General features: G+C 37.9%; 9 protein-coding genes across 22 annotated transcripts; 5 read left to right on the top strand and 4 right to left on the bottom strand.

Moving 5' to 3' along the window:
* Positions 1 to 10,257: 10,257 nt before the first annotated feature.
* LOC131591773 (pro-MCH-like) lies at positions 10,258 to 11,520 on the top strand. Its single transcript, XM_058862816.1, has 3 exons — positions 10,258 to 10,509; positions 11,043 to 11,244; positions 11,471 to 11,520. Exons 1-3 carry the CDS (start codon positions 10,258 to 10,260, stop codon positions 11,518 to 11,520), a joined length of 504 nt encoding a protein of 167 aa, XP_058718799.1.
* LOC131591774 (PCNA-interacting partner-like) lies at positions 11,261 to 49,800 on the bottom strand. The gene is made up of 10 exons (XM_058862817.1): positions 49,514 to 49,800; positions 42,276 to 42,503; positions 41,281 to 41,388; positions 39,758 to 39,928; positions 38,037 to 38,191; positions 27,244 to 27,427; positions 22,939 to 23,117; positions 21,623 to 21,704; positions 12,844 to 12,985; positions 11,261 to 12,180 (listed from the first exon to the last, which is right to left on the bottom strand). The coding sequence occupies exons 1-10, from the start codon at positions 49,661 to 49,663 to the stop codon at positions 11,876 to 11,878; spliced, it is 1,704 nt and encodes a 567-aa protein (XP_058718800.1). The 5' UTR covers positions 49,664 to 49,800; the 3' UTR covers positions 11,261 to 11,875.
* A 1,127-nt stretch (positions 49,801 to 50,927) lies between these two features.
* Positions 50,928 to 72,058, top strand: LOC131592349 (nucleoporin Nup37-like). The gene is made up of 10 exons (XM_058863793.1): positions 50,928 to 51,043; positions 52,556 to 52,767; positions 54,431 to 54,555; positions 55,912 to 55,984; positions 59,581 to 59,675; positions 66,968 to 67,058; positions 69,251 to 69,432; positions 70,344 to 70,394; positions 70,813 to 70,906; positions 71,690 to 72,058. Exons 2-10 carry the CDS (start codon positions 52,612 to 52,614, stop codon positions 71,801 to 71,803), a joined length of 981 nt encoding a protein of 326 aa, XP_058719776.1. The 5' UTR covers positions 50,928 to 51,043; positions 52,556 to 52,611; the 3' UTR covers positions 71,804 to 72,058.
* Positions 72,059 to 76,126: 4,068 nt separating this feature from the next.
* LOC131592180 (WASH complex subunit 3-like) lies at positions 76,127 to 95,534 on the top strand. 3 transcript variants are annotated; one of them, XM_058863511.1, is made up of 7 exons: positions 76,127 to 76,281; positions 77,749 to 77,847; positions 80,078 to 80,143; positions 81,450 to 81,575; positions 83,146 to 83,256; positions 86,504 to 86,568; positions 95,450 to 95,534. In XM_058863511.1, exons 1-7 carry the CDS (start codon positions 76,231 to 76,233, stop codon positions 95,478 to 95,480), a joined length of 549 nt encoding a protein of 182 aa, XP_058719494.1. In that variant the 5' UTR covers positions 76,127 to 76,230; the 3' UTR covers positions 95,481 to 95,534. The 3 variants fall into 3 exon arrangements, with proteins under 3 accessions (XP_058719494.1, XP_058719493.1, XP_058719492.1); XM_058863510.1 differs by lacking the exon at positions 95,450 to 95,534 and adding an exon at positions 90,927 to 92,687 and having other exon boundaries at positions 83,149 to 83,256; XM_058863509.1 differs by lacking the exon at positions 95,450 to 95,534 and adding an exon at positions 90,927 to 92,687.
* A 21,956-nt stretch (positions 95,535 to 117,490) lies between these two features.
* Positions 117,491 to 132,222, bottom strand: LOC131592432 (DNA damage-regulated autophagy modulator protein 1-like). The gene is made up of 7 exons (XM_058863933.1): positions 131,757 to 132,222; positions 125,761 to 125,828; positions 124,423 to 124,565; positions 122,437 to 122,614; positions 121,365 to 121,423; positions 119,964 to 120,056; positions 117,491 to 118,800 (listed from the first exon to the last, which is right to left on the bottom strand). The coding sequence occupies exons 1-7, from the start codon at positions 131,885 to 131,887 to the stop codon at positions 118,753 to 118,755; spliced, it is 720 nt and encodes a 239-aa protein (XP_058719916.1). The 5' UTR covers positions 131,888 to 132,222; the 3' UTR covers positions 117,491 to 118,752.
* A 10,956-nt stretch (positions 132,223 to 143,178) lies between these two features.
* LOC131591392 (N-acetylglucosamine-1-phosphotransferase subunits alpha/beta-like) lies at positions 143,179 to 180,968 on the top strand. Of its 3 annotated transcripts, XM_058862022.1 has the most exons (22): positions 143,179 to 143,322; positions 147,340 to 147,425; positions 152,333 to 152,452; positions 154,075 to 154,116; positions 154,861 to 155,066; positions 155,757 to 155,821; positions 156,004 to 156,138; positions 162,002 to 162,163; positions 163,822 to 164,001; positions 165,038 to 165,208; positions 166,325 to 166,448; positions 167,174 to 167,377; positions 168,291 to 169,399; positions 170,396 to 170,595; positions 170,862 to 171,081; positions 172,118 to 172,231; positions 172,964 to 173,049; positions 173,926 to 174,024; positions 176,843 to 177,010; positions 178,531 to 178,621; positions 179,208 to 179,265; positions 179,768 to 179,905. In XM_058862022.1, the coding sequence occupies exons 1-21, from the start codon at positions 143,206 to 143,208 to the stop codon at positions 179,253 to 179,255; spliced, it is 3,747 nt and encodes a 1,248-aa protein (XP_058718005.1). In that variant the 5' UTR covers positions 143,179 to 143,205; the 3' UTR covers positions 179,256 to 179,265; positions 179,768 to 179,905. The 3 variants fall into 3 exon arrangements, 2 of the variants coding, with proteins under 2 accessions (XP_058718005.1, XP_058718004.1); XM_058862021.1 differs by lacking the exon at positions 179,208 to 179,265 and having other exon boundaries at positions 179,768 to 180,968; XR_009280352.1 differs by lacking the exons at positions 176,843 to 177,010; positions 178,531 to 178,621; positions 179,208 to 179,265; positions 179,768 to 179,905 and having other exon boundaries at positions 172,951 to 173,049.
* Positions 180,969 to 181,556: 588 nt separating this feature from the next.
* On the top strand, positions 181,557 to 190,351 carry LOC131591394 (synaptonemal complex protein 3-like). Of its 4 annotated transcripts, XM_058862029.1 has the most exons (9): positions 181,557 to 181,696; positions 183,164 to 183,304; positions 183,886 to 183,958; positions 184,915 to 184,949; positions 186,708 to 186,825; positions 187,753 to 187,852; positions 188,592 to 188,690; positions 189,862 to 189,966; positions 190,106 to 190,351. In XM_058862029.1, the coding sequence occupies exons 2-9, from the start codon at positions 183,178 to 183,180 to the stop codon at positions 190,157 to 190,159; spliced, it is 711 nt and encodes a 236-aa protein (XP_058718012.1). In that variant the 5' UTR covers positions 181,557 to 181,696; positions 183,164 to 183,177; the 3' UTR covers positions 190,160 to 190,351. The 4 variants fall into 4 exon arrangements, with proteins under 4 accessions (XP_058718012.1, XP_058718013.1, XP_058718010.1 ...); XM_058862030.1 differs by lacking the exon at positions 183,164 to 183,304; XM_058862027.1 differs by having other exon boundaries at positions 189,862 to 190,351.
* On the bottom strand, positions 190,056 to 211,516 carry LOC131591393 (cholinephosphotransferase 1). 4 transcript variants are annotated; one of them, XM_058862023.1, is made up of 9 exons: positions 210,407 to 211,501; positions 201,712 to 201,859; positions 200,715 to 200,856; positions 197,232 to 197,316; positions 195,523 to 195,654; positions 195,026 to 195,184; positions 194,047 to 194,172; positions 193,449 to 193,559; positions 190,059 to 190,185 (listed from the first exon to the last, which is right to left on the bottom strand). In XM_058862023.1, the coding sequence occupies exons 1-9, from the start codon at positions 210,647 to 210,649 to the stop codon at positions 190,141 to 190,143; spliced, it is 1,191 nt and encodes a 396-aa protein (XP_058718006.1). In that variant the 5' UTR covers positions 210,650 to 211,501; the 3' UTR covers positions 190,059 to 190,140. The 4 variants fall into 4 exon arrangements, 3 of the variants coding, with proteins under 3 accessions (XP_058718009.1, XP_058718006.1, XP_058718007.1); XR_009280353.1 differs by having other exon boundaries at positions 190,115 to 190,185; positions 192,125 to 193,559; positions 210,407 to 211,506; XM_058862026.1 differs by lacking the exon at positions 193,449 to 193,559 and having other exon boundaries at positions 190,056 to 190,185; positions 210,407 to 211,516.
* Positions 211,517 to 215,252: 3,736 nt separating this feature from the next.
* LOC131592253 (myosin-binding protein C, slow-type-like) lies at positions 215,253 to 284,887 on the bottom strand. Of its 4 annotated transcripts, XM_058863646.1 has the most exons (33): positions 284,748 to 284,887; positions 263,590 to 263,622; positions 260,705 to 260,746; positions 255,165 to 255,197; positions 254,761 to 254,796; positions 254,078 to 254,113; positions 251,677 to 251,781; positions 251,000 to 251,148; positions 250,519 to 250,636; positions 249,681 to 249,732; positions 248,089 to 248,145; positions 244,371 to 244,537; positions 243,111 to 243,243; positions 241,466 to 241,590; positions 240,649 to 240,754; positions 240,184 to 240,350; positions 239,409 to 239,571; positions 238,559 to 238,665; positions 237,367 to 237,500; positions 236,091 to 236,247; positions 235,462 to 235,566; positions 234,606 to 234,794; positions 233,853 to 233,987; positions 229,032 to 229,199; positions 228,446 to 228,534; positions 226,864 to 227,059; positions 226,103 to 226,242; positions 224,332 to 224,491; positions 222,787 to 222,923; positions 221,706 to 221,892; positions 219,357 to 219,415; positions 217,866 to 217,905; positions 215,253 to 215,951 (listed from the first exon to the last, which is right to left on the bottom strand). In XM_058863646.1, exons 1-32 carry the CDS (start codon positions 284,770 to 284,772, stop codon positions 217,885 to 217,887), a joined length of 3,531 nt encoding a protein of 1,176 aa, XP_058719629.1. In that variant the 5' UTR covers positions 284,773 to 284,887; the 3' UTR covers positions 215,253 to 215,951; positions 217,866 to 217,884. The 4 variants fall into 4 exon arrangements, with proteins under 4 accessions (XP_058719629.1, XP_058719631.1, XP_058719630.1 ...); XM_058863648.1 differs by lacking the exon at positions 219,357 to 219,415; XM_058863647.1 differs by lacking the exon at positions 255,165 to 255,197.
* Between the last annotated feature and the right edge of the window lie 3,471 nt (positions 284,888 to 288,358).

Genomic DNA, 288,358 nt, shown 5'->3' with positions numbered 1-288,358 from the left:
AAAAGTAGCCAGCTGTCTCCAAGATATTGCCAGACACTCAAAGGGGATGCAATATAACAAAATTTATTACTGACCTTCGACTGCATTATCTACCTTTGGATACCCTTTGTAAACACTAACATGCTCAGCATGTGGGGATTCCGCTAATTGCTGTTATTAATTTCATAAACTACATTACAATTCTCCACGTCAATTCCCCTCCAAATACTCTGACCCTAGCCTGACTTCTAGTCAGTCATATGCCAACAACATTTGTTTCTTAAGCCTGTGACATTTTAATGTGCAAGATGACGTATTTCATTGTCCGGCTAAGCCAGAAACGCCAAGGCAAAAAATCTCAATGAGGCTCATTTTTCAGTCCCAGAATACTCAAAGAAAACTAACGCTACTATGTTTTTTAATATGTGTACTTGTACACAGATGGTTTGACTTTAATGAAAAGCTATTGGTGGTCAGTACAATAAGTATTTTGGATTTATATTCATTTTCTACCTACAAGATTCTTTGGACTACTACTAATTAAATATTCTGTTGGATTTTTGACCAAGGAAAGGAAGAAAGATACATTCAGACCTTTTAATTCTTAAAACAATTGTTCTACAGGAGGTAAGTATATAGGGAATGCATTCAATGATCCCCCTTATGTATGTAATAGATTTGACATTTGTGAGACCCTAAGATCTCTGCCTCCAACACATGAATTTTCTATGTGACAGAGACCCCCTACGTTTGCAAATTATTGTAAATCTTGGCACATACACACAGGTTACAAAACACTTCATTTTCATTTGCAGACTTAATTCAGCATTTGTCATACTTTTCCAAATAAATCATTAAATACATCATCTACATAAGTTTCTTATATTTGTATTTTAAACTATAACTCACAAATACTTCTAACGTGAATAAACCCTACTATTTCTCTACTGTTTCACTATTCTATTTCACTATCTGATAGTTAAATTCTACTGTTTCCTAGAACAGGTATGTCTAATTGTAATTTTAACTTCAGTCATCTCTTCTGGTTGATAAAAAGCTTACTGATTTGACAAGCTTAATCTCTAAATTATTAAAAAAAAGAAACAAGTTAGCGTTTAAAATTGAAAGGAAATGTTACTCAGCTTCTCTTGATAATGAAAACCAATTTTTCATTAAGCATTACAGCTCTCACAAAAATATGTAAAGTTAATGACAATACCTAGCAAAATGTAGAGCTTGATTATTTCTAATGAAAAATTATGTAAAGAACTGCAATTAAGTCATCGGAAGCATGATTTTGCATAATCATCATGTGGAAAATACTGCAGGGATGATCTTATTCAATATAATCAATGTCATATGTAACTGTTTAGCTTTTGTACCCATTTTAGGATGCTGATGATAAACAATTTCCTTACCATTCTAGAAATGTTTGCCTGTTCATGAAAGAAAATGCGATAACAGGAAAAAATCTAGATGATTGCAATTGACACATTTTCCTAACATAAAAACACTGTTGGTTTTTTGGATTATCTGTGACTTCATCCACAAAAATACTCAAAAGATTACATAATCAGAAATAATAGTGCAAGGAGAGTGCCAAAAAAGGACTAATACATAATTGTGCTTAAGCAGCAGCTTACTATCAAACTATTACAATAATGCTTAGTAACCTTTCTTTCTCTGTCAACTGACATATGCAACTAGGAGGCAAATAAAACAGCTTGGCATCTAACGTGGACATTCTCATATCTTATCACAGAGTTCTTACCATATTACTCCACGACTTTGAGCACAAAAAGCATTCGGTTCAGAGACAATATTACACATTATACATGAATCAGAAATAAAGTCAGATTCAGAAGTCAACTATGGCATATTCTTTGTACAAAATTGCCCAGAAGCATAGAACTATACCACATGAATTAAATTCTATTTTCTTCAATCTCTGTTTCTATCCATGTTCAACAACTCTAGGGAACATAATAAATGTGAACTTGTTGCCCATTCATTAAATATAAAATGAAAAAAAAAAAAAGTTCACCAATTTCCACCAAGGAATATATGGCTAAATATGTGACACTTCATAATTTCTCACTAACAAATACAATGTTTCCACTGTCAAAAGTCTTATGTGTTCTGGAATGTTCTATGGCTTTATTAAATACAGTAACAAACTATGTTAATGCAATTACATTTTAAAATAAACATCATGATAAATATGTGCTATTTAGAACCCACAAATATAAATAACTGAGAAAAGTTGTTAATGGTAAAAACTTCATGCAGAAAGTGGTGATATTGCAAGACAGATTTTTTTTACTTGCAAGACAAAGTGTATCACTTCAGGTTAAAAATACCTGTGGTAAATGTTAAACTCAGACATTCATTAAGTGAACTAGAATAATTTTCACTACAAAAGATAAGAAAGAAAACAAATTCATTCTGATCACTTAGAGATAACGTTATTAAACTTGTTTCTACTCACTTTTACACCCTGAAGTGTTTTTGTTGAATATTACAGATTACTTTCTAGATGAAAAAATAAATCAGGTAGACAATGCAGGTTAAATATATATCTACTGAAACAGGAGATACAAATGAGAGTTAAACTAATGGCATACTAATATTTAGGAAAATCTCAATTTAGCAAACATATTCCCCTGTGGTGTAAAAGTGAATTCAGCAAATCTGAATCCCTCTTTTCCCCAGGACTATCACATGGATTTGTCCCAAGCAGAACTCTAACCACAGCAAAGTTAATTTCTCTGAAATTCAAAGTTGTGATCTTGCCATGTTCTTTTCTTCCAGGGTCCTGAACACCATCATTTTATGGTCACTGCAGACAAAACTAAGACAATCTTCATATCCAGTTCCTAATTACCACCACCAAGTCCATTAGAGCACTTTGCCTCATCAGTCAGCCCATGTCAAGAAGTCATCAGTGCACTCCAGATGACTCCTGGGATGAGTGTGACTTGCTTTGTTGTCCTTGAAGCAGGAAGGAATTTATAGATTTCATCATAAAATTCAAACTTAAAACCTTATTGTTCCTTGCCAGAAATTTCTTAACACATTTATTTGAAATTAATGTTTGCAATTATAGATGGCAACTCTGAACCAACAGGTAGTGGTCACCAAACTTGATCATGACTTCATATTAGTAAAATCTAAGAAATTGTAAACTAGTTCAACCGAATCTAATCTTAGCAGTTCAAAATAGCTAATGGCTGAAGATTCAATAAACACCAATATTTATGCATGAAATCTATGAACTTATTAGTAGCTCAAGTTTACAAATATTTTTACTTTGGCATGGGTAAGCAATAGGTAAATGTAATCTCTGCCTCACATTTTGGTCAAGAAAAACATTTGTCAAAAGCATACATTAGATTTCAAGACTGTACCTACATAATTTATCCCTACATAATTAATGTCCCACACTGGATGTTTTTTCCCCTCAATAGTCCCATTATTTTGAAGGGCTAGTTTGTTTGAAGTGTGATATTGTAAACAAAGATGCAATACATGGTAAGGAACATTCAGATCCTAAGTACAACAACACTGGCAAATCACAATAGCTCCAGAAAGAGCTACTATCCATGCAAAGTAGCAACACATCTTCTGGCTGAAGCTGTAATCCTCATTAACTCTATTCTTTGCATACATGTATTTTTTATAAAAATCAGGATCTTGCACAGAACTATCAAAAGTACTCAGCTGCCTCATACCAGTAAGTAGAGCATAAAGGGCAAGAACCCTTGCCCACTTCGCACACTTAAAAATCACTTTCAACTCAATGTCCACAGCAGGCAGTGCCAGCAGAAATGAAACAAGAATATGGTATGGGAAGTGTGCTGATAACATCTTAGAGAATTGGACATACTGTCAGCAAATACTTATTCTTTGAACATGAGTCAATATGGATGCAACGATGAATGGTAGACAGCGTTCTCCAAAATGGTGAGACAGAATAATTTCAGCTGCAAATAATGCTTCTAACCAAAACCTGGCTACTGAATCAATGACCAAGTTGAAGTCAGTGTTTGGCAAACATCATTGCAGCAATACATTTATCAAAGAAGGTAGTTATTTTTGATTCCCTTTGGGAAAATGACACTTAATATTCAAAATATGATGCATGTAAAACAACTGCTAAACACAGGCATATCCTAGGCTAACCATTTTAATTTTTTGCTTGGAAATAACTGAATCTTATAAAATACAAAACTCTAAGGTGAACCTTTCATTGTCCTGTATCAATGCAAATGATGATTGCTATTTCACTGACAGCAGTGCTATCTTCCATAAAAGACATCTCTGGTTAAAACAGCACTAGATCATAGCTAGAATAAGATAATTTAAAGCAGGTTGGTTTTGCTTCTAATTAAATAGCATCTGGTGTAATTCTTCACCTTGCAGCATTGTTCTTTGTAGACCTTGATGTTCATCCGTCCAGTGGACTGCTGCCATGACTAACAGCCCTGGCGCCAGTGCATATAGACTTGTTCAAAGCCTGCAGAAAGCACTGGATAACAACAATCCACCCATCTGGATTGTCAACACTAAAGAAGCAGACATCTGCCAGAGTAATTTGGCTGACTCTGACAGGCGCTCATTTATGGGAATTACCAGGCATGCTGGCATGAGGGACATGGTATGTCCAGAAAGTAAGTTGATTTCTCCTGGACAGCTTCCATCAAAATCTCCAGTGTGACTGCCATTCTGTGCAGGAACTCTTGAGAGCTTTTATAAGTATCTGGCTGTACTTTTGAGTATCAGTGGTAGCACAGTCTCTTCTACAGACAAAGGTAATACACAGTAGAAACTGTATGATTAACAGCCTGCAATTCCTCTTCCTCAGAGTCTGTGAGACAGATGTTTCAATCATACACAAAGTTCACATACTTGGGATGAAAAAGACCTTACTGGAATTGATATAACAGAAGCAGGTACAATTTGGTTAGATTGCTGGCATAGATAATAAAGAAAATATGTTCAAGGATACAAGAGTCACTAAATCATAACATGACTCCTAGACCTTGGATAACTACCACAAGCATTGCAATAATTAAGAGAACACACATATTGTAATGTTCTGTACCACTGTTCTAAGACCATATGAATGGCAGGAGTAACGTCACAGAATGGTTTGGATTGGAAAGAACCTTAAAGATTATCTGGTTCCAACCCCTTGTTGCTAGGGTAAAGAGTAGAACAGCCAAAATCACAAACTGGTATGGCAAACCAGAGAGAGAATAGTTGGTGGGTCCCTTTGTAAGTTTTAAATTTTACTTCACAGTAACAAAACTAAAAGATAAGTGATTCTTTTTCCAGAATGCACAAGGAGAAACCCAGACCCACACCTAAGGTACATGGGTTCAGCTTACCATGTGAAAACTACACTAGAGCATTTCCGTGTGTAAACACCTCTGACGTCTGTGTTTATTTAAAGAATAACTTGAAAAATAGCATATCTCAAAAATGTACCTGACATCCAAAACAGGATAAAAATATTTCATGGACTCATAATGCAACATTGTTCCATAACTACCAAGATGCCAAGAAACTGAGACTTATACTCTGTCATAAGAAAAAAGCATTAGTATAAACAATCCAGATGAAAATACAATTGTCTTTAAAAGAGACTGAAATGTAAAAATAAAAAAAACTAAAATCAAACAAAAACCTAAATAAAAATTGATATTATTGGTAAAAAAGCCCCAGGTGACAGACAGTAAATTATTTGGATTTTGATGAAGTGCCAATCACTTGCTGTCCTAAAAAGAAATCGCATAGAGTTGGATTTTCTTCTATCTCCATGAGAGCAGCTTCTTATCACACAAATTGACTCAGAGGATCCAGCTCAGTAAGAGAACCTGGACTGACATGTATGGGACACAACTACATCAATAGGAATCACGGATAATATGGACAATACTGATAATAACATTCCTTTACGTTAGCCCGGCCCCTTTCACATAATAGCAAAGAGAAGAACTGCTGCTCCTCTCAAACGCCAGCTGTGGTCAGTCTTACAATCACAGTGCACCAGCAAGAACATTCACTGCCCTTTAGGGGGCTTAATCCACCAATGGCTCCAGCATCATTGGTAAAGAACTGTCAAGAATCAATATTCCTAAAATACCTCTGCCTTCATGTTAGATATGCAAAACAAATGACTCACCTCAACACTACCAAAACCATATGAACAGTAAAGGTGAAGAGTAGAAATCACAGGAATTTTAGCAGGCTTGCACTAGATAGCCAGCTTGAAAGCCTTTCACAGACATCCTATGCTCAAATGAAGCTCAAAATTGCAGTTGCACCACCTGCTTTTTCCTGTATTTTGTTTCTTGGCTGAAATCCTCTCATCTGCCTGCAAAACAAAGGGGCCCAGTCTTTCTTATTCTTTTATTGTTCTCATAAGGAAGTTCCTGCTGTTGGCTGGCTACAGAATAAATGACTGTGCCTTGTCTACAATAATTTTGTGGACTTCTCTCAGAAAAGCAGATTTTTACATGAAAACAGAATATTTCATTATCACCAGTTTTTTTCTTAATTAAGAAGCTAGTATGGCTTGAGGAATCTCCTTTCCTCTTTTCCTCTTTCCACTTCATTGATTAATTTGGTATCCTAAATAGACTGACATAAGGACTTTTTTGCAAAAAGTCCTCCAGAAGAAGAAACTTAGTTGCTGGGGGAGGAGGAGACACATTTTAGGGGGCGGGGTTAATTTGTTTTTAAAAAGTGAATCAGTTCATTCTAAACATAGCGTATTGGAAAATTATTCCTAGAAGAACAGACTATTTTATATAATAGAAATAATTCTAAAAATTGACAGACAGTGACCAATATGCTTATCACTAACTTTGCTAGAGGAAACTATGCATAAATTGTTCTCTTCTGTTGCTGCACAGTTCCTGAAGAGGTATTTGCATTTTTATGCACTTCCTCCAAATGAAATTCTGAAATGCCTTTCAAAACAAACAGCAGAAAATATTTTAAAGTCTTCCCAACTGTGAAATTAATTTGTAACACAAACAAGTATAACATTTCATTCTATAAATACACAGACTATAATTCAACAGAGGACTGAAATGGATACCCTGGATCTTGGGCAGAAATTTGGTAAAAATAATCTAGTTTGTGGGGTTTCACCCCCACCCTTTTCTTGTACATTCTCGTGATTTATTTATAGAGGATGACTTTTAAGCTCTCCAAATATTTAGAGCTGTGCTCCTGCGAAAGTCCAGAGCTGTCCTGTTATATGCAGCATTGTGCCTATTTCATGCTAAATCAACTTACTGATTCCAGGTGACTATCAACTCATCAAAAGGAACAACAAAACAGTGATAGGCAAGAGTCTTAATTTCCTACAGTCAATAATAAAGTGTGCAAATTAGCTCTTATCTGCCCCATGAACTGCTGACACACTTTCCATTATTAGCACAGAAAATCTCCACTTTAACACCTGCTTGTTGGGTTTGGTGGGAGGGGTTTGGAACTAAAACACTGAGGTATTTAGACAGACACAAGAAGGGATTAGTATTTCCACAACTCAGACTGAAATACAGCTGTTTGTATAAAATGTACAAGATCCAAACTAAAAACAAAACTAACAACCAACCCCAGACCACATTTTAAAATCAGAAGTAGCAAGCCACTGGGAAAATGAACACTGACATATTTTTGTGGTGTTCTAAGATTCATTAAAATGATTTATTAAGGTTGCTCAAACAATTTCTTTTGTATTGTGAAGTTTTTCAATTCTGATAATAGAAAATAATTGACTTTATACAATACATACCTGCTTTATTTATTCTTCAGCCAGTACTAAGCATTAGGTTCAAGCATTTGTACATGGCAATTACAGTAGCTACAAGACCAAATGAAACTATTACAATTGTTTTGTAATCCATTCCTAGAAAAAATCAAAATGAGTATAGAGAAGTTCCAGCCATGTTATCACCTAGATTTAATTTACTTACATACAACACATGAGATTTCAGATGTTAAGAGCTCATATTTTGTTGAAACTAGATGCAAAGTAGAAGCAAGAACTTCTTAAAATGATTGCTATTGCTGTGAAAGCAACAATAGTATATGGGTTAATATATACTAAAGAATAATAAAAAAATCCCAGGTAATAGTAAAACAGAACCTGATGTATTAAAACATTTTGCATATTTACTAAAATTAAAAGTTGCAAGATGGAGAAATAAAAGTGTAGACATCAGAGTTCTAGGATTCCCAAAGGCATTATGAAGAGCTGTACACAACACACACATTGCAAATCTGCAGGTGCACAAATGTTTTCTGCCTATTCAGAGCAGTTGCTAAGTCATTGAATTTACAGACATGTGCTCTGAATTTCTAGGCAGCCTAATTAGAAGTTTCTACTCATTATCACCAGAATCACCTTGGATCTGCAACAAACCTTAAAAATTAACAACAACTTCAAGAAGCACTAGAAGATCTTGGGGCAGGTACCGTAAGTTCTTTCACAGACATCAACTTGTGTCTCATAGCAGACAACGGGACAGACGCTGCAGATGGACTTCCTGAATGATCCAGGTCAGTTGTACTCGTTGTAGCTGTGCTTTGTATTAAATAACAGAAGCATTTGAAAGTGAGCCCTGTGTGAGATGCTGCACACCTGTGGGTGCCAGAGCTTCAGAGCAGAGGCTCCTGTCACCTACCCAATTACTGGGCTGATAGTTTGTTCTCCAACTCTTAATTGATAGACCAACATATAATAAAGAACAGCTTGCTGCCAACACAGCTCCAAAGCACTCCTCCTGTTCTGCCAAGGCTGAGCTAAATGAAAAGTACCTGCAACAGAGCATACATGGCTTTTGCTTTATTAATTGAACAAAACTGCACACAAATACTTAATGTGAAGGAAAAATATAAATTAGCAAACAGAGATTGGATGAGAATTATCAAACCAAATACAATCAGCTCTCAAATTTGTCTCCTTCGTAGCCAGGCAATTAAAGTCAAAGGAAAGAACACATTTCAATTGCCCAAAGGCAAGTACAAGCTCTACAGCAAGGAAATGAAAACAATAAGAAGCAACAATTCTGTTTGTGAGAGATGTTTTGACTGGAAAGAATTAAATGCACTTTCCTCATTTGGAGAAAAGAGGGTACCAAAAATGTTTCTGAGTCAAAATCTGCTTAGTCCAGCATGACATATTTTCCTACAAAACATCTTACCAAGAAGTTACTTTGGAAAGGCAGGTGCTTTTCCACAAAGTTTAGCAGGGAACACTGGCCAATTTCCCAATGCTTTGCCTTGAATAGCAGCATGTTTAGTTTCCCCCATTAGGCTAAAGGATAAAACACAAAGTTTTAGCTAAGAGGCACACAACCACTGAATGTTTCTATCACTGACATTAAGAGATAAGCTAAATTTTTCCTGGCCCTATTTGCTTTCCAGCCAAGGCAGAAAACCCTAAATGACACAAAAACAGCCAACAACAACAAACCATCCCCACACAACAACAGTATGCAGAAACTTCTACATTTCCTTCCACAGGGTAATAGATACATTTCAAAGACATTCTAAATTAAAAACTGACATTTACTTTTCTTTCTACATTATTAGCAAGCATATTTGACTATGTTATATATGTAGAAGAGAAAGGTCCACTTTCAATAAGATAATACAAACGTTGATGAGGTGCTAATAAATATTTCTAACCATTCACTCTGTATAATGCAACCTGACATAATAGACATCAAAATACAAATTAATTATTTCAGCTTTAACATGGTAGCAGTCTAAGCTGTCATCAAAGGTCAAGAATTTCAGCTCTTCAGTGAATCCAGTTTTGATCAAAAGCTATGATACATTACACCTTTACAACAGTCCTGCTTACTTATGTAGATTAGTTCCTCTTCTTAAATTGCCTTAACCAGAGGTAATTCTTTATAAACACAAATGGACATCACTTTCTCTGTGAACTTTGTTATACTGATCCACCAAAGGGAACTAATCCCTTCTAAAAACATACAAAGAAACAAATTAGGTATGACAAAGAAATGTTTTAGTTCTAAACAGGTGGGATTAGGATTACAGAAAAGGTTACTCCTCAACATGAGTCATTTTAAAATAAGAATGAACTCATCAGCCACTGAAGTAGTTTCCATTCAACCTGTAAAATATATAAAGTGTGCCATTACAGGAATGGAAAACAATTATTTACCACTGGAAAAGTTCTTAGAATTTAAGAAGTACCGAATCTCTATGCAAGCATTAAATAACTGAAAAATGTGCATCTCATCTTATATCCTAATGCTCTCCTTTCTCTCTCTCTTTTCTCAAGGTTTTCTATTTTCAGTTTCAAAATCTCTGCAAGAGATAGAAGACGAAGATATGTTGCTAGCTACATTAAATCTAGGGAAAACTCTACAAAACGGAGACAAACCTATGAAGAGGGGAGCTATACCTTTGCTGAAGTACTACAAGACTGAAGAAAGCAGTGCTTTCAATGATAAGACTGCTGGAAACATGAAGTTTTCGGTGAGTTCAGTTTTGAATTTTGGCTTAATCGTAAAACTGAAATTCATTTATACCTTTTTAGAAAACAAGTACAACAATTTTAAGCAATAACCAGGTAAATATACAAAAATATCAGTTTACATAACATAGTAAAGAAAATAAAATTTAAACTATGTATCTAATGCAAAGATTCTAAATGCGTAACTTTGAGAGTTGAATTAAATCTGATTTCCACAGAGAGCAGCCAAAATTTGGAGGATGGGGGGGGCGGGGAGGGTGAGGAGGGGTGGTGGAGGGGAGGAGAAGGAACCTGTATTTATAGTTGATGCATGCCCCCATATGCAGCAATAGGTTTTTAACTTTGCCAAACACAAGACTTCTTATTTAATTATATCCATTAAACCATTTTGGCCAAAGATGTAATGCATATCATTACTTTTAAGGTATGATTCTGAAACATAAAATAACTGCATTGTTGAAGTACAAAGTACAAAATGTGTGTGAACACAACTGACTTTATTTAAAGATAAACCTCTTGTCTTCCCTCAAAACAGGACAGAGGTTCCAGACATGATTTCTTCAATCATGTTACGCCAATCAACTTACGCAGAAATCAACTACCTTATCCTGCACTGAAGGGAACCATGGCTTTTCCAGTTGACACTGAAATTCGAAATATTGAGTCAATACAGGAAAGAGAGACCACAGAGGAAGAAAATTCAGCTAAATTTCCTATAGGAAGAAGAGATTTTGACAGTAAATATATTTTATTTTTACACAAAAAATTATTTCATTCTAGTAAAGTACACTGCAATGTCAATATAGCAATTTGGTAAAGGTACATTTAGAGACTCCATTATTGTTATGATTTGGTGCATGGGGGAGGGAGCATTTGTTAAATTAATATTTCCAGAAGCCATAAGAATTACGGTTCTTTGATGATTTAAACTTTCAGGCTCTCTTTTTTTTTTTTCCCCTGTAGTCCTCAGGTGTATGCTGGGAAGAGTCTATCGACCTTGTTGGCAAGTGTGAAAACTACTCATCTCTCACCATCTCTGAAGATTAAACATTTCATTCTGAATTTAATGTAATTTTAAGTTACTGAGTGTTAGCATAGCTGTACATATGCATCCAAAAATAATTTTTTGGATTGTATTGCAGAGGAATACATAATTCATTACCAAAAGTAACAGTGTAATTATTAACAATGTATTGTTATTAAAAAACGAAATACTTCAGCATAATCCAGACTTGTAAGTAGTTGTCTAATATAATACACAAGCTGCTTTCAGTTATTTATGTATGAAAGGAAGTAATTCATGAATTTCACCTGTTTTCTTGCAATATTTTATAAGTGTCAACATAGCATGTATGTGAAAGCAAAAACTTAGAGTTGAAAAAAGCGAGTTAATTTTGCCTGACCAGCAATCAGCTTATTCTTACTTGCAGCTTTGGTCTGTTTTCTTTTTCCACCAGTTTTGCTGTCCAATTCCTTCTTAGAGCTGTCTGAAGTCTTAAGTCTTTTAGTAATTTTTTGCAAAGATGGTTCACTTTCCTTGTCACAGATTATTTTGCCGTTATTCAAATCCATCTGTTCATTCCCAGAGTTCTTGTTCCTTGGCTGACAACTCAGCTTTCCCATCTCTGTATAACTTCTAGTCTGGTGAACACTTTCAGAAATAGTTCCAAGCCCTAGTACATCAAGACATGAATTTGTACCTTCTGTCATGTAAGAATATCAAAAATATATGTGAGGAAATAAAAAGTTACCTGGGATCATACATCCTTTTTCTATAAGGACTGCTATGTTATTTCTTTTTAAAATCAAAAGTATTGTATTACCAATAAAACAAGCAATGCTGGTCATTGCTATTTCATTTGCTATGTGTCCATAAGTGCATCGCCAATTTAAAATTACATTGGTCAAAAACATATAATAAACAACATAGGAAACTGGATTTATAACTTTAAGATGTTGGAAGAGAGGGTTAAAAGGCATAAAAATTTTATATATTATGAAGTTTGTAGTGGAGTAAAATGAATTTTTCCCCTTTTAATGGCAAAAATATAAATTTCACTTGGCTTATTTCTGTAGAAAAAGAACATGTCATATATGAAAATATACAACTTTTTTACCTCAAGATAGCATCAACATGTTTTTCAAACATTTATATTCTCAAAGCATTGATATTACAATTTTATTGCAAAAATATTTAACTGGCATATGAGACATTGAGAACAATGAGACATTTTTGTTCTTTTTCTTGAAAACATTTGAGTTCTACTAAAGACTTTTTGGATAGTATTTTAAATATTACCCATCACATTTATTTACTCAATCCTACCACAGCTTACCTGTGCACTTTCCAGCTTCTAAATGTTGCTTTGGTACAGGATTTTTGCAGGTTGGAATTGCATGGGAATGCTGACCACTCATTTCACTCAAATCATTTTTATATGTACAGGCAAACTGGGATTTAATTGAAGGTTGCTTCATCTGCAAATACCAATCTGCTATTAGCTTTCATCATCCACAAAAGTTAAAGACAACACCTGCAAGACTAGTATAATAATGAGCTTTCCCATTCTTTTCACATAAAATACCAGAAAAATGGATATGCTCACATTAAAAAAGAAAATTAGATATTAATTTACAAAGCATAAGGTCTTTCAAGAATAATTATTTATTATTCTATTAAAAGTGCTAAAATCATTCAAAAATCCTTTTTTCAGCTCTTTCAGAAAGGTACACATTAACTCCTACAGCTTCAAATTAAAGTTTTCTTTCTTAAGTTAGCCCCATCTTCTGATAGACTCCACTGTTTTGAGTAGGTGGTGTAGCTACTACAGTCAATTTTCATACTTCTGCAGCTCATCATCTATAATTACATCTGAAAGGGGAATATCAAGTACTATTTCAGATTTCCCATTTATTCACAAAATGAAGCCATTTTACCATTGAACGCCAATGTCTAACTTCACATCTTCCAAAACATACCTGTTTAATTCAAGTCACAGGCAAAATTTCCTCAGCTTAGTCTTAAGTTACAGCTTCACATCAGCTGAGAATTTCAGGTCAAGTTTTGTACTTTCTGTACAATTAGCCATAAATTCTATAAGTTCTGCAAGCCATATTCTGCCCTCACTTCCATTTGAAAGTGCACTGGATATATTGAAAGAGGTAACAGGGAGCAGATAACTACAATACACCTGGATTTTTAGCTAATAATTCTATCACAAAAGCACAGGCAAATTTAAATAAATTTGAGCTTAACAGGTGCTACAGTAAAAACATCAGAGAAAAGAGCAAGCAACAAACACTGCTGCAAAATAGATATTACTAGATAAATAGATAGCAGGAGTGATTTGTTGAGTAAGAGGTTTACACCCACTTTTCTGATTAGAAGGTTTGCAGTATGGAAGTCTGCTTTACTTCTTAGCACAAGCAAGATTAAACATCATAGTTCAGATTTGACCCTTAGAGATATAATTTTCTTCTAACTTAAATTCTCATATTAAGAAAGAAGGCAAGAGAATAATGTTCCCAGAAACCTCATTTCACAGAGAATTTAGTCCACAAAATTCAGTCACAATTGATGCCACTTTGATCAGATCCTGCTTTCATACATATGGGGTAACAGACTTGAGCTTATAGCTGAGATGTAACCTACATATCTCTTCATGGTAGTGCTGCTGGCCAAGTGAATACACTGAGTATTTGGAGAAATACCTCATTCATTTACAGAAGTAGTTTATCTTCCTGGTTTAATACGCCTGGACATACATAGTTTTACTTTAACACTCAGTATTCCCTTCAAGAGTCAAAGAGACCAAGTTTTCCCTGTTGTCTATCACTCCCAAACAATTTATTTGGGCCAGATAACAGACTGGGAAAGAAAAGGAGATTTAACAGGGCAAACTAGGAAGCCTGACTCTCAACAACTCAATTCTCTTTCTAGTGTTAATATACTTTCTACTTTAAAATATTTACCACAAAATAAGAACTACATACATAGACAGTTACAAAGATTGCAGACTTCAAGGTTATGCCTCAGCTCACTGACTCTAAGTAGAATTAGAGAACATGCTGAGTTGGAAGGGACCCATGAGGACCATCAACTCCTGGCCCTGCACAGGACACCTCAAGAATCACACCACATGTCAGAGAGCATTGTCCAAGCACTTCCTGAATTCTGTCAGGCTCGGTAGTGCAACCATTGCCCTGGGAAGACTGTTCCAGTGCCCAATCAACATTCAGGTGAACAACTTTTTCCTAATACCCAATCTAACTCCTTCATAAAGCTTAATATCATTCCCTTGTGTCCTATTGCTGGTCACTTGACAGAAGAGATCAGAGTCTGCACCTCCTCTTCCCCTTGTGAAGAAGCTACAGACTGTATAAGTCATTATACTCTTTTTAGAAAGAGTTTTGAAGGATAGAGCCATTGTCTAGTTTAAATTTTGTGAACATAATATTGTACAATTACAATAATTAAGATAAGGGGCTTGCATTTCCTTTAAGCACTGTAATTTCAATGAAAAATACTTTCCAATATTTGATATGCTTCTGAAAAACTCCATCTTAATCCTTTAAAAATTTCTCAATTATTGCTCAGTAAAGGACACACATTAAAAATTATGCAACAATAACTTGAATGGCTTTCTATCACATTCATATTACAAGAGGCAAATAAGCTACAATTTTGCAAAGCTGATGAATCTATAATAAATACAGCATGAAGAACATAAAATTTGAGCAAGAAAGCCTGATAGTTATCATTCTTTAACCAATAATAAATGCAGTTATTTTTTTATAAACAGTATTTCTTTTAACCACTCCCATCTGACCCTTCACTAATTCATTTTGTAGCAACAGAATATGTGGAGTCAAAGGACAGAAGTCAAGCTCAAATACTGAAAAACTCACAACATAAACCCATCTGTGTTTCAGCTTCACTGAAGCTTGAAATATGCCTATTGCATCACATACCACTCAGGCATTTGCAAACAGTACACAAAGCTCTACCAAATCAGACTGTGGATGCTAGAATTAATCTAGAGGGTGCATATATAGTCTAAGACAACTTGTTGAAGCAGACAAACTTTTCAACTAGTCTAGGAAAATATGTTCACTAGTATAAAAGACTGTATTACATTGGGTGAATTAGCAATAAGCAAATTTTAACAGCCTGAAGACTGCACAAAGGAGCACAAGTCTAGAGTTGAATTAGAAAGTAGAGCTTCACTGGAATGTTTTTAAGTAGAAAGATCAACCTAAAATTTACTTGAAGCACACAATAAAGCCTGTCAACTGTTTGAAAAAGCTCTTAGAAAAAAACACCCTTCCAGTTCTTTTACATTAAATTCCCTCAAATTCACTGCTTTAAGAGTGCTACTTCCATGACCCACAGCTCTGCAAGAGAAAAAATGTTGGGAGACCAGTCTGTTAACTAGGTAGCTGCACACAAATGGCATAGAATAAACTCAGTCTTATTACTCCTTTTCCTCTTCCCAAGCAAGTCAGATGTTGCTCTTATCCCCATACAAAGAAAGAAATTCAGCAGCATTTCAGGAAAAAAGAGGTTCACTGATACCACTCGAGCTGGGAGAAAGTAGGATAGAATTTACAACTGTTTCAGGACAAACAGGTTGATTCGAAATACTAATAAGCAGCTAAAGCAGTACATTCTCCCACCTTGACATCTGTATGTAGAGAAACGTTTCAGTTGTTCAAGATGCCCATATAAAACATTCATTTTTATGTGAAATATTAATGGTGCATGCTCTATTTATTTTTAAAAGTTAGATTATAATCTGTTCCAGATCTCCTTCCAGCATCTGCATACAGACAGTACTGCCAATATTTAGTCACTAAGAATGTTGAGATTTGGTTTTTATACACTGGAATGGCATAATAGAATTTGAAAACCTACATCAGTAACAACAAACACATGTTTTTATTTTCTAGCCAAACAACTGGAGTACTATTTGGAAGAGAAAAAGAGATAAAAAGAAAATTGATTTTCTCTATCCTTACCCTTGTCCTTTGAGGAAAAAAAATATTCAAGGTAAGTTGAAAGAGGACGTTGAAAAAGGGAAAGGAGTACAAAGGGAATAGTAACAAAATAAATTATGTCTTAGCCAAACCAAGGCATGTTATTAAAAAAATATCCTGGATAACTCAGGTAGTAGCAAGTTTTTATTGTACTGAAACTATTTTTTTTTTTTAGCATGATATTGTACCAGCCTTTTGCTATTCCAAAACAACCTGCTACTGTTTTGAGAACATAAACCTCAAATCACCTCATCATTGGCTTTCAAACAAAGCTCACAGCTATTGATACTAAACAAAGTAGTTTAGGGGTCTTGTCGAAATAAAAATGGCATTTTCTACGCAAATGTGGTTTAACTGACACCAAGTCTTTCCTCAGATTTTGTGCTGGACCTTTTCATTCCCTTCACTTCTCTACTAAACTACCAGTCAACTGTGGTGTTCTCCATAATTATATTCCACTTAGGAAATAAATATTTCTTTCAACAATAGATGAGACTACTACCTGAAGAAGATTGTTTTCTCTATTACTGTGACTCTTCTGTTCACAATTACAGTGGGCATACAAGAAAACTCTTGATAACTTCCTGTTGATAGTTTTCCAAGTCACAGTTTATTTGTACTGGAATCACAAATAGGCAAAACAATTCTCTCAAGTAACAGCATCTAGAGAACTAAGCAATGAAAAATAACAGCAGTGCATGAAGCTAGATATTAAGTCATTTTATAGAGACATGAAAAAGTCACATGAGAAAGGCAGACCAGGATTTCTGCTTTGTGGAGCTTTTTTCTTGGAAGGATTTCTATACACAGTAAAATTACAATGAACTTCAAGTATGCCAAGATTTGTTAGAGGTCTTAAGCCACAAATTCTTCTAAAAACTAGAACTGCAGCTATGTTCCCAACTGGAGGGAAATAGTGCCTCATATAGGAAAGGTTGTCTCCGGTTACATTAAGAAAAAAACACGCCAAACTACTGAAAGTCCTTGCAGCTGTTTCAGGGTAAGTCTGCTAACAATGCAGCAGGATTTCTAAAACAATATATCAAAAGGCCAAAAAGATCTTCATAAAAAAAAAAACCTGTTACACTCACATATACTGCATGCTTACAGCCTAATAACTTTAGTTCTTCCTTTCTTAACTCCTAAAGTTCTCAGTTTCACTCAGTTCCATTAGTTCAGGAAAAGTATTTCACTGACAACTTGAAAGTCTCATTAATATTTTTCAGTGTAGCTCAAAGATGAAAATCTTATAATACAACATTTTTTGCTGTCCTAAGTTGCTCCTCAGCCTAAACAGTTGTTACAGCCTGTTCATTCCCCTCTCACACCACTAAACCGGGCTTTAATAACCGATTGAAATCAACAAAATAACTAGTCAACAACCAGGTATCTACTCATTTCACTTAAATAGAAATATGGTTCAAAAAAGCAGACATAAGGCTGGATGAACCCTTTTCAGATAAAACTCCCCTGACAAATTCAGCTTATGTATTTCTATAAAGCAGAAAGGAGTGGTAAGGACAGCTGACAACACTCAATACATGTTCCACAGACCTTTCTGAATTAAAGACTCCTTCTACAAAACACCACTCACCAGAAGACATTTCACTTAAACAATAGATAAAATTGAAACTAAATTGTCTCCCAAAGGAAAACCAAGTTTCATATTCTTACTCTTACCTACTTCTGCTAGAGGAAATGAAACAATGGAACATGCTTCTTTCTCATCAAGCAGTAAGAGCAACAGCTTTGCTTCCGAACAAATGCCAATATAGTTAGGTGATCTTTCTGTGCTTCTTCCAGTATTTAATGAGGATTGAAAGACAAAAAATATTTCTTTGTCATTCGCTGCTGCCAGGAATTTGTTTTGGCACAATGGAAATATCCACAAGATTTATTTTGTTTCTGAGCACCAATCCCAGTTTATAGCTACCTGTTTATTTTATCCACTGTCCTTTTTGGATACTAAAACACTTACTGATGATGTGCCCTATGTCTAAATATTATCAATCTGATAATTTGAATCTGAGAAATCAGTTCCTCTTACGGAAAGAGTGGGCACAACAATATTTTCTCTTGTTTTTTTAAAATTTTATTTTTAACTGAGGTGTTTCTCTTTTCTTTTTAATTTTTCCTAAATTTCTTCATTTAGATAATAGAGACTTGGCATACAACCAAACTAATCATGTTAGTTTTAATGTTTTAATGTTTTAATTAAATTAAAACATTTATGTTTTAATTCCCTTCTCAAATATCATGGAAAAGGTAACTTTTATGGAACAAGTCCCAATGAGACATCCTTAAATTATACTTTAGACTAACCACCTAACATCTATCAGAGGCAGCATGGTAAAAAGGCCCTTAGAGAAATCTTTTGGAGCTAAAGCTGCCATCACACATATGGCAAAAAAAACTTCTCTGAAGGATCACAGATACTGAGAAGAAACATCATATTGCTATTCACTTATTCAAATAACAAATATCTGGTATCTCTTCTGAATCAATTGCTAACATGAGTGCACTATACATAGCAAAATTTGTACCTGAATTTTACAAGCAACCTGTACAAATTTCAAGATGGTTGCATAGAAAAATAATGGAGACTGACACACAGTGTAAGAAGGTGGTAAATATTACTACAGCACTTGAGATCTATAGCCATGGACAAGGAATTCTTTGTGTTATATGCTGTACGGTAAGGATGGAACATAATTTATTTCTACCAAGAGACATTATAATCCTAGACAAGAAATATATGGATTCACAGAGAAAGGAACTGAAATTAGTCACTGTAATGGGCATTTATCTCAACAAAAAAGCACTACTAAGACTTGGGGAGAGGTTGATTTAAAGGTACTGAAAAGTTTGAAAGGAGTATAATGAGTTCTGCAGATCCCTATGGGAAATCCCTTCAGCCAGAAGAGACCATGTAAAAGGGTTTATCTGAAAATTTACAAATTAACAACAAAGACTGGTATTGCAGGCTGAATATAAGCAGGGACAGCGAAAAGCAGCAAAACAAATAATCAATGGATTCAGACAGGCTAAAACAAGTAGTTTATATGTACACAGCTTAAAGGAACAGACTGAGGTGCAAACAGTAGGATGGCATCTAGTGTCTAACCACTTTGATAATAGCTTTTTGAACAGCAATCTCAGTGAAGGAATGTAGGCCAAAGTTGCAACTATCAAGTCCAAGACAAACACACAGCAGGACATCAAAAAGTAAAATGAACACCTAATAATTTAAACTTGAGTAGACAGAAATAGAGAAAAACATTCCAGAAGCATCATGGAGTGAAAATATAACACATACAATACCTTCTTCAGCATTATATAAATATACCAGGAAAGGCAGACCTACCACTTCAAGATCAAGAGTTAGGTATCCACAGGATAGTGTAGAATTAACAGAAGATATCAGTTTTGACAAAAGAGACACTTAGTTTACACTGGATCTGTGAATTGTTGATAAGTGGAGCTCTGTTTGTAGATTCATGCAGCCACAAATAAGGTATAGATAGAGAAAATAAGAGAAAGATAGGGACTTAAATGTCTTCATAAAAAAATAAAAAGAATATGGAGTAGTAAAAATATACAGAAAACTGTAGAAATTGTTACAGAGGTAGAGAGAAAAAAACCCAGAAAAATAAAATTAAAGATCCACATTTTAAGAAAGAAGTAGGATTTTATGTGAGAGGGTGAAAATCAAATATGAATGGCAGAGAGCTGAATCTCACTTATAAAAGTCATTAGCTGTTCAGTAACAACCATTTTAGTTGACTCATTTTTGCCTGATTCTATCAAAAACAGGTCAAACCAGAAAATGTCTCAAAAGTGACAGGTAATTACTTTTAGATAATTTTTGCACTTTGATACTGAACCCAGCTGTTCATGCATCCGATTACAAAACTTCCATTAAGACGAGAGAATGATGTATTTCAAGACCACATGCAAACAACATGACATGTTTTACCTATTTGCTGAGTAAAGCTGCAATTTAAATACATTGTTTGCATACAATAAAGATTCTTTATCAATTTTTCATAATTTGCCTATGAGTTTTAAATTAAATTTCACACTAATTAGTGCATGTATCCAAAATGCTCATCATTGACCCAATCCAGAAAAAAGGACTCAAAATTAAGTCTGAGCATATTTAAAATGCATGCCAGAAATACTGACAGTGCTTTTCATTTTTATGTCTTTCTACTTCTTAGACATGCACTATGTGTTCAAGTTTATCTAATGTCCAGTGAAAGATTTTCCATTGTGCTGTTCTAAAACCAGTTCTGATGACTTAGAACACCTCTTCTTTACATACGAATTAGATTTGTGTTTTTACATATTCTCAGGACTAAGTCTGTAAAAAATATTATGCTCTACTTTTATTTAGCTTTCTGTTGAAATACTGCAGAAGACAAGCTCTGCCTCCATCCATAGTCCCAATATTTAAGTGCGCCAATTTTAAGGAGAAATACTATGTAAAATGCAGTGCACTGAAAGACAAATTTTCAGAAACGTTCTTTTGAATAGAGCCCCCCACAATACCAACATACTCATGTAAAATTCCGTGTCATCTACAAAAAGCAAACATTAGCACATTCATCTTATTTTTCACAAGCAACGTTATAGAAATATCCTAAGTTTGGTACAAATAAAAAGCATCAAAAGAAAAAGCAATGAAACCATCATTATTACTTTTTCAATGTCTGTTTTATCAGAACTAAAATCAGGTGCCTGTATTCAGTTTTATCTATGTTTTCAGATAGCTTGGTTTATTTCTATGGTCCTGAAATACACAGATAGGTAAATGAAGAGAGACAGATTAATTCAGTACACCTTCTCTAAAAAGTTTTCATTAGGAAGTACTCTTAAGTTTAAAGCCTCTCTCTTCTGGAGTTTTATATATTTCTATTCATATTACAGTACTGCTCTACTTGGGCTGATCACTCCAGGTTAATCACAAGCTTTAGCTATGGGATGAAAATCTCAAACACCTGGCTGAAATGTAACACTTTTATTTTATCACTATAATTACAATGCCTCTATAGTTGCATAGCAGTTCCTACTGAGTACCTTAATTACTTTTTCATCCATGGATTTCAGAATACGTTGTCTAAGAGGTTTTGGAGAAGATCCATTGGATCGTGCTGGAGATCTATATTAAAAAGAGGTAAGTATTTAGAACATGTAAAAGCAATTCATTAATAAATTTTTTTTCCATACCAAGTTCCTCAGAAACAGAGAGGCAAATACCTTTACTCTCCAAGCTTTACCTTATTTCCTACCTTCCCAAGGAACGACATGTACTGTGACAACTGAAGATAGCATAAAAAAAACAAACCTACAGTTCCAATCTCTGGTACTTGTTTTGCAGTGTGTTTCCAATATTGTAGTTCTGCAGACACAGTATTATTATTATTATTTGTAATGCTGGTGATGATCTTCTAAGCCACCATTCTACTTACACCCTGCTGAATAACATCTGGTTGATATTCAATATAATCTTCCACATATTTGCAAACTTCTCAACAGAAATATTCACACAAAATGTTGCTACTCTTTTACATGTCATTATGTAATTAGTTATGTACATCAATGAAAAAATTTGATGCCTATAATAAAAAAAATTAATGATGCATATAAAGGGGAATTTCTTGGTCTTGAAATTAAGAACTAATCTACGCATTTTTAAGTAATTACTTCTGTCTTTACGGTCATGAAATATCAATGTGCATATGAGAATAGGTTTTTGAACAATAATTAATTATTTAGCTCATTTTATCCATTATTTTCATAAATAAAATTTGGTTTATTTAGCTTCTTTATTTTATTTATTTCTAGTTGATTGTGGTGCAAAATTTCTGCCAGCCTTGCAATGGTTCTCCAGTTTTAATTGACAAGATATGTAGCTTCAAAACAGCTGCATCATGTTACTGTTTACACTATTGCTCTGGTTCATGAATCGTCTTTGTAACCAATAACGTCAAAATTTTCAGCATCCTGTTTTTTCAACAACTAATGATTCCTCAAGATCAGGGACCAAGTAAACCATCACTGCTTCTTCAGTGCATTGATAGGTGAGCATCCTCGTTAGTGCCCACAGAAATGGGTTTGAGTGTCCTTCATAGAGTTTGTGCGGCCCAGAAATGTACTATCTCAAAAAAATCCATGTTAAAAAAGTACTTTGAAAACACAGAAAATTCAAATGAAGACTTAGAAAACTTTTTGAAAACTCAAAACTGTTATAAAATTGCTTTCCCTTTACACTGAATCTCACAGCACACTGCACATTGATTGTTTGCTTTGTTTAACATCAATGCTTTGCTGGACTCCCAGATCCTTAAAAAAAACCCAAACAAACACAACAAAAGCAATCTCCTAATACTCACCTGAAGAGAGTCAAAACAGAGGTGATGCCACACAAATTTAAGCTTTCATTGTCACACAACAGATCCGCTTTGTTCTGTGTAGGAGGATTGACAGCTTCTTCATCCAGAAGAGCAAGCAAGACCTTTACAGTATCTCTGCCACAATACGCAGTGCCATGATTTATGGAGTGCAATTTTGGCTGAAAGTAAATAAAAAAGGAACATGAAACAGCAAAGTTCAACTAGCCAGACGAATAGCTCACCTCCAAAATCAATCCACATTAGCACAAGGTGTGAGAACCCCCTCCTTTCCTTTTGCAGTAAGCCTTTATGGGGAATTTCTCCATGGGAAAGTTTCTCTCATCCCAAATAGTTAGCGGAACTTAGATCTCCAATAGCTATGTGTATACACTGACCAGCAAGTCACACAGAAAAAGATACTAATTTATGCTGAAATTGTGCAGCAGAAATGAACATTCTATTTTCTGGTACACAAACATTCTGGTGAAGTCCAACCACTCTGACTAACAATCTGCTAAAGCAGTTGGTTAAAAGTGAGATTTCCATCAAGATTTGACAACAGAGGTACTTGGCACAATTTCCTGTTGTTTGGGTGAATTCCTCACAATTTTCCACAAAATAAAGAATTCCTTAAAGAAAAAAAAAAACAATCCGCATCTGGAAGTGCTCAATGCAACCATCAGCAGTACAGATGGAGAAATCCATAGCCACTGTGGGACTTAAAAAATTGAAAGTTAGCTATATTTTTCTTTAAAGGTACGAGGAATTCCACAGAGAAATTTAGGGCTTAATACACAGTGGTAGTTTTATAAAAATTATTTGCTCTCTTATTTACTAATACACAGAAACACTGAATACTCTGACTTAATTCTAAAGGGCAAGACAAGCAATGAACTGCATTTATCTAATCAGTTAACTGCTTTTAAACACAGTCTTGAGAAGATAATATTCTATTTTTCTCTCTATTTAATTACATCAGTGTATGTAGCTTTCAAGAAACCATAGCAACATGTCAGCTACTATAAGTTATAATCAATAACTAAAAATAGCAATTACAGAAATAGTTGTTACTTGGCTTTACAGAATTGCCCTATTTCAGTACCAAATTTTATTCTGAACCTCTTCAGTCATTACATCATCATAACAGATTTTTATTAAACATAGATTTTCATTAAGCATCATGTGTGTCACTGTGAATTTGTCTTGATGACAAAAGTACATATTTGGCATCATCTTGCCTAATGAAACACAAAGGAAAAATCTTTAGAAATAGCTTTCAGAAATCTCAGGTACTGCAACACCAGAGACTCACTGTATATTAACCATGGACAAAAGTCCAAGACAAAATAAGAACTCTAGGTAAGACAACAAAAAGATCTGTAAGACAAAAAAAAAATCTTGTTTGTAAATAAGCTTAATCATTAATCAAATTATTAAATAAAAGAGTTGTCCAGTTTTTCAAGGGTAGTGACCACTAGGTAATCCAGACTATTCTGGTTAGTTCCATCCAGAAGCACCAGCCAGATTCCATTTACAGTAGTAATTTTCTTAGGAAGAAATAAATCATAATTCCTATTAGTCACTTGTGCAGGCTTCAACACAAAATAGTGCTTCCTGCTGCATAAAGCAATAACTTTTCCTGGAGCTCCAGATTCTTATACACCAGGTATTTGCAGAAAAACTGAGCAATTATGGAAGAAAGCTGACACTGACTGGAGAAAAGCAAATATTTTTCTAACAAAGTTATGGTTTTCAGGTACATTTTATGAGGAAGCAGCTTTACCAGGAACTAGTGGAAGCATAATTTTCAACTCTATACTTAAGATCATGTTTTAAATTTGCACTCAAAGAAATTATTCAATCTCTTGCATAGGAAAAACCCTAACATCCTATCAAACCAGAACATAAATTGAATGTAGATCATTTTTTCTGAAAAGTTATAGCATCAGGGAGTTTCCTTATTAAGTGAAACCAAACCAAAACCCCCAAGCTCTATGCAAGAATCAGAAAACATTAAATCTTTGCTGTCCTGAGATCTTAATAGAACAATACAGATGCTCTAATTTCTAATAGAGCTTGAATTAATTTGGAAAACTTACTGGACTTTTTCAATTTTTCTTTCTTTCTTCGTTACAAAAGGCAACCTATCCCTCCATATGTTTAGTAAAACATTCCCGCACGCCAGTTTCACTAAAATATGCCACTAGATATCACTATCTTAACATTTGTCTAAGCTCCCTTTTCCACCCCTTCTCTCTGTGAATCATTATGCTTAAGGATAATTGTTAAAATAGACAATTCATCACAATCTTCACAGACTTCAATTACACCAGCAAAAAGAACTCCCCACACCAAAATAACAAATACAGCACTGACAGGGGCAAAAAATTGACACATATTCTACCCCTCAGCCCTCCACAATTACAATAAAAAAAGTCTCCCCACACTTAGACTATTCTCTACCAATGTTCAATCCACATTTTTCCCATTACCTCTCTCAACTACTGTCCTTATCTCTAATTCCTCAGGCCCCACAAAGGACTGTGCTGGCTGATCCCAGTTAGCTGCCAGATGCTTGCCAAGCTGCCCTATCCTTCCTTCTCCTAAACAGAACAGCAAGTGAAAAAATCTTGAAAAAAGCTCATGGGAGTAAGATGAGGACAGGTGGTTCACTTACAAATCACAGGCAAAATAGATTTGACTCTATGAAATTTATCTAATTTACTGACATTTAATCATAATGGGATCCCTTCCTTCTTCCCAGACTCAGCTTCACTCTCAACTTTTCCACCTCCTTCCCTCAAATGGCACAGGGGGACAGGGAATGAGCTCCTAACACTTTGACCTTCTGCTTCTTCCTTATGCTCTTCCTCTTCTCCTCTATGTGGGATACCTCCCATGGGATACAGCCCTTCATGAACTTCTCTCCACTGCAGGTGCTCCTCACGTCATCAGGGTACAACCATCTTTGCTATCTTCTGCCTCAACAAGGATACTGGTAAACATTTCTACAGAGTCCTTAGACTATGAACTTCTGGAGAACAGTAAGAAACAAATACCATTTTGGAAAAGCAATGGTGAATTTCTCTGAAGAATGAAATTTTAATAAAATGCTTTTACTTGGCTTATAATGAACTACATAATTTTTTAAAATTTTATTGGTAACACAAGTAGCTAAATAAAGACAGAACTGATGACAGTTATCATTTTCTAAGACAAATAGAGGGATATGAAAGGGAAACAGGGAAATACACTGAACAAATATTCATAGGAAATAGGAAAATGAGGCTGAAATATATATCCAACATACTCAGTGGAAAAACATGTTTAAACCAGCTTAACTAGCCAATAGGGTTTTAGCTGTCTTAAAAAGAAAAAGGACACTGAAGGTTTGATTAAAATTTGTTAAAAAATCTTTTGTTACCATGGCATAAATCCAATGATTTCACAAAACAAAGCATCCTAACAATTCTAAACACATTCAATTCAAGGGTGTCTATATTTTTTTTTAATTTGCTAGAAAAACACATTACATATCTTATACATCAACAATGTAAAATAAAGTTGATTTTTTAATCACAAAAAGATTATAATCTAAGCCTGAGTAGATTCACAGTACATGAACAACAAATAAAAATCCTGTATTATGCCCTCAACACCTCACATAATTTTCCATACCCCAATTCCTTCCATGAAAAGTCATTAATAGTTTCATTAATGTCATGAAACACTAAAACAGAAAAACGTACACATGATTTGTTTGGGGGTTTAATTCCCTTCCCACTACACGTTTTACCATCCTTATTTCTTACATATTTCACCTTACTTTGAATGCCCTACCCTTAGAAATACCTGATGCTGTACTAATTAAAACCAGTATATTTTAATAAAAAGTAAATTATAGATGTTCTCAAATCTTAATTCTACTTTCATGAGGTTTTTTTTGTTTAGAAGTTTGTTATACATTTACTGCTTTGAAATTAATGGCAAATCTGACACTTCTCATTATCTAAATTTATAATAACTGCACAACCAAACAAAGCTTTTAAGAGCATTTCATTTGCAATTTTGAAGTAAGAAATTTGGTTTATGTAAATCAGCTGTTTGATAACCACAGAGTAATCCTCAAGTTTAAGTCTTTCAACAAGTTTAAAATCACAGCATAGAGGAAATGACTACTCTTATATAGTTAGGAAAAAGATTATACTCTATAGATAGTCCTTGAAAAACGAAAAAAAACCAGGAAAAATATATTTACTTTCTTATAAAGCTAAATAATAAAAAGAACAAAAGAAGTCCCATTACCCGTGCTGGACTGACTCCAGTAGTGCTAGCAGTCAAGGCTTCCTGTTGTGAATCGATAATATTTTTAATCTTCAAATCCAAATCTTGTACAACTTCCTCTACTGCCTGACAGAAAGGATCCCCATTGCTTCGGCCTTTTATCAAATGCATCTTCACTGTTGACAGAATTCGCCCCCCTGCAATTCTGAAAATAGGCATAGGGTCATCTCCACATTAATCTTGGCAACACTTTAGTATACCTATTAATGCTGAACATAGCCAGCCTTCACTGTTCATCAGAGAGAACTGCTTTGATCTTTTAAATCAAGCAGCAGTGTAGACATATTGTCCAACACAATAGTTTGCTAAAATAAAAAAAAGATTACAAGGAAAGGTAATGAATTAAGCATTTAGTAATACTCTGAGCTGCAATACAAAACTAACTTCTCATTAGAAGTGCAAAGAAATGTACTTTCTTAAAACCTACATTTATGGTTTTGCTCATAAACTGTCAAGTATAAACAAAATTTTTCACTCAAACATGCAGTCCTGTTTAATACCCTATTAGATTTGAGTCTTTTCTGCTTTGTGAAGTTGCTTCAAAATCCCAATCTTCTTTCAATTTTATTTAAATAGATAGTAATTAGACCACATGAACATCTCTATTAGCTATAAAGGCACACTCTATTAATCTCTTTCTTCAGCAAACGTGACTGACTACATTAATTACTTTGTGAAAGAAAGAAAAAGCTCCTTGAGTTAAAAGCTTAACTTTTTCCAGTAGCTAAACAAAACAGTATGTTTCACCATTGCTTGAGCTTGGGCAAAGAGACAAAAGCACCTCAAGGACCACTCAGCCCTCCTATATAATAATACATCTCTTCCCAAAAATTTCTTTTTATTCCTAAATTAGGTTTACAGTCCACATCAAAGCAGAAATGTAGCATCCTGGGCTGCTATTGGCACCTACAGTATAATTTTTATATTCATTTATGATGCTGTAAATGACAGTTCTGTCAAAACCCCAAAGCAATGGCTTCATTACTCCAGGTCACATAGCCAAGAGTGACATGATGACTCAGTTTTCAACTTCCTCCATGTTCACTGCTTTCCTTCACGCTCCTGCAAGCTTGCCCTAAAAAGGGTATCTTGCAAATGCAAATAAAGATGTATTTTGTATACATTAAATAATGAAGATAAATCTTAGAATTCCAATTGGGAGAACCGTTATCAAATTAAACTCTGCATGTCTACATTCCTATAAAATGTAAAATAATTAGGCAGAACTAGGTAAGAATAGGAACTGAGACAGGAAAAACAGTTTGTTTATATTGTTTCCACTTAAAATACATGGAAGGAACTGGACCAGGGACCTTACTGTTTTGGTTTATTCTGGCTGAACAAGACTCCTGTAAATAACTTGAAAAACCTGACATTAACATGAAATTTTTGGGGGGGAGGTGGCGGGGGGTTGTTGTTTCTTGGGTTTTTTTTAAAAGGAAAAAAACCAACTATTTCCACACAAATCTCAACTTCAGCTTTTACAGACTAAAGATGATACAATTCACATTAGATTTCCAGGCTCCATTAAACAGAAAAACTTATGCTTTAAAGAAATTTAAGCACTGCGCATGCACTTGGCCAAAAGAAAAATCACCATGTCAAGTCTCTCTATATACAGGTCAAGACCCATCCAAATCTTGGAAAAGACAGTTTGAAAAAAAATTTAAAAGTCTATTTACCACTTCTCCAAACCCCACAATTTAATCTAACCACAAAAGAATGAAAAGTTCAAAGGGAAGGGAAAAAAAAAATCCACCACAAGTTGTCAAGAGGTAAGGGGAGAGCACTGTTGAAGACGAGTTCTGTTTCAGAGACTCATATGGGAACTGTAGCCAAGTCTCCTGATGATTCGTGCCAGACTGATCTGTTTTCCTCAATCCTAAACTTATATTTTCCAAAATCATATCCTCAAATGAGAAACGCATTCTATTAAACAAGTAATGAACCTAGAACGTCAAGACAAATTAGCAGGTGAAGGGATTGACTGAAATTCCCTGTGAAAACCAGGTTCGGTTATTTCTGCCTACAAACATGTTGAACTTATTTACAAATAAGTAATAAATTTATAATTTCCACACATTTTATATATACCCCATATGTATGCTGGAAGAAAAAATATTATATAACTAGTACTGGGGACTAGCACAGTTAATTAACATAAGCATGCCCTTAATTTAAATGCTTTGCTCTGCAAAACTCAATTATAGATTTATAGATTTTTCAATGGGAAAAAATAACAAACCTTTCACAAAGACATTTTTTACTTTTTTTTTTTTTTTTGCCTCTACAGCTCAATGCCAACTAAAGATATTTGTTAGTAGAAATAAAGTTCATTTAATCTCCTCCCCAGACTCCTCCTTTTCCAGGAACGAGTTCCAGTCTCCTATCAGATACACAGTACTAACTAGAGCAAGGAAAAGAAAAAGTTTATTTATACTTCAGCTAGAATTTATATCAACAGGCCAAGACAAAATGCTGATTTAATGTGTGAGGATTTATAGTGAAATGCCCTGCCACAACTTACGCCATTTTACACCAGAACATAAGTTGTATTATTAGTCATATATATATACCTCCATATATATACATACATATATATAAAATGTTGAATCTAGATCCATTTCTAGTGAGGTTCAAAAAAGATTAACTAAAAAGCACCTGGGTTGTTTGAGGTTTTGTTTATTTATCTTACAAAGATGACACCCTATTAGAGATGGCTCTGATACTACTCTTTTATAGAATTATATTACTCAGAAGATGAGTTGAGCTTGAATGAACTTTAAAATATCTGATATTGCACTAAAAAACCATTTATAGGAATTAAATAAAGTTGGAAACTGTTATCCACTTTGCAGCTCCTAACAGCTGGAAGGAACACAAAGGTTTGTTTTAAATATGGAATTACATGGGCATCTCTTATGATAATTTTTACAGCAGCGAAAGTTAAGGATTTTTGTTCTTTTTAATTCTGAAAGGGAAGCAAAAAAGCTAGTTGAATTCAAGAATGAACTTGATACATTAAACAAAGCAATGCCATTTGTCTAATGCAATTGCAAAGACCTTATCCTTTCTCATTAGTGCTCCTGCTAAAAAAGTTTTGTCATGTCCCATTCAGATCAGAGGCTACTGATATGAGGTACTCTAGGATAAAGTGCTGCAGCATCACATCCATAGTCTTTTAAACTATATTGAAGGACTCTTATCAAATCCAGTAAGCAAATATAGTTATCAGTTGCCACTATGGCAGAGATTGTAAAACAGCATTTTTTTTTTAAAAGGTAGTAATATGCCTCTCTTCAGAGTTACATGCAACATTTCTTTGTTCAAAAGGTATAAACTGAAAACAAACTCAACCAGAAAACAAAATTTTATCCTTTTCTATGATAGAAATAGCCAAAGAAAATTCATCAGTGTAATTATAAATGGAAGAAAACCCCAACACTTTAGAAAAAATCACCTTCCACTACCCAACAACGTTTAAACACAGATGCCTGAAATCAGTAGTACAATGGCAATCCTTCAATGAATGGATCTGATCAAGTCCAAACATGACCATCAGCATGAAGACACAAGTATTTCAGACCAGCTGACAGAAGGATTACCTTCTTACCTGCCTCAGACTTAACCAGCACTTAAATGGTAGACAGCCCAAGCAAGATTCAGCTCACCTGTCTCATAGATAGAGAAAAACAAACATCTACATATAGATAAAATTAATCATATGTTAAAAATACATTTGCACTAGTGCTTCTAAAGAGAGTTTAAAAAAAACTACTGCAGTGTAAAACTCCACCTGTTACCCAGGTACTGGACAAATCTGATCTTCTGTCACTGGTTTCTTCTACTAAAAATATTAACAGATCTTGTGCCCACTTGAACCCTTTTTGCGCCTTACATCATCTGAGTCCCAACCTTATCCTTTTCTAATTTTCTTTATCAAACCATCTTTTCTTATGTAGAAGTATAAGAAACTCACAGCACACCTTGTCTATTTTGTTTCCACTGACATTGTCATATAAACAAGCTCCCCTGCTTGCCAAAAATCTAAATGACATCGGCAAAATCTCTTCCTCCAGAACTCAGGCCACAGTGTGAAAAGTTAATATGATGCAGGAGCACTTCTACTTATTTTCTTGAAATACATCTTTTTTGGAAAAGACTAAAATAGCACAAACAAGGAAAAAAATATTGAGGATATGGACAATATTCAAAACCTGATAAAAAGCAGAGTCCTGAAGTCTATTCCAAGAACAGAAAAGAATATATCAAAATTCTGTTATACTAAGGTCAACATTTTTAATCATTCAACTTCAACAGAGGTAAAAAATAGATGACAAATATAAAGCTAACTGACCTAGGTAGTAGGAACAAGTGTCTTAAAATAAACCACAAACATCTAGTGATGAGGGGGTAGGAGATCACAGCCTTTTTTCCTCATTATGGATTTAAAAGATGCTTTAGAACTTGATGACAACTGATCAGTTATCCAATTTTTTAATTTAGAGCTATAGGAAGAGAGCAGCAGTAATTCCATTCTCAAACACAAAGCAGCAAGATGTCAACTAGAGATCGATATACCTGGTTAGAAGTGCAGGAAAAAATTAATCTATGAAGCAATACAATACAAATGCTTCTAACAGAGCAGTAACCGTGCTGTTAAAGCAAATCTAAAGACTTATTTCTTAGGTTATAGGCATACATTTCAAAAAATTAGCAGTTCATGTTCATTTAGATTTCAAAATTTCAACAAAATCGTATCATTGTGCTTATCTAGATTTTAAATATATCTATAAAAGAAAAACACTATCAAAGCATTCATAGTACTCAAAAATTCCACCTCCAGCAATGGACGTATGATTCTTAATCTAATTTTCTAACAGATATCAACATTAAGTGAAGATTCTTCCTTAGATACTCTGGAGTTATTATATCCATAAAAAAACACAGCAAAAAAATGAACCTGTTGCAGCACATTTTTCCATCTTGCTGCTACTGCTTTTGCTGTATTGGCTAAAATGACTCTTTCAGCTTGGTGAAAGAAACTAGAGTGACTCTTCATGTTCTCCATCCCAAGTTTTGCTACCCAAGTCTGGTGACAAAGTTACTATAAAAGCAAACAAGTATTCTTCCCAGAATACGTCTTGATAAGCAGCCATTGAATTCCCTGTGAGAAAGTTCTAATAGGCAAAGGCGCTCAGGCCAGCTGTTATTAATTATAATAACATAAATTATATTATACTATAATAATATTATGAGCACAGGACCATTCCATCACAATACTTAGGAAAATATGCAGAAATATCAGCAGACCAGCTTGGCTAAAACAGTAAACTGATGACAGAGGTTGAAAGCAAAAGAGCTTCACACAGAATGGTGAAGAAAGGACTGCTGCTGCTGAAGATGAATAGATCACACGGACACAGCTCAAGGTGTGGTGGAAGGAAGAGAGAGTTTATTTTTTCTCCCAGGATTTATAGTTTTCTGACCACGGCCAGGGATTGGATGGTCAGGATAACACTTTCTCACTGCACTGGCCATGAGAGATGTCCATCACAAGACGTGTAACAGAAAGAATGTACACATATCTATGTTTACAGTTACTGTCCTGGGAAAGTCTGTAGAAAACTATGTCAGCAAGCTCAGAAGCTGAGTTTTCAGGGTGACAAAAGGACAGGTTACAAATGATCTAGAAGCATCACAGGGGTATTTAGGGATGTTATCAGGAAAACCAAAGCTCAGCTGGAGTTGAGAATTACAAGGAATGTTAAAGGAGATTCACCTGATGAACAAAGAAAATGAGGGACCTTTGCTGAAAGGCAGATTTTGCAACAGTGTGGACACAGATAAAACCAAAGTACCCTGTGTGCCTTCTTTGCCTCAGTCTTTACCAACACACTGGAGAATTTTTCAGAAAAAATACTGCTAGCAGTGGATAAAGATTAAATCAGGCTTCACTTGACAGTACTGAGTACGTTCAAGAACATTGAATGAAATGGATTGAATTTAAGAACCTTATGAGGGAAATGCCCTCATAAGACAACTTTATATTGGCTTTGAAAAGTAATGGTGACCAGGTGAGGTCCCTGACAAGTAAAGAAAATCATTGCCAAAAAAACAAAACCAACAAAACCTAAAACCCCCAAAGGGACAGTATGGGGGACCACAAGTTTATCAGCCTCACTTTGTTCCTCAGGAAAATAATACAATATATGTCTTCTAAGAACACATGTATGGGCACATGAAGGATTAGGTGATAGCTGGTAACTATAAACATGTAGTTATCAAATGTAAATTATGCCTGACCAACCTGTTTTTCCCCTATAATAAAATGACTCAATTTGCAGACCAGGACAGAACAGTGGGTGCCATTTCCCTTGATTGTAGCAAGGCTTATCAACACTGAGAATCAGAGAATACACTCAATATAGGAGTATTGATGTTACAGCCTGGGTGGATGGACAGTTAGAGGAGTTCACAACTGGTTGGATCATCATGCTCAGAAGGCAGCAAATGTGTTGTAACAATGGAGTAACATAGGGGCCCATCCTGAAACCTGTTCTTTTTTCTATTATCTTTGGCAGTGACTCTCTAAAATTGCATGCTCTTCAAGTTTGCAGATGACACCAAATTGGATGGAACAGTCAATACACTTGAGGGCAGAGCTGCCACGCAAAGATACCTAAACAGACAAGAGGAATGGGCTGACAGGAACCATATGAAATTCAACAAGACATGCAAAGTCTTGGAAAGGAATAACCCCTTGCAATGATACAGGCCAGGGAGCAGCTCTGTGCAAAAAACCTTGGTGCATGTTCAGCAAGGGAGCTGCGAGCCAGGAGCATGCCTTGGCAGCAAAGAAGGCCTACAGTATCCTTGGCTGCATCAACAGTAGCGTAGCCAGTAGTCTGAGGAATGTGATTATCCCTCTCTAATCAGCACTCGTTGGACCAAATTTAGAATACTGTGTCCAGTTTTGGGCCCCCAGTCCAGGAAAGACACTGATAAACTGGAGCAAATTCAGCAGAGAGCTGCCAAGCTGGTCAAGGAGACATGCCCTGTGAGAAGCAGCTACGGGAACAGCTTGTTCAGGCTGCAGAAGAGAAGGCTTCAGGGGGATTTACTAACAGATTTCAAATACCTACAGGGTGGCAACCAAGAAGATGGAGTCAGACTCCTCATGTTGACAGACAGAGAAAAAAGACAATAGGCATAAACTGAAATAACAGAGGTCCCAACTCAATATAAAGAAAAAACCCCACAACTTTTCACCATGAGGACAAAAGCAGTGGAATAAGCTGCCAAGAAGGAGATTAAAGGCCTCCAAGGATGGAGCCTGTACAAAGCTTGTCTGGATAAAGCCCTGATTAACCTGAGCTGACTCCATAATTGACCCTGCTTTGAGCGGGATGTTGGACCAAAAACTTTCTGATGTTCTATCCAACCTGAATTATTCTATAATCCTAAATTTAAGCAATCCTATATACAATGTTTTGCATATGCTTGCACAACTTTCCAGCAACTTTAGACCACAAACCTCCAGGGCTGTGTGAACACTGTCCAATTAACTCAAACATCCAGCACAAGTCTAGATAGAGTCCAATGCGCTCTCTCCCCAAACAGTACCGCACCTCGAGATGCAGTCACGGCTTCCCAAAGGAAGCACACAAGAAACAGCATTTTTCCTGTCGAGGGAAAGCAGAGAGCATTAATCCACATGGCAAAGGAGAGCTGTGTGATGCTCCAGCGGGCTGCGGAGGCTGCAGGGGCCCGCGATGCGGAGCCGCTCCGGGGCACCGCGCTCGCTCCGATGGGGCGAGCGGGACACGGCGAGCGCGACCCGCTCCGGCGTGAGCTGGGCGATGGTGACACCCAGTGGCCGCTGGCTGCGCCGAGGGCAGCGCCCAGCTGTGGGGAAAACACGCTGCCAACCTCCCAACTTGGCTATCTACAAAATCAGTGGGCATTGTTAAAGCGTATGTATATGAACGCACACCCCACACATCCCCTCATACTAACCATGGAGCACGGTAACCAACATGACAAATGACCTTCTGTCCTTCAGTTCTAACAAACTTGGGAAAAGTAATTTCAGTTCTTCTGGCTTAAAAGAAAAGGGTTTCCAGAATGATGGATTAGAACTGCAGCTTTTCATTTATACCAACAGGAAAGGGTTTTCAGATCCTAAGGTGCATAATAATCATCCATTTCACTGACAAATAAACCACTGATATGCTCCTTGTCAAGAAACAGATGTAAAAAAGTAGAACATCCAAGGTCTCCATTTACTGCATTAATATTGTCCAATTCTTGGATGCACAAATCTATAAATAGTTTTGGCATTACAAGTTTTACTGCACCCACAAATATTAATGAAATAGTCATGCTTGATTCTTGAAAGATTAGTGATGTCTTCTAATATTAGACATCCAGAAAATAAGGAGAGGCAATTTCAACACATCAGGAACTTGTAGGAATGTTCAGTCTTCAGTGACTACACCTTGAAACTACAAAATTTCATTTTGTCTTTCCATTTCTCCTGCTATCAGGAGATATTTGAATCAAATCACCATAATTTAATGAAACTTACACTCTGTTTGACAGATTTCCCTTTGTTCATCAATCTACTGTTCACTTTCTTAGCTGAATGATGGGGAGATGAGAAACATTTTTTTATTCTCCATGGGTTAGCAGATAGATATTGCACAACCAAGTAAGTTCAAAATATTCTTAAGCACTTCCCACCGCTGTCCAAGGTCTTCAATTTGGTTTCTAGATTCCCAAAGCAAAGGAATCAGGCAGATGAAGAAAGCCTCTTTTCAATGTGTCCCACCATTTCTTTGGCTACTTTGTATTTTGTGCAATTACAAGTTTCATAAGATCTCCACTAACAAAAATAAACAAATAAAAGCTTTCTAATCATTAAGCAAAAAATGCAGCATTTTTCTTGTGGCATAGCCAATACAGAAGCCTGGTTAATGTAGGTTGGCTAATCTCTGCATGAGAGAAACAACAATACTGCAGACAGGTTGTCTAGTTTGCTCTTGGATTTCTTAGTGGTCTCCTAGAGATGAAGCAACTCAGGAATCTGCTGCATTGTTGCTTTTTTCCCCCCTCTGGTCTTTACTTTGCAGCAGTAACAGAACTAGAGAAAATTTTTTGCATTGAACTAGATTTCTGAAACTCTCAACAACTGCCACATGACAGGCAGGACACACAGTCCTCATACATGTGACATACCAAACACTTGGAAACATCTATAGATACATAGATAAAAAACATATTTTACACTGTGAGGGTATAAAGCCCATATGGAGTACAAGAGGTACTACAAATAGCACAGTACAGCCACCTTCCACTTGGTCAGCAAGATGAAGAGCAATACTTACACGTATACAGCCAATTTAATGCACACACCAGAATCTGACATTAACAAGATTTATATCCCAAAATAAATGGCACTACAGGTGCAGCAGGGAAAGCTATACAATAAATATCTGAATGCTATAAAGCATTCCCAAGCTCTAGAGAATTCACCCAGTGAGAAACTGATAACTGCCAGCAACTATCCCACTTGGATTTTTCTCACATTTAAACATTCTCTTTTAAAAAAAGGAGTAATTAACAAGACACAGCATTTTATGTTACTTTTCTGAACTGCATTTGCCTGAAAAAGTCTTTTCATCCTAAAAAGTTCATGCACATATTTTTCCACTTCTCATTTTTTATCAATATACAGTGCCAGATATTATTTAAACAAAGAAAAATAGCATATACTATATGTTGAGCTAATAGTTTTCTTTAATCATCAGCACAGACAGTATGTCTCTGGCATTCAGGATGTTGAAACGAAAGAACAAAGAAGCAGAATAAAAAAAACAAGACAAAACTGCAAAACAACTTCAGAAATACTTCCCACTTCCAGCTTCAATGGAAACTGAACATTGACTTAAATAATGCTTAATTATAACATTTTGTTTTCCACTGTGAGGATTAGATTCAATTGAAACTTTTTTAAAAAAAGATTATTTAGTATCAAGCACAGAACTATTACAGCTGATTTGCCAACGTTTTGTATGGAAAAAATACTGATTGTAAATGACAAAATTACAAAATTTCTATAAAGCTTAAGAAAATAACTCTTCTCTCTGTAATAATGCCAGCACTTACCAATTCAAACCCCTGTGTTACATTTACACTTCTCTAATTAATCACACACTTATAAGCCTGCCCAAAAGAGTAACTTCAGTTCTTCAAACATATTCAAAATCAGATTGCAACTCCACCAGAGCATCCCTAAGATATAATTCTTATGCTTCACTTATATAACTAAAATGAAAGAAAGAAAAGGCTAAATAATCAACATTGTCATTTGTTAGCAAAAATAAAGAGTCCTTTACATAAGTGTAAACAGAATGAAATAACCAAAAGAAAGGAATTAACTAGCAAGAAGCAAGACACATATCAGTTTATGTACCAGACTCACATGATGGAAATCTCTAACTTCATTTACAACTAGGGAAGTAACCAAATCACCATACAAACATAGAATTGATAATGATTTAATATTAAAAAAAACTTCGAAAATTTATAAGCTTACCCCAATTGTTTTTCAATTATATTTTCAAATAAGGTTTAACTTTTTAACATTTACTTTGCATTATTTAGTAAAGTAGATTATTTGATTTTCTTTTGTTCAAGCATACGAAAAAGAAGGGCTCACCTAGACAAAAATCTAACAGAAAATCTATTACCTTGTATTTAAGATTTCACCAACAATTTCTTGCAGCTTGTCAATAAAATTAACAAAGCTGGAAAGCCCTTTTACATGTGCTCTTAAAGGATCATACAAAGAAGATGCAGAGTTTCTTCCTCCAAGTTCTATGGTCCGGATAAAAGATGTTGCCATCTGTCAGGAGAAATAGAGATATCAAACTGTAGACAGACATGGATTGTACATATGTTGAAGTGAGTCTTTCCTGCACATCTCTAAATTGTGTAACAGCTGCCTGATAGCAGAAATAACTTACCTGAAATCAAACAATGGCTCTTAATTGCAAGCTTTGTACACCTCACCATAAATATTTGCAAGATCAATATTTAAATAGTACAATCATATTAAAAAAAGAAAATACAAGCCAAAGTAAAAATAACCCAGCCAATTTGATGTTTACATCAGCCTTTTGAAAGCTTAGGACAAAAAACTTATTAAATCATGGCACAGAACTCTTTTGTTGTTGTGGCTGTTTAAAATGCTCCTGCTGGCCTCACAAAAACTACTCCTGTATTCAAAGTGCTCTCTATGGCCCAAGGACAATTTTAACATGAGCATGTAAAAGCTGACTTCAGCTTATAATAATTTTCAGAGATGCAAATACATACTCAAATCTTATAAAAGATCTTCTAAAAAGTATTGACAGCTATGGTTTCTGTCATTCTCAAAGTATCCATATCTTTTTATATGGTCTAAAAAAATGGAAAGATGTGCCAAAAGCATACCTTAAAGTACAGCCCTAAAATTTTAAGGGAACAGTAAAAACCCTAGCAGCAGTTGTCCAGGAAAGTGAAAGTAAGGAGAACAATCCAATGCACTTCACACAGATGCAGTAATGTTAATTCTACACATTAATTTTAATTTCAGAGTACAGAGCTAACAGAGTACAGGACTGGAAAGAGGAAAACTGGAATTACTCTAGCATATAAAGTAAACCTGCCAGTATTCCCGTCTTAGTGCTAAAGATTCCCTATGGATCAAGTACACAGTTCAGAGGACCTTGCCTTCCCAATGGAAAATACTGGAAAATACTCTAGTTTTCAAGATTTCTGTAAGACACAGATGCCAGAAAAGATGACTTCTTTACACAGAGAAGTTTCCCCTCTGGCAACTGTGAAGAAGATATGGTAAATCCAGTCCAAACACATACATTTTTTTATATAATGTTAACAGACCATTTGGAGCTAAAATAATTAAACCTGGAACTGAGATTTCACAAAATTTCCATATTTATTCAACCATAAAAGTTTGAGAATGCAGCTGCTTCAGTGACTACATAGCCATACTGTTTTTAACTCAGACTGCCGTTGCCTGCACTGAGGTTACACTGCATGCGAAATGTAATGACTATTTTGAGTATGAGGGACTACAGTGGTTCTTTGGAGAAAGAATTCTTATTTACCTTACTTCAACTATTTCTGAGATGGCTCTGTGCTGACAACTACTGCAAGATTCCAATTAAGAATTCTTGACATGGACACAAAAAATAGCTTCTGTGTGTATCTTGAGATCCCATGACCAAATAAGCACCTGTTTCTCCCCACAGAATCTCTTGTCTTTTTAGCTTTAAAATTGTTTTCATGGTGGTATTTAACTTGGTTTGCAAACATCAGTGTTGCATATTAGATTAAAGACACATTCTCTGTTTAGAGATCTACTTCATTGACCCTGAACTCCAGTAAAGAATCATTTGACACATACCAGGAAAATGGACATTTTTCTCTCCTGAGAGACATGTTTCAGGTTAGTGAAGGCTTCTCTACCAAGTCCTCTGTCAGGAACATTTAGAATACGAGCCAATGCCACATCATCCTTAGAATTCACCAAAAGGCTTAAATATGAACAGACAGACTTCTTTGCCAGGATTGTCACCTGCATGAGAAAACATCACACAAGTTGGTCATCCCACTGCTAAATTATGTTCCATTTTATTTTAAAGTTAATTAGACGTGTACCGATGTAATTTTTGGACGAGTAAGAATTCACCTTGCATCATTTCAAAGTGCTACCTTATGCATGAGGATTCTAGAAGTCTTGATGAAAACAAACATGAAAAATAAGTTAGAACTGCATATATGGTACTTGAATATTCACAAGGTGTTTGAGGGTTATTAAAATTGGTTATAAATTTCTGTTTAGAAACCTCCTCACAGACATCCTTTTTCTATCTCAAGGCAAATATTAGCACCATTAAACCATGTAAGAATTTGTCATTAACTTCAAAAAGACTAAGCTTTAAAACTACTTGCCAGCTCTGGCACAGATTCAGTAATTTTTTCTCTTGGCTTTCAGACATAAATTGTGACCCAACCCCACCCATATAACCAATGTATAACATTGTAATTGCCAATATGGCAGCACTGTTCTGGACCCTGTGAGAACATCAGCCCCAGAAGAGAAGAATTTGTAGTTTTGCTGCAAGCAGAGAAAAAAAAAAATTATACCTGCTATGGATTATCTTCTCATACCACAGTACATACGCAACAAAGTATAGTTACAGAACCAAACACGTATATGGGACAGTCTGCAAAGACAGTCCTCAGAAGAATAAAAAAGAGCAAAGAATAATTTTACTGCACAAGTCAGAGCAGCAAGAAAACCACTGTGGGAGTGATAGAAGTGCTGTTCAGGGGAGAACCTCAGCTCAGAAGATATTTTCTTGTTCAAAAAATATTTTGATTTATACCCAAATATTGATTCAAAATTGCCATTTATTATGAGAAAAGCACGTTTGGTTATGACTAAAGCTTCAGCATTTCAAACACTGCTTGAAAGTACTCAGATTTTTATTTTGGTGGTTGAAAGGGTAAAGGGAAAGAGTCAAGTCTTCTATTGAGACAGCCAAACCTTGTTTTGCTACAGCTACCACTACAGTGGCTATTCAGATCTCTTCCATATGTAAGGGAGTAAAAGCTAATAAAATGAAATCAAAGGAGATTACTTCATTTATTCAATGCTCAGTCAAGGAAATGCTTGAGTGATGGTGTATTTGTAGAAAAATTTGTTCTACATCAAGTGCCTTCCATTCTGGAGTGTGTTCCAGAATACAAATTTCAGCACATAGCCCCATACACACCTACAATATACTCAAGGGATACAGTTTGGATACACAGGTTTAATTTTTTTAACCCAGCCACACTTGAATTACAATTGGAAAATAAATCTACATTATATTTAATCTTTTCAATAGATACAGAACATTACAAGACAAAAATAATTTTTACCTTCATATGCTCCTGGCCCTGTCTGTTGATTTGCATAGGAGTAGAAAGAACGGAATCATTATCTTCTTGTGCATTCATTACACCAGAGATAAATTCCAACAGTTGAACCTTTAATAAAAAGACCAGAATAAACTTAAATACGCAGATGACTAGAAAGTAAAAGTGGTTTTAAAACCTGATGTAAACATATCTCTGTCACTTTGCTAGAGTTTGAGGTTAGCACAGCCCTTACAACCTACTTTTAGCTTTAATCTTCAATAGTACAACTGTTCTAGTAGAGAAATGAAGTGTAAGATTAAAATTAACTTTGAAATTAACACAAAGTTATGTTATGCACTTGCTCTAAAAGCCACTGCTTACATTTTAGAGAAAATTGAATATGCTTTGCCAAGTGTAGGAAGAGCTTGTTAACCCACCCAAGTCTACCTTCCCCATGAAAAGCAGGAGGAAAAGAACAACGCATTAAAAACCCCAAACAAACAAAAGATCCAAAATAAACTACAACAGACCTGTGACTGAGTGTCGCTGAGTTGGAACTTCAGAAAAAAAAACCCACCAAACATGCAAATAGATGCATCTTACAGAAGTTTTGTTTACAGAGAATGGTGTTTTCAAACTGGCAATCATTAAAAATACTTTGGCTGCACATCAACATACAACCAAAACTCCATCACATTTAATTATTAGTCTTTGTTTCAGTTTTATCAAACCTCTACAGTTTATTTCTCAGTCCAATTTATGGCAAGGAGTCATTTATTCATAGAAGAGTTGTGGGACTTTACAATCCAGCAGGACAACAGAGAGAAATAATTTTTGAGTGAATTTAAGACCCCTTTATAATATTTAGCAATTTAAACTCAAGTGCTTCCCCAACAGAGAAACGAAGTAACTTGTGAATAATCCAGAGCTCCCATGTATAATTAGAAGTGTCATAAATCCATAACTGGAACCAAAAATACACCAAAACAACATAAGAGGTCAAACATAATACTTACAGGAGATATGCTTTCATCTTCATCTAAAAGTCCAAGACTACAGCACTTCTGATATATGTCTATTAAATCTAACATATTGCTTCTTGCTAAGAAGGCATGATAGCCTTTTTTCACTTCAGCATAATTTTCAGGTTCTTTCGTGTTTTCATATAATCCCAGTTTGTCACGTAACAAATAGTTCCAAGTTTCCAACACATCACTAAGTGATACTGTGAAGTCTCCATGGTACTAATAGAACCAAAAAAAGCAAAAAATATATATTTCATATTCAGCATAGCTTTGAAAATAAATTTAAAACAGGCTGTATATATATTTGAAAATCTATCATAACCTAAATTTATCACAAAGTCTTATAGTCAAGGCTTTTCCACTGCTTTGCATTTACAGTTGAATTTTGTTATATTCTGTCAATATTTGTTCCTGATCTTCAAAGTACCAGGCACGTATATCAAATTTTACACAAGAAAATACAGTGAATGATGCAGAACTACTTTTGCAGAAATTGTTTTCAGCATGGCAGGCAATTATTTCCAAAAGGCAGTAAATATGGCTCCCTTACTTTGTTTCAAGCAGTTGACTGGGAAAACATATGTCACTTAAAAAAAAAGGAGCTTTTCTTTCTTGTGTTAGTACAGTTATACTTTATCATAACATTGACAGTGTTGCTACACAGTTCTAATAAATACACTAGAACCATGCACACCCCTCTGTTACTACTACTATAATTAACATTATCTATACAGTATAGACTGTACCCTTCCTGTCAAAATTATTCGATTATGTTCCATGTGCCCCTTTGCCTTCTCCTCCAACTACTTGCTCTTATATTCTTTTTCACAACTCGTCTTCCTCATTTTTGTCCACAGTCTGATCTTTAAACTGAGTACCAGTCCCCAATTCCTGCTGGTAAACTTTTGTCCACACTACCAGTATCTAAAGGATTCCCCAATATATAGCAGCAAAAAAGGTGTTTTTCACCATGTAACATGAGATAAATGCCCTGTGACCAAGCTACAAGCCTTGCTTTGCACTGTCCATAATGGCAGATGGCTCCTATCTAGAGCAAAGGTTTAATTCTATTTCATTACATTTCCACATTAAGCAAATTAATTACTTATAAACACCATTAGCAACATATGAAATAAGAAAACATGAGAAATTCTAATAATTTAAGTTGTTACAGCCCAAATGATCCCTCCTTTGGGTTCTAGGATATTTAGCACAACTTTCTCAATAGACCTCATTAAATACACAATTCCAAAATCCTGAAAGTCAACTATTTTTATATTGTCTAGGCAAAGAACTAGGAGTGAAAATTAAAGAACACTCATACTCACACATTTTACTTTCAGAGCACTTTTCTGCCTTCTAACTTGTGCATGGGTTATGATAAATAGCTTTGAACTTACATACTATTCCACATATCATCAAAATATTAAAACTGCATATGTGTTTTCTGAAATGCATCTGATTTTTATTTCAGCCCCTCAAAAAATTAAACATATAATCATATTATAACCCAATTTAAACAGATCAAAGCAGCAGTAGATGGGGAAAAAAATGTTGCTTTCTCACTTTATTTTGAATCAAAATCCTTCAGGAGTACAAAGTTAAAGTATAAGTTCATAAGGTATCTAATAAATCAAAACCTTTCCTCACCAGATCAAGGGCCTGCAGAGATTAGCAAAGTTTATGCTAGTACTGCAAAAATATTTGAAATACAAATATTGCATTCCAGATATTAGCCTTTGTGATCAGGCATCCACTGTGATGGCATATTCCATTACTTAAACAGTCAATTTGTCAAGTCTCTGGTTTTAAAATTAATTTTAAAAATACTGTGGTGTTTTACAGTAAGCATTTGTCAACTGGCTAATAGCTTAAGGAAGCTCAAAAAGTCCCATGTTTTCATTCTATTATAGGCAGAGAAAGTATTTCATTTCATAGGAATAGGTATTATAATAAGGTATTATAAAGCATCTTCACTTCCTGGTAATGCAGCATATTAACTTAGGAGGCTTATTTTAGCATGTCTGAAATCCAGCAGCAACATTTCATGCTTAAAGACACCATTTTTTACTATTTTGTAGATACTGTAAGTTTTCTAGTGCTAACTACATAGCAAATCAATTTCTATTTTCTCAACAAATTGTTTTAAAAAACAGAAAGTTATGCATCTCAGCATCAAAATATTGGCTTCTGCCTTCCCCAAATAAATGCTCACCAACCTTTTTAGGAATGTGTGTAAAAGACTGCTGTGCTTAACCACCACCCCTGTGTTGGGTCTATTCTTTCCAGGCATACTCCTGGACTGCAGCATTGTTTTCTGGTTTTGTCCTTGAGTTATGCAATTCTGCACACTTGTCACCTCTAGTCCTGCTCAGCCTTCATTGCTTCCCTATATTCTCACACAGCAGAGGGGTTCCTAAACTGTGGTACATAAAGCAAATTAAGGTAGGATAAAGCAGCATTTTTAACAAGTTTCCCATCATGCTGATAACGTTGTGCACAGATTGAAAAACTGGTTCATGTGAATACAAGTGCATGGACATCTGGCAGTTGTTAGGTTGTAAAGTGCAGGAGCAGTGAAGGTGTTACAGACAAGTAAAAGGTATTATAAAAGAAAGGCCTTATAAAATCAGGCCTTGCTCTACTGAATTAACAGCTACCTTTTTCTTCTAAGTCCAGCTAGCTAGGTTCCCATGCCAAACAATCTTGGAAACAATCTTGGAAACAAAAAGTCCATTAACGCAACCTACTCTTGGAGGGAAAAACAAGTTTGCACCTGCATAAACTATGAATCTGTCCCCTGAGAATCAGTGAAGAAAATGTATAAACACATCTAGAGAGAGAAAATTTGATAGACATATACAATAGCCCACACCAACCAATAAACTGAGTGTCACTGTAGAGCTTACCAGTTAGGTTTAACACAATGCCTTCAGATATTTCCTATAAACATGAGCTTTGTGAATAAAGAATTAGCTATTCTGCATGAAGAAACTGAGTCCCATCTGCTTTATTACTGCAACATGAAGTTACAATAGTCCAAGCCTAGGGAAATGACAATACTGTAAAATAATAATAAATAAAATTACAATGGCATGGGTACTCAACACCTTTTCCTTTGGGTGGGCAAGGGGGGGGCGTCAAGAGAAAAAGTACCAGGGCACAAGAGAGTAGAGGTATGCTCTGTTTAAGGAGGACTAGAGAGGTATTGGATATATGGGTCAGTAGAATAGCAGAATCATGAAAGAGGCAAAGTAAAAATTGCATTCACCCAAAGAACAAACCAGAACTTTCTAAAGCAAATGCTATCAATTATAGTGGTAATAAAAACACAAGATTGAAAATTTGGAACCCTGCTGGTTAGAAACAAATGAAAGAACAAAAACCCCACACATCCTTGCTTCCTCTTCTACCCCTCAAAACACCTGTAATTACCACAAATTATACCTGTAATACTATAGAAAAAGGGGTGGGAGGGAGAAGAAAAAGTTCTGTTGGTAAGCTAGGGAAGATGCATCAAGACTTACATAGCAAGAGTTTTAACACCATTAAAACAATCCCAGTTGTTAAGCAAAACAAAAATACATGAAACTATCTTATAGTTACAATTTGATTACACAGGAAAAGAGAGTACACCAGCCTCAATATATAATTTCCTTTAAAAAAAATCCTGGGAAATATTTATCACTCCAAATTCTTTTCTAAAGAAGACCCTTGTAGAGAAGGCTACTCAGCACTGGTGAGACCACATTTAATACTGTGTGCAGTTCTGGGCTCCTCTGTATGAGGGAGACAGACACACTGGAGCAAAGTCCAAGAAAGTTCACATATCACCCACAGACTTCATTATGAGAGCCCCTCTCATATGAGGAAAGGCTGAGAAAGCTGGGGCTGTTTAGTCTGGGGAAAAGAGTGCTCAGGGAAGATCTCCTCAACGCATACAAATATCTGAAGGGAGGATGCAAAGACGACAGAGTCAGGCTCTTTCCTTAGGTGCCCAGTGGTAGGGGCAGAGACAATGGGCACAAACTGAAACACACACAGAACATCTGGAAACACTTTGAGAATGCCTGAGTAGTGGCACAGGTTGTTCAAGGCGGTTATGGAGTCTCCATGCTCAGAGACAATTTGAAAGACACCTGGACATAGTCCTGGACAACTGGCACTGCCAGGTTGCTCTATTTGAGGAAGGCTGGATAAGATGACCTCCACAGCTCCCTTCCAAATTCAACCCTTCTGTGAGTCTGTGAAAATATTGATCATGCTGAAGAAAAGCCAAGACAACCTCTCTTAGTAGCACCATTACAACGAATTACATGCAACATATCACATAAAATTGCTACAAAGTTAGTTAGGAGTATCTCATTACCAAAAGGGAGACAGATAGAATGGTTTAAGGGAGTAACACTGTTAAACTCTGCATTTTTCTTCATTTGCCAACATGGAAGCAGGACAATTTGGGAAATCATTTCAAGAAATACAAGACACTAAACAGAACATAATATTCTTCAGTCAGCATACAAAATGCACTCATGGAAGCACAGAACTAAAACACACACCCAAACTGCTTTTAAACAAAATCAGAAATATACAAACACAAATTTCTAAAGGGAAGATACATTTCTAAAATCAACACTAAAGCAGTTTTTCATCCAGTATCAAAGCTCTCATTCTAGAAGAGATTGACAGCCCATTTTAGTTGGACAATTTAAACTAGCAGATTCTGGAAAAATAATTGTTTTATAATAACTATTATGATAAACAATTATTAAATAATAGTTTTATTCCATTTCTTATCCCATTCATAGGAATAAACAGTAAACTTAAAGCAATTACTCTCAGCTGAACTCCATCCTGAAAACTGCTAGTACTGTCAAACCCTGAGGAAGGTTCTTCTTGAAAATGTTCCTAGATTTTAGATTTATACTAATCAATCTAGGTGAAAGATATTTGCTTCCACCACAGACCTTATGCAACATGGCTACAATGTTCTACAAACCAAAGTGTTTTCAGAGTGATTCAGAGCATAGATTTTTTTTTTCTTTCACCCCTGCTGTTTGATCAGGGTTTATCACATTTTTTGCTACCCTCATTCTGGTGAAATTTAAGATTCATAGATTATGAAGCTTTTAAACTTTTATAGAGTATTCCAAAAAGCTTTGTTATTTTTCATTTCCACTATGGATACAGGTACCAGTTAAAACACCAAATCCATTAAAATTGTCCAGGCTTTGAAAGAAAGAGAAGTGTATTTTGGTTGTTTGTGATAGCTTGGATGTGTTGGGTTTTTCTCAATATGGCTGCTCAACAGCCTGTTAATGAAAGTATTTTTATTGTAGTAATTGACTTTATCTAAACAGATTTCCATTCTATAGGTGCTAACAATTCAACATTATTGTATTTAAATCAGAAACCTAACAAGGGACATGCCTACAACTGTAATACTCTGCATCTTCATTTGAAGTTTCAGTGTTGAACAAAATAAACAAGACATATTTTGCTTTAAGACTGAACACCAAAATTAATACCATCTAAAGAAATTGTGCTTCAGAGGCAGAACATGCAAACACTAAAATAGTTTTAATCCACATATACAAGCCAAGGTTTGTCTTATTAGACCAACTAGTATAATCAGAAAAAACAAATGAGGTTTTTGAAAACTTGTTCTTTCTTCAGATCTGAAGGCAAAGCTAAACATTTCAAAATTAAAATAGTTGAAAATAACTGCAATAATTTTTGTTTGATCATCTCTGAAAGAAAAGGTATTTACAGAAGACAGGGATATTATCTGGAAGACGAAAAAAAAAAGGAGAAAGTAGACTAAGCTAATTACCCCTACAGAAAGGAAAAAAAAATATTGTAAGGGGACAATGAACCATAACCTTTACATGTCTGTAAGTTTTGGCATAAAACAGAACACATAGTAGTTCCCGGAGCTGGCTTTGGAAAATTGTTTGCAGTTCTCCCTTGAGAATCACAACAGACATGACAGTGATTGCCTCCATGTGCAGTTTTGCATTAATATATTTTATCTGTTTTCCAAGAGTTAATTTTGATGCACACTAGTTTTCTCATTTTAATCTACACAGGTATTGTGAGTACATTCCAAGAACTACAAATGTAGTATCTTGGCATTTTAGTATCCTTACTATAATGTTTATAACAGTGGGGGATGACTTAATGTTTAGACAAGATACTCCTAGTCTGCACATTTTAGACTACAAATTTATTTCTGATCCACAAACTGAAGCAGGTTTTCTGTTTGTTTGGGTTTTTTATTCACTATGGGATTTCACTTCGATCTGGCTCTGTTATTTGTGGTATGTTTGTTGATTTGGTATGCTCCTTCTGGTTTTCTTAAACTAAATCTTTGTACTACATGTATGACTTACTATGCAACACTTTAAGTCATCCAACAACAGTCAGTATTGTTTTCATCAAGAATTAGGTTAATTTGACCTAAAAAGGTATCTTTAGTTTATTTAAAGAAGTATTGCAGTTGTTCTCCTTAGATGAGACACAGGCAAAGGCCTAATTGTACATTGCAACTGTTTCTGGTATGTTTCAGACATCCTCCAGCTCTGACAAGCCACAGCGCTTCTTTCATAGACACTTTAGGGTTATATCTCCTCTTCACCATTTGACAGACACTTCACATACACACACAAGCAAAGCCATATAACTCCTACTGGTACTGGGTATGTACTCACATATAGGTCTTCACCTGACAAGTATCAGGAAAAGCCGGAGGCAAGAATGGACTGTGGCAAGTACAACTCACACAAACCATAACAAATCAGTTTTAGATTTGTGTTCTTCACATGTCCTTCAAAAATACTTTTGGAGCATTCAGAAAAAAAAATGCACCCCAAATACCATAGTTCTCCCACCCTGATGGATAGCACAAAAGAAACATTGGATGGAAATAAAGAGGAGTTACACTGTCAGCAGAAATACACGAGTGTCTAAAGTTTGGACCTGAAATATACACATAAAGCACTTCTATCCTCCCATCTGTCTTGCAGTTCCTTTTTCTAACTCTGCTTCAGTAGTGGACTTAATCATATTGATTTTCTTGCCTTGCTGCATCTGGCCCTCAGACACGCCTCATTTTAACAAACAGCAAGGAAGTGGCCAAAAACGTCATTTCAAGTTAGCACCTAAGCACTAAGTGCAGCAAAGAAACCAAGTCTGAGGCGTACCAAGAACATACTGAAAAGAATGCTAACCTGTTTATTGACTTCAGCCATGGACAGTTGTAACGCCATCAACATGCAGTCTGCTCCACATACAGTAGTCCTTTCAGAGTTGGAAAATAAAGGCCATTGTTTTCTGAAACACTTAACCAAGTGTAAAATTTTTTCCTGGAAAGTAACCATTGTGCAGAGTAGAAGATAGAGATAATTGAGCAAAAAATGAATATAACTACGCCAGAGGCATATGCATATGTCTTCACCTCCCAACAAGCTGTGCAAACACTGTCGTATCTTCTTAAAGACCAAGTTCCTAGAATAAACTCTTCCAATTAAACCGAACTTGCCTTACTGTGACAGAGCAACTGTGAAAGAGTTAAAAGTGCTTATGCATATCACGCCTTCACGAAGCCCTTACTTTCCTTGTACGTTATGCCAACATAAAGGAATGTTATCACAAATATGACAGTCTTTGTCTCCAAAAGCAGCTTCAGAGTGTCTTCAGTACTTTCTGCATTTGGTATACATTCAGATGAGTGTCTATGAGGATGTTTTAATCCTGGAAAAAAAGAGATTTAATATTTCTAAGACTTACTAACACAGACAACTCTAAACACTTTTCTTATCAGTATAGCATTTTTCCATTTTTTTTTTTTAATTTGGGTTGGGTTTTTTTAATTCTATAAACCATTATCTTCTCTGACTATAATTGGACTATGTCATGCTTTAGTCTCTCTCACTTTCCTGCATTTATCAAGACAAGATACATGACAACGTGGTACAAATTTGCCTTTAAACCTGTTATTTTCTGAAACAAAGTTCCCTAACACTGCAGTGACAATACAGGAGCGATACCCATTCCGTTTACTTCCAGAAGACAAAACTCAACCTTTGACCTTTTTCCATAAAGCTGAAGCAGAGCCCACAGCCCGTTCACTTTTTGGTTAATCGGTACGACCGTAACAAGTGAGGCAGTGTGGCCGAGGGGCAGGGAGGAAGGGGCACATCGGGAAACAAGCACGACTGCAACAGCAGCTTCTCACTCTCCAAAATGTTTGAAGGGGACAAGGCACTTCATAATGTGAAAGTCACGTGTGGCTCACAGAGGATGAAACAGGTGGGCAGCAAGCCGGCGTGGGGCCCAGTAAAATCTCTCCGGAGGCTTTCCTTTCTCCCCACCCTGCGAGCTTTCCAAGGGACCGTACCTGCCGCTCCCAGCGAAACAGCCCGAACAAGCCAAAACCCCTGCCAAGCCGCCCCTAACTCCCAAAAGCCGGAATCGGCATTCCCATTACCGCCGAGCGCTCCTGGCTGCGGCCGCGCAGGGTCCCCGGCCGCCGTCCCCTCAGCGCGGTCCGGGAGCGCCGCCGCTGTGGCAGGGCCGGGCTGGGGCGCGGCGGCCGCGTTCAAATCGGCCGCGCGGCCCAATGGGCGCGGGGCCGCTGCCCCGGAAGCAGCCGCGCCGCTCCGCCGCCCGGGGGCGGGCGCTGCTGGGGAGCCGTGCCGCCGGGGCGGGAGCCGGGGCCGTGCGGGAAACGGGGCCGTGCGGGAAACGGGGCCGCGGAGGTGCGTGTGAAGCCGGGCTGGGCCACCCTCGGCCCCACTGAACTGGGGCAGCCTGGCTAGGGAGCAGTAGCTGGGCCCTGAAGGGAAAAAGAGGGAGTAGGAGGGCAAAGGATGCGCGTGGTTGGGGGGAGGTAACGCGCACCCATGAGGCTCGGTTGCCCTGATCGCGTTTCTTAAAGAAGTGAGGGTAGTAATGCTCTTGGTGTTTTCAAGATTGTTTGGTGACGGATAATTCAGGCTGAGAAGGTTGGCGTTCAGCCTGGAGAAGAGAAGCCCGCGTGGAGAGCTCGTAGCACCTTACAGGATCTCAAGTGGCACTACAGGGAAGGCGGACAGGGATTTTGTCAGGAACTGTAGTGATCGGACGAGGGTACAAACTGAAAGAGGGGAAAGTTTAGTTACACGCGAGGAAGAAATTCTTCATGGTGAGGATGGTTAGCCACTGGAACAGGTTGCTCGGGGAGGATGTGGATGCCCCAACTTTGGCAATGTTCAAGGCCAGGTTGGATGAGGCATTGACAGCCTGGTCTAGTGGGAGATATCCCTGCCCATGGCAGCGGGGTTTGGGACTACATGATCTTAAAGGTCCATTCCAACCTCTTAACATTCTAAGATTCTATAATGGCTTGTGTTCATGGGAAGCCTTGGAGGAAGAAAACTTTTGGTGGGGTTAAAACTTGCATTTGGCCTTAGGAGTGAAGCTATGCAAGATATATGATGAAAGTATTTATGGTATGGTGGTTTGTTGTATGAATTAATAAATGAACAACCAACTGTGGAGAGCCTCTCTGTGTTTGAGTGATGCCTCTGTCAAACCTGGCTGGCTCCCAAGCAAAACATTCACTCTGAGACCTTCAGATCCTTTATACACCAAAATCTGTCAAAGGTCTGAGATTTCAAGCTGGTTTTCCACATGGTGTGTAGTTAAAGGTCTGATTTCCCAAAAAGACATAAACCAATGTCAAATCTGTTCTGCGACTAAAAGAAGTGATTCTGAAATCAATTGTGTATCTTGGCCTCTTGTGTTCTAGCACAGGAACCTGATTTTCACGAAAGCTGGTTGATGCACAGCAGTATTTTCATTTACAGATTTGCCACCTCGGTTAAATCAGTTTTCAGTTAGACACATAGTCTGTAAAGAAGTAGACAAGTAAAGAGAATTTGAAGGTAGCGATCTGTAGTTTCTTGTTAGGTTGAAAATATTAAAATGTTGTATGTGATATTTTTGGTATGTGTAGTTACTTGATTTTTTGTTTTGGTGTTGGGTTGCCAAGGGTAGCACAAAATCTGCAGTTATTGCTGAAGTCTGTAGAGACGGTTTTGAATATGTGTTAGTTTAGTAAATATTTTGATTGCTGAAACAAACAGACTGCATCTAATAAGCTTAAGTGCAGCTTTTGTGTTCTTGAACATGTTATAGGAAATTTTGATTTGCTCTGCCACAAAAGCTACATTTTTTATTTATGCAAATGAGTCATCTATGCTTTTTTAAATTTTTGTGTTGAACTGTAGATTTTCATCCTGGAGAAGACATCGCTTCCATGATACCTTGACTTAGTTCACCGAAAATGAAGCAAGATTCTACTAGAAACACTTCTTACACTGTCGATTGTGAAGATTATGTGCATGTGGTAAAATTCAATCCATTTGACAGTGGAGATTCATGTTCCCTCATTGCTTATGGTGGCAACAATTACGTGGTTGTTGGGACTTGCAGATTCCAGGTTAGCCTGTGTTATTGTTGTTTTTGTTAGATGCTCCTGAAATTGACTTAGCCAGCACCTCTACTGCAGGAAGACTTTGGTCACTTTCCTGTTTCCTCCTCTCCCTGTGGTAAATAAGGGAGAATTTTACTTGTTTATTACACTAACAAATCTAGGATACTTGGTCTTCAGGAAAATAGAAGTATGTATATATACATATATATATATATATATATATATATATATATGTAAAATACACATTGATACATCTGTGCTAATTTTATCGGTATTTATTTCTATGAACTGTAGAAATACTTACCTATTTTTTTTTCTCCCACTTGTTTTTATTGGATCTCCCCCACAGACTGTTGGAAACAGTAAAATTTCTTATATTGAAATTATTTAGGGTTATATTGTGAAAAAATTTAAAATGTAAAATATTGAGTGTTGTATATTTTTATGCTGGATAAAATGTTTTTCATTAGATGGGGTTTTTTGCCTAGATGCTAGACAATCAATTGGAGACAATTGTTTGGAATTTCTAAGCTTTTTCCCTTCATTTTGCTTCTTTATTACACAATACTATTTTTGTAATTTTTATATTATGAATAATAGCATAACTGATTTTTTTATTATTATTATTATTGTTATTCCCCATGGTCTTACTGTTGGAAATTTTCTGAAGAGCACCTAGTGCTAGCTGTAAAAACATACAGACATTTGTGTTGCTCTCTACCTTGTTTCTGCCATCAGCCTTGTAAAGGAAGTGATTAAAACTTTGACAGCCACTGGCACAAGGTGTTTGTTCTGTAATTTTCATATCCTCCCTTCCTTTCCACATGGAGAGTCAATGGGTACTTCAGAGTAGGAGAGGAAAATGTTATTCTTCCTTCCTGTGGAGAAGCATTGAAAAACTGTGGGTAATTTAATGCATCCTCAGCTGGGTTCTGCTTGGCCTCTATGTTATGTAGAGGGCATACAGAGATGTTCTTTACCTTAAAGCAGAATTGTGACACAGAGAAAATTGTGTAGGAATATCATTTGAGGTGCACCATTGGATGTTCTGAAAACTTTCAAAAGCTTTTTAGAGGTCAACTTATTGATGGAGTCCATAATCCCAATTCTTGTTTTATTTTTCCTGTTATCTAGTGTTCTTACCAGTGGTAAGAATAAGCAAGCTTGTAATTGGGATTAGATGACAGAGGGCACCTTTTTATCTCCTGCTGTTTGAAGAGTGATGCTCTGGAAGTGGCATCATTTTTCCATGGTGTAAAAACAACTCAGAGAGAAGACAGCTTAAATTACATGCTTGCTTTTGTTCCCATTGCTTCTTCTTACTGCAAAATGTGCTAAATGTGCCATGATGTTTTAAGTGGCTTTAGTTGTATCTGTGAGGATACTTCTTGTAAAGGGAATGAGTTCAGCATCTTCATAGCTCAGTTCCCATTTTTCTGCTCTTTAATGGCCTCTGACTTGAGACTGCAATAATTTAATGTATTTCTAAGTACTTAAATATTTCAAGTTAATGCTTTCTGTATGTTTCAGGTTTTCACTTTGAAGGCATTGTGATCTGAAAATATCCCAGTATGTGTAATTTTGAAAGCCTTTTCCTTTCATAGCAATCTGGTTTCTTAGAAGTCACCAAGACGTTGTCCTGAATCAGCTAACTCCAATATTTTTATAGGAGGAAGATGCAGAAGTGGAAGGCATGCAGTATAAGACACTAAGAACATTTCACCATGGAATCAGAGTTGATGCCATAGCGTGGAGTCCTGAAACTAGACTTGATGCTATACCTCCCCAGATAAGGTACTTAACAGTAAACAGCTACAGGGAATCCTTGTCTCTTACCTGTTTTCCCAAAGTCCTTAATATTGGACTGTTCAAAGTTTATGAGTGAAATCTAGCTCCTTAGAATTACTGAAATCTTCAGTAGAACATTTTTATTCTTATAGCTTTTTTTTTTGTTACTCATTTTCTTACTTTTTGTCCTACTTCTTGTGTTCCTTGACCCACTCCCCAGGGAACAAGCAGTAAATAATATTTTTTTCATTATTTTTATGGACCTCAGACCTAGTTTCTTTCTTTGTACATCTGTGAAGAAGCATTTAAGAGCATTAGTAAATGTGAGATCATTTGACTGGCCTCCTTTATAAAGCTATTTCTACTGATTTGCATAATATGTGCTGTGTTTCAGTGTAGGTTAGATACTATTTGTGATAGCCTTTGAGGTGTAAATCTGGAAAATCTAGAAAGCTAGTTAGCTATTAAATGTGAAACTTCTGAATTAAAATGTACTCACTAGCTTGTTTGATTCTTCAAGATTACCATAGTTGCTTACTGCTCCATTTTTTGTACAGTCTTGTTGCTCTATTGGGAACGGCGAGAAGAACGACTCTCTTGTGGAGTCGAACGGGAGAATTTCTTCCAGTTTATTGGCTCAGATATTTTTTATAGACGATACGTGAAAGTACAGAAAAGAAACTCTTATTGGCTAATAAACTAACACATCACCATCATTGGTCAGTGGGGTTCACCACCCCTCGACCTTCTCTTGCAAGAAAACAAGGAACAGACAAACAGCACCTGCAAGGCTGTTTTCTATCTCTGAGGATTGTTTTAATTCCTCCTTATGATTTCCCAGGCCACTTTCTCAGGCAAGACTGAGGAAGTTATATGGCCTGTTATTCCACAGGCACCGTGCTGCCTGCTTCAGAGTTAGCATCCATATAGTCTTTTTGGTTAAAATATGTTGAATAGAGATTAGTTTATGCATTTTATATTTCAGGATTTTAAAACATTGATAATGAGGGCTGTTTTTTGTGCCGTACCACTTAACTTCTTTCATGGAAAGTTTCAGCAGGATTCTATGAGAGATATTTCAGGTAACTGGTAATTGATCCAGATTTAGCTTTGTAAAATGTTTTGCATTTCTTTCTGTGAATAAGTATTTGCACTTGATGCACACAATTTTACAGGTAAGCTCCAGTTATAACTCTGCTGGTTGCTAAAGCAGAAAAGATAGATGATTTTGGTTTCTTTTCAAAATCTGTTTTTTTCTTTGCATCTCGCTTTGCCTTTTTTAAATGAAAGTAAAACTGATAAAAAGTCAACAATTGCAATGTTGATTAACTGAAGTGCCTTTTTTTTGTCCGTTGAGTACAGGTTTTGTACTGCAGCTTCTGATAGGAAGTTAAGGCTCTTTACTTCTGACTTACAGGACAAGAATGAATTTAAGGTAAGGGCAGCTAATGTGATTTTTAAAAGATTATTTAGTTTTTAGTGAAGTCTAATCTTTAACTACCCTTCTGCTCCATTTGTGACAGATCCTAGATCCATCACCTCTAGAGATAATCACTGTATTGTAAATACTTTTCTGTCTTTCAAGTGGGAATAATTGTAATTACCACCTACATGATCTTCTGATTTCCTTCAAAATTCTTCCTTTGAAACAATGTCTCAGTCCAAGTACTACTGCTAATTAGATGATTGTGCTATCCAGTTTGAAGTTTTTTTGGTGTGGTCTTAGCTAACAATAAGCAAAGCTAATTGATAAAAAGAATTGGGGGAGAGTCTTCCTTGGCTTTTACTGCTTTAGAATATGATAATGCCTCTTTTGATGAGAGTGGCTTATTTGGTATAAAGGAGAAAAAAATAGACTTTTATTTTTGGTATGTTAATTTGTATTAGTAAGACAATGAGATTTGTCATACAGAAATTAAGTGAATTGTGGATGTCATTTATGTGGCCATCCTGATAATAGAATGCATAAAGGCAGGGCTTAAGTAGTAAAGATGAATGCTACTAAATGTCTTGAAAGAAAATGTTTTTTATCTTGCTTCATATATGCACATACTTTTAATTTCCTTCTTTCAGTGTTGGCTTCTGACATGATTTTGCTACTGAGCAGTGGGATAACTGACATAGTTAGTCAGCTTGATGGGATTTCTGACAAAATAGTTCTAAAAGTTCTTTATGCTCTTTGCTTGTGAGTTCATGTCTGTCATTCCATAATAAAGTTATCCATTTATATAATACCTGCCAGTTTTGTGAATTTCAAACAGTGGGCTTTAATGTTAAGCTATGTGTGAATTAGATCTTTCAACTTAGCAGAATGTAAAGTTTCTTTAACATTAGCTAATGTATTGATAATAAGTTGAAATAATGAAACAATGGGATCAGTTTGGTACTAGAGACTCTAGAGAGCTAAATTCAACATCTAATTTTTTAATTTATTTTGGATTAATAAGGCCACAAGAGCTAGTGTGGTCAGCAGGAGTGAGGAGGTATTTGTCCCTCTGTACTTGGCACCTTGAATTCTCTGTTCTATTTTGAGCCACTCAGGACAAGGAGGACATTGAGGTGCTGGAGCATGTCCAGAGAAGGCAGAGGAGCTGGTGAGGGGTCTGGAGCAAAGGTCCTATGAGGAGCAGCTGAGGGAACTGAGTTTGTTCAGCCTGGAGAAAAGGAGGCTTGGGAGGGACCTTACTGCTCTCTGCAACCACCTGAAAGGAGGCTGTAGCCAGGTTGGGGTCAGTATCCCAGCCAACAAGTGATAGGACAAGAGGCAACAGCCTCAAGTTGTGCCAGAGGAGGTTCAGATTGGATATTAGGAAAAAATCCTTTTGTAAGAGGGTGGTCTAACATTGGAACAGGCTGCCCACAGAAATAGTGTGATCACTGTGTTCAAAAACCTTATAGATGTGGTGCTTAGGGACAGACCTGGCAGTGTTAAATTAGTGTTTGGACTCAGTGATCTCAGAGGTCTTTTCCAACCTTAATGATTCTATGATTGTTTGGTGCATATGCAATACAAATGAGAAGTGTTGGCCTGAATTTAACAGTGAAGCTATTAGATTTGTTTATGCCAGCTCCACCACTGAAATTAACTGTCCAAGAACTTTAGTAAGGATGTACTCTAGCTGTGGAAAAAGTAAAAATATATATTGTTACTGGGTCAGGCTTGGTCTAATGTTAAAAATAATCAGAAAACAGCTAAAAATACATATTTTTACCTATTAGTGAGGAACTCATTAACTAAAAAGTAGGAATGTGGACTAGTGTGTTTATGTCAGTAATGGTTGTGTTTTAAGACTGTCTTCTGGGGTTTTTTGATTTAAAGTGTGGAAAACCCTTTCTGGCAATCATCTTAATTTCTTATATTTGGACAATCATTGTACTCCAGATTTCTTGTCAAGAAAAGTTAACAGCTAACTCTGATTTAAAGCACATGCAAAATCCCAGATGTTCACTGGGTGAGCTGTGTGGATCTGGCTTTTGGTAAAGTTTGATACAGTGGCTTCTTATTAACAGTTAACTGATACCTCAGACAACCTATTTCAAAACCTGAGGTTAAACTCACGATGAACACATGGAAAATTTTGATCCATTATACAGTGCACACTTGACGCATGGGATCTTCAGGAGAGGTCCAGAACATGGAAACAAGGCTGAGGGAAGTATGTGACTACGTTCAGAATGTAATCTCTGAACATTTTGTCTTTTATAGTAAACAATTGGTACGTGTTGCTTCTGGAGGGATAGACAGAGTAATCTTACTGTTTTCCCCGTGGAAAAACTGTCTTGATGTAATTATCAAAAAGGAACTTGAAGCACACTTGAGTTTTCCATTACTTTGTCGACACAACTAATCCAAAATTTATGGGTTGGATCAAGCCCAGAGCAAAAAAACAAAAGGTAAAATATGACTGATGGATCTTCGTGAAACCTTTTTCTTCTTTTGAGGTTTTCATTTGGAAATGAATTATGGCTTCCTTGTACTGCTTCAAATTTTGCTTAATAAAAAGCATATTTCATCAGAACTGTAGAAGTAAAATGAAGCAGGATATTTGAATTCAGAATGCTGAAAATTGTCAAAAGACTTGGCATTCTGTCTAAATAGTTTAGCATCATCTTAGAACCTATTAGTTCTAGTATAATCCATTAGGTTTTAACAAAATAATGACTTATTGGAAAAAAATAAGTTGGCTGCTGAAAATGTTTCTGTATTGAATTGATGAGGCATTCTTAAAACTTTTAGAGAGGGGCATTTAGTTCTTGTGCATGCTTGAGATTTTTTTTTTTATCAGTTCTGCATTTGTTCCTCAGAATGGCTGCATTTAAAGGTGGTGTGTTTTTCTTTCAGAAAACTGTGGAACTTGTTTTCATTCGACCTTGTTTTCCTCTGCAATCTCTTGGTCTCATGCTGTTATCGAGAGGATATTTTTGTCTCATTTTTATGATACCTTGCTGGGCAAAACAAAAGCAGCTGTGCCTTGAGACTTAATCAGTGGGACTGAATAGAAGAGGGTGTAACAGTAACAGATACATCTAGACATGGAAATTTGCCTGACTTAAAATTTTGTGAGATTTCTTCCAAAAACACCATAGATGTATTTAATGAGAGATTCAGAGATCAGAGTTACTTGACAGTAGTCAGAGTTCTTTAAGGTAGGTAGGTAGGTCATGCATTCATTGCCTGATCATTCTCCTCTTCCTTTCTGAGATTTACTATGTTCTACCTTCTAAATTCAGTGGTGGAAAAAAATGATAAAAAGCTCTGGTGTGATTCACTGATTTCTGTTAAGCAAAAGCATCAAACTGACCTCTGTGCTAACTTCAAGGAGTAGTGGGGGGGTCTTTTCACCTGCAGTATGAACCTACACAAGAATTAGATATTTCAAAGAAATCCAGTTACCAATAAAAACTGGTTTTTACCTTCTATTAAAATGATAATTGTATCTTTACACACATCTTTCCATTAGCAGGTCTGTTAAATACATTGGTGGAACAGTCAGCTCTAAGGTAAAAGTGTTTCTCTTTTCTGGTTGGCAGACATTTGATGGTCACTCAGATTATATTAATGATCTGGTCTTTGCTCCCAACGAAGGTCAAGAAATTGCAAGTGTAAGTGATGATCACACCTGCAGGTATGCATTTTGTTCAAAACACTGGTGAAAAACTAGTATTGCACTTTTACAAACTGTGAATGTTTTATATGTCCACTTAAATAAATAAGCATTTATATTTTTATTTTTAGTGTGCCTCCATGGCCCTCTAACAATACTAGTCCACAAGATAAGAAATAGACTATTCTTGTTAACTTAGGTTGTGGGCTGGCTTTTTGTTGTGACATGTGGGTTGTCTTTCTTCAAAGCAATATTTTGAACCAGCTAGATTCAAAATTAAGAAAACTTTTGTCTTGGATTTGCATACACTATTTCCCCCCCATTCTGTGATAGGAATAAAATGAGAATAGGAGAGGGCAGACATGAATTATACAGGCCCTCTCTCTGTATTCTGTCATAAGGTGTGTCAAGTTTAAAACCAGTATACATATGAGAACTTGTCCACTTACCCAAATTTATTAGCCTTACCAAGAGGGTGGGATGACAGCCTGAAGACAGCACCATACTAATACAGTAGGACTGGCAGTTAAAAATACCATGATTACTGCTGCTTCTAAGCCAGGTGTTTGGATATTTATAACTGGAAATAGAAGGGAAACATTGTTTAATGCTCTAAAGCATGCTGTATAAAGGTTTTTGATGCAGGAGTTTGCCCTTGTTACCCATCTTCCACTTCTAGTAGTGTGTATGAATCTATTAAGCTGCTCTTCCTACCCCTCTGGTGCAGTTGGACAGATGAGGAGGGCAGCTATGCAGGCTTTTCAGGTCAGTGCAATAGAGCAGCAGGGGAGTTGGGAAAGCATCATCTTTGACTTTCTTTACTCTGATGAGTAGGCAGTTTTTTCATAGATGTCTAGACAGTATTTCCAACAAAATCATTAGGAATGAATAGTAGAAATGTATGACTTACCTGTATCTTTTCCTGATTTATTTCCTATCCTTGATTTCTTTGTTAAATTGTTTGTAACAATTTCTTTGTTAAAATTCAAATTGGGCTTATTCAGCAAAAATCTGTTTGACTCTGTGGCCTTTTCCTCTTTATTTTATGAAATGCTCAGCTTCCCTGGGATGAAAAAATACTGTTTTAAAACCAAATGTCTAATTGATACTAATTTAAAAGGAAATAAAATTATGTAATTAATATATACTAACAAGATTTCAGCTTAGTAACTATGAAAAACATTTTATGCCATAAACCATAAAGTCTTTGGTTAAAAGCCATGGGAAATAAGTAGGTTTTTTTTTGGCTACTTGAGTTCTTATTTTTTCCATTCATGCATGTGGGGCATGAAGACTTTTTCAATTGAATTTAAAGGTTACACTTTCAAAACTAATGGAAAATGCATTCCTTGGGACTTACCAAAATCATTCTTTACTTACTCTGTAATTTGCTTCAGTAGTAATGTAAGAAGAGGAATAATTCTTTTGTCTGTACTGAATTTCAATCCTGAAATTGTTCTTAGGATACAAAATCTGCTAATGCGTATGCAGTAAAGTTCTAGAACAATTACTACACGTCTTGAGTTCCACTTTCAAATCCTAAAAATGTTTTAAAACAACTTTTTAGAATGTACTGGCTATATACAAGCATGGTTAGGTCCTCCCTGGCTTTCACTCATGAGAAAGTTTAGGTTTAAGTTCATCAGAGACCTCTAAGGAAGTAAGATTTTCAATTTTCATCCACTAAATAGTCTTGCCACAAGCTGCTGCACTGTGATATCTCAGAGAGGGGTTCAGTAATTTTGGTTGGAGGACAGACAGTGTAAGTTGGATACTGGCTATATCCAATGTTCTTAGCTTTAAATTGCTGCTGTGTCGCTCAGGAAATCTTGTTATTTCTTGCATGTGGTCTTTATTGGCCTTAGTCTCACGACTCAAAACTTCTTTTCAGCTGTGAAGTAGAACTGCACTAAAAATAATTGCAGTGGTCATCTTTGTTATGATAGCTTTAAGGAATATTTAATTTAATTCCTTGAAATAACAAGGCATTATACACTTCTTTGCATCAAGTGTAGGAATGTGTGCATCCCCCTTTGTTAATGATATCTGTGTGTGTGCAACTCCCTGTGCATCACTCTTCAAAAAAAAAAAAGTTACTACTGGCTTTTTCACTGTGTGGAAACACAGTCTAGGAGTCTGCATAGATTCAGATGTACAAATCATTTTGTTCTGATACTTAAAGAAGCCAAAAAATTGTGGGAAAAGTTTGGAAAACACCATGAGTTCAACTGACACCCTTCACTGTTGGTGGTTATAGACACTATCTGATGTTTCTGGAATTACTTAATGCAAAATGCCATCCTGTCAAAACCCACTAATCTCATATCCATGCTAAAAATAAACCTCTTGACTGTCAAAAGGTTAATTCAGTCTGATTGATAATCACCTCATACTCCCTCCTTGCGTGGAACTGAAAGGTTACTGACAGTGTCAGACTCTTCAAAATACCAGCATGGCAATTTCTTCTGGTCATTGAATGATGGAATGGCTTGTATTTTAAAATGCTGAGAAAGACTCATCCATCCCTTTCTCTCCCTCACTCTCTCTTTTTCTTTTAACTATTTATTGAAATACATCCTCTTCCTCTCTTTTTGAGTGCAGAAGAATGTATAGCTGAATTATCTTCCATGCTCTCTGTGAGTGTACTTGCCGTTTGATTCCATTGTTCTGTTCATTTCCTTAGGCCGTGGCTCACATCACTTCATAGAGGACTTTGTGAATTTATCAGTCACTCTGAAGTTCAGCCTTCTTTCTTGCATGTAGAATAAATGCCAGTCCATGAGAAGGTTAGTTTTGTTCCCTAAACAGGGATTAGAGGGAAAGGTTTGATGTCACTGAAAGCTAAATTAGCTAGAGTCTTAGGACATATTCTAGTGTTTTATCTAGTTTTAGGGGGGTTTATCTGTAGCGTATTTTTTTATATGGTACTTTCATGCCCTACTTATTTGGTGTAAATTTTTCTCTGGACAATATGGAGGAAAGCTAATGGTAACTCCTGGGTTTTTTTGTTTTTTGTTTGTTCTTGTTTTCGTTAATGTACTGCCAGCACAAGTTGCACTTGAATCTTACCTTGTTTATTCAATAAATATTTCAGACTTCAGGTATATTGAGAAGTGTTCATTATCACTTATTTCTGCCTCCAAAACCATATTCTCTTTGCATCTTCCCATTCCTAGTGCAGTCAGGTATGGATTTCTGTCAAAATTTTTATGAATGTTATCTAATTCCACATTGTTCTTGCTTCATCTGTTTGTATGATTGGATTTTCTAGTGTCCTTTCATATAAGAAATTTCATACCAAAATATTAATTCTTTCTGAGGTATGCTGGTTACATTTTATCAAGCTAGTTCTGCATTTTAATTTATGAAAAGAAAGAAGTCTTGATTTTTTTTTTTCAGAGTCCAGTCTTTGAATTTGCACATTTGTATGCATCCCTGTATGTCCCCCAAATGTAGTCTTATACAATTCTGTATTGTATACACATTGTACAGCCACAATGCAATTATTAACCAACTGGTGTTGGACAGTGCAAGAATTAACTGGTCTCCTGTCAACTTAAAAAAAAAAAAACAACCAAACTTTCTGGATGAAATGTTTGGAACATTTTTTTCAGTCTGGTCTTAATAAACTTTTAGTTAGGAAGTCTTCAAAATATGAGGATGATGTTGTAATTTCCTTTGTGACACATTATGGTTTATGTTAAGAGTCATACAGTCCTAGAATGTAATCTAGCCTATAAATTGCTTTTAAATATAAATCATTGCATTAGATTTGTTTAGAACTTTTATATTTTAGAAAGCCATCAGTAGAATTTGTAGTTGAGTTTCGCAGTAGCAGTCATATCGCCGAAGCATTTAGTTTTATATCTACGTTGGGAACAATAAGCTGATAGCTCTTAACAGCCATTTTTTGCTTTGGTTGAAAGGACAGAGCTGAAACTTCCATTTTTTTTGAAAATGCTGCGTGGTCTCTGGTTTTGCATTAGATAACTTTAAAGCTATTCCAGTAGTAGTAGTAGGAATGTGTATTTCTGGACTCAGTTTTGAGTGTGCATGGCCTGAAATGTGTATAAGTGAAGTGGAGATACTGCACTGTGTCTCCTGCCTCTACCAACACTGCAGGGTATAATTGCAGCCCAGAATTAGCACTGAGGAATATATCAATGCTTGCATAAGCAAGTAGATATTACAAGAAGCTAGAGATAACATGTTTTTTAATGCCAAGATCTGAAATACTATAATTGCTAATTCTTCAGGAACAACATCATTTCCTTCGATCACCAAAAGAAAATGGTGAACATGGGTCAGCTTTCTGAATGAATATATGTACATTTCCTCTGTGAAAAGACTTCATAAAAAATTCTTTGTCAGTAAAATAAAATTAATTACTTGAATATTACAACTTTCTCTTCTTCTGACCAGATAGAAGAATTTCTGCAGTTCCACTTCAGCCTTTTATGTCCTGCCTAGTACCCTCCAGATCTGCGATAGCCAAATCAATATGGAGTTGGCAGTACACCTTAAAGAAAGCCAGTGTTGGTTGTATTCTCTTCAGTATTTCCTAATCTCTGCACTTTCATGTTCGTTTTCTGAGATCTTCTCCTCACTCCTTGTGCTCAGTGAGGAGCAACTTCATTCTGCCTTTGTGTGATCTCAGGAGCAGGAATCTTGCCCTGCTCCATAGTCCTCTAGGCTTTTCAAGAGTGATAGGATCTTCCTCACACATGGAATGTGTCTGATGGAGATATAAAGAAATGTATTAGATAGTAAAAAACCCCAGCAAAGCCATGTTGGACATGAGTAATCTTTGAGTAATGAATCTTGTTCTAGCCCCCACCCACTCACTAAAATTGTTTGAAATATTTTGTTGGAAGAATTCCCATTTTTTGCTCTGTCTTTTGGGGATTTGAGAAATACCTGAAGATTACAATCTGGTTTAGTTCTTTAACTACTGAAAATGATGATTTTTATACAGTTAGCAGTTGGTTCTGCTAGTTAGAATTATTCATAATTCAGAAAATTAGGAGATAAAATAAGGATTATCTTCATTGCCATAAGTTCAGTGACAAGTCTATTCCACGATGGTTGGTGGGAAGAGAAGGAGAACTACAAGAGTGGCACATTGCAGGGTTACAAAAGATAAGAATGTTTGGAGAAAAATAAGCATTATTTTACTTTGGTATAAAATGATGGGGTTATTAATAAAGTTTCAAGATGTTTGAATGGAAGACAAAATCCTCAGTCCTTTTGGATTGATTTACATTATAGGAATGTGGACAAAATGGGGGAGGAAGCATCTGTAGCTGATTTGGTTATGATTACTGAGTAGTTAACTTATTGAAAATCAGCTTGACTAAATTTTTGGGGTTTGCACATATTTTACTTGGGTTTTTCACAAAGAAATATTGAAAGGAGTTAATTGAACACATGTGTAATTGTATAGATATGATGCATTCATACAAGGATCTATCTTGATATGTATTGCCTGGTTTGTATTTTGGGTGTTTTGGGTTTTTTTCCCCAAAACTAAATTATATCATCTTTGGTATCAATAAAGAAAATAAAAAAGAGGCTTTTATCCCTTCTCCTCCACATACTGTTTGTTACTAGCAGTCCTGCCATTCTTACAGAGTAAAAAATACAAATTTGGTAACTTTATAAATAACGAAGTTATGGCAGTAAAAAAGCATAAATTTCTGTCTCAACACCTAATAACATCACTCATTTCAGGGAAGGAAACATAATGGCATATTCCTTTTGCCAAAATGATTCACCGTCTTCTGTTGTATCATAATTTTCTCTCTGCACAGTAAATACACATGGGAAGTGTTGATTTGACTTGGACAAATCTACAAGGCAAAATTTTTGGCAGTAGAAGAAAGTATTGTATGTTTCTAAATTACCTAATCAAGTAGATATTTCATTTTTTAAACACTTGTCAGGTTTTTGTTTTGACTTTTTTTAGTAAGGACACTGATTCTTCAAGATTAGAGACCCTGTGTTTTCTATGGGGAGAACAAATATTTGATCTATTGTGGTTTGGCATAAGAAAACAACATTGTTCATTAAATATATTTACTTTGTTCCCATATATTTTGTCTAGACTTATGATGTATTAGTTAAGAGTTTTCTTAAAACTCTTAAATATAAGGCTCTAAGCACCCTGGTGAGATATAAACTGAAAAAGTCTGAAGGAAGTCAGCAAAAATCCTCTAGAATAAACAATAATAGTATGTAGTCACTCATCTAGCTCGAAAGACTAGGCAGTTCACTGCTTTAAAAATTGGCTGTTTCTGAAGTCTTGCATGTCAGAGAGGAGGGATATATGTGTATGTTTTGGTGTCCAAATGCATATAAATAGTATGTGGTTCAGATTGACATTCACAACTGTGATGTCTTTGTTCTACAACTGAGTTACAGATTTTGTAGGAAAAGAGGGAGTTGAGCAGTGGCTGTGAGGTAAAATAGGCTCAGTTTTGGTTTTGTTGCATTTTAGAAACAAAGTAGCTCCATGGCTTATTTAAAACTCATATTGAACACATCCAAAGAAAACTCACCCATCACCTAACTTAGTTTTGGCATTTCAGCATACCCTTTCCTGTCAATCCATATTGACCAAATCCTGTTGATTTTTAAATTTTTTATAGCTGCCAGATATGTACTGTTGGTGTTCGTAAAGGAAAAGGTTAAACAGGCACGTGATTTATCTGTTGAAAGCTCTCCAAGACCCGTTTTTGGCTAGTGTTACCTCTGTCATAGATTCTTCTGTTTGCCTTAGCTTCATTTCTGGTTTACTTGTATTTCCATTACTCAACCTTGTCTTACCAGGAAATACTGGAAACTTACATTAGGCAGTCAAAATACTTCAATAAAGGGTCTTGCCCTTTACGTGGCAGCATGTATGATTGAAGTTGTTTGGTACCTCACTTTAGGTTCCTTGTATCAGCTGGACGAACACTGACTTTCCTGCTTTGTACTGTCTCACTGTCATTTATGGTATAGTACAAAGGCTGTAGTGTTGCCTTATGAAAAAATGGGAACATCTCACTAAAATTTCATGTCTAGAGAACTAAAATGTCAAATTATTTGAATAGTTAAGTAGAGGCTTTGCCTAGCTCATCAGTGTTAGAATACATTATCTGCAGCACTGGCCACTTTCACTGACCTTCAAATGATACAGCATGAACACTATTTCATTTGGTCACTTCCTCTGTGAACATAATGAGTCACTGAAAGTTAATGTATTTGCAGTCAAATGGCAATAGTTTAGTACTTTACTTTTTTTTTTCTTTCTTTCTTTCTTTTCTCCCCAGGGTCTGGGATTTGGAAGGAAATGAGAAAGCCCATTTTGTTTTACGTTCTCCTGGAATGAGTGTTTGCTGGCATCCTGAGGAGGCTTTTAAGGTTGTGGTTTTCAGCTTTTCTCCCTCACTACCTTTAAAATAACAGGAGAGGGGACACACCTAAAGTGTGAATCTTTTATGCTGTAGTAACATTGAAGTTTGAGGACCTTGTTTACCCTGTAAACTGGATATTGGTTGGATCTGCTAATGTGAAGTGACTGTAAATGAATTCTCATTACCATTCTTGTCTTTTTATCCTCAGTCCCTTACTCCTCCCATCAGAAATATTCCTTCTTGATTATGTACATCAGTTGTTGATAACTATTCTGCTGATTAAATTTTAACTGACAGTTACCAGAGAAGAGCTCAAGTTTTTCTCAGTCACGGTAACACCAATAATACAGACTCTTTATAGAACATGCCAAGCTTTGAAAAGTATCTCTTTGAAGTTAACAAGGGACTTTTCTGTTGTTGTTCTTGCATGTATGAAATATGTTCTGAAAAATCACATCAATAGACTGTGATTTTATACTTATTATTGTACTGGGGAAGATTAATCAGCTGGTATGTACCCAAATATCCAGCTTCATTAATGGGCTAGTCCCTGCAGTCTTGGATTTATTATTCCTATTGTGCCTATCAATAACTGCCTTGAGCAGCTACAAATGGTTATTTGGGTTACCACAAAAACACATACTTAAAACGAGAAAAGCAGTCAAATAAGATATCAAAACATTTACACAGCAGTAGGGAAGGAGGATCTCTAATCTCATCACACTTTCCATCAGTATCAATATCCATCCTTACTAAGAAGGGAAACTGTTAACTAGGAAAACTGTTGATTCAGGTGGCATCAGAATTTAATGGGTTAGCTGCTGTTTGCTACTGGGCAACTTCGTTAGCACAACACAATTAATAAGATTTTCCCAAAAATACTGCAATAGTATGCCCGTCTTAGATATTACTAGCATGTTTTTTCTTTGACCATTATCAAAGACAGGCACAGGGTTTGGTTTGGGGTTTTTTTAGGGTTTTTTTTGGAGTTTTTTTGTTTGTTTTCTTTTGTTTTGTTTTTGAAAAGAAAAGCCCATTCCAAAAGCTCATAAAACTTGATAGACTTAGTTCTTGCTGAAAAGCTTATTGCAGGTCAAAATGCTTACTGCACCATGACCTTTAATTTGCAGGAAAGCATGTCTTGGTGACCGTTCTGTTTTCCCAAAGAGACCAGTAGTACTGGAGTATTTTTTTTATGCTTCTCTGCCTTTCTTAGTTATTGTTCATGATTATATGAAAGCCATTTTTCTTCACGAAGAAAAATCTCATTTTATCCTCTGGGCATTGGAATGGGTTGCCCAAAGAAGTTGTGAAGGCTCACTCCTTGAAGTGATTAAGACCAGGTTGATTGGCACCCTGAGCAATCTGGCCTATTGGAGAGTGTTCCTGCTCATGGCAGAGGATTGCAAGTAGAGGATTTTTAAGTTCACTTCCAACCCAATCCTTCTATGATTCTATAATTTAATCAGGGAGCTATTTCTACAATACTAAAAAACAACTGCTTAAGTATATTACTGTAATGAAAAATGCTTAGATAAAATCTGTTGCAAACTGTTACAGGATGAAATAAGAGATATTATATAAAATCAGTAAGTGATTCTACTGATTCTACAGGTACACTAATTAATACTTTGCTTAGGATGATAGAATCATTTAGGTTGGAAAAGACCTCTAAGATCCTCAAGTCCAACCTTTGACTGAACACCATTGTATCAACTAAACCATAGCACTTAGTGCCATGTACAGTCATTTCTTGAACACCTTCAGGGATGGTGACTCCACCACTTCCCTGGGCAGCCTGTTCCAGTGCTTGACAACCCTTTCTTTTTTACAGCACTGTGTACTCAGAACAGAAGCTATTGAATGTTAAAATAATGACTTTTTGCTGTATAAAAGCACAGTGTTTTGGTGGTTGTGAACTGGTGTTTCTAACCACCAGAATTATACACATAGATGTCTATATATATATAAATAATGTAATTGTGTATAACAGTGTAACAGTAGTATAGATTAAAGTGGTTTTTATTTATTGGTTAAAGAGTGTCCAGGAGAAAGTTTTCTGGTATGAAATTAAAAACTGCACTTCATTTAGTATTATTAATATTTGTTTGAATGTATTCCAACCTTTCTATAGAGTAGAAAAAATTTAATTTCCCTTACATGCTAAGTTTACCACATTCTATGAATTTCTTTTAACAGCTGATGGTGGCAGAGAAGAATGGGACAATACGATTCTATGACCTGATTACACAGCAGGCCATTCTTTCCCTGGAGTGTGAACAAACACCACTGATGTCAGCAGACTGGTGTTTAAAAAATACCCTTAAAATTGGAGCAGTTGCTGGAAGTGATTGGCTGATCTGGGATATCACTCGCTCCAGGTATTTTTATACCCATTGCATAGGTTTCTTTATTCTCTTCCTAATCAGTACATGAGGAAGTGCAGGTATTTGGCTAGGAGAGCATGGCAGTCACAGAATCACAAATGGTTGGAAGGGACCACGGTGTGTCAGCAGGTCCGACCTCCCTTTTCAAGCAGGGTCATCCTAGAGCACAAGGCACAGGATTGTGAGTATCTCCAGGGAGGGAGACTCCACATCCTCTCTGGGCAACCTCTTCCAGTGCCTGGTCACTTGCAGCGTAAACAAGGTCTTCCTCATATTCAGGTGGAACATCCTGTGCATCAGTTTGTGCCCATTGCCTCTCATCCTATAGCTTGCAGCACGGAACAGAGCCTGGCTCTGTTCCCTTGACACCCTCCTTCAGATACTGATGGACATTGATAAGGTCTCTCAGTCAGCTCTTCTCAAGGCTGAACAGACCCAACTTCCCCAGCCTTTCCTTGTAAGAGATGCTCCAGCCCCTTAATCATCTTTGTAGGCCCAATGCATAAGCTAAATAAATTAAAATTATCAGGAATTACGATATGGATACAGACCACTCCATGGTATTCTTTGTTTCATCTTTATCAATGTTTTCTGTTAAAAATATAACATTGTCTGCCTTTTTGTTCATTTGAGATAGCATTTCACATCTGTTCACCTCTCACTGTATGCGTTTGTTTAAATTTCATTCTAAGTCATAAATAGGTAACTATTGATCCATAATAAACTGGAGAACTACTTCAGTTTTCCTACCCTAAATTGAGGTTGAAGCTACAGGAATGCTCTGGTTTTCCCTCAACTGCTTCACAGAGAGTAGACAATGTGTCCCCTTCACTGTACTTTTGGTACTTATAGTATGAGCTGTAGTTATTTGCAGAACAGTTTTTTATACTGAATGTCTGTTTTAGTTATCCACAGGATAAGAGACCTGTCCATGTTGATCGAGCCAGATTATTCAGGTATAAATATTGTCTCAATTTTGTGGGATTTATCTGTTGAAATCTATGTCTATGCAAACAGTTGTGAGTTTAGTAACCTGGTTGTGTCTCACTTAAGTCATTTTTAGGGGGACTGGGTCTATAAACTTTGTGGAATTTGTGAATGACCCACATTTAGTATATATGTGTAGCATTCATGTGGTATTTTTTTTGTTTTAATAATACTGTGCATGTGGGGCTGTGGTGGGGAATACTTTACAAGCTATTTCACTAAATATGTTTCTCTGCTGTTAGTAGAATATGTAACATCTTCACATGTTTAGTTAGTCCCAAGGGAGAGAGCTCCACTTTGTCGTGCATACTGCACTTCTGCTGGTATGACAGGGGTATTTGGAAAGTACATTCATTTTATTCATAAGTGGATTCATTTTATTCAAAGGTGGTCCCGAGTGAATGAAAATCTATTTGCAACGACTGGATATCCAGGAAAGACAACTACTCAATTGCTGGTTCATCATTTAGGACATCCCCAGGTAAATTTTTGACTGGAGCTGTATCTGTTCTCCTCCAATCAGACTCATTTTACTTTAAAGCTACAATTAAAAACTAGCCCAAACCATCCAGCACTGCTGCTTGGTGTACCTATTTTTTTTAATTTTTTTTTTTCCTTTGTGGCATTCAGACTAAGGAAAAAAAAATGGTGCACACTTAAACTGGTATTTCAAAAGCTGCTTGATCTATATGTTTTAGTTTGCTTTGCCATATCAGTTCTAAGGGGAAGAAAATCACCTTTACCTGATATCTAATAAGTCTGGAAATATTTCTAGTTCTAAGGAGACTAAAAACACCTAGTGGTGTATTTTTCTGGTTTTAACTACTTATATTTTAAATCCTTAAAGAAAATGCAAAGCATAGGAAATATTTTGGTTTTGCTGGAGTCAGTATATATTTGTAATGATTACATTACCTCCAAACATATTAGTTATGAGTACATTGAAATAACAGAACTAATTTCATTTAAAAAGGTTTCTGACATCATGCCTTTATAGTAATAGTGTTTATAGTAATGTAAAGAGTTGAAACTATTTGTTATTATGGAATATTTTGCTGTATGTTACATGTAGTAAGTAGCTACTGGAACTATGTAGCAAAAAATCACATTTTTCAGTAGAATTTCTGCAGTATTTTAACTATATTTTTTAAGGAGCATTTAATCTGTGGTGCTTATTTGTCTATGCAACTTGGTGTCTGCAGTATAGAAATCATTTTAAGGGAAGTTGTATTGATATTTTTCTCTCTCTCTCTGTTTTTTAAAGCCCATTCTTAGTGGAACTGCTGCTGTAGGATCTGGTTTGACATGGCACAGAACTCTTCCATTATGTGCAGTTGGAGGAGACCATAAAATCTTCTTTTGGGTTACTGAAATGTAAAATAAGCATTTGCCTTCAATACGAAATTTGACAGTATAATGCCTTTTTTCTAGTAAAATGAAGAAATTTACTCTTTGTAATGGTTTTCACTTGGACAACAGAGAAAAGAAGCAAGCAAGATATAAATCATTTGTGTTTGATTTTTAGCTTGCAAATACAAGAGCTTTTGTAAAATTTACTATCATACATCTGGTTCTTGGTTATTTCTATTAAAATAAAATGTACTTTTTAAACATTGTATTTTGTGTGAAATGAATTTTGAGGGGTTTTTAAAGAAATTTGTGTCCTAGCATCTCAGTCTGATAATCTCCCTCAGTTAACACAGCTCAAATAACTGAAATTTTGCAGAGTACCTACAGAAAGAACACCTCTCTATATTCACTTTCCCAGCCATGACTATCTTATAAGAAAAAGAAATGCAGTAGTGTACTGTCATAAAGTGTTGTTCCTGGATGTGTTTGAATAAACTGGTTACCACTACCAGTGAAGAAGCTAATGGTGAAAACAGAATGATTATTTGAAGCAGTTTTGTTTGTCTCAAAATGACGGAGGGATTTACTTCAAGCCTGTCAAACAGCATAACGAGGTTTTTTTCTGGTTACAGCCTTTTACTTCCAGTCTTTACAGGAAAATCAAAGGCATTCTGCTTTCTAGAAACATCATATTGGTCCTGTCTTTCCTATACAAGACACAGAACTGAAGTAAAAGAAGAAGACAGAAATAACTCCTGTCTTAAGTGTGTTTTTTGCATGCTTTTGCAAGTGAAGGGATGGTAGGATGTTTCAAATAGTGTAACAGCTCCTTACAGCATCGTAGCCATCCTTATTTAGTTAGATTTTAAAATACTCGTTTGTTTGTTCCTATATATATGGGACACATAAAACCAGTTCAGAAGTAGGACATCAGAAAGTGAGACTACAGTCACCTTTTGAAACGTAAGACCATATTGTATTTCTCATAATCCTTTATCCTTGAGAACTTCTGCTTTCCAGCTGCCACTAAAGTTTACCTAAAATGAATATAAAGTTCCTTTGAAGTTCCAGTGGACTGGTGTGTGCCTAAATTGTAAAATAAGCAGATAACAGCACTCTGTTTACCTTGTATCCATTGTCTGACCAGAGATAGTAGGCTTAAGGGGAGGTTTAATTCACTTGTAGGTAAAAATCTTTGTGGGTCTGGAAGAATTGGCCTAAGGCACTGTTAACCTTTTGGTGTGTAGTGAAACTGAAACAGGCATGGGTTTTTCTGTCCTCAGAGCACACTTCACACAGCTCCTGCCCTTGCAGAATATATCCACTATATTCAGGACCCATACAGAAAAGGATTTGCACCAGCTATGTAAAGGTGCACTCTTGAGTGAGACTTTTTCGGTTTACAATTACTAAGATCCAAGAGGGCAAAGGACAGAAATTCTTTTGTTCCGCAGTGAATTCAGAAACCAGGATGTTTGCTTTTCATACGCTGTTTTTAAGGACTACTTAAAACTGTTTACCCAGGAATCATCTTGCCAAGTTCAAGGCTCTTTATTTTATACTGGAATGAAGTAGTATAGATATCTTTTTTAAATAAATAAATAAATAAAAAGGAGCAGCTAATGTTTTTAGCATGTTCTCCATGCTCTTTTGTACAGAACAAAATAATTAGTTAATCCTCTCATGTTGTCTTAGCATAGTACTTGGAAAACTGAAACTTGACAAACCATTTTCAGAGAACTGCAAACCATTTATCATTTAGTTTCCATTTTCTTTTTTTTTTTTTTAAAGAAACCTACATAATGCCTAACATTTTTATTCTCAGTCTATTTAACTGTGAAGGGCTGATAATTCTCTGAACCGTTTGCAAGATTTGTACAAATTCTGGCACACTGAGATTGTTGAGATTGGGAGGGACATTGCTTAAATTCAGCGTAGAGAAAAATCATTGAGGCAATATCAGTTTCATAGGGAAAACTTCACTAGAATACCCTTTGCAAGCATGGATTTAGAAGACTCTGTGGGAAATCAAGCAAATGTTAATCCACACTGATTTTTTCAGCTGTTCATTGGACCACCTTATTTAAAACAACTATTGCCCCTTGTGGAGGATCAGGTGACACCATGTCTGGAAATTTTTTTGGACCAGCTCTTTGTTTCTGTTTAATTTGTCTCTCAGTTGTATAGCTATTTGAGTTCTGGGCTGATTCTAACCTGAATGTGGTGTCCTGGGACCTGTAACAGTGTATAAGCACACAAGATGCATATGAATGAACATTGTAAGCTACAGTAGCACTCACCAGTTTTTCTCAGCTTGTGCAGTTTTGTTTCGAAGTTGACCCGAGGCTCTGATTCTGTGCAATGTATGGAGCAGATCAGTTTCAACGTTTTGAAACCCGTGTTCTTGCCTTTACTTTTCTGTGTGCCCTAATCACAAGTCAGGTGTTTTTTAGTAAAGATAGAGCTCTGATTAGTTTTCTGTACACATGGCTTTTCCACTCCAAGTTAGCATTAGCATATGGAAAGTTGACATCTTCAAAATACTAACACTCAACCAAACTTCATTTTGGTAACTTTTAAACACACTTTAATCTTTTCCTTCACTGGAAGGTGGAGCTACACAACTGGGCCTTTAAATGCCAGCATTTGTATCTACACATGCATAGGGCAACTGCCAGCAATTACATACTGTACAGTACTTATTCCTCCATCTGACATTTATCATCCAGCATGGGTGCTGGTAAAAAATACATTTTCAAATCATTCACACTATAAATCTGAATGTTATCACTCAATTATTTTTTATAAATCCTCTCCTTGGGAGTTCAGTCATTTATATTTGCAGCTGAACAAGTTAATTCAATTAAAACATTTTTAAGAGGTTTTGGAAAATTTGGATCATTTTCCTCCGTTCTCTCTTTTTCACTTTTCATACCCTGCATTTCCTAACTCCAGCTGGGAGGAAAAAGTGCTGTGTTGCACTTTTCTATGCAGTATTTTTGAGCAAATTAAAAGCAGGAAGTACCAGAAAGTTCACGAAAAAGCATATTCTTGGGAGATTTCTTATCCAGCTTTACAGACCAATACATTCAGATAAGATCTGACTATGCATTTACATTAATTTTCCAGTGTCACTGCCTGGAAAAATTGTATTATAGACACTTTATCATAAATTAAATTAGTTCTTCTTGAATTTAGTTGGAATTTTAAGGTAATTAAGGTGGCAAAGTAAATAAGTTAAACAAACGGCTCCATTGCCCAACAGAAATTTGCACAACTCTTGTAAGCTAGGAATTGAAAGCTAAACCCACTGAATTTTGTAGGTTAGCCTGCTGCTCTTCCTTTGGGAGACACAAGAAATTGAGCCAACAACATGTCAGTGGTCCAAAGCAGAGTATGAATCACAAGTTATTCAATAATTCAATTAGTATAGACAAAAAGCTTTGCTACACAATCTTAGTAGGCGAGTAATAATGATGTCCATATAACAGCAGGTTAATAAATACATTGTGAAAGTAATAAAGCTAAAAAAAGCTGCTTCAGTAAATAAAAGAGAATTTTATGGCAGCTTGAGTAAATAAGTGCTCTCTGTACAGCCACTATTGAGTCTGTATATGGATGATTAGAATGCTTTGGCAAACTGTAATGATTTGAATGTAAACTGAGAATTTTGGTAAATTTTAAACCAAAATTAGCATACTACACTTGGGATCTAATCTTCAAAGTATTATAGTAATTAGTGCGTCTTTATCAATTTCATCACAAGACAAGTTTCCACCTGACAGCCTGAGTATGATGGTTTCTTAACTGCCCTGAATTTAGGAGGATTTATTAAGTGCAGCGGTATTTAGATGTAACCGTGGAGAACTTCCACTAAATATGGAAATCCACAAAAATCTATTTAGATTTACTGCTGTAAACCGGGACTCCAGATGACCCCAAATTTGTCTTTTTCAGAAGAACCCAGGGCCATTCAGTGCTCCTTATTCTTACTCCCCATATCCAAAATGTGGCACTTCCCCGCTCAAATTACGCGTATGAGCACAGGAACACTTCCTTCACTGGCTTTTCTCATTATTTCCTTGACGTTTGGCCGCAGGGGACGACACTGTTCCCAAACACCACTAAGCAGGCCTGCGTCCTGAGGCCTGGGGAGCGCTGGCTGCGACCCCTGGCACGGCCGGGCCCCTCAGCGGCTGTCACCACCTGCATGGCACAGCGGGTGCCCAAGAAGGCACCCCAGAAACTCGGGGTTTATCCTTGGGGTTTATCCTCGAGGTTTCTCCCGAGGCACAGCCGGCCACAAGGACTGCGGCCTGGGACTGCGTTTCCCAGGAGGAAGCGCGGGGCAGCGGCCGCGCCCCGCCCCGCGGAGCTCGGGGTTTGTTTCCGGGCCGAGGCTGCGGTGCGCGGCCGAGCAGCGCAGCGGGGCCGCGCCCGCCCCGGCCCGCGGGCATGGACGAGGACGGGCTGCCCATCGTGGGCTCCGGCATTGACCTCACCAAGGTACGGGCTGCGCTGGCCCGGCGCTCCGGGGCTGCCGCTGCTCCTCCCGGCGGCGGCTGCGCTGGCCCTGGTGCTGGGCGAGCCCCGCGTCCCCCCGGCTCCCGGCCCAGCGGCAGCGGGCGAGGGGAGAGCCCCGTGCGGTGACGGTGCCGCCCTCGCACCCGGGAACGAGCGGGCTCTGCTCCTTGCTTGTGTCTCCAGCTGTTTCCGGAGGCCTTTTGCTGCAAAGTGCTGTGATAACGTTGTTATCAAGGCGAAGCCGTTACGGACACCCATCTGGGAGGCAAATGCCGTGCAAAGCTGTTTATTCATTTATTTTAATGTTGCAGAAACTTTCTTTTTAAACTTAGTTTTCTCAATACAAATCATAAAGACAGGACAATTCCAATTGACCCAGTGCTTTTTCCATGCTCTGTGCCACCCCACAGATTTCTGCTAAGATCATAAGCACTGCTTGGTGAATTTTGGAACCACAGAACTTGAACTTCAGCAGGTGCAAAGGCTGAAGGCTCGAGATAGTAGCAACAAAAGTCTCACAAAAAGTCAGGATGTTTTAAGATGGCCATAGTGAATTGTATATTGGACGCACTGATAAATCAGTGACTAAAGAAGAGGTGAAGATCAGAGAGTCACTGTATTCACAATAAAAGTGCAGCAGAATCTTGACTGCCAATAATATTACTCGTAAATCTTTCACTTAAATCAATGGCAACTTCATAGGTTAATTTCCTCTGCGAAGGTTAAGACTTAAAACAATTGTCCAAGGTTATTAAGCCTGAGGCACTAAAATTTTATACATAAACTTTTGTGTGAAAGTTCCTGATTCCAGTTTTCTGTAATGGTTTAAATAAAAATGCCAGCTCTGTGTTACATATGTGACCACCATTCTTTTTGGCAAACATGAGATTCTGCATTTTAGTCTGAAAAGTATGTGAGCATCAAAACTGATTTGGAGGTAATTTTGGGTACCCTAAATGAGAACCAGTAGGTTAGCCACTAAATACTTAGACAGCAGCATCTCTATACTTTAGTTTTGGCTGTGGTGTTGTAACTGAGTATTAGTATGGCTGTCCAAGTTTGCTTTTTATTCTTAAACTCCAGATCTGATTTCCCCAGTGTTTCTAAAAAATATTAACACTGATTTTTAAGAATATTTACAATTTCATCTGAAGGTGTTTTTTTTAAGATAACAATCCTTCATTTTGTGGGTCTTGTTGTCTTTTCTATGTAACTTCTTGTAAATTCTCAGCTCTCATGTTAGTAGATTTTTAGCGGCGAAGGATTTGTATGAATGCATATGTGTATTAGAAAATGTTTTGTGTATGTATGCATTCATTGCAAGCACACTTAAGACAGATTTCCAAATAATTTCTTCTAAAAAAATGTGCATTTTTTAACAGATATTTCAATCTAAATGTGAAAATTGATATTGATGTGTAACCTAAGTTTCTTATATTTTTAATGCAGGTTCCTGCTATTCAGCAGAAAAGAACTGTAGCATTTCTAAACCAGTTTGTGGTTCACACAGTGCAGTTTCTCAACCGCTTTTCTACTGTTTGTGAAGAGGTATGTTTATTATTTTCCCAGCTGTCCCTTTATACAATTAAAAAAATTCAAGAAATGAGAACCATTCATTTAAATAGTTTTGATGCAGTAATACTGGTAGCTTAAACCAAAAAATGTAGTCTGCTTTCCATTCAAGGTTTCTCTTGAGCCTCAAGTGCTTAAGACAGAATTTTTCCCCAAGGGAGCCACATGAGATCCTGATTGTGCTGCACTCAGTCCTGTTTCCTTAAGCTTTTGCATTTGGCACATTCTTTGAACTTTTTGATACAGGGAATTTATTCTGAGCAGCTTCATCTCTGGCTCTTGTTTGTTATGAAAGAAGGATGCTGTGTTCTTGTGGTGCATCAAAATGTACTTTCAGATTTTATCACTTCCAATTTAAAAGAGGGATACGCTAAGCGCTGAATGTAAATTATTTTTTTTGTTGAAAAAAAGGACATTTCTGGCAAGTGATTAGTATAGAACATGAAGCCCTTAACTTCAGTTTCCTGTAAAAGGAGAGAAAAATAAAAATATTTAGGTTAGTAAGTTAATGTGATGACTTTAGAGTCAATGGAAATATACCAGACCAACAAGATTAGAATTGTCCACTGAACAGGACAAGAGTCCTTCTTGTAAAAAGGGTATTTTCTAATGTGGCTTTGAGTCTAACCTTTTTGTCTTCAGAGGTATTTTGTACTTTTTCATTAGTTTATTCAACAAAGAATGCTATACAGCTCTAGCCAGCTGAGCTAGGGCAACAGTCAAATCCAATTAGACTAAGCCATGTAATCTGAGAAATTCTGTTATTTGTTGGTGAAGTTTAGAGTCAGGCCCGTGACAAGTATAAAATTTGGCGACTATATGAATATATGGAGCTTCAAAAGAAAAAAAAAGTCATTTTTCCTAGGTTTTTAAGCTTGTTGTAACTTGATAGGTGGGACAGTTTAGCAGCCTGATGATGCTGTTGTCAGTTGTACAGAACTCAGTTGTCACCTGATCTCAGTATTCCCTCGTCCACAGGCACTGGGGAAATCAGAACATGTGTATTTAAAGCCACCTTGAGCACGCAGCAGCACTATGAAGTCTGCCTAATAAAACAGTTATTAGTTAACCAAAATGTGTTGTTACCCAAGAGACTAAATAGTTGCTTTATATACTCCCTGAGAAGCTTTTCGTATTCATGAAATACAGAAGTGTTTTTAATGTGAAATGTCAACAGAAGCCAAGGAACTCAAAATCAGGGCTGACTCCATCCTTAACTCTAAATTTCTTGGCTCTTGTCTAGTCAAATAGACCCATAAAATTGCATAATTGTCTTTTGTACATCTTTCCTTCCCCTTATCCAGTTAAATGTGGGACACATAGTTCCTCCCAATAGGAACTGACTCCTCTTCATGAACAAAGGACCATCTGTAAACAAGTCAGTGCACTATCCAAAAAGACTAACTCCTGTCAGTCTCCTTCTACTTTTTCTAGCATGTTGGCAGAGCTGCCATTTTCTTAGGGTGTTAAAGTTCTGCTTCAGAGCCAGGCAGAATCTTGCCAAGGTGCCAGAAAGCTGTCAGAATGGTACATATCTGCCAGCCAGCACTCTAGCCAACTTCACTTGAACAGGTCTGGTGGAGTATGGTAGTGATTAGTTAAAAGACTGGCAGTTCTTATGGAGTAATTTAGAAAAACTTAAGTTGCATTTAAAAAAAAAGTCAAAATTTGATTTGAGGTGCACCTGGAGCATATAAAGTGTCTGGTTAGTTCTGATTCCTTGTGGATTTTGACTTTATAGGACTTTGAATCACCTGCTGTATTAATTAGCAGGTTTTCTTTTTATATTTGCTCAGTTACATACACACACATAATCTATTTTCATCTTCAACATTTGGAAAAAGCTTTGAAGAATGATCTTTTGCTAACTGGAAGAGTACAATATGTCTATCTTTATTCTACAGTTGCCCAGTGTAATACCTTATTTACTTTGGCTTTCTTTTGTACAAAGTCTGTCTTCGTTTCTGTCATTGTATGGGAAAACCAACTGCAGAGTAAAATTATTTAAAATTTCTACTGCTGGAGCTACTGTACTAAAAAGGAAATTGCTTCATTTTTTTCATAATGTGATAATCTCATTTACACTGTACTCTGCCTTCAGCAGGGAGAAGACAAAAGTGATTTTTTTTTTAACTAGATGCAAACTGTTTTATATGTCCAAGTGCACAGGGGAGTGTTTTCACATCCTAATTCTTTTCTGTTGTAGAAATTGTCAGCACTCTCTCTCCGTATCCAACAAATTGAAACCACGCTCAATATTCTGGATGCAAAGGTTTGTATGGATATAGACTTCATCTTCTAACAGTGACAACCTCCTGGATTATGTGAAGTACCTTCCTTTTTATGGCCTGAATCGAGCAAATAAGTTTTCATAATGATTTAAAGGAGCTAATATAAAATCTTGATATCAAAAATTCAGTTTTTGCATGCCTTGCTACTTCTACTGGGTAACATTTGAATATGTAGTTGATAGAGAAGTAAGGAATCAACAGTACCTAGTGGAAAATTTGAGTTTGTTAAGCATGTGGAACAGAAAAGGAGCACTTTTTGCCATACAAACTCTAACAAGGAAATTCTTACCCCCTTTGTAAAACATATTTGTATGTTACTTTGTAACAACAAAGTACTTTGTATTGTAACAACAGTACTTAGTACTGTTACTGGACTGTAAGGACTTCAGGTGATATAAGTAACTAGATAGAAGCCTTATAAATCTTCTGATATTGAAATGAGACCTGGACTGGATCTAAGCTAATGTAAATGTGTTTGATTTATCTTCTTTAGCTGAAATGAAAAAAGGATATAATCTGTGGTCCTCTATAGGAAACACAGTATGCTGTTTACTAGAAGAAAAAAAAACAATAAAATCCCAAAGTCAATAAATCACCCAGTATAAAATTTTAACAAGTTCTTCTTTGAATAATGATGGAGGCAATTTTGTTGGCTTTTCTGGGAGCAAGGGTGGGATATTTTGAAAGTGTTCATTAAGATCTTTGTGGAGAAAAAATAGTGTCATAATACAAACAGAGCTTACTAACTCTTATTTATTTCAAAATATTTAGGAATGATCCGAATTGATGATTTTTGCACAATTCTTCATAATCATGTTAAATAAAAATTCCTTCAGATAGATTTGTGGTGTGTTTAATATCCACTCACAGCATTTCCTTAAAAAAAGTGAAAGATGTAGAAAATTGAAAAATTTGTAACCAGTCTCCCATCTGTTAGGTGATAGAGCTGTACTTGCCATGATTTCTATCACTGTAGGGGAAGTAGCAGAGACTGCATGGCTCTCGTGTGCTTGATAAGTGCAGTAGCAATATGCTGGGAATGTGTAGAAGCCTTTCCTACTCTGCAGCCCTGTGTTAACAATGAAAGCTTTTGTTGTAGAAGGCAGCTGAATAGACAGGGGGTTTTTTCCCCCCAATCAAAATACGAAAACTCGGGCAAAAAGTTGAAATTTTACTAATGTCAAATCTATCTGGTCAATAAGTGGTAAGCAGCATGATGCAGATTTTGTTGTACATGTAGTCTTTCAAAGGGCTCATTGCTTATTTGATGATGTTTTTGGCTTTTAGTTATCCTCAATTCCTGGCCTAGAAGATGTCAAATTTGAAGTGTCCAGTGAAAATGTGAATGTTACAAATGGTCCCGTGGCACAGACTGCTACAGATCAACAGACAGCTGCATCACCTCAGTCTGGAGTAAGTAATGAAGCACAGCTTGTACTTTGAAGGAATAGAGCTCTCCAGGTCAAGTTTTTAATGTCATTTGAAGGAGATAGAAGAAGCAAGTCTACTGGAAGTGAGCAATCAACTGTGAAAGTCTAAGATTAGGCTTTTCTCCACTGTCACTGTTAACAAGTGACTTAAAACATAAAAGGCTATACCCTTTCTTAACTATGTGACTTAAATAACAACTAACTCAAATCTAATGCTAAATTTCTCCTTTCTCTTCTTCAATCACACTATAATATGAACATGTATTATATCAGGGGTCTGGGGAGGTCATGAATGAAGATAACAGTTCAAATCACATCACTGTAGCTCTTCTTTCTTCAGAATGTGTGCTTTTAGCTCAAATTGGAATTTCTATCATACTTTATTCTAAAGAGTTTATTACATTGAAGGTTTCCTGTATATTATCTACCATGTATAGAAAATGACAGCTTAGTACAAGCAATCAGCATTAAGATACTATCCCTGCAACTAACTTTTTGTCATTCTGGGGAGTTTAATGTGTGTGGTTGGTTGATTTTTTTAACCCAGACATTTAAATCCCATGATCACCACTTAGTTAAGTGAGGCTTTCTGGCCCATTTGTAGATGGAGTTCTTTTATTGGTTTCCTCTTAGAGTATCTTCTCATGGAATCCTCAATTCTAATCTCTGCTCATTATCTTATTTGATGGAAGTTGCTGTGGAGAAGCAGTTGCTGGAGCACTCTGCTGCTTTTGCCTGTCTGTCAAAGATTGTAACTCTGATTTACAGGCAGCAGCATGGGAGACACTGGACAGCACTGCATGTTCCAGCCACATTAGAGAACGACTCACCATGAGTTAGTTTTCTTTAAAATGTTCATCCTGTCAGATATTAAAGTATATAAGGTATACATAAGTATATATAAGTATATAAAGTTTATATATTTCTGAAAGAATCTTCCCAGTGCTACTTTCAAGTGATTAGTTTTGTAGAAAAAATACACTTTCTGTGTTCTTTTAATAGTGCTCGAACTTCTTGTCATTTTTAATTTCTTTTAAATTAAATACTTTCAAGGAATCTTTGATTTCATTACATTATCCTTTAAGTAATGATTTATACTCAAAAGTATAGTTCAGATGTCACATAATCTGTATGAAACCTTTGCCAGGGAATCAAGTATTTTGAGGAAAAAAGGCAGTGGACTACTGGAGGAGATTTATAGATAATACTCCTTATAAGTATTTTTTAATAAAAAGACCATTTACCTTTGGTACTGTTTTATTCATTAAATACAACTTATCAGGGTTATGAGGGACTTTCTGGTATTTTATGTTCAATAACTTAAAATTTGTATCTAAAAGTAGAAAGACACTCTTGTAGCAGTGAACAACGAAAGAGCTGTATTTTGTGATTTCATACATTTAGGAAACCTCTAATGTTGTGAGTGTAGATTAGAATAATCTTGATGAAGAAGAGTTGCACTTTGCCTAAAATACCCACCTTTATGGATTGGAATCTCTCCATGGATGTGGTGTGTACACCTAACCATGAAAGGGTTTGTTCTTCATATACAGCAGAACAATGCACAAGAAGAAGGCTTACAGAAAACAGAGGTGGTAACAGAAAATGTCACAACTGTGGCCAAGGATCCAAGATATGCCAGATATCTCAAAATGGTACAAGTGGTAAGTCAATTCTCATGTCATTCTTTGGCTAGGATGTTATTTTTTGGTGGAATGCACTACACAGCTGTAAGTGAACCTTAAATGTCTGAAAACATGTATTGCAACAGTAATCTTTAAGGTAGGATAACATCACAATATTCTAGCACATCTTCTCTAATAAATGAATTAATGTAATATATTCCATCAGACAGCTTCTGGCAAGATTTTTCTACATAATTCTGCTGGTAGACTTGTGAACTGAAGGTGTGAAATGTGTAAATGCAAAGTGATATTAGCCGGAGGCACAGAAGATGCCACTGAAAGTGGAGTTGTCCTGGCAAATTGGAGTCATTCCCTGCATACAGACTCATTACAGTCTGATTTTACTGTAGGGTACAAAGTACAGCTTTGAAAGTATAGTCCAGAACAGAAGTACTTTATATTTCTGTAAGGACCAAAATAGAGATACAAGGATTGCTTCACTATCTGGAAGTTCCACTCCAGTTTCCTGTTATTCATGATGCAGGTTTTGTTTATGCCTTTATCTGTGGTCTGTGCTACAGATAAATTAGAAATAATCTCAATATTAACATGTTTGAAATCTAATGAAGGAACAAGAATGTGAAGGAGGCTATTTGTGATATTTTTAAGAGGTCATTTCACCTCCACAAACTTAAAAATGAGATTGGAAGCAAAGAGTTTATTTCAATTTATTTTCAATTTGTCAGTGGAAATTTTCCACTAAAATATATATTATAATTCAGGAAAGTATGACTATGTCATAGTATTAATAAAACGTTGCTTATGTTAAAACTATCTTCATGGTTTCACTCAGTCTTCAGAGAAATTATTACAATTGGTCTGCTTCATCCCTTGAATGATATTCCAAAGCTTATTTTTCACTTGAATCACAAATTGGCACTTTATGGATAGCTTATTACAAACCATTTTGAAAACCTAGCAGTGGGATAGTAGCAGAGAATAGAACACTATGTTACTGTATCAATTTAATGCCAGATTTCAAAGTGGATTTGAAAGCACTGGATGGTCTAATTACTTTGATTTTATTTTTTTTTTTTTGGTAACTGCTAGAGGAGTGAGATCTCACTTTCCACATTTCTCCTGTGTACTGGCAGTTCCTGGTGACTCCTCTGCCAGTTGTAAACAGTGTGGTAGGAAAGTCAAACTAACATACTACAAATTAATGTGTGTTTTTGTATTTGCCAAACTTGTCTCCTTGTCCGGTCAAGTATTTCAGTTAGTGTCATTTATTTTCCCAAATTAAGTCTCTAGCTGAAGATTTGTTTGAACTGATAATTTATTTATTACTCACAATGTTTGTAGTATAAAAGAGCACCATTCTACACTAAAAGTAGCTCTTCCATGAAATTGTGACAAACTAATTTTGGTGGAGTGCAATTGAGGATACTAAAGTCTTACTTTTTAAAATTTACAACAATATTCCAAGAAATCGTAGAAAAGCAGTACCATATTTGTAGATTAAAATTTAGGAAATCATGAAAAGTAAAGTAATTGTAATGCCCTAATTGTATTGTAAAAAGATATAGGTACAATCTCAATTGTTTTCCTTCAGATAAGAAGTCTAAAAGGGCATTTTGACTAAATTTCAGGTTAGTTTTGTGAATCTTTGATATATGAGGGTACTGAGAGGATTTTTTCTCACAGATTTTAATGCACACAGTGTTGGAATAAAACATATTCCAAGTGTGAACATAAAAGCAACCTATTCTTAGAAGTCCTTTACCAAATTCCCTTTGATTGAAATCAAATATGAATTCTGCTTTGCCTGATCTGACTCAATTGTTTTCACCTGGTTTGAGTTGATGTGTAAACAACTCATCAGTGACTTCTAAGGTGGGGAAAAGTACCCTAAGAGCAGTCAAGCAGTGGCAAAGCATTAGTACAAGACAGTGTGTAGACACACAATCCCTGGTGTCCAAATCTATACTAGAACAACTGAATTTTTAAACCATTGTGAAATACTTGAATAAATATTAAAAATATTCAGGTTTGTAATGCACAAACAAAAAATATTAGTTATGAAGTACTGAGATGTTCTTTTATTTCAAGCTATTACATTGTAACTATTTGAGTGACCTTTTTTGACATTATGCCTGATAGATTGCTAGAACTATGTACCTGTGTGCTGTTCCACAATGCTCATGCACAAGCCTTGATCGTGATTCTTTCTGTGGAACTGTCACTAGAATCACATCTTTCTCTGGATCATTAGTCATATCTGCCCTTTATTTCAGCACTGTTTTACCTGCTTTTGCAAAAAATATACTAGTCTTACACCATTTTTCATTTAGAATTTCTTAGACCACCAGTAACTTTGTCCCGTTTGAATCAGAAATTGCATCCTCATTTGGTGACAGATTTTTTTTCTGATATTTTTATATTGGCATGGAGTGATCCAAATGGTATTTCTGATGGTTTCCAACAAGAGATGGCAAAGCAACAAGTTGTGTTTGAGGAACTCTAGTGGAAACGTAGCAGCAGTTTGTTGGAATGTCCTCATGAGAGGACGTGGGTCTTGGATATGTGATCCAAGATAAGAGGATGTTTAGGTGCTGATGAATAAAATAAAGTGCAGAAGCTGTGGAAGGACTTGCAGTGAAGGGAGGGAATTCTTTTAACATGTACATACTTGGCTGAAATCTGTCCACAAGTCATAGAAGATTCAAGCCTGACAGCACAAGCAGTTGTATTCAAAGAAGTCACTTTTAAATTGTGCTTCTGTTCTCATGTCCTGTTTGCCTTTTTTTCCATGCTTTTTAGACTTCTCCAGTTTTTAGCACTGCCTTAAGAGATTCTTCTGGAGGGGTAGCAGATGCACTTCCCTGGTTTTCCTCTCTCTCTTGGGTATACCTTCAGCATTCCCAAGTCTTTCCTAGCACTACTTCTCTGCTGTCTTTGTGATATCTTGTGCTTTCTCCACATTCTTACCCATACAGATAACTTCAGCTTCATGATTTTGTCTGTCTGAATTGCAATTATATCTATCCAGTCTTGATTCTCTCCCTGCAAATTTCTCTAGATGTTTTGTCATAAATATAAAATGGATTAAAAGGCCCTTTAATCTCAATTGTTTCTTGCTTCTAGGTTCATATTGATGGTAACTGAGATTATTGTTCCATGCTGTTGTTTGATGAGTGACATGCATAAATTTATATGAAAGTGTGGTTTATTTAACTCATCTGTTTGTGTCCAGTAGTTTTATATTATTCTTCCTCCTGCTACACAGGGTGTTCCTGTAATGGCAATACGAAACAAAATGATTTCTGAGGGGCTAAATCCAGATCTTCTCGAGTAAGTAATTTGTGACTCCCAGTAGGGCTGCAGTGCAGCTGTGTGTTTAAAAAACTTGGAAAAACATGTGCTTAGAAAAGGTTGTTCAAGGTGTTGTGAGCTATAGCAGTGACAAGCTAGCATTTTTGACAATGTGCACTTAGCAATGAGGACTCAAATAAAAGGTCAGTAGCCATTTTAACTGCCCTGTTTAGACTATGAGGTTTTTCCCAGATACTTGCTTTCAACACTCTAATAAGAAAATGTCATTATTGTAGAGAAGTGAGAGAAAACTAAGTCTTATTTTGCTGCATGCATGAGGGACAACACAGTTGTTTCCAGATTCCCTGAGTAGATGTAGTGTACAATTCGACTTCAAAATTGACAGTGTAAATTGAAGTCAGCATTTTAAAATTTTGTCTGTTGATTGAGTTAATCTGATGTGAAGACTACTAAGAATAGATAGTAATTTTCAAAGCTTCTTGTCTGGCCATAAACACTAATTTTAGTCTTACTTTACAGCTGGCATTTAATTTGGTTCTACTGTATTATTTCACAGAATTTGTTAAACTGGTGAAAGTATTAACTTTCATTCTTACATTATAGATACCAAAATGTGTGAAGTATTGTTGCATTCTTTTCAGAAACTGTCAGAGTATTAAAAAGCCCATTTTTCCTTTCCAGTGAAGTCTTTTTACAGTTTGTAATGGCTTAATCTGAAACTAGCTCCTTGTTAAATAAAATGAACCTGATGAGTCACTTTAGCTCCCATCTACTTCCAGGTCTAGATAAGCCTGAAGTGATTATACCTCAGTTGGTTTTATTTTCACTGATTGAATGAGAAATTAAAAAAGACCCTGTGCAAGTTGGAGATAGGTTTAGCCAACATAGGTTTTCTATATCTGTGTTAAATGTATTGTATTTTTTGCTGTGCTTTCAAATCCACAACCTTCTATAAATGCTTACATTTCTTCATGTTTGGGTGGATTTTTATAGTATATTGTTGTGGTTTTAAACCAGTAACTAAAAAAAAAAAATTACTTATTTCTTGCTGTGAGATATGGATTAGAACAAGAGCAAAACAGGCTTAAAACTTAAAAGGAATAAAGAAAGTTTATTAACAAACTATAATAATAAGAACACCAGAATAAACTTCCAGAAAACCCTTTTTATCCCCTACTATTCACCATTCTCTTGTTCACATGACAACAGAGACAAAAACTTTGGAACTTTGGTGGTTAAAACAGTCTCAATTCCTGCTACAGTATTTTCATCAGTCTTTGTAGAGAAACAGAAGTCTCTTCCTGTTAATTTATGGAGTATCTTACAAGAAAACTATTTCTGCTATAGTTTTCTATTGCCCTGATATCAGCTGCCCAGAACTGCTGTTATCAGAGCTCACTCCTCCCATTTCACCTCACTCTGAGGTGTGTATGGGCCATGAGTCTAGGGATGGCATTTTAAGGATGAGTCATTCAAAGGCAAAAGTCCCCTTCATCTGTCTCTGTGAGCTTTACTAGAAAACAGTTTTCTCATTGTCCCCCAAGGCTTTAAATCTTCGCTTCACTCTATTCTAGCACTTCACTGTATCACAATCACTCTATTTTTTATTTAAAATTTACACTTTGAACACTCTATTCCTCCTATATACTGTCATGAATTAAAGGAGTTTTTTCAAGAACTTATTGTCCATTTCCATAGTCTCAACAGAAAGTTATTTCAGCTCATAAAAGCATCTCCTTATTCTCTACTTTTTCTGAAACTTCTTTTTCCTTACTGTCTCTGACAGTCCATAAAGTCTCTTTACATGCTGATTACTCTCTTTTCTTCTCTCTGGATAAAAGGATTAATCTGCAAGTCTCATCTGGGTAATGACAAGTTTAAAATCTTGCCCAGGCTTTGTAGATGGTTCTGTGACTTCTGCCAGTGCAGGAGCTGGAGCAGTCTGCGATAGAAAATTCCCCATGGCTGCTCTGGAGAGTGTAGTCGCTGTTTCGGCCTGCCGCAGGTCCAGAGCTTTTTCTCCTTCTTTACTCGGCAGTCCCGAGTAAAGACCGGCCTGGCCCGGCCAGAGCCCGGGGCAAGCCCCGCAGGCCCCATCTCCCGGCCGGGAGCCGCTGGGCCCAGCCCAGCCCCTGCCCGGGCCACATGACCTGGGCAGGGAACGGGAGGCCAGCCGGAGCTCTGTTACCTTTCACAGCCAGGGAACAAAGAGAACCCAAGTGCCCTGACTTTACATCCTAAGGTGGGGTTCACAGGTTGATCCCACTTTTCAGTGGTCAAAACTGCTGTCAATTCCCAGTAATGACCGATAATTGGTCAGGAGAAAAGACTTCCATCAGTCCCCAGCAACTTCAACTTCCTTAGCTCTCAAAACCACCTTAAAGGTAAAGTCACCCCATGACATAGATAAAACAAAAGGTAACAGGTTAAAACTTCAAAAGCTATTTTTAAAAAAGTGTTCACTTTTGGATTGTCTATTTTGCATTAAGACAGAAACATTGCTGTGGATTGAGGATCACAATATGTTTGGGGTTATATCTCAAAATCCATCTTCAAAGATCTGTGCAACAGTAATGCTTAGTCAGATTTTCTTTAAAATGTTATTGGTTTGAAAACTGGTTAAAGAAAGCTAATTATTTGGCAAAGTGCATAATGTGGAACATGTTAAGATATCAGGGGTGACCTTTCATTTTTCTTGCTCTCTTTTCTTGATATTATAGGCTTCTTCTTTTAAATGTACCTTGCCATTCACACCACATTTCTTGGGTCTTCTACTTCCTTAGGTCTGCTCGCTCAGTCCCAGAGAAAATTAGGAAAATGCACTGGCTCTGTGCTCAGTCACTTACTGCAGACTCCCCCAGCCCCTTGCCATTGGCTGAGCATGGATTATATGTGGCTGTAGATGTGCTAATTCTAATGATACAATATAGTTTCTACATTTTCCTCTTGACTTTTCCACCTCTGCATTGCTCCTTTATCAACTTTTTACAGCTTTTGGTAACTGCCTGTTCTGTCAAGTTCCCAATTTACCTTTCGTTTCTTATCCTTCCTCTCTTGCCTGTCTTCAGTTCCGGGAGAGCTTGTCCTGCTCTCATGAACTAAAGGAATTCAGCACCATCTTCCTCTTCTTAATAAAAGAGAGGTTTTGCACTGGTCTCTCCAGATCACATGTCTTTGGACAGCTCTTCTGTTTTGTCATTACCATGGCAACAAGGAATAATATTGTGAAGTGATATTTGCATGAGAAAGCAAATGCTTTCTTCATTTGTTTTAGAGGTGTGCAGGGGGGAGGGAGAATGCTCTTCTGCAGTTCAACACACTTCTCATCTCTGCACTGAAAATGTTTAGGAGCACTTTGAAGTTGCCTTAGGGATTCCCAGCAGAGAGATTATACTAAACAGAACTAATGTTGGAAAAGAAATTCTATACCCCCAAGATAAATAAGAACAGGATGATTAATACAACTGTCAGCTTAGTTTAAAATGCAATATTTTATCCAAGAGATGTTAACTGTCATGCAGGAAGTGAGTTTCTCTGAATGTCATTTTTCCCCAAGTAAAATGATATGTGTATTTTCTACCTTGCTTTCAGCCTTTGTCAGGCTCTGTATTGCTTGTATGTCAAATTCATTATATACTTAGGAGGAAGAGTCCATGGAGGTCCAGCATCTTCAGGCAGTAATATTAGTTAGTCTTTAGATGGCTTGCTTGTCTCACCTTCATTTCCAGTAGATTCCCCAAGCAAACATTTTGCCACAGTGTTAAGGTCCATCCTAAATATTCTCTTTAAAGCTAAATACAAGAGGACTGATCATTTGTAGTCAATAAAAATCCCATGGCTGTTCTTGCATGTCACATTTAACCCAATGTTCTAGCCAAATTCCACTCTGAGTAATTCTTTTTTGCTTCACTAAATTATCCCTGCAGTTTTAGTTGGATACAATATTGTTCATTTCCTGTCTTATTTTTTTCATGTACTATTTACACTGCTCAATGGTGTACAGAATGTTCCTTTCAGCCCTAGAACCTCTGAAGATTGAAAAAAAATTGAATTAATCATTATTGCCTGCTTTCAACTCTTTCTACAAGTGTTTCTTAATGACCTGTCATCATTTCTGATGACATCAAAGGCATGCATTCACACCGGTGTCTACGGAGTTTTGAAGTCCAGTGAGTTACAGTTTCTAGTGTTTGCCTTCCAGTTGTAGGTGAAGCAATACCACTGAGGTGTGAGTTTGTGAACCATAAACAGTTAATGTGTTAAATGTTGTGGCAATACTGTGCCTGCCGTTGTTGTGCAAGGACAGTGGTGTTACGTGCTGAGTTGCTTGTGTTCTCGGCTGGATTTGCAGCACAGAATGTTTGTGTTGCCCGCAGGACCCCAGATGCCCCTGTGCCTGCCTGGGGAGATGATGGCAAAGCAGAAGACAGTTCTGATAATGAATCCTCATTCAGTGACTGAAGAGATTGATCTCAGCCTTTGGAGACCTTCGTTAAGTGCTCATGTGTTTGGAGGTTTGGCAGACAAGGTTTTGTGTGGATCACATGGGTGACATGGGTTATCTGATGGCATTTTTAAGAACTAAGATCCTCTGTGTTCTCTTCTGTAAAGTTTGAACAGGAAGTGTCTTTCAACCTGAACCCTTCCCCCATGAAAATGAATCGTGAGATCCTTGCAGCTTCTATGCTGCATCGTGTCAGATTCGTTTCTGATTCTGCTGAAATTACTTTGTAGAGCTCTAAGAATTCCACACCTCTAAATCTCCATGTCTCTAAAACTGCATTCTGGTCATTATTGTATTTTCTGTGTAACACAGTTAACCTATGTTGCCTTCTTTCTGCCCCATAACTTAAAGGTAAATTAACGGTGGAAAATGAAAGTGTTTAATTGATGGACTGTACTTTTTTCTCAATATCCCATATCTGCAGTGATGCAACAAGAATTGCATATAAGTCAGCTCTCTTACAGTGATTGCAAATCAGTGATACTCAGATTTGAGGAAGACTAAAATACAAGTGAAAAATATATTAAAAACCATTTGGAATCTATTTTCAAAGCATACACCAGTATTCAATGCCACATTAGAGTCTGTATGAAGCTCTTAAAGGAAGTCCTACTTTTGAAGGGTTGATTTATTGAATTCAGATTGCAGTGTTGTAGAAAGGTACAAATACGGCAAGGTTGATTTGAGAATAACGCTGGGAAAAAAAGCAAGAGACTGGGAGATCATTAATAGAATCTCACTACTTGTTCACTGGTATGTGCATCAGTTGAAACCATTTTCTGGTTTCTTTGGCCTTACTCAAAAGAAGCTGTGGCTGAGCAGTTTGTTTAGAATGAGAAAACACCTCCAAGTTGGTGCTTTGCTGATAATTCCAACAAAGAAGCTAAGATGCAGTTTGTGTAAGGATAAAACTAACTTGGCACATCTTGAGGCATGTATTGAGGAACAATATAAAGAAATGCCTGATGTCCCCTGAAGATTCCCCTCAAGATTCCTTGATGTACTCCATGACTCAAAAATTATATATCATTAAAGAATCTTATTTAATACAATTTGTTCCACATGAAATCCTTCACAATCTGTTTGAATTCCCCAGATTGTTGTAATTATACCAGAATGCTGTGTGCCAGGCAGTCATTAACTTTCTGATATTTCACATTCTTGCTGTGACCAAGAGAAGACTGAAACTGAAGCTCCAAGTATGTAAATTTGTTAGCCTTTATGACTGAGTCAATACCTTCTCTCAGTAATTTGTGACACTTCAGTAGGTTACCCACTTTTTTTTTGTCCTGTAACTTAAGCATGGTTCCTAGCAGACATATTTATGCCCTCCATAACCTGTAAATCAGAGTAATGCCTGAATCCCTACAAAAGCATATATGCACTAGAGGATGTCTAGAGGTGGTATTCCAATGATGGGTTAATTACTATTGAACACTTTAAAATGTACTTAATAGTTAACACTTGGTAAAACACAAAAAATATTAACATATTAGCAATAAGTATTTCAAATGTAAATGCGATAATGTTATTTCAGAATGTATATATTGAAAAACTCATTACTTTTTAAAATCTATATTTGAAAACTCATTTAAGCAGTGTGTATAATAAAAGCTATACTTTGTAAACTGAAGTTGTGGTTTTATTTCATTCCTATATCTTGTTCTAAACAAGACAATGAAAATTCTTCCAAAGTCTCTGCAATCTATGTTTCTGCACAACCAACTGTGCTGAAGGTGTATCAAGCTGCTAGCCTAAGGGGAGAGTTTTGGAAATTGGGTTTTGACATTAAAGTTAACCCACGGTGGGACTCTGACTACAGAACTGAATATCCCATAGCCACTGTTCTAAGAAGCAGATTTAAGGAAGGCTGAAATTAGTGAGTATTACATGTTTGATACTTTTGAACTGACATGAACCTATATAGGGAAGTAGCTTAAAGAGTTTAATTGAGACATAGTAGTTAATTATTTTTCTAAAGAAATAAGCAAGATTACCAAAAGACATTTAAGAAGGTGTAGCTTCTGTTGTTTAACATTCTGAAGAAACTTTTCATGTAAAATAATTTTAGTTTGAAAAAAAAACATAAAATCAATTGTCTTTTATACTACTGCAGATACACTTTTATGTGGAGTGAAAAAGAAAGCCTCTGGCCTACAGACACTTGTTAAAATAAGGAATAATTAATCAGTAATTATATATGTCGCAGACTAACTTTCATTAATAGGGATTGTGAATTTAACTGCTTAAGAATTGGATTATTTTTTCAGGGTAGAAGTTTACTTTGGAGTAGAGCAATGCCGGTAAACTTTCAGAAACATTAAGAAAAATCTTGCCACTTTGTCTCCTCTCCCAGCTGAGTGGTGACGCACTGCACAGAAAAAATATAGAAGTCTCAATTGTGAGGAACTGGGGGGAAGAAAGGATAAGACCATCCCTTTTTTCATTCATTGTCTCAGCAGCCATAGTGCTTCCACTACCTTTGGAGCCTCTGACCACTTTAGGCTCTTCTGTGCCTAAACACATCCCTTTGCTCTTCAGCTGTAGCCAAATTCAATCTGAGATGTTTCAGCTTAGGACACACGCTGACACATGGAGCTGTTAAGTAAGGGAAGGTTGGTTTGAGACTGAATTATATCAGCTGTGCTGGTCCTCCTTTATCTGCAGCAGTTTTCTAGAAATGTGGTGCTAACCCAGAAAGCTGGAAAGTCCTTAACCGCAAGTTAAATACTATAAGTGGAGAATATTCCAAGGTGCTCGTTATTTGCCGTCTATTTTGGAATAGAAGATGGAGGGAGTATTTCAGCTTGGCAGCACAGTAATCAGATATATGTAATACTTTCAAGGGAAAAAGTCCATTTTTAAAAGACTTTTATTTTTGAAAGTTTCCAACAGCAATGAACTTTTAGAAGATACGGTATACATGGAAAAGTGTCAGTAATACACATATAATACACCCAAATTTTTCATGGATTTAAACTCATCATCTGGGGCAGTATTACAACTTGTAGACATGAAAACTACTGCAGAGCGTTGCTGGGATAACCACTGAATGCATCATAGTACTAATTATGTACTAGTAGTAAACTACATATTGTTTGTTTAAACAAACTGTTTTAACCCCATCACCATATTCATCATTTTTCAGGTGAGTGGGAGTGCAGAATGCATGAAGGTCAGTTTATTAATGGTATTACAGGCATTTTAAATGCATGTAGATGCCCTTAGACTAGAGGCATGTCTGTATTTTTGTAAGAAAACCTCAAAAAACTGTCAAAGGCAAAGACAACATCTGGACATGATGATAACTTTATAGTGAAGTCCTGGTTTAGCAGTTGTAATCATTAATCTCTTCCCTCTCAAGTCTTCTGTTCAGCTACATTTGAAATGAAAATTGATGGTTCTTGTTCCAAGCTGAGCCTCTTCCTCTCTCTTGTTTTTCTTTCCAGTGTGTGTTATTTACACCAGTGAGTAAGTGTACAGTTTGACGTTCTATGAAAAAAAAAAAATATAACAAACTATAGCCTGTACTTGGAAAAAGAGAATATCACTAAGATCAGCACTTTGAGCTGTGTGTATCAGGTCAGTTTGGCTTTCCTTAGTGTTACATAGCAAGAAACTTAAGTTCATTGTGGGCTTGGTCTGCCTGGAGATGCAGTTTTCTCTCTGAGAAGCTGATCTGAGGTAACAGTCTTACAATGGATTTGTCTGCAGAACAGGACATGTATTTTGTTACTTTTCTGAAAATTTGACATCCTGTTGTCTAAAGTGCCTGCACTGGTGTCCAGGGTGTTACTCTCCTGATGCTTCATGTGATGGTGTCTCCATTCAGGGCACTTGGCTTGCTAAACTATGCAGTTCTGTCTGCTAAAAGTCAATACTGAGTGCCTTAAGGGAAGATGTGAGGAGCACCACAGTGTTCCTGCAGTCCCTTTTCCTGCCACCAAGATTTCACTCCAGCCACGAGCAGAGACTGATGTTCAGTACTAAATTACAAGTTTGTTGGTGCTTCCAAAAATAATTTCATTAATTTGATCAGCTGTGGGTATTCCTGCTTAGTGTTTGACTCACTAACTTTGCTAATACAATATTGTTTTTAGGGAGTTCCTTGGGCTTGTTCATTATGAGGGTAACGAAGCATGAAATTAAGATATTCCTCATGCCATACAAAAAATGAGTGACAGAAACAAGCTTAGCATAGGATGTGTCACATTCTGAAGGAACAAGTTTGAATAGCTATAAATTAAACTGCACATCATTGGGCAAGGACAGATGTAGCACAAAGTGCTCTGGGTTTTTTTGCTCTTTTTTTTTTAAAGGAAAAAAAATTTAGGGCTGTGTCTTGACCTTGAACTAATGGATTATTTTCTCATTCAATATATTTCCCATTTTCAGGTTAATGGGTGGAAAGGAAAATTCTGAATAAACATTCACATTTGCAGACAGTTGATTTTCTTTGCTTCAGACTTCAAAACTGGTGCCCTCTCCCTGAAGGAATGAAATGGTAAATAATAGTATTCTCTGATTTAGGTTGTACACTCTTTGCCTCTCAAACTCCTGTATGTTCTAGAATATGTACTAGAAATCCCTTCCTAGGTTTCATTATGGCCTCCTGCCCTGGTCTGTAGAATCAGAAGTTGTAGTAAAGTAAATGCTAGGCTAGTCTTTTACTGGAAAGAGCATGTATCCCAAGTGCTGAAAATACAAGGCAGAACAAAGGGATCTGAAAGTAATTTATATGAACAGTTCTTTTTGTAGGTGATTGCCATCAAATGTTTGACAAATCTTATCCTTTAAGTCACTTGTAGTGGTGAGAAGTGGAGCACACGTGAACCAACCTGCTGTGAAGAATTGGACAGTGGAAATAAACTTCCGAGGCCCATTTTAAATAATAGCTCTCCTAAGAACTGTGATTACCCTTTTTGCTTTCGAGCAAATGATCTCTAGTGTTCAGTTAACTCCATGCTTCCAGCAGATTGCATAATCCTGGTGTGATTTCCTATAGCACAATCCAGGACATGGGGAATCCTTCCTCAGTGAGAGCCGAATTTTTCATAATGAACATCTTGCAGTATTGATTTCTCTTTATTACTTCCCAACAACTCTTTGGAAAAGAAGACTTCTGTGTACTGAGATGACCCTTTGGTCTTCTGGTTCCAGTTCACCTACTTTTAAAGTAGATCAGAAGCAGGGAGGGAAATGAACAGAGAAAAGGAGTTGTCTTTTTCTCAGCTGTTTCGTCATTTGCTTTTCCCTCAGGGGACAGCCAATATTTTTATAAAAACCTGATTCAGTGAAAAAGGGTTCATAATGCTTTATCATGTGTTTGTTGTGGTTTAGGAAACTGTTAGAAGCTTGCCTGCCTGCACAAAAGCAGGCAGAAGATGTCAATAAGATAATTTCCAAACAGCTGAATATAGTTAAAGTATCATGGGTGGGAGTTGATTAGTGGTATTTTTGCTACTGTAGCTTCTGCTTGCCTCTTGGCCTTTGTATTTGCTTCCTCTTCTGTTGTAAATGTGAGGCTTTGTTGCTGTTCCTTCAGCCTCCTGTCATCCTTGCTCTTCAACCCTTGGTGAGCTGACCTATTACCATATTTGTAACCAAGCTGTCTTTTGAGCTCTTCCATTTTACACAATAACTCTGTGATGCTTTCTGCATATTTTAATTGTGAAGAGATTTGCTTGATTTACTATGGAAAAACCATCGCTTTATACACGGATCTGTCCTTAGTTTCCCTCAACATTCAGAACCTGTTGGCTAGTTTTAGTCACATTTGGGTAGGGAGGAGAGGAAGGTATCCCAAAGAATGGGGTTCTTACCATTTTGATAAAAAAATAAATAACCAAGTAAAAACGAGAGATGGTGTAACAGCATTTGAGCTGAAGTATCCCTAGCTGAAGCCTTCTTATACCCTGAATGGTCCATGCCACAAAGAGGTGTTACCCTGTACCCCATTCATGCTTTTCCTGTGAGGCTGGGCCCTCTCAACAGAAGCCTTTAACCCTCTCTAGTTACAGCCCTAACTCAGCTTGGTCACCTGGATTTTGTTTATTCAAGCCACATGAAGAGCATCAAGAACACCACAACACTGTGGTGAACACACATCATCAGTGAGGTTATAACCAGTGGCCACTGGTCTGACCAGCAGATAGAACCTCAGGCGTAGTAAACACAGCTTCCCTTTTCCAGGGTCGTCTGTAACATTTTATGAGCATAAGGCTGTGTGGTCTGTAGCCCTGCTGTAGGAAATGCACACGTGAACTTGCATCTTAGAAACCAAAGCCAGTCAGGCACATGCTTGAGCTCCCTAGGAAGTCAAATTCTGTTCATTTCCCTGAACTTCTTGCTCTAAGTATACAGTTACCGGAAAACATTTCAAAATGTGACCAGCTCGGATCAGGAGAGATGCCATGCTTTTGTGGTGACTGAAGCCTTGGCAGAAAAGACAGGAACAATGGGATAGTTCTCCTTGGGAATTATTTATATTGTGCTCACAAGGAGACCATGCTGTGCTGGCGTTGTGTAAGGCAATCCTCAGGAAATCAGGTGGGAGTGCAAACTTTCCTTTTGCCATATAAACAGAGTATGTTGCGTAACTGAACTTGTCTTTCTGCTGTTAGGGATGCTTTTTTCCATTTCACTTATTGTGTCTATATCGTCACACATATCAGCCCACCCTGCACTAGCTGTTTTTTCCAGGACCTGTCCCTCCTGGGCATCCATCCCTTCGCTCCATTACATGCTGTTACTCTCCACAGGATGTCCCGGCGTTGCAATGAGCCTCAGCCACCAGCAGCACCAACACAGCTACCCATTGTCAGGCCCCAGCTGGCTGCTGCTCCCTGTGTTGCTAATCTCACCTCTCCTGGGGACTGAATTGCTCAATCTTGCCCAAGTATTTGACACTGGATTCTTTTGTCAAATGCCTTTGCTGGGACAGTGTGATAAGTAATGGACACGCTGTCAGGAGCAGGCTTTGCCAGATGACACACAGTGGGGCTCTGCTGACCCAAAAACTTGACTTCAGGATCTATGAGCCCCACCTTCCCCTGGAAGGGCTTCCTTTTTGAGAAGAGGCTATGGGTTTTGTGTTAGCTTTTATTATGTCTCTGTTGGGCAGCTCACCTACCATTTCATTCACACACTGAGCCCGCAGTAAAGCTAGAGCCACAATTAATGTCACACAATCAACTGTAGTAGCAGCCATGACATTTTGAATGCCATACTTTGGCCATTTTCCAGTATGTATCTTTGTTGTGGGAGACTCCTTATCACAGAGGGATCACCTGCCAAGAGTGCCCTGCCCTTAGGAAACTTCCAATCAGCAGTCATTTGCTCATCTGTTCCAGGTTTTGTATCTGTCAGTTGCAAGCAGTTGTCACCAGCATGTTTCATGTCCTTTCTTCTGTGCACCTCAGCTTATGTAGAGGATGGACAGCATTTCTGACTTTAGGTTTGCATAGCAAGTTCACTTGAGTGACAGTCTTCACTTAATAATTTTGCTTGATCTTTTTCTCTCTAGCTTACATATGAAAACACAGTGAACTGGGGAGAAAAAAAAACATTCATTGATGCTTAACTTCATTATGGACAGAATATTTATCCTCAGATTTTGAAAGTTTTTATTACATGAGCTCTTTCATGTCCCAAAAAAAATGCATCCACTCATATGCATTCTCACATCCATACTCCTAAATTCCCAACGTGCTTATATTTTCAGTTACAAGTTGTAACACTTCATCTGTTCCTGAGCAGTGCACATTATTTATTTATGTTCAAGATCCAAGCAAACAAAATTCCTTCAAACATCTTTCTGAATCAGAGAAGGAATTACAGTGAAAAAAAAAAGCAAAGCAATTAAATTCTCCCCTACTTATATGAAAATTTTACTGAGGCTTGTTTTGTTACATAGTGTTATAGTGAAAACAGATGATATTTGAAACTTGGCTTTGAAGCAGGCCTCCCTTCAGCCTCCACAGGCAACCAGGCATTCCCCTTCTGCACTTCACTTCCAACAGTTCTTTCGTGCAAAACATTTCCCTGTTTATCCCCAGAGAAATTACAATTGCTGGTCTAAAGTCCTTTGTGTACTAAGAAAAATGATGTGTTGTCAACCATGGTCCCCACTCCTCTTTCTAAATCCTTTCTTTCATAAAGAATGAAATGAAGAGGGAATTAATTCATTGCACTTCTTTCTTTTTTATTAAGATGTAAGCAGTGGGATCTGCTGCTCGGTGGACAGCGCAGTGAGCAGTGAATACAATCAGCCTTGTACCTTGCCTGATGCCCAGGCTCAGGGAGCAGAGCTTCAGCAGCACTGCTGACACCAGAAAAGCAAATCCTGCATTTACCTCCCCTAATCTGTGTTCTTTGTAAAATGCCTGTGAACTGTTTGGGAAAATGTTTAGCTCGTTTTGATAGCTGGACTAACTTGTAAATAAATGGTAACCACATGTTATTCACGGCCGAATAATTTTGCTTTGTTTGGTTTTATGACAGCATTTACACAGAATTTTCTTGCAACCTTAGTGACCTACATGAGGTTTTTGTCTACAAGAACTACTCTTTTTCTTTAAAAACAAAGAATTAACAAAATAGATTATGGCAGGTTTGGTTTTTAACTATAGCAGCTGTTAAGTTGATGGAAACCACCTCCCATAAACTTCTTCGGTGTTTACAGAGATCAGAAAATCTCTTGCTGCTGTCCCAAGAGCCTTTAAAAATATTCAGTTCAAGTTCATTAAGTCAGGGAGTGATGGCAGTACACATTACTATTCTCCATAATTCCTGCCATCACAAACCATTTTCTGGCTTCTCCTCACCTTGCTCTGAAGTGGTTTTTCCTTTGGTTTATACTGGCTTTTTTACTCAAGATTTGGGAAGAAGGGGGTACATTGTGATGAAACCTTCCTTAAAATCACATCAAATCACCATCACACTGCAGTTACAGCTTTGGTCTATTTGCCTTAAGGCACAAGTCAAGATCATATGGTTCTAGATCAGGAAAGAAGAAACGGGGAAGGAAAAACCACATAAAAGCTTGTCTCCTCCATTCAAGAGTCCCAGAAGGAATCACAGATATGTTAGGTCAGCCTTACAAAAATTGCTCTTTAACAAAAGACAAGTAAAAAGGGAAAAAGAAGACCCAAAGCACTAGGGTGTTCAATATCTGAATTATTTCATGGTAATGTTGGGAAAGCAGTAGCAGAATAATTTTGTGGTTTGGTTGTTTTCAAGACAAGATAGATTTGTAAAGTTGCATGAGAGGGAACAGAAGCCTCTTAGTTAGGATTTCTAAATAGAAAACATCCTAGGGCTGCTGTCTCTTTCCTCTTATTCTGGATCATTATTCTCAGGAAGCCACCTATAATTCTCTTTGTAAATTATCTGTGCCACATGTGAAACAAGGAAGGAAGAAACAGGAGAAAAAATCAAGACAACAGCAGCAAAAATCACAAAAAAAAAAAAAAAAATGTTGAACAAGATTCAGTAAAGTAAGTATTTCTGAAAATGTTTGATTTTCAATGAGGGGCATCTCCAGGTCTTGGTTCCAGTAGTGTGTGAAGAGGGGAAAGCTACAGCTGCTTTAATCACTATCAGCTCCATTTTACTCCCAAGATGACATACTTACAAATTGAACTTATAGTTGACTGCAAATATAAGAAACACCAGTGCTACTATTTCTCAGTGTTTCTCTATGGGGTTTGTGTCTTATATGTAGAAGCTTTTTCAGTAAAAGATAAAGAATACATCATGAGCATAGGCTTTCTTTTCCCCATAGTTGAAGAGTCACTGAGGTTAAACAAAGGCTTGAAGTTCAGGGGTCTGAATTAAGAGTCTCTTTCATTTCTATTACCCCTAGAGTTTTGTCTTACAGGCTGTCACATTTTTCATTCCTTCTAAACCCTTTCAGCATGACATTAATTTGCATAAGCAGTCCCATGGCAATAGCAGGAATAATATTTAAACTAGAGCATTTATCCATACTTCCCAAAAGCTTGTCAGATATGAGCGCAACTGGTCAAGATGCCACTTGAAATTCCTGCCAGCTCTTACACTCTGGTGGTGAATCTGAGCTGGTGGCAGCAGCGTGAGTCAATTTTAGTTCATTTTTCTTTCAGAGGAATAACTGGAGCTCCTGGAGAGGAAAGGCTGACCTGCTCCTTTTGCTTCCTCCAGCTCCTTCTTGATGCCTCACTGATTTACCTAGTCCCCTCTTTCTATGCTTCTCCTCATCCCCTGCATCCATTTCCTGCACAAGGTCAGAAAAATATTTATAAAAATTTCAGACGCACCTATAGCAGATTTTTAGACCTGTCATGTTCCAACCATCGGGATGAAATATTCCAGACCAGGTGTCCTGCTTGGGACGATTTCTTTCTGAGACTTCTAGTTCAAAATTCTTTCTTGAGAAAGCTAAGGGAGGGGGGAGGAAATCACATTTTTTCCTGTATTTTTTCAAGAATACTAATTTTTAAAAGTTTCAGTGTTCTCATATTTAGATCAGAGGGAAGGCCTTTTCCAGGCAGCACCAAGGGCAGGTTCTCTTCTCCTGAGGGAGGGCAAGACAGGAATTGAGGCTGGCAGCGAGGCAGGAGCAGAGCTGGTCAGCACCAGCACAGTCCCACTGACCATGCAGGAGGGGAGCAGGCAGGGTCCAGACCCTGGGCCCAAGCTGAACCAAAAGTCCAGATCACAGGCAAATCCATAGTGGCGAGGCAGGTTTGAAGTGAAGTTGACTTTGCAATTCCCATTCCAGTGCAGAGAACACTGAGTCATCGCACATTGCACTGATCACCAAGCATGTTTGTTGTGTGGAGGGAGCCAAGCTAGAAAATCAGACCAGAGGATTTTCTTAAACAACTTCAAGACTGGTGATTGGCCTCCTCAGTTGTCTCTCTCCTCCCAGAGAGGTCCAGCCCTGCCAGAACTTTACAACCTTCAGTAAAATCTTTGTAAGCCCCACTTTTCCCTTGTGCAGTGAGGATGGTGCCCATGGTAGCTCCCAGCCTGGGGCCACAGAGCAGGAGGAGCAGCACCTGTGCAGCAGCCCACAGCAGGGATTTCCCTGTGCATTTCTGCCACAACATTTTCTGCTGAGCTCCCCTCAGCTTAAAAGTGTCAAAACACCATGTACAAGAATCGTGGAAGCTATGGCTGCCCTGCACCACCACTCAGGAAAGATAACAAAATTGGAGGTTCCCTGTGGGAATACAGAGCATAACTGCAAAATCAAAACACAAATGGCACTGCACTTGCAGAGGAATCTCAGGTTATACTGTTGCAGAGGTAGCTTTAAAACTGACAATTTACAGCTTGCGTGTTTAGAGGAAAAATAAACGCATGATGCTCTCAAAGTTTTGGCTTGAAACTATAATACAGCAGAGACTGAGAGAAAAGGGTTGACTCATTCTTCTTGTGTGAGGAGGGATAGTGTGGAAAAGATACCAAATAACACCTAATAAAAAGTAGGCAGTGATGCATATAAACTAGATGTTGGGAAGAGGTCTGGTAAAACTTTATTTTCTGGCACTAGTAGTACACCCTGAAAGGCTGAATACTGGAGGGGTTTCTTGACAGAAAACTGAAAACTGCAATGGTAATAAAAGGAAATATTTTTCTGACAGAGCAGTAAAAAGGTGCAACATCTGATATATATACCCAGTTACCACAGGCACCTACAACGCATCCTCTAAACACACAGTCTTGCTGGTGAAGTGGAAAAATGGGAAAATTTGGGATTAAAGAAAATTCTATTCCACTTTGAATGTCTGGAGAGTGCCTGAACAGTATAAATTGTGTATCTTGGCCATCTCCAAATATATAGGCAGGCACTTGAGGCAACGTGTTAGAACTGCATTTCCTCAGAGGCTCAACTCAGTTGCAGCCATCAGTAAATTTGTGTTTTTCCATCCAACATGGTTAGTAACTTGGATTCCTGATGAGGAAAAAAAGATAGTAGCAAATAACTAAACACAGAAGTGGTGACATATGCCCCATATGATAGAAAGTTTTCCCTAATTGGTTGTGTGGAACCATGGAGATAGGAAAAGTTAGTGTTTCCCTTATAACAAAAACAAACGAGATCTACCAAAACGACTGTCAGCAGGACTCTGCATCATTTGTCTGAGCACTATGGGGGCAGTAGCTTGAGTTCAACTACACAACTACACAAGGTTTTCATCTGTGTTTGTGCAGCTATTTGAAAGTTTTGAAGGAAAGATTAATTGGAATCTCTGAAAAAAAAACCCACTTTTAAAATAGTTTTCTGGGTTTTTAAACCAGGTACTTGCAAGAAGGTGTAATTGATATGTATGAAACTTTAAAACAATTATTTTTGTTACATTCCCTTTTGAATATTTTCATCACATTCCCTTTAGAAAATCCTTATGGTCAGTCAGACATATTTGTGTAAAGCTGCTAATGAATATATGATGTATTTTATTATCTGCATGCTATAGTGGGAGTTGGTTTGGCTTTCTTTTTCATCCCAATCCTGTCTTAAAATCACAAGTAGAAGTAGAGAAACTTATATTTGTCCTACATATGAAGCCTTTTTAGAATAATTCACACTTAATCCAGAAGCATTACCAAAGAGGAGCTGAATGATCAGGAGAGCCCATACTTTGTCTCATATTTAAAACATGCAAATAGGAAATATCATCGAGTCATAGAGTCACAGAATGGTTTGGTTTGCAAGGAACCTTTAAGATCACCCAGTTCCACTGCCCCTGCCATGGGCAGGGATACCTTTCACTAGACCAAGTTGCTGAAAGCCCCATGCAATCTGGCCCTGAACATTTACAGAGATGGAAGTGTTGCATGATTCATGTTATGTGATTTTCCCCATTTTAGAAGCTGTGAGTCTTTCTAGTCTTTATTAACACCATCAGTCTAAGATCTGCAAAATCTTCTTATTAACTTCCCCAGCACCCTTGCAGTACAAACAAAGCTTGTACTTGCAAAAGGATGACTTGGATTGCACACTGATTGATTGCATTTCTGATTGACAAAGTTCTACTGATTATTGCATTCATTCCTTTTCTCATCTACATAAAAGATGATTTGCCACATGGGAGAGGAAAAACTCGAGTTAAAAATGGAACTGTGTGTGTTGCAGGTATGAACTTTTTCATTCTTTCCATCACTTTCTCTGGTCATATACCCATGACAAGACAGAGAGAGAGAGAGCAACCTGGACCAGCATGATAAAAGTTTTGTGAGGTCCCCAGTAGGTAAGGGTAGAGCAGGAAGCGTGAGCTCCAGCTGAGCAAACCTTTGTCCTACACCAGCTCATGTGGACGTGCGGCCAAAGGGTGGCTGCTACAAAAATGTTCTTGGTATCACCTGTTTTAAAATAGAAAGTATAATAACTGCTAAGCTGTTGCAAAAGTGCAGACTGTCTGGCTGTTTCAATATAGTTAGGTGAATATTTGACAAAATATGAAACTCTAGATACCATGTGAGGTAGGGGCTTTCCTGCTGTCAGATCATTGTAAGGAACTTTAAAAAGATTTAATATTAAATTTTCATTTTTGTTTTCCTTAGATGTCTTAACTGGGAAGCATTCAGTTCCAAAAGTGTCTGGTTTTGGTACAAATGACTCATAAATAAAAACTTACTTTAGAAGCTTTAAAGCTGGCGTGTAGTTTTCCACAAAGCAAAATCATAAGGAAATTGCTCTCAAAGTGGTGCTACAAATACTAGAGTAAATCCACAGGGTGACTGGGGGAGTGGGATGGAAGACAGACAACCACCTCAGTGCAGAAAATTGAATTTTAAAGATGAGGGGAGTTGTTTAGGGTTTTTTATCTTGCTTCTATGTTGCTTCTTTTGGAAGGCAATCTGTCCAAAAGTATTCAAAAATTCACATTCAATCCAAACTAATTCAAATTTGAAATACTTACATTCCTTTGTTACTTTTTGAATCGGAGGTACAAATGCTGGCTCAAGGGCACGTGTGCTGAGAGGTGCAAGCAGAAATGTGGCAGATGAGTCGGTAAGAAAACTTTAGTGATAGAGAATCAGATTTTGCTGCTTTATGATAATAACTGGAGATTGGAAACAAGCCTTTGAATAATTTCAGATTTTCCACATTTCAGACTTTTCCAGCCAGTTTATGGTTCCTGTACTTTAGCTTTCTGCTAAAAATAACAATAATTACCTCCCACTGATTTTAATCCACCAAAGGCAGGAGAAGTTGGAGTCCTCCTGCAGGCAGGCTGTGGATTGCCAGTTGTCAGATTTTGAGCTGCCATTTGGTCTAACTTGCAGACAACAGAGCTGTACCTGAGATTTATAGAGCAGTTGTGCTACTTTACCAAACTAAGCGATGTCACAAGACAGTGGAAACAGCAACAAGGAACAAGAATGGGAGCTGAAAGGAGAATTAATGTCAAGTCTTGCACTATAACAGCCTCTCATGCCAAGACTGCCGTAGTGATGAACTGAAGTGAGGATGAAGGCAGCAGTGAGGAAGACTGGCGTTTTTTTTCATGGTGCCCAAAAGTGACTCCTCTTGGGAATTTTCTCCTTCCTGTGCTCAGCTTTCTCAAGTGGCATGAACGTTTTTGACAGCTGGGAGCCCACAGGTGTCTGTTCCAGCCACAGGTTTATGAGAGCCAAGCAGAGATCCCACATATCCATGTATTTATCCATCCATCCATCCATCCATCCATCCATCCATCCATCCATCCATTTCTCAGTGGGCTGCTATCTGCTCTGCTTCTCATAGTGCTCACAGTGCTAGCTGCTGCTGCCACTGGCCATTCAAGTTTTCTGCTTCTTCAAAACCGCAGCTGAAACCTTGTTTTGGTGAACTAAGATAAAGTCAATGTAGCGTGGTTCCATCCTTCCTGCCACTGTTAGTCTGGCCAGCCATGGAAACACCTGTCCTCCTCCATGTGTCAGCAAGACTGAGGAAAATAACACCACTGACCTCTAACTTCAAAGAGACTCGAGGAGCAAATTCTCTTTCCAGTTAAATGGAGTGAATCGCTCAAATTCTCATTTCTCAGCTTCTGTATTTACTGATCTGTCAGCATATTAACATTTTGGAAATACACTCTGTAGACTTTTACCCATTTTTAAGAAGAAATTACATACACAGTGCAAAATAAAGCGTGTTTTCTCCAGGTAAAGCATTACTCACCTATGAAAAACCTGTCTTGTTTTTATAAGTTTCCTACAGGCAATTTGCAGTAGTCAATTAGGTAGTAAGGACAAAAAAATGTGTTCCCTAAACTTCATGCTGTAGATCAAACTCAGTGAAATACTTAACTGACAGCAGAAAAAAAAAATTGCTCTTATGAAAAAGAATTGAGACAAAAAAATATTCCCAGTCAGTAATAATTTAAAAAATCAAAGCAATGAGTTATTGCCAACCTGCAGATTTTGTCTGTCAGGATCCCGGACTATCAGTGGTTCTGAGGATTGCTATGGATAACTAGTGGTTCACAAACTCTCCTTGGGAATCACTTTTCCAAATCATAACTGAAATTGTGACAACTCTTAAGTCCAATTTCGTTTCTATATAGCAGGCAGAAATTTGATATCACTGTGCGATTATTCACATGTTGTTTGGTTGATTTGTTTTTGTTGGGTTTTTTTTTTTATCTCTACATCTTACATTCTATGTTTTTCTCTGATGAATAAGAGCAGTGTCTGCAGCTGAGACTAGGTATGGATTTACTTGGATATGGAAATATTGATGGGCTTGACTCTCCTTTGAAACCTGAAGAATGCTAAGTCAGCATTGTGACAGCTGTGCCTGTGCTCACGTTTTGAACAAACTTTGTTTTGGATTCCTGGGCTTGACTGATTCTTAGCTTTATATTTATTTTGCACTTTGAAGTTCATGTTACAAGATAGGTGCTCCTGCCCCTTTTTTTCTCCGTTTTGTTATAAATAAACAAATCTCAGAATCATACAAAGTTCACGGAGTTTATAGTTCGATTTTCTTCATTTAGTTGGCCTGTCTCCAGGAAAGTTCTTGTGTTTAGGTGTATTCACTCAGCAATAATGGACTTTTCTGCCCAGATTGATGCCACTTGTTCCTCAAAAAGCCCAAAGTGATTCCTGTAAGGACATCTTTCCTCTTTCATCACATTACACAAGGTGTAGCCTTGTGTTATCACCCCAAAAAAACTTCCCTCATTCCCAGGGAACACTTTCCTTGGCTTTATTAATAAGTCTTATGCAGTACTTTTCTATTCTAGGGTAATTTAATGCTGGTGGCTGACAGTGCAGATTTTCATAAGAAAAGTTTGTCACCTACGTTATTTTGCTTCTCTGTGATAAGAACAGAAAGTTTGGCAACGAATGGCATTGGATTCTATGCAACAAAACAACCAGAGAGACTTTTTTCACTGCTGCTTCCACCCTTGTGCAACAAGACTGCAAGATCTGTTTTCTGAATGAGGGCATTGGTTACTCTGTTCACAGGGGATACCTGTGCCTCGTGACTCTGTTCTGAGACTGCAAGAGAGCTTCAGTGCTGGGCAGGGGAGAAAGGCAGCTCTACTCTTCAGGATGCTCCCTAAAAAAAGGCAAAATACTCTAAGCCCACCTGCTTAGCAGCCCTCCAGGGCTTCTTCCACAAGAATATTGAAGATTTGCTGCCACAAATAGCTTCAGAAGACAGGAATTTAACAGTTTTCATCCCAGCATATAAAAGAAATTTCCCAATCTAGTATAATTACAGTGTAAGTCTGTGGAGTTTGGGTATGCCATCAAAGCTGATATACACTGAATTTTGACTATCTGTTCTCTGATTTTCTGCCTCCATCCTGGATAATTTTAAACACAGGACTGATTTTACAAAAAAAAAAAAAAAAAAAAAAAAAAAGGGAGAAAACAACCATTTGGAGATTTCATTTCATGAAACTAAGAGAAGCATCTGCTAATTAGATAACATCTGATGGAGTAGCACCAGTCACTGAAAGGGATAATTTTGAAATTTTCCATTTGGGAGTCCTTACTGTTGAATCTGTATTCACGGTCCAGCATGTATTTAGATAGCTCTGATAAGTACCTATGAGTTGAGATATGTTTTTTGACACTGCTCCAACAGCCGGGTCAAATAAGGAGTCACATGTGCAGGCTGGACTGACAAAGAGAGCTGTCCCAGACTCCTGAATCTGTAGCTTTATGAAAGCTAAACCCTTGGCCTGCCAGCTCTGCTGGGCATTTCCACACTGTTCCCATGAAGGTATCAGCACACTCTTTATGGAAGCCTGTAGTTTTTGGCAGAGTATAAATGAGCACAAAACTTTTTTTGGCCTTGGCTCTGGGTCTTGTACACGAATACTTGTCATTGGTCTTGCTGTACATGGAGCACCGTTTCTGGATAAGAGATTGGAAACAATGATAAATGAAGTGCCCGTTGTAATATGCTAATTAACCCAGGGTGTCAGGGTGAATAGCCCTGGTTAGTGTCAACCAAGCTGATCTCTGTGATTCCTCTACTGTTATGTCATTGTATAGTACAGGTAGTTTATTCTTTCCAGGAGAAACTTGTGTTTATTTGTGTTTCACAAAAGTATACATGGCCAGTCGTTCAAACACATGTAGGGGTAATGACAAGCCCATATAAATTTGTACAACTGGAGTCAAATTTTTGTTAATGCATTCAACTGCTTGTCAGGTGATGACAAACAGAAAACAGAAATTACACAGCCCAGCCCCACCAGTAACAGTTGTGCCCTGAGTACTCCAGTAGTCAGTAGATAAAATAGTGATGGTAACCACCGATCACCTGCCTCACAAGTCAAACAACAATAGTAAGCAGTAGGTTTTTTTCTGCAAATGTCCCTCAAAGGCATTGAGCAGATGAGCATGACAGGAACAGAATGTGATTTAAATTGAAGCAGCATGGAAAGATTCCACAAGATTTTGATGTTGTTGAATGAGTCCTCTTGTAAACAGCCTTCTTAACATGGTAGATGCCATGTAACATGGTAAGAAGATTTTATTTTCCTCCTTAGGCTGAATTCCTCACCCCCCCACCATGACCCCCAATGTCTACTCTTTCCCCTCCAATAAACATGAAAAGGGCAACTGCTCAGTCTGGTTCTCCATCTCTCATAATTGCACCATTATCACTCATAAGGAACCTATTAATGTGGAAGAGGTTTTGAAACCAAAGCCTCTCTTTTCAGAACCCTGATCTAGGAATGCTTTAAGGGTATATGCCAGCTCAAGAATCAGATTCATTTTGGTTCTGGGAATCAAACCACAGCCTCTGAAAAACAATGGAATTCAGGAATTCATGGCTTGTTCCAGAAAGTTAAGCAACAACCTCAGTTTTTTGCTAAAAGGAGGCTAATAAGGCTTGATGTAACATCAGAGGAGCTAATTCAGACCTAACAACAGTACTTATTTTTTGAACAATTTAGCCTTAACACAAGCAGTTTCTCACTTCATCATTTTCTTTCCTAGGGCCTTCTTTTGGAATATCCTACAGACAGATGTCCTGCGTAGCAAGAGACCCCTCATATACTTCTAATTTCCAGTTACATTTAAGTATCTCCTGGTTGAGAACATTTCACCCAAAGAATCCTCTCTTTCTGTGTGGGATGCCAGATGTCAGCTGCACTAGGATCTGCAGAAAGACACACTGTCTTGAGGGTATTTGGGATAATGGGCTTAGCCATTCCTGCACAATTTGAAACAGCACTGTCCCTGTGGAGAGGTAGATGTAAAGAAATAATGAGCTGAGTACAAAGCACAAAAGTGTCTTTTGGGCAGAGTTGAAAGGTAAAGGAGAACCAGTTTTTACTGCACTAGCAGAAGAATTACCATGAACAATATGTAGAATCAAAAGCAGCAGCAAACAGGACATGATCTCAAGGGAATAGACACTTCTATTTCTATTTCAAGTTTAAGAGGATCCATTATAAAAACAGTTTCTCCCACCACTGTAAATACTGATAGAAGAAGTTGCCAGCTACTTTGGCTTTTATAAGGAGCCAGGAGGTACCAGAAGCCTAAATCATTCTAGTTTGTTCTAGATCTTAAACTGCAGCCCTGATAAGCACTCATAGCTAAGGGGTCAGGGAAAAAGATGACACCAACTGAAATTCTTTAAAAATGAACAGGTATAAAAACAAAGTAAAAAAAAAAATAGTGAGGAAAAAGGTGACAAAATGACTAGGTTTCTGAAAGGAACTTGCACTGGAATTCATATGCTGTTTGCAATATCTGCTGTGAACTTCAGCCTCTATAGCTTCCTGCCTGTACCCGGCACAAGGAGTATCTGGTGTAGTGGTAGGCAGCCCAAACAAAGCCAGCGCTGTGTGCCTCTTCACACACAGCATTGCAAAGCAGAGCACCAGCTGGAAATGAAGTTGTTGTAGGAACAATTTTGTGATTATACATGAATTACTAGTGAATCAGCTGGCCTTTGTCCAAATTTGTGCAAATCTAAGATCAGTAAGGTAGTTAAAAAAATATTTTACAATCCTAGGAAGTTAAAGGCACTGAAGTGGTCATAAATAAATGTTAAAGAGTAAAACTAGATGTTGAAAAACAGACTCCCCAGATATGTTGGAGAAGAGCCTATAAAAGCCTTCAAAAGAATTTTCTTCAAAACACTATGAAAATTAACAGGAAAAGCTCTATAGGAGATTTCGTAATAATTATCAAGGTGTTGTTTGTCACTTTCTAAATAATGTGTCCTCTTGTTTAAAGAAAATGATACTGTAAATACACAACAACCCAAAAAAATGAGTAGGGCAGCAACAAACATACGCTAAGGAGTGTGTTCAGATTAGCAATATTTTCTGTTAAACAGTGAATATTTTCTGTTAAACAGTGGTTTAGCAGTAGACCAACAGACCTGTCTCCTGTGTGGAGTATTTCATAGATGAGAATTAATTTCATAGGCTTGGCTGGATGAAGTATCACTGCACATTTGATTGATCCTAATGCAGGCCAGTATAAACACTGGTAAGAAAAGCCATCTTCGCCCTTTTCTGCTGGAGTCTCTGTCCTCCTGATCATCAACAGATGTTTTAAGCCTTCATTACATATTATTTGGTAGGTGATCATGTAGCTTGAGGCTCTTCCAATTGCATCATCATAGTCCTCTTCCCTTTATGTCTCCTCAGACCAGTAGTCATTCATTAGACTCACCAGAGGTTTGTAGGTCTGCATCCATTGTATTTCCAATTTCACTGGTTTCTTTTTTTTTAATTATTTTTTTTTTAATTTCAGTGATGAGCAAGGGGCTTCTCACTTATATTTCAATCTTCCCATGCTTTTTTGAGATGCATTTCATCCATCACTTAACTGCTGGGATGGAGAACCCATCTTAGTCAAGCAAAATCTCCTTGCACCCACAGTGACACCCTATTCAGAGTCTTCTACGTGACCCTGGGCACAAAAGCAGATCACCAAAACCATCTTGTGTAGCTCACTCCTCAGTGTTTCATTACAGAGACTCTATTCCTCTTCTAGTCAGTGATTTTGCTGGGTAAAAAAATCTCCCTTGTGTTCCCTGTGGGACTGCCAAACAATCTGGTGTCTTCCCACCAGAAGCTATATGGGGACCTTTACAAGCAAGAACAACCTCCTGTTATTTCAAATTCTACAGTGAAAAATCACAGAAAGGGGAACTCCTCCTGCTGCAATCTGTGAGCAGGACCCTCTTCTCCAGGTTCTGGGGCTGCAGTTTCAGTATAACTTGACTCCCAATAAACCTATCAAAGTATTGATCCTTAGTGAGAATGGAGGAAAAGTGCCTCCTGATTCCTCTACGTAATTCGGTGTCATTTAATGTAATTCTTTATGGGGTAATAAAGAGTTCTCTACTTTTCTTTATGTCCACTGAGGCCAGAGATAAGTATCAGATTCATTTCCACAGACTTTGAGGCAAACTCCTACCTTTTGCTTCTCCTCTTTTCTTATACAGTGACTCCTCTCTTTCTTATCCATTCTCTCAGCTTCCAATTTTTAGCCCTGTTTCTGAGTCTGTGTGCCTTGAGAGTAACTGACAAAACTGCTCTAAACACACGGGAGCTGCTGATTCTGCAACACGGTTACACAATCCAGATGAAGATCCTTCTCCAGCTGCCTTTGAAGAAAAAGACATCACTAATTCCCATTTTGCCTTTCTGTCTAACTGCTACTGTGATTTATGGGATGGTTTCAATAACCCATCCACGGTATTGCTAGGATTTTGGTTTCCGAGAGTTCTGTTTTTTCCTAAACCTCTTTTCCAAAAGAGGTACGCGCAAAGGCAGAGTTTCTGCTCTTCCTAGAAATCCATGAGAGACTTATCTGTCTCCAGTCCCAAGCTGAATGCCTGATGCCCAGTGCTTTCTGCTCACTGAATTTAACTGGGTGGTTTAAGGGTCAACCTCATTTCATCCTTCAGCCCTACTCAGGAAGACTCAGTGGTCTGCTGGATTGCATTTTTACTCCAGAAATTGTTTCTTATTTGTCTGTTTGTGCATTTTTCTGTAGTGAATTTTTATCTGACAGTGCAATGAACAGTTTCCAGTCCTGTCTTTCTTTAGTTTCCTCTCACTCCTCTTTAGTCTTAACATTGTTAAATATTTTTGCAACCAGAAGGTATTTTTGGAGTGAATATACTGCCATGACTCTCTGTTTTCAATGGCAACGCTCAGTTCTGGCTGCCACGAGCAGACACAAGATGCCATGTAAAACTGCAAGTTGATTTTTAAAAAACATGATTATATAATATTGTACCATTCCTTTTGGTTGAAATTCCAGGAAAGTAGCGATCGGGATTTTGTATTGTCTACCCTAAACAGTAAGCATGTTTTAAATTCAGTTCAAGACTAAAGAACTATTCTAATACAATAATAGTGTTCAAATTTTAAAGCTGTTTGGCAAGGAGGGGTACTGAAAAAATGTCAGCTTCACCCTTTGACAGCACTGGCAATCACCCTTTAAAATCTGCTATAATACTATAATTACCCCAAATATTTGGTTTAAACACTTTTAAGCTAACCAGCCATGCCAGCTGTAGGCAGGATCTCAGCTGAGAGTTGATTTTGGTCTGCAGTCAGGTCAGAGAGCACCCATGACTTACTACCTGCATACGTTCAATATCCCCAGACATCAGATTGAGACCACAAAATGGAGGAAAGTAAGGCTAATTTGTTGACTGTCATGAAGAAAGATGATTTCTGGAACAGAATCACAGAAACCACATCCTAATACTAACATACTGGGAGAGCTGTTTGCCAACACAATTTGTGTGAATTGAGTATTAGGTAACACAGAAGGACAGAGGACAAAGGGAGAAATAAGAAATGGCGCCATCTCCGTGCCCCCAAAACCCAGAGGAAGCCAAGCCAATGGAAAGCTTCCACAATCCTGAGAAAACAAGTGCTTGCTGAAGCTTGGCTCCTGCTTCCTCAATTGCTTCTAAGACTGTTACAGCTACTTTGGGATGTCTCAGATCTTGTCACAGTGCCATCTTCACACAGTTGCACTGAATTTCAAATTAAATGTCATTAGAGGCTTAATCAGAACTACATCCTGTTGTACTTGTGATATTGGTTCTGAGAACTTAGGTCTAAATACTTCAGTTTTAACTCTCAATTTCTGTTTCTTCAGTGAGAAAACAAGCTGGGTTTGAGGAGCAGAGGCAGAACAAGCAGAGTCTTAGAGCTTGGTGTCTCCTTCAAACTGCTTACAGGGGGATAACTTGTTTTCTAAATTCATCCTTGAAATTATTCTGCTGACACCAGAATCTATCCAGGAAACATCTTCAGGTTCTGTGAACAACATAAGCACTTGGTCAGCAGAACAAGAAATACTAAAAGTTAAAGCCAGTAGAAGGCTTGTAATTTGATTTTAGTTGACTAAAGTCAAGAAGATCCATTTTCCTTCAAGTGAAGGTTTTTATCTCCTGTTGAATTTGTATCCTCAAAGGCCAAATAGATCTCTATAAGAAAAGAGGGATATTTCATCTGGTGGAATTTCTGAACATTACATTTTTGCCTGAAGAGCAAGACCTATGTAGAAATCCTTTCTAAGTAGTAGACAAGGTTTTATATGTAATCCCACTGAAATTTCAAATGAGCACAAAATTCTATTTATATTTTTTTAAGGAAGAAAACCCCACAAATTATTTCATTATCAGAAAATCCTCTTGAATAATTCAAACCAGAAGAAAAACCTCCCTGCAAACCATCTAATATGTTTCAGCCACTTGATGCAGTGTGAGAGGAACTTTGCATGGCGATCCATCTGTAATAAAAGCAGAGCTACAGAGAATGTTCCTGCAGGTCTCATGATGAAAGTCTAGATGTTCATCGGAGAAACCTTCTTTGCAATGAACCTATAATGAATTCTGTGAGTGTGTGTTGGGAGAGTGCTCGTGGACTAAGAAAGTTCTACCGTGTTAAAGATGTCTATCAATAATGAATCACTCAGACTTTGTCAGAGCACTTTCTATATTAATTTCTTTAAAATCTGTACAACATTTGGTGGGAGTTTCTAGAGGAACATCCATGCTGCTCAGCATAATTTATTTGAGACTGTGAAAGCTAAACTTGTATCATTCCAGCTAAGATAATTTTCCAAAGCCTGCATTATTGCTACACTTCATAGAACACAATGCTAACTGTTTTGTTAGGCAAGGAAATAACTGGGAAAAAAAAGACATTTTACATACAAAGTGCATTTTAAAATAGATACAGCAGCTACCTTTGAATTTTTTTTTACAACCAGGCATGTCACTTTTTCTGGGTGCAAACTGGCTGCAATTTTCAAATGTTAAAGTCTTGTTCTTTCTGTATTGTTGTCTCATGAAAGCAAGGTCTGTATTGTCTTCTTAAGCTCCAACACAAACTGACAGGATTCTACTGAAGCGACCGAGTGAAATGTACCTTCTTTTTAACAGGGCGGGAAAAACTTCCCAAGAGAAGCGAGGTAGTAATGAGAGCTGGATGTCAGCTTGTGCCAGTGATAACTGCAGCAAGGGGCTCCTTTGACTTAGACAAATTAGTTGGAAATTGAAGTTGCCATGAGACTACACATTGGAGTAGCAAGACATATTTACTTAGATGAAGGCAGGAAGGGATGGCAAAGAAACTTAGATCTGACTTGTTTTCCACAAAGGCACAATATAAAACTCATTTAACCGAGCCTCAGAAGACTATTAAAATCAGCTGAAGCTACCCTACAAAACTACTTGCTTGCCTGAACACAGGAAATAAACCCAAATCATGTGGTCTGCTAGTGCCATCTATTGTGTATGGGGAAAAATACAGATATCAACTGTAGGGCTTGCTGATTTTCTCCTTAAGATGAGAGAAATGTTCTTTCTGCATTACATTACCAATCCAAAATATAGACAAAGCTCATTAAATCACTGCAGTTTTTTATAAAATACATCGTGTATTTTTATTTCTGTGTATTTCAGCAACATGCAGGACTCTGACCACTGCCAGGCCTTGTCATGCCAGTACTGTTGGTGTCTGCATGTGTGACCATATGGGTGCTGGCACACAAATGCAGTGAAAGACAGACTCAGCTCTGACAGTTTTTAGTCAAAGCTACAGAGAACTTATAAATTAAAGCCTATTGCTACTTCTCCACATTTCTCCCAAATAAATGGACATTAACTCATCTTCCAAGAAAACAAACATTATCCCTTCTTAAAATACATGCACCATGCTGCCTTTCACTGTTTCTTCAGCTCTTCCAGCCTCTCACAGAGACAATATTTCCAGTGGACATGGGAACCAACCCAAAACCCTCTGCAGTCTTCAAACAGATTCTCTAAAGCCTGAAGGCTTGTAAAAATTTGGTCAATATTGAGACAAAGACTATATTTACAAAGGAATTTAAAATACCAAGCTCTTGAGCATCTTTACAAACTTCAAGCTGGAATGTCCAAAATTCACTGACATGTTGCCATAATCCCTCTAATCTGCTTGGAAGTTTTGAACCAGTATTAAGAACAAAAAATAAATGCCTTGCCATCAAGATTATTGTACTACTGTCAAACATAGGATGCTGTCACAGGTAAGGCAGTGTGCAAACTGAGCAGACCAGAAATTAAAGTTTAATTTCTTAAGCTTAAGAGAAAAGCCAGTGGTAAGGTCATCACTGGCTTAGTGCACATGGGAAGGCAAAGCTGAGCAAGTAACAGTGTCCTAAAACAAAGGGGATTTTAGGTATTTTGAGTAGATAGTTTCATCCTTACGTGATCTGGAACTGTGACAGAGACCACAACAGTGGTATTTCATCAGCAGATCACACTGTACAACCTAGAAAAATAAGCTTTTGCTCATTTTTTGATTTTTTTTTAACTTTTGGAAGCAGTAGAATGGTTTAGCATAACCACTAAAAATAACAGCAATAATCATGATTTACTGTAGTTTATGCAAAAGGAATTACTCGATCACTCTTAATGGGCTGACAAAATAGAGAACATCATGCGGTGTAGATGATAAAAATATTTCTAGCATAGCTTCCAAAAGAAAAATTAGCCATTTCATGTTGCTAAGAAATATGAAAATATAGAAAAAAAGGACCTGTAGCAAAGCAACAGAAATGTGCTGTGACATTATCTGTCCTAACCCCTAGAGATCACTTGCCTGTAAAAAATTAAAGTGCAGCACTTAACAAGAGTCAGCCACAGCTAAGTTATACCTTGCTAGAATATTATTTTGGTAATTGCTTGCAACTTGTCAACTCACATTTCAACTGAAAAAAATAGTTAAGTTGCTGACTGAAAATCTCCTTGGAGCCATAGAGTAATCAAAGTGTTTTCAATAGTTGTTCACAAATTAAAAAAAGGAATAATCACAAATAAAAAAGTAATAATCCATTGCCTTTATCTGTATGTCAATGCAAGCTGAGGTCTTAGACCTAACATTTGATAAAAGGTGCACTATTGGTGAATTCTTTTGGTCATGAATATAACTCTTTAAAATGTATCACCATAAAGCTCAGAAAAATGTGAAGGATTTCATCCAGTACTTGAATTTACCTGTTGGCTTTAGGGAACAAGGTGATCTTGATTCAGCCACTTCTCCGAAAACATTTTGCCTTCCCTTTAGGATACTGTAAGCATTGTAAAAGTCGGCTTTCACTTGAAATAACAACTTCAAGCTTCTTATGCTTTTGTTTATGAAAGCTAAGAATAAAAATCAATAAAAGAATAATACACAATGTACTAGGAAGTCTTTTCTTAATAGAGCCTTGAAAACAACATGATGCCACTTTTTGTCGTTGACAAACATTTTCTTTATGATCTTCACTTGAAAGAATGTGTGTCACTTACAGGGTACCCAATCAGCAAGACATAAGGTTCTTCCTTTAGTCAGTACTAGATTTGATTTTTAACATGGTTGTAGCTATGAACCTCTGCAAGATAACCTGATTATTATGGAAAGCAAATCTGACAGTGAAAAACACTTCTACTGTTTTTATCTGGAAGAACTTATAAAGAAAACATTAAGTCTTTAAGTTGTGAAACAGCTGAATTTAATACAGTTTAAAATACACATTAAAAGAAATATCTACAGATGACTAATCTTAAGACATCACTCTCCAAAACACACATTAGTTAGTGGATATTAGCAACTGAAAATCATCAATATTTCTGCATAAACTGTGATAGAGTGGAAAATGTAATTTTCGGAGAATGTAAGTGACAACCAAGTTAATGCACTGAATGGAGGTGGTGAATCAGTCCATGAAAGAACCTTTTGCCTGCAGATACTTGTAACATCTGACTTTTCAATTAGGTCCTTTCTAAGTCTTTCATTACAGAAGTAACTCTATAGCAGCAAATATCTTCATTACAGATGCTCTTCAGGTTTTTTTTTTAGTTCAGTTTTGTGTATATACCCAAGCATTTATTTCTAAGCACCTGAAAACTACTGGTGCCTCTTATTATTTTCCATTCATTCCCAAAGACTTTTTTTGAGACTTTCTTCACTCCATTGTAGATTAAAACACAGGCTGGAAAAGTCTGCTTTATATAAACCAAACTGTAATAAGATTTCTCTTTAGTACATCATGCTTGAATGTAAATTTACTTTCTATTCCCACTTCTGTTTTTTGTTTCCTGTGGCCATCAGTGCATAAAAGGGAAAAAGGGGTGGATTTTTACAACATATACTGCAGTGATGATTTGAAAACATTTTTCAAGCAATATAGTTTAAATTTCTCTTAGGATTTGCATTACAGTGCCCAGTATCAGAAATACCTAGCATAGTGTTGCCATCTGCTAACTTCAAATTTCTTCAAAGATCCTGCTCTCACCATCTTCTCCAGCCCTTGCACATTAACTGAGTAGAAATTCAGTCCTAGTGATTTCCATTGCCTTTACACTTCTCTCTTTGCAAAATGTACTTTCTCAGGTTTAAAACTAATGCTACTAATCACACTACAGCAAATTAAAAAGTACATATATGTCCAAAATGGAAGAGCTGAGATCAAGTCCTTGAGTGATTTTCCAGTGCTTCTAGATATTGCTTTTATTATAGTATTTTTAACATACTGAACCATATAAAAATTTTAAAATATTGCAAAAAGGCAGGAGGAACCTTGCTCTGAATTTTTAAAATCTTTTAGTGGTTGCTGGTGCAGAGTTAATGGCATGGGTTCTTAATACAACTGTATCAATCCCTGTCCCTCTGCCACTTTTTCTGTAAGTAAAAAGAAACCTAGAGTATTCATAGATATAAAATATTGTTTTTTCACTACCAGGAGTCTTCATGTATTTCTGTCGATATCCTTAAAGAAAATCTCTAAAAGAAAAATAAAGCAAGATCAGCTTAGGATAATTTAATTTTATCGTTCTGCCATATAAAGTACAAGGAGATGAAACAAAACAAAGGAAAAAAGTGTTCAAGTGAAATAAATATGGTGGGAAAATTAGAAAAAACTCTTACTTTTCTTAGAGTGTGGCAGGGTTTTTTAACTGAATTAATAGTTTGGTTTTCTCTGAGCACTGGTTATGACAAAAAGACAGTAGGGTAGAATCTAAAAAATATTTTCTGCCATTGTCAAACATTAACATCAGATTCATGCTATTTTATGACCTGTAATTTAAAATGTCCACAATTCCATTTTGTTTAATTTCATCACTTTCTCTTATTTTCATAATATTTATATTGAGTAAAAGTTTTTATGTGTCTGAAGCAGAATTATACACTAGGGATTATTGATAAATATTCTGAGAATCACTGCATTGTCCTGCAAATCTCTGTCTCCAAGGGAAGTGTCTGACTTTTGATAAAAGAGATGCCATAATATACATAGACATCAAGGAGTGATGGACTGGCAAGAAATATCTCCCCCCAAGAATGATGTATTAAGTTATGCACACATTTTGGAATGGTTCTTCAATAATTCTGTCTATTTTAGAAAGCAATTATATACCTTTAAGGTCATGTGTTGTGTAATTTTGAACAACTATTTTTTTTTTCCAAGGGAAGTGGTTTTTTCTGCTGAACTTAGCTTTTGTTTTGTTTTGTTTCTTTAATTTACTTCTTTTTTAAATTAAGGAAAAGCCCTACAGCCATGGTCTATTCAGTACTAAGTCAAAACTAAATAGACACGGAAATGTTAAATGAAGTTTTAGTTGCATTATTTATCTTGTTATTATGTCACCTTCAAAGGGCCTCTTTCTACAAAAAGATTGGTAAATAAGAAGAACATATTAATTGACTGTTCTTAATTTTCAAGAACAGACACATTGAACTACTAAACTGAATTTTATGGTTTATAATCAAGGGGGAGAATATTCATAATGTAAACATGAAAGAAAGAAATCAGTTCTGTGACTGGTAAAATTTGTTTCTGTATCGGTTTGATGCATCTATCTAGGTAAAGAACGGTGATTTTCTATTGTTTTTGTTGTTACAAAATTCATAGCACTTAGTCACTGCTAAAATATGTAGATACCAACCTGAAAATCTCTAATGAATGTTAAAAAGAAGAAGATGAAACCAAAGGCCACCGTCCATTCACAGATTGCACTCATAAAATGGTAAGTATAATCCTGATGGAATGAGACATAAAAAAACAAATTCAGATAAAACAACTAAACAAAATATGGGTGGAATGATATAGACATTTACTTCTGTAAATTCAACAAGTAAGATTTATGACTTGTCATTCCTGTTGTATAAAAGTCATTTCACATTTTGTTTGTACAGAATGGTGAGTAAGTTTATCAAGGCTGCATGTATTACATTAAGTCTTGTAAGTAACATCAAAGGCAGTACAAGAAAACTACGATTAGCACAGTATCAAAACAAAACTTGAATATAATGCAAACCTGAAAACATTCAGTTGTTACATTAAGATTACCAAAGTGCCCATGCTCCAAGCTTTCACTCAGAGCCACTGAGATCAGTAATTCTGAGCAAATTCTCAGCATGTTTTGAAAAGGGAGAGCTACCCTTTATAACAGTTCCTGACAAGATTTTGTGTTCACAGAAAAACCTATGTCACATGGCACAAACAGAATGCAAAGTGTTTCTTCACATGCCATCAACAAATATGCCATCTGTTTCAGTAAAACATTTTTTTCATCCTTGCATTTCATAAAAACCCACAAAACCCCTGAAGATATTACTAAGATTGTCTAATTTGTAAAGATTTATCTCACAGCTGCCTTGCCACTGTTTGGTTGAAGTATATTTGCTCAGTGTGCTCCTATTAAGCTCTTTAATCAGGATATAATCTCTGTATTATTTAACCTGTTTTATGAACACCACCTTTTAGCAAAATTTATCCAAAAAGAAGAATTTGTTTTCGTAGCTGTCATTCTGAAAATACTGAAAACAATCCAAATACCTAAAATCAGCTTTAGTATGTTTTAGGTCAGACTCCAAATATTTATGGCAGTACCAAAGACTATTTAATAAGGAATAATAAAAAAACTGAGAAAACTAATATTGTAAGAAACCTCAAAAGCAACAGAATTAAATTGGAGAAGTTCATTTTCAAAGTCAAAGAAAATTGACTAGAAAAGGAAGTAGAGTAACTAATTTCCAGAATACCTTTTTGGTTGGGGTTTTTTTTTTTTTTTTTTTGGTAGTCTTTTACTATGAGAAACTTTCAAATTCTTGGTAAAAATGAAAGTCTAATTCATTGAAGATTGATTATCCATTACAAGTTTTCTTACCCACACCACAGACATCTTTCTAATGAAAAAGTGACTGGAGACCAGCGTTGCACAAATCCATTCATGATAATGTACTATTTGAAGTCTCTGACATGTTTGTAATGCTTTAAGATAAATATAACAGCATTCCCCAAATAATGTCATACAAGATAAGTTGGCTACCTAGTAAGATTTTACCTTTTCACCTGGAGTCCAATCAATTTTTGTCATGGAAATTTTTGAAGCAAACACAATCACTGGGAAAAACAGTGTAAAGGAAACTATACAATATTAGTGAGTAAAAGTGAAAATGTCTGATTACAAAAAAAAAAAACAAAAACCAGACCATCTTCCCCTTCTGTAGCACAGGAGATCCTAAACAACCAGAATATCAAATCAAGGTATTAAGAATACCAGTAAATGAAACACATTATTACAAGGTAAGTGGTAGCAGCAATCAAAACACATTTCTGCACAAATGAAGGTTTCTGTAGCTCTTTCTAAGTATAGTCAGGGTGAAACTCCAAAACTTAGGTGACATTTGTGATCAAGAACTGTGGGAGCAGAGTCCTGCACTGCTGGAAGTGGAACAATGTTGGTTTTCCAGTGCCGCGATCTGTTTGTACAACTTCCTCTCAGGTCTGAGGCCCTCTTTCAAAGCCCTTTCGCAGCTGCTAAAACCAAAAGCAGGCTGTAGCTGGCTGACTCATGTGATGAGCTGCTGCAATCAGTTTTCAACTCTGGCAGATCACCCAAGGCCAATAAAATCAGTGAGATGACTAATTACAGCATGCCAAGGGAAAAGCCAGGAAGTTGTGCAATGTTCCTTTAAGAGAGGTGACTATTGAGGTCAAGCACCAAGCAACATGATCAAAATCATCTGCCTAGGCTTGTATGCCACCTGTGTTTTTAACTTCTGTGTGTTTGGTTCATTGTAGAAGCAGTGGTTCCCTTTTTCGGACCTTCCTCCCTGCTCTCCTTCAAGAGGAGGTTGGAAAGTTGCTCCAGCTTCACTAGTGTATGATTCTGTGAAGAGCACAGGGGCATTATTTTTAAATATACCACCAAAATCAGCGATAAAGCTTCGTAGAAGCCCCCAAAACTCATCTTTATGCTGTTAAAGGTGTCTCAACATGCTATATTATATACACTAGAGACCCCTAAGTAAAGAGTGTGACCTCCTTTTTATTCTTTATCAGCAATGATTTAATTTAAAATGAAAACCATGCACACATAAAGGGAAAACCATGGGATACACCGTAAAGGATACTGGGAATGAAAGCAATGCATGATATGACAGATATGGCCATCCTTGTGTGACACACAAAGTAAGTGTTCCATCGTGGGCTGGACTTGTAAGAGATTATAGACTGAAGTGTGATGTATACAACACCTGAGCCAAATGCCACCAAAGCTCCTATGTCATGGACACTGGGAACAGCCAGCTCCTGGAAAGAGAATCAGCACAATGCTTAGCTGCTGTTACCTGAAGAAACTAGCAGGTAGTGCACATGAACGTAAATTTTCTACACGACAGACTGATTAGAAGAACTAGACTGAATACTGAGGAAATAATTTCTAATTTCAGCTTTGCCTTGATCTCTGGACTTGAAGCAACACCTGACCTTGACCAAATCTCACATCCACTTCATGTCTCAGTTATTCTGTTGGCAAATGGGGATTGGAATGTACGGTTCACTGGTTGTATGTATACAGTGAAAAGATTGAAGGCTTGCAAGCCACCATTTCCAGTTTCCTGGGCAATTAAGGATCCTTGAAAATCTGCTATATCAGATGCTTAGCATCTAATAGATCATTATGAGCATCTAGTAGATTCTTATTATGCTCAGAACCCTTTCTACAAACTGCACTTAACATGGAAAGCAGGGTCAAAGTAGAGGAAATAGAAATAAGGTGAGGAAGTAGTTTATGCACTGGCAATCAGACACAACAGAGATTAGATAGGAACCAGTGTGATAACTGTCAAGGAATCCCTTTGGAAACTTTAGGATCAAAGTTTCTGCTTCCCTTACTCTCGAATTATTTTGCATTCCTGATTTGTCTTTTCCCTATTGAAGTCGAGTTTGTTTTCCATTTCAGTCAGGCACCATCCAACTTTTTTTTTTGTGCCACATATAAATCTTATCAATAAGAACAGAGATGTTTTAAAGTAATATGATTAGAATAGAGTGCAGTACCTGTGGTGTTTACAATATACACACACTGCTTGGATGCAAAGCTAAAAAGAACAAGCTATCATCCTAAGACAGAGGGGTTTTTTGTCTAAAAATACCATTTCTGTTACATGTTAAACTGTACTGGCTGTTGAAGCCCCAACAATCTTTATTTTCAATTTCTCTGTATGTCATCATGTCACTATGTGAGTACAATAGTATTTAACAAAATGTTCCAAGGTAGACCATCCTTTAAAAGAAATAATGTAGCTGTTTCCACATGTTTTAAGGCGATATCTCAAGCTCCCTGCCAGTTAAATTTGATTCTAGGCTGAAGTTTTCAGTGCAATTGTCCTAATACTTATGTCAGAATCTACGTAATTATACACTTCCTCACTAGAAGAGGTGAAATGAAGGATCTGTTTCAGTAATTTTTCTCTCTACTGAATTTTCTTTCAGACACTGAGGTGTGGACTTTGGTTTGTAATGAGATGTCTAACCCTTTCTGGCAAAGTAAGCAGTAGTTCTACATGTCTCCATCAAAGGATAAAACATGTTATATCATCTCCTGCAGACTCAAAAGTTTAACAGGTTGGTATTGTGCTCCATGCTCTAACCTGTCATATAAGATTAGTTTATTTTGTAGAAAATGCTGCTAGTGAGTGAGCCATCATTCAGCCAAAAATGCAGATGCTTTTGTTAGTCTGACTTATTCTGCCCTATCTGATTATAAGCAAACTAAACTTGGAATAGCAAAGCTTTTTGCATTCAAATTTTCAGAGAAAAAAATTTCCAGAAAAATATAAAAATCCATATAGTACAGATAAGTACTGCTACAAGACAAGTACACAGAAAACTCCTTAATGGCATAACTGCATGAGCAAAAATTCTCATGTATAGGGAGGAAACAAATCTGTTGCTGTAAAGCTACTGAAAAAAGACAAGAGCAAGAAAGGCATTCTTACTCCATTTTCCAATGATCCACATGAGCATAATGTTAATCACTGTTATCTACTTGAAACTTTTAATGGTAAAACAATCTTATTTTATTTTCATGTTTGTTATGAAATTTACGGTCATACCTGGAAAGTTGCAACTATGCCCATTCCAGTGCAGCCCATCAATCCCACACACAATGTAAACATATTGCATGAAGACCAAACAAAGTGTGATGATTCATTCTGCTTCTCTATTAATAAATATCTGATGTACATTGTAATTGCAGCTGAAAAAACAACAGCAACAAAAAGTGTTTTGTTCAATAATCAGATATTGATTACATTTTAACACCTTTTCCTGTAACACATGACATAAAATTGTAAACATAATACAATAAATAATACTACCTTTAACTCTACTGGAATGAATAAGTTAATTCAGATGAACTTTCAGATAGAACTTCAACATTATCTTTGTCTCAAAATTGCACAATATTGCTATCTAGAACTAACTGCACATCATTTGAAGAAAAGCACTAATTTAAATCCCATTCTCCTGGGTGTTTTGGGCACAGAGGCATTGCCATTCCATGTTAGGAGCAGATGTCACAGGGAGATAAGAACTATAGGATGGAAGTGGGAGGCTTTATTCTGCTCTGAGATGCAGTCTTGTACCAGAACTACATCACCTTATAATGGGTGGTCTGAAGAATTAATTCCTTTTTGCAGTCACTGCATGCCTGGCCTAATATGCAGGTCACTCCTGGCAAACACCTGTACTGAATTAGGAAATCATGGTTCTTCAGGATACGGTAAGCTGTAGGCTGAATTCCACAGTTCCAGAACACAGAACACAGTTTCAGTCTCTCTACAATTGGAAAAATAAATCAGGTAACTTTGCCCAGCCACAATGAGGGTGCATAAGCACGCCAAGATAGTGTGACTGAACGAGGCTCTTGTAAAAGGTAAAATATGTGATTTTTACTTTGCCTTAAGGCTATCATAGCTGCATATATACAGAGGTACCCAGCTCTTGATCCTCCATCCTCTAAAAGATAATAGAAAATGCCAAACTTCCTGACTCACATCAGTCATTCTGTAGAGAAGTAGGCACATTGTGGAGAAAACCAGGTGTTGTTTCAACACTGCTCTTCCCTTTGCTGCAGCATCTTAGAACCTAAAGTTCCCCTACATCAGAGTTTTTGCAGAGTAATTATGCCATCTTTGTTCCACTTCTCTTTCCAGGGTATTGACTACTTTGCACTGATGAGATGCTCTGAGGAGACACAAGTGCCTCTAAGCCTGCCCTAGCTGCTCCTAAGGACCCAGCTCTCCAGGTATTACTTACATCTACCTGATACTGCCATTTGACCATAGAGAAGTTTTTCTGCAGAACACTGAATACATTTCTGTAATTAAAGCAGGCAGCTTTCACTAATTCTCATTTCTTCATTCCAGTCAACCCAAATACCTTATACATACCTAGAAGTGCTGAAATATTAATCATAAAACCAAAGACACCGCTCTCCGGAGGTTTAGTTCCAGTGTCACTAAAGCAGGAACAGAGACAAATTAAAAGTTAACTGAAACCTGTGAAACATAAATGAGACAATTGAAATCTCAAGAGAAATATAACTTATGTGAACAGCTGCTGTGTGTGTAAGGCAATTCATCTTCTGCTGCACTCTTAGCCTCCATTTGTAGTAGAGAATCCTTCTTTACAAAAAGAAAGCATATTTTAAAGCATACTCTTCGAAATGTATTTCTTCTTTTTCTGAATGCAGTATGCAAAGATGTGACAGACCTGTACTTTGCTCATGAATGAAATGATTACATAAATGACATTTTAGAATTAATGTTTCCTTTATCTGCTGAATTAGCACTGTGTTAGAGTGAAATATATCTAATGGCAGTCACTGTCTTCAGATGTGAGAGAACTGGGTTTAATTTCCTTAAAAGGACTTCACCCTATGAGAGAAATTGTGTTCCAATGCCCAGGAATGATCCTAGCAACTGTTTAATTTACTAATGTAGATACAGTTTAAGTGTACTCTGTCTCCAAGGTGTTGTAAGTCTCTTCTGATGAAACACTTCACCTGTATAGGGAATAATTAGGAGTTCACTGGAACAGAGAGTATGAGAATATCTACAGAATTTATATACATATCTACATGCGTGTATATATATATGAAAAATGTAATGTATACAAAATATTTGTTTTGTAGAAAGTGGAACACTTTCACCATAGAGTCCTTTTCCCTCTTTTCCCTACATATGTGCAAACACCCACCTCAGAAAATACCCTTTCCTCACAAAATGAACATACTCCTGGGAGTATTTGGGCTCAAGTCCCCTCAAGCAGTATATACATATATATATAGATAGATATAGATATAGATATATACCCTCCAATACTCTTCTATGGAAGGTAAATGCTCTGTTGAAAGAACAGTACTATGATCTTGCCACTTCAACTTGCCAGTTGATATTTATTTGATCAGGTTCTATTGGTCAAGCCAATGGAAAACATCTAGTTCTTCAATCTTTACATGATTTGGGTATAAGCTGAGTTTTCAGTTAGTGGGCAGTACCAAGAGTCAGGACAGCATGTTTGAACAGAGGCACCCAAAAACTCTAATAACAGATATGTGAACACGTAAGGGTTTTAGCTAATGCCAATGTTTAGTGGACACTGAGCAAGGATTCTGAGAACAAGCCTTTCTCCTGGAGTGGGAGTGCCAATGCTGGAGGGTAGGAAGGTTCTGCAGAGGGATCTGGGCAGGCTGGATTGATGGGCCAAGATGAGTGGTAGGAGGTTCAGCAAGACCAAAGTCTGGGTCCTACACTTTGGCCACAGCGACCCCAGGCAGAGCTGCAGGCTGGGGAGCAGTGTCTGGAAAGCTGCCCAGCAGAAAAGAACCTGGGAGTGCTGGTTTGACAGCAGCTGAAAATGAGCCAGGGTGTGCCCAGGTCACCAAGAAGGCCAGTGGCATCCTGGCTTGTATCAGCATCAGTGTGGCTACCGGGAGCAGGGTAGTGATGGTCCCTCTGTTCTTGGATCTGGTGAGGCCACATCTCAAGTGCAGTTGTGAGTCTGGGCCCCTCACTGCAAGGAAGACCCTGAGGGGCTGGAGCCCACAGAGAAGGGCAGCAGAGCTGGGGAAGAGTCTGGAGCACAAGTCTGATGAGGAGCAGCTGAGGGAACTGTAGCTGTTTAGTGTAGAGAGGAGGAGAGAAGGATCAGGGGTGACCTTATCACTCTACAACCACCTGAAAGGAGGGTGTAGCCAGGTGGGGGTTGGCCTCCTAGGTAGCAAGCAATAGGACAAGAAGAAATGGCCTCAAGTTGTGCCAGGGAAGATTTAAATTGGATGTTAGGAAAAACTTCCCCACAGAAGGGGTGGGGACACTGGAATGAACTGCCCAGAGAGGTGGTGGAGTCACCATCCCTGGAGATGCTAAAAGAAAGCCTGGACTTGGTGCCATGGTCTGGTTGACATGGTGGAGTTCAGTCTTAGGCTGCACTAAGTAACCTCAGAGGTTTTTTCCAACCTATGTTGATTCTGTGATTCTGTGTATAATGGGACAAGTAGGAACTAGCTAGGGATATTTTTTTATGTCATTCAAGAAGATGAATATTCTTCATTCCAGCAGCGAGGCTGGATTAGGTTTCAGTGCTAAGATTCTGAAGCTACCACTGAGTACAGCCAAAATGACCTCAGCATGAATGCTCTCCACACGCAAAAGAGAAAGCACTCTCTACTTAAGCAATCACTTTCAAGGATTTTGATAATTTTGTTAAGTTCAGGACAGAAGAGTATGACCATCTCAAATGACTTGATTACTTTAGAAATTCATGTTTGCTCTCCAACCCCTTCTACGTTATAGAAGGATTTGTTTAACCAAAGTTGCTAAGATGATTTACAAGCAACAGGAGGAAGCTTAGGATAAAGTAGGATCTTTTTCTATGAAAAGCAAATAAAAAAAAATAGAGAAAATTAATATATGACTTTTTACTAGATTGGTTCCAAATTCTCAGACAACAAAAGTTTGGACCAGGCTTTTACACATATTTTTACAATATATCAGGCATTAGGAATCCCTATTCACATGAATTTTCTTGTTGTAATGCTTTCTGAAGACTTGTTCCAGCTCGTAGTCTGTATTAATCTTGTTTCTCTTTGACAGTGAAATTGATGAAAAAAGTAAACTAAGTATTTTTGTTTGTTTGTTTGACACACCTGAAAACCATCAAAATTCATGTTTCATTTAGCCCATTTTTTAACCTTGAATTTAATTTTTTCCTCTTGTTTCTGGGGTGTTTTCATCAACACAACAAAGGAGTCCATTTAAAACGTGGGCCACTTGTGACAATCTTCAAGGACTTTTTCAAATCAGAAACCACTCTGTGGTAAGTAGAGGACTGTAATCACTTCAAAGCTTTTGAAGGGCTTTAGGTGAGAAGAGAATGGAATTGGCACACACATGGAAAGCCATTTGAAGTTCTTGGAACACATCTTAAGAGCAATCCAAATAACCTGAAATTGCACTGAACTCCAATTTTTAACAAAATATTTTCTCAAGCTAAAGTTTTATAGGTGGTTTTTGCTATTGTGGATTTTTAAACTCAGCAATCTTAAACTATGCTTTAAAGAAAATTCATACCAGGAATATTATATCACAATCTATTTACAAAGTACTGTGCTGGATTTTAAGGACACTACCTTCTTAATGCTGTATTTTCCATTAAAAATCCCTAGAGCTAAATTAGGACTTGGGTTCAAACTTATTTTTCTTCAGGTTTCCTCCTTTGGAAAAAAAGGTTAGCAAAAAAAAAAAAAAGTTATAATGACAGTCCCTATCTTTTATGAAAAAAAAAAAAAGGAAATGGTATATTTGAAATAAAAACGTGCTCACATATTTGAGTTGGTGCATAGGTGAGCTCAACCACCAAGAAACAGATGAGGAACCCTATATGGAAATGACAGCATTTGTGTCACCATCTCATGCAGTAGAATTTTAAAAACAGTCTTTTAATTTTAAAAAAAGTCTTCCGAAGAGTGGAAAGACAAGAAGGTTAAGGAGACAAAGAATAAATATTTTAGGACCAAAAAACTCATAATTGAATTTTCTTTGGAGCCATCATAAACTATTTCTCTTCAAACTGAAGTCCCAAATTTTTAAAATAGGAAGATTTTATTCTACCTACAGGGATTCTGATTTCTCCAGATGTACCATCTGGTATCAAACACCTTCAGGAAAATATCCTTTACTCTTTCACTGAGAATTCAAACAAGCACACAGCCATCCCAGAACACCCAAATTGGTTTGGATTTTGAGCAGTAGGAGTAACAGGACTAATTTGGGCACAACCTTGTCATCTTTTAGGAGTCACCTGCTAGAAAACACAAAATCATATTCATTTTATCTACCAAGAAATGTATTTATATGGTTTACTTGATGAAACATTAGCACAGCCTCCATGACAAATTTAGGTGTGGTCTCTTGCTGTAACAGCTGCTATATTGTAAGCAAATAAAATTAATGTTACTTCAAGGCATACACAGAGTACTTGGGGAATGTATATAAAAATTACAGAAATGTTGAACTAAAGTTTGTCAATATTCTTCTCCTTTGTGTAACTGGAATTTCGCCATATGAGCTCTATTTAATTTTTATAGTTCATTGTAAGATATTGCACAACTGAAATGTTGCAACATTCTTCCTCTTTTTTAACACTCTTAGTTTTACTAAATCACATTCTCAATCACATGATTCAGATTCTTAGGCTAAAGCCTAAGAATGAAAATGACCTGAAAATTAAGAATATGAAAATGGTATGACTATTGTCCTGAGTACTTAGAAGAAAACCTTGCATTATTCCCAAGTGCATCTTCTATGAACTTCTTATGCTTAGACCATGTGCCTTTAGACTTGTTGCAGGTGCTTCACCAATACTCAACGTATATCCTTGTAGTCCAAATTCAGTGTCAAAAGGATGTAACATGAACAGGACTTTTAAAAAGCTTTACTAGTAAATGCAGTGGGTGTGAAATGTGAATGGGAATCACTGGTGCAGCCTCTTATGTCTTTGTTTTGTTTAGGTTTTTTTAGGGCATATGGACTTTTATTTGATTTGATAGTTAAAGGATAAGAACAGTGTTATCTGTTATCTTATTCCATTAAGTTGATATAACTATGGCAACTGAGATACATTCATTAGAGTTGTACAGTCGTGAGTTAAAGGTTTGGTCCATTCCTTTTAGAATGAATGACACAATTAAGATACCTGTGCTGTCAAAAACTTAACTGCAAACAAAACTATACATAAAAAACCACATCCCGTTCTCTCATATATTTTATTCTATGACATGGCTTCAATATAAGAAACATAATTTGTCAAATTATCTCAAAATATTTCTAAACACAAATCATGTACAGTTATATCAAATGATTTATTTTTGTTAGTTAATAATGGACAGATTGCACTGATCACAAGCACTTTTGTGTTAGCAAAGCTTTGTGTGTAATCAAGGATGAGCAGTAGGGTATTTGCTCAAGTACAAGAACAAGGCTTTCCAAGAGCTTTCCAGATTTGTGCTGAGTTTAAAAGTTTTGCTAATATAAGCATGAAGCCAAACTTTCTCTGGCTCAATTTGAATGAAACTCAGCTATCTTGTGGGTTGTGGTGTCATTTGCTCTTGACTATGATGACAAACCCTAATTTTCAATCAAATTTTCTTGTATGTGCCAATCAGGTTAGCAGTCTTCTGAAATTATGCACATCTAAAAAGTCCTTCATGGAATTAGGTCTAGATGTATCTTTAAAGATATATTTTAAAACCTTGTTTAGATCTTCTGTATGTCAGAGACACTCTTAGATTTCTGGCTAACCTTCAATCTACTGAGAGATAAATACTAACATTTTCATAGTTTAGATTTAAATGTTAACATAAGCCATGCATAAAGAATGATTTATACAGAATTGCACTTAAATTAAAAAGATTATAGAAAAGAGATGCCAGACATCTCTTGGGAAGTCTTTTAAACTCATTGGTCCTATAGTGAAATACAAAAAATGCATTCTTGGGGGGATGTGTGCACTGCAAAAGCCATCACAGGGCTTCGAGTCCAGTCATCCTCCTGTGCACTTTGGCCTAGTTCTGGAGTTCCACAAACAAAATTACACTTCCACCATGGAATTGTCAAGTTTTTCTAGGATCAGGCCTGCGCTGGCTGCAGCAGAAAACTTTCATGTCCTTTCCATCGTGCCTCCAGCGTCTGTGTCCTGCGGCTCCCAGAGGCGCTAGAGGTGTGATGGGTGCCGGGAGTGCCCGACGTGTCCCCCTGTCCCCGGGAGGCCCCGCCGCCACCGCCTCTCCTCCCCTGGGGACCCCACACTCCCTCCGGGAAGCCCCTCAGGACACCGCCCATGGTCACACACACAAGCCCCGCACCTCGGCCGCTCCCCGCCTCACCTGATGTAGGGGACGAGGGGCTCGACGTGCCCCGCCAGCACGGCCATCACATAGGAGATGATGAAGGCGGCCGAGGACCAGCTGACGAGCAAAGCGGGCACGAAAGCCACGCCGGGCATGCAGCACGGCATCGCCGGCGGCTGCCCTGCCCGGGGTGTCGGCAGCTGGGCGGCAGCGCCCCGCAGTCAGGCTCCGGGAGCGGGGACTGGCGCGGCGCATCCGCGCTCCCACGCGGCTCTGTCCCGCAGCCCCGGGATGCCCGGCCGAGCGCTGCCTTCCCTTCACTTTCGGTTCTCCGCTGCGCTCCCCGCCCCCGACGGCGGCGGAGAGCCAGGGACAGCCGTGGGCCCCTTCGCCCTCCGCTGCCGGCACCTGAAGCGCTCCGGAGAGTTTGTGGCTGCAGGAGCTCTCTCCGCAGCCCGAGCCCCTGTCGCTGCCGGCTCTCCGGGCCGCACACGCCCCGTCGGGGCAGGGAGGAGGGCGGTGAGATGCTGCCGGGGAGTGCTCCCCGGGGTCTGCGGGTCGTGCCGGCGGCTTGTGCCTTCACACTCGTCTTTAAAAGGGCTAAAAATGGGGCCCAGTGTGAGCGTGCAGGGGCTCTTTGCAGCTCGCCGGCCGGGGAGCGGCCCTGGGGGCATGGAAACAGGGTCAGAAACTGTGCAGGTCCCATTACCGAGTCCTGTACACGCCTCATCCGCCTCGGACTTTCGCTTCAAACACATAATGCAGCCTTGATTTGCAAATCTTTCCTGAGATTCACTTTCCCACGTGCTTAGTGGGAAACCACTGTTTAATTCAAAATCATGCCACGTTCAGCATTTTCATTTTGGTTTAACCTGAAGTCATGGACAATCTGTCAAGGGTGTTTCTGTTTCCTTTGATTGTTTGTAGTTACCAGCCTTACAAACCAACGTCTAAACTCAAGGTCACCATTCTGCTACACGTGTGTGCATACTCTGCCTCTCCCCCTGAGGATGTGTCGAGGGTCCTGCCTTCGGGGCACATTCCCTGTGGTGGATGCACACAAGGTGAATACTTGGTGTGCCTTTGAAGGTATTAGGAAGGGAGATAGAAATGAAATAAAAGGACTAGAGACAGTATATCTTAATGCAAGTAGAGAAAAGTAATTAAAAAAAATTATTCTACCAATGAGGCTGGAGGTAGTCTACAACCTTCTTCTTGGCAGTAGCAAGTTGATCATGTTCTTAACATATAAATTGAGCATAATAGTTCACACCATACTACAAATTCATAATTCACATTTCCAGAGCTAATTTCCCTTCTAGTAGTTTTGAGTGACAGGAATTTCTGACTGGAAGAACACATTTATTTCTCTTTATGTTAAAGGTGCAAAAACGATGGAAGTGAGCTAATATTTGAGCTGTCATAATATGCTGGTTTAAAAATTTCTGTTTAATTATGCCTCAATATCAGGTATCTTGTTTTCTTTTTTTTCTCTTGAAACAGAAAATTAAAGAAATACTGTACAAGAACTAAATCTAGTCTCTTTGGTAAATAAACAAATGGCAGAAACATATCTATGATACATTTACAGCAGTAGGATTTTAATTTTTTTTGTGTCAGTAATTTATTATTTTGGGTTGCTCCCTTGCAAGAAGAGGATTACTTCATTTTAGTTCATCAACATTTAAGTCACATTGTTGGAAAATGTTCAATCCACAGTTCTGCAAGTTCCTTGTACTACCTTTAGTTTTGTAAGTAGTAAATAAATTACTCTTAAGTGTGAGTTGAGTACTTAAATTATTCACATGACTTTTTGAAAGTGCCTGAACACGATTTGGAGTGAAAGAAAAGGACACATTTGGCTCAAGCAGGTGGCAACTGACTGACTGGTCCTCACCAGAAAAGGCTTTCATTGCTATGTAAACATTTATTGCAGCTCACGTGATGTTTAATTTTCTTTATGATTTTATTGTAGAAGGAAGTCAGTAACAACATACAATTTGAGCAGTGATCTTTAATTGGTTTTTATCAGAAGCATGTTCTTTAAGGATCATTAGAAGCTGCTAGGAGTAACAAATACAGGCTACTCCCAAACTTGGGAGGAGTCATTTTCATTTACTGGACTTGAGAACATTAGTGTGATAATTCAAAGAAGGTCTATGTATTTTCATTTATTTAGCTTTCAGTAAATTATTTTAAAACCCTAGCAGTATAGAAATATAAAACAACTATGGATTTTAATATAGCTCCGTGGGATTTTTGTAGATGAAAAATTAGATATGAGTCGACAGTGTGTGCTTGCAGTCCAGAAAACCAGGTGTGTCCTGGGCTGTATGAAAGCATGGGAAACATGACCAGAAGGTTGAGGGAGGTGGTCCTGCCCCTGCTCTGCTGAGACCACACCTGGAACACTGCATCCAGCTCTGAGGTCTCTTGCACAAGAAAGACATGGACCTGTTACAGTGGGTCCATGGAGGGCCACAGAAATGATCAGAGGGATGGAGCACCTTTCTTTGTTGAAGAAAGGCTGAAACTGGGGTTATTCAGTCTGGAGGAGAGAAGGTTCCAGGGAGAACACTTTGCATCTTTTCATCATTTAAATGAGACTTAGAAGAAGGACAGCTAGAGACTTTTTACCAAGATCTGTAGTGACAGCATAAGGGGAAATGGCTTTAAACAGAAAAAGGGTAGTTTTAGATAACATATTATGAAAGAATGCTCTGTTCTGAGGGTGATGAGACACTGTGACAGGTTGGCCAGAGAAATTGTGGATGTCCTGTTCAAGGCCAGCCTGGATGGGGCTTTGAGCAATTTTGTCTAATGGAAGGTGTCCCTGCCCAGGGGACTGGGGTTGAAACTAGGACATCTTTATGGTCCATTTTGAACCAAACCCTTTTATGAATCTGTGATTCTGTGATTTAACAAAACTACTCAGACTACTTCAAATTAGAATTATTAGAAAAATAAATATGTCGAGATGTGCAAATAATAACACATCCATGTCAATGGTTTGCAAACATATGAAGTCAAGGAAATAATAATGCAAGAGATCTAAAATAGCCTATGCTGGTGGTACTTGTATCCCTTCTATTTTCCTGTTTTACTCAAAATCTGATTTCCTTGGATTTTATATTTCTATATATCTTTATCATATGTGTATTTTACAAACTCATTCATCATGAAATTACCTGCAACATGAAAGACCTAGTGAGAAGGATCCCCTTGTCCAAACATATTGGTTTTTAATATCTCTACACGGCTTTTACATTGAACCTGTATACAGAATAACTACAGTAGCGTTTACTTCCCTGATTTGGTAAAGAACCTTCTGGAAGAGGGAAGGATGGAAGAACAAGGGAGACAAGAAAATGGTAAGCAGTAAAAGTTTGGAATGAGAGCAAGAGAGATGTAGTTCAGCTGCTTTTTGAGATCTGTTGCTTCACAAAAGCGCTAGGGAAAAAAAAAAGCAGCCTTAATCTGTGAACATAATACTTAAATTATTTTATTAACTGATTAATAACTGGTTTATTAACACAGGTTGTGCCAGAAATACATTTACAGAAGGAATCAAATACACTACCTGTAACTTCTTCAGATTATTGTATGAAGAAAGAGTTCAAGCTGGTTTATCTCTTCCCCTCCTCTTTGGTCATGCGCCAGTATCTGTAACCTCCTCTCAGTAACAAAAACATGTGTAAACTATTCTCACTTCTGACAAGAAGTTTGGAATAGCAATAGTAACAACCCATGACATCTGTGAAGTCTTACACTGTGAGGCATTCATGGCATGATGTTAATATTTCTAAAAGGTAATGTGATTCAGTTATAAAGCAGGTGTTACTCTTTAAGAGATGGGGATTTTTTGCTCCATTTGTTTTGGGTCCCCTCTGCAGATAGCAAGATTATAGCTAAATGTCTAACTGAAATGCAGGTAAAAGATGTATCAGTTGTCAAAAAGACTGAACAAGTCAAAAACTGACAGGTCCCTTAAGAATGAAGAGAGGCAACTACTGGGTTGAAATTGTGCAATTTCATCTCAAAAAACCCAAACCAAACCAAACCAAACCAAACCAAGCCAATAAAACCCCAAAACCCAAACTAAAACAACAACAAGAAACCAAAACCAAAACCAACCAAAACAAAAACACCAATCAAACAAACAAAACTCCCCCCAAAATGAAAACCAAACCAAACAAACTAAACAACAAAAACCAAAAACCAAAAAGTAATAGAAGCTTCCTCTAGATGCAGGACAGATTAATATCTTACAATAACGATGAAGTGTGAAAAGGTTTATTCCATAATTTCTAGAGATTAACTCTCAAAACGTATTTTTTTACTACTCCACTCTGGTATTTTCAGTTACCTCTTGAGTGATGTTTTTTCAAATAAAATGTTTATCGGGAGAAACTTTTGTTTCCAGAATGCATGAGCTGTAGACTGACAGGGACAATAAAGGGCAAGAGAGACTGTTGAGCTGCAGATGAACGATTCTCAAATGGCTTTGTTGTCCTTCACTCTAAATGAGGTAGTGAACATGCTGAAGCAGTTAGTGGGAGAATTTGGCTCTGGCATTTTGATAATTTTGGCAGTACATTTTTGTAGAAGTACATTTTTAGTGAAAAGTAAATAATTCATAGTGAAAAGGGAGCTTTTAATGTGGCCCTGTCATCTGAAAGAAATACCTTTGCATTTATATATATATATATATATTCATGACCCGAGTCAAATTAGAATGCCAAGAGCTTAAAGGTATCAGACTCAAAACAGAGAGAATTTGTTCAATCCTAGGAAAATCTATCAAAAATATCTTTTCTCTCAACATCAGAAGTGGCTAATGATGTGGCTACATCCAGCACAAAACCTTCTGGAAATGGGGAGTACTCCTTGCTGGAAAATCAGATTCTATTTCCATATGTTAATCCAGATTTTCCAGCACAATTTATGGCTGTTGGTTTGCCTACCTTTACCACATCATATTGTTAAATATAGGGCACTCAATTATTTCTTCCTGTATATCATACTTTGCACATTCCTGGCTGAATTACTGTTTGCTTCTTTCATGAGTTTCCTTTTTCTGTGTCTGGCCACAGCTGACACCAAGGTCTACCAGGGCCAGAGAGAGCTGCTACGTGTGCTTCAGGGTAACACTGTGAAATCTGTTTATGTTGAAAATGCTTGATTCCAGCTGATTTATACGTAACAAACAGACATACCTGGTAAAATGTAGTTTTACAAAACCTAAATATTGTGTTCAGTTTTGTCTTTTCAGTTTTAACAAACTGTTCTTTCCATCCTTTCTTGGCCTTTGCCCATGTCCTTCATAGTTCTATATCAAAGGTTCGTGCTGCATAGTAAATTTGTTATGACCACAAATAACATGAAAAAAGGCAGAAGGATTGTTCTTGTTCAGTAAAAATGCAATGAAATCGGTGATTTTCAATCAATTATCATGAGGCATAAACAAATGATCAGCTTTGTAGCTGGCAATGAGCACTGTGATAACCTGTGAAGCATCACTAATTCTTATTTGTTTGAGGAACTTTGCATTGAGGAACAGCTGGTGCAGCTTGGGAGTCCCAGAAGAAAGGTCATGAACTATACTTGTGTCTTGTCTGTACCAGGTCCTTCACACTCATGAGTAGCAGTTAATGGCTGGACTCGATGGTCTTAGAGGTACTTTCCAGCCTAAACTATTCTATGTCTCTGTGTTCTGAAATAAAATAGATATGAAAAACAGGTAATACGGCTTTCCAAAAAGGTATTGTAGCAATTACTCCCACTCTACTTTCTATGTAGTCTCTTAAACATTTTTAAACATAAAAGCATATTTTCAGCCATCAAAGGAAATTGTTCATCCTTAAGAGGTCCTTTAGCTATTCAGTCCTTCTGTCAGATACTGTGATCCATACCAAATGATGGAGAGTTAACTAACCAAAATGAGATATTCTTCTAATGTTCTGAGTTTTGATCTCACTACTGTGATGTAAAAGGCACATGTTATTTGATACAGCCACAAAACCCTACTGACCACTGTAAATCACTAAAAGCACCTCCCTTATTTTCTGCTGTGTGCTGCTGAGTGGATTTAAAAGACTACCCTGACAATTTCAACTATCTAATCTGTACAGTCTGTTCTCTGTGCCATCGCAACCTTGCAGGATTAACAAAAGAAACATAAATTCCACCACTATAATGTAACAATGCCATCAGTGTACTAAAGGCTCTGTGTTTCTAGTGTTAAAGTAAAAAATAATATCTTTTTACCCTTTAGAATAATCAAGCATTTCATAGAACCAGACTACTGTGAGAAATTCTATCCTACCCTGTTCTATTTTACGCTAGTTAAAATGATAGTTAAATATCAAGGATAATAAACTTTAACTGTATATTAAAAAAAATAAATTTAATATTTAAAAAATAAGGTTACATTAACATATTTCTTAATATACATTAAATATATTACATCACAGCCTGGGGAGATATTCCAGGATGTTTCATCCACTTTATTAGAGTCTTTGGAAACAGACATACAGATATGATTTGGTTTGAGGGCCACCATCTATTTAAATTTTAGTTTACCATTGCTAAGAGCATAACTCTTTAAAAAGCAAGGGGTTGCTATAAAGAAAACCAAGGACAAAAAAACCAACACCCCAACAAAAAACAACAAAAGCCCAAACCAACCAAAACCAGAGAAAATGCCAGATTCTGCAGAGTTTCAGAAGGTTTCTTCTGGCTTTCTACAAGCATTTATTATTTTATTTTGAAGGGTGCAGGAAATAACAGATTTTTCAGAGTAAAATGCTGGTGAATATTATGCTCAGAAAATCTGATTTTGCTGCCAGGTGCACATGCTGTCTCAACTTCATCTAGATGATCACTTTCAGAGATTTTTCAAATGGCATTCAATGTTCCAGTCCTTTGCTCTCTAGGGACTGCTTTTTCATCTGTTTCTGAGATACTACTGTTTTCTCTTTAGTTATACCTCATTTTTACCAGCCATGGTCTTCAGATTAGTTTAAATATTCTTTCCAGTATCTTCACAAATAAAAAGGGAGCAGAAAGGGTGAGAACTGACTGATGTTTCCCAGGTTTGTTTTTTTTCCAGTAGAGAAATGGGTATGAAGCAAAAAAAAAAAAAGAAAAAAAAAAAGATGATATATTCTAATAAGAAAATTTTCAAGCAAAAAAATCATAGATGTTCCTTGCATACCTGTCCAGAGGGTTGGAAGCTGAACATCTGAGGGTTTTCTAAAGCACTGAAATACTGAGCATGATTTTAAAATCTTTACTTTTGCTGGAGTACTAAATGAAAACTCTCACTAGCTGCATATAATTAGAATGCATTTGCTCGTGAGTCTAAAATTATTGTAGACTGATTAAGGGAAAATCCATTACAAGACACAGCAGCAAGGTCTAACAGCATCTCTCAGAAACAGACCACTTGCATTCAATCTCTGTTTCAGAGGTAATGTCAGTGGGATTGAGTCTCACCAAAGCCTAAGAGCTCTATAAATGGTGAGTCAAAATGAGATTATGTGTTGAAGGATAGAACACGGCTCAGTCACTGTCTTTTTTATGTTCTGAGTGACTAATGTGATTTAATTATTGCATTTGATGGATAGTGGTATTACCAAATTCACAGTGCTGTACCAAGCTATTAATTCCAGTATGCCTAAAGCTACTGCTTCAAATTTCAGAAGCAAAGATATTATAGTTTTTTGGGAGAGTGGAGTGGCAGGGAGAGAAGTCCTACAAGGCCCCATTATCTCCCAGTTCCTTTCCATAGAGAGTGCTTATTCAGCTCTTCAAAGTAGTGAAAAACTCTCCACAGGCAAGTTGCAACCCCTCTATTCTGAACTTTTACTTGCCTGACTTGAGACACCTCTGAATGCTCAGAAGTTGAGAGCATTCACAAATGAAACCAAAATCCCTAACAGTGAACTGCTGGGCCTTCAGAGTACTATGAGTTATCTCCTGTATTGTGAAAATTCAGATTTCAAGTGGAACAGGCATCAAACTTGTTGAAATTTTTCTTTACATTTGGGATCAGTAATTTTTGCCTCATGGAAGTGCTACAACTTTAATTAATGTTTATGAAAGAGACCATACTGAGACAAATACAGGAAACCTATGTTGATGTTAATTCTCTTTTCTTTAGAACAAGATTCATTAAATGTCCAGTGAATAATATCCTTAGCTAACAGAAAAGCTTGAGATACTTGGTTGATTATTTCTGGCCTTCTGCCTCACCCAAAGATAATTACACTGTTGCCTCAGATGTTTAGCTCTTACTGTTCTCCTTTCCCAGCAAGTGAGAATACAAAAGACCTGGAAAGAGCTACTACTGGACAAGTTTACCATGTCCAGTAAGAAGTTCTGCCCTCTTCAAGATTTTTACCATTACAGAATCTCCATTCCTGTTGAAAGAAAAATATTACCTTCCTTTTCAAAGTAGCTTCTTACCCCCTCTTGGAAAGGTCTAATTGCAGGAAGAAAAACATCAAAAATTCAGTTTTCTAAGAGCTAAGAGAGAAAAAAAATATTGGTGAAGGCAACTGTCAGAAAATCAAGATCAAATGTGTTTATAACTATTTGGCTGCTTATTTAGATTACATCATAATCCACAGGAGGCATGCCTTTGTGTTGAGTGCTGCTACGTGCACCTTTGAGTTAATACAAACACAGGAACAGTCAAGTTGATTATCCCAAGAGCACAATGGTTTACACGGATAACGACTTGGCAAAGCCCTTAAGTATATGTTGGATTATAATGGCAGCACCTAATTTTTACATATTCTGACATCTAGTGGAATTTATTGATCCTAGCAGAATATCTGTGTTCATTTGTATCTCCAATGACTGGGAGAAAAGAAGAAAGTTAAGTATTCCCTTCTTGAATATAAAGTTCCCACCTGGAGAACTGAGTAAGCAGTGCATTAGATAAAACGTGAAAACAGAAGAATTTGGCCTAAGCCCTGCTCTTTTCAGACACATGCCCACAAAGACAGCTGCAAAGAGATACAAGGCCCCTGATCTGATCTCTGGTTTTGAGCTTGGAAATAATTTATAGTGACAGACATAGAATAATCCCAGTAACTTTGATAGATTGTCTCAAAAGGTATTTGAGCCTGCATCTGCTACGTGTACCTTAATAATGTGTCATTAATTAAGGCCATTAAGCTGAGAGTGGTCTTGTTTTCATCCATATTCCATGCCTTTCACAGAATCACAGAATCATCAAGGTTGGAAGAGACCTTAAAGATTATCCAGTTCAACCATCATCCCACCATAATCACCCTAAAATGCATCCCCAAGTGCCACATCCAGATGCCTCTTGAACACTTCCAGGGATGGTGACCCTAACACCTTCCTGTGCAATTTATTCCAGTGCCTGACCAGTCATTCAGTGACTTTTTTTTTTTTTTTCCTAATACCTAATCTAAACCTCCCCTGGCACAACTTGAGGCCATTTCCTCTCATCCTTTCACTTGAGACATGGCAGAAGAGGTCAACTCCCACCTCACTACAACATCCTTTCAGATGACTGTAGAGATCAATGAAGTCCCTCCTGAGCCTCCTCTTCTCCAGACCAAACAACCTCATCTTTCTGGAATAATTAAAACTTTGATGGACTGAAGCCTAGAAGAGTCTATGAGTCCATGGCAAAATGGAATATAGGGGAACATATGGAGTATAGAGCCCTGTTTCCTGTCACAAGCTTGTTAGGCTGTCTCTCAAGGCTTGACAGCTATTCCTGCTATTCCTATTTGAAGTATATTACAGAACATGGTTTTGTTTTCTTTTTGTGTTTTGTTTTGTTTGCTTTGGGTTTTCCTGTGTTTTGTTTTAACCTGGTGACTATTGCATTTAGTTTAAGTAAGTTTTTGATCTCCATTTCTGTCATGTGAACAAGTCAAAACCTTTTAGTGTCTTTTTAGAAATGATCTAATTTTTCCTTTTCATGCACCTATTTCAGTTTAAATATATATTCCTTGAATATAAGTATTCTACAAGAAAGGACAGACATAATCTCATCATGACTCGTTCAGCACCTCTTTATATCTCTGTGTCTAATGGCATGCTTTGTCTGATACTTTATAAAATAATTTAAAGATTATATGAATTTAATGGCTTTATCACATTGGTATCATATAGAAGTATTTATTAGTCTGTATAAATGTATCATCTCACACTTTGTACTGATTATTGATCCAGGTCTTGAAGCTTCCCCTGAGTGGTTTTCTGCTTTACACTGGTGATATATCTCTCAGCTTCATCTTTTCAGCACAACCAGTTTCATTTCTGCATTTACACTGGATTGTTGACTAGAAATAGATTTTTTTGACCATAAGTAGGTTTTTTTTTCCTTATGATCTGTATATGTGCTATACCTCAGTTCTCAATGAAAACCTCAGTCTGCTGACTCAGAATACCTGGCCATCACTGGTACTGCTGGGACAGTGCTGTAGGCAGTGGGAAAGAGGTGCTGCTAGGCAGGAATAATAGTTTAATAATAATAGCACAGTGCTTGAGCAGGAGGGGCAGGTGAGAGAATACGCAAAGACTATATTCACCCATCAGATTGCTTGTAAATACATTAGAATTCCTCTCACCCTGGAGAAAGACAAAACGCTATAACACTAAAAAGTAAATAGGAGAAGGGCTCAGTGGCTTGGGAGAGATGTGCCAAAGAGCCGCGCCCTCTTGGACATTTCTTAAAGTAGAGCCAGCTGTAGTCCTCTCACACCACCACTGTATAAATATACAGGGACAAAGTTCTGGAAAGGGTCAGGCATTGTTACTTCACCCACAAAATACAAGATCGCAAGGACAATGTTTGTGACTCCGAAAACTCACTGCAGGGAGTTTTAAGAAATACTTAGAAGACCTTTTGATGCAGGGATAGACTACAGAGACAGGAGCTACTATGCTTGGGCTCTCGCAGGCCTCTGGCACCCCATCATTCTGCTCTGGCCACCAGCGGTGCTTCCGCCTGATCAGTGTTTGACAGTGGCCATAACAACAGCGTCCGTCCCATGCAGGTGGCTGAACTTCATGGCACAATCCGGCGTGTGCTGTCAGCTACTGGTCGCGAACTAGTTTCTTGTTGCGTTTTTTCCTCAAGAGCTGCTCTTGAAGGACTCCATCAGTAACTCTCTCTAGCTTGCTGATTCCCGTTCCATGCACCTCATTTCTGTGCCGTAACACGCACCGACTGTTCAAATGAAATCTCAGCACGCAGCTCGGCTGTATCTGTGCGCTGTCCGCAAACCCTCGGCGATGGCAACACCCAACTCGCCGCCCCCGTGAGGGCCGGGAGCGCCTCTCCCTCAGCGCGGCCCCTCGGCCACCGCCAGGCGGCGCCGGGCGCTGCCGGAAGCGGGGCGGGCGCTGGGCCGGGGCCCCGCCCGGCGCAGGCGGCGCGGAGAGCGGGGCCGGGCCGGGTCGGGCCGTGCGGGGCGGCGGCCGCCGGCGGGCCATGCTGCTAAAGCTCCTGCAGCGCCAGACCTATACCTGCCTGTCGCACAGGTATGGGCCCTGCCTCTGCCTCGGGGGCCTCGTCCTCATGATCGTCTCCGCCCTGCAGTTCGGGGAGGTCAGTACGGCGCCGCGCCGGCGCGGCGTGGCTGCCCCCCTTGCCCTGCCCGCCTCCCTCCCTCCGCCGAGCCGAGCGGTACCGGCGGGACAGGCGCAGCCCCGCGGCTGCACGGCCCCGGGGGGATCTGGGGCTGTTTTTCCTCTGGGAGCCGGGTAGTTGTGTTGTCCCGCGAGCAGCCAGGTCCCTCTCCGGGCGCCTTGCGGCTGAGGGTCCCGCCCCTCGCGGCGCCGTGTGCCCCGTTCCGTGCCGCAGGCCCGCCGTGCCCGCGGGGACGGGCCGGCTCCGGCCGCATCCCGGAGCGCAGCCCCGGCCGCTGCCGCTCCCCGGGCCGCCCGGGCCGCACCTGTTGGGCTGCGGGGAGCGCCGGCGCGCTGGGTGTCCCCTCGGGGGGTGAGCTGAGCTCTGACAGGTGACAATGCCGCTGCTGTTTGCTGCTCTTGGGCAGTTCTTTTCCACTTCCCTCATCAGGTGACTTATTAGTGCTGTGTTTTTGTTTTGAGTCTTTTAAAGCCTGTGCTGGATGTCACCTTCGCATGTCGACTGGGAGTGACAGAATCTTTCCCCTCTCCGGAGTTTAAGGAGTTAAATGCATCCTCCCTCCAAGCTGCGCAGCAGAGTCTGCTTTGCTCGATACGTGTTACTTAGTTCGCTCGCATTATTTTGTAAATGATGCAATGTAATTGCACTTTTTCTAGATACGATTTTACACGGATGTGTTGAATGTTTAAATCTTCATTTCACATTGTCCTATCGGTTTGGTAAGTCGTCAGTGAAGGGATCTGGAGAGGAGTAAAGGAATCCTACTTCAGTGCAGTGTTTGCTCATGTAGTGAGGAATCAGGGAAATGAAGTATTTTTGTCAGTCTGAAAGGATGGCAGTGCTCAATACAAACAGACTGCAATTTCGTGATTCCTAAGCTGTTTAATTTTTTTTTTTTCCTTTTCTCTCTTTTCTGTTTTAATTTGATGAGCTCTTTCCGATACAGGGAAAGCAAGACAAGAGCCGTAAGGATTATTATCTGAAAATCCTGCGTGTACCACAATCAAAATTGTATTTTGTGTAATAACACATCTTTGCGTAACATCTCTGCTGTCCTGCAGAGACCACAAGTTCCTGAAACACTTCAAAGCCATCAGCAAATTAAGTAATTGTAAAGTGCATGTGGGCGCCTCTTTGTCCATGATTATCAACTTGGATTGGAAGTTTTCATGGTGCTGTGAAACTGATACAGTTTTGCGTTTCTTTGGAATGGGGACTTAAAACCCAGCTTTAGGATATCATAGAACTTTGAAGGTTTTAAAAATATTTCAGTAGTTGTTTAAGTTATGGCTGATTTTGCTGAGAATCGGTCAAAATCACTGCTCAGATTTTCCTGCTAAAGCTTAGTTTGCTGCTTCTAGCCCTTTAATAGGTACTTGGAAAATTTAGATTCAATTTAGAGAGTGAGCAAAAGAACTGGAGGTTTCATGTAGGAGTAGGTTTTCCAATTTATATGTGAAGAAAAAAGAAAAGTGACCAGTAATGTTTGTTTGTTTGTTTTTAAAAAAAAAGCTGAAAAACACCAATGAAACACCTGTGCGCACTTTTTTATTATTTTTATTTTTTCTTTTCAAGGCTGGTAGATAAGCCTGGTGAGAGATGTTTGCATGCATCTTGCTTTTTACCTTTGTATTTTGGTAAACAGTTGTAGTTCAGTAACTTAGGAGAGACAAGGCTTGTGAGAATGAGCACTCTTAGACCTCTTACAGCTATCGTGGGAATGGAAAATGCTTCTTTTCTTCAGTACAGACTCTGCAAGGCAGCAACTAATAAAATCTATGAAGCTGTTTGGAAAATGAAACCAAGAAATCTTTCTAGACATTAACAGCTTAACCACTTTTAGCCATCTGTGGGAAACTCGAGCGATAAAAAGCAGCGTGAGGCAGTGCTTATCAGACCCTGCTGTCTGAACAGCGTTTGCAGTTCTGCTTTTCCCCACCCCCAGAGCCAGCTTTTCTTTGTTGTAGTAGGCAAAATTAGGTCTGATTTCTTAGATTCATGCTAATACCAGTATTACTGGTGGAGTAAAAATGGATGGTTAGGGCAAATAATTTGAGATTGGTCATGATGTTCTCACAGCCAGAAGCTGCAATTTAGCTTCATTTGAAGGAAAACCTTGAGTTCAATGAAATAATGGGGCATTGAACATGAGTGAGCAATATTTCTGCAAAAACATGCAGGGTAGCCAGGTCTGGGTCAGTGCTGTTCCCTGTTTGTAAGATGAGCTTCAAGTATTAGGGCAGTTTGGTTATAAACTCTTCTTGGCCATCCTTCTGTAGTTGATAACCGAACATGCCAGAGCTGCTGTTACTATGTCTGATACAGTATCTCTGAATAGGTGGTGTCTCTCCTCTTGATTTTAGTATTCCCCTGGTGGTTTTATAATACCAGTATGTGAAGTTGAAGCAAAACAGCCTCCAGGCATTATTGCACGGTGCATAATGTCAGGAGGAAACAGTTGCAGGGAAAAACTGTATCGGGTAGGAAGCGTTCTTAACTTTGTTCCTTAGTGTGTTCCTAAGTCCTCTTCTTTTTGGCTATAGTTATGCAAAAGGCAAAGAGAAAGGCTGGAATGGTTAATGTTCTTCTGGAGAGACATATTATTCATATAATATATTCTTACTCAAATACTTCTGTATTTCTTCTAGACACAGATCAGTCACAATGTTTCTATTCATAATTATCAGTAGGAGCAAATGTTTCCACGTGGATATGAACTTCCAGTCTGTACTGTATTAAACCTGACATTTAGCAGAAGAACTTAATGACTTGTGCATAAAAAAAAGCCTAATAGCATGTTTTTTAAAGACAATTCCTGACCTTGATATTTAAGAGAGGAGATTTTTATGCCTACCTGGGCAATCTGTGTCTTTTGTGTGAGGGGAATGGAAGTGTGCTGATGTGATCCTGGTTCCATGCATCTCTGGCAGGAATTGCGTGTGTGCTCTTGTCACCCAGGCACATGATGGAGCTTCCCTGCTCTGTGGAAGGCTTTAATGTGCTTTAGTGGCAATGAGGGTAGAGGGATGTGTAGACTCCTAAGAAGGAGGACAGTTTGTGTATGGTTTTGAAGGTGACCTTAGAGAAATGGTGTATTTCATAGTTCCCACAACAGCGATAATAACATTTAAATCTAGGGAGAGTGTTGTAAAGTAAATGCTTTAAGTGCTATGCTTTCCTGGTTTTCTTTCATTTTGTTTTGTTTTCGTTTGTTTGTTTTGGATTTTTTTCCCCTTTCCAATACATACACATATGTACTTATCCCAGTAAATAAAGCCAACATGACTTCAACTCTGAAACAGCACAAAATGCCACTGTAGTTTCAAGGTTGGACTTTCACTGTAAAAGATGTCATAAGAAGTTTATCTCAGAGAACCTTTATGTTTTATATTACTTCTGTCTCAGAATGTTTGGACTACTTTGTTATGTCAAAACATAGTTACCACTTTTAGAGTTGAAAAATTGTGTTGTTTGCTTTTTTCCTGGCTGTTTGTTTGCAAAGCTCAGATTTTGGAGGTATGTATACTTTAGTATATCCTGTACGAGAATATAAAAAGATGAGCAAAATTGTGCAGGGGTGTATGTGCCTGCTAAGGGTTTTCTGCTTGTACTGAAGTATATTTGATTTAGGTCTCAGTTTTGGGAAAACATTCCTGAATTTTTAAATGCTAAGAAGCAAGAGAGAGGTGACCTAAGTAAAAAGTAGCTTAAAAAGAGTGTGCATAAGTCATGAAATCCTTTGTTGCAGGGAAAAGCAACAATTTGTTTAAATTAAGTATGCTCTTCAGTTCTGGGTCTGATTGCTGTCTCAGTATTGTAATTTAGTTGGGATTATGGTCTGCTCAGTTGTTCATTAATACATAATGCATCGATTTGAATGAAATTAGTTGTGGTTAAAAATTTCAAAAGGTGAAAATTAAGTGTCTAGCTTTAGAAAGTAGAGACATCAAGTGGTTTTGGGTTTTTTCTTTGCAGGTTGTCTTGGAGTGGAGTAGAGACCAGTATCATGTTATGTTTGATTCATACAGAGACAACGTCGCTGGCAAATCATTTCAGAATCGGTGAGCTTTGCCTACACTTGACACTATTGCACATTTTACTTTCTAATTAAATATTTAAATAAAATATATTAGTTGAAGTAACATACTGTTGAGTAAAACCTTATTGTATGGGCTCTAAATCTGCAGCAAATTTTAAGTTTAGTGAGTGTTTAGTTAGTGCATAATCTCCCAGTTTGGAACATTGGCTCTAGTCATGTAATAAATTTGCATTTTAAATGTGTTTAATTCATCCAGTCTCTAATGAAGCATCAAAATGGTGACAATGTTAACAATGAAGGGAGGCCATGACATGTTTTCCGGGTGAAGGTAGGAAGACATAAATACTCTTCCGATGTGCTTAACATTTCAATATTCAATGTTTTGAGGAGTTATTTTTAAGTTACCTTATGTTTTCTGTGATGTCTTATGAGGATTATTATTTAGCAGAGAAGTCACAAAGCTAGTAATAAGCTTTTAGAAGCTGAGTGCATGGGAGAATCTCTCACAGCAAGTTGGAAACCAAAACATATGGGCCATTTATTTCAGTTGTGCTAACTGCTGCATGACTTCCTATGGTTTCATCGTTCAATAGCCATGGGGTCTGTTGCTCAGGGAACAAGTGGACTGAGTTGGTAGGTGGAAGAAAGCTACTAAGAGCTGACTCTTAATATCGATACACTTGACTGATAGAAACTAACCCTGAAAGCAGAAAGTTTAATCTGCCTTGAGGTTTGTTGCGTCATGGAACAGTAGAAATGATCAGATCAATTTGTCACGCTTTAGTTGGTGTGAGATAACTCTGTAAAATGCATTGCATGGTGTTGGTGAATACTAGGAACTTTTATAGTCTCTTCTCCTATTCCTTTTCCCCATTTTCCAATGGATGACAGATAAAAGCAGTGATGCAGCTCATATGAATGAATAGCTTAATGTTTACATATTTTAGCAGTACTGCAGTGAAACATGGCAGTTTGGTCCTGTCACTACTAAAATGCCTGACTTTGTGATAATTAACTGGAGAGTTTTTATAAAACATTTTCTGAAACAAAATCACAAATCTTACTCTTGTGGTGTAGATACAGTCAGTTCCCATTTCTGCAGTGTTTCCTTACTTCATTTGGGTTGTGTAAAGCACTCCTTTGCTAGCTTTCTTTTCTGGGGACTGTGAGCAAAACATCCAGTGCCTGGTGAGGAACTATTGGCTGCCTGAGCAAAAGCTTAAGGTTTTCATTATGGGTGCTTAAATTACTCCAGTTCACCCATATGCCTTAAACAGTCTTATGTCAGGAGTAACAGGGAAGTTTTCTGTGTAACAGGGAAGTTTGCTGTGATATTTGTGTGCAGCTATCAACTTCCTCTAAAAATTCAGACCAACAAGAAGTGCTTGTGAAGGCATACTTTTAGGCATATGTTAACTTTTAGACGTCCCTTGTCAGGGGTTCAATTAATTTTTGTTATCAAACTTCACAAATGCAGAAATGGACCCTGTCTTGCAGCAGGCATTTGCATCAGTAGTGGTTTGGTGGAGTTTTTTAGGCTGATGTCAATGCAACATAAAGAGCTACACGTAAACTTAGGACTTGCAGATTGAATCTAGCTTGTCCAGTGATTTTAATCAGTTCCTATTTTAGTGCTAGAGAAAAACATTCAGAATTCAACAACAACAGAATTCCTGTTCAGGAGAACAGGATGCTTGTTGGTTAGAAAATTAAGCAGGTGTACTGCTTTGTGGAAAGTAAAAGCTGCATGGCCTTTGGGAAATATCAGTGGGCCTTCAATTGAATTTGAGTTGTGTTTTTCTCTAGGAGCTTCACATGTAAAATTCTCTGTTCTTTCCATAAAAGTTGTTAACTTTTATGTGGACAACCTCCTTATGATGATAAACTCAAAAGTCTCATCACAAAAAACCAGGAACAGCTGAGTTACTGTTAGTGCATAGTTACAGAGCTGGAAAAGGCAGGAGGGCTGGGATGTTTACTATGAGCAGCTTGGACTTCTCTTGTTCATAAAGAGGCTCAGCAAGGTTGGAGATCACCATGTGGTAACTTGGGAGAGATCCAAAGTCTGCTATACTCCTCCAGCAGCAGTGGATGTTGAGACAAAAGTTTGTCTTCTACCTGCAAACTCAGCTGTGATGATGGTTCTCTTATGTAAACACATCATGGGCGTGGGAAGTTGCTGCCAGCAAGTGTTCCCCTGTCCGGGGGACTGGTAGCTCTGGTTTTGTCTTCAAGCAGGATCCTATGGACATTTTTCGATTTTTAAGTAAAAATGGATACATTTTGTCAAGAGAAAAATATAGAAACCACAATTAGTTGTTTGGGAGTCTCCAAGGAATTTTCCAAAGTGATGATTTTCTGTAAAAATGTGTTAGGATAATTCCCACTTGAAATCAAATCACATTTTCAAGTCACATCTGTTAGTTACCCAAAAGTTAGTCATGTCAAAAAGGGGAAATAGCTGATTAGAATGGTGGCTGTATTTAGTAAATTAACTCAGGTCATCTTGGGCTTAACCCGTCTGCCAGATTGGTGTTTCTGATGACGACCAAATGTATAAATGCATATGAAGGAAACACAAGTACAGAATTTGAGAGAGAGTTTTTGAGCTTCTCTGAACTTCAACAATCTGCAAAAGACTCCAAATAGTTAAAATAGTATTTGAGAACAGTACTGCTGAAGTGTAGTATCTGTTCCTTTTAATTTTAAACCATTTTACAGCAAAATTCCAATACATACTTCTGAAAATACAAATTCTCAGTGTACTTTAGGAAGCCATGAAACCGGCCAGAAAGGTACAGTTTTAACAGAGTTACTTGGCTTAATTGGAAACAACAAATTGACATAGCAATAAGGTATGATAGATACCTTAAGGTAATGGGATATCTGATTTTTATTCTTATGTTTGGGAAATATTACTTTCTGAAACAGTGTCTGCTGTAAACGTGCATTAAGGAAATTTATTATTTGCATAAATTTTAAGCAGTTAGTCTCATGGATCTGCAAAAAATTCCCTTTCTTGTACTGGTCTGCTCTATTGCTACTGGTAATGAAGAATGAACTTACCATGCCAGGGTTAATGAATTGACTTGCCTGCATCTGACCAAAAATGCTTTTCCTCTGTGGCATTTACTGGCTTTTGGCTGTATGTGGCATAGTGTAGGAAATTACACAGATATATGTGCTACCGCACATATGTATGCACACACTTTTAGGAAATGGTGAAACAGAGAAAGGCTTCACAGAAGTCAAAATTGCCTCATACCATAGAAAGAGTCAGAGTTCTTTTGGACATACTGTTCTTCAATGAAGCCTGGGCGAATAAGCTCTGGACTTTGCCCAGAAAGCTGAAGGTTGGTAATTTTTGAAATCCACTGACTTGAGTCAGGTGCTTCCACCTAGAACACTCCTTTCTGAGCTGTAGCATTCCAGGGACTTTTAAACAAGTAATTTAATTGAGCACAACAAATGTAGAAAAATGGAAGAAAAAATGTAGAAAAGCTGGAAGAGCTCCTGCCATTGAATTTCTACTCCTCTGGAGGACGTTTTAGTTCAAAATTTGCCTTGTCAATGAACCAGAAGTTAGTTATCTCTATAATTGAATGTATATAATAAATAATTGAATATAATATAATTGAATAGAAGGGTAATTGTATTCAGTAAATTGACTTTCTTTAGATAGAAGGGTAGTCTCCTGCAGATGTGAGAGACTTTCTGGGTGGTGCTACTGGGGAAGGCAGCACTCCTGCTGAGATGTTCAGATTGTGTCAGAATGCCCCACCATTGTCCTCTGAGTGTTACAGCTCAGTTAGGAGCAGCGGTAGATTGAGTACGAAATGTTCCTGCCCATTGTGCTGTGATGAGCTACTGGCTGACCTTTTACCAAATTTTGTGCTTCAGATGTTGAGTCTGAGCCAGTAGAAAATGAAGCTGAATACAAGCTCTCTGCATGGCATGCTGTGCAAGGGCAGGTGGACAAAACACCTGCCTGTAAACTCAGTCTCTCTTTGAATGCTTTTGGAAAGATGCAGTGGATGGAGAGGAAACATCGAACCTCTCTAATGCTGAGATCCATGGGGTCACAGGATGATGTTTTCTGATGTTTGCTAGGCCATCTACAGTTTAGGAAGGTATTAAATAGCTTGACACTGGAACTTTCGAAAATAATAATTGGGGTATCCTCCTGCTATATGGGACTCAGATTCACCGATGGCAGTAACCTGGAGTACCTGCAGACACAATGCTGTGGGCCTTGGAGAGGAGATTATCATAAAAAAAATAGGAAAAAGATACCCAAACACCTTCCTCCTGCCTTATGCATGCTAGGAAATCATTAACTTTACAGAAACAGCTCCAGGATATTCAGTTGTGTCAATAATTAATTTGTCTGCCATATCTAGAGCCTGAATTCATATACCCAAATTAGGCTGTTGTTTCATTAAATGCCCTGTTTATATAATTTAAGAAACATTCCTAGGATAGAGATCTGGTCCTGCTGAGATCTTATTGGCTCTTTGCAATCAAACAACAGCAAATATGATTTAAATTATGCTTCATGCTGTCCTGTCTGAAGTAGTTGGTGAATTAAGAATGTGCTCAGGTCTCTGTACTGACTTGAAAATATTTGATAGGTTTGAAGAAGGTGTGTAATGAGTTTGAGTCAGTGAAATTTAAAGCATAAAGTTAAGATTTCCTTTAGTCACTGAACGGTTAAAACCACTTTTTAAAGTCCTTTTGGTTGATGTCTATGCTGTTTTGTCAAAGGCTTGTGTATAATTAAGACATGATATATATAGCTAAAGTCTTTTTGCTTTGTCTTGTTTGCAGCCCAGACACCAAGCATTTCTGTTGTTAGACTATTGTGGAATGCCACAAACACTTGTAATGTAATATTTAACAGCTCATGTAGCTTTCCTTTGAATTATGTAGGCTTTGTTTACCCATGCCAATTGATGTGGTGTATACCTGGGTGAACGGCACAGATGTGGAACTGATCAAAGAATTGCAACAGGTCAGGGAACAGATGGAGGAAGAACAGAAAATAATGAGGTAATAATCTTAGCTATTTTTCCCTTTAACTGACAGAAGCAATCTAATGCTGTACTAGTTTTCTTTGTTGTTATTTTTTCCCATGTTACTCAACATGAAAATTAAAAGCACATTTTCTCGCTTCTTCATTTGATTATTCCTAAAACCTTGTTTCAGTTCTACTTTTAGCTGTCAAGTACTGTCTAATTAGAAAATTGTTTAAGATAAGCAGAATAATTAAGGCTGTTCTGTCATGAATTTGTAAAATGCCATGTGGAAATATACATTGTATATGTAATTTTGTATTGGTTTCTATAGCAGTTTGTAAATAATAACAATAATAAAACTATGCCTCACATATATAACCTCTCTTCATCACTTTTTTCTCGTCCCATCCCCCTGGTGTTTCTTTTTATAATAGGCTTCATAAAATCCTAAGCATGTTTTAAGTTCTTGTTTTTAGATTAGTTACATTCATAGTCTTGAAAATACTGAAAATGAGAAGTGGGAAAATAATTTATGCATGTTATAAAGGTATGAGTTGGCCTTTATCTAAGGAAGCAAAGACATGTATTACTGCATTTGTTGTAGATTGTTCTATAGAGTTCTGCAAAGTTACTGATCTAAGTCTTCAAACACAGGCTGCTGCCTTGGATTATGTCTTGTAACCATTGATTTAGTTTTTGATAGGCAGCTCTGCCCACATGATCTGTTTTGGCCAGTAAATATGCTAAATGGAAGGACAAGTCTGTATATTAAGGGTTATAATAATTTAGTTCAGAAAAATGAGAAGTCCACGTGGATTGGTCTGATTTTTGGCATGCTGTGTATTGCAGTTTAAGTACATCTGACAATATGATCTCAGGGGAAATTCTTGATCTTTTCTTTGTTACCTAAACACTGGAAATGTTAGAACTTTAAATTCATTTACCTTAAACATAAGCAGTCTCTGCTTTGAAAAGATTCCAAATTTGTGCTAATATTTTCCTAGATGTTCATATAGCTAATATTAGTGGGTTTAGCTTTGTCATCACTTATGCTGTGATTCCTGTTTCAGGAAGGGAAAACACAGCTTTTTTTTTCCATAACACTGATTTGGAAAATTGAGTCTAAGCTTATGAATAAGACTGGTGTCTATACCATGTTTGCTATCTACAGGAACACCTGCTTCCCCCCACTGTAGATAATTTTTTTCATGTCCTTTGAAATCAGTGGGCACTGCTATAAAAAGAGCAGTTTCATAGACCTTATCAGAATATTTATGTTAGACAAAACAATCAAGTCAACCTAGTTTCAGGTCACTTCATCCTGGTTCCTTACCAGTGTTTTTCACATCAACATTGCTTTTTTTTAAGTAACCTAATAATAACCTCATAAATTCCTGGTAGCAGAAAGGGTTCTGCTGCCACAATTCTCAGCATGGCCATGAATCTTTGAGCTCCACATGGCACATGAGCAGTGAAGGGTACGTGTCAGTCTGTGCTCGCCTTGGCAAGGCCAATGGCAAGGCCTTGGCAGCTTTTTATCTGGGTTATTGGTGATTAGAAAACATGTCCCTGACTCAATTAACAATTTGAAATTAGACTCACTTCCTTACAGTCAATTCAGTGTTATTTAATATCCTTTTTTTAACTTTGTAATAGGGAAATCCTAGGAAAGAATGCAACAGAACCAACAAAGAAGAGGTGAGTTTGGGGTATTTTTGGGTGTAAATTGGGATAAATGATACTCTACTCATTGTTAGCTGAAAGCAGATGCTGGTTGGGGGGCTGGTTTGGTTTTCTATAGCCTTTGCAGGCTTTCCTATGTTACTTGAAGAGCTGATAGCATGATAATACATGTGCTGAATACAAGTAATGTTGTTGTGACGTATATGAACAAGATTCTTAAAACATAGCAATTTCTGGAGTTTTGAATGTGTGTGCCTGTCACTGTTTAGGGTTAGTTCCTGTTCTGAGTATGAAAAAAAATTTCACATTTTGAATCATAAAGCTCCAGGTACATAATATGCTTTAAAAATTCAATGTTGCTTTCACCTGCCATTTGTATATGTGGCACTGCAAGTAATTTGCTGTAGAGGGTCCATGCCTCTTGTGACTCTGCTGTCGAAGCAGCAGGACCAGGTCTGTCTCAGTCATTTGGCTTGGTCCTTTTGTTATATAGAGATTTTTATAAGGTCTTTTCTGTGGGCGGACTTGCAAATCTTGGAAACTTTTGAAAAAACAATTGTGGAAACGAACTAAACACTACCAGTCAGATATTTGCCTTCTGCAGGAAAATAAGCATGCTCTTCAATAGTTTCCCCTTGCCTCAGCAAATGTTAAAAATAATTAATCAGATTTTAGGAAAACTTTTCTCATTGCATCCAAGCCTGATTTTTATCTTAAATTTTTAGTGGTGTTAAATATGCCTATGGTATTTTGCTGTAGTGAGAAGCAGCTGGAGTGTTTGCTGACACACTGCATCAAAGTGCCCATGCTTGTCCTGGATCCTGCACTGCCTGCCAACGTCACACTGAAAGACCTGCTGTCCATTCATCCTGCTTTACAAGCTGCTAACAATATGTTCTTTGTAGCAAAACCAAAAAATCCTTCCACCAATGTGACTGTAATTGTTTTTGATAGCCCAAAGGACGGTAAGAAGCTCTTTGTTGGATTCCATCCAGTTTTCTAGAGCAAGTTTTAAGCTGCTGTGAATTAGTTTTGGGGTTGTTTTGGATTTTTTTCTCCAGTACTGACTTCAGTGCTGATTTTCTGTTTGACTTTAGCAAGTCATTCAGTGTCTTTCTTGCCCTCAAACTGTTTCTCTAAATGATGACATTAATGATACTGTTTGCTTACCTCCCAGACAACTGATTACAGATGATTAGAGTTCTGTGCTTTAAAAAGCTATTGCAAAACAGGTTTGATATCTGAGTATCAGTGTTGCTCAGATAATCTCAAGAGGCTGAGGTTAAGACTGAGGACGATTAGTTTTAGAAATCCTCTTTTAATTGCTAGTCTAGTGAAGTCTAGTTTGAGTAATGTGCAGTAAGTTCTGCCTTTGTTCAAAGGATTGACTACTGTAAAACAAAATTACTCATGTGTTTAACATCTTAGGTCTCAGAGCAGGTATGAGTTTCATATTTTGTTTAATATGACCACTAGTCCAACCACTGTTCTTTATTTTACCACCAAGAATTATCTATTATTTATAAAGACAACTTTTCACACTATAAATACTCAAATATTTTAATTTGTGAAGGTATTTCTTGGTTACTCCAATAGAGAAAAGAAGTGACTCTATACTGGAAGAAGTTTTTGATTTGCAATTTTATGTATTCTAGTTGAAGCTGCCCATTCTGGAATGTTAAAAGACAACAGCAGACATATAGTATGGAGGGGTTACTTGGTATGTACTTTTACAATTTGTTGATTAGCTTTTGAATGTGTTAAACATTTTGTACATTTTTAGAAAGTTTCTTTGCTATTCTCTTTCCATAACTCACATGTAGTAAAAAGTAAAGCTTTCAGAGCAACCCTTATTAGTAGGTGAATTATTCTACCTTTAAACCTGTTTTCTTGTTTTTTTAGACTACAGACAAAGAAGTTCCAGGTCTGGTATTAATGCAAGACTTGGCCTTTCTTAGTGGATTTCCAGCTACATTCAAAGAAACAAACCAGTTACGAACAAAACTGCCAGAGAGCCTGGCCTCTAAAGTAAAACTGGTAAGGCTCTGGAGGAAAGAGTGCCTTAGTTGTACTGGTCTTTTGGAATGGCTCAGGTATGGAATCTCACCCACCTAGGAGACTTAGGGTATTTCTGAGAGTAATCTGGGGGTTTTTTTGTGATTCTTTCCTGAGTAGTGAAGGGTAGAAAACAGTGACTCAAAGAGTTGCCTGCAAAAGACCAATTGTCCATTCTGTGACTGCAAGTTCTTACTTAGGCATTACATTTGCTAGCCTGCAGCTGATTAAAAGTCAGTCTTATCAGTTTCTCTCAGCCATTTGCTGGAGGCTGTTTTCTTGCTGTAGAATTCTAGATCACTGGCTTGTTTAATGTGACAGAATTTTGTTTATGTAGCTTCTTAGTTTTTTTCTTCCCTCTTAGCTTTCTTAACAGTAACAGCAATAAATGCTGTGCTTCTCTCTGCCACATGCTCTGTAGGGTCTTAAGCAAGTTGCACTTTGGCTGACCCAGCTGCAAGGCAACAGAAAACAACTTGTGTGACTGCCGTTTAGTGCCTTCTGTTCTCCCCTGCTGTTTGGACACCTGTTAAAGTTACAGTCAGGTTTAACAGATCAGGTGAAAGTTTAAGAAGTTTGTTAAAAGCATGGGCTTTTGTACTGGAGATGTGATTCATGGGGTGAAAAGGATTGAGGCCAAGGAGTTTGTGGAGGAGAAGGAGTTAGCAGGGATAACGGGATGGCAATCCATAGATAATTTGTTTTCATTAGTCTGATGTTCACCTGTAATATGGGCTAATTCACTTTGCAGCTTGTTCTTGGTGCTCAAATGAGCATGAGGTCCTTTTCCCCTTTAGTTTTTTTTTCTTTTGGTAAGCTGGGCTAACAGCTTGTGTACTCTGTTGTAGAAATTATCTTGTGTAATTCCTTTCATAGACTGGTCACACTCTAACACAATGCAATCTGAAATTCTTCTTTCTTGTCTCAACTTGTATTAGCTGACTTGGAGCTTTGCTAATGGCAGAAACCTTGCAAAGTAAACACTTTTATACCTCTCTTCCTGCATGTCCTAAAACAGATTAATAAAGACAGTTTTTAAGCACTTAAATAGATACTTTCTTTTGCTTTTGCATCTCTAGTGTTAACAGCAGTTAAATAGCAGTGGATATTCATATGGCTCATTGCTGTCCAGATGAACATAAAGGCTGCATCTCTGGGGTGTCTTGGATATGTTTCCCATCTCCTTGTGTGTCTTTATGGAAGTGGCATCTCGTGCCTATTATCTTTCTGTATGATTTTTCCTTACCCTGTCTTGCTTGTGTTTTTTAGTCATCGGTCATGTGTCATCTATTTGTGCTGATTCCCTTTTCCTTGGTGTGTTATCTGTGTGTAAACATTGCCACTGTGGTTGTTCTTAAGAGCTCCTCTTCCGCAGTTTGGTTAGGCAGATCTATATCTTTGTGAACACAATTTTTTCTCAGGTATCCACAACACTCTGTGGTTTCCAGTCATCTTTGCTGTCTGTGTTTCTTTTCCTGGTGGAGGATGCTTTAGAGCAATTAAATCTGGATTATAATACCCTGTGTGGTCATAGCAGTGAATTCTTTCCCAACCAGTCCTCTCTTCTTGATAACAGCAATTCATATACTCATATATGATAACAGAATTTCATATATATTGTGAATGTAAGAATTGTTTTATTTTCATGCATAAAGGTTTTTACATCAAGTGTGGATGGGGTTATTTCTATAGAAGCCTTTGTTGAGTTCTCAGCTCAGAGCCAGTTATTCTTTCAATGGATATGGTAGGTAGGCAGTAATGGAAAACACAGCCAAGTGTGGTTTTCTTCTTACCAAAGGGAGATACTAGGTTCATGATACAATTAAGTAGGAAAAAGGTTGATTATTTACAGTCTCCACTGACATTTGCAGCAATTCCTCCATTGTTACCATTTCTGGAATCTCTGAAGTGGTGTGAGATGCTTGGTGGAGAGGAAGAAAGTTGCACCTGAGCTTGGAACTAGACTTGCATCTCTTAGACACCTTCTGATGTTTAATAGGTTTCTGTATGTTTTAAGTGGCTGTTTCTTACTTCAACACCACAAGTAAAGAAATAATAATAAGAACTTTGAACAATGCTGCTGTAAGAAAGGTGAGAAAGGGAGGAGTTTTAGTTATCGGTGCATTTGTATTGTATATTGATAATGCTGTTTTGGTTGAATTGCTTTAGTTTGGTTGAAATAACTTTTAAATCCAAGGAAGACCAAAAATTGTTCATATAGACCAGATAGTTCCTCTAAAAATCTGAATGTCTGAGCTCAACTAGAGGTAAATAAAATGTGAAGATTCATGATACAATGGATCTATTTTCCAGGTATATATTATATCTGTTAGAGTCTACTGATTTTCCGTACTTATGGCCATTGCTGTAATGAAATGATAGGAGAGTTTATTTCAAGATGAAAGTTGGGCAGCAATGTGTCTGCTGGTCACATTTGTTGTTGTAGGTCGTGTGTTATGGCAGATGAAGTTGAAAGTGATATTTGACAGCTTTTTATCGTCCATGTATTCTTAACCAAGTGTTAGAAAGCCACTAGATGGAGGTGTTACTCTGGTTGTGCAGCTGATGGCTGCTGAACTGTTTCTTTAAGGGTTCCAAAGACCTCACCTTGGACCTACATGTGAAAAACAACTGAATATTTCATTTTCACTTCCCCCCTGTCCCCCACCTTGACTTAATTTCTAAAGGAGACTATTATTCAGCCTAAAGAGATGATTGTAACTTAAAAACTGCATTTGTTTAAGGACTTGATTTGTTTGATTTTGGATTTTTTGAGGCTGTCATGCTAACAGGTTTTCACTGAAATTGTACACAATAGTGAAAATTTTTGGAGAAAATTGATTTTTCCTTCAAGATTTAATATCCTGATTGTTTCAAGGACATCTAGGAGCTTGTAGATCTCCCTCTTTGCAAAATATCATCTCCTTTAATTCACATGCACACATACATACATGATATAGACAAGTTATGTTAGAAACTTAGGGATGTCTTAATGACCATGTCTTAATAATGGAAGTAAATCCACATGGGAAACTGCAGGCACAGTGATAGTGAGTGTTTGCTGTCCTCACTGGAGTTTGGGAGGGTCTGGCATTCTTACTGCTGTTCATCGATGTTCCTGGAGCAAACAGGTGGCTCCAGTGGATGGTCTTATGATCACACAGATGTAGCAAAATGGCTTTGTAGGAAAAAGCCCTAAGGCATTGCATTAGTTTTGAGTCAGAAATGACCCTCATACTATGCCATCTTATAAAGGTCACTTGAGACATTTGTAAAGACAGCAGTGTTTTATATTTGTAAAGCTTTTTGTAACTCTTCACAGCATATGCTTCCTTTCCCTTGCTATGTAGGCATATGAGTGTTCCCAATATCCATATTGGAGTGGAAAAAGGGGAGCTTCTTATTTCTTAATAATCAGCTTTGGTCATTAAGAAGATAAGGTATAATAATTTAAGGACTGGTTAGGAATCTAAGTCCCACCTCAGAAAAAAAAAGTGTCCTTGAGGCCTCTTGAGAAAGTGGAAATGAAGGTATTTACTTCTGCATGGGGTGTCTGAGCTCATCTGGCTCCTAGTAAGCTGGAAGTGAAACATGCTGACTCCATGCTGGAGAACCTGCATTTCAAGTTCCCTGGTGGAGATAATGCAGTTTTCCTGTCTTGTTTTCAAGTGTGTGATAAAAACATGTCCCAGTGGTGGTCTGGGTATGTGCCTGCAAGGTGTGTTCTCAGCCCACTTGTGTTAGCAGAGGCTCACCTGGTCACACTGACTCTCTGCATCTACCTTCTTGTTCTTCTGTTCTGATAATACTTTTGGATGGGATGACCTGTTTCAGCAAGATGAAGATGTTCTCTGGAAGGTAATGTTTTAAGGGAATGGCTGGTGGCATCCATCCCTGCAGACAGAGGTTGATACCTGTGGGATGTTAAAAAATCTGCCAGGAGACAATTCCATTTTGAATGTACCAGCAACAAAATCCTTGGAAATTATTAAAGCCTGAAATTTATTAGAATCTAGTTAGTTATTTCACCAGATAATGTCACTGAAGTCTAACTTTATTGATAGCCTGCTTAAGAAAAGACTGGTTCAAAATGTATTACTGGAAGAATACCCACTTTGATGCAATAAAAATGATCCATTCAGTGCAGGGGCTAGCAAAACTCTGATGCTGAGAAATGGAACATGTTTTTCCACTGCTTCCTGTATGTGCTTAGAATATTACAAATTTTAAAAACTACAGCATATGTGCTGTGTTAGTTGGGGGTAAGTGTTTGTAATAAATCTAATTAGGAGTTTGTAGTACAGGTACTTATTTTGCTGAGTTTGGGAGCAAGTTAAAGAGAAACTAAATGTTCTTACATGCTTTCAAAGCTCTAGGATGGTAATATTTTTGGTTTGTTGTATGTATGATTTACAAGACAGATTCTAAGGGACTGTGTGACACTGTTGTATTGCTAAATACAGCACATACCCAGTGCTGGCAGCTTTGCAATCTGTAGCATTTCAATGCTGGTATTTTTGGAGGTTGCTGCCTGCAGTCCGTAACTATACCTCAGCCATTTAGCTACTGAAGCCATCCTTTCCACTCATAAGTTCAGATGATTCCCTGGAAGGTCTGAGATTTATCAGATTTTTCTAATGACAGGCCTCATAAGTCAGATTGAAAGATCTCAAATAGCATATGAGTCAAAGCATCAACAGCTTTAAAATGTCACAAGTGGAACAGCTGGTCTTGCTAAGGGAAGGGCTAGCAGCTCTGGGACAAGTGTTGTTTTAAAATGAACAGAAAGGGTCAGATTTAATAAAAAATAAATAAAACCACTTAAGAGTTATTACGAAGGGAACAGTGATATTTTTGCTTTTTTGGAACATGATTATTCAAATTTGATAGCTTATGAGTTGCATTTACATTGAAAATTTTCTATGTTTCCTGAAGGAGCAAAAATTAAACCAAGCGTCAAATAGATATCAATGATTAACTGTGTTTATTGTTAATTAGACTGTTGAATACATGCACTTGGAAAATCAAAGCACAGTCCTGCTTTTAGCTTGCTTGGCTCTGCTCATCCTACTTTGTATGGTAAACACAACATTTATTGGGTTATGCCATATTCCTAGGGAGCTGCTTTGATGCCCTGTGATCTGTAAACTATACTCACTGTTAGGGTGTGTAGTGCAAGCCCCTGATCCTGTGCATTATGAAATCTGATATACATACAGACTTACTGGTGGCAAGAGATAAAAACAGCAAACAGATCAAACAGTCCACAACTAAGAAATGACCTTAGCAGCCTATTGGCAACCAGCAGTAAGGACTTGGAGACCCACATGGATTAGGTCTGGAGCCTTTTGTATCTCAGATTTCGGAGCTGTAGGTTGAACTAACTGTAAACCATTCTGAACATTTCATGCTTCTGGCAGTGACAATTCATCAGTGCCTTAATTTTCTGGGAAGATCATTCCTTGTTTAAGATGGGAAAGAAAAGGACAAATCTTTCAGTCGTATGATAAAGTGTTAATAAAACATGAATTATGTTATTGGAGTGACAGAGAATGGATGGTGACTTACTATTCATTTACTCCCAAAATATTTAAAACATGTGAAGGTTTACTTTTCCTGGATCATTGTGTAAAGAGACATTTACTTTGCAATGTGAAAATTGAGCGTAATGTTTTGTATCTTTAAATGATTTTTAGTTCCCATTTTACTACTTCTTTTTGTGTTTTTACAAAATTATAGCTCATTAAAAACAGTGCTTACCAGTCATTCTTATAAGTAACTAGTAAAAATAATACAACAAAAAGATGGAAGAGTGCTGCTGGAGTTGTTTTCTCTGTCTGTATAGTTGCAGCTCTATTCAGAAGCCAGCGTGGCTCTCCTGCAACTGAATAACCCCAAGGGTTTCCAAGAACTGAGCAAGCAAGCGAAGAAGAACATGACTATAGATGGGAAAGAATTGACACTTAATCCAGCTTATTTGCTGTGGGACCTCAGCTCTGTCAGCCAGGTGGGTAAATTCTCTTACAGCAGGTAAATGTTACAACATTTCAAAACTGCAAGTAGAGGTGAACTAGTCAATGACAAGGAACATGGGATTTTTCCCAGAAGCTTGGAAGTATTAAGAATCAAATATTTATTAGCTTGTAAGAAAACATCACAAGAATTCTGTCCAGTTCTCAAATCATTGGGAAGAAGGATCGAACAGTGTGATATTTAAATTTTCATGTTCTCTACTAAGTGAAAAATGTTGCCCTCTGCACATGTTTTGATAAAGCTGTGTGCAGTCAAGTCCTTAAAGACTTAACTGATCCTGTCTGTCAGATAAGCAGGCTTCTTGTGTGGGGAAATTGAGGGGTTTTTTTAAAAAACATGGTTATCTTGTTCCCAATACGTTTCTTAGACATGTTTTGCTTTGCAGTGTCATTTATGCTGAGCAAGTGTTAATTGCTTCTTTTTCAAAAATGTTGAAGTCCTGAAATACAGATGTCTGTAAAGAAAGGAGGTTTACTTTAAATGCTTTTGATACGATGAAGAATGTTGGTTTAAGAACAGGAAATTAAATTACAAGGTGTCTGTTTCAAGATAAGATATTCTGTAATCTTGGGGTTTTTCCTCCTGCTGGAATTTAATTTAACAGTAAATGTCAAGTGGTGTGGTTAGTGTGCCCACTCCTGAAAAGCTTGCAGTCTTCGTATCCTGTGACCTGGACTTTTGGAAATTCTTCCTGGTTAATACCAAACCTGAGCTCAAACTTTATATTTCCCCATTTTGAAATTACGGTTTATTTTGTAAACAGGCACCTAGCCAATGTCTGCTGGTGTTGCTAAAATGTTTTCAGTTCCTATTTTGTGAAATTGAAAGCTGTGTTACTGTACATATTAGAAAATGTATGTACATTGTGTAGAATCTGCAGTGAAAATGGTAGTTGTTAAACATTCAACTATTTTCTTGAGTTTTCTGTTTGATCTGGGTTTTAGAAAAGTTCCTTTTATACAGCCTTACTTGGTGGTTTTAGGAGAGATCATTAAGCTCTCATAAATGTGAAAAAGAAACATGTTTCAGTGTCCTAAATGTAATTTTGTTACTTTAACAGTAAGTTTCTAACTGAAACATTTTCTATTTAATAAAAACATAGGGAAACATTTAGCTATTTGATAGTGAATATTAGTCTAAGTTTTCTTAATTTTCTCCTGCTTAAATTCTTTAAAATAATAAAGCAGGGGATAATTAAAGAACAGCTACATCATGACACTTCCATCTATATTAGGTGACATTTATATACAGCTTATGATGCAATATATTTGAAAGGCCCTAGCCTCTTGAAACTGGGTTTCTGAAAGGTGATGTTACTGGTTTGAAATGGAGGGGGGAGTGTTTTTTCTGCTCCATTCTTCAAGAACTTTTTTCAGCATGGGCAGCAGACATCCTAATAATACCAGGTGGTCAGCCAATGAGGTCAGAAGGTTTTATTGTTCACTTTCATAATTTGGAAGAATATGGTTCTTTGTAAGAATAATGGTTATTATTAATATATTTTTTATTTTTGAATGTCTAAATCCTGAAGTACTTATGCACCCATATGCCAAAGCACACTTTCCTTACCTAGCTGGATCAGAACTTTAGTATTCTATTGAAAATCTAAGACAGGATTTTTTCTTTTTTTAGTCCAAGCAGGATGAAGATGTTTCTGCCAGCCGCTTCGAGGACAACGAAGAGCTGCGGTACTCATTGCGATCAATAGAGAGACACGCCCCTTGGGTGCGGCATATCTTCATTGTGACCAACGGGCAGATTCCCTCCTGGCTTAACCTGGATAATCCTCGGATAACTATAGTGACACATCAGGTAAAATTCAGCAAAGCCACAGCTATGAAAGGGCCAGCAAAGATATTCAGTTTGATTTGAAATGGAATTATCCTCTTGCAGCAAAAGGCTGCATTTATTCGGAAGAAGTGACAACCTCTTCTCTCTCTCACCCAGGGTTTTATCATGAATGTCCTTATGTTTGGGCTAAACAGATAGCTGAATATATATCAAGCGTATATTTAGTACACTCTTCCAAATATTAAGGCTTCAGCTAGCATATTAATGTTAGCTGTCTAATTTCCTTATGGAGTCTATTTTTAAAAAGCTGGGGAGAAGAAAATGCAATCTGAATCTATAATCAGTCTCTCAGAACCAGTAATAACCTAGTAAGCTTGTGTTAAGACACGGTGGATTACAAATACTGGAACTAAGAAGATGGCTACAAAAAAAGTAGCTATGCATTCTAAAAATGTTATTTAAAAAGAGAAGAGGAATCCTTCAAGCTTCCTGAATAAGTGATACCAAATTCTCTGTATTTCTCAAAGTAATTTTGGTATCTGGACATGCCATACGAGTTCTGCGCAACCGAAGTGCTAAAGACATAATTACTCAACTTCTGCTGTCTGCTGGTGAAGTTTCTTGAAAAAGATGGAACAAACCTGACTTTTTGAATGCTGCAACAGGTTCAGTTTGTTAAAAATTTTGTGCAGCCTGAAATTCATGAGAATTATTAATCTATACTCTGAGCCTGGTCCAGGACTCATTGAAAGAGGAGTGTGTGAAAGTTTGACTTTGTGAGCAATCAGGTGCAATTTCTTAGTTGTGCAGCAGAACTGGAAATGGTTTTGTGTGGGGAAAAAGAGATATTAAAGGGTTGGTTTTTTTTTTGTTTTGTTTTTTGGTGGTGGTGGTTTTGGTGTTTTGTTGGTTTTTTTTGTTTGGTTTTTTTTTTCTTTATTATTTTTTCTTTTGTATCTATCCTTATTCTTGATAAGCTTTTTTTAGTGGATAAGTATCAAGTATTTGTATGCCTTACTAAAACAGTTTTTGGTTGTTGGGGATTTTCTTGTCTTAGGAAATATTTCAGAATGTGAGTCACTTGCCTACCTTCAGTTCACCAGCTATTGAAAGTCACATTCATCGCATCAGCGGCCTTTCTCAGAAGTTTATTTATCTCAATGATGATGTTATGTTTGGGAAGGATGTTTGGCCTGATGATTTTTACAGTCATTCTAAAGGTCAAAAGGTAAGCTGTTATGAAAAGGTATTTTAGCAAAAGTAGAACTTGTCTACTGTAATGATAAAAGCCAGAGGAATGCTACTTTGAAAGTCTGAGCACTCACTCCCCCTTTTATCTCTAAAGGTTCATTGTTCTTAACTAGAGAACTGTTGGCTGAGGTTCAGGGTGTGGAAGGCTCTTCCCTATATTCCTATGTGTGCTGTGTTTGTAGGATTACTTGTTTTCATGTTCACTCCTACGTTGGGGCGGTTATAATAGTTCCTCTGTCAGGATTCACTTCAGTTTCAGTGTTATTTGCTAGTTACTCCTACTTTCTGTTGGTGTAAGGCTGATGTGGTGTTTGGCAGTTACCAGTCTTCCTTCCTTGTAAATTCTTTTATTTTGTGGGAAATACTCAAAACAAACAAGAATAAACTTTTCTGTGGGAACACTGAAGCCAGATGACATTTGAACTGGTCTAATGTTGAAGTTTACCGTTAATTGCTTCTCTTCCAGACATCCGTAATATCTTTTCCCAATTTATATATGATTATATATATATAAAATTTTATTTATAATTATATATACTTTATATACAATTGTTCGCTAAAATAATATATATTGTTCCACATTGATGAGTGTAAAATAATTTAGTCTTTCAACAAGTCCATTATCAATAGCTGGGGTTTAAGCAAGGAGAGCAGGCTGAGGAAACATTAGCAATAGTTACACATAAACACTGGCTGCCAGCCAGTGAAATGGATTTTCATCTATTAGCTTGATCTTCAAGAGTGACATGGAGGTAGGAATTGAAGATTTATATGTTATTATTTCTATTAAAGCAGTGGGTACACAAGGCACCACAGACCAATGAATTTAGAATTTTGTGCAGGCAGATGTGCACACTTGCACACAAATACAGAAGGGTTGAGCGTGATTAGTTACATTAAAATACTTGCTTCCCTTTGAAAGGGATAACATTTACTTGACGGACAATGGGGTTTAAATTCTATTTGTAAAGTTCTGTGAAATCTTAAGGCACTGTACGTAGGGAGACATTATTGTAAGTCTCCATATTCAAAGAAACAAGCTCAGCTGACTTCTATTTGCCAGTCCTTGTCTCAGACTGTAATGTTGTTCCAGGTGTACTTGACTTGGCCTGTGCCAAACTGTGCCGAGGGATGTCCTGGCTCATGGATTAAAGATGGCTACTGTGATAAAGCCTGTAATAACTCAGCATGTGATTGGGATGGAGGTGATTGCATTGGTAAGACAGCAATGTTGAATTTAGGAAAAGTGTTCTGTTTGTTTTTCCTTACAAGAATAATTCTGTAACTTGTCTATTTCACATAACTACAGAATTTGCCTCCTTTAGTAATTAAAAAATAACAAAAAAGTTGACTTACAAATTAAAACCTTATTTCTTGCAAACTACAAATTTCTGTGGAAAATGATGAGAAATAGTAGGGCATAGGGTAATCTTTCTTTAGGTATCAAATTTGACTAGCTGAAAGAAGGGATTGTGAAATTTAAATTATTATATGTTAATCATATACAGTATTATATATTATTTGGATTCAGAATCCAAATAATAATGGCTTGGGAAGCTGCACTATTAGTTCCTAGATTAAATTTTCAGGTCTGCAGTGTAATAAAATGAGGTGGTACTTCTGGTTTGAGGAAGTGATACCTTTCTAGGAGGCTGTAAAGTCAAGACTTTGCAAGCACAAGGAGTAGTAAATCAGTTTTCTGCCTGCCTTTTTGACATTAAGACAAAATACATTGACACTTTGATTCCTAAACTTTTACACTGAGTGTAAAATCTGTAGTATGCACAAACTCACAGAAGTCTAGGTGGGATTTTCTCCTTTTTAATTTCACTGATGATTATTTAGTCTTCAGTCTAGCTTTAATGTGGTGGCCTTAATGTGCCTTTCTTCGGTTATTTGAAATTCTTACTTCTGGTGGGTTTGTTTTTTCTTTTTTCTCTAGGTAACAGTGGGGGTAATCGCTATGTTGCTGGTGGAGGTGCAGTTGGAGGTATTGGGAATGGCCCACCATGGCAGTTTGGAGCAGGAATAAGTGGTGTTTCATACTGTAACCAGGGTTGTGCTAATTCCTGGCTAGCAGACAAATTCTGTGACCAGGCCTGCAATGTCCTCTCGTGTGGATTTGATGCTGGTGACTGTGGCCAGGGTATGTAAAAAGCATTGCTGATAAACTTCCTGCAGGGATTCTCTTGAATTTCCTGACCTTTCTTGGTTCATCATTACTCTCAGATCAGGCTAAGGTGTTCTGTACAAGCATCTTTGCCTAACTAAGGACAGTTGAATTGATGATGCCTGCAGCAATTAAAAAGTTTAAAGAGCCTCTCTGATGCTGACAGTTCTGGGCTCTTGCCAAAGGCTACTTTCAGTCACAAGTGAACTTGTCTGAAGTTCATTTGGATATGAATGATTAGCAAGGAGTAAACAAAGTGATTGAAAGTGCTGTCTGGTATATGCAGGAGAAGAATTTGTCCTGTTTGGAAGAGCAGAGGTTCCTCTGCATTTCGGCTGGGACAAATGGGTTTCTGGTGATTCTATTGCTAGCAGTGAGGTTTTGTTCATCTGGGAGATGACAGATAGTCTGTGTTCTGCCATGGGAGGCAGAAGTTCCTTTCAGCCTATCTGATTTTGAAAATATCAAATCAAAATGCATCACTGTAGTATGAACTCTAGCTGTTGTAACATTACTCTCCTAAAATGGGGCAAAAATGTAATATGGGCAAGCTACTTATGACTGATACATAGTTTTAAGTGACATGATAATAAGACATTTTAAGCTCTTCAGGTAGAGACTGATTGATGAATTATACTGGCTTTTAGAATTAGCATGAGGGTGTCTGGTAGCTTTATATATCTGAGTATGTTCTTGTCATCCATTGTTAAAGATATGTGAGCAAGAAACTGGAAACCAGAGTAAGTGTTCTTTCACAAAGCTGTCTCCCTGTTAATATTGTGACTGTAGCTGGGCATATTACTATTGAAGAAAGAGTCGAAGATAAATGTCATGCTGAAAATTGACGGAAATGTGTTTTGTTTTTTGTTTGGGTTTCTTTTTTTCCCAGATCACTTTGAAGAGATGTACAAGGTGATGCTTCAGCTTAATCAGACCTACTATGTTGTTCCCAAAGGTGAATGTCTGCCCTACTTCAGTTTCAGTGAAATAGCCAAGAAAGGAATTGAGGGCTCATACAGTGATAATCCAATTATCCGACATGCTTCAGTTGCTAACAAATGGAAAACTATCCATCTAATCATGCATAGTGGCATGAACACAACTGTGATCTATTTTAACCTTACATTCCTAAATAAAAATGATGAAGAGTTTAAAATGCAAATAGCTGTTGAAGTTGATACTAGAGAGGAACCAAAACAGAACACAACTTCCATGCAAAAATCTAACTCTGAGTTAAAAAGTGTAACATCAGTACCAGAAGCTGAATTGATATTTGAGGATATTCCAGAAGAGAAACGCTTTCCAAGAGTCAGGAGACGTCGAAATGGCACAAAAGAGAGCATACCTGAAGAGTTGATAATCCCATCAGTAAATGTGTCTCTTCTTCCTGAAGATGTCCAACTAGCACTGCAGAAACTGGACTTAAAACTAATAAATGGTGATATAACTCAGAAAGGATATAACCTATCCAAGGCTTCTCTCCTGAGACCTTTCCTGTTTTTGACCACTGCAAAGAGTATTGTAGGCCTGGAAAAAAAGGATATGCATAATCATTCAGAAGATCAGAAGAATCAGAGCAGCTGGGAGAAGCCTTATAAAGATGTAAATGATGGCAAAATAAAAACAGTAAAAGCAAAGGAAGAAGTTCCTTCAAGGCTTATGGGAACAAAGGGGACTGTTGTGACAGGGAGCACAAATAAACATATTTATAAGGTTCAGCGTAAAGCCACACTTCCCTCCCAGAGCATGGGGAAAAAAAATGAAACTCGAGAAAAAGTACTGAATGCACTCATATTAAGGGAAACACAGAAATCAAAACATACTGAGAATTTTGATACAGGAGAAGGTGCACAGGGGATGGAAGGAGTAAAAAGGCATGAGCAGGTGGATGCAAATATAAAGGAGGGGTTAGTGGGAAGAAAATTACAGTCTTATGCTGGAAGTTACCAAGGCTTTTTGCCATGGGAGAAAAAGAAGTATTTCCAAGACCTTCTTGATGTGAGTACCTTAATGTCATTCCTTACTGGAATAGTTGCATGTTTCTGCATTTATTGGAGTACTGTTAATATGATTTATACATTTGAAATGTACTTTGCCTTTGAGGCAAATGCTGGGATTTTTTTGAAATATACTTTTCATATAAAATGTGATTTGTTTATGATATGGGTCTCTCTTACCTTGATGGTAAAAGTCAAATAGCTATTTCTGTTCCCTTTCTACAATCTTTTCTTGGTCAAATTAATTTTTTGTTCATTGTGTGTTGTCACAGGGCTATTGCTCAGACACATGTAGCACTATAACAGAAAGCTTAAGTTTTGTTTTGATTGCATTTATGCAGGTATGGATTCAGTTTATGTTTAAAAAATGCAGAAAATAGGTATAATGATAAATTCTAAAAGCTAAATTGAAAATCTGCAAAGAAACTGCTTATCTAGATTGTGTCAAGAAAACGTATAGGAAATTTCCTCTGCTTCCATCCAAAGCATTTTGGTAGTTTTGAAAAGCTCTAGAAGAGAAGATACTTCAGTTGGTAGCAGCTGCTTTGCCCTATTTCACATAGCAAAGGGCTATGTTTTAAAAAGACTATCTCTCTCGGTTCATCTGAGATTGAATTTTGCATGATGAATCTTTATATTCATAGGATTTCTATTTATCAAATATGGATGAATGATTTGAAAAATAAAGGCAATATTACAAATAAATCTGATGGCAAATAGGGTCCTTAGTGTGTGTGAGGTTTCAGAGCACAAATATCAAGGAAGCCTTTTATAGAGTAGGTTTCCTCAAAGCGTGAAAGCTTTAAGGAAAAGCTTATTTTATTTCTTTTTAAAGGAAGATCTAAGGAATATGAAGAAAAATATTAAAAAATTCTCTTCCCATTTTCAGATATGGAAAGAGTTGACAGCTGGCTGAAATGTCATTTCTCCTGTGTGTCTTGTGTTTTCTGACTTTTTCAGTAATGTAACCTAGATTTATGCCTGTCCTCCTCTTTAGGAAGAAGAGTCATTAATCAAGCAAATGTCATACTTTACTGAAGGTAAACATTTTGGAAGGCAGCTGAAAGATACTTTTGCTGATTCCCTTCGATACGTAAATAAGCTGTTAAACAGCAAGTTTGGATTTACATCTCGTAAAGTCCCTGCTCATATGCCTCACATGATTGACCGTACTGTTATGCAAGAGCTCCAGGATATGTGAGTGTGGTTTTGCTTGGAATAATGTAAAACTGTGGGAAATTCTACCTTTCTGTTGCTTTGCTCTAGCCACTTCCAGTGTGTTAATGGGTACTCATTAAAATTATATTTTGGAAAAGGAAATAAGACATTTATTACAAGAGGATAGTTGAGATACAATGAGATTTTAGAGACACTTTACAAATTCTGGATAAGAATTTATTTTTAGGTAAGGAATGTTTTCTTCAAGGAATTAGAGGGCTAAATGTGTTTTCATTCCTATCTAGGTTTCCTGAGGAGTTTGACAAGACATCATTTCACAAAGTGCGTCACTCTGAAGATATGCAGTTTGCTTTTTCATATTTCTACTATCTTATGAGTGCAGTTCAGCCACTGAACATCTCTCAGATCTTTGATGAGGTTGATACAGACCAGTCAGGCATCTTATCTGACCGAGAGATTCGCACGTTGGCCACAAGGATCCATGAGCTACCACTAAGTTTGCAGGTACTCTTTCCTTACTGATTAGCTTTTAGAGCAGTTTCAAAGTCCAAAATGGTTAAAATAAAAAAAGTCAAATTTTTATGTTTGCCTGTAGTGTCAGTAGCATTTGGTAGTTTTTAAATATTACCTCGAAAATACAGCATTGTGTTTTATTTACCATTGTTTGATTGTTTTTTCTGTGTAATCTGCAATTAAACTGAGTTCTAGCAGCTTTAGAAAATTGTTCACTGCTGTCTGAGTTCAAGAAAACAGTGTGAGTTTGTCCAAAAAAAAGTTCACTGCCAAGAGTTGGATCCTGCTGTGCTTACTGCAGTTTCTGCACATAGTAAAAGATAGTTCTTGCCCTGAGGAACTTGTGGCCTAAAGAAAGAACTGAGAAAAAGGATAGCAAGGAAGTCATACTAGTAAACAGTATGTTCATATACAAAGATTCATACTTCTGTTACTCATGCTTCTGTTCTTCTAAGAACAATAAGCAGAGACATGGTTTTTGTAGGACTTGCATTCTTAAACATACAGGTAGAGAACAAAGTGTAATGTTTTTGCTTTACAGAGAGGATATGACACAAACCAGTGAAACAATTTGTTTGTAACACAGGGCACAAAATCGATGGTGTAGTGAGAACATAGCCCTGCTTTAGTGTGTTCCTGGCCTGTACCTTAGTCAGAAAACCTTCCTGTCCTTGCAGTCAACTCTTCTGTTTGCTTGGTTTGGAATTTAATATGCCAGTGTTGATTTGAGAACTCTGTACAGTCCTGATGTTGCTACTAAAGATGTGTTTTTAATACCTTATCTGGTCTCAATTAAACTCTGTACTGAATATTTGCTTTACTTTATAGGGAGTCCCACTGACTTAGCAGTTACTGAAATAGGGTCTGCTGAATATTAAGTCTTCTCTTGTGGACAGTAACATGGAAATTTGTTATGTCAATAACATTAAATACATTTGTGTACCCTGGGTTTTTAGAACTATGTCAGTGAGAAAATCAGTAGGATTTTAAATGCTTTTTCCCCTCCCCCCTCCTTTCTTTCTGTTAGGATTTGACAGGTCTAGAACAAATGCTAATAAATTGCTCTAAGGCTCTCCCTGCCAACATCACTCAGATCCATGTCATTCCTCCAACTCAAGAAGCATATTATGATCCAAATCTGGTAAGAAACATTGATCTTAAAAGATGCTTATTTTCTTTTCTGAGTATGTATTTACTTTACTTCAAAAGCTGGTTTGATTTCTAAAAGGAAAGTATTTACAAAAATTACTACTTGTATCTACATGAAGTGTTACAAAATGAAAATTTTATAGGCTGCTTCCTAACATACTAACCCTTAATTTTCTTTAAAAGCAGAGAAAAGCTGAGATTTAGGATGTTATTATAATTGGGATTTAAAAAGTCATCCTGTTAAGAAAATTTACTGTTCTGAACCAAAAAGACAGTAAGCCCAATACCTCTCTGACTAGAACTTCCTGGTAAGTCTTTATCTGAATTATAACATGTATTCAAAAAACTCCCTAAAATCAAAAAATCTCTGTTGTACAGAGATTGCCTGGCCAGTTTTACTGGTGGCCTTTGTCAGACGAACATCAGATGGCTGTCAAGTGAGTTAGAATTTTTGAGTATTTTACTGAGAGTTAAGTTGCAATGTTTTTGCCAAAAAGTAATCTGTATTTTTCATATAGTATTTGAAAAATAGGAAATTGTGATGTTATGCACCAGTATTGTTTTGTTTTTTCCCTCCCCAGCTGATAACAAAACTATTGCTTTGGATTCCAGGAGAGTAAAGTATGCAGGCCTCTCTAGCTGTAATACAAGTTTTCTTACAAAGTACACCTTTATAATACTGTAATTTTCAGTAACCTATAATCTAAACAGCGTTTTCTTCCAGCCTCCAGTCACCAAAAACCTAGTGACTAATTGCAAACCTGTGACTGACAGGATTCGTAAGGCTTACAAGGACAAAAACAAATACAGGTATGTTGTGGCAGTCCTGTGAAAAGAAATGCTTAGTGTTGTAAAGCCATAGGAGGAGGGATAAATACACACCTAACCCAAGATTGCACATGTGTGCTAACAAGTCTTAGCTGAAGCCTATTTTGACAGTGGAACTAAAGAAACACACTGTTGTTAACTTATGTATGTTTCATTGTGCAGGGTGATGTGGGTTTTTTTCGTAGTTTGGTTAGTAGACTAAATACTTCCACGTTACTTGTGTCATCTTGGGCCATTTCCTACTTTGTATGGTACAATACTAAGCCCTAGAGTATGTCTGGATGGCTGGAGTGAGTGCATTCAATCGGCATATAAAGAGGGAAACAGCCTTCCTGTACCTAGAAGTTGTAAATCTTCCTTCCTTCTACTGAAGCTTAAAAAAAGAAAATAACAGAAAAAGCATTTTAGTCTTAATTACCTTGTACTGTGTACCTTTCCTGTGAGATGGAGGGGTGACAGTGGTGTGAGCTTTGTAAGTGGAGGAGGGTCTCAGGTGAGACTTGAAGAAGCCTTCAAATTGCTTTCTTATATTAAGTGAAGTGAAAAATTTAAGTGTGGTATCTACCACTAGTAAGACTGTTCACTTGGAGTCAAATGCTCATATTTTATATGCTTTCTCTTAGAATCCAGGTCTATGATTGATAGGTGGTTACTAATAAATCTACAGAAAAGTGGTTCTCTGCAAGAGCAGTAGCTGAAAAATTTAAATGTATCAATAGAAAGCAAATGGCAAATTTTAATGAAGGCTATCCAGTCAGATTAGAAATGTTGCTCAATAATGTTAAATACAAGGTTGATATTTATTGAACCAGACTTTAGGCTGTTTTATTAATTTATAAATTTTATTTCAACAATAAGGTTTGAAATCATGGGAGAAGAGGAAATTGCATTCAAAATGATTCGCACCAATGTTTCTCATGTAGTTGGTCAGCTGGATGACATACGAAAAAATCCCAGGTATCCTGTTTCATGATTTGCATGAAGTTGTGAGATGGTTTTAATTTTCTGGTTTGCCTCTTTAAACTTCTTTGTATTTATAAGATAATTTATTGTCATGTATTTCTAAAGTGTGTGTTACAAGGTAAGACAAATTTGAACCAAAAGTACTTCCGATTTTTTCTGTTTGACTGAATCTGACGCCTCTCTCTATTATGCCAGGGGGTATGTCAATAATTTGTTACATTTTTATTTATCTAAAATCTTTGAAAACTTAGAAACTTCAGCTATTTTTTAAGCTTTCATTTTTGCCATTCTAGAGGGCATACAATTTTTATTGCAGGCAATTTTATTTTAAAGGAAGAACTTTTTGACCTGCTTTAAGCAGGTATTTTATATTAGTAATTATGTGTGGATTATTTTGTTACTAAATCAGTTTTGCGTATTCATTGTGCTTTCAAGCTCTTTTACAACATGGAAAGAATCTTGCTTCTGTCTTCAGAAAACCAGAGTTTTCTGCCAGTTTAATGAGTTTGGCTGCAAGAAGAGGTCTGACAAGTGTTAAAAGGCAGAGCAAGGAGGAAAGTAGAACCAGGTACCTTGGGCCAGGGAAAGTGAAGCCTCCTCTTTGGGTGACAGAAAGCTGTTGGGTAATCTCAGCTGCCTGTAAAGCTGTAGCATAATTTGTATTTGTAGATAAAGAGTAGATTTCTACTTTCTTCTCAAGACTGTACTACTTTTGCTGGGTTATTTATTCAGAAAGGGAAATGCTGGTCTTGAGACATTTTTCAACTGAAGGTGGTTTGTATCTATTGCTGTTCCTTTCAAACAATGCCTTCTGGCCACATAACTCCTTCATTCCAGTTACCACAATGATCCATCTTAAAAGAAAAGTAGGCAGTGCTCTAGCTCATCCTGCTGATTCCTTTCCCTTCTCTATTTCTTTGTCTTCTGCATAGGAGTTGGTTTTTTTTTAAAGGTAGGGGAGATTTCAAGTCTTGTTAGGCTCAGAGAGGCCTGAGCTACAGAAGTTTCTCACCTTCAGTATTCACAAAGTGAGGAGTTGATTACCTGGGCTCTATTCCTGGGAAGTACAGTGCACAACTGTATTCATATCTTACTAACAAAGGAGAGCTGGCATAGTTATGTAGCCATGTCATTTCCTCCTCTTTGCCACGTTTTCCTTGCATACAAACCAATAATTATAATGAGTCTCTAAAAGCAGGTTTTTAGTGCCAGTCTCAGAATGAACTGGAAGTGATCACTTACTGATCTCCCAGAAATGTTTGGTTTTCACCCTTAAGGCAAAGTGATTGTTAATTGTCTAGGCATTAATTCTGGAATACCCAAAGGAATATAATGTTTGATTTCTTTTGGATGAATTTAAACAGTCTTTCCATTAAAAATGGGCTAATATTCTCATCAATCCCGTACTTTGCTGTATGTAGCAACCTCTCACTCTGTAAGCTGTATCTCTTTTTGATGAAGCTAAACAGGAATATACACTCTAGGAATACAGCTACTGCATTCCCAGGGCTAATGAGCTGCCAGTCCAAGGGATGAGGTCAGGGATAGTCCAGAGTAAACTCCCAAAATGCTTAGAGCGTAGCCATGATTGCCATAACCAGCTGCTTTGCATAGTATTACTTGATACAGGAGATACAGCCTGCTCACTTTTGGAGGGGCATATTTTTTCTTCTCAGATGTAGCAATTTGAATGCCTGGTTATCCCCTGCACGTAATTGTCTAGAGCAAGGTTACCAATTATGCTCGATACAGTACGTTGCCATTCAGTGCTAATTACCTGTGTGGGCTGATATACAAGCTCCAGAGTTCTGCTTATTTCCAGATTCCTGTGGAAGTCTGAACTTTGCTCTTTGAAAGAGCACACCATACTATAGAGAATACAGCTGACCAGAGCTGCTTATTTACAAAGGTTAGCAATGACAAGGCGTATGTCACCAGATATGATTTCTGCCTCTGGGGAAAATGTAGGGGTCTTGTATCTCAGAATATAAATAAAGCACATAGCCTTGCCCAAATGTGGAAAGGGGAATTTTTGTTTTCAAGCACCAGGCCAGAATAGCCAAGAGTACATAGCAGTACATAGGCACATTAGCTGCTGCCTTGGTTTCAATGAGTTTTAGTAACTTAGTTCCATGTTTCTTATGTGAGAAATAGCTCTCTGCAGGAGCCATTATTGTGAGCAGGCTTATTTGGTCACAGTGATTTCCATGTAAATTCTGTCCAAATTGTTGTTTGTATTTTGGTTGGTTATACAAGTCTAGCTTTGGATCTGTGATTCAACAGACCAATTTTTATAATGTTCTTAGTAAAGCAAAGCCTGGGGACCAAGCTTTGCCCTCTCGTATCCAATCTAATATAGTTTTTATATTGATTTTCTTAAAAGAATTCAGCATGCGCACTAAAATATTAATAATTTAGTATGATTCTCTCCTACAGTGGAGCTCACTTTGTTCTTTACGAGACTTTACTCATGATAATTCAGAAGTATAAAAATCCTTACCCAGATTGTAATGCTCTGTTCAATGGGCACTGGGATGGTGCACACTCCAGTGCCCATTAGATGGCAGCATTATATAACTAGAAATGTGGCCTGTCACTGGATTCTTCTGAGGTTTTGATTTGCTGTCAATCCTAGTGTTCTTTGAATTAAAATAAAATTGATTTAAAATAATGCAACAATAAAAAATATATCTGATTTTAAAATTATATGGTTTCAATTTTGTTTTAAAGGATTATGTTTGTGTTATTGGTTTGGCAATACCTTTGCTATATTATCAAGGAAATACTCTAACAATGTCATCTTGTTTCCTAGAAAATTTGTTTGCCTAAATGACAATATTGATCACAATCATAAGGATGCACAAACAGTGAAAGCAGTGCTTAGGGATTTTTATGAGTCAATGTTTCCCATCCCTTCACAATTTGAACTGCCGAGAGAATATCGGAATCGTTTCCTTCACATGCATGAACTCCAAGAATGGTATGTTCCACAAGTTCTTTTCACATTTCTGTAGTGCAGTAATATATCATTATCTAAGATACTGCTAACAAGCTGGTTTCCCCCCAGTATTGTCATGAAAGAGTTAACAGTGAGAATAGCATGGTAAGATTTGAATGGACTAAAATATGATGTCTGCAGGATTTGGGTTTTTCTGGTGCTTAGATAATCATCAACATTTTATCAATTGGTCCTAACCTACTGCAAATGAAAGTTGTTGGTTTATTCCTTTGTTTGGGTTTTTAAAAAATAAAACAGGAATTCTGGCTTTCTTTAAATGTAAAAATAAAACCTCAAGCCATTGTTATACTTCTTACTAAGTGATTTTTTTTCAATCTGCCACATAGCAATAACCATCTGGATAAAAATTAGAAAAGATAAATGTGTGTTCACATACTGCATATGCATATGTTCACATATTGCATGATATGTGAAATTTTTGTGTGTTTATCTCTTGCCATTTTATAAATAACAACTGAAGAAATTGGATTAATTGACTTCAGAAGACAAACAAAATGTTGACAGATACAGTGACAAAAAAGGACACAAGACTAATATAAGTAAACCTGCTGCTGATCAGCAAATCATAAGAAATAGCTGTTAATAAGAATATAGAAAATATTAGAGGAACTGTAGAAGGAATCAGAAGGATTGTAGGTGTGATTGTAGTGCTAGAAGTCCTGCTGTAGTAGTAGCAGAGGGAGCAGGGCACAAACTCATTTCAGCAGTTAGCTTTAGAAATTTGTGTTGGCTCCCTTTTAGAGACCCTCCATCAAGACTTTTTGTAGCTTCAAAAAGACACTTAATTTTGACTTGTTTGTAGCCAAAGATGATTCTACCTGAGTGCATTGAGGCAGGCTAAAGTGCTGGTGGAAATCAAAGTATTTTCAGAATCACGGGACAGTCCAGGTTGACAGGGACCTCAAAAGATCATCTGGTCCAACATTTCATGGGAAACTGTCTCCTGCCAGCTCTCAAGTGTCCTGGCTACAGGTATACAGGTGTAGCAGGTAAGGGAATTGCAGTTTAGTCAAAAAGGACGAGTGTGACTGCACAACTGTAGTTGTCAAAAGTAGATGTGGCACTTGAGGACATAGTTTAGGTGTGGACTTGGCACAGTTAGCTTAACAGTTGGACTTGATCTTTGAGGTCTTTTCTAACTTAAAAGATTCTATGATCTAGCATCCTGAGCAGTCATATCTTGGAAACTTCTAGTGGTGCAGACTCTACCCCAGCCTCTGGGGAGACTGCTCCAGAAATTATTGTTTTGACTGTAAAAAAGATTTCCTTATGTCAAGATGAAACCTCTCCCAGTCCAACTTGTAGCTGTTGCCCCTTGTCCTCTCTATGTGGCTCTTCATGAAGAGAGCACCTACATCCTCTTTTTAGTCACCCTTTAAGAACTGCAGAAAACTTCCTTTGCATATTATGTGGAAACTCTTTAAATATTTGCATTTATGATACACGAAGCTGTTTTTCTGTTTCCTTCTTTCTTTGTCTAGGAGGGCATATAGAGACAAGCTCAAATTCTGGACCCACTGTGTTCTAGTAACACTTATTGTATTTACAGTCATCTCGTTTTTTGCTGAACAGGTAAAGTTAATGTCTTCTTATCAAATCTGTACAACACTTAACAGATTGTGGAATCTTCAGGATAACATTGGATGGATTTTTTTAAATAGAATTTGAAGAGTAGCTAGGATTTTCCCTTCATAAAAGAAGTAAAGATGTTACATGACTCATGGTTAGGTTGCTTTAATTTTTAAGTCACCATGTTGAGATTCCTTGAAAAGAGAGTCATGGGGAGAAGGAGAGTGGCACCTTTTCAGGTGCCTTGTGACAATAAAGTCCATCACCAGTGTGCTAAATTTGGATGCTCAAATTCAGTAATTGTTTTTGAAATTCTTGGTCTGTTAACATGGATATTGGTAAAAGTGTATAGTAAGTTAAGAGGAAGGAAAATTAGTCCAGGAGGATCTTAAGTTACTTGAAGGCCTTATCAAAATCTCTTCCCTAAGTAATTGCAAAGACTTCTACTGAATTCAAAAGGTTTTGAATCTGACTCAAGGGGAAAAAACCCTTGACTTCTGCAAGCGTAAAATGGCTTTCTTGAACATGATTAGTCCTGCTAAACTCAGAGGGAGTCAATGGAACAAATCATATGGGTAATTCTTTGCAGGTTGGGGCCTTAAGTAACACTTTCCGTGGTCTGATGAAGAGGGTGTAATTCTTGAAAGGTTGGCTTTTGATTATTATTTTTTTCCCACCTGTGACTTTTGCATGACTCTTTCCCTTGATTTTCAGCCTTTTTTGTCTATTAGAAAACTCCATTAGTAACTTGGTTTTAGAAGGGGATACTCAACTCAGTGGTATGTATAGTTAGGAATCTAAATACCATTTTAAGATGCCAGCTTTATGCTGATCTATTAAAAATAGAATGTAGTCCAGTGTTAATTTAAATTGACAAATTACCTTTAAGATAATCAGAATAAAGGCATGGTGTATTTCTCACTTTCTGCTTGTATTCTGATTATTGAGAAGTCTAGTGGAAATGTGCACATCTAATAGATGAATTGGAGTGAAAAATGCCTTTCAGGTATAATAAGAGAAAAAAAGTACAGTATTGATTATTTACCATGGGTGGTACAGATGTGATAGTTTCTAGGATGAAAACCTGAGCAGCTGTGGACCTTTAGCCCAGCAGAGAACTAGATATTGTATTTTTTTTTCTCTCCTCAGCTAATTGCACTTAAACGAAAGATTTTTCCAAGGAGAAGGATCCAAAAAGAAGTTGGTCATGAACGAATCAAAGTGTAGAAGAGCTTTATTTTGGAGATCAGTCTACCTCAAGCTGTGATTAAGCATTTTAAAGGTCTCTTTCATAAGTGTCTTTTCTGGTTTGCTGTTTAACTACATTGATATGAAGAAAAAAACCATCCACCAACATTCGAATCTCTGCAGTACTCTTCATGATATAAAAGCTGCTGGAGCTGTGACAATGCAAAATAACAACAACAAATAATTGCAGGACATCTGTACATAGGCGGTTTTCAACAGATCTTACTCTACAACTCTTAGTTCATGGCCATGTTATCCTTTTTTATAAAAAGGGTTACCTAAACAAATGTAACTGCATTTATTGCAGTGGATGTTGCCAACTAGATAAAATGTTGGAAGGAAAAGTTGTTTGGGATCATTTTAAGAAGTCCTTGATCTTGCATTCCAAAGCATTTTGCAAATTTCTGTCATTGCTGCTTTTTTTAGCCCTCCGGGGAAAATTGAGAATTATGTAACTTGTCATTTAAATTTAGAATACATTTATAGATGCTGACATTCTTTAAAGCACAGTGACAATTCATCTTCCTATTTGTAGTGTATAATTGGGATTTGAAAGAAAGGTATGCTACTAAAAAATTACATAGTAACAACACGTAATGGTTTATTTAAAAGATATTTTATATCTGCTGTATTATAGTCCAAAGAATACACAAAGAAATGGTGTTATTTCCTGGCTTGATTACAAAGAGAGGGTTGTAATCAAAGGAAAATGATCAAGATAAAATGTTTTACAAGCATTGTAAATAAAAAAGCAGAAGTGCCTCTATATGAATGGGTAACAGTTTCAAAGTAGAAAAGTATGGGGAGCAGTGTTTCACTTCATAAAACAATATTTCTACCAACAGACGAAGCTGTGGTGTTCTTAAATTTAACAGGGTTTGGCTATGTATTTTGCTGAGATATCGGAGTAGTGTGGTTTTATGTGGGAAAGAGTACTGAGTCTTTTCAAGCAGAAATTTTTGGTGGTGTATCTTCACTTAATTGTATTAGCAGTACTCAAAAAGCATTAATTTTTGTAATCGGATGATGTACAAAATGTATGTGCATATGTATTGTAAGATACTTGGCTTGCTTTGTAATTAACTAAAACGTGATGAAAGTTACGTCTGCCGTTTCTGTTTCAAAGTCAACCGAGCTCGCACGTTTTGGTAAATTAGCCAGGTATCTCTTTGAATCTTTATGTCAAAAGCTCTTAATTTTTTCCGTTAAAAGCTTTCCAGCTTTAATGATTTAATAGTAATCTGCAGCACGGCTCCGTTCTCCAAGTGGAATGACGCTTTTGAGCAGCGTTAGGAAGGATCCGCAGGCAGTGCCCGCTCCTGAGGGCCGTCCCTGCCGCGCCTGTTCCCGCCCTTTGCCGGCGGCGGGAGGCTCTGAGGCGGCACCGTGCCCGTCCCACCCCGGGTAGCGGCGGGAGGTTCTGAGGCAGCACCGTGCCCGTCCCACCCCGGGTAGCGGCGGGAGGTTCTGAGGCAGCACCGTGCCCATCCCGCCCTTTGCCGGCGGCGGGAGGCTCTGAGGCAGCACCGTGCCCGTCCCGCCCGGGCCAGGGGCGGGAGGCTCTGAGGCAGCACCGTGCCCATCCCACCCGGGGCAGCGGCGGGAGGCGCTGAGGCAGCACCGTGCCCGTCCCACCCGGGCCAGCGGCGGGAGGCGCTGAGGCAGCACCGTGCCCGTCCCGCCCGGGCCAGCGGCGGAGCGGCGTCAGGGCTGCCGGGGGCCAGCGGCGTTCCCTCTGCTGCAACGGGAGGCTGCGAGGGGCCCTGTCCTGCCGCCTGTGCGTCCCCTCAGGGTGCGCCTGAGGGCCCAAGTCTCTTTTGCGGCTCTGAGGTGGGTCCCCACCGTCAAAAGTCCCACGCAGGAAATTCACACAAGCACCGGTTTATTTAATATCTTTTTGGGGCAGGGTGGAAAAAAAAGAGGTGAGTTTCTCTAAAATCATTGTTAAAATACACAGCTGTGGATTGGAGACACTCAGATCGGCTAAAACAGGTACCTACACGTGATGGGTGAGGGTTGTGTGGGCTTGTGAGGTGGCCCGATTGTCTTACACCTGGCTGAGAAGGACTGAGAAGTTCTACGTTATAAACTGATTTTTAGTACAATGAAAAGTGTCTATATGTCGGATAAAATAGATGCTTGCAATTCAAAGTTAAAGTGCCTTTGCAGCACAGGGGCAAGCACTCTCCTCCTTTACATCATGTCCTCAACAGTCAGTAGCCAAAAAGCAGATTAAGTCTTGACAATTTCCTCTCATTTGAGGATAATTCTAATGCAAGGGCTTTTGATTTTCTAGTCAATAAAGACATTTGTTTTCCAAGACACTTGTAAAATCTAAAATTCTTCATACTACATAGAGAACCATCAACCTCAGAAAAAGCTTGGTATTGAAAAGCAGTTTCTTCCTTAGCATAGTGTGGCCATGTTTGTACAGATCCATGGAATTTGGGATTATAAAACATTTTCACAGCTATTGACAAATAAATTTAAAAAAACCAAAAAAACCCCACAAAACACCAGAAATAGGAAACTGAGGCATGTGAGAGATTTGATAATGTTGGGGGGACCTTACAGTCCTTGAAAGTCAAAATATCTTTAATGGAGTTCACAATTTACATGTGTGAACTTAATTTTCAGTCTGTCTCTGTCCTGGTTAGTGGAAAACCTACTGATATTTCTAGCTGTGTTGGATTGTGTCTAGAATGAGAGGTTTACTAAAGTATATAAATTACTAATTTTTTTCAGAGAGTCTATGTATAAAGTGTTTGCTAGTGTTGAAATGGCATCACTTACATTACAGAATGCAGAGGCATATTAGCTATAAAGAAAGATAAATTGAAACCTGGAAGTTGCACAGGACTTTAAAAAATGGCATAAGCATATGTATATTTTTTATTATCATGTGGGATGGCTTGTAGAATCACATTGTTCTCTATGGTTTATCATTTCTCTATTTTGGACAGTAGAATATTGGCATAGCTTTTGGGGAATACAGTATTGGATATGACAAAATGTGTAATAAACCTTATGGAAGCTAAGCTGGCAGACATCTTAAGAAAATGGATATTTATTTTTTTTCCAGCAGAATCAAGTACGTTCCTAATAGCCCTGGCATTTTTTTAGTATATTCTTTAAAGCATCACTGATGGGTAATGCTGTGGAATACCTCAAAACTAAACCAGTTCAGCACTGTTAAAGAGATACCCATAATAATATTCATGTAAGCATGAAAATATATTTATTTTCAATTTATCGTGGAGGAAGTTAAATCACGAATACAATATACTATTTCAGCAGGAAAAGATCTCACCATGGCACCATCAGGAAGAAAGCATGGAGGAAAAGCTGGTAAACCAGCACAAGAAGATCAGACCATACCTAGTTATGACTTTGAGGAGGAAAGAAAACTGAGTGGATCAGAGGAAGACATTAGAGAAGGTGTTTATATGAATTTTTTAGCACATTTCTAAAATGTGAATTTTATCATGTATATGACTATGAATAGAAAGGAAGAACTTCTGAGTCAACCAGGAACTGAGCAAAATATGGTTTGTAATGCCTGAGACCACCAGCCTCCTACTGTGTAATTTTGATTGGTAATTTTCAAAATAACACAAATATCTATTTGTGGTTCTTCTTTTTAAAGGTACAGAATTACAGTACCTATTTTACAGTAAAATTCAGATTGGACTTTATAAATTTTTGTTATTTTTACCTTTCTGATGATTGCTGTATTATGACTTGGGAATAATGGCGTAGCAGTGGACAGGGAAAGTAAAACTGTTTGGGACCAGGGTAGAGAACTTAAAGCAGTGCCAGCTCCAGTCTGGCCCTGCAGAATAATTCACTGCCATCTGTCAACTCCAGACTCAAAGTTACTGCTTGTGTTACTGATGGGAACTGACCATGAGATATGGTCAGGGAAATGGCATTACAAAAAAGTAATTACACTTTTAGTAACTCAAACAGCCAACACAAAGTGTGTTTTTGTAAATATTTCTATAATCCGTCTTATTAAGGTGACACACCAGTAATGGACAAGCATGGAAAGAAAAGACCTCTGGTGACTACTCATGTTCCAGATGATGTGGGGTAAGGTTAGATGTTTGGGGACTTTTTCCAAAATAAGCAGGTCTTAAATAGAAACCAACTTCAGTTATTCACAATGATTATTTTTGCTTTGTTTGGGTGATAGATAATACAGTAGTATTATCTAAAAAAAAAAAAAAGTAGCATTTTAAATAGCAATTCTTCAGTTTCTTTATAGATACTTTTTAACATTCAAAAAAATTTGATATATTTGTGAGTTCTTACAAATTTTTGTTTCTTTTAAAAGATTGTTTTCTTCTAAATTGTTGATAATTTCATTAAATTCTATTAATTTTTTCCTTCTCATTTTAGCTGAAGATTTAGTAATACTTTAAATGATCCAAATGCTGCATGAAAAATAAATTTTTTTTACGGATAAATCTGAAAAAGTTTAATATTCATGGGCAGAGTAAATCTAATAAAGTATACAATGATATGGTTTTCAAGCAGATTATATGTGTTGAGTTGAAAATACTGTTTTACTGTATTGTAACACTGCCTTGTACACTGGTGTTATCATCTTAAAGATGCTGTAAAAACAACCCTGATATTATTTGCCTTGGATATTTTTACTGTGCCAGTCATGTTAACTGAGATGGACTTGTTTTTATTTGGTGTTCCAAATAGCTTTTTTGTTTTCTTTGTTACAGAAAATTTCATTTACTGACCCCTCACTTAAGACCCTTTAAATGCCTAATAGTGCCTCTTTACTGGAGAGTGAGCTAATAGAGTTTAGCTTTTTATTATTTTTTTTTTTTAAGGAAATTAGTCTGAAAAAAAAACAAACCCTCTCACAGGAGGACAAAAGGAATATAATTATTTTATCTTACGGCAGTGGCAGTTGTGTCACTGCTTAAAAGAAATAGGCATGTGAATAAAATTATTTTTAAGCATATTCAACAGGTCTTACTCTAAAGTCAGAGAATGAGCAAATAAAAATTTGAAACACTGTTTTGTAGGGGTGAAGTACAGAATATGTTGGAGAGATTTGGAGGTAAGTACATTTACATTCTAATAAATAATAAAAAAAAAAAAAGTTGCAGAGTTGAAAGTAGTTACTTACCATAAAATAACTTTCAAGACTCACATAAAATGACCAGTTTTTGTAGGATTTTTCAGCATTTCTGAATAAAGCCAGTTTTCAGGAAAAGAAAAAAAAGTTACAGCTAAGGAGAGCAAAGGGAAAGGAGGGAATAATTGCATATTAATGAGTCACAGCTTGTAAGTGTAGATAATTACAAAGGAAAAGGGAAAGATGCATGAGTACTTTGTATAATCAATTCCAATTTTAAGATGAAGTTTAAGACATAGTAAATATATTGTAGAGAAGAGAGACAATAGCAGTTGTCTTTTGGTCTCATTTAACTTTTTGTTACACTGACATAGAGGATACTGGGGGTGGCAAGACTTAAGAGAGAAATAAGGGGAATGTAAATGCTAATATAAACAACAAAACAGAACAAATAGTTCTAATTCTAGACAAGAAATTTTGTAAGTAAAGTTTCGTTGTGATACAGAATGAGAGAGCAGTCTGTACTTAGCACTTCCAGAAATCTTAGAGAACAGGGAATGGGCAGATAAGAGAATTTCAGCAGTCAGAAGGAATATGAATTTCTAGAACAGCCAGGTAACGAGGGTGAGTAATGCCAGTCATCCAGTGAAGAGAGATTTGAGTGTGTCACTTAGCAGGATTTAGTACAGTTATAATCAGATCCTCAGGTGACTTTACCTAGTTATATTAGCAGCTAAATTTTAGATAGTGACAGATTAGAGAAAAAACACTTAACTTGTAAAGAATGTACAATACCTCTCACAGAGTAAGCAAACATCAAAAAGCCATGGAAGGAAGGGAAACCATCTTAATGCCAGCATTACATACTCAATAACTGAATAATACTTTCATTATATGTAATAAAGTAAATCTGCACAGAGTCATTGCTTGCATGTCAAATTTAAGGTGAAAGAAGACCTTAAGTAACTCCTTAATCTACAAATTAGTACTTTTGGCTGTCACAAAATTATATATTTTGTATTACATGTTAGAATGGTTTTAGAGATCTGGCCATTCAGATAAGAGGAGGATTTCAATTCTAAAATGTTATGATTGCTTGTAATTTAAGACTCAAAAAAGGGGAAAAAAGGGAAGGATGGAAGGAGGGAAAATGAATGCATCAGAGATAGGATGCTGTCTGCACAAAACAGTGGGTTTGGCATTAGCAGAGGCAGATGCCTCACCAAATTAGAGAGGTTTGACAGATGTTTCCTGAAACCTACAGTGAGAAGGAAAATAAATTTACTTTTATTATTAATTTAATCTCTTTATCTATCTGTTTATTAATCTTAAGCTGTGAATTGATAAATCTCCAAATGTAAACTGAGGTGGAACAAAACACAGTAACTTGTATTAATACTTAAAATGTACTGTCTCTCTGAAGTACAAAAATAGTTCCTCATTAATTCAGTATGTTCACAGGGATAGTAACCACATGCTAACCTTAATTTATGTCTGAAATTCAAGAAATTTGCATATGATTCTGAAACAAGTATTGGTTAGGGCATGTGAGGGGCATAAGGAAGCAGCATTCACACCAGTGCCACCAGCAGGGTGAGGGACACTCACCACATCAGGACAGGAGCTTCCTGTCACTAGAACACATCTCATTTGCTTCTCCAAAGGGTAACTCATCAGCCTTTTCATACATGGCACAATGTATCCAGTATGCCTAATTTCTAAATTTTCTTTGACTTTCAGCTGACATTAACAAGGCTCTCCTAGCTAAGAGGAAACGATTAGAGATGTATACAAAAGCCTCACTCAAAACCAGTAACCAGAAGATTGAACATGTTTGGAAAACACAGCAGGAGCAAAGGTGACCTTTACTCTTGGTTTTCAAGCCTGTGGAACTAGATTCCCTTCTGGGTCACAGGATGGATAGTTGGTCCGTCGCCTTGCAATAGCAAGTACTGTATCTAATATTAAATATCTGCTCAGGGTCTCTGCTGCCTCCCATTGTGTCCACTTTGTTAATCTGACAGTAATAGTTAAGCACCTTCTCTCTTGAACAGACAAATTTAAGATTTGGAACTCTTGAGAGCAAGGCACATTAAAAAGTGGGGCTTACTTTTGTCATTATGGAAAGTGACCTTTGATATTATTTATGTATTTTAAAACAATGCGGGTTTTTCCCACTTTGGAATTTTCTATTTCTACTTAAAAACTGAATAATGTTCAGTAAAACTTTAATACCATTTTGGTTAAGAAAGTAAATAATTTTCACCTTGCTTAACATTCCTCTCACCTCTTAAGGCATATTTAATTACTACATCTGATACCAGATGTAGAGAGAAGTGAAAAAGGAGACAGCTAAAAATGAAAAGTCAGCAATACCTGCAAGTGTCTTGGTGTTGTTCTACATTTATTTGTATTTGAAACTTGTGTGGACAAAATTCTAAGAAATAAGCTTATCAGTTTTGCATTATAAACTCCTTGTGTTAAAGCAAGCATCTATAATTAGGTTAGAAAAACATGGTAAATCTCAGAAGACCTAACACTGTTAGGAAGAAGAGTTGTTACAAATTCTTTTTAACTAGTATTTTATGGGAGTCTATAGATACATTCCACATCCACCCTGTGTGTATGTGTTCAGTTTTTCAAAACATACAGTATTCAAATGGTTTCAGATGTCAAAATAGCCTATTTCTTTATCTATGCCAGCTTTTATTCTATTCCACATTTATGTTGAACCTTGTAATTCCCTGTAGCATTTGTCATACTTACAGACAGTGTCTGTTTGTAGGCAGAAGCTGAATCATGAGTTCTCCCAGCAGTTTATGACCTTATTTCAGCAATGGGATGTAGATGTGCAAAAGGCAGAGGAACAGGAAGAAAAACTAGCGGTGAGTTTCCAGAATGATGTGAGTTTCACTGTATTTTCCACAAGGAGGGAATATTGTTTCGATACTCAAGAAATGTAAAAATGCTTTATGTAGTTTAAACATAAATATATGATTGTTTAAGTTTGGGAAGAGGGGTGCATTTATAAGCTTCACTGCAAATTTATAAACACTGTTAAGTGATGTCCTAGGCCAGCATATGGCTAGAGAAAAGCACAGACTATTTAAGGAGAAGTAAGATGCACTGTTTCCATCCATCAAAGTCTTTGGGTTCAGGGAATAAAGGAAAGTAGTTGTCTTTTAGTATACATTGCTTAAAAATATGCCTGTATATAATAAATTTAAGAGAATTTGATCACTGAAAGAGGATAGAAACTATACAATGGAATGTAATCATGTGCTGTTGCTGTGTTTGTACTTCCAACACATTTGCAAGTTTTGTTTTTCCCTAAGGTAGCACATTCCTCTGGGACACCCTAAGAAGCTGTGGGGCATAGCAATCCTCATGGGATTTTACAGGGATAATTCAGGTCATAAGAGACCTCAGGAGGTGACTTGGGGCTTAATCCAGTTGTCAGTCTTCCTTTAGTAAGAACCAGGGTAACTTCTCAGGCAGAGATCCACATTACAAGATTTCCAGTGATGGCAGAATTTCTGATTCTGAAAAATGACACTGGTCTGCTATCCAAGAACTCTGATTAACAACTGATGCAATTGTGTTTTTCTTTTGCTTCTGCTTCAGAATATGCTTCGTCAGCAACAAAAAGTTTTTCAACAGGCAAGAATAGTTCAAAGTCAGAGACTGAAAACCATTAAGCAACTCTACGAGCAATTCTTAAAGGTAAATCTTTTTCTTGGAAGGCAGCTGATCTTTATCATATCACTTAAAGCTGTATTAATTCAGTGTTTGAAGTTTGGTATTTCTGTAACAAAGTAACTAACATACTAGACAGGAAGCAAAACTGTTTTGAGTACAACCACACAAAAATTTTACTTTTTTAGTTAAAGGCTTTCCTCACAAGCAAAAATCTTCTATGCCTTAATCATTTTCATGACCCTTTGCTGGGCTCTATCCTGTATGTCTGTGTCTCTCTTCTACTCAGGACTCTGAACTGGACCCAGCACTCCAGATGTGGCTTCACCAGCTGCATGGCCCCCAGTATATGGGGCAAATTCAAGTCCATAAGTTTCTGACAAACCTTAATTTCAGCTCAAGTAATTTCACAGCTGGTTTTGAAATTTCAGTTATGATAAGCATGGTGTTTGGTTTGGGTTTTTTTCAAGCCTGGTAGTTGATAAAAATAAATCTGAAATGAAGCAACTCCTAGTTTAAAATAGTTAGAATTTGCTGAGTATATTAGAGAAGCATTAATAAATAACAACTGTTCCAAAATGTCAAAAATGTCTTCATCAAAGAGGAAAAACTGAACAGAAGGTCAAGTATTATTTTGATTTTTCTTCTCAAAGAAGATCAAAAGGTAGAAGTCAAGCCTCAAATAATCTTAAATAAATACAAATTAAGGAAAATGCAACTAGATACATACACAGAGGTAAATGTAATTGTATGTAAAAAGGGAAGATAATCAGGGAGTTTTATTTGGCTTATTTGGGGAGAAGTGTGCAAAGAACTGTAGTGGGGTTTATACTCCTCACTTAAAGTCCTGCAAGGTGGTCATAATATTGAATCCCTGGAATTCCTGATAGATGTCTCTTCAATCTCCTCTTGTAGAACTATTATCTTAATTGAAATGCAGAATAAGTAGCTGAGACCTCACAGAGGCTGACTGGAGGGTTCTATTTTCTTCTCAGAGTACATACTGTTTGAATAGGAATGCAGACTGGAGTATGAACTCCTGTATGTTTCCTCTGCCAAGTTTGTGACAAACTCATCAATTATCTGTGATCACTGTAAAAATTAAATTGTAGCATGAATAACGATTGGTTTGTTTGGTTGTTTTTAATTAACCCCTTGACACTGAGGAGTTCTGAATTAATATTATCCTTAACTTCAGAGCATGGAGGAGCTGGAGAAGAGCAATGAAAATCTTCTGGCTGGTGCCCAAAATGAACTTCGCAAGGAAATGGCGATGTTGCAGAAGAAAATTATGATGGACACTGTAAGTATCACATTTATGAAGTTAGTTAAATGCAAAAACAGGACATTCAATTTAACATGATATATTTGACATTAATTTAATTCAAAGGAGTCATATTGATACAGCATTTGTTCGGCATTATCTCCTTTTCTTGTGACAGCAACAGCAGGAGATGGCAACTGTTCGCAAGTCTCTTCAGTCCATGTTATTCTGATGGCTCAGTGGAGAAGCAACATGTACCTAAGTAACATGATACAAGTACAGGCATTAGAAGGATGTTGAGATTTAAATGTTTCAAGGTTCCTATTAAGCTCTTTCCTGGATTGTTCTAATCTTGTCTGTTACTGTTGTAAGAACATATCTTAGTAAATTTTTATTACTGGGGAGCAGTATGGACCCCAAACCATTCACTGTCTGTTCAGCTGATTTTTAAAAATTTCATATCCACTTGCAAGAGCATTGGACTGTTTTAAGTTGTTTCACTTTTTGTAATACCAAGTTGTAACAAGGGGAAGAATTAATGAAACATGCATTATCCAGGTTTTACATAATAACTTGAGGCCTTTAGATACATTGTACAAATAACAGCATTTCTAACAAGCTGCAGATTTTCACCGTTTCAACATTTAGTCTGCTGATATATTAGCTGTTATAAAAATTCACAGGGTATGACATAGCTCGGAATTGTTTAATGATGTGTATTATGGTAAATTAAAGTAAATTTTGTTAACTTTTTTGTTAGTCTAGACATTGAACAATCTTTGTATTAGTAAGAGATTTATGAACTACTGTAATTCATCCAGATTTTTTTTTTTTTTAAGTTAAATGATGAGTTTAATGTATCTGCTCAAGTAACAATAATTAAACATTATTCATTTTGGGGTCTACATTTTGTAGAACCACTGCTAGAAGAAATCTACCTCATTTATTTAGTACAGGCTATTACAAGCCTTTGAGATGGAATATTATTTTTTGCAATTCCAAATGACTAAAAATTTAGGGAAGCCTGAGTTTTAACGGTAAAGCATTTTTCTTTCATGTACCTCATTACAGTAAATAAGTACAAACTAAACCATTGGCTTAGTGTGCATGCAGTTTGTTTTTACAGAAAACACCTGAATATCTACCTTTAAAAATTAGGTAGTTGCCGACATATTTAATGCTTTGATTTAATATAAAAGTAGATAAAACAAAAACCATCCACACACCCACACACACAAAATGTGATGTTATCATAACAATGTGTTTCAAAACCATATTTTTCTTCTCAGCCTACTAGCATTTTTTTAGGTCAGAGTCAAGTCATTTGATGATGGTTCTCCAGGTCTGGAAGCCAGATTGGTGGTGGCTAACTTGCAGTAACTTCAGCTATGTGGTTGTAACGAGTACAGAACTTCTTGTTCTGCCTCTGCTCGGATTCAGGACAGGAACAAATGTGGATGTTACACTGCTACACTGAAGCGGTATGGGCCTCTCATGGGTAACCAGTAACAATGCTGATTAGTAACTACTGAGTCTCAGCCCTCTAAGGACAGTTACAGGAGTCTGTGAAATAGGTGACAGGTTCTGCTTCAGATCTTCAGCAGGTGGTTATTTGTTAGCATTACCTCCTGGTTTTGGTTTTGTTTGTTACTATTCAGTCATGGTTCTGGTTTCCCGAGTGACTTCTCCATTCATTTCCTATTATCCATATACCTCAATCATATCCTCAAAACTATTTGTACCTACTATGCCAGGACACAGTTTTCACCATTGTGGAGAACCCACTCATTTGACTCTAGAGATGTTGCCTGTGTCTTTTCATCAGGAGGTTAATTTGCTTACAGTATTCAGCCAAAGAAAAATAGACATTATCTTCCTTTCTATTTGAACATGGCCTGTGTTCAGGCTAAATTCATGTGCAGAGGCTGTGTCATTTCCAGCCTCAAACAGGAGTAGTAGGATTCATTCTGAATTGATATTAGTCATTTTGCAGTGTAGTTGTTTGGCAGTAACTCTTACAGTTATCCCTCAAAAGGTTCATTATATTCTTCTTAGGCAGGAGGCTGGTGGATGCTATTTTATTCCCTCCAAACTAGCAGACAATACACCACTTTAAAAGTTCCTTGAACACCTCAGAAAGTATTTTTGAATTAATAAGCAGGTAGGAAGATGCAGTGGTAATATTTTTAAAACAAACCATGGAATTCTTTGTTGGATAATTCAGGAAGGACTTCATTAACTTGGAAGCTCAGGTACATATCAGCAGCTGGAAGGAGTAATGCACACTTAAATTCAACATATTTTTACATAAAACATCTTCAAATAGTACCTCTTGAAAGGAGCTTAAGCTTATAGGGTTTGTGTGCAAATAATCATTTTTTCATACAGATAACAAGTTAATTCAGCTTTTCTATAATGGCAACAGCCCTCAGACATATTATGTTACCCAGTGGATAACAGTGTTCTTAAAGGAAGAGAGAAGCTGATATTGGGCCTGAGTTCCTGTTTTGGAGAGTTTTACTTTATGATTCAGTTTTGTGCTCTTTTGTTTGGATAGAGTACAGCGGTAGCTATGAGACAATAGAATCAATTGTTATATAAGTGAACACAGCTACAGCAAAAACACCACAGCGGGAAATACAGAAGGCTGGGCTGCAGTGCTGGAGCCACAGGCATTGAAGTTTATCAACTTTGTCCTTCACTTGCATAGGCTTACAGATACAAGTTAGGGTGCCTGAAGTTAGAGTCCTCTCCTTACACAGCTACTTGTAGTCTAGATGAGGATGAAGTACAATGAGACTAACTTTACTATGACCACAAAACCAGAAACTGGCCTTGAAAGAAAGTGCAAGCTAAAGTTTTATGTGGTAGCAGTATGTTATGTACTTGGATACTAGAGAATGCATGAATTCTAAAGGCACTCGTAACATACTTTGAAGTAGAAGAAATTTTCCTGAGCTGTACCTCCTTTATCTACTGCTCTGACAGCTTGTTCCTTAGAAGTACCAGGAGAGAGACTGAATGATTTTTTACCTCATGGCTGCCTCACTTTACCAGTCTTAATAACGCAGGATTGAATTCATTGGTATATCTGACAACCACTTCAGAGTAGTTCCAACAAAACTTTAGAAACTAATGCTACAAGGTTAGACAATTGGGTTAGGGAAACATGAAACTCCTCTTCGAATTCTGGAAGCACCTTGGTTTGCATCTACATTCATCAGAAGAGAAGTACAGAATTAAAGTTACCTAACAAGAAATGGCAACATTTTTAAATGTAGTATTTGTGGTCTGAAACACAGGGAAATATGTACTAGTTCAAAAGTAGAACAGCATCTGCAGAACTTTGTATCTACTAATTCTAACATCTGGTAATGTCTGAAATACAGTGAACTTTCCCATAAAATTGTTTTCTTCAGAAGCTTAATCTGTCTTCCCAAAAAACAGAGAGGCTGTGTCATTCCCCTAACTGCTTCTTCTCTTGTTCTTGACCTATTTAATCAGTCATTATGGTTTTGAACCTGCGCAGGAGCTTGATGAGATGAAATTCTGAAGACATGTATATGAAGATGAGCGGCAATCTGTAGGCATACACCACAGGCATATCTCAGCATATCAAACAAGGATATGAACTTCAAAAGAACAAAACAGAACAGGTTAAAAAAATATATTTTTTTAATTGTACCTACTATAAATATGCTATACTTTAATCAGAATTTATCCAAGTGACAAGCCTAACATACATACATCATTGTAACATACAGCTACAGAGTAGTCTAGTTTAGAATTAAAAATAAAAGCATCACAAAACCCCAACAGCACTAAACACAAAATCTGATAAAAAAAAAATAAAAATTCATCTGCAGTTCATAGAATGACTTTAAAAAACCCACATGGACTAAAGCGTGATTTCAGGAAAGCTGGATAAATTTACTTTCACATCTCTATTCCAAGGAAAGCATACCAGTCAGCTCCCAAAAACATGTTTACATGGTTTCCTAGAACTCCACAGTTATAGCAGAAATGTGAGCAAGTCAGAAATGGCAGAGCAGAATGACAGGGACAATTATAAATACATTCCTTAAAGCACAGTCCATACAAAAAGTATAAAACACTTACCAATGCTATCCACAGAACAATATATTCATCAATGAAACTGTTGAAGTACTGGTCCAAAAACAGAAGTCCTGGCCCAATAAATGCAGAATCCTGAAGAGAAATTTCACTTTTTGTCATGTGAGCCACCTGTGTTTAAAAAAAAAATAAATTAAAAATTGCATCCCTGCAAGATTGGTGTAACTACCAACAAAGAGGCATCACATCCTTGCCCAGCAATGTCCTCTTGGAAGTTGCATCTATACCCATGCATTTTAACTATCTGCAGGGGTTCCAATCTCTAGTTTTCCAGCACTGTCTTCAAACCGTAACACTGTAAGTGTATTACTGAAAACAAATTCTATCCACTTGAAATATTGTTTTCAAGTCCAGCTTGAAAATTTTGGCTTTCCCTAGCCAAAAGTTAACTAGGAAGCAGACCTTTCCTTAGGTGGCAACACTTGTTCTCACTGTTGAGTAAGAAAGCCTGTAGAATACCTATTTTCTAGTGTTTGAAAAATGTCATCCTTGGAGATAAAGAAGCACCTGGCTGAATTACTGATGATAGCAAATATGTAGTAAGGCAACTTTTTTTTAATTCATTGAGGAGTGTTTCATGTACAAGAAGCAAAGACCGAGAAGAGGAATAGAGACAGAAGAGTTTCTCTCTTCATTTTAATGATCACAGCAAATTCTTATTTCAGATAATTAAATGAGAAGTCACAGCACTGTTAGTAAGGCTTAAGAGACCACAGTTAGGATGTTAACGACAGAAAGTGCATCTCTAGGAATAACTTAAACAAAACCAGTCCATTCAACAGCAAATACATGTTTGAATCAGTGTCACATATAATCTCTCTGTGGAACCCTGAGTCTGGTTCAGATTCTTGATCACAATGAACCTGGTAACACAGAAAAGCAAACTAGGAAAACAGTGCCCCCTGATCCAGTAAGTGTTAAGCCAAAAACCAGTTTAGTTTTAGGAGGTTTGGGACTGACTTACCACCAGCTTCTGTGAGATTTTGGCATTCACAAGTCCAAATGTCAAGACATACAGGCAAGAATGTTTTTCAAACAGCTGAGTTTTAGACTTTTTATAAATTGTAATGGCCAGAGCGATAAGCAGTCCAATGTGCAGGCCTGGTGAAAGAACACTTGTTCCCTAAGATGTAAAGGGATGGAAAATTTGTCTTAAACTTCAGTCATACGGTAAAGTCCAATTTTTATACATATTGTAAATCCTGTTAAACAAAACCAAAGTTGTCCAAACTTGTCAAAATCCATTAGCATTACTCCACTACTCTTAGTACCCTTTGCAGTGACTGCTACCCATGACAGAAGAAATCCAGTAACAGTGACAGAAGGTAGATAATGAATTTTACTTTAGCCATCTAACACTCACATGCCCATCTGCTTAAATGCTTAAACAAATAAAACCCTTATGGATCATCTGAAACACAATAAATTATGGGCATAAATTTGTATTTTAGAGCAACTTACTGCTATTGTAGATCCATTCTTTCCAACCCCTCCACCAAAGATAACACGGAAGTAATTGAAGAAAGAAAGTGCTGTTCCACACAGGATGCCAATAATGGCAAAGAACTTCAGTTCTAAGCCCAGCAAAGGGACCTTAACAAAAAAAGAAACAAAACAAAAACAAAAAAAGAAAAAACAAACCACAACAAAACAAGAGAAAGATAAAAGTTAAACACACAACACCTTTTTTAAGAAGCGATTAAAGCAGCCACTTTTACCTACTGAACAAATGTTTTATTTGAACCCTCACTTTCCTGGGAGCAAGCTCAGGACAACAGTGTTTAAAATTTGTTTCCTTATTAAGAAAACAAGTATCTTTTGTAATGCTTAAACTCGACCACTGAGTATTTAAGCTCTGTTCTTGAAATTCAGCTAGATCTTACTCTGCTCCTCCTTCGTATGTTCTTCAAATATTTTCACCACATAAGCAAGAACATGACACAGAATACTGCCATCAATCACCATGATATGGAAGCAGGAAAAGGGATAGTTCCTTCTATTCCACTGGATAAAACAACACTGATCCACAGGAAACACAAACACCATCTGCCTGCTGTATGCTTTGGCATGTTATTTGTATGCTGTATCTTTGCAAATCACGAGACTATCATGAGTAGTCTCCAGATATAAATTTTAATTAAACAGTTACCTTTTGGAATCAATTGCAGTTTCAAGAAAACTTCCAAAGGCAGCAGAGGATTAAAAAAAGAAGTAATAAACAGAAACTATTTACTATATTTTTTTGAATATATAGTTTTTTGAGATACAGCATAACTACCACAGATAGTAGGGTGATAGTGAGGAAAAAATTAATCTAAGTTTAATGCAACTACTTTGTTTTCCAGCATGAAAACAAGTTTTTTGAAAATAGGAAAAAAAGCTGGGGAAAGGAAATGAAGTTTAGCTGAACATTTCTTAATTGATGAGTAAACTTTTGAACTAGTTTTCATTTCTTGGTGGTTTATATTTAGGTTAATTTCTATTGGTTATCAATAGTATGGAAAAGTAAGTCTCAGCTCTTTGCACTATAATCAATCAGAACTATACATTTCTGAATAAAGGCCCTAAAAAGGCTGAAGATCTTTTGATACTGTCCACTAAAGTGCATCTTTAAAGGTCAGAATGAAAATCAGAGATAAGGGAAAGTTTTGGGACAGAAAACAATGCTTTAAATAGAAATATTTACAGTTACATGACTGTAACATAATTCTTAAAAATCAGTACATCTGCATTGACACAAATATGGGTAACTTAACCAAAACCCCTGGCTTCATGGTTTCATTAGATCCTTTCATTTAATCCTTAAATTTTAAGATAAATTGTTTAACTGAAATGTATGCCTTACAATAAAATATACAAAACATGTAAAGCCAGGACAAGAACTATTTTCTAAAGCTTATGTGTTGAGTACTAGCTCCAGATGAGAAGTTTATATGTGGCAGATGGGGCCTTTTTTCGTCTGTGTAGCTATAAATCTGCACTGGGAGTCACACCAATAGATCTAAGTTAACTATGACATTAAAATAACCTACACTTACACAATAATCTAAAACAACATTACACAACTAGTAGGTGTTGATGGTACTTGCACAGAGTAGCTTCAAATACCACAGGAACTGTGGACACTTATCAAGAATACTCAACAGGAACTCAGCACTTAACACACTCACCTTATAGTCCCATATTGCTGCTCCTCCATAGGCAGATATCAAGAGCAGCATTGTTATGGCGATCTGAACTTCAGTTACATCAATTCTGTGGAGGGGACAAAAAAGAGATTTAGTTCCAAGACTTTTTGCTCTAAGTGCAAAGTGTGTGTGGAGCAGAGGGGGGAATAAAACCCCCAGTAACTGTTATTCAAATTATATAAATATATATAGAATATTACTTTCCTTGATGGAGAAAGCTGCTCTATATGGAGGCACACATCTCTGGCTAAGATTTACAATTAAAGCTATACTCCTTTTCTGGAGCAGGGTACATATAATTTTAAAAGGGGACTCTTTAATGAATACATTGTTAACTATTTGAGAATTCTGCACAAATTTACAGACTTGTTGATGTGTATCAAATCAAGGTTTAAGGTAAGCTCATAGTAAACGCAATCAAACATTTTCATTAAAAGCACAGCATATAAAAGCAGAGACTATAACAAGCAGGCTAGGAAAGAAGGGATTTCTTTAAGTCTCACATAATAAAAACTTGACAGATAAAGCCTGCAAAACAAGGGAGGACTGAGTCAGTGGATAGGTAAACATTTGTCATATTTCTGAGGACATATAATTGCTATCATGCTTTCCTCCATACAAGCTGTTTTAGGAAAGGTGGCCTTGTATGCCCTATGAAGTCCAGACTCCATATTTCACCTTTCTGTGTTCTCAGACAAAATAGACCACTCTTTATTGTTGTATTTAATTGATGAAACCTCCCATGAAGCCAAGACTCAAGAAAAAAATCAGTACTTTTTAAGCTTTAACAAAAATAATTAAAATTATGACCAAAAAAAGTGCATATCAAAAGTACTTTTTGTGGTACCAAAAGTTTTGAGGCAGGTACCTTATTTTCATACTAAAGTTACCAGCAAACACTGGTAATGAATGTTGAAGATGTCTTTTAGGAGTTGGAATAAATTTGCTGTTATAAGTTATTATGACCAATGTGTATTGCTACTTACTTAGCACATGACCTGTCTGCATAGGAAACTGCGGATTTTTAAAAGGAGATAGCAATCATCTCTTTGGTAATGGAAAATGTTTATCTGTACTTGATAATTTCAGTCAAAACTCTTTTCTTTCATCAGAAAGATAGTGATAAAATATGATAAATTTCATCACAATCTTGTGACTCTTAGAAGATCCAGAGTTTAAACTGCAGTTAGATGATAAGCTGAAGTCCTCATCACCTCTTAAAGCCAAGAGAATGGGGAGTCCTTTTCTTCCTAAGGTGTTGTATTCCCTCAGTTTTATTTGCTGTAGTGCTCATTGGACTGTAAGGTGAAACAGTCCAGTTTGCCAGTCCAGTGTAGGCTTTTCACTTTCTGCCCATTCCATGAAGTGGCTTGAGGTCCAATGACAGAGTGTCACAGGACAATGGGGATGGGAGTGGGCTCTTCCTTCTCTGCCAAGGATGAAGTGTTGCATCCACCCAGCCATTCCTGAACTTGCTGGTTACCTTATGCAAAAGCACTCATGTGCAAGTGTTCAGAGGCTGCATGCTGTATTATTAACACCAGGATTTCTAAAGTGCATTGCCTTTGTTGTTGCTGGTGGCGGGACAAGGCTCAGACTTGAAGTTGCACCAAAGTTTAATACTTAATTTTACAGCAGCTCAGGCTGTTGGTAGCAACAGAGCCCAAATCAAAGTCCAGACTTTACTCAAATACTGTACAATATTCCACAACCTGACAGTGTCACATTATTCAGCTCTCTGATCCTTCCTGGCCATCAGCACTAGGAACGTCTAATTTGTGATTGATTTCTAAAATTGAGTGCTGCTAACTGAGAAATAGCATCAGTGAAAACTTCCATCCATCTTATTATGTACTATCATATTTAGAGAACTATACTATATAGCCTTCTTCACACTTCTATGTTTAAGAGAAACAAAATTGGGAGCCTTGAAAAAAACTGTGACCTCTTTTCACTGGACAGAAATAGGTTATCTTGTGGAAAAGTGTCTGTTTAACCAATAACCATGGAACACCAGACCATTCTGAGCTGTTTGTACTATGCACTATCATTATGTCAAAGTAGAAGTCACCAAGTTTTTAACAAAATCTTTATGTGGTAAAGTGCCTTCCCAATGTGGGGAAATCATTCTCATGCTTTTTGCAAGAATAAAAGGTATAGAAAAGCAGTCATGCCTGCAAAAGACCAGAACTCATGGCCTAGTCCACCTCCCTTCAGAGCAGCCCACTGTCATGGAGAGAAACTATCCTATTTCAGCCATCACTGTAAAACATCTATTTTTGTTTAAAGCACAAGATGTCCTTTAAAAACAATAGGATGTGCAGGCAAGCAGAAGAATTACTGTTTGTGTGGTAAAATGCATTACCAGCAAATAAAAATGAGCTCTTATCAACATCACAGAGCCAGCTCCATTTGATGCAGTGTGCAGGGATAGCTGGTCACCAGCCTGTGTGCCTGCTGATTTGCTAAAGCACTTTTTGCAGGGCAGAGCTAAGTAGGACCATGAAGAGGTGATTTAGCAAGTGACTGGGATTAGCAGAAGGACAGCCTTCATGTATCACTTATTTTCAGTTCTGCTGCCAGACAAGTCTCAGATCTTTTCCTCTTTTCAGAAGTAATTATACTAAAGTGAAGCTCAGCTCATTGCTTAAAACCGGTGAAAGGCCATGGCCAGGCACTACCACAGCTATAGGAGGGTGCATCAATCCCCACACTATTAGCAGTTGAACTGAAATTATTGTCTTCTACATGAATGTCATGACTTCTGCTCCTATGCTGCAGTGAAACAGATAAAAATTCTATCAAGTCATGAACAGCAGTCTCTGTAACTGACCTAACACAAAACCTAAAGAACATCAAAGCAAATATGAGCCAGATTAAAAAAAGGCCCTCAAATAAATGTGGAGTAATTCTTCAAGCATTGCCATAGACCTGTGGAACTCTTTGAGGATGGAGTGGGTGTGGAGAGTTCATTCCAAGGAAGACTGAAGATGTCTTTGAAAGGGAAACCCATTGGCAGGGGAATTTCTCTAAAATGCGTACGATTTAGAGTCCCCTGGGGCTGAAATGGTTCTGTGGCAGTAAGATTACAAAGGGAGGTACCCAGATGCTTGCTCTTTCCTTACTCCTACACAGGGCACTTGTCTGCAATGTAAACAAGAGCTCTCTGCCCCGAGCCTGCACGGTGCTAGTATGGGTTCTGACAACAAATATGCAGACAAAAGAGCCAAATGCATGCAAACAAAATATACAGAGCTAAAATCAGCTGCTAAAAGAACAAGTCCTTGGTATTATGCAGAGTTTCAAGTTCTTGTCAGGTAAAACACTAGTCTGCTAGATTGAAAGGGAGGTGAGAAAGAAGGTGAGAGGAAGAGAAAGCAGGGAATAAACCAAGAAGAAACTGAAATCAAGAAGCTAGCAGTCTCAGATGTTAAGTCATATATACTTCTAAAGATACCTACTTACTTTCCAAACCTTAGCATGCCTGATACATATGTCTGCCAGTGAGCAGAGTAGAACATGAACAGTCCCACAAAACAACAGAAAAACAACCAGTCAGGATTTGTTCCTAGTCGGATTGCTATGCAGGATCCAAGGACAACAAATACTGAAAAGCAGAAATGAACATGTTAGTCATATACCCTCTCTGCTTGAAGTTAAGAGAAATTAAAAAAATAAATTAGAAAAACACAGGACATTTTACATCACTCTAAAAAAGTAATGCTATGACTGACTTTACTGAGTAGTTGACCCTCAGGGGGAATCCTAGCAGGAGAGACCAAAACACAGCCCTCCTTTTCTGCCAAGGCAGGGCCCTGCCCTCTATCCTACAGTGGTTGTTCTCTCTCCTTCTGGCCTTGTCATCTCATGTTCTTTACAACACCGACAACTTCTGCCGAAGGGCCAAGCTTAGGGAGACAGGCAGCTGCTCTTCTCTGGGAAGTGAGACATAAAGAATATACCTGTTCTTAACAACTGTTTCAGCTATTGAGCTTTACAGAAGAACTACAGGCATTGGCACGAATAGCAGCTCAGTTATGGAAAGTGAAACTGAGCAAGGCTTACTTTTTAAGGACTCACAACTTTTTTAAAACTATTTCTTCTAAGGAATATAAATTACCCTTCTCCTAAGTGCCAGGCTGGATTGCCCTATTACCAAACCTATTTTGGCACCTTACTGTGAAAGTGGATTACGTGAAGACGCACAGTTAAGTAAGAGCACAATACATCTTACCCAACATCTGCCAAAGGAACTTCTAAAATACCCCAAATTACTGGCCAGGGATTCAAAGGTCAGGAGATGGTGAATTCTTTATCCTAGAAGACCCTGTTCCAAGAAGGGGTTTGGACTGGATTATCTCCAGAGGTCCTTTTTAACTTCAACAATTCTGTGATTAATCAGCTGGTCCAGAAAACAGGTAACTTTTATAAACTAGGATGGGTGACAGTAAGTTAAGGCTACCTGTGGAAATAGAGTCGCAACCATGATCAAAGAGTTCTCCAAGAGGAGAACTACTGTTTGTTCTTCTGGCTTGCTTCCCATCAATGGCATCCAAAGACTGGTAGATAAAAAGTCCTAGAGCACCCAGGATGTATGCCCAAAAAGGTGCCTGAAAGAGATTCACATAAAAGGTCACCACATAGTTCCCAATTTCTTAGGTGATAATCTGTTTCATTAAAGGTAAAATAATGTTCACTACAAAACTGTACTATACTGTGCTATTTGTTACTTAATTAATGGGCAAACCAAACACTAATTTCCACATGGATTGTAATAACTACTGTAATGAACTATTCCAGATACACCAGTGGAACACAGATTCTTCTATTTATTTAAACAAAACCAAACCCAAACCTTTAGCCCCTCTTCTGTGTCAACTGACTTTATTTTCTACCTTAAACCCACAGTATTTCTGTAATTATTTGCACTCTTTGTGCTGAAAAATGTTATAAAAATAAAAATAATCTTTAAAAAGAAAGTAGTGTCAATGCACTTACTAAAGCTTCCAGCAGTTTGTGTGACAAACTTAGATGACCTAGATGATTTGCTCCTATGTATAACATACAGATATTAAAAAACCCACTAAGTTTTTTTACCAAATAAAGACATCAGCCTTTAGGGAAAGATATTTTTTCCAACACACAAAAATTGACTACATAGGCACTTTGGACAGGGCTTAAAAAACTTAAGTAACTCACTAAATATAAAGGAGAAACTATCTATGTAATATACATCATCATTTTTAAACCAAGTTGTTACATTAGCAACACTTTTCAGTTCAAAGGAACTGTTCTGCAGTCATTCCTTTCAAAAACAGTATTTTCATATGCAGTCAGTCTGGCTTTGTCTAGGAATTAGGTTTTGTTAAAAATTATTTAAAACACCTTTGGAACAAAGCACAGGCAACATTTTTGCCTCATGTAGTTTTCAGAGGTACCCTTAGCATTCAGAAGTGCTGTTCATGAAAACAAAGTCAGGTAAAAATGCTGGAAATGCAACTTGCAGGTTAAACAAGCAAAACACCCACAAGCAGTCACAAAGCTGAATCCTCTCCCACTCCGCTCACTGCTCAGGGACAGCTGCTGTGGTACTACTACACCTCTGCAACTCCTCTCCTGGAGCACAAATTGACCAACATGCGTCCATGTATTTCCTAAGACCAGTAAAGGCTATTAAGCAGATTAGACAAGAGATCAGATCTCAGTGTGCTGAGATTTGTTCACACTCAACTAAACTCAGTGTCACTGCTGGGGAAGAAGGGAAAAGGCAGCCATCCTTCAGTTCAAAGGCAGCAGTAAGAATGCAGATGAGGTGCAGCTGCTCCTCCAGACAGTCTGATGTCTCATCATCATTACACTCATTGTCTTGAGGTAGAAAGAAGTTATACCTCCAGTTAGACTGGTCACAAAACACACTAAGTAGCAACATGCTTAAGGAAAGTACAGTTCTGTTATTTAAGAGTTCCTCATGTATTTCAGGCTGGCTGATACATTGTTATCAAAGTCAAATGGCTGGCTGCTTCACCCAGCTTTGAAGGAAAAGACAGGCAAAGAATCAGGAAATCACTTTAGGTGCAAGCTCTGGATTTGTATGCAAATGAAAATCTAGAAACCTTGAAACATTCTTCAAAACCAGCAAGGCTGTCTCCTCCCTTAATCCAAGGAAACCAAGAAAAATTGTTATCACGGATCATGTAGGAAGCCTTAAGCAGGTGAAAGAGGATGAGGAGATATTCTTATTCCAATGGACATTTAATATACTAGTATTTGGTAACTCCTGCAAAGATCACACTATAGAAATCCAGGTCAAGTGATGACAGCAATACATGCTGGATGCTTACTGATGGAATTAGTTGAGTTTCCTAGGTTTCTTCTCCCTTTTAGTCTAGTTACACAAAGGAATCTTGTCTTGGGGGATGTGGTTAAACTAGGGAGGGAATTTTTAGCCACCTTTTGAAAAAAGTTCCACTCCTCTAATGAAGGGGAAAGGATAGAGCCTGTGGAGAACAGGAGGTGCCTGTGGCTACCTCAGGACTGGGGATCACCAAAAGCCCCAAGGAGGCACAGAGATCTCAAGGGTCTCTCACAGCACAAGCTCACTCGGTCTCACATTGTGCAGGGGAACTGTGGCTACCTCCACTTGCCCTTCAAAAACAGAGGGCTGTCAGCCATTACTCGGGTACTTCAGAACATAAAAGCACAGCTAGGACTTTGTTGAAGCTGAGATAATTTTAGTTGTGATAGAATCCATGTACTAAAGTTACTACAGTACATACATTGGCTTTCAGAATAACTCTGTTACATGGAGAATGACAGAGAATCTCAAACAGGGCAGCTCCAGACCTATGAGAAGAAAGGCCTGAGAAATCACCTGTTTCACTGCTGTCTTTCAAAAGAGTATTTGAAAGACATTGCCATTTTATCACCGATATTTCTGTGAAGTGCCATAAAGGTCATCTGCAGTGTTTTGTGAGGTGTCCTTACAGCGACATACTTCTATTAAGACAAAATAGCTTGAGATCTACATTTAGCTTCTTGCAAAGCAAGGATAACGCCATATACACAAAAATAAACAAATACATCAGCTTTATCTCAGACTTCTCCTAATAGGTCTCTTTGACAAAACAGTAGTGTTTTTCCAGTTGCAAGTTATGGTACAGGTATGATCATTCAGGCTGATCCAAGTCTGTTTGCATTAGCTCTGACTGGGAAAAATCAAAGCAACAGTCCCTCCAGATTCCAGAACTAAAGCACTCTGTCTGCCCCTTGCTGATCTGGCTGAAGAGTGAGCATTTTCATCTTCCCAGTTGGGATCATCTGTATCCATTAGCACCTGTAGCAGATGTATTGGTATCTCCCACAGTTAAAGAGAAAGGAAAAAGATCCTAGTAAGAAAAGAATATGTCAGAGAGCTTAGAAATGCTATCTGGAACATTTCATCCCTAGGCCGTCAGTTCAAATCTAACCCAAAGTGGTAAGAACCAAAATTCAGTTCAACTATCATTCAGCAGATTAACGAATGCTCTAATGTTTTAATCAATAAAACACAGTTTTCCAAATCACCAAAGGTTCCAAATAACCATGGATTTTCTCTGCTATCCACCCTCCCATACAGCTCCTGCTGCTATCTCCTTTGCCTTCTCACGTCCCTGGCTGTCCATTCAGGGATGTCCCCTGATGGCTTCCCACACTGGACCCAAGTGGTTTTCAAATTAGGGAAGTGGGAGCATCTGAGAATGCTGACATGGCTGAGCAGAAATAATTAAGGTCAGGAGGCTTCCAATAATTATCAGCTTTTCACTGATGAGGTGTTTATTTTCTCTGCCCAAAGTCATATCCTGCCCAAGCAAATGTATTATTTGGCCAGACCAAGGTGCTATTCCCAGGGAACTAGAAGAGAAAAAAAACCTGAGGGGGAGGAGGCAGGGAGGGAGAGTGGGATGCTTCTCTGCTTCAATTCAAAGGGATGTCTGAAGATACTACAGCCTCAGAATCCTGTAACACACGAATTCGATACAGCAGAATTGGTCATTTATTGACCCAGAGCATGTCAAAACAAAGCCATGTACATGTAGTGTTTGACAGGTATGTGTGACATGCCTCTCCTTCAGGAAAAAATGGGGGTTGAACAGCAGGCATTCTTCTGCTCCCATGATTTCACCCCACAAAAGAGCATGGACAGCTGCACAAGACTACATGTGTCAGGGAAACATCTTAGAATTTGTTTCAAGCACAGCTCTCAAGTCCAAAGAATTCAACAGGCCAAGCTTTTGCAGTATTTAAAGATTCAGTTCCTTAATTACTCATCATGTTTAGCCATAATCTCACTTCCTCAATCCACACCTAACAGTGTTGCCCTAGTTTACACAGTCCCTCTGGATCACATCCAGAATAGAGGGAGACATTTTGACTGGGCTTCCACCTTCTCTAAAACCCTAAACATGGATCATTTCCCATGCTTCTGTTCAACGCAAAGCACTGTGCAATTGTACTAACAGCAAGATGAAGGAAGGGGCTGTTCAAACCTCAACAACACCAGGGAAGACAGCAGGGATGAAAAAAAAATAAAAATAATAATCAAATAATCATACCATAGTGCAAGTGCATTTCATGCATACCAAGGATTCTGTGTTCCTTTAGGATCCTTGTCTCTCCAACAAGCCCTCTCTGAAAGAGCTGTGTCGGCATTCCTGTACCTTCTTACTTCATGTCAAATAACCTCCTTCTCCCATTCACAGCTGATCTGTTCCTCACTCATGAGTTTTGGCTGACTTTCCCACTCCACTCAGTGCTTCACATTTCTTTTCCAAGTCAGGTAATGCTTTTTCCTTCACGCTCTCTCCCCTCCACACACATTCCCTGCTCATACCAGCTGCTCCAGTTCAACTTCTTTTCTCTCTCCCACAAAGCTCAGCTGTGTGCCTGCTGTCTTTATAATATTGTAACTGTCAATATCTTTCCCTCATTTTGCCCTCTGGCAAGCCTCTTTCATTTTAGAGGTGGTTTGGTTGTTTGTTTGGGTTTGCTGACGTTTTTTTCAGGTCTTTTTAAAAGAGAGAGAGAAAGGCAGAGACAGCATCTCACCAATGTTTCTCTCCCTCCAAACAGCTGATAGTTGAGCCAGGTGAAGTAACCTGGACCCTTTCCTGCTTTTTGGTCTCCCTAGATGTATGGCTTTCTAAACAGCACATTTCAGCAAGGTATGACACCCTTTTATAAACTCACTACCCCATTTCTTGAACAATTCTACAGAGCTAGCCATCACAAGCCTCCCTTCCTTCCCTTCGCCCTCTGCAGGAGAACCCTGAGGCCCCTGTCCCCTTTTACTATCACTGCCCAAAAAGCAAATCCATAACCCATGCTTTTCTCTTCCTGTCTTCCTCAGTTCCCAGTTCTTTGCTTAGATCATGCTGTAAGTGCTATGACATTAATTTTCAAATAGTTATAATTCTATACAATGTAATAATTACAGTTAGCATGCACTGCTAAATTCTAAAATTCTAGCTTCTCAAACCAGTCTACAATTCTATGCCTTTATAAAAGAGGGCAGATTTATTTTTTTTTTTATGATGAGTGTCATGAAACACTGGCACAGGTCGCCCAGAGAGGTGGTGGTGGTTGATGCCCCATCCCTAGAAACATTTAAGGTCAGAACTCTGAGAAACCAATTCTAGCTGAAGATGTCCCTGTTGATGGCAGAGAGGCTGGACAGGATGGCCTTTAAAGGTCTCTTCCATCCAGCTATTCTGTGATTTTAGAGAGACCTGTGGCTGATCTTGAGGATTACCAAAGCTAGACCTCTCCACAAGCAACCATGAAAGGAGAGGATCAAAATTTCCTTTCCCTCTTTAAAAAATACAATTATGTTTAGTCAGTTTTCTTTCCAGTTTTCCCCAGAAAGGGGAAAGATATGCAAGATACCCCTGCAAAGCCTTATGAATTGACCAGCTGCTTCAGAGAAGTCTGGTGGCAATACAGCGAAACAATTCAGTGTCTTATGGTGGGGATTCAATGGAAATCCTCACCTAAAAGGTGCTCCTTTCGCACTTTAATGCACCAGATACACACTGTTCTTACTTAATATCAGCAAGAATTTTCATTCCTAAGTATTTCCTAATGAGTGTCAAAGAAAAAGAAGAAAAAAAAAGAAAAAGAAATATGAACACAACCTAGGCTGCAGTCACAGTGAAAACAATATTTCAGTGCTCCACAGAACATGAAATGTGCAGGTGGTGTCCTCTCCACCACCACACCTGTATATTGTTTTTATAGATTGCTGTCCTAAATTAGAGATTAGGAAACTGGACAAACACTCGATAAAAATGTACACACAAATCATGGTTACAACAATGCCTGGGGGGAGCAACCTGCTAATGGCTTACCTGTAAAAAAGAGTGTGTTGAAACATGCATTTACAGGAGACAGTGGTACAAACCATGTTCCTGGTAGGCAAGGAAACATTAGTGAAGCAGACAATATTTTATAATTCCAAAACATACTGTGCTAGTCAGTAACGAACTGGCTTTTAGTAGCTACTGATCCGATGAAGATAAAAAGGATAGTGTGTAGGGAGATAATGACTCCATGTTAGGAGAACAAGAGAGCATTTTGTGGTTCGAGGCATTAATTGCACTGGGGTTGGGAATAAGCAGCATGAAATTATGGAAATCACTGCAATAGGATAAAATGGATGCTGAAAGTAGAAACAGGTTGAAAACAACTAAATCAAAAGGCAAAATCATGAGGCAGAAGGTGTGTGAGGGGAAACAGATGTGTCAGTTCCTTTCAAGTAAGTAATCCAAACAGAATGCCTTGCAAAGAAACTGCTAAACCACAGTCTTCTGGTATACTGCCAAAATATAGGAAGGAAGATCTCCTTTCTAAGCATCTGTTAGCAGCTGCTCTCTAAGGGATTTCAACTACCAGTCTTACTTGTTTTGTATGGTTTGTACAAACATCAAGACTTCTGTGTTTTCAATAAAGGCTTAACCAATATGGCCTACTTAAGGTTGGTTAGGGAATAAAAAACAACCACATAAACCAACACAAAAAAACCCCCACCACACCAAAACCCAAACCTGCTTGTTATTTTATCCAAGTCTTCTATTCAGTGCTCCTACCTATGAGACTATAACAAGTTCTCATTTGTCCATCAGGTGATGAAGACATGTTCGTGGTGGAAAGAGGTGCTGTTGAAGTGCACTATGGTATTAGTTCAGTCCGTGGTTTCAAACATCTTTAACATTATTTTCAGCTCCACCTACACTTTTCCAGCCTACACATTCCAGGCAAAATTACGAAGTAGGTATTACAGAAGTGCATGCAGCACTTGTTAGTATTGTAACAGTTTTAGCTTCTTCAAAAAGCCATCCAGAAACATGACCTCAATTTAGGCGGAAGACAAGCTGAGTCATTAAACAAGCCGGAGAGAGAATGATGCTTCTAAATGATGCAGCAAGATAAAATCAGGGCTATTCTCACAGAGCAGAGGCAACAAACAAAACAACAGGATAAGTCTGGGTCCACGCTGCATATTTATAAAGGATACACTGATATCTGAACATGAAAGTATAGTCCAAACTGTAGGATCTTATAAAATCCAGCTTCCATGATTAAAAAAAAAAAAAAACAAAAACGACAACATTTAAATAAAGACATTTAAAAAAATAAATTAAAGTTTTCCTGGAAGGAATAATTCTGGATATCTGCACCACAACTTTATTTCTTTTGTACCAGAGTCCACAAGGGAAAAATAACAAGTAAAATTTACTTTCTGCTTTTAGTTTTGAATAGCAAAGAGAAAAAGCTAAAATGAGCATTCAGGCACATATCTGGCACAACTGATACTTTCATCACAAAACTAAGCTAAAGGTAGCAGTACACAGGCATTTTAATTCTGAAAGTCTGACTAGAAGCCCATCTGCAGTTTCCAACCATTCACTGTCATCTCTGTCTTCCCTTCTACTGCCTGCAATGCCTGAGTGCCTCTACCTGGTGATGTGTATCAGGGGAGCGATTAGGGTGAGACCAAACCAAAGATAATTTCGATCTGGATCAGTTTCCTGCTATGCCTACCACAAATAACTCTGCTACCACAAAAGGCAAAGCAACTAGAGAAAAAGAAATGTTTTTCTGACAAGAACACTCATCAGGGTAAAGCTATGGTATTAAAAAAGTCCCAACCAACTGCCGACCTCTGCTGTTAGAATTTAAGCCCACCAGAATACAAGAAAAACAACGGCCACCTTTCAAGGTATTTTACCCACATAAAGCAATTTCCCCCTGCTATTTCCTACCCTAACTACCATAAAGACTCTGCAATGGGAAACTTGCAACAGGCTGGGAAGTTAGATGGAGCTCCTGAAATTGACTGAGAACTGCAGGCACTGCAGTTCAAGTGAGAGCAGCACCATCCCACGTTAACAAGCCTGCTTTTCCTCCAGAAATTAAAGCAATTAAATCTTTCCCACACAAGGACGTGAACCATCTGAGCTACTGTCAGCTAACACATGCGCAGCTCTGATGCCGAGGTGGCATCAGCCGTGCCTCGTCGCCCAGCCCTGCTCTCCTGGGCACATCCCGCACCCTCTATCATGACCAGCTGCTGTTTCTACGTTCACAGCCCCTGTGTGACAGCCACACTCCTGAGGAGGGTGCCATTCCCAGCCAGAGGTACGCACACGGAGTGCGGGATGAGCCGTGGGGGAGGCGGGGGTCCCCCGTCCCAGGTGAGCCCGGCTGTGCCCTTCGCACCACGGCGTGCAGCGCAGGCCAAGTGCCCAGCACACCAAAGCCCCGGCCCCGCGGGGCCCTCTGGGCAGCGAAGGGCCGCAGCTCGTCCGCTGAACCTCGTCCTTTCACATGATCCCTACAGCATTTTGGCATTCCAACCTTAACACCCGTCTGCAGCCTGACCCCTGCTGCCCCAAAGGGCGAGCCGCGCGTCACCGCCCCCCTGGTTTCTCAGGACAAGCCCGCAGCGCTGTCAAGGGATGGGTCACTCAGCGTGTCGCTGCGGCGGAGCCCGAAGTGACAGGGCAGCGCTCCGGCGGCGGGCGCGGCCCCCCCGGCTCCGGGCACCGTCAGGAGGCACCGGCGGGGCCGAGCCGAGGCCCCCGCGCCCGGCTCAGCGCGGCTCCGGCCGTGTCGGGCGGTACCTGCTCGGTGGCGCTGGGGCAGCAGGCGATGAGCGGCAGCACCGTCAGGCAGTTCAGCAGGAGGCCGCCCATGGTGATGGCGTTGGGCGCCAGCCCCCGCGGGACCTGCTCCACCAGCCAGCCCCAGTAGGGCTGCAGCCACGGCTCCAGCAGCGAGTGCCCGGCCGCGCTGTAGCGGTGCTCCTCCAGGCGCTTCAGCTGCGCCGGGCTGAGGGGCGCGGGCAGCGCCCAGGACACGACCATGCCCGCACCACCGGGACGGACAGCACCGGGGTCAAGGAGCCGCCGCCGCCGCTCGGGGCGGGGCTGAGCCGAGCCGGGGGCAGCGGCGGAAGAGGCCGACGCCCAACAGCGGCTTGGGCGGAGGGGAACGGCCGCCCCTGCCTCGGCCAACGCGCGGCGAACGCCCTCGGCCCCGAGCCGGCTTTGGCTCCTTCGCCCCGAATACACGACACCCTCACGGCCCCAGCCCCTTAGCGGGCACGGCTCCTCCGGCCCCGCCTCGCCGTGAGGGGTTGGGGGTGTCCTGGTTGGGGAAGCCCTCGGTCGTGGCAGGGGTGAGCCCGGCAGGGCCCGTCCCGCCGCCTCCGCAGGCCGCGGGCGGTCGGGGCCGGGGCTGGCCCGGGGAGCTGCGGCCGAGCGCACCTCTCGTCTCCGCGGGGTGAGTGAGTGCCGCCCGCAGCCGGGATTTGCCTTGTTCGGCTGATTTCCCTATCGCAAGTTTTATCACGCAGATAGTGGCCGCAGCGGGGGTGCACGCAGCAGGTGGCCAGAAGGATTTTTGCTGAAGCAAAACATAAAGGCAGGGTTTGAGCAGCAGGTGACCTCCCTGCGGTCAGCAGGACGGGGCAGCCGTGCCTGCAGGGAGGTGACCCCACGCTGTCACCCAAGGATCCCTCCACCACCCCGACGAGACCCGTTGCCTGGGCAGTTCTGGTCTCCGGAGCACCTGCGCACGGTGTTACACAGGACTTACTTCGCCTCCTTGCCTTGCTTGGAGAGGGTGCTTCAGAACAACTGCGCCTTTTCAGAAATCGTGGTACATCAAATTATTGGAATTGGTCATGTGAAGGATTTTAGATGTATCCCTGAATTTCCAGGAAGGTGTGTGGTTTCTGAGTGAGGCCAAGGAAAAGCTGTGTAGCTGAAGTAGAAAGTGAAAAATACAACCTGCAACGGCATCTTCTTCGTATTGGAAATTCTTTTTTTAAGTTGCTCCACTGTGAGCCAGAGGGTGCAGCTTTCTGTCCAGATACTACAATTTCCTGGACAGAGACGCTTCCTGTTATTCAAAGTGACCTGATCCACTTCAACTGATAAAGGTATTATGTGTTTGAGTAGGTTTCTCTACTGCAAGAGTCAGGGATGCTTGACACTTGTTAAATGGTGGTTTCCAAATCCCACAATGTGCTATGTACATTCCAAGTGCTATGTCATTCATCAGCTGATTTAATTTACAGATCACTAAAAACAGTATGATGCAGCAGTGGTCATTAGAGGCCAAAGCAGAGGGGATAGGAACTGCTAGCAAAAAAGAAGGTGACGTATAATATAGTAAAGAAAGGTTCAGTTACAGCCAGCTAGAGAATGGCAAAAGGGAAATCTGACAGATTCACAGCCAGTCAGATCCCCAGTCCACAGGAATCACTACATTTGGAAGAAAGTAAAACTCTCTTTAGTTTAATATCCTGTGCATCATCGTGGCCAATGAGCATAATAGAACTTGTATTTATGGAGAGATTGCTCATGTTCTTTGGATACCTGGAGGAAAAAAAGAGGAACTAGGGAAAGAAGTGGAGGGGAAAATAATAGGCATAAAAAGCAAGGGCCACATTAGAGGAAGAAAGAGATTCCCTACTGAATTTATCACTGGGCTTGGGGAGGGCTTTTTTTTTTAATTTCAAAAGTATTCAGCAACAAAGCATAGATTTAGAGAACACAGAATTTTAAGTCCAGCATGTTTAGTCTTCCAGAGCTTCCTCAGCATTCAGGATACAGTTTTGCTTCCAAAGCAGCAGCTTTACTTGTCAGTCAGGAAAGCAGGATGTGAAAGTCAAGTGACAGTAAGTACACTGTGCTTAAATTAGAATGCCTTTTGCTCCAGAATCTCAAAATGCAACAAAAGACTTTCATAAAGTAAGGGTCCCTTCACAATGGTCTTTAAAAGGCACCAATATTACACTTTCATTTTTTCCCTCTAAAAGAAAGTTCAAGAAACTTGAAATATTTCTTATAAAAGGAATACTTATTGAAATTTCTTACTCTCCATAAAGACCTAATTAACAGTATATCCTAATTTAAATAATCTTTTCAAAATTACTTGTCTCTTTTTTATTTCTCTCCTTTATATTTGTGAGATTGTTTTCAGTAAGGGAAAAATGTGCTGGCAGTAGCTGTGGCCTTTCAATGCAAATGGGTAACTGCAGTGCCTGTATCAATCTCTACATATACCAATTTGAGAATAGAGCTGTATTTCTACATTTATATGCCAAATAACCTTCCATGTGCAAAAAAAACCAAAACAAATAGAAGCCAAAAGAAGACCAACTATTTTCCTCTGGCTTCATTAAAAATAAATGAAAAAAAATTAAAGTAATTTTGATTAATCTTTGTGTGTCTATCTATGTGTGTTTACATGTATTTGCTGTCCTCTGTTACTTCTAGGTCTATTTCAGGTTCACTGATTACCTGGAAATCCCTGTGACTTTGGAGAAATTTCTTTGGAGCATTGTGTCACATCTTCTACAGCATGATCTTCTCCAGCTTCTATTCCTTCTAAATTTCTTTTCCTGCAGTTTCTGTCTTTGGTACCTCGTTGTTTTCCTAAACTAGTATTAATTGCAGATTTCATTAGCATTTCCCTAACTCTGTGGGTTTGGTCACTACTACCTCCACCAAACACCACCCCTGGAGAATCCCATAGAGCAAATTGTCATAAATCAAAACTTTGCCTTCTGTCATTCTCTAGATAAGGTTCTACAGCATGTTTTAAATCACTGGAAATCCCCGCCCTGCCCCACGCCTTCCAGTCATTTCTCTGACAGTCGGTTAACTCTTAATCCAGATTGGTGGCTGCTCGGTGTAGTCTGAATTTAGAGCACATTAATGCCCTACCCACGGCCTGTTGCCCTTCCTGCCGGCGTGGTGCATCCCCAGCCCCAGGGACAGCCAGTGGCAAATGCTGGGCAGCGCGGGGGGGAGGAATTGGGGGCAGCCGAGTACAACGCTTACTGTTCACACAGGGAAAAGGAGCTTAGTTCAGCTTGTCGTTTAACAACGCTGGCATCTGGGAGAAATTAGAGTAGCTAATTCCATCCACGGAGAGCCCGCAGAAGCTGAGGTTGTGCTGGCTTCCAGGTTATTATGTGTGGGATATCGGGACTGAGGAGGCAGATAAACGTGAGCTTGAAGCTGTAAACATTATTCATACAAAGTGCAGGTGGCTGTGTGCCTCTTACTCTTACTGACAAGCACAAACTCCCAAGAACTAGCTTTTGGTGCTGACCATAACAGGCTGATACTGCTTTAAATGAGGGCCATGTGCTTGAATGCTTAAACCTCCATGGCATTTAATCAAACTGACCTTGTTCTGCAGCTTTCTGTGCTTCAAAATAGATGGGGGGAATATCAATTCACTGGGGAGATACAGAATAAACAGAAATTATTAATCCCGTATGAAATTCTCTTCCTAGTAGATGTGTTGCTTTCTTTCATGTGTAGATGTGAATGAATGTGTAGGAGAGGATTGGGTTTGGCAGGAACAGGCTGAAATGCAGGTGGGGTGTGGGGGCACATCCAGGATCACTGGGAATGCAGAATTGCTTCCCTGCACAGATAGCACTGCAGAAGAAATCACAAAGCTAAAAAGAAGGGAGAAAAGAAAAACTATCTATCTATCTATCTATCTATCTATCTATCTATCTATCTATCTATCTATCTATCTATCTATCTATCTATCTGTCTCTGAGAGTAAGATTCACAGAACAACATGAGAAAATGTGCTCAGATCCCCAAAGCAAAAAAATGGGAGCACAACTGTAAAAACACCACTTCAGCTGTGGCAGTTCAGAGTTACACATTCTTTTATTATTGCATAATTACTGACTGCTGAATGTTTGAAAATGCACTGACATCAAATAAACATCTTGTGATGTACTACTGGTCTAAGTAGGCCTTTATCTTTATAAACCCTAATTGGAGATCAGCCATTAGCCAGTGAGCAGATAACCTGCCCTGTTTGTACAGCCAGAGTGAGAACTGGTAAATAAATGACAGGGCAATAGGGAACGGACAACCTGGCCAAAGTATGTGTGACCTTGTCGCTCACATGCTTCAGGGTTTGCTGGAGACTGAGGGACAATCACACCCTCTCCTTGAAGAGAGAGAGAGAGAGAGAGAAAGAACTTGGAGGTTAATGATGCTGGAGTTGGAGAGGAAATGTAGCCATTCTGCCTTCTCAGGCACTTTTGCCATGCACAGTGAACTCACCACTGCTAGGTCTGAGTCCCTTTTCTGATGTGATAGCTACAAGAGCTCAATGAATTACAGGGGAAGGGGAGTGGATCCAAACAGTGGAAGCCATTGTGGTTGATATTTATCACGTTTAAAATATTGAAAACACATAGATTAAAAATTGCATGTATCTGTAGCATTTATCTCCACTCACATTCTGTGTCATGTATCTTAAGGTATAAGCCAGTGTGGTAGGTGACTGCTGATACTGTTTTTCACTCCATGTGGTGGGCACAAGTTCCTGCTTTATTGTAAGTGGAAATGAAGTGAAAAGAAATGTGGTAAAATGAGACAGAAATAAAGTAGACAAGAACTTAATACATCTTAAACACTTCATGTTTATTGTACATTAAATAAAACAATTCCAGTTACGTTGAGAGACCGATGGGTCAGATTTAGGAAATCAAAACTTCTATAGGAAGATATGTTCAGCTTAAATGATCATTAATTACATATGCATTAGTTACATTATAGTGAAACCATATTCTGTTAAACAATTCTCAGGTGAATAAGATACATTATCAGAGGTATGTATTCCAAGGATCTTATTGCACATCTACGGGTTAATCCATGTACTTCCAGTGTGAGGAAGTTATGCTTTGTACCACTGAGTACAGACTGCCTCCTTATGCTTGTCACACAGCTTCCCCTCTTTCCTCATTAAAAAACAGAACACGATATCAAACAGAAAATAAAGCTGAACATTACAAAACGTGTGTTGTCTTCAGTTCATTTCAACCTCAAAGCAATCCATGCGTATTCTTTCTTTTCAGTAAGAGCAGGTAGGGAAAACAAAAGGACAATTAGGGAAAAAAAAAAAAAAGAAGTCGTAAGATCCCTCACTGCACATGTTTTTCTGTCATTGCAAGAACTAAAATGTTATTCTGCTACCAACTTCCAGTGCAGTGGGAGGAAGCACTGTGGACGGAGTCTCACTTCCCTTCGGTTTTGTCTGCCTGCACTTCACGCATATACGAGTCAATGATATGCGGAGGCACTCCATCCATTAATAGCTTGAAGAACGAAAGCCCACCTACAAACAAGGAAAGCAGGTAATATTCAGGCTGAATGTCCCTGGAGCAACAGCTTTGCACCTTTATTCTCTGGCATAAGTGACAAGTTTTAGTCAGTCCCTATTACATACTTTGAGGTGTGGTAAAATTCAGCCCTGCTCAGAAGTGCAGTATGACATCTGGCCGTTATTTAATTGGTACTATGCAGACCTTTCCTGTCCTCTTGTGCAGGGTGAATTTCATTGCTAGGGTATCATATATTCAGTCATTTATCTCACTACATGCAATAGTTCACGATAAGCTTCACTTCAAATAACTCTCCTGACTTTCCATCGCGCTGGGTGGAGTATGGTCAGAGATGGAAGTCAGTGCAGGGGGAACAGCGTAGAAACACTGACCAGGATGAGTTGTGGAAAACATGCAGAGATATTCAATTTATTCTAGTTTTGGGTCTTAAAATGGTTTCTAGGTATTTAGCAAAATATTTACCACATTGATTGAAAGTAACAAGTGGGATGACATACATGAAAGAATAATAAAAAAGCCAGGATTTCAGGTGTAGTCTCCAGAGGTAAAGGTGATGAAAGCTGAAATTTTCATCTGCTGGGGAAGTCTGAGGAATCATTTTGGAATTTCTTTTAAATTCACTTTAAATTCACTTTTAAATTCACTAAATTCAAAGGATCACTTTTGAAGTGAACAATCCCCAGGTTTTTCAGCCTGGGGAAGGGAAGGTTCCAGGGAGACCTCAGAGCACCTTCCAGTACCTAAAAGATACTTACAAGAGAGCTGGAGAAGCACTTTTTACAAGGGCCTGTTGTGATAGGACAAGGGGAGGTGGCTTCAAACTGGAAGAGGGTGGGTGCAGATTAGATATAAAGATGACATTCTTTACTGTGAAGGTGGTGGGGCCCTGGCCCACATCGCCCATAGAGGTTGTGGATGCCCCACATCACTGAAATAAAAGCCATAGAAACTAGTATTTCTGCTATTTTCATTGAAATCAAGTGATGTTTGGAAGAAACAGTGGGAAAAAGATAAATATTTTGCTAAAAACTTTAGAATCTGCCCTTTCTCCAGACAAAGGATGTAAATTGCTTTAAGAAATATACCATTACTATTCCTTTTACAAATCTGCATGAATATTGTGTTCTGCAAGTTGCAAACCACCCACTGACAGGTGCACTTACCTTCTGAGCTTTTCTGGAACACACCAAAAGCTTTAAAGCAAAAGTACATTGCCAGGGTGAAGAGAACACTCTCTGACTGCTTCAGCTAAATGCAATTGAGCTGATACTTATTACAACATTTATGCCAAGTACAGATTTTTAAGAATTTACAACCTTTATTAACACAAGGATTATTCAATTAAAATGCTATTAGTTACTAGCGATTATGAGACTATGCTGTCTCATTTAATGTCACCATTGTGGCAGAACTGTTTGCTCCCAACCTTAGGTAGATGCGCAATACAGACAAAAAAGAAAAAAAAAAAGCATGCTTTTTGGCATTCTTTCAGCTCATGGAGTGCAAGTTGTACTATGAATCATTCATTTTTAAAATAAGTTAACACTGGAATAAATATTTTGTCTATGTAGAGGCATATTCCTACCAAAAATAACTTTCTGTAAATACATAATGCTCTTTTTATTACTTACATTTTATTCATGCTAGTTATTCAAGCTAAGTCATGCACTGTTAAATTCCATTGGAACATGCACCATTAGAATATATGGGTTGTACCACTAAGAATTATTTGTAAGTAATGAGCAATTACAAAAATCTGAATTTATATGCCTTAAAAACATCATGCTGCTAACTTGTAAAGACATTTTCATTAAGTGACATAATGAAAATCATGCCATACTAGGCAGACATTGTATGACTTATAAACAGACATAAGCTTCATATGCAAGAACCATATGAAAGCTTACCTTAGATGACAATATACATTCAAAAATCCTTACTGTGTAACTAAGGGAGAGAGAGAAAGAGAAGTAACAATTTAATTGCAAACACAAAAGTGGAGAGAAAACATTGAGTGAAATTATTATTACAATTATGTCAAGGTGATAATTTAATCCTTAGTCATGTAAAATATGTGGGAATAGAAGCACATGAAGAGTAAAAGGTAGGGATCCAGTTCCACTTCAAAATTATCATTAATATGTAAAAGCTAGATTAATAGGTACAAGTAACTATAAAAACCTCTAATTAGTCTAAAGTATAGATTGGAACCAAACTATGTTTATGATAAAAGTTTCCAAATGTAGCTTCAAAGAAGCTAACATACATATACATATATATATATATATGCATATAGTATTTTCCACCAGGGGAAAAAAAAGGCACACACATAACACTGAAGCATATATATATATATGTTGAAACTGTAAGGCAAAATAATCAAGTACAGACTAATTATTTATCTGTGCACTAAAATATGTACTTTGTCATATATCCACATTTACATTACTAGAGCATGCTATTTATTCTGTAGGAGCCCTTATCTTTAATTAAACATATTAATTAAATCTATAAAACACCCATATATATACACTTATCTATATGTATGTCTATAAAAGCATGAAACTTTTTGCCTATTGTAAACTTTTAAGAAAAACAGTCCAATAATTCAAAAGCTGCAGAAACAGTATTCAGTCTGATCTCAAAACGTATTTTAGGACTGAAATTTTAAGTCTGGATGCAGTATATTGGAGACCAGTTTCTGGGCATCACTGTCATTTTAAAACTGCACTGTTAATGTTCTGAATGTGGGCAAGGTTGCATGGAAAGAGACATTTCTATAGAAAGAGTCAAAATTTCTGAACTCCAATGAACTTGAATGTAAAATAAGCTCCAGAAGAAATGAAGTAAGCAAAGAAAAATTTTCTGCTTGTAAGTAATTAAATCAAGATTTCATCTTTAAAATCACTAGGTTAAGTTCAGGCATGGATTATCATTCTGAGCACTAATTTATTACCAAAGAATGATCTGTTGTAAAGAATGTCTGTTAAGTGCAGCAAATGACTTCATGATACTTCTGGTCTTTCAATAATTCTACAAACTAACTGAGAGCTGGTTTTTTTTGAAATGCGTATTTCTTTCTTCTGGAAAGATCTAAGTGTTGTGGTCAAACATATTCATAGTCATTAAATAAATTCTTTATAGATACATGTACTTTTATGAAATATGTCTAAAACCCTAGTAATTCTAATATTGAATACCCATATGATTGGATATTGTCTTGATTAATTTGGCCTTCTTTGCTCATGTGACATAGACAATGTATGCCATGAGACTCTAGCTAGTTTAATCTAAAAAAGCGAAGAAATACACACTTTGCATGCAGAAAATGCGTTTGCATGTGGAAAGAAAGGGTGGGAATGAAATGGAATGTCCAGAGGAGTACGCGCATTATAAACCTGATTATCCCCCGCCAAGCTGAGTGGTTCTCCTGGATTAATTACTCCATGATAGATCACTGCAGAATTAGAATATTTATAGTGGTATTTATTCGCATTTGAAATTTTTCCCAGTTGATCTTAACACCTTTTAAAAATAATATTTCTTATACAGCAACTTTGCTACCTCCAATCTATTATTAGAGTGATCACCAACCTTTATTTCACTTCTAAGATAAAGGTACTCTAAAGCTGTTCTTTACCATGATAAAAGAAGCACAACACCTTATCTAATTCTTTTCATCAACCTCGGTGAAGCTTATAAGGAATCAGTTCTTTAGTGCTTGTAATTAGGAATCTACTTCAACAGACTCAAAAGATATATACGGTATTTTTTGTAATGAGATTCTGCATATGTTGTTATCTTTCAAGACAGATGAGAAAGAGTCATCTATTACATGACTTTTTACACAAATACATTAAAAAAAAAAAGACACTACAGGTGCAGTTGTACTGAGTGGGTCACGTAACTTTAAATTCACTCAGCAAATCTTAAAAGCAAAGAGCAAAAGATTGTATGTCTGAAATAACACCAGTACATGAAAAACCTCTTATGAGGACAGAATAAGTTTTTATTATTTTAATTGTGCTTATAAGTATCACTAAAATTTTTTTTAGGAAACGAGCATTACATTTAGCAACAACTAGGGAGGTTAACTTTACACCTAAAATAGTGTAAGAAAATGGCTAAAAATTTAGAACATTTTAGCATACTGATAGTATTCATAACCAGAATATTCCTAACTAGTCAGTTGTTCCAATATTATGCACACTCTGAAATCCTAGGCTGTTCAGATCCTTTGGGGGCTGAGCATTTATATAGGCACAGTAAACTTAACTTCTCAAATACGTCAGAGATAGATAGCTAAAAGTAATTCTAGCCAGAAGAAGGAAATATAGCTTGCTACAATAAATACTCTTGCAGGGCATAGAGCTCTCTAACACGACTTACTAGTAAGTCATACCTACTATCTGTAGTAATAGCACCGTAGCTCGTATGTTCACCAGATAGGCAGCAGAGCCTTGAGCCTGTTAGTCTTATTCAGACAACATTCAGCTCTATCTCATCATCTTACAAATCCAGACCTTGACAGTTACTTGCTGGAATAAAGCTGAACCAGTTTAAAGCTGTACATAGGAAAACAAACACACACACACACACACACTGCAATTCATTTCCAGTGAGTCAGAAATCTGCAGGTCTCTGCTCTGCATCAGCGTGGTGAGCAGTCATCTGGGGAGCCCTCCTAAATGAACAAATAGGCTGGGAAACTTAAGAGGACGATAAATCAACATGTAAGTCAATAGGAGAGAGAAATAAGATGTAATGATGTCTTTGTACTCTGGCTGTTTAAGAGTAATTTGCTATATTTGCCTAGATCAAACCCTGAGCCTACCCTGGTTTGCTAAGCTTCAGCTGCTGTGTTCACTTAGCAACATAATTTGGCTTTTCAGTATAAAAAAATAGACAAAACAACCTTCTCAGGTGTTGAGGTCTTCTGTTATGCTGTGAAATAGAAAGTTTTCTTGTGATTAAGGAAAGCAATCTTCCAGGATGAGGACAATGACTTTTAAAGACAGTATCTTAAAAACAAAAAAGTGAAAACTAAGAAATACATTATGCATATTTTCATTACATTATTTAAGTGTTCAAATTAACATAGACCAAACATTTATTGAAATGTCTTCTTGCTGGCAAATTTGAGCTGTGGGACAAGATACATCAGAAAATACAGAAAATGGAAACTGAAATGCAAAATAAACACATTGAAATCCATAAAAATTTTAAGTGTCTTCATTATAGATTAGCATGATGGAAGTAATGTAATTAAAGCCATACTGATGTCACCTAAATTCCCTCTGAATTCCTTAGTTTGACACTTCCTATCAGATGGTTTTAGGCAGCTTCCCTTACTTATAACCTCAGAAGAATTTTTTGAGAAACACTTAGTTTATTCCACAGTTGAAACTGAGCTTTTGGTGGGAATTAGTCCAGCTAAATATGACCCTATCTTTTCCTAGGAAGTAATTTTCTGAAAAATATGGTCCAAATATTATTCATCAGTTGTCCTATCCAAGTCCTGTTGCCATTCATGGTATCCCAGTTAATTCTAAACTGCCTGAAATTCATAAAAATTATTCATTAATGGAAACAAAACAAAAGAAATCAACCAATATTATTTTGTCCTATCAGAGCTATTGATTTAATCCAAGAAAGTTGGACTCCCTTTTGCATTTGCCTTGCATCCTTTTAGCTCTGCAGACAGTGCTCAGGCAGAGAGGGTGCTTGCAAAGTTTTAAAGCCCTTACCTCTTACTTCCAGTTTGCAGTCCACTTCTGCCTCTCCCAGTTCATTGACTGCTCGGCAGGTGTAAGTGCCTCCATCGTAGGGGCTGGGTTTGCGGATCTCCAAGGTACACACACCTTGGTTGCTGAACATCCGGTACCTTGGGTCGTTCATTATGAGCACTTTGTTTTTCATCCAGGTTATTTTGGGCTGTGGTAAAAAAAAACAAACCAAGAAACAAACACAAACAACGACAAAAAAAGAAAGCCCAAATGCACAAACCTGTGAACTGAAATATTTTTTCCCCTATTTTGTGGTGTTCAGTTACAGCTGAGTCAACTACAAATGATAAAAAAATAGATGAAGTACTGATAGAAAGGAAACTGTAAATCTTAAAGCTAAGCATTGGCTGCATCATATATCTGATTTTTAGCACTTTTTTTTCAGTGCAGCTCTAATTTAAGTCATAAGCACAAGCCTGTTAGCAGTACAAGGACTATGTAATAGCAAACATCTGATCATTAGCTTTTGACATCCAGTTCCTATAAGTCAGTTAGAAAAACATATTTTTCCACAGTAATTTGCACAGTCGGAAACTGTGAAGGGTGAACAACATTCCAAATTTCTCATTTTACTTGGCCAGTTCAGCTTCTCACACCAGAAAAAAAATCTCAAAAAGACACAATTCAAAAGAAATCGCAAGACATATTGTGGGTCTGAGAAACAACGTGGCACCCAGAGCATTCCTGCAATGTGCTTATTTAGAGAATAATTAGCTCTTTATAGCACAGTTATGGCTTTATTTTAATAACAACTTTTACTGATATATTAACTGTACAGCTGTTGTCAGTGAGACTTCCAGCAAAGCCCAGCCTTTTCCTGAGGTTCTGCCCCTTCACTGAGTTATCTGTGCATTAACTATTAGCGTGCCTGTAGCACAGGTAAGCTGCTCCATAATTTCTGCATTCTTTAGAACCCACACCTGTCTGTTTGCCTTCAGCCTGGCTCATCAGTAGAATGGTGAAAGTGGCATTTAACTTTTATTGTCAGGTGTTTTAAATGCTCTCTGGTGTTTTAAATGCTGCTGTCAGAGCTGTGCTGTACCTTGGGGTTGCCCCGCACACTGCAGTTCAGGGTGGCATTGTAACCAGCTACAGCAAACGTGTTCACCAGGGGCTGAGTGAACAGCGGCCGCTCGCTGAAGTCAAAGTCATCGTAAACTGGGTATTTGTAGACTTTACCTATGAAGTGAAAATGAAACATTTATCAAAAGAGCATTGGCTGGCAGCTAAACACCCAAGCGCATTAAATGGCTGCAGAGTCAGTTCTGATCTGCACTGCTTTAGGTACTAATGTGACTCCAGTAACTGCACTTGTAGGGGAGGCTGAAGGTGGGTCTGCACAGTGATTATAGCCCTTGGTCATTGGTGTCTGAGAGCTTCTCTTTGTTTCCTGTGCAGGTGGTACACAAAGCAATACATGTTTATTCCGTGTCTGTGCCCTGCATGCTACAGAGAAGGATGGATCCTGACCCGAGTACTGCAGGATGCCTGTCTTTGGCAAGCCTTCTTCACTCTGCTGCCAATTATTTTTTATGGTTTGTTCTGATTATAAACTCTCTATGTACCTGAAAATCCATTTATCTTTCTGCTTCGAACAGTACACGGAAAATGCAGATACCTGAATGGATGTAGTGTCTGAACAAGGAAAATGTGGTAGTAAAATGTATTTTCTCACTGCCAGTTTATCCCCACTCTGCAATGGAGATTACCACAAACAAAACCTCTTCAGCCACACACTCAGCTGGCATTTAAAGTGGCTGGACAGACAGACATCTATTCCTATGTACAGGTATCATTATGCAGCTTTGCTTCACTGAAAGCTGATCCAAGTACTCATACTGACTTCAGTGCAGCTTAGGTCTGATACTTGCTCTCATGTGAAGAGCAAGTGCTGAAAAAGAACTCCTAGAGCCATTCTCTTGTTCATGGCTACAGTCTTTCAGCCTGGTTGTGTGGGTTGTAGAGGTTGTCTGTCCTCTGCATCATGGCATTCATGTATTCCTTCCTTTCAGACAAACTGCTTTGATTTTCTTCCTGTAAGCTGTTTGTTTTTAGAATTTCCTTTCCACAGGAAAGTTTTGTGGTTTTGAAGCTTACAGTGCCATTTCCAACTGACATCTTCTGAAATGTCAGGATTTTTGACTGCAGAATCAGAATTTTCCCAACCCCACCCTCAGGAGATATGAAGCAGGGGTTGTGCTTTTCTATTGCATCCTGCCTGAAATGGAGGGAGTGCCTGCAGAGCTGATGCCAAGTCTCCAGTGGAGGGCAGTGACCCACTGCTTCTAACAGAACAGCTGCTTTATTCATCTCTGGCTCTTGTCAACGTATATGTGCCAGTGGTGATGTGAGCCTGAGATCCAAAACCATTGAAGATGTCAGAACATGGGAGAAATGTCCCACTCCTGACTAAAAGCAGTGACTGTGAGCTATGTGGTCAAACCAAGACGTCTGAATAGGAAATGCCCTGGCTGTTGTACCTGGCTTTGGCCCTCGGAATGCTTTAGAGATACGGCCTTTATCTCTAGTCACATTCCAGCCTCTGAGCACCCCCTGTCCCCTGATGAGGCATGGATAATTAACTAACCATCCTTTGCAATCAAAGCACTCTCTTTGGTCATGGTTGCATCCTCGCTGAGGCCGCACATGTTTTCAGCAAAGACCCTGAAGTAGTACTCGTTGCCTATGACCAGCTCGTTGATGGTGGCACTGGTGCGGTGGTAGTGCTCGATCACGGTGAACCACTCCTGAAAGGCACAGACACACAGGGTGAGCTCCCCCAGCACCCACTGGAAGAATCATCAAGCTTCTGGGAATAGGTTCTTTGAAGAGAATACAGGTAACAACAATTAATAATGAAATGATTTGTAGCAGCAGCCCTGCAGAGCTCACTGCTGGGCAGTGAAGGCTGAATGGAAAGTGATCCCGACTGAATTGTTACGCTGGCAGCTGGAAGGGTTCATTTTAGGAACTGCAGTATCACAAAGGTTGTGTTGTGTGAGCAAGGCAGGCTCCCTCATTCCTTATCCACACTGCTGGCAGAGGAACAAAACTGCATTCCTGTGGGGAATGTGCTGTTCTGCAGTGATATGCACTCACAAGAGGGCACTGCACCAACCTGCCCTCTCTCACAGGCTGAGTGTTTGTGAGAAATGCAGTTCTGTGCTGTGGTCCTCTGATATCTAAAGGCCAAGATGGGCAAGTGGGTTTTAGTGCTTTAGTCTTGCAGCAATAACAGGATGTGTGAATTCTGTCCTATTACACAATACCTAAACAACAGTCTGAGATGAAAGAGGTTAACACTAAAAATGCAACTAATATAAAATGCAATATGAACGCAGCAATGTATTTTGTTTTTCTTTACTCTGCCCTAAATAGTTTTCTTGCTTTTCTAAAGATGAACTTGTTCTGAGTTCCCTGTACCACAGTTTGCATTAATATTTGGTCAACTTTAGGAGCCAAAATTCCTTTGGGAAAACAGTTTTTTGTATAAAAAACAGCTGTGCCAGAATTGCAAAATGCACCACCACTGTGAGGAAAGTGACTTGAATGATTCTAGTGAATCTAGGGTTCACACTGAAACCTTATCACAGTAAATTAGAGGGGGCATTTTTCTGGTCACTGTAGCAGAGACCATGTCTTCCTACAGTCTCAAGAGAGGGAGAAAGAAAAAAAAAAGGATGGGAAGGAAAATAGTGGCATAGGAAGAATTAATTGATCAGACCATGAAGGAGATCAACATATTAATGTGGGGGATAGGAGGGGACAGCAAAAGTTTTTCTTGGAGAAAGCAGCTCCCAAAATTTTGCCCTAGATTACCAGTGTTTAAATTTGCAGTAAATGTTGAAAGAGAATCTGATTTCTGTCTTTTAAGAAAGTGTAAAATTTTTGTTAGCTTAATAAAAATAATAAATATTTCTGCATTGCACTTTTCATCTGTAAATCTCAGAGTGGTTCCAGAATTACCTATGTGCTGTTTTGCTATGGGTAGTAAGGAGTGGCAATGATTTACACAATGTGACATTGCAGGTTTGAAAACAGCAGCAATGATACACTTTTGTTCTGGTAGAAGCCTAGTGAATTCAGAATTAATGTTTTAAGGTTTTATTTTCTCTCCTGAGGCAAAGGAAAAATGCAGAATTACTTCTCTCAAATCCACCTATCCTTTTCTTTTTTAGTCCTTCTCTTTGGAATAATTTGAAAGTATTTCCATTTCTAGGCTTTTAGAGAGTCCTTTTGAGATTTTTTGAATGCTGATAAATTAGTGCTTTGTCCACCTACACCATTTTAAGCTTTTTGTTTTTGAAAGGGAGAATTCATGAGTACACCCAGCTTTTAAGTATCTCTTTATTACTTACCATACTCTTTTTATCTGCTTTTTGAATAGTGTACCCAGTAATGGCAGCATTGCCATCATCTTTTGGTGGCTTCCATGATAAATTTACATTCTCTCCCCAGACATCCTCAATAGTTACAACCTCTGGTGGGCCTGGGCGATCTGTAACGAAAATATGACATATTCTACAGTTTGCCTTCCCTTTTTCCCACACACATCTTCCTATTAGTTTGATTTCTCTCTCTTTCTTACAAAAAAAAAAAAAAAAGTCAAAAGAAAGATACGATTGCAAAATAAAACTTTCCAAAGTGAAGGCATGTCAGAATTACAATAAATTTAATAGTTAAAGTTGTGCTGCCAGTTTTGTAAAGGAATTTGTTTCCTTAATTATGTAAAGGAATAGATTGTAAAAACAGATTGTAAAAAGTAAATTTCTTTTGTTGTCTGTATTTCCTACTGTCATATATTTTCAGCAATTAGGATTTCTTCCACACTGCATTTGTGACAAACTCACTATGAATTTGCTACCATTTCTGTCTATGGGTACCACTCCAAAGGGAAAATCTTGCATCCTGGATAAACCATAACATGAGGTGCTTAACAGAGAAAAAAAGAGACTGACATTCCAACAATGCTATGGTGTCTGGAGGTTTCCTGAGGGACCACAAATCTACAGCCAAGTGATTGGGCATGGAGAGATACCACTGCCAAGAAAGATGTTAGGATTCCCATTTTCCTGTGGCCTTGGAGCAGCAGGATTTATTTCCGTTTCTCCAGACATACCAACAATCTGAATATCTATTGTAGCTTTGTCCACCAAGTTCTCCACCTCCACTTTCATGTCATACTCCCCGGAGTGCCCCCGTTCTGCCTTTCGGATGAAGATGATGGTGTCGTTCTCCGTGTTGCGGATGTTGATGTCGTTCTTGTCGATCGGAGAACCATTTTTCTCCCACGATACTTTTGCTCTTGGTTTTCCCTGCAAGGAGCCAGGAAACAATTTTTGTATGTTTTTTTGGAGAGAAAAGGGAAGAGAAGGAAACAGGCTTGTTTCCCGTTTTTCCCAAACAGGAAATAAAAACTGTCCTGAAAGAAACAGAATTATTTTTAAAATTATACACCATTTAGAGATGCAATCATACCAATTTACCTAAAATATAACTTTCTTTCCTTTTTTTTTTTTTTTTTTTTTTTCCCTGGAGACTGAAAGTATTTGCAATTTCTGGCTATACTGGGCAATTATCTTTCTGGCTAATCCTGACAAATAATTTCCAGTTTTCTGAAAGGGAGAAAAAAACCCAGAAAAAATATAGAACAAAATATTTCACTCTCTGGAAATGCTTACATTTTCTACACTGCCAGTGAGAGAGGAAAAGTAATAGATTCAGCCTCCAGGGATCCTGAACTCTCTTCTTTCATTGCAAAAGAAGTTGTAATAGCTGTTAGGAAGGCTGCATTGATCTCTTTTGTGTGTCATTTTTTGTGTGTCTAAGTGCCCAATATAGGTACTTAAAATATAGTGAATTTCACCTGCTTTGCCTTGGGATTTGCCATCCACATGGAAACAGTTTGCAGATGCTGTCTGAAAAGGGTAATCTCACACCATTTTGAACACCCTGTCTTAGAGAATAACCATAGAATATTTAATGAAATATTGAATTAATGAATTTCTCAAGAGAAATATATCTTGCAGTGTATTGCTGATCAAGCTTTTATGCGGCTTTTAACAGCCTCTGTGGAGCTGAGTTATGCCCACCCAGTATCATAAAATGTGCAGACATGAAATAGGAATGAATTCTGACATAATTCTTTTATTCAGAATTAGGACCCCACAAGGAGAGAGGCAGGTGCTGTTTAAAAGATATGGGAATGAAGGTTAACACGATACTGTGGGAAAACATGCTATGTATTTTAGAAATAGTCATATTACAGCTGTGATCTCAAGGATTTAACAGTTGCGGTCTGCCCACTCTTCCCCTCACTTTTCCCCTCCCATGACAAGGAAGTTATTAAATGCTACTATTCCGCTCTTACTAACTACATTTATCTGCTTCCAGTGCAATCCCTTTGCACTGTGCTACAATTATCTCACATGCAATGTCTACTGTGAGGTTTTGTAAGTGTCCTTTGGATGACAGATGACCAATCAGTCCATCTGAGCAAATTACCCAATTCATTACTTAGCAGAACATCATTTATTTGAGACATCAAACCAAAAACTTTCAAGCACCTCTGTACTTCAGAGTGCTTCCATGTGTGCTTAAGTTAGCTCACTGGCCAAAGTTACAGAGAAATAAGTTAAAAAGCAGCAGCATCAAAAAAAAAAGTCAGAAAGAATTTTTCTGTCAGTGTTTTTAGTTCTTACCTGGAAAGGAATAACAAGATTCACAGTTTCTCCAACTCTTCGAGTATAGGTTTGTTTTAAGTGTCTTGGTAGACGAATCTTTGGAGGTTCTGAATAAAACAAAAGCTTGTGTTCAGCACTTATCCTCCTTTCTAACCAAGGCAGCACTGGTGTGCATCAGTATAAAACAATACAGTGTGGTCTAAAATTCCCAGAAGCTACTAATGAGTGAGGTGTCTTAAATTTCTTGGTCTCCCAGCGTTGCATTCAGGACACCATTAGCTTTTGTAACACCAAATGCTACAATGGTAGGACTAGGTGGAAAGTTTAGAGCAACTTGAAAAAAGCACCATCAATTCAAGTTCTGTGGGAAAAAAATCCCTGAAAAATTGAGAAATAAAGTCTCAGAAATGAAACATTTAAAACTTTTTAAAAATTGTGAATTTTTTTTAAAGAAGGTTTCATGATTTCTAGCCACCACACGATGGCTTTGTAGGGCCATATCGCCAGTTACCTATAACAAATAAGTATTAGCTTTAAAAAAACCCCAGGTATTAGTATGGAAACCGAGTGTATTTGTGGGTAAGTGTAGGCAGCAGGATCTTACCTATCACTTCCTTGACTAAAATAGGCTGTGGGTGGTACTTGGGCTCACTTTCACCAGCAGCATTCACAGCTTTTACTCTCACAAGGATTTTTGAGCCGGTTGGAAGGCCATTGATGGTAAACTTTGTTTTGTCTGTCAGCTCTGGGTTAGCCACGATCCATTCATCAGCTGGTTTAGGGAAGTGAGGGAAGGAGGACAAATCCAAAGAATAGGGAATTATAAATACATCCACAGCACGGATGAGGAAAATTACAGAAGAGTAATAGATTCGTAAGATTTTAATAAATAATTCTATTTTGTTTTTCTAATTATGTTGGAATGCAATATAGATTCACTTTCATATGTAGGAAGAATGTTTCCAACCCTGAAGAGTTTCTGCTGATTACATATTTTTATATTTATATAGCTTTATATAATTATACAAATATTATTAGAATATGTCTATAATTTAGATGTACCAGAGAGAAAAGTGGTTAGATTTTTTAATTCAGCTAGAATAAAACAAGGGGGACAAAGAATATATTTCCAAAAGCACTCATCATTGCTTTAACAGCTTCCTTGGAGAGAAATGGGTTTTGCAATTAATTTCAACCAGTGCTGAGTTCCCTTAAAAGTATAACTGAGAAATAAGAGAAACACAGAATATTTACACATTGCAATGAAATGCCATCTCTCCTCATGCCTTTAAAAAAAAGGAAGGCTGTGTCAGAATTATTCACATAATTACACCATTCTCAGATTTTAATCCTACCCCCAGGTGGTCACACAAAATTCATAGAGTGATCATAAGAGTACAGTCTTTCAGAACAGCTTCAGCTAAAAACCATACTTTCTTATCCACCCTGTCCTCCCAGCATAGACTGCCCTAACACTGCTGGCACCTGGGCACTGGAGCCAGATTTATGAATTATAAACTAGCAAGTCAGGATCTTCCCACATCATGGAAAGCTAGCACTATAAAATGGGCACAGAGGACAAGAGAATGGTTATGAACTGGAGAGCCCTGCAGACCTAGAGCATAGTGCTGTGGTACGTTTTCATAACTGAGAGCCTTGCTTTTAAGAATTAAGTTTTCCTTCAAGCTTCCAGCAGAAAAGGATTTCTATCAATAACTGTTTCCCAAGTATCTTCCCCTCCCCTTACACCTGTACTACAGAAAAGTCTGTAGACTGTTGCCACTGAAATTTGCTATCAGGAATTTATCTTTACTTTTATGGAAAGAGTTTTTCTTTCATTAAAGAAGACTTATATCCTTTGTGGAATACTGTACCTTCCAGGTTAAAAGGTGGCTCCCCCAATTCCTCAGACAGATCTGTCGATAAACCTTGAGAGAATCCATCTTTAAAATTAATCAGAGACACCCACTTTCACACAGATGGAGCATTTTGTCAGTGGTTAGCAATTCCTGTTAGTAAGTATGCAAAGATAGATGCTGGGCTTTACAGATTTAGAGAACCCATATTTAGGGAGACTGCAGGGAGAAAAGAGATGGAAAGAGGGCATCTAGATCACAGAACAGTTATATGGGATGCCCATAGGAAAGCTAAAGGATGAAAGAAGAGGATATAAAGTCGTATGAGTTTTTTGGGCCCTAGAATAGCCCTAGAAATATGAAAAGAAAGAGACAAAAGGAACATTTGGAAGGGAGAAATGAAACGATATGATGATGAGAGAAAGTGTAGAAGGAGAAGAAAACACATCATAGAAGAGATAAAAAATTCAAAGATACATTCTGAGTAAGAGAGACAGAAAAAAAGAAGTCTTGGAAAAAAACTTAGAGATAACAGAGGAAGAGAACACATTTAGCTGAAGGTAACATAGATAGAAGATTAAAGAAGACCAGACCCATGGATGATGACAGATATGATGTAAACCCTAAGGCTTTATTTCCTGGACAAATTTATCACTGCCTTGGATTTCCTGTAATCCTGGAGCTGGCTATTTTTGGGATTATAAAAATACTGTTCTAGTATCTTTGCATGGTCCTAGATGAGTACACTGGCAAAGATCTCAGCCAACAGAGACTCTCTGAAGTACTTATTTACTGGCTATAAAAACAGATCATCTGCAGGTAACAGCCTGTTACAAGCAGATAAACATATTGTCATGGGGAACACTCAGGCTGTGCTCCCCAGGCTGCCCTAAAAATGCCCCAAAAGAACTGGTCAGCAGCACACTTCACTAGGGACTCCAGTGTCAACAGGATTTGGTCTACTCCACATCTCCACAGCAAGAGGGCCAAAGCTGGGTATTGTAAACTAGGTCTGGGGAATTCTCTGTCTCTCTCTCTGTATATATGTATTCTATATTCATGTTACTCACACCTATGCAATGCTGGATCAGCATACCCATGATGAGACTGCAGTTCAGTAACATGCATGGAGTGGCACATAGTTAAGGACTGCAGGAATCCACCAACTTGGTCAAGTTATGTGGTTCTGACTAAAGGGAAGTACCATTTTTGCAAAGCCAAACCAATGTTTATGATACATTATTCTTCTAATTTATCTTTATATGTACTTTTTGTCCTCCCACTGTCAGCTTATGATTTCTCCGAATGATTGCTACAGTAAGGAAGATTCTGAAACGCCTTCTTGAAAACTACTTCAGTGACAGCAATGAAAGAATGGAGAGTGTAAATACAGAGGAGTTTACAAACAGATAACTAAGAGAAAAAAAGCGGCAGAATGAATATAGACAGTCATAAAAAGTATCTTGAAATTAAAAAGAGTTATTAAACATTACAGAAAAAAAATTAGTTTGAGGCAGAACAGGCACTGAAAGGGCTGAGAAAAAAGAGGCACTAAGATATTGCAAAAAGGAAAAAACAACAGAACAGAGAAAAAAAGATGAATAATCCAACAACATGACTTTTAAAACTGGTATTTTAAAATTAGCATTTTAAAATTGGCATTTTCTGCTTATCTTGCCTCTTCCTAAGCATTTTCGTGACATATATACATAATGTCAATTGTGTATATATAGATGTATATGCATATATAGGAAGCATATATAGATATACATAAACACTCAAAACTATGTAAAATACATTATACCCATTGTATTTTAACTGAGGTGGGTAACAGTAAAATGACAGACTTGGCTGCCATTTTGTTGTATCTTCATATGTTTAAAACCTATCTGGAAAAAAAAAAAGTAAAGAATTTGTTCCATTTAACAGGTATACAGTGTTCTTCTGTCTAACAGCCCTTTAAAAACAGATTTATAAGATTCCTTTTTAAAGCCATACTTTGAATTAACCTGTCTGTATTTCTCATTCTCTATCATCACCTATTTTGGATATCACATACTGTAATGTCAAGCACTTTTAACTTTTCCCTGCCATTCTACCCAAGGTTAAACAAAACATAATATACAGCATACACTGAAGTCCTCACATTGACAGGCCCTTTAATAATCCCCTACACCTGGCCTGTGCATTGAAGCAAAATAAGAACACTGTGTCTTGATGGAAGACTGCATGCTTACTCATTCTGAGCTGTTCCCGCAGCTCCCTCCCAATATCCAAGGAAAACCCTTCCTACCATTCCAGCTGTGTCTGCCTTCAGGTACTCTTCTCCAGGTCTCTGAGCTTCTTGCAGTCCTGTTCCTTAAAGATATTCATCTCAATACTACAAGATGCTGAGTGCTCCTGAGAAAAGCCAGTGGTTCTTCTTCACACCCTCTCCCACTCGCCCGAGAGAGCTGAGTGTACTCTGATGCCGTGGCACCTCACCACGTTTATGACCTACTATTTTCCTGGATTGTCTGAATCGGAAATGTGACAGCATGAATGACAGGTTCTGTCCTCTACCTTTTGTATCCAGGCTATGGACTGCATTTCATTGGAATAAATGCCTTTGTAGGAAAAAGGTGTTCAACCCATCCCTTGATTTACAGCACAGTTAAGAGCAACAGCAGTGGAGCTGAAGATAACTGTGTCCCCTTCATCCACATCCACAACATTGCTGCAGCTGATGTTGTTGGTCCACAGAGGCTGGGTATTGCACATACCACTCCAGGCTGTTTGATACTTACCCAGATGCTGGTGCATTTTACTTTTTGAAAATAGGCTTCATTTGATACCATTTCCAAAGACAATCTGCTGGAAAAACTGTTTCTGCTGCTTGATCACCAAAGACTCTTAGTTGTAAAATATAATTTATATTTCCCTGTTCCTTCTTATTTTACTCTCAAAACTTCTTCCTCCAGTTCTTATATATTTTTGTCTTAGATAGACATAGTTAAAGCTATCCCCAAAACTACACTGAAATGTTGGAGAAATTAAATATCTAGACATGGGCTTTGCATGCCTAGATGACTTCTACAGGAACTATTGGAGAGGTTGTTCTCAGTGCTGGCTGCCAGCACTTGAACTAGCGGGTTAGTAATATATCAACATAGGGATTGCCACACTGAGGACCTCCTGTCCCTAAAACTCATCCAACCTGAACATATTTTGAGCCACACTTGTAGCCATTCATTATTTCCTACACCTTTATCCACCAATGAACTTTGCTGCCCTGACTCATTCAGCATCTGAAAGAGGATAGTTACTAGCACGGTGCTTGGTACACTACAACAGATTATATGGATTTTGATTTGGGTTTCAAATCAAGCGTAAGACATGTTGAACCACACTCAGTGGGTGGCATCTGGAATACAAACCAAAGGAAGCCTGAACAAAACCCTGCTCCTTGGGGTTTTCTGCCTGATTAGTCTCTGCCTGACAGCCAGAACACCTGATACCTGTAGAGAAAAAATGGAGAAAGTCTCACCCACTTTCACTGTGAGTCAGGTACCCCAGGCATTCTCACTTACTTCCTTCAAAGCAGTATTCCACCACGTAGCCATCCAGCCCTGCCGCCCCAATCTGGTCTGGTGGCCTCCACTTCATTGTCACCGACGTGTCGGTCACGCTGTCCACTGCCAGCAGAGTTGGGGGGCTGGTGACAGCTGAAGCAAGCAGGGAGAAGGCAGAACACAGTGTTACAACTGAAGGATTATGGTCTGTGTTCCTCTAGTTTAGTATCACCGGTGACAGGCTATCCTGCCTACCAGGATGACTTTCCATCATCCCTGGCGTGTCTTTCCCACTTAGGGCCACACTAGGAGAAAGCAGCTACCTCATCCCATATCTGCTCACAGCCTGACCCAGAGATAAATTCCTGCTGCTGAGAAGGACAAGCAGCTGTGGCTGGTAGAGCAAAGAAGCTGGGAGCAGTGTATTCTACCTCAGCAGGTATGTTCTGGCAAGAAGGGAGGATGCTGGAGCTGTAACAGCCCCCTCCTTCCTCCTCCTCTGCATTCTGGGGGTGCTGCTGAGCAAGGGGGGGAACCTTTGCTGATCTGAAGAACAAGACACCTCTCTTTTACAGGGACTTGTGGCTGTCAAAGTAGTTTGAAAATCTGTTTCTTTATATGAAAGGCCACTGAGTTAGCCTGTCACTATGTGGATGACAAAGCCTTCTAGCTGTCACACTAATATAAAATGTATACAATTAGATGATTATAACAACATATTAATGGTTATTTTCTAAATGCATACATATCTCTGTGCTCTTGGTTACTTACCTAAAGGAACAAAGGACTTGGAAGGCATACTTGGCTTGGACATGCCAATGGCATTGACAGCAAACACACGGACCTCATAAGCAACACCTTCAATCATTTTCTTTGGCTCAAAAGTTGTTTCCTTACACAGTTCAAAATTCAGCCTCATCCACCTGGAGCTCTGTTTCTTTTTCCTCTCAATGAAGTATCCTTTTGACCAGAAAAGATTTTATCATAGTAAGTGATAGCATAAAGATCAGTAATAAAGGGTCTATTTTTTGACTGCCCAATGACATTTTTTTATCTGGATATGCTTCAATGTCCCCTTCTATCTTCAGAGTGATTTAGGGATAATTTTCCCTATTGCAAGCTATCTGATAGTCATCTGTTTTGTTTTCATTGCCAAGAATTTTTTGGACTTAGAAGACTGCTGTGCTTAGTTCAGAGTGAAAAGGGTCTGGTTCTACCGACCTCTGGGCCCCTCTAACTTTCATCTTGGTTCAGTGTATTAAAACAGTTTCCTCAGTAAATTGTTTATGAAATTCCTTTTAACATTCAAACAGGCTGGTAAAAGTTCGAAGTTCTGTTTTATAAGAGGTTGTCCTTCAAGCAGGGGGATTGATACTGTGATAACATACAAAGCGGAAAATCTCAAAGCATTAGAAAAACAAGTATCTGGTGAAGTCAAAGAGTAGGGAGAACATTCTAGCTACTGGATATTCCCAGTGCCACTTTGCAGGGCCTGAGCTAAACTCTGATCCTGTTGCATCCACTATTTGGCATTTGCTTCTTTTGTCTATATTAGTCACCACCAAAAAAACAAAAGACAAAAAACAAAACCAAAAACAAACCTAAAAAAGAAAAGCAAAGTATGTACCTAAAATGGGTGATCCACCATCATTTGCTGGAGGTTCCCAGGTCATAATACACCAATCTTCACCCACCTCAGTCACATTTGGTGCCTGAGGAGGATCAGGGACATCTGTTGTAAACAAAGCAAATATTACTTTTTTTAAAAAATATTTCTTCTTTTTGCATAGGTTGAAATTAAAAAATGTCAAATAAGAAACAGATCTAAATAGTTTTTGAGGTGCAACAGGATTTCCTAATGAGGAGAGAGAGAAAAATAAAGTTAGTGGATCCTGGATGGTGGTTAGGAATGGATGAATGCCAAGTTCTTCTGCAGGGTCGAGACACTTGAGAGGCTCTCGAGGGCATGTGCTAAGACAGAGCCCACAGCCACAGGGAGAGTGGAGAACCAGGAGGGATAAGGGCAGCCTCAGGCAACCAGAGAAGTCTGGCCCCTGGCAGCAGTGATAATTAACTCCTACTTAAATCCCATCCAAGCTCCCACTCCCTTCAGTAACACCCAGCCTTAGTGCCCTTGCACTAAGGGATCTCCATCCCACGCCTGGCAATGGGGACAAATAGGAAAAGAGGAGTTTCCTGGGACTCTGCCACAGTGATAAAATACATGGCTCATGGGCACTGTTTCACACAACTTACCAACCACTTTAATGTTGATTAGAGCTGTGTCCTCTCCAGCCTCATTCTTCAAAGTGATTCTGAAAGCACCCGAATCGTCCCTCTCGGCTGCATCAATGACCAGGCAGCTGCTGTCTGGGTATGTTTCTGCCCGTATTCTTCCACTATCTGTGACCATCTAGGAACCACAGTGAGCAGAGGGAAAAGTCATACTTTCTGTATTTGAGAATCAATATACTCAAATACCAAAATCCAAAAGTAGTAGAGGTCACTTCAATGAAAACGTGAAAGAAACTGTAAGAAAAATCCCACCAAATCTCAGCATTTTACTCACCTACTCATGAGAAAAATGACAAAATAACTAAAATAAATTAAATATGGTAATGGTTTACTACTCAGTTGAGCCATTGCATCACAAAGGACGAGGCACAAGGCTTCTCCTATGAGCAAGAACACACTTTTGTCAACACCACATGTCATTAATTTGACGGAAAAACAATAGGTGATTCTTCCAAAAGTCAGATCAAAAGTAGGTCATTCACTTTAAAGGTCAGAATGACTGTAATTGTCAGTAGTTTCTCCTCACAGCTTTCAAATGCTGTCACATATTTTGGAGTAGGAGCTCTCCTGGGATAATTCCGTTTGAACAGGACCACAGTGGTGACACTGCAATTAATATTTTAAAAATAGTGATCACACATTTGACTAGATAGGTCTGATGGATGCAGCACTGGTAACATGTCCCAGCTTCCACATATCACCATGAAAATTTAAATGTGAAAAGTGACTCTTTTGGTATTTACATAGCCAGGGATTGATCTAAGCAAAAGTTTTTCATTAAGACACCAGATGTAAGATCCCAATTTCCCAGGCTATTGTTTCGTTTGAGACTTGAACTCCATCAAAATTTATCATTCATTTTCCAAAACCAGACTATATCATGGCTTTCTGATAAAACCTGGCAGCCATTCTGTGCATCAAATGTATAGAAGAAGTAGCCATTTCGTAAATTTTCATGACTTTTCTTCTGCATCCCATATATCCTTCTCCTCTACTATTTTTTATAGTAAACCCATATTTTTTTTTTCCTTATTAATTTCCTTTAAAAGACCCAAAAGATGCTAAATAATATTTATCTGTTTTATTCTTCTTTTTTGTGCAAGGAGCATTTTTAAATACAGGGCATCTCCCCCTTATTTTCTGCCATTAAAATCAATGTCTTCAAAAGGCTAAAGATTATTTTTGGAAGGAAAAGCCTCCTTGTTACACTGAAGTAACAACTACAATGACAATGTACCTTGTCCCCTCTACTCCAAAATACTTTTGGAGTTGGTTCACCAGTGATGGGGATCTCAAGTCGTAGTTTGTTTCCTGCCACTACTGTCACAGTGTTGTTTTCCCCAAGACCATCCAGGTGAAGTTTAGGAGGATCTGAAAAAGGAGAGAGATTGCCCAAGTTTGACATATAGCTGCTGCTCTGAGAGTTCAGTGACCTGGCACATGTCTGCAACACACAGAAACATGCTCTGTGTTTTATTTTCTTGGTATTTTTAAGCAACTGGGTTTTGTTTTGAAGAAAATTTGTGAAGAAAAATATATTTAAGAAAAGAGTTGCTTCATGAAAAAGAAATCATGGCACCATAGACATTTTGGAATAATAAGACCATATGAAAAAACCCACAGCTGTTTCTCTGAGGCAGAATTATGTATATTCAGGTAATTTCTGAGAGCATTTTCCTCTAAGTGGCTCTAGAGAATTTCAGTTGTGGGTTCTAGTACCGCTTCCCTTTTCCTTTTTCCTATATCTCACCAATATTTTTTCTAATATAGATACCCCACATGTCTCTGGTTCAATTAAAAAACATGTTTTCTAAAACTTTGGTCATTTATATTGCTCTGCTTTCCACTTCCAAGTGGCTGGTTGCAGTTAGAAGCTGGTGAGGTATTGCTTTGGGAAGAGTCAATGCGCTGTTTTATTTTTGTTTGAAGGACTGGGATCACTAACAAGCCTTCTGCTTTGCTGAATGAATCAAAGCTGGGCAGAACAATTTCCCCATCTAGATAGCATTTAATGTTTTTTAGTGAATAGGTAAATATGTGCTTATTCTACTACTCTTAACAAACTAAATAATATTTTGCAATGTTAGCAAGTCTGTTCTTAAAGATAGCAGTGTATATCTGAGAAGTGGATAGAAACAGCAAGTGTTTTACACCAGCTCTTCACAGTGGTTTAGGTTTAAGAACTCAGCCTCAAGAAGCCTCCCCCAGGAGCTCCCCCCAGCTCACAAACTACGAGCAGGTCCTGAGCACAGGCAAAGGACTCTCCCAGCAGCTGAACTGCACTTTGCCAAAGCTGCAGGTCTGTGTTCTCGGGCAAATTCCTGCTCAGAGGGTGCAAAGTGGTTGTAATCAGGGGTATTTCAGGCTGCTTTTAATTCCCAAAGGTCACAGAAAGGTGTTCTGTACAGGTCACTGTGCGGTATACTTACCTACAATATGAACTTTGCATGGAATATTAATGTTGTAGGCATCTGGCACAAACATGTATTCACCCTCATCATCAACAGCAGAAACTGGTATAACAAATCTGTGGATTCTGTGAAAGAATTGAAAAAGAAATTGATGTAAATTATTTTTGAAGACTGCCTGGAGATATAAGGAAAAATTTGTGAAAATTTTGTGTGTAATATTAGTGACTAAAATATCCTTTGCTGGTTGCCTAGTGGTATTTTAGGCGATTAAATACTGTGTGCTTTGTACAAAATATTATTGAGACCACCAAATAATGTGACCAATTTTAATATTGGTTGTTTGAACATAGAACAAGAAAAATACAGGAGTGTAATCTCTCTTACACAGAGAATCTATGATGCTGCCATTCAATTGCAATTTGGCTGCTCAAGAAACAATCTGTAGGTGATCCCATTGTGGGAATATTCTGACTTTTGTTGCACTATCTTTGTGAGTTGATACAAACAGGAGCTATGAGAAAAAGAGGCATATAAAGAAAAGGGAAAAAGAACTGTACATTTTTAATAGTGTTCAATAATAATTTTTTTTTTCTGCTTAATATCCCACACCAACAACAACAGCAATGGCAAGAAAAATCAATAGCTTGAACTTAGGTGGATTGAGGATTTGATTATTGTCCTTCACAGTCAAAATACACAAGATTAAAGGAAGTAAGGAGTCATGGCTTTTAAAATGACAGAAATAAATGTCTTCCGGGACAGAGGTTATGCTTGATTAGCAGATAATTTTTAGTGAAGTAGCTCCCATACTGGCACATCTCCACAGTGTCATTCCACCTAAAGCCAAGCCAATACATAACAGGCTTACCTTCCTTTGTGGTAAAGCTTTACACGGTCACTAGCTTCAATCAGCTGCCCATTTTTGTACCATTTCCCTTCCACATTCTCAGATATCTCACACTTCAAGTGGATTTCCTGTCCCAGCCTCACAGTCTGGTCTTCTAGTGCAAGTGATATCTTCAGTGGTCTCACTTAGGAACACAGAAGCAGATACATTAAAGAAAGATGATGGAGCTCAGTAGCCATAATTTCCAACTTGATAATAAAACAGCATGAATTGGCCAGGGTGACAATTTGTACAAAATAGCGAAGACCAGCGTGAATATTAAAAATAAAAATGTACATTTATGCATAATACAAGATAACTTCAGAGGATAGATCAGATACATTTTGTTTAAAAACACAAGCACTTTCAATAGATATTGCACGCACAAAGCTGATAGGGCTACACAGTCATGTGCTTGTGCCTAGGTTTGGCTTTCCTGTGAAAACCTGAAAAGACTGAAGAAAAGCAGATACTTCCCTTGAAAATTCACTTTGTTGACCTATTGTACCTTTGGATGGATCACTTTGTTTTCCATCTTTATGGAGTGACAGGAAGTTAACAAGCAGAACTAGTTCATGGCCTGCTACTGGAAATAGTGTCTAAAGGGAAGTCACTGTTCTGGAGATTCACAGCAAAAAAATTGGTAGGGAAGTTAAGTTTCCTTTTCAACCCCCAGGGAAAGGCAAGAAATTTGTTCATTTCTGTATGCCAGCACACTGTGACGTATGAACTCGAGAGCAAGGTGGATGATACTCACAGTCGACCGCAAGCTTGGCTTCTGATTGCCCTCCAGTTGTCATTACTGAGTAAGTTGCAGTGTCATTTTTGGCAGCTTCCTCTATGATCAAAGTGTGTTTTTTACCCTCAACCTTAATTCGATACCGAGATTTAGGATCGTCGGAAAGTTCTACGCCATTTCTAAACCTAATGGAAAACAAAGAATTTTTATTTTTTCCAAAGGAAGTCCTGTGCAAGTAAGACTTCCATAAACTGAAACTCCCAGAGAAGGAGAAGGGTTTACAAGACTATAAGGCACTAGAAAAACTCATCCATGAATGTATTAGGGTATTTTTGGTGTTGCTACTTTTTTGAATAAAGTTTAATTAAGATTTTCTTAACAATTTTCAGGTTTACTGGAGTGGGAAAAGCTGCCTGCATTTTTGCCCACAATTAAAAGCTTCTGGATTTTATTTTCATGGGAGCAGTTCAAGGTGTGTCGTACCATTTCACGTTTGCATCATCCTCAGACACTTCACAGCTCAGTTCTACTCGTTCACCAACATAGGTGCTGGTATCCTCCAGGCCTTTGGTCACCAAAATCGGAGGATCTTTGGAAAGAAAGAATTAGAGATTTACAATCTGAGAGGGAAAACCAAGTGAAAGAGGTTTTCTAAATCATGCTGTAGAAGGGAATATTGCTTTCATATTCTAATATGAGTATCAGTGCAGTCTTTTCTGCCCTAAATCTGAAAATTTGTTGCTCTTTAGAATGCTAGTAGGAAATTTGCTCAATAAAAGTAACATTTCTTCATATTAATACCTGTTTTGCTTTGATAATCAACACAGTGGGAGCAAAGAGAGTAAAGATGTGGCCTCCCATTCATAACTGTTGATAGAGTCTTCCCTCAAATCAGTGCAAATGGAATGAAAACTGGCTTCTAGAAAGTCTGATCTGAGGGCACTTGGACAATATCAGAGTCCTCAGGTACCAAGTGTTGTGTTGGGGAAGCCAGTGCTATGACACACAGGTCCCCAAAGTGGCTTAAAATTTTGAAGGGCACCACAGCCTCACTAGATCCCAAAGCACAGTATCATGTCAACTATATCCCCATTTCAGGGTTTTCACTAAGCTGCTAAATGCAGGATGAGGAAAAAAAAAAAAAATGGCCAGGGATCACAGAAATACCAAATAATCCTAACAGCTGCTAATACAAATTCAAAAATATACCAAACCAGATCCTCCCTGTTCATCTTCGTTGTAGCCAAAGAAGCCACATAAATTTAGGGCAGGTGAAACAGCATCAAGCTGACATAGTTACCTCTCACAAACAGTTCTGTGGAGCATTTCTCATCACCAGCTGTTACGTAATAGCGAGCATCATCTGTCATCGTACAGTTATTGATGAATAAAATTCGCTGGTTTCCTTTGTGCTCAAAAATGTATCTGGACAAGAATGCAGCAAAGACACATTAGCACAACTTCTGGACCCCTTTTGTTTTATGTAGAAAGTGGTGTAGGGATTTTTAGAGGCAAAAAACTCCGGGCTTTACACAGTACTGGGAAAATTATCATTGGAAGCAATTTCCAAGTTTCAACAGAGCTGTCATAGACTTCTAACAAAAAAAGAACTGTGGTGTAGATTGACAATGAGTTGCTTCTGGCTTGTTCCAAGATCCCAGGTCTGGGTGATATGAAAAAAATAAATTAAAAAAAGAAAAAGAAGCTGGAGTCGAATGATGGCAAATAAAATGGAGTCTGAAACTCTAGATGAGTAAAGCTGAAAATAACCAGTAAGAGGACACCATCACTCATTCCAACATTTTTGTGAGGTGTAATAATAGCCAAAGTTAAGAAGTTGATATTATTGGTTGGCCAGATGGCACAAGATATCAGTAATGGGATATGGGGTTTTGGTAATGGGATATGGTGCCTTTCACCTTTATGTCACCAGTTTAGGTCTGCTCCAGGTTTGTAATGACCAAAGCTTGTTAGCATCTGACAGCTGCTCCAGCAGCCTGGTAGAAATGCACTGAAGCCCTCAATCCAGCCCCTCCTGCTAGAGAGGAATCCATAGAGCTGTCTGCAATGCCAGATATAGAGGCTAAAGAAAAGGTACTCTATTATCCATTTTTCTGTCAATCATGAATTTTAACCAAAATCCTTTATCGATTTGAACAGAATGAAGGGAATCTGCCTCATTTCTGCAAGAGGCCTTTTGTTAATCACTGATTTTTTAAACTGGTCAGAAGAAAAATTTTCTAGGATTTTGTGCTGCTGAGAAACATTTGAGGAACATTACATTTTTAAGCACACCTTCCCCAGGTGTGTCCGACTGCGGAATGGGGTCTTCTGCACGGGGGTACAAGAGCTGGTTGTGCCCACAAGAAGGACTGGGCTCAACTTCCAGGCATTGCTCTACATGTGCTCAAATGTCTGCACCTGCACTTCTTTTAGGAAAAGCCAGAGAATAAACCAATATGCAGGTGCACTAGACATGCTGTTCATGACTGGTGGTGAGGTTGTTAACTTCAGAGTGTTAACACAGTAGTGGAAGATGGGAAAAACCCTTTTCTTGGTTGGTTTATGAGCCAGGTGGTCAAGTGTATGATGTCAACATCTCTGCTCTTAGCACACAATTACTATAGAAAGATACAGACACAGGACCAAGGACAAGTGGTTTATATACTGGCAGTGCTTCCTGATTTTTGAAAAACTACTGAGTAGGACATTGTGCTACTTTTTTTGAGAATCTCTAAGACTTTTGTCTTGAGACAAAGGAGACAACCTATATCCCATTTAGCCTACAGTGGACTTTTCTGGGTCCTGAGCATACTCTCCACATCTAATGAAATTCAGAAATTAAATTGGTGCAACTTGAGCAAAGAGAGAGATCCATGCAGCGCACTTGTCAAGGGAGTACATGTGTGTTGATTTTATTGCTTATATATGCTAAGATCACTTACTTTGCACTTGGTCGTATTTCTTGGCCATTTTTATACCACTTGAGCTCCACTGTTGGATCTGCCAGCTCCACCATGAACCTTACTTTACCTCCTTTGTCCACCTGGTATGCAGGATCAAGGCCTTTGGCAAAAGCTGTTGTGGAAGTCAAGCGTCATTTTAACATGAGATCAAAAAACAAGAACATGGATTCTGAAATGACATTGCATAAATCTCATCAAAGCTGTCAGAATATATGCACACAAAGTTATGCATATTCTCACACTGGTCTGCATGGAATAATCTAGAAACACTAGAAGCACAGAGCTGTACAGATCTGGTTATCCTGACCAAGTTCTAGCTGATATCTCTTCAAGGCTTTGCAGCGCAAATAGGACTGGGTAGGTGCATCAAATGAAACACATAAATAAAAAATAATGTATAGTACCATAACATATATTATGATGGGAGGTAATGGATGAGGAGAGAAGGTGTACCAGGCAGCTGGACTGCAACTGGATTTGAGGAGGACTTCACCTACAGAGAAGGGATGCTTCCAGGAAACCAGTGGCACAGCAAATGCATATACTGCATTCTGTTCTGAAATGCTGTCCAGAAACAGGCAGATGTCACAAGAGTGTAATGGGCAGTGTGCTGTATTTATATGTATGTGCAAACATATTCTGTGGCATAGACATGTATTTTATACACACACACACACACACACACACACACACACACACACACACACACACACACACACATTATATATATATATTTCTGTATGTAATCGGAACTTCTCATACTGTTCAGCAGGGTAGATGGGGAAAGACAGGCCTGAATGTCCTGACCCAGTGCAGGGTGGAGGGTCTGTAGTACAGCTGGGATTTCTGAGCAATGGAGATTAAGTGCAAAACAAGATTATGAAGAGCAAAGACTGTATGTGTTTGGAGCGACCTCTGTTTAGAGGAGAAGATATTGATGGTAACACAAGGTCTAATTTCTGAATTGTTTGATTAGGTAACACCTTTCCACACACCTGGGGGACATTGTTCCAGATGGAACCAGTATTGTCTGAAGGGGAGGGATGCTTTAGGTAAGCACTGAGTTGGATAAGGTGTTTACACTTCCACCATGAACCAAAGCTGCCTTCTGAATAACTCCTTGCAGGAATGAGCTGTGGTGTGAAAGTTCCCTTGTGTGGAAGTGAGGCACGTTTGGGTTTTTAAGGTGAACCATTGTGTGTGACTAACGAGCTCAGGAATATTCTAGCACAGCCATACCTGCACTCTTCTTCACTTCCCTGCGCATGCGCTTCAGCCGCTTCAACATCCCCCTCAGGTCGGTGATGCCGTACTGGAAAGCAATCTTCTCGTACTCGCTGGGATTCGCGTTCTTCAGGAGATCCCACACGTCCACCTCAGGCTCTTCCTCTTGCTGTTTAACCTCCCTGATGTTAGCAAAGCAAAATTACGGGAGAAGAGTTAGTGAGGCTCTATCACACCATAAAAAATAGGCGAAGCTGAATCACGGTGAGGCTAGAAATGCTTTGACCAAAATTTGAAGGCTGCCATCGTATTTTTTTATTTCACTCAGAATGAGTGGAGTAGCTCAGAATGATACTCACATCTTGCTTTACTCTTCTTCAAGGCAGAATTTGAATGCAAGTTTTAATTTGTCCTTTTCTGATACAATCAATTATGAGAATTTTTATGTTGCTTCAATGCTTAAAAAAAAATACAGTTTGAAAATGTAATAGTATAAAGTCTAATCCCACTTAAATCAGTTTTATTTGCTATAACTTGAGTGGAATCAATCACAATTTATGATGGCACCACTGAATCTCATTTGTACCTTTCAAAATTAAATAAAAATATTTTCAAGCCCTGAGTCCCTGTAACTGCTACTGGGGGTGACATTGGACATTGGAATACAGGGGAATCTGTGTCTGTTTATAGTTATACCAGTGTTTCTCAGCATTACTTAAAGTTGTCAAATGAATAGGAACTGGAGATTTCCACACCAGCTTAGACTTGAAGGATGGATCTGTTCACTTCCATGTGTATCTCAGTCTTAAGAGCAGGAAATGTTTTCAGAGGCCTGTGTGAGGAATCACCTTTACAAAGAAGTTTCAATACTGTATTTATTATCTGTAACTCCAGGCTAAGACAACCAATAAAGAGAAGTATAATTATTTTCACAATGGCAGGCATTAAATGATAGAACAATGGAAGCATCCTAAAAGAAATTATAATTTTTCAGATTGACAATTTAACTCAAAAAAGTGAACTGCTAGAACAATACTGGAATTGAAGAAGAAATCTAAATTTCTCTTCCTGTAAATTATTTGGATCAGACCAGGATCATTCTAATTTGATCTAGCTTGTCTAACAAAATCAGTACTTTCGAGAAATAAAAAAAATACCAAGCTTTGCAGCGAGGCACTGTTTAGAACTGAGCTTTATGGATTCTAAAAGAGGATTTCCTTTGACATGTACAGAAATAGCGCTGAAGATCCCTGAAAATCTCTGCATGGTTGAATGAGGAAGCACAGAAACCAAATTGCTGTTCAGTCCAGGATGTTTATTAAATTTTCATAATGTGTCTGTTATTTTAAAAAGTAAGACAGGTTCTCCCTGAGTAGTCTTTCAAATACAATAATTCTGAGACAGCAGTGTAAGTTAGACAACCTCAGGAATGCAATTTTATATTTCATTCCTTTTATCTGTGCTCATGCCTTCCAGAGGGTGACGGTACAGCGAATGCTGCCACTTCTGTGAAATTCCTCCTGCATGGGGGAAGCTGGAGATCAGCCCTTCCAGTTAGAAACATGAAAAAGACCTGTAAAAGCTGAGACCCACCCCCATGGGGCAGCTCTGTCCTTTCCCAGGGCTGGCTGCTCACCAGTGTCTGCCCATGCCAGAGATGTGCACTCTGTGGAAATCAAAACAGAGCTCCCCTTAAAACCAGGCAGCAGCTGGGAATGAGGATCCTGGTTTTCAACCAGATTGAAAGACTCAATTCCAGGCTCGTTTTCCTCTTGCATAACTGGAGAACAAATTTTTAATGCTTAGAGCAAGCCAATTTTGGTCTGAGACCTCAGTAGTTTGAGCCGAGGCCAGAGGCCAAACAGAGCATAGTATTTCCTAAGCAGATTGACCTTGCCATGAAATCACTTTCATATCTCTTTGTGCAATTTTGTTGAAAGATGTACTCAAAAAAAAAAAAAAAAACAAAAACAAAAAGCCATCAAGGACCTAAATATTTGAGTGGTTTTTAGATCTTGTGCCTCTTGGAATTTCATGCTGCTACTGATCCACTGCATTGACAAAGCATATCCAGTCATGGTGTGGCTTACTGAGATAAGACTTGATATGTCTGCCTGCCAACCAGCAGAAAATTAGAAAATAGACAGTATATTGATTCTATGCATTTAGGTTTGTTTTGTTTTTTTTGAAAAAAAACATGTTTCAAGTAGTATGAGCCAAAAAGGAAAAGTTCTAGGTCTTTCCTTGGTCATACAACCAAAAAATAAAAGAAAAAGAATGCACCTCCAACATTGCTTGTCATAAAAATTGAAATGAAACCATGGATTTGTCTTCATAATGATGGATGTTAATATCCAAACACATGGATATTAATATCCACACTGTGGCTTAATTAACAATCTTATTAAATTAAGCTCAGAAATATGAGGTTGCATTTCAGGGCCTGAAGCATGGTGAACCAATTTGACCAAAGTCAAATAATGGTGTCTAAGAACTAAATATTTGCTTTATCCATTAAACACACAATAGGTATACCATGTTTATAAGGCTGTACAGTATTTGTCTTACAAATCTTAAGAGTTAATTGTTAGTAAAGAGGTAATGTCTCTTAAATCACATTTATCTTTCCACAAAACCACCAAGAACTCTCGCATGCAATTCTCATGTTACTCCTGAAACACCACACAGGCAGTCATGAGAACTGGCATGGCCAGTTTTATTAGTAGGATGAAAGAACAAACTGAAGGTCCTAATTAGGGATGAGAAGATTGAAAAACCAAAGACCTGGTGGATGAGAACTGGTCCAAGTAATTCTTTGCCTACTTTCAGCTTCAGCTTTTCCTGTGTCCTTTAGTTGCTTAAACACTATCCTCCCCCCCCCCCCCATAGCTGATGAGCCCATTGTGACCTTTGAATGTAATTAACACTGCAGATTTTCCTCTTTCAGAGTAAGTGGTAGATGAGATAAAGGATGTAATTCCTTTTCCAGTTCTCTGTGATCAGCTGCCATTGATTTCCATAGCATACAGAATTTCTCTGCTCGATTTTAAAAGATGATGAATTAACTAGTCTTCATCTGGTGAAAGACTAAACTGGGTTTAAGATCTCAGATAACTGGAGACATCAGAACACCAGATTTTCAAGGCAAGTCAGAGAAACATGTGCCCCAGTTTTTATCCATCAAAACATTTGAGTTAAATAAAACGTTACTGAGCATTTGTGTGTACATATTAAAAAAAACAAAAACGAAGAATTATACCAGTTATCTATGACTAGAAAACATGATACATGATTTTTTCATATAAGAATGCTAATAAAATCAAGTGAAGATGTACCCATGGAGATAAATTTAACCCTTTCAGGTTTTTTTACTGTTGCACCAGACTCAATTTTCTGTACTGCTCATCCCTGTGTAGGAAATTTGCCCCCCCTCTGCCTTCCATGCAAACACAAAATAAACAGCAAATGAACTAAACGTTATTGGCCTCTTTAGGCTGAGGCTCATTTTTTCCCCCAGCGCACTCAGATCTGAGGTTTCTTTTCTGCACACTTAGAGGTAAAATTAACTGAACATTTGCATATTATACTATGAGAATAATAACAGTTAGAAACATTAAGAAGTTGAAAGGTCACAAAATTCTTAAGGAGTTATTAATGCTACACCTGACTGTTTCTGTGTGCGAACCTAGAGGTTTGCAATCCACACCTGCTCACTGCATCACTTGGTTCTCACCTACGTTTCAGGAGACCACTAAAGTCAAGTTCTCCTGCATCCTCTTGTCCTTCACCACTGTTATTAACAGAAAAAGATCAAATCTTTGTTTAATACAGGAAGACTTAGACAACACACATTGCAAACGCTCCACAGTTCTCATACACTCAACATTGTCCAGACACACAAATAATTGTATAAAATCAACACAAACTTGTATGCTTTTTCACACGGATTGTGTTTCTGTAGGCACTTGTGAAAAATAACACAAAGGTTTGTATTGCTGCTTCTTATACTTTGATGGCAAATTTTTGTAACTGAGTACATAAATTTGCCGAGGTTTGTGTTGGATTTCAGTAACACAAACAAATGGGAGCTAGACAACACAACCAGCTTTGTTTTTCATTTCCGTAGTGGACAAAACAAAGGGCTTGTGCTGATCTCTTTCTGTGAATACAAAACAAGGATTTGCATTGCTGGGTGATGCTTTTAACAATGCATAGCTCTGTCAAATACTGATTGAAAAGTACTTAACCTTAAAGATTTAACCTCTTTCTAAATGAAAGGAGAAAACAGTTATAAAAAAGAATAAAACAGTACATGGTCCTTTTTTACTGATAGAACCACAGTTCTATGAAGGTGCATTTCTTTCTTTGATGTGATCTTTAGAAGAATTACCTTATCATAGAGCACATATCGACAAAAGAAATGCCCTAAATATTTTTAAAAAAGGTAACTTAACTGCAATGAAACCAATGTTTAATCAAGATTTTACATGCAAGGTATTATTTAAAAAACCAGAAAATACTGAGATATCTTCATCTGCTTGGGCTGACTAATTATTGCATTTTTAAAAATGTGCTGAAGAAGGAAATGCACCTTGAATGTAATATCTTTTGTATTTATCATTAAATTAAAGCTCTCTAAATAAAGGCAGTTATTTCAGAATTAAAACTTTACTTGTAAATTTTAAAACTGCATTCATTATCTGTTTGCAAAATAGTTTTGTTCTATATGTTTTTTATATATTTCATCACAAAAATATGACACCTATATTGGTTAGAATTGCTACTTTATCAGAAAGGTAACAAATCTTAAGACACAATGCATTACCTTACATTCTGTACTATACTATTTGCTGTTTTCCCTTACTGATGGTATTTACTGTTTACTGTAAGGTTACAAAGCCAGATCCTGTCTTCTTGCAATCAGTGTGAATTTTCTCTCTGCTTTTAATCAGTGCAGGATTGGGACCAGGAACTTTCATATTGTGGCTGACAGCTTTCAGGAAACATGCAGTAGAATATTTTAATGAATGAAAATATATTTTTAAAAACCTCCAAAGAAACATATATTTAATTGACTTACATATTCAATCTTCCTTTAAATTAATGACACTTGTAATTCACAGTAGGGGTATTTAATACTGCATGTACTATCTATGTGTTGTAACTATCTCATTCCACCTACCAGAAATTACTCTAAATCCCACTTCTTTAATCTATATTTACAAAAACAGTTTTATAAAGTACTTGATACAATTGTCTGACACAAGCTCTATGCATGCTACCAGTATCCATTACCGAGGAGCTTGATAGGATCACTGAAGTTACCTTCTTTTGAAAGCAGATCTGATGTCAATGGATGGAGCAGCTTGGGAAGATTCTATGAAATAATGGTAATACAGGAATTAAAAACATAATTTGAATCATTTATGTGATCAGTGTGATCTGGAATATGAAATTCGTTCAGTTTCCTGATAAGTGACCCCCTTAGGCATTAGGTTCTGGTTTCTGCAAAGATGCTCAGTGCTAAGCATACCATTTCTCTGAAGTACTTTGTGCAGTTCTGAGAAGGAGATCTGTTTCTCTGATGTTTCTTTCTATTCCCCTTCCAGCTTTATTCACAGGCTCTGGACTTTTTTTCTTTGCACTTCCTATGCTTTCTTCCCTGCTGTCCTCTTTCAGCATCAGAGGAAGGAGACAGTCTCCTCCACAGCTACAGACTCACACTGATTTTTGGGGCAAGGTGGGATCCCCCTTGTGTGAATTACTCCTTTGGGACAGCCTGAATCAGATTAAAAGGTTCTGATTCACAGCCAGTGAAGGATGGAGCCAGGCTGACCCCCACCTTGCTGACCTCTAAGGACACACACAAAGCCGTGGGTTTTGTGTGCCAGAGCCTGATTTAAGTTCAATACTGGTTTTACCTGCCAGCTTTTCTAATTCTTGGATAAATATCTCACATGGAATCTATTACAGTCTTCATTTAGACAATAAATTACATTCACATGAAAATTCTCTGAGCTCTATGCTAAAATGTTCACTTCCAGCTTCATTTCATTTAAAGGGTCTGAACAAAATGAAGTATCATTTCAAATAAAAAAAAAAAAAAAAAAAAAAAAGAGAAAGAAATCCCTATAAATATTTACAGATACAAATGGAACCTTACCAGTGACTTCAAGGTCAAAAGAGCAGCTATCAAATTTGTCCTTATAAGATACTTCACAGCGATAGTTCCCTGCATAGTTTTCCTTAGCTTTGATGATCTGCATCTCAAATGTGTGAATCTAAAAATCAAGCACAGTTGTTTGTTAACCTGGGGGATGCATTTGCACAAAGCAGGAGTTAAAATATGAGTCTTTCAGACATGCACTAGAAACAAAGAATAACTCAAATAATGGGCTCTGAAAAGAAACTGCAACCCAGAAACGGGATCAGAAAATTTTGATTTCCCCACCATTACTTGTCTTGCGCAGAAAAGAGAGAGCAGAAAATCTACTTCTGCAAAGGGTCAGAGATCACCTCTGAAATATGTGTGGGTAAGTCAGGGTTAGACTTCACTGCTCTTGAACTTCTACCTGTTGCCTTAAACTGATCTCTAAGCTCTCTTTGGAGCTTTGCCCCCATAAGTAGAAAAAGTAAAAACACACCTTAGTGTGGCGCTCAAAGGATTCCTTCAGCTGCAGGTGCTTCCCCGCTTTACTGGCCAGATCCATCCATTTCCCTTTAAACCATTTAACATTTGGCTTTCGGAGAAGATCTTTGGCTTCTACTTTGGCTATAAATGTAATGTTCCCACCTGTCAGAAAGAGAAAAGAATGATGCAGCTGTTGAAGAACATGTGGTTGGTCAGTTGCATCTCTACAAGTTTATTTCACTTCCACTCTATTCAGCCTCCCTGGGCTCTACCACAAACTTAAGAGTCAGATGGAGTCACACAGACTATGAAATACTGCAGTGGTGCAGAAGTTAATGATTTTGGGTCTGGAAGCCTTCTGCTGCTATCCTGAATAAGACCTTCGTGATGTATCCATAACAGTACAGCCAACAGTATCACAATAACCAGCTTTCTTCTCCAGAAACTATACATCTTACCATTATGGTCAGTAAATTATTAGATTTTGAGCTGGTCTTGAGTTAAACAATTGGGTTTTGAGTCTCTCCATACAGCCCTTTTGCCTTTGGAGCAGAGTTCACCTCCAGCTAAAACCAGAGGCAGTATTTGCAGCTGAGGGCAGAACCTGAATGCTACAGAATCTGCACACACCATTCCCAGCTCAGCCTCTGCGTCTGGGAGTGGCTTTTGGTTTTGTTCGTAGGCACTCACCAACACTCACTGTCCCACTCTGTGGTTTCTCGACAAATAAAGTGGATCTTTGGGAGTCATCGCGTTTTTCTGACTCTTCTGGAGCTCCTTCTCCAAGAGACCATACTGAGATGCAGAGAGAGGGGGAAATATCAGTCATCTGAGGGTGTTTTACTCCCTCCAAAGTACACTTACCTGAACTTCCTAAACTCTCTAGCCCTAGCACCTTTCTCTTCAGATGTCCTGAAAGACATGTAAGCTTTTGTTCACACTGACATCCATTGCTTGGCTGTCGCATTGTGTACAGCTCCTGCAAGAGCTCTACCTCCGTGGTGACAGAAAATGGAACTATCAGGGAGGAGGAGAGGGGATCCTGATCAGCCAGGATGGGCACTGAGCAACTTGAATGGCACCAGCATTCAACCATGAGTGCTTTACAGAGGCGATGCACAAAGGTCAGCTCTTTGTTTTTCAGAAGAGATGGAGGTTCTGAAAACACAAACAGCCAGAAGCACAAAAATCCCCAAATCTGATTCACAGTTTCAGTAGATCTCTCTCAACCCAAACTAAGTCCATTGTACAAGCTGGTTCCTCCTCCATGTCTGCAAAGTAGGGTAGGGATGAAGTGCACTTCTGAGCTTTCTTCTCTGCCATGACAGAAGCAGAGAATTTGGGGATTAGTCAATAGAATTTGACCTATTTGAATAGAATAGAATTTGGGGATCCTGCCATGTGAATTTTATGTGATATTTTATGGAAAAAGTAGTTTGTCAGATGGAAAAGATTGTGCCATATGCTCAGACACAGCAGCTTCTCTTCTGGAAACTGGAGGTTTGGAACTGAAAAGGAACAGCAGTACTGAGAGAAGCAGCAAATGAGTGGTGTCCCCAGGGCAGAGCACTGTACCAGGATAGCTGTATGTTTCTGGTCTTCCTGTTTATCTGGACAGCTCTAGCTTTGTGCTATGCCATTACATCTTGGGTAAATCCATGGTCAAAACAGATTCTAGCAGAAAGTGCAAGGAGAGCGAGGCAGTGAATGCCTGTCTGTTTTCAGCTCACTTTCCGCAGAGAGGCAAAGCACGTGTCTCATATTCCAACCTGTAGTCCAAAATGCCACCTCTCTGTTTTTTGAGGAGTTATTGCCAGTACAGAGGGGAAACTAATTAAAGTTGGAGGTCAGAATAGTCTTTCTGATATGTAGTGATTACTGCTGTGGGAATCTTTTCAACTCATGAAAATTTCTACCACCTACAAATGCAGCACAGCTCATGGCAACCTTGGGAAAATGCAAACAAATTGGTTTTATTATCCTAAAGACTATTATGAATTTTAAAAAGGTATCAAAATGCTAGATAGCTTTGCTATAAAATCTTTGTGTTTCAGTCAATTGTGGATAGTGTGCCTAGCATCTCTGTATCTGCCTGCTTGTACAAAATTTCTCACAGGTAAAGACATTAATGTTTATACACACATGTATGTACACATATATAGACACATACATGAAATGATTTACACAGACATAAATGAATGCAAATATATATATATAGATACATATCTATATATATACTCTCTATAATTTAAATAATCCAAACATTTAGATTATACCACAACATGAGAACAAATGAAGGTTATTGGTGAGAAGAGGATGAAGTGATGATATTACAGGATCTGATCACGTGCAGTAACAAACCTAACATGCCACGGGATGATATGGAAAAAGGATATTAATAAATGGGAAAAAGCTTACACAGAGTCATTAATTTGGTACCACATAAAAGATCACCTAAGTATTATCATGGCCTTTAGATATTAACATTTTCCTATTTATTAAACAAACAGAAGGGAAGGTGGGTTTGACGCAGGCTGGCATAGGCTGCTATGCCAGGTCTATAACCATGGTTGAAGTACCAGCTGCTCATTTTGTTCCAGAGGCTGCAAATCCTGAAACCACGAGAGTGGGTGCAATGTGCATTACCTGCCAGGGTAGGAAGAAAGAGGTTATGATGGTTTTGCTAAGTTTTCCCCACCGTCCTTTGAGGTGTGAGAAGAAGCCATTCTCCTACAGTCTTCTGGGACCTGTGTGTGGGATTTGGGTGAGGCTGAATGTAGGAGTGGAATTCCTGTAGGCTGAGGAGGAATGGAACAGCTATGTATCTATCTATACAGAAACAGATATAGATAGATAGGTATGTATGTATGTGCCAAGTGCTGCTATACATGTCCTGCTCTGTGCAGCACAGCCTTCTCTCACTCCTGGTTTAGCTGCTAGAAACCTATTTGCTTTGAAGCATTTCAACAGCTATAGTTTGCTACTGTCTAAACAATGAAAATAAAGTATTATCTTTTAAAAATAAAATCTAAACAGTATTTATATTATTTAATTTTGGGAGTGTTTCATCATGTTTCTCAGGAGGTCTCACCTGAATCTTTTCTTTCTGCTGGCTTAGACATCCCATCTGAAAGGGAAGAGCAATTTTGATGACACCAGCTCAGAGACCACAGCTTAATTGACCTCAGATTACTGGGATTTTAAGAACATTGATTCTTCATACAAAAAGATCAGACTAAATATTTGGGACCATATCTATGAGGAAATAGTTGAATACCAGAAAAAAGTGAACAGCGGAGAAAAAACCCCAGAAATCTTCACCACTTTTCTCTGGAAAGTCTAAATTAATTTAACTCCGTTCAAGACTTTCTTTGGAAACGTTACATGAGGCTGATGTTTTTTCCATGATTTGTCTAGCTCCAGGTAACGGATTAAATTCTGTTCTTCAATATTTGTCTGAGGGACAATATTTTGATTATTTAAAGAGTATATTTATTTACCTGGAGTTGCTTTTGGATCTACTGACCAACATTTTACCTTCCACTGGGAGATCCACTAAAGACCTCAAGACAGGATAGGACAGGGACTTAGCTGATATAAGGGTCTTGTAACTTGAACAGAGATTAATAAAATATAGGGCACTATAAATTTTTTTCTAAGTCGTTTGTTTTACGTTCAGTCTGCTGGCCTGGACTCTTTCTTCATTCATATTCAAGAGAAAAATACATACATACATACATACATACACACTCAAAGCACTATCACAGTCCTAACCTGCCGGTGGAGTACTAACTGAGGTGTCATCTTCATCTGTGAAAAGAAATACAAATGAAAAAGCACATGAAGAAACTGAAAGCACAGGCGGTCATCTGCTTTAAAACAACTACATGAAAATGTAAAACCTGCAAAAGAAAGGGAAAAAATAAATTGCAATACTCAGGAGCATTCACAATGGAAGCTTCAAACTGATGAGGAAAGCTTTGCATAATTCAGTAGCTGAAATGGTAAACCTTAATGTTTCAAGCAAGTAAAAAACAAAATGAGATGTGGACTGTGATCTATGATTAAATCATGAGTTTATATGAGAGCTGCGGAGTGATTCTGTTTGTTAGAGATGTAATCCACAGTAATTACAATAAGAAAGCCACAATGAAATGAAGGAGAATCACATATCTAACCTGAGGAAGATGTCATTTCTCTGATGACCACGTCTGCAATTAAAATGTGCACCACATATGCATTCAACATTATTAAATCAAGATATGAAAAAGTTAAAACTAGTCCCCTCTATTTATACTTTGTAATTTCTATACTATAATATTAATTTCAAGTGCAAGGAATACACAACTCAGTTTTTCCTCATATCAACAGGAAAATAATTTTAAACAAGGAAAGAACCATTATCACTATGCTGGGTTTTCCTATTGATTACACTAAAAGTTGACTGTCATGAAATACAAAATCACTGCAAGTAATTGTTACCCAGGTATTTTAGAATGTTTAATCATATAGAATACATTGAGGCGTATATCTATATGAATCAAAACCCTAAAAAAACCATGAAACTGACATTAAATGGAAATAATGTAATCATGATTATTTGAAAACCAGAATAAGATAAAGACCATCTTTACAAGAGTCTCTTTGAATTTTAGATGTTGACTAGAAACCTCAGAGATCAGCTTTGATAAAAATAAGCAAAAAGTCTTGGTGTCTTAAAAGCCTAATGGTAAAAGAAAGAAAACAACCAAGCTATCATTTGAAAGACAAAAATAAATTAGATATCTTTAGGATTAAATACATAAGTAATATGAAGATAACATGTTTATATACAGTATCAGAAAATAATCTGTAGAACATTTCAAAATGGAGAACAAAGTTAAATAAGAACAGCTTTGGAAAGATATTAACCCACATCTTTAAAGATACTTTTTTGGGGGGGTGGATTTTTTTTAATATCTTGTATTTTTGTTTCCAAAATCAAATTTTAAATCAGAACTTATCCTTTGATTTTGACCTTAAAGTTATAATTTATCTATCTTTTTTTCAAGGAAAAATGTAATAACTATGACAAACATATGAAATATAGTTGCGTTTTCATAAACTGGCAATATTGAATTTTTGGGTTTGTTTAACCACTGAAGGTTAATTAAAAATCTGTTAATAGAATTTTTCTACTTCACCATAACATTTTACTCATTCCTTTTTAATGATTCGTCAACTTCATTTTAAAGATCCCTTGGGAGGAAGATGAGAATTGTAAAATGTATGCCTACACATGAAGGATTAATGTGTTATCTTCCAAATATTTTTTCTTATTCATAGAGGGAAAAAAAAAATTTAAAAAATGGAAGCATCCTCATGACCTGCATCATCTAATGCCAGAAGCAGATGTTGAAAATGTTGATTTTCAGTAAAAGCACGGTGATGATTAAGTCATGTCAGATGTTTTAACATACTGCATTAGTGACTAAATGGCTGCAAGACTATGTGCTTCCACTGCAAATATTTCTCCATATTTCATGAAAGCATTGAGTGTACTTTCAGCTCTTTTTGTCAATGATGTCACCATTGTGATTGATGATGGCTCAAAGAGCTATTTGGCTGAAAAAAATAATTAAGACTAGCGTAAAACATTTGATGTGATGCATCCTACATGGTGATGTATGATAAGCAAGTTATGAAAGGACCACTCAGATTTCTTTTTCATTTAATCATTTGAAAAACCAAAAAACCCAAAAAGAAGTTATTAGTTTTGCAGAGGGATCACTGGGGTTTCTGAAGGGTAATCTATCATTTTTCAAGCAAAGTGTTAACATCAAAGACAAACAAATGAAACAAACAAACATGTCAGAAGTAATAAGATGAAAGCCCAATTGAATGTTTTAGAAATGCAAAGAGTATGAAAACAGTACATGCTGAAGGAATTGTTTTGGTAAATGGGTAATTGTCAATCCATCACTTCTTCTATCTCTGGCTTCTAGGACAAAATGGACTGACTATTGGTTCAGCAGCTAGAGCCAATTCAGTTTCTGTGATGAATTATAGTTTGTGCTAGCAATAAAGTCTATTTGAAGATAACAAAAACAGCAAAAAAACATATCTGTCAGTAGAACCATGATCATTAATTCACTGCCCTTATCTTCTGCAAGTAAATGTTTAATGGAATATATTTTTCAATCTGTTGCATGACAAGAGTTTGGTATGAGGAAATCAATTGATTCATTTGACAGCAGGCTGATAAGATGCATTGCTCCATAGAAATCTTTTTCTGTGGCACACTCTTATTAACATATAGGGTATTTATGTTTCTTTTCCTTGTTTCTAAATGATAACATTAACTGTGGAGCAGACTGAGCTTCATCAGGAATAGATCCTTGTTGGATGAAAGAACTCTCCATATCTCCAAAGAAGCTAATCTAAACGCACTTAAACATTAAAATAACCTAAACATTATAATTTCTGACAGCTGGCACAGCGAATCTAGAAAAATCTGCCAAAAAAATTAATTCCTCATTCATATATGAGCTGCTGGTATCAAGGATTTTAGACCTACTTTCCCCTGGTCTGAAACATCCCACACAAAATGAAAGTTTCTATTCTGCCATCAGCCGATGGCACTGGCATTGTTGACAAACTTAATGTTGTGCAGAAGTGGTGAAAACCCATTAATTGTACATTATTTTATTTTCCTATGCTGTTGTTTATGCTGAAATTACAGAGCACAGCAAGACTGAGAGTTTCAAATTTAGTTGACTTCAGTTACCAATCTGAGTCCCTTCAAGGGGACTTGGCGCTTTGGAAATGGCGAATGAAGTACCTAGCAATGGAGGGGAAGTTTTAGTAGGGAGACAAATGGATAAGTGAAACCTGGAAAAATACAAGGATGACACATGCGATGAACATTTTAGTAGATGGTTGGAAGAACCTAGAGGAAAGGTATCAGTAAAATATAAGGAAATTTTAGTAGCTCTTTCAATGGCTGGATGGCACCTAAAAAAAGGAATGAGCAAACTGATACTAAAATTTTATTATTATTCCAGCAAGTGGGAACAAAATTATAATATATTTAATCTGTAAGATAATACTAAAATTAAAAGTGAAGACATAAGCATTTAAATTGAATGAGTATAAGACAACGTAGTAAATTTGGAGGAATTTCTGCTGATTCACTTTTTTTCTCTGAAAATAAAATGGATGATCACACATATCCTGAATTTTTTACAACATTATTATATATATTTTTACTGGTTAATTTTATGAAAGAAAATTTTATGTTTACTGCTCTGAGCTACCAATATACAGAAAAATAACGATGAGATACAAAGAATTTACCACACTGTTTTTCATTTCATAGCTTTACAATGAACACAAAGGAATATAAATAGGTAATTTCACACAGACAATAAGTACTAAAAGGAAATAGAACAGTAAAACAGACAAACAGATAGGTATACTCTATATTCCTAAGGTCTGTTAATTTTTTCTTAGGGATGAGGTGAACATGATGGACTATGGGATTTACATGGACTACCAAGATATCTTTCTTAGATGTCAGCACAGTCCCATTTCAGGTTCCTACAGTGTCTCATAAATTATCAGCAAACTGATCACAACTGCTGGCACAAAAGTATTGTGTAATTGCTGTGGAATTCAGATATGAAAGTTTCCCATCTCTTTCTCATTCAGGGAAGTACCCAAAAAGCTGCAGAAAGTATTTTATTTATAGCTTATATGCAAGCTAACATCTAGCTGGTTCTGTCATAATTTCCTTGCTGAACTGTTCATTTTCAAGTGTAAATGGTTTTGGAAAGATTGGAAGAATGGAACCTTTTCCATTTTTGTGAATTGTATTCACCATTATAAAGATGATTTTGTTTTTTTCTGGCACAAAACCCTGAAGGAATCATTCAATGAAAATATGTTTTTCCTTACTTGGTGACACTCTGCGATAAAACAAGTGCTGATAGGAACAACTGCACTGTAACTAATTTTTAGAAGTATTACTACCGAGTGTCTGGCAATGACATCTACTTTGCTTTGCAGAGGTGACAGTTTTACTGTAACATGGCAGAAGGTCATCTTCGTATTAATATTCAGACATTGGCTGGAATTTTTACAGAGGCAACAGCTGCCACCAAGGACTGAAACTGGGCAAAGTTTCCATAGTAGGATCTCAAACAATATTTTTTGGTAGTAAAATCTTCCTAGCACTAAAAGATTTCTCTCAGGAGGAACATTATTCCTCCTAGAAAATACTTGTGTCCTTCACTAAATTCAAAAGAGAAACATAATGATGTGTAAGAAGGTAATAGAAGTTTTGGATAAGTTACCTACCATGTTTTCATTTTTATTCACTGAAATGTAGGCTTGTAAGCAGTGAGGAAATCACCATTCATGTTCAGTTTGGGAACAAACATTTCTTTCATATCCAAATTAAAGCAAGCAGAACTAACTGTTGGAATAGCTTGAGGCAAGACCTTCATCTTTTTTCCTATCATTAGGCATGCAAATTATTCTGAATTGCATTTCCATTACTGAGTTGACAGATTTGATTACTCACACAAATTTTGTGTGTCAAAATAATTGCTCAATGCAAAGATAACTGGCAAAATAGCATGCACTGAAGCCTGGTTCAGCATTTTTATTTTCAAAAGGGTACTTGAATCACACATTCTTAGTGTTTATATTTTGACTCTGCTGAGAAAAATAGCCATGCATGCCATTGCCAAATAAATCTGCAAGTATCAAGTATGCATCCAGTCTGTCTAAAAGACAAGATTTTGTTTGGAAGACACCAAAAGCCAGAATACATTTTCAAGCAAGCCATTTCTTGATTTGCCATGAAAAAGCGTAGCCATGCCATATGAAAATCAAGCATTGCGTCAGTTGTAAGCATAACTTGGTCTGGTTTAGCCTTTAATCAGAATTCAGTTAAAAAAATGGGATTATTGTCTTCAAAATAACCCGATGGGGTGTTTGATTTCTGTTTTGGCAGGGCTTCCACAAAAATTTGTCCCAGTTTGCTCAAAATGTATCCTCCTAACCAGAGGAGCTAGAATATAATCTCAGCAGCAGAAAGCTGTGTATTAAAACTGGAGCTGACTCTTGCATGTGTTGCTCGTGGAACAGTTATCTATTTGTTCACAGCAGACAGTCCTCAAAGACACTTTTCAGAACCTGTAAAGAGCTCAGCTCCTGGGCTCCCAGTGAGGACGGAAAGATGAATGTTCGATTTTTTTTATTTGAGATGAAAAAAATCTATGGAGATTTCTGAAAGGTAAAATATCAAGTTTCTGTGGTAGAACAGAAACAGCCTAGAATTAGAGTAGGACATTGTCCACTTTATTTAAAAGCAACCAATGTGCACAGCATCTATGTTTTAGCAAGCTTGGTCAGGGGCAACATCCAGACTCATTTAAACACAGCTTTCTGCTCATGCAAATCACTTGTAATTTGATCCATTAATTGAACAGTCAATATAAATACTGTTGCTAGAGTATCTGTCGGGTTTGCAGAATTTTTGAAGATATTCACGAGTACCATAATTTCCTTGTGCTGGCTAAGTCATGCAGAAAAAGGATCTAGGAAGTCTCACATCACACTTCCTAAATTCAGCACAAAAATTCTGAATGAAAGCTCAAACAACCCAGCATCAGAATAGCATTTAGGAATGTTATCTTTACTGCCCATTTTTATAGTATGGTTTCAGACTTACCTTTACCCTTTTCATTTCCACCCTCCTGTGGTGTTGTTTGTTCTGTGTAGGAAGTACAAGTATAGTTTTGAGAGGATCTTAAAGTAAAAAGAAAGACTTACACAGCATTAAAAAATGCAGGTTCTGCTAGTAGTGGAAAAGCAACGTTAAAGAATGATTGATATATGTGTATATGCAACATAGACTTGCAATCCCATAAAGAATTTTAAAACCTGTGCATATCAGTGCAATTTCTGTTTTGAACAAGTAATGTAAGATTGATGCTCCTGGACTCAGTGGAAGAAAAATGCTGGGTTTTTCAGAAGCAGCAGTTGTTAGTCTCTTGTTCTTGGGCAAATTCACAAAAGCTTTTGAAATTCATTACATATCACTGTTAATTGGAAAGACATTGGATCAGACATATGTTACTACCACTCAGTTAATCCTTAAGAAAAATTACAGAGAGAGTGTGTTGAGGATGTTCTTTAATTCTTTATCATCATCTTCATCATTATCCACATAGTCTTGCCAAGACAACTTGTATTTAGTTTTCTTGATCAGAACTGCCAGCCTGTCATCTACTCTGAGCAGGTGAATGGGAATTATTTTTTATTTCATCTGTATGACAAAACTTGGACTGTGCTTTGAACAAAACACCAATTTCCACACTCTCTCTGTTTCAGGATTTGATAGGATTCCTATTGGTTTTGTTTTCCTACTTAATTCAATCTAGAATCTTGTCAAATCATGTGAAGTGTGCTGTCTTCGAGGTATAAACACAATATCCGATTGCCTGTGAACAATGGCTTTCTCTGGCAAACTTACCTGTCAACTGCCTGACAGAACATGGGTTTGGGTGATGGTCAATAGACTAACACTCTCAAGATGGAATTAAGAAAATTTTTGTTCCATGGAGAAAACATCTGCAAGAGCCAGCTGATTATCCTGATTTCTTGTTCACATGTGTGCAGCCACAGTAACTATGAAAATTAAAGCTGAAACTTAAAATGAAACTCCACATTCTGGTAGTGTGACAGACTCATAGATGCTTCTGTCTGAATTCCCTAAATTCCCAAGCTCCAGTTGTCAGGTTGTCCATCTTGGTCCGATGTTCCTATTTAATGGGACTTTTGCTACAGTAACACTTTCTTTTCCCAGTAGGAACTGGCATCAGGAGATTGGTAGCAGATGGTAGCATGTCTACTTCACCATCTACTACTTCATCAGTCAAAGTGTTCCTCACCTGTGGCTTGACACTGAGATGTGGAAAGACCTCTCACAATGACTTCCCAAAAATGTCCTGGTGCAAGGTGCTTGTTTATGTCCAATAAACTATTTTTAAGTTATAAAATTTGGAATCTTGAAACCAGCTTCCCTCTGAGGGCATTAGCACTTGATAATCCAAGATGCCAGCATCTTGAGTCAGGCAGAAGGAAGCTAGAGGTGACTGGCATGTCCAGCTTAGAAATATCCCGTATAGGTCTGTGCCTAACCTTAAAGCCTAGTGACACCCTACTTATTTTTCAGAAGAAAAACAGGTAAGGAGAAAAGAAAGGAGGCTATAGAAGCAAGTTTGTATTTAATCCTGTGTTTTTAAATAGAAAGGAAGATGGTAATTATTGGAAAATGTTAGATGTTTTTAATGTAACTCTTCAAAAATGCTATTCCTTTCTGTATACAAAAAGCTGTTTCTCATTTTAGTTCTACTTGAAAGTTGAGATTGATTAAAAACATGAATTCAAGTACAAAGTATATCAGGTAAGACCCTAAGGGTGAAATTAATTAGTTTAATATTAACTGTACAAATTTTATGGTTGAGTAAAATATCATTAATTAAAAACCAATTAAGTTTCCTTACAAATATATGCAATATGAAAGAGTTCATCACATAAAAATAATATGTGGATAATTTAACCATGAAACTCCTTGTGGCAAATGATACCTTTGTCATTTTTTAATCCAAGGGTGTATTGTTGAAACAAGGACATCTTGAAACAGCCTTATAAAATACCGGTTAGGAAGACAGTAAGTAAAGGCAGATTTAACACCTGTAGGGTATTTGTTCTGTTTGGAATTGCCATTTAGGTTGCTATAAAGAGTATAAAACTCACCAAATGGTTAAATTAGACATGCATACTGTAGATATATGTATTAACCATTATCTGAGAATGTAAGTGAAGTTACTCAATGGCACAGGGCAAAGGCTTGCCTGCCTTTCCAGCTCCCACCGGAGAGAATTCTTGTGCTTTGAAGAGCTTCAGCTCTACCTGAAGCCCTCATCCTTATGAATGAGTTTTGCCTCACCTAACTTCGGCTTCCTGGAGCTCAGCCACTCCATTCTAGACAATCAATCACACTGCTCAGGGAGACTGCCTGCACATGGATATCTAGTGACATTTTAGATAGCTTACCTGGGAAATGCCCATTGGATGGGGGTGTATGACCCAGGGTCTGAGGTGGAGCTGCTGAACTACTCAGACATGATACATCATTTTCAAGCGGTTAAAAGTAAGTGAAATTAATCCCATGCTTGATTCTGTCAACTTTACACTCAGTGTATCTTTTAGGTGAAATGAAAGTGAGTATTTTGGTAATTACATGCTGCCCAGCATCAAAGAGGACAGTATAATTTAACCACATAATTTAAACAGACATGATTTACCTGTATCCTGAAGGACATGTGCAATATTAAGCAAACAGCTAATCACTCACAAACAAAAATTGAGTCTGAAAAATCAGTAATCAGGCAAAGTGAAGTGAGGATATCTTACTTGGGCAGGCTTTTTTTTTTTTTACTTTCCTTACTGTCCTCTTAGTTTCAAAGAGACAATGAACACAAACCATATTATGGCTATGCATTATCTGTTCTTAGTGCCACAGCTCAAATTAGCATTTTTTACACTAACCTGGAGGTGGCGGTGCACTTTCATTTTCAGTTTCTGAAAAATGAGGAAAGAAGACAGATATTGAGCTTCAAATACAAGCAAATGTTTTTCATACATCTGGTATACATTTGTTGACTTTGAGTTCTTTAATATTTAAGTGCAGCTGTGAAATTTATTTTGCTTTCTACACACAACATGTGACAACTTCAGAATGACAAGGTCAGAAATCTGAAGTTCTTGTTCTGCAAAGAGAAGTTAGAGAAACTGTTCAGTGTGGAGATAGATAATATTCATAGAAATGTAGAATCCTTTAGGCTGGAAAAGATCTTTAACATCATTAAGTCCAAACACTAACCCAGCACTGCCAAGTGACCACTGAACCACGTCCCCAAGAACCACATCTACACATCTTTTAAATTCCTCCAGGGATGCTGAGTGCAGCTCTCTAGGCAGTCTGTTCCAGGGATCAACAACCCTTCCAGGGATGAAATTTTTCCTAATATCCCATCTCAACCTCCCCTGGTGGAACTTGAGGACATTTCCTCTTGTGCTATCGCTTTTTACTTGGGAGATGAGACTGATCTCTATCAGTCTGCAGCTTCCTTTCAGGTAGTTTTAGAGAGTGATAATGTCTCTCACTCATGTGCAAAATTAAGCAAAATTTCCACCAACTGAAAGAACATCAGACATTATTTTAACTGTGAAGTGTAATGTATCCATTAACTTAGGGGGATCATGCAAGGCGAATCCAGGGACCTCAATCTCATTTTCACCATACCATTAGACCTAGAGATCAATGTTCAGTGCAAGCAGAAATTAAAAACAACAACAACAACAAAAAATGTTTAGTTGCTCTGAGTAGGATCTGCAGTATGTTTGGATTTTCCTCCTTTCAATGCTGATTTTTAATGTAAATCACTTCCCTTTCCAATGTGTGATACAGAAACCAGGCTTTTTATCCTATTTAAATGTTAGCCTTTTGGGATGACATGTTTTCCCATCTAAAAACAGAAGAAAAAATTGACTAGCGAAAATAGATTTTCAAAAAGAAAAGGAAGCTTATTTTCAACATTTAAAAGCTTTCGTAGTCTAGACAGGTTGAAAACAGCAATGTTTTTTGGCACTAAAATTGACTTACAGTTTAATTACTTATAACAAGCAAAGATTTAAAAAGTTGAAACCCTGTAAGAACTGTAAGAGTAGATGGCTCTTAATAACCTTTATCATGTTATGGACATTAACCCTTGGAACCCAACCTCAGGTCAGATTCAGGAAAAAAAATTCAGTATCTGTCACTCAGAAATGCTGGTAAGGCTATTCCTTTACACTCAGTTCTAAATATAATTAAACCACAATTCTTATTCTTAATAAATCCATTAAATGTTTTAAAGGGAGGAATATTTTTAAAGCAAATACAATTTTAAGCTGAGTGTGTGCATTTGTTATAGTGTAGGAACTTCCAGTCACATACACAGATACAACAGCAAACCCTTGTAGAGGTTCCAAAGAGAATCCCTTGTTACAGGGAAAGAGCTTGTGTTGTAAGTTCTGATCACAGCACCCACCACACAGAATGGAAGCAAGAATATTAAAGACCAACACATAGAGTGTGAAAATAAAGAAATATCTTTACATGGGTTCATAGCAATTTATTTTTTCTGGTCTCATTACTGACATACTAAGTTTTGTTTTATGGTCTAGAAAAATAAGAAAAATTTTCATATGAAAACTTGAAACTTATACCACAAAGAGTATGTCTTGGAACTTATTTGCTTTCCTACCATGACATTTCTCACTGTTTCTGCTAAGATGTTCCATTGAGACATCATTGTGGCATGGAAGTATGTTTCTTGCATGGAAAAGTAATAGCAGAAAATTATTGGTTGCATAATTTTCCTTGTGTAAATTAATAGCTAGAAACAGGGAGTATTCTTATGAATACTGGATTATAAAATCCTCGGTGGCTTACCAGTTAGAGTTACAAACTTATAATTAAAAACTCAACAAATAAAGCACTTTCCACTCTCAGATGAAAGGCCTATGAGAGTTTGAGGGACTTTCCTTGAATTTTTCTTTCATTTTGAGAGTTATTCTGTGGCTTCACCAACACTGAAATGCTGCTCAACTATCACACATCTTACAAGTCCTGCCTCACCCAGCACAGATGTTAGCCAAAGTCTGCGGCACAGACCAGGCCTGAAACATTATTATTATAGTCTAAACTTCTTCTCATGCATGCAGACAACAAAAGGAGACATTCAAAACCTGAGCACTCTCACAGGCAACCTACACCATTGGACCCTGTTCCTAGCAGAGAGCTTGGACTAGACTATCTCCAAAGGTCCAACCCCAAAGGTCCTTTCCAACACAGCTATTCTGCAATTCTGTGATGAGATGAGGACAGAAGACAGGCAAAGTCAGTGGTTTGTTTTCTAAACTGTAATTCAAGGCTGTTCAGGGCATTGATAAGAAAACTGAGTCAAAGAAGAGACCTGAATTATAAGATGGAAAGAAAAACGAAAAGGAGAGAGTTCCAGGGACTGGGGGTGGCAGAGACATGGGAGATACTTCATAATCTTTTGGCCATGAGCAACCCCTTTCATGGTCATGCCTGGCTTACAGTTCCATTCCTGAGGACAGCCAGGAAAAAAAACATTTATAGCTCCAAGTAGTTTCCACCTCCCCAAAGAATGACAGCCCTCTCTGGCTGACCTCTGCAAGAGGCTTGTCAGCCAGGACAGGGCTCTGCACACTCAACCAGCAGCTTATGGCTGTGCTCCTTCCCTCGGAGGCATGCTCCCTGGAGTCCCCACATGCCATTCCCCATGGCCTGTTGCCTAATATGGCACTCTGTCCAGGCATTGTCAGGGCATTGCTGGTGGAGAAAGGCTCCAGCACGCAATCCTCAATCCTTTTGGAGAAGTGCAGTTCACTGGGTTGCAATGATGCCTCTTGAGCTAAAGGGGAAAGAGGCTGTTGAAGGTCCAGTTACCACTGAATCGACACCAAAACATCAAGTGCGCCTTCTACAGACAAATAAAGTTAACTTCTGCTTCAGAATTCCAAAAAAACAAGGGTCTCTTCTTTGCAGTTCTTTATCTGAGAAGCTGAGAATGTTGCATTTCAGCGGGTTGTGTCGTGCTAAACACAGACCTTGGGTCAGTCATCGGTTGTGAAACTGGTAGTGCATCTGGCTATATGTAATACTACAGCAAAAATAGGAATGAACTCAGCAGTCCTCTCTAAATGGCTACTCAGGAAAGGCAGGGTATTAAGTGCAGTTAGTGAATAAAATGAAAGCATACTGTGACTTAGATAACATCTCCAGAAATGCTTTCATGCCTCAGCCATGTCATGAGATGCATTGAGGATCCAGTTTGACACAGGATATGAGCACTTAGAGCCAAGACATTTTTATTTGTAATTTATAATTATATATGCACATACACACTTGAAAATCAGCAGGAGATGTAACTTGACCCATTACCAACAATTTTCCATCTCTTTTTCACTTTTATCGTGTTCAGTTTTTCAGATAAAGTAAGACTTAAAATCTTTTACTGTGTATATAGATAACTAAGCTTAAAGTTCTATGATATTAAGTGATGTGCTTAAGTTATGAAGATACTTTAGAACCATGTTAAATTAAGGCTATCATTATTTAAAATTTCAATTCCATTTTAGGTCTGGCTGCACTGGCATCTGACCTGCAGCAGCCAGAAGAAGCTTTGGCAGGGAATTGACATAGGGATGTGAGCTTGTGTGTGGTGGCCAGTTCTCAAGGGCTCTGAATTCCCACTTCCATTGGCTTCTCTGGCAGCACAAAGCATAGTAACTCCCTGACATCACATATATTACTTTTCACACTGGAGTGCAATCATAATGAGGCATGATGATGGTTCCAAAGCAGTCTCCAGGTCCTGCTCTACTGCTGTGCTGAAAGCAAAGTATCCTGGAGACCTGCAGTTCAGACCGTTCAAGAACTACAGCCTGTCAGCAGGCATACTGGGAATGAGGTCTGTCTGGGTAACCCATTCTATCATTCAGCTCTGTACTCATGACCAGCTCTATTTTGGGTAGGCTTAAGAACTTTCAGTCATTTTGGAAAATGAGTAGTGGGTGGTTTTTTGAGTTTTTTTGCCTTAGGTAAGTAAAGGAGATGACCTCGGGCATTAAATCAGAGCTTGCAGAAAGCCTAAAGACAGCATTTCACTGTCACTGGGCTGGAACATTCACAGGAAGGAGGAGGAAAGTCTCCTGCACTAATTTCTCCCTGCAGTTCTATACAGATCAGTTACCACCCAGCAAAGAATAGCCAAGGGATTCAGGATCTCACCCAGTCTGAACAGAGGACTTATCCCCCATTTACCTGGAAAGGAAAGCAGGACTATGGCTGCACCATCATGGACACAGGTATGATATCTGTCTTTGCAACAGCAACATGTTAAAGAGACTCTCATATGTCAAACAACATGAGGATGGTCACTTAGTGCTTTTTGTCACAAAGACTTGTCACCGTCAACTTGTGTCTGATTTAAATCAATGGATTAATCTTGCGGACATAGCCTCGAGGGATCAGACCAATATAACCATTACGTAGGCATTCCTAAAGTGCTGACTCTGCTAGTCAGACAAGAATAGACAAAATGCTGGTTTGGGGAGAGAGCAGGGCTTACCCCAGTCCCTGTGCAGTTGTTGTGTGTCAGGATTGTCCCCTGTGCCTGACACCAGAACCACCCCTGTGGCGCCGCCAGGCTTTCTCCTGAGGAAGATGCTCCCCTGAAATGAGTGGGCAGGGAAGGACTAAGGATGTGGAACTGCTGCTTAACAGACCTCATGTCCAGATCAGCAGCAGACAAAAGCAGTAAAATTTATATGTTGTTATAGGACACAGAATGATTCACATGGACACTGTTCAATGTATGATAGGGAAAAAAGTACTTTTGTTTTTCTGACTCTAGTATCTATAGATTCTCAACAATGACCAGGGATTGGATAGTCAGGTTACCACCTTCCCAACCACACTGGTTGTGAGAAACGTTCATCAAAAGACATTTCTTTAATGGAATGTGTAAACATCTATGTTTACAGTTATTTCCTGGGAAAGTGACTAGAAACAATAAAAACAACATCAGAAGGTTTAATTTTCAGGGCGACAATTATTCCTTTCATTCCTTATATTCCCAGAAAAAAGGGTGTTCTGAAACAGAGACATGGCTCAGAATGATCAAACTGTTTTTTGTGGATCACTCCACCCAAATTATCACCCGCATCAGTGATGTGGGTAAAAGCCATAGCCTCACCTTTTGGGAGATAGTAATATACTCAACAAACTATAGAGATTTTCAGAACATGACAAACATTTCACTGGGAAGCAGTACAGTTAGCAGACCCCAGAAAATGAGCTGGAAAAGAGAGAGCTCATTTCAAAGTAATTTATAATCAATAAAAGTGCATTCAATTGCACTTAAATTGAAGTAAATACAATTCTTATTAAAAAAAAAATTAAAAAATGAAGAATTCTGCAAAATTCATTCTGCAAAATCTGAGCACAGGCATGCACAGGGTCTGCCTGGTGTCTTATGAGCCTGGTCTCCACTGAGAAATAATTTGATTTGAGTGCAACTTCCACAGACAATTCCCAGTCTGAGCAGAAGCAAGAAACTGTAATACCAGCTGAAATCATTACCTTCTCTTATCAGTGTCCATGGACATTTTCTATGTTATTTTTAAAACATACCTAGAGAAACTGTTCTAAGCAGACATTGGTCCTAAATCCTGAAAGCAAACTTGCTCTAAAGGACTGAAGTAAATAAGCTCTGATGGCTTATTGGTGCTCTGTTTGCTGGCCAAATCACTATTATTGTGGCCAATAGTGTGATAGAGCCAAACTGATACATTTATAGTGTATTTCTAGTTTCTGTTTCCACTTGTAGTGATGATAGATTGGACATATAAACTGCTGGGTTTGATTTGAGACAGTGTTTAAAGGTGAAAACAGCAACCTTATGTTAAATACTCCCTCTTATTATAACAAAGTGGACAAATCTTCAGGTTCACTGAAGATGAAGTTATTTTATATTCCAACAGCTTAAAGTGTCACAGTCCAGTGATTCACTTTCAGGTAGGGACTGGAGAAGAAGTAAAATCAACAAAGAGTTTGCCTAAAAGTTTAGTTTGGCATATGATTAAAATTCAAAAAACCCAAACAAGCCCAAGGATATTAACTAGTCCCATCATATAATCCCACTGAGAGCAGTCCCATTTCAGGACTAATCTAAGTGCTTTCCATTATAAAAGATTTTGTGGGGCATTGGAGCCAATCAAACCATCACACGCTGTGTTAGAATGTTCCCTGACTTGAGGGCTGAAAAACTGAATGAGCAATTGGAAAAAAAGTCTGGTAATAGGGAATTCTGTGGAATAGACTAGATACCAAAGAAATAATTTACAGATCCAAATGAAGAGCTGGAGTGTAATTGGTGAGTCCAGATTTTTTCTTCACTGCCATTCATAGTTATAGAAGCGCATAAAACAATCATTGCTTATTTAGAGTGTTTTCCTAGTGGTTTCCACTTTTCTGAAGTGATGGTGCTAAATCAAACCTGACCATATGCAAGCCTCCACTCATTTCTTATGTTTTCATATAGGAATTAATCTCTAAAGAACACTGTAACCATGACCTTGAACAAAAATTATTTATAAAATATATGCTTACATGTCTATAGTCTTCTAAGTTCCTTCTTTTTCAGACTCACAATTCCATGTGTACTGTAACAGGCATCTAGAAAGCTACCAAGCACTGACAGTATTTAAGATGGATAGGGGAAGTTTAGTGGCTATAGTCTGGTTATCAAGTTCCCATGCATTCTTAAACTCATTTTTAGCCTATCCAGTCCACAAGGCACCAGGATGGAGTAACTGAATTCCATTCTATTTCCATGATATCTTTCTTCTCTTACTTTATATCAAAGAAAATAATCCATAAATGTTAGCTCCTGAGCATTTGTGCAGCTAAGAGGAAAAATTAGTATCTATGCTGGTATCTCATACTTCACAGACTAGCAGTAGACCACAATTTGAGTACCAAATGTCATTGAAATTTTTGACTAAATCTTTTTTCACTGAGTCTTTCACAATCACATTTCTCTTATTTATTTCATCATTAAAACCATACCAAACCAAAAATCCTAACTTGTTGGATTTTTTGACTTCCAAGACTGATTTGTGATAAAATCTTGTGGATAAAGTTCTACTTGTTAACCATTTATCAGACAAAAGGACTTTGCTGAAATATGTTACAGTGTTTACCAGTGTGAGGAAATTCAGTTTACTGTCATTGCTACACCTTCATGAGAAAGCTTTGTCAGCACAACTGTTCTTGCAGAGCCGGACACTATTCATAGTGACATTGATTTATCTTTTATTTCACGTCTTGATGTATTAAACTTTATTCCCATGTTTGGAAATAAAAATATTCTATATTGAAATGTCATTGAAAAACTTGTTATACAACGAGGGATATGCAATGCTGAGTGTTGCTGAAAAAAGTTCTTAGTTTGCATTTTCCTCCTAAAATACGCATAGTGAAAAGTGTGGAAATCCCACACAGAATCAACTTCTTCCTACAAATGATAGACAGCCTCAAATTTTCCTCTATTATGGCACCATCTCAGTTTCTATACCACCAACTTAATGTGAGACTGAAATGACTCAACTCCTAAAATTCTGCATTGCTCACCTCCCTGTTCTCAGTCACCTGAGCCTCTCTCTAATGCTGCTTCACAGGATGCACTACACAATTCTGGCTCCGGTTAAACAGAAAGCCAGTTTCACTGGCTGTGAAAATATTGCCAACGAGATGGGTGCTTGTGTCTAAAGGGCAGAAGCAGCACCCCTATTTTTACACTGTGAAGCTGTGTCTTACTGTAACACCAACAAAAAACCCCCAAACCCAGTCCTGAAAGAGCAGTGAGCTGTGACCCTCACAGATTTCCTCCTGCAGTGGACACCTGAAAGCCCTTGCTCTTCTCAGCCTGAGGAGATGGCCCAGGCTCCTGGAGGGGCTGGAGGTGGGAGCTCTGCAGAGCCACTCGCCCTGGACTCCAGCCCGGCTGGGAACATTTACTCCTTCTTTCTCTATTTAAAAGGGTCTGTGAAGGGAATCCCTGCCTGCACCTGGGGCCGGCTCGGAGTTGTCCCTGCTCCTGCCCCGCAGGGGACGATCTGATTCCTGCCTTCGGGAAAAACCAGGGATCTGTCTCCCAGGGGGACATTCAGCCCTTTAGGGTGTGCAGGGACATGGGACAACCCAGGGGGACATTTAACCCTTTAGGGTGTGCAGGGACATGGGACAACCCAGGGGGACATTTAACCCTTTAGGGTGTGCAGGGACATGGGACAGCCCAGTCACAGAGAGCCAGGTTAGTTCCGATGCTCAGGAAATGCACTGAGCAAACGAAAAATGCAGGAACTCGGCACAGTTCGGATTTCTTTCTTTCCACTCCTACTCCAGTCACGGGAAATTCTTCTTTTAAATAACTCAAAACTAATTCATCTTTGATATGTATGTTTCAAAATCAATTAATCCAGTCATCAGAATAGTCCCCTTTAAAAGTATTACAATACCTAGGCTTTTTTCTCAGTTTCCTATCCTTCCTTGCAATAATGTGTTAATAGTTTTCTCTAGAAGCAAATATTTTCGTTTATCTCAAGACATTCCCAAGGACAAATTGAAAGCAAAAGACACCACAGTGTGATACCAGAGATAGAAGTACAGTGACTAATGCTAACATCCTTTCAGAAAGCTTCAAAAAGTAATAAAATAGACAAGGTTATAGGATAAGAAACTTCATAAACCACTGAACTGCTGTTCAGGAATGAAAGCAATCTATTCTTCAAATTTAACAATACACTTTCAACGGCAGTTGCACTTCTAATTATAGGATAAAAGTCAGCAATAAAGTTGAAAGGTCATTTATTTCAAGTGATGAGGACTTAACCAGTAATGAACTTCCTTTCAGATTGCCAGACAATTTCCCAGCCAGCTCAGAAAACATTTTACCAGTTTGGAAAAATGTCTTTAGTCTTGCACAACCCAAAACATAACACAGTTGTTTTGCTGAGCTGTCCTGAAGTATTTCACTGAGAATCAAGAAAATAATTTGCAGTATTGTTTCATGGAAATCACATTATGGACCTGATGCTCTGCATAACTGTAGTGAGTTCCACAAATGACTGTCTCCTGATGTTCAGTGCACTCAGAGTAGTCCTGAGACTCTTGTATTATGTGCAGACAGTGGGAAATCATTCCACACAGGGAGACCGACCTTTAGGGAAAATGATGACATCAGCATAAGGCCATGGTAGCATGAATTCGTGCAATCTATCTTCTTTCGGTCAGTTACAAGGAACCATTTGAAACATGCTGATGGGTTTCATTTTCACTAAAATTCAGACTTAAACATTTCAGCCTTTTAAAATTAAATCCTGCTGGTGTTCCCATTCCATGATATTTGATCACAGACTTTTCTTTGACATTCAGGGAAAAACAAGACATTCACATGCTGGGATTTGCCAAGGACTGAATCCATCAGCTTGTTATCAGCTCTTTGTCAGAGTAATATATGCTACAACTAGGCCTAAACATTGTCACGACCATATCCAAATACCAAATAAGAAAAACATTTGCTAAACTCTATTTGACAGTGGGTGACAGATAATCTGATACTCTGTGATCTTTTCAAGAAGGAAGAGTCTTCTCAGACTTCCTCCAGATAAGAGCACTCTCCTGTCATCTGCACTTCAGCCCTCAGCCTCCTCTTGAGAGGCAGAGTCCTACAGAACAGGATTGTAACAGGAGCCCAGGCTCAGGGCTGTCGGGCGCCTATGTGATTAGGGACTGTTCCAAGTAGTTAATCACTAATAATCCATTACTTGTTTCGCCCTGAATTTTCTACCCAATGCTAATTTTCAATCATCACACAAGGTGGAAAACCCCTTGCTCAACATGAAAAAGAGGGTAGTAGCATCCATTTTTTAGTTTGCTAAGGATAATGCAAACTTATGGACTACAAAATCCAGGGTTATTACTTTTTGAGAGTCTGAATGTCCCAGTACATGCTACGCAAAGTGTGTTTGTAATTAAGCTTGGAGAAGAATTAAAAAAAAAAAAAGCCCAAACTTTCAATACAGGAAAGCTTTGTTATCAGAGTTGCAGTATTGCTGGTAGTAAACACTAAAATACTCAGAAATCAACTTAAAACTCAGAAACTTCTTTACTGGGATTTTTATGTACTGATTTAAGGAGTTCTCTCTTTTTGTAAGCTTGTTTGTATGTAAATATTTATTGTTGCTCATCTTCAAGGGATTCAGCATTGTACTGAGAAACCTTTAGGAGTATTTTGCACATGTGGAAAAAAAGACTCTTTCTGTGGGTGGAAATTTAGGAGACCTTAATGAAATCATGCATCCCCCTTTGTGGGTGCTCACGTATGAAATGACAAACATCCCTTGATGTTTCTACTGTTAACGTTTTTTACCTCTCAATCTCACCCTGCATCAACAAAGATAAATGTGAGAACTACATGCCTTCACTTAAAAAAAAAACTTAAACACTTAGCTCTGCCTTTTGGGAATGTTTGCACACAGCAGGATGTTTGCAGACAAGCTGTGGGGGTTTGCATCAGTAAATCAGTAAGTAGTATGTATGAGAGAAAGCTCTTAAAAGGCCTGACAGCAAAATGCATTTAAGATGCTGTTGTGAGTTACACTCGCAGCTCATGGCATATGGTTTCTCTCCAGCTAAAAAAGCTGTTGGGTAAGAGAGAAAACCTCATTGCAAAACATGGAAATGCAAAACAAGGGCAAAGAAAAAGGGGCACAGGATAGAGGTCAGATTTCCCCTTTAAAAATAGGGCTAAGGAAAGCTTAGATGAAAGATTAGTAAGGCTGGAGGGAATGCCATGGAAAAAATGTCATCAGGCATCTGACCCTCTGTGCCTTCACTGAAGTCTGCATCTGTGGGGGAGTGGCAGTCACAGTCTCCATTGGAATTACACTCTTCTTTGGGTCTAAAATAAGGTTTTTGACCTAGATACTATGTTCTTATAAAAACACAAGATGCCAAATGTCCTACAGTGTGTGTATGTGTATCTCGATCTACATGAGTATCACAGGATGAGACCCAGAAGCTATTAGTCTATAAATTACTCCATCTGCATGGCATTTCTCGTGTGGTTGTTCCTAGATATCTCAAGCCACAGATATTCTCCACACCACCTGGAGTAAGGGTTTTCTGTAATTTTTTTACAGGAACAATGGTTTAGTGTCACTTGAAATGAAGAAAAACTATCGAAAAAGGATGGAAATGCAATGCTGTGTGCATTGAGGTGTGCAAATGGTTTGAGATATTTCACTTCAGAAGACAGTGAAAGGTCCTACCACACACAATCAATCAGCTCAGACTGATTAGAGGAAGTTTTTCTTCCTTCTAGAGCTGTTGGAACTGGTTCTAGGGGTGCATTTCTTTTCCATAGGAAAGATCTTGTGGCAGAGAGCTATAAAAATAAACACAAAAATACCTGAAAGCTGGAATTCAACAGCTGTTCAGCAGCTGTTTTACTCCTCTTTCTAGTCCATTAGCACACTGGAGTAGGTGAGTATCAAGGACTAAGACCTCTCCCACCAGCTGAGCCAATAAACTTTTCATTTGGGGTCTCTTTCAGTTTTAACTACACTTGTATTCAGTTAGTTTTGTCACAGCTTCAGGGCTTTGAGAAAAGGAAAAATCTGGAATAGGCTTTTGGACCAGATTTGCAGGCTGGTTGAGCAAGGCATGATTCCTCTTTGAGAAAAAAGTAATTGTGCTGTTGTGTGAGTTGCTTTTGCTCAATCACTGCCTATCATGTTCCATCCTGTCAGTTCAGTACACAGAGCAAAGGTCTCTGCAATTAATCTCTATATACACAGAGCTAAGATTTATATCCAGAAATCTGTAGGAAAAGGGAATTTACATCTCTGTGGTTGACTGCATCCTACTCTCGGCACATATGACCAAAATTAGGAAGTTATTCTGGGCCTGCAAAGACATGATGAGTGTATTTTAATACAGATCCGTCTCAGGAAGCATCATGCTACTACTGAACAATGCTTTCAGATGCTTCCTAAAACCACCATTTGATCCTTCAGAGAATTAAATTAGAACAGAACTTTTTGTAATAATCACCTGATCAAAATAACTTGCTGGAGCCACCACACATAAGGACAACTGCCCTAGAAAGTAGATCACACACTATTTTCAATTAGTAACAGGGCCAGGGACAGCAAATTATGTAAGAACTATTTCCTAATCTCCAGGGAAGGGGGAGAAGTGGCTGTCTTGATAGTTGCTGCAAAATACGGCAGGACTCCCTTCTTGCTGCACAGTCTGTACACTTTTGGGAACATGGAGAGGGCACATGGAGGGGCTCTAACTCGGAAATGAGTTACCCAACCATACTCCCACCTTCTGGCAGAAAAAACACATGCACTGGCCAACTTACAAGTTATCATATTTGTCACAGCCCTTCCTGAAACAAACAACTTTATTCTGTGACAAACTTCATGGCAAAATTCTTAAGATGGTGGATTTTTTTTTAATTTTTGAAATTTTCTGACTCTGTTATTTTTGACTTTCTGTTCAGCAGCCCTTCAACATTACTCCAGGAGGTCTAATGTCCACCTAGCAGTAAGAGAGAGCAGGGCATGCAATATTTCATTATTATGACATCTAACACTACCAAGGCTAACTGCAGCAGAGACCACAGGTTATTTTATCGCTTTGAACTGAGAGTACACATAAAGACACTTGGCCAACCAGCAGTGAGGGTTGTGGGTGTGGTCAGTCTTCATGAGAGGCTGTTCTAAGCCATGGGGGTGTAAGGCATCCCCTATCACCTTAGTCTAGGTCCCACTGACTCCTTTGTGGAGATGTTGATAGCAATACAGGCAGAGGTAATGGATGAGGGAAGTCAGAGAGAAACCACTCCCTTCACTGTAGGCTGCATATTTTAGAGTCTGAGAGGTTTCTGAGCAGAAAGTTATCTTCAGACTTCTTGAATCCAGGGGAGCTTTCTGTCCCTCCAGCATCCCAGGATGTGGTGAAGATCAACTGAAACTTTCACCAAAGCATGCTTGCTAGAATGGGCTCCTAGGACATCACATCCCATTGGACACAGAACTGGATTTTTACTTTAATTCACTCTCTTCTCTAAGCTGCTTCATCTTGGCTGAACATCTGCTAGTTCAGTGAGCTCTAGGAGCTAAGACTGCACCAAAAAAATTAGAGTAAGTTCCAGAAATGGGAATTCCTGGAGTTTCCTAAAGCTACATATGTTCTGTTGAACACTTTGTAGAATATTCAGAAACACTGTATTATTTAACATAAAAAGTGCTTTTATGCCCATAGGTACAAATATCACTGATGTGACCAATCATTCAGCTAACAGCATGAAGCTTCTGGAGGAAGTGAGAGCAAGCTTGTATAAAAAGGATGAAGATGAATTACTATTGATTTGAACAGGAATTCAACTTTCTGTTTCCTCTCATTAAGTAACAGCAAAAATTTAACTCTGAGTTGACTGAAACACTCAGCCATGAATAAAAAAATATATCAATGTTTTCCTATTAAAAGTAAAACAAGTAAAAGCATCAGACTCTCAAAAATAACAAAAGAATGGCAGTAGAACCCTTTTTCATTGGTATTATTTTATTTTTATCAATGCATGAAGCTGATTATAGACTACAGAAAGATGCACTCTTCTCTGCTCAAGGTAATCTGATCCTAATGTACTCCTTTATTTATGGGGAAGAGCATCTGAGTATCACATGCCAATAATAATGGAATGTAGCTCCTTGTCTTCTTACAAAACTACCCACTGCAGAAAATTCTTAAACAGCAATTGAACAAATTGTAGAGTAGCCCTGCATTCTTACCTTTACAGTGTTCAGAAAAAGGGAGGCACTGGAATGTGTCTATGATGTGAGCTGGGAGTCCAAGCTGCCATTATAATAAATGGAATTAGATTTGTATTCACTGTAAACTAGCTGCTTATGGTTCAATTTTCGCACAAACTGGTGATCAAGGACACTCAGGTCCTGTAGGGTGGCCATCCATTTTCCAGCTGCTATTCTGTGGCACTGCAGGCCTCCCACAGGTCCTGAGTCATATTTGCCAGCCCAAGATGGGTATTCTGTGTATCTCAGGGTATCCTATGAGGCAGTAGGGCACCTATGTTTAGGCAACTGCTGGCTGCTAGGTCAGCTGAGTAGCAGCAGACTGGGCAGCTCTGACTTTAATGAGCGGCTGACTCCACTGGGAGTGGGAACACCGAGTTCACTGGCACATGCTTCCAGTTGGGTATCTGGTTCCTAACCCAGAGATCTTCTCTGACAGTGTAAAGACCATTAGGATCTTTGTAGGGTTGCAAAGTTACCAACATTTTCATTGGACTAACATGGACATTCATCTCAGGCAACTTCACTCCCTAATGCTTAAAACACCGGCAGATCTTCAAAGCAAAAAACCAAATCCTCATGGTGTCATAAAGTGAACGATGATGAAACAATGGAAAAATGGCTTCAGTCATTTTTCTGAGTCTCTAACAGCAGTGAAAAAGAGAAATGTTTGTTTGAAGTCTTCAAAAATAGCACTTCCTTTGTGGCTGAGAGCAGAGAGAGTGGGCTGGGTAGGACGAGAAGGGGATGTTTCTCAGTCACACAGTTCCTCAGACTCAAGAGACAAATCTGCTTGTAGCGGGACTGAGAAAACTCTAATTACAACTGAAGTTAATGATCCTATCCACTTGTCTTGTCCTTCATTTTACAGATCTTTATATTCAGGACAAAGTCACATTTACAGTCAGGACAAAGAACAACCTTTTGAATAAGAATAACCTTTTTCTTTGTATTTCCTTTTTCATTCTAGGGCAATTATTAAATTAGGACCTCTAATTTACTGGAATCTCTACATTCCCATGAATGATGTGTCTAGTATTCATCTCTATCCCAAGGGAAATTTCCCAGGTAATTTATTTTCAAATTTGATTTGCTCTTCCCCTTTAAGAAACACTCTGGATCTCCCCTGATGAAACACTAAATATGTTCCATGACTTATTTTCCAAGGACTGTTGATGTTTTAGGCAGCTACAAAGGTTTTCACAACTGAAGTCCCCCCAGATCTCTCTGCTATTGTTTGGTTATGCAATCACCTTGTTTGGTAGTGCCTTGAAAAGAATATGAAAAAACTCATTCAGTTTTTCATGGAACAGAGGAGTACTGTAGCATGGTTGGTTTTTTTAGAGCTCTCTTAAAGCGATATATTTAGGAGGTATGAGGGGAAAGAACTGGGTAGGCCTTTATTTATCTTCCCAACAGGTGCAGTATAGGGAGGCACAAAGACAGCGTTTGCTAAATTCAGTTTTGCCAAGTACAAAGCACTCCCTTATCCACTGAAAGGTTGATCCCTGCTAAACTCAATCAGCTTTTCATTTTAGTGTGACAATATTAAATATTTTATTCTTGTGCACAGATGTGTCCTGATGGGATGCTTGTGGCTGGGTCCTTTTCCCCCTTGGACTGAGATTGATGAGAGAGGGGCAGGTTTTTTTTTGTTTGTTCTTCTCTTACCTATATTACAGATATACAGGGTACAAGGAGCTACATGCACTAAGATAGAAAGGTGTAAAATAGCTAACAAAAAACTTCTTCAAGGTCTTTTATATGTCTATTTATCCAATTAACAAATGCCAAGTAAATTATTTTTTTTAGTGACCCAATGACCCGATACCTCTGTGCTGCACTGTGGCATTTTCTATCCAATCACTTATTACTACCCAAAAATCTCTAGAAGAAGAAGATGAGGAAGGAAGAAGAAGAAAGAAGAGACAACACCCTAAATCCTCCATCTTGTCTTTTGTTTTTTACCTAGCTTAGAAGTTAAACTTTAACTTTTTCACCTAGTGACTTAAGAAAACTTTCTAACTTACACGCTCATACTCCTAGTTTTTCTATTTAACTTTAACAGTTGTTTCCATGGTATTATTAAATTCAGTGTTTTATTGGATTCAGAGCCAGGTATCAGAGATAAGGGCACACACTCTGTGCCTCTGACTCCAACACAGATGCACTGTTTTTCACACAGGGTGAATATGCTCTTCAACTCAAGAACAACAAGTAAGACACATAAATCTTGCATTATCCTCCTTCAGCAGTATTGAAAGAAATTCAATGCATTGTATAAGACAAAAAGTTAGTGTAGTGACTTCAGTTTATACCTAAATAAACCAAAACATAATAGCACAAAGATAAATCACGGTGAATTTTCAGTCAAATTAATTTGATTGAAAAAGTTGCCAGAAACTTAGCAACGATGGAGGCGGAAGGTCAACAAATAAATCTGAGATGCTCTGGTATCTCAGAAGGAAGTGTGGGAGCCACACTTGGAAGTTAGCAATGGGAGGACAAAGGCAATCTAAGAACAAGTCAGTTCCCAGCCTACAGCACAATCTGTGCAGGAGGAGCTGCTCCGTGGGGTGCAGGACGAGTGCACAGCCCACCCTGACAGATCTGATTACAGCAGTGAGGCGTAAGTTTGCTTTCCATTTGTGGAGGGCTTAAAATTTATTAGCTAGAGGTGATGAAGAGAAACTTTCTAAAGAATTGAGAGGGAAAATAAGATAAGGGGTTAGGGTTTCACTCTTTCGTCATCCACCAAAACTCATTTACCTGGGATTTGAATAGGGAGCTTTGCAAATGATACGTATGGGCCTGACTTTGAGAGTGGTTTGGCTCTGAGACTGAGAATGAAGGAAGTTAAAAATAATGGGAATGTATTCTGCAGTCAGTGCTGCAGAAGGGCAGTGATAATGGCAGAAGATGGATGTCTGTATGCTTCATTTGTGTCACTATGCAGCAAGAAGAGAGAAGCAGCACTACCCAGTGTGGTGCCATATAAAATGGTTATACAGGTCTGCTCTTCTGCATGGAAAGCACCAAACAATGTTGAAAAATGTTCACATGCTGGGATCTTGAATTTTCAGGAAAACTTTCCATCATCAGTTTTAATTTTGACACAAGCCAAATTTGTACAGTGAAGCAGAATTCCCATTCAGCTTCAAAAATTGTCAAAACTTGAAAATATGATATTAAAAGAAATCTGACTTTAATTACCTCTTAACCAACCTTTGTGCTTAGGTTATTTTCCCACTGGAATGCTATTCTACTTGTCTACTTATATGATTTATATGACTAACTGACTTGTTTGACAGTGACTGTTATCTTGATACACCAGATAGCTACATTATTTAGAATGTTGTAAATATAATGCAAATATAATGACAGGGAAAAAAATCTCACAATGAAAGAAAACTAATTATGTTTAAAAGAAAATAGAAATAAAGGCTGTTTCCACTGCTGTCCTCATGGAGAGCAGTGTTACCATATCTCCAAAGCTGTCTGCACTGGTATTTATGTTTGTTTGCCTCCTTTCACAAATTGTTTCATGCTTTCCAGATTGTTCTTCTAACTGAAAGTATATGCAAGTAGTTTTCTTCACAACTTTTACATTTATGCTATTCGTAGATTGAATAAAATTTTACTGAAACTCTGTCTAAAGTAGACACACTGATTTTAATGTTGATTCCTTGCCAAAATGTGGATGCTCCAGGCAGTATCATTCAAGCAGAGCTTGCAAACACTTAGAAAATGAAGTTGGCAGACAGTTGATAAATGCTTTGGCTCAAAATTTGGAATGGTTGCTTAACTCCATGCATTATTTCCTAGATTGGGGAGAATAAATAAGGCAAATTTACAGAGCTGCCTACTGGGGACAGACTTGCACCTGTCCCTGTGGGATGATGCCCACAAATAGTTTGAAAAGGTTGCTCTTGAGAGACTTGGCACTTTTACAAAAGCGTGTCCAAATGCCATGGCCTGTGACAGCTTAAGAGGGCACCTAATTAATGAGCAGCTCTTATTATGAGCATTGGTTAAAGGAAAGGGGGGAGAGGAAAGATTGGCTGAGTGATTGCAATAAATTGCAGGAAGTAATTATATGAGGGAGGGTTATTTTATTAGTCACCAGGAAAGCTAAAGGCTGTCAAGTTTAAGTGCACTGGTTAAGGTCTCTGGCCACTCAGTCACACCCCAGTCATCCACTGGGATCAGTTAACCCATTGATGTAAACTTCACCTTGCACTTTTATTTTAAGCCAGCTAAGACAAAACTGTCCTACAACACCATGACCATCTACTACAAAGAAGCTACAGCTGATCTTATATGCAGGACTCAACTTTTTAGGAGTACCATAAAGGCCTTAAATAATTAGTCATGGAAGCCTGTTTCTGCAGTGACAAATTCCACCAGGCTGAAGCTCTCCAGCAACCTTCTCTAAGCTGAGTGGTGTGTTTAATTTGGTGATCCTATTTGTTAAGAGCGCTTTGTGTGGCTACACTGTCACCAAGTCAGGAATTTTCTCACTTTGTTAATCTAATAATCTTAAAATAGCTCAAAGAGCACTTGGCATAAAAAAAAAAGCCTGGGAGCTTGTTACAGCACTGCCTCTGAAAAATTAAACTACATACTTCAGGGACTGAAGTCATAAAAAAACCGCACATCTGGGATTTTCAAAACATTCAAGTGTTAACCAGTTTCTGATTTCTCAACTACTTGCTTGTGTGTGCCGTTTTAATTTGCAGGACCCATGCAAATGAGGAGTGTGAGATAATTCAGGTAGGTTGCTTCTGTTGGAAATATCGAAAGAATCGTGCTTAGGTACCCATGTGATGCAGAAACTTTAAGCCTCTTTCTTTTCCCCTCTGTTTTCTACTGTAATCCTTCAACAAGTTTAGCAAAGGTTTCTCAGTCTTTCCAGTGCTAATTTCCAGAATTAGTCAGTCCAAGGTTCTCTTTCATTGATTAATTTTCTTCAACCCTTGATGCCTTGGAAATTACCATGAGACAGGCACTTGATGATCACGTGAGGTTCTGAATTCTTACTGGTAGAGCTGGTACAAGTAGAGCTTGTATGAGTAGCAGTACTGTACTATTATTGGTACCAAATTCTCCTGCCATTAATACAGTAGGTACATACAAGTATTGCCAACAGCTCAGGGAAGTTCTTGATAAACAAAAAAATCTTTAGGAAGCAGCTAATCCCTGAAGTACGATAATATAAACCTGTTACTCCCCTTACCTCCTGGCTGCAAATAAACTGGGTGCAATAAGGAAGAACCAGTGTGCAACCCCATTGTATCACCTCTCCAGAGCTCACTACTCCTTGTGAATTCTATTAAGGCAGAATGCTTCAATGGTTTTTAGGTCCTGAATATTGGATCATCAAAAATCACATTTGTTCCACTGTCAATATAATGTTCAGAGCTGCTAAACTTATTTTGTAACACAAACATGGAGTTGCATTGGTAATCACTGCAATGTAAGAACATCTTTGAAACAATCTAATTTTAAACAGAATAAGAAACACGAGCCTCCAAACTAATTTTCTTCAAAGCACATATCTTTTGCAAGTGCATAAATATTTTAGGGCTGGGTTTTTTTTGATTTGACAGCCACAGAATGCATTCTGATTAAAGTGTATAATACCCAGTTAAATAACAGATCAAATAAAAAGGACACTTAATACATGTGTAAATAATTTGAATTACAAATAAGACACTCTAGAAGGGGCTTGGCTCTAGGTTTGATATGGAGGATTAGGCTCTTGTATTAATACGTGCACTTGGTGTAGCTATTTTCAGAAGGATACTTCATCTATCATTGTCCTCGAGCACTGAGGAGGGCCAGTAAGTAAAGTGATCACACTGGTCTGTCAACACTGCTTGCTTAAGACTCAGTCGTGCAAAAAGTTTGGTTTTCATGTGTCCCCAGCCGAAGAAGGTGCTGAAAATGAGTAATGTTCCTGACAGTTGCTCTGCTCTTGCCTTCCCCAAAACCAGAAAATATTTCAAAAAAACCTTGTAAAATGTTTGTACACTTATCAAAAGCCAAAGCTACCAATAAGCCAGTGTTAAATCAAACGTACCTATTCAAGCTACGCACATCAGCCTAGATCGTCCAAGACTGATGGGAAATCAGTGCTAATTAATGACTCCAATACTGTCCATACTCTGAAGATTACCTTAAAGATTCAATTCAGTTTTGCCCTTGGGAATGCATTAGGGAAGCTGTGTGTATAGCTTTCATTCACCAATATTTGAAAAGCACACACAGTCTGTATATTATGGCTTTGCAAAAGCTCTTTATATAGTTAATGTCAAAAAATAATCATCAAAAATTCTTACCAAAACATACAGATTTGAAAGAAAAATACAAGAAGAGCTGTAGAAATAATATAAATAGAAGAAGCCTCTTTGCCTTAAATTTTCAAAAATGGTAGAAAAATAAATATTAGCTTTTAAATAATTATTAAATAATAGACCCTGAATATTTTTCACCTTTTTCCTAAGCCTCCAATGGACAATTCTGCTTCTCAGTAGCAGACTACACACTCAGCTCCTTTGCTTTGAACTTAACAGGACCACAGAAGGGGCCAATATTACTGAGTCTAACTATCCTTCTGAAACATAAAATAATAAATTCTGTAATGTAGCAAAATTAATTATTCCAGTTCAAGCTGTACAGAGTAACTTACTACATTCTCCACCTATGCATTTAGATGTATAGAATGTATTTTCATCAGAAAACTGTTTCATAAAGCACATCCTTTCCATTCAATAACTATTAGAAAACTGCACGAAAAACATATCAATTTAGAGAGTCCTGACTCTTTAAATCATAAGAAATTCTTTTCCCCTATTTTCCAGAGTTTAGATAGCTTAGAAGAGAAAAACCACAAAATGCACTACAGAAATCCTGTAGTCTTAAAAAAATGAATACAACATTTGCCCAATCAAGTAGCCACTCATTGTTTATTGTCTAAAACAATTTGTTATAGCCCTGCCTGAAAGTAAGTTCTTAGTCTAAAAAGATCCGTGATCTCTAATGACTTAGTGATGTTACATGGCTATTGTTAATATAACTTGTGGCTGATATCTGCAGGGTGGTCTAAAAGGCGTTTGGTGTGTGTGCGCACTCGTAATTCCTGTAATTAAGAAAACGCTCAGGTAATGTTCTGTCATGCTTACCATCTTTCTTGGTGGGTTCCGGCATTGTTACAGGGATTCTTTATTCCCAGAGTTTCAGCCTTTCAGATGCAGCAAGTAGTAGCCCCAAGTCCAGCGGAGAGTGTGTGAGATCAGTGTGACAAGCAGAGGGTAAGAAGAATTCGTCTGCTTTATATACTGCGGCTGAAATATCAATCAAAATAGCACCTCCTCTCTTTTCAATGCAAACACTTTGAAAATTGACAGTTATGGGAAACCCTTCACATCTGTTGTCTGCAGCCTCTGCTCCCTTGGCTTTTGGAAGGAATCTCTGCTGCATTGCATGGGGCTGATGAGAACATCTATAACTTTCTAAATTCAGCCGCACAGCTTGCTCTCTGAGTCCCTCTCTGTAACATGCAGACACGTATGCACACGCAGACAGAGGCTGAAAAAGTGACTGTCATGCTATTAAAGAGCCCCTCCTGCCTGCAAAACTTGTAGGAAATGCCTGTATACATTTATACATTTATACTCTTCCCACAACATAAAAGTGACAAGTAGGCACAGGCAGCATGCCTGCAGTGTAACCTCATTTTTTCCTTTAAGAGAACATGGTGTGGAAAGACAGAGCGAAAAGTAGAGTGTTCCTCAGTATTAATGTTGAGTATTATTGTGCTCCCGTTTTCAGCAGTGAAGATACTCTTAATTTCCCTTCTGTTTACATATGGTACGTTTTCTTGGGTCCTTTCCCTGTAGCCACTCTCATTTTGGCATTGGTAGAGACTATAATGTTCCTTTCAGCATGAGTAATCCATTAACTGGAGAGATTGCTGCTGAGAGTTGAGATATTCTCTTCTCCACTCATCCAGGAGATCCAACACTGCTTGCCTTTGCCAAGCCAGGAAACCAGACAGAAGGAATGGAAATCCTATCTGTAGCACACACACAGAACCACTAAACTAAGCCACTGGGTTGCCCTCCTCTTAGACTCCCACTCAAACTACAAATGTGTAGGAAAGAGGAAGGCAGGTTGAGTGAATCAGAGGGTACTAGGATTTACTTTCTTAGGCTGTTTTAGGATTTTGAGACAAAAGCACAGTAATTAGCACAATAGATGAAGCGGTCCCCAAAGGTTTCATGCTACTGAAGCACATGTTCATACCATTAATCAGGTATCAGTAAGAACTAGGCTACTAGAAAAGCTTCTCAGTGTATGAATGCACCCTAGTGTTATGGAAAACCTATCTTACATCTTTGAATAGGATTTGGAGATGTAATAGCAGTCATGTGCCTGGTTATTCTATAGCCAATGCATGAGGGTTTCCTCTGCAATCTGTTTTTTTCCAGGCTGTTTAGCCTTTTTATGGACATCTTATAAAGGATGGGCATTTTGCTGCTTTTTTTAAAGACTATCATCTGATTTTTTCTGCTCTGTTCATTGTGGTGTTTATTATTTGATCGATTCACGTGCCTGTAAAATACAGAGATAGGCAAGACTTCTGCTTACAAGAACTTAAACAACGAGTATTGAAGCTATCTTCCTCCTTTATTTCACATCACTATCAAGGTAAAGCTGCTTGTATCACTGAAATAATTCCTGTCCTTGGAAAGGAAAGAGTGCTTCCCTGGAAAGGTAGCTGAGGGTTTTGTCCCTCTGTGTGAGTGGGGTGGCAGTAGGGAAGCAGTGTATGAACAGACCTAATAACCTGGCAGAGATCACTTTTTATTGTTCCCCTTTCTTCTGCCCTCATCCAGGCACTGAACTCTGTGATGGCTGGAACCAGAGGGGGATGAGGAGCAGCTGCTGATGCTCTCCAGCCTCGTGTTTTCTCAATGGCCCTTTGTAAGATGCAAAGATATTTTGCTTTGCATTCCACCCATCATGTGCCAAGAGGTGCTGAGAACTATGCCTCTGGAGATTCCTGTTAATACAAACAGGATTAAACTATGGTCACACTCTAGTACTGATGGGTTAGAGAGGACCTCCACCGCAATCTCACAGTGAGAAAGGATTGGTGGCAGGTGCTTATCCTTACAGCCTTAAAGGGCTTCCTTTGCAGCAAGAGGAAGAAGGATATTCAGGAAGACAGAATCTTATTCATAGTCTACTTTTATGCTACTAAATAAATCAATACTGAGACCATATATGCTGGACCAAGTGATAGTGTGTTGTTCTCATCTACACAGCAAAACTTCCTCTCCATCCTTAAATTGTGAGACTGCAGTTCAAATCTATACAAGGAATGGTTGTTGGGTGTGCCCGAGTTGTGGTTAGGTGTAGGTGGGAGAATTCTGGCTGGTCCAAAATGGAACCAGGAAGCATCTAACCATCCTCCAGGGTTATAACCATAGGACAACACCTGAAATCATGCCCTAGCCTTGCTTTATTTACAGGTATAAACATAGACAGAAAAATTAAATTGGCTTTATAACCTCTGGTAGGCAGGAAGAGAGGAAGATTGGCTATGAGTAGAAAAAATAGCGAAGTACTGTATTTGCCTTTGTAGTCAATGGAAAGACTGCCCAAAAAAAAGAGAAAGAAAAATACTGAACAGAGGGAAATGCCTGGTGGTCATTTCTGAGCTTATGCTTCTTTGATCACAGAGATGTCTAAACATGCTTACAATTATCCATTCACAGAACCTGTACATTCTCTGTTACTAAAAGAATTTCTCTATTAATTTTATGAAATTTAAATTTTTTACCATTTTTTCTTGCCATCATGCTCTGCTTCCCTGTGTATGGCAACCACTCACCTGACTTGATCACAACTCACTTTGTGGAGGACCTGAACCAGTTAACTCCTCTGTGCTGAACACATGGTTTCTGGGCAAGTAAAAGGGCCATGAACCACCTCTGGACTCAGCCACAATTGTATTTACCAAATGACGGAGCCAAGCCTTCACAGAAATTGTGAGGTGGAAAGAGCCGAGCTCCACCTTGTTTCTAGCCCATCACCTCTTGTTTCTGTACCTCAGCAGATAGAACTAAGGGCTCTGGCATCCTCAGCCATCCTTTCATTAGCTCACACTACTGCTAAAGCACCCCTGTTTGCACAGGCTGCCTCTTGTCTCTGCATGGAAATGTCCCTTCTCATAACTTGCTCTTCTCCCTCCAACATTGCCTTGTGCCCTTGTGTTTTACCTGTCCCATAAAGTGAATGTCTGCTGAAGAAAATTTATCCTCAGTACAGTGTGGCTTTTGTGCACCACCATAAGCCCTCTTCCTCCACCACCTCAGAGGCCCAAACATGTGAAACTCTCCAAGCCTTTCCCTTCCATGCCTGCCTCAATTAATCTTCCGTGGTCTCTTTCCAAAGCATGACTATCCTATTTTAACTCTCTTCAGATCCTTGAGCAGTTTCCAAACGGCTGCTAATCAGGGTGTTAGATAATTAAATCATTCTCTCCTGTCTGTTTTTAATAAATTCCCTTGGTCAAACATCCAGAGCTGTATTTGCAGTTGCAGCTGCTAGATTTGCATCAATAACTTCATATTTGTTGCTATTTCAAGGACTGAACTCTCTCACTTACTTCAGTCCCTATTTTATTAGGTGCCTGTTTGCTTGTTGCCAGAGAAAAATTTTCATCCTGTCACCGAGCCAAAGGATCAGAACACTCCCAGAAGACCTCAGAGACATATCTTTGACC

Source organism: Poecile atricapillus, chromosome W (genome assembly GCF_030490865.1).
Source record: "Poecile atricapillus isolate bPoeAtr1 chromosome W, bPoeAtr1.hap1, whole genome shotgun sequence".
Taxonomy (NCBI): Eukaryota; Metazoa; Chordata; class Aves; order Passeriformes; family Paridae; genus Poecile; species Poecile atricapillus.
This window is presented reverse-complemented; position numbering and strand designations above follow the sequence as displayed.

What these genes read in the sequence shown, in the direction of transcription:
- LOC131591773 (XM_058862816.1), top strand. Translation starts at nt 10,258, where the DNA reads ATGTGCATCTCATCTTATATCCTAATGCTCTCCTTTCTCTCTCTCTTT. An exon ending in CTGGAAACATGAAGTTTTCG is followed by an intron (nt 10,510 to 11,042) that starts GTGAGTTCAGTT and finishes CCCTCAAAACAG; the next exon opens with GACAGAGGTTCCAGACATGA. An exon ending in AGGAAGAAGAGATTTTGACA is followed by an intron (nt 11,245 to 11,470) that starts GTAAATATATTT and finishes TTTCCCCTGTAG; the next exon opens with TCCTCAGGTGTATGCTGGGA.
- LOC131591774 (XM_058862817.1), bottom strand. Translation starts at nt 49,663, where the DNA reads ATGGTTACTTTCCAGGAAAAAATTTTACACTTGGTTAAGTGTTTCAGA. An exon ending in AAGATGAAAGCATATCTCCT is followed by an intron (nt 41,389 to 42,275) that starts GTAAGTATTATG and finishes TTTTTATTAAAG; the next exon opens with GTTCAACTGTTGGAATTTAT. An exon ending in AGGGCCAGGAGCATATGAAG is followed by an intron (nt 39,929 to 41,280) that starts GTAAAAATTATT and finishes TTTCTCATGCAG; the next exon opens with GTGACAATCCTGGCAAAGAA.
- LOC131592349 (XM_058863793.1), top strand. Translation starts at nt 52,612, where the DNA reads ATGAAGCAAGATTCTACTAGAAACACTTCTTACACTGTCGATTGTGAA. An exon ending in GCTATACCTCCCCAGATAAG is followed by an intron (nt 54,556 to 55,911) that starts GTACTTAACAGT and finishes CGTTGAGTACAG; the next exon opens with GTTTTGTACTGCAGCTTCTG. An exon ending in TGGGATATCACTCGCTCCAG is followed by an intron (nt 69,433 to 70,343) that starts GTATTTTTATAC and finishes TGTCTGTTTTAG; the next exon opens with TTATCCACAGGATAAGAGAC.
- LOC131592180 (XM_058863509.1), top strand. Translation starts at nt 76,231, where the DNA reads ATGGACGAGGACGGGCTGCCCATCGTGGGCTCCGGCATTGACCTCACC. An exon ending in TTTCTACTGTTTGTGAAGAG is followed by an intron (nt 77,848 to 80,077) that starts GTATGTTTATTA and finishes TTTCTGTTGTAG; the next exon opens with AAATTGTCAGCACTCTCTCT. An exon ending in TCAATATTCTGGATGCAAAG is followed by an intron (nt 80,144 to 81,449) that starts GTTTGTATGGAT and finishes TTTGGCTTTTAG; the next exon opens with TTATCCTCAATTCCTGGCCT.
- LOC131592432 (XM_058863933.1), bottom strand. Translation starts at nt 131,887, where the DNA reads ATGCCGTGCTGCATGCCCGGCGTGGCTTTCGTGCCCGCTTTGCTCGTC. An exon ending in TAATATTTCAGCACTTCTAG is followed by an intron (nt 124,566 to 125,760) that starts GTATGTATAAGG and finishes TTGTTTTTTCAG; the next exon opens with CTGCAATTACAATGTACATC. An exon ending in ATGCATTGCTTTCATTCCCA is followed by an intron (nt 121,424 to 122,436) that starts GTATCCTTTACG and finishes TGTTTTTCCCAG; the next exon opens with TGATTGTGTTTGCTTCAAAA.
- LOC131591392 (XM_058862021.1), top strand. Translation starts at nt 143,206, where the DNA reads ATGCTGCTAAAGCTCCTGCAGCGCCAGACCTATACCTGCCTGTCGCAC. An exon ending in ACCTCAGCTCTGTCAGCCAG is followed by an intron (nt 162,164 to 163,821) that starts GTGGGTAAATTC and finishes TTCTTTTTTTAG; the next exon opens with TCCAAGCAGGATGAAGATGT. An exon ending in TCTCGTTTTTTGCTGAACAG is followed by an intron (nt 178,622 to 179,767) that starts GTAAAGTTAATG and finishes TTCTCTCCTCAG; the next exon opens with CTAATTGCACTTAAACGAAA.
- LOC131591394 (XM_058862027.1), top strand. Translation starts at nt 183,178, where the DNA reads ATGGCACCATCAGGAAGAAAGCATGGAGGAAAAGCTGGTAAACCAGCA. An exon ending in AGAGGAAGACATTAGAGAAG is followed by an intron (nt 183,305 to 183,885) that starts GTGTTTATATGA and finishes CGTCTTATTAAG; the next exon opens with GTGACACACCAGTAATGGAC. An exon ending in AAAACACAGCAGGAGCAAAG is followed by an intron (nt 186,826 to 187,752) that starts GTGACCTTTACT and finishes GTCTGTTTGTAG; the next exon opens with GCAGAAGCTGAATCATGAGT.
- LOC131591393 (XM_058862023.1), bottom strand. Translation starts at nt 210,649, where the DNA reads ATGGTCGTGTCCTGGGCGCTGCCCGCGCCCCTCAGCCCGGCGCAGCTG. An exon ending in AAATCTCACAGAAGCTGGTG is followed by an intron (nt 194,173 to 195,025) that starts GTAAGTCAGTCC and finishes TTTTAAACACAG; the next exon opens with GTGGCTCACATGACAAAAAG. An exon ending in TTGTTCTGTGGATAGCATTG is followed by an intron (nt 193,560 to 194,046) that starts GTAAGTGTTTTA and finishes GTTCTTTTGAAG; the next exon opens with TTCATATCCTTGTTTGATAT.
- LOC131592253 (XM_058863646.1), bottom strand. Translation starts at nt 284,772, where the DNA reads ATGCCGGAACCCACCAAGAAAGATG. An exon ending in AGATCTGCTTTCAAAAGAAG is followed by an intron (nt 248,146 to 249,680) that starts GTAACTTCAGTG and finishes TGTTAATAACAG; the next exon opens with TGGTGAAGGACAAGAGGATG. An exon ending in GATGATGCAAACGTGAAATG is followed by an intron (nt 240,351 to 240,648) that starts GTACGACACACC and finishes GTTTTCCATTAG; the next exon opens with GTTTAGAAATGGCGTAGAAC.